This window comes from Natator depressus, chromosome 2, assembly GCF_965152275.1.
Source record: "Natator depressus isolate rNatDep1 chromosome 2, rNatDep2.hap1, whole genome shotgun sequence".
NCBI lineage: Eukaryota > Metazoa > Chordata > Testudines > Cheloniidae > Natator > Natator depressus.
In genome coordinates, this window is record NC_134235.1 from 136,910,051 (window position 1) to 137,198,408 (window position 288,358).

The 288,358-nt window shown below is 44.6% G+C and overlaps 2 protein-coding genes across 2 annotated transcripts; one reads left to right on the forward strand and one right to left on the reverse strand.

Annotated features, from left to right (window-relative positions):
- Positions 1-6,662: 6,662 nt before the first annotated feature.
- Positions 6,663-96,143, forward strand: DAP (death associated protein). The gene is made up of 4 exons (XM_074945036.1): positions 6,663-6,785; positions 17,475-17,571; positions 89,172-89,214; positions 95,911-96,143. Exons 1-4 carry the CDS (start codon positions 6,731-6,733, stop codon positions 96,028-96,030), a joined length of 315 nt encoding a protein of 104 aa, XP_074801137.1. The 5' UTR covers positions 6,663-6,730; the 3' UTR covers positions 96,031-96,143.
- A 32,725-nt stretch (positions 96,144-128,868) lies between these two features.
- Positions 128,869-241,354, reverse strand: ANKRD33B (ankyrin repeat domain 33B). Its single transcript, XM_074943195.1, has 4 exons — positions 240,932-241,354; positions 170,752-170,881; positions 143,186-143,326; positions 128,869-130,189 (listed from the first exon to the last, which is right to left on the reverse strand). The coding sequence occupies exons 1-4, from the start codon at positions 241,352-241,354 to the stop codon at positions 129,339-129,341; spliced, it is 1,545 nt and encodes a 514-aa protein (XP_074799296.1). The 3' UTR covers positions 128,869-129,338.
- Between the last annotated feature and the right edge of the window lie 47,004 nt (positions 241,355-288,358).

Below are 288,358 nucleotides of genomic sequence, written 5' to 3' on the forward strand. Positions count from 1 at the left end.
GGCAATTAGATGTTAATGAAAGGTAATATCTGAATTATACAGGCACATGATTCAGAATCACGTAACGGTGTACGCAATTTTACTGTAACGTTCCGTAAAGGATTAGGCTGCATGCTATCCAAACATGATATCATACCAAATGAAGAAAAACAGTATTTTTATAATTTTGGCTTGGCAGAATTCAATTTTTATTTTTTCTTGATGGAGAATATCTATCTTTTGAGAAGATAACTGACTTCCTAGACAAAGGAATACCAGTAGATCTAATCTACCTGGATTTCAGTAAAGCATTTGATACAGTTCTGGATGGGGAAATTATTGAATTGGAGAAAATGATGATTAATATGAGAATTGAAAGTTGGGTAAAGAACTGGTTGGGGGCTACAATGGGTCATGCTGAAAGGTGAACTGTCAGGATGGAAGGAGGTTACTAGTGGAGTTCCTCAAGGATCAATCTTGGGACCAATCTGATCAGTGTCTTTAATGGCCTTCCCACAAAAAGTGGAAGTGTGCTAATAAAATGTGCAAATGACTATGTTGGGAGATTTCAGAGTAACAGCCGTGTTAGTCTGTATTCGCAAAAAGAAAAGGAGTACTTGTGGCACCTTAGAGACTAACCAATTTATTTGAGCATAAGCTTTCGTGAGCTACAGCTCACTTCATCGGATGCATACTGTGGAAAGTGTAGAAGATCTTTTTATACACACAAAGCATGAAAAAATACCCCCCCCCCCACTCTCCTGCTGGTAATAGCTTATCTAAAGTGATCACTCTCCTTACAATGTGTATGATAATCAAGGTGGGCCATTTCCAGCACAAATCCAGGGTTTAACAAGAACGTCTGGGGGGGGGGGTAGGAAAAAACAAGGGGAAATAGGTTACCTTGCATAATGACTTAGCCACTCCCAGTCTCTATTCAAGCCTAAGTTAATTGTATCCAATTTGCAAATGAATTCCAATTCAACAGTCTCTCGCTGGAGTCTGGTTTTGAAGATTTTTGTTGTAATATTGCAACTTTCATGTCTGTAATCGCGTGACCAGAGAGATTGAAGTGTTCTCCGACTGGTTTATGAAAGTTATAATTCTTGACATCTGATTTCTGTCCATTTGTTCTTTTACGTAGAGACTGTCCAGTTTGACCAATGTACATGGCAGAGGGGCATTGCTGGCACATGATGGCATATATCACATTGGTGGATGTGCAGGTGAACGAGCCTCTGATAGTGTGGCTGATGTTATTAGGCCCTGTGATGGTGTCCCCTGAATAGATATGTGGGCACAGTTGGCAACGGGCTTTGTTGCAAGGATAGGTTCCTGGGTTAGTGGTTCTGTTGTGTGGTATGTGGTTGCTGGTGAGTATTTGCTTCAGGTTGGGGGGCTGTCTGTAAGCAAGGACTGGCCTGTCTCCCAAGATTTTGAGACGTTCTTGTTAAACCCTGGATTTGTGCTGGAAATGGCCCACCTTGATTATCATACACATTGTAAGGAGAGTGATTCGCGGATGATACTAAACTAGGAGGAGTGGTAGATACGCTGGAGGGCAGAGATAGGATACAGAGGGACCTAGACAAATTGGAGGATTGGGCCAAAAGAAATCTGATGAGGTTCAACAAGGATAAGTGCAGGGTCCTGCACTTAGGACGGAAGAACCCAATGCACCGCTACAGACTAGGGACCGAATGGCTAGGCAGCAGTTCTGCGGAAAAGGACCTAGGGGTGACAGTGGACGAGAAGCTGGATATGAGTCAACAGTGTGCCCTTGTTGCCAAGAAGGCCAATGGCATTTTGGGAGGTGTAAATAGGGGCATAGCCAGCAGATCGAGGGATGTGATCGTTCCCCTCTATTCGACATTGGTGAGGCCTCATCTGGAGTACTGTGTCCAGTTTTGGGCCCCACACTACAAGAAGGATGTGGATAAATTGGAGAGAGTCCAGCGAAGGGCAACAAAAACGATTAGGGGACTGGAACACGAGTTATGAGGAGAGGCTGAGGGAACTGGGATTGTTTAGTCTGCAGAAGAGAAGAATGAGGGGGGATTTGATAGCTGCTTTCAACTACCTGAGAGGTGGTTCCAAAGAGGATGGTTCTAGACCATTCTCAGTGGTAGAAGAGGACAGGTAGAAGAGGACAAGGAGTAATGGTCTCAAGTTGCAGTAGGGGAGGTTTAGGTTGGATATTAGGAAAAAAATTTTCACTAGGAGGGTGGTGAAACACTGGAATGCGTTACCTAGGGAGGTGGTAGAATCTCCTTCCTTAGAAGTTTTTAAGGTCAGGCTTGACAAAGCCCCGGCTGGGATGATTTAATTGGGGATTGGTCCTGCTTTGAGCAGGGGATTGGACTAGATGACCTCCTGAGGTCCCTTCCAACCCTGATATTCTATGATCACTTTAGATAAGCTATTACCAACAGGAGAGTGGGTTTGGGGTGGGGGGGGAGAAAACCTGGATTTGTGCTGGAAATGGCCCAACTTGATTATCATACACATTGTAAGGAGAGTGATCACTTTAGATAAGCTATTACCAGCAGGAGAGTGGGGAGGGAGGTATTTTTTCATGCTTTGTGTGTATAAAGAGATCTTCTACACTTTCCACAGTATGCATCCGATGAAGTGAGCTGTAGCTCACGAAAGCTTATGCTCAAATAAATTGGTTAGTCTCTAAGGTGCCACAAGTACTCCTTTTCTTTTTATGTTGGGAGATATTGCCAATACAGAACAGGACCAGAATACCATACAAGAAGATTGGACAGCCTTGAAAACTGGATGGGGATGAAATTTAACAGTGCAGGTAATGCACAAAGGGACAAACAAAAATTTTTGCTATAAGCTGGGGAGGTATCAGTTGGAAGTGACAGGAGGAGAAAGACCTGGCTGTATTGGTCAATAGCAGGATGACTCTGAGCTGCCAGTATGATGTAGCTGTGAAAAAGGCTATTGCAATCCATGGGTGCATCGGGTGAGCTATTCACTATCTCTACTAGGAAAGTGTTATTACCATTATACAAGGCACTGGTGAGATCTCATTTGGAATAGTGTGTGCAATTCTCGTTTCCCATGTTTAAGATTGATTGATTCAGACAGGAACAGGTGCAGAGAAGGGCTACCAGGGTAAGAGGAATGGAGAAATTACCTTACAAGAGGAGACTTAAGGAGCTTGGCTTGCCTAACATATCAAAATGAAGGATGAGGGAAGATATGATTGATCTCTAAATACAACAGAGGGATAAACACCATGGAAGGAGAAGAGTTATTTAATGTTGGCACAAAAACAAAGGGATATAAACTGGCCATCGATACATTTAGACTTCAAATTAGACAAATTTTTCTAACCATCAGAGCACTCAAGTTCTGAAACAGCCTTCCAAGGGGAGTAGAGGGTGCAAAAAACGTAACTTGTTTTAAGACTGAACTTGATAAGTTTATGGAGGGGATGGTATGATGAGATGCCCTATACTGGCATATGGCCCACCTATTTGCCCACATGCTCAAGGTCTAAATGATTGCCATATTTGGGGTTGGGAAGGAATATTCCCAAGGTCTCTGCCAATCTGGTTTTTTTTTTTTTTTTTTTTTTTTTGCCTTCCTCAGCAGTGTAGGGCACTGGTCACTTGCTGGCTTGAAACTAGAGGAAATGATGGATTGTCATGAAATCACGATTTGTGGATTTCAATAACTCAGCCAGAGGTTATGGGCCTATTACAGGTGTGGGTGGGTTCTGTGGTCTGCATTATGCAGGAGGTTAGACTAATGATCATTATGGTCCCTTCTGGCCTTAAAATATGAGATGTTTATTTCTAAGCATTATTTCTATTTATTTTAAATGTTCAATTATTGTCAGCTCCCCCCAATTATTTACGGTCATTAAATGGTGAGACTCACCTAGTTAAAGGGGAGGGATAGCTCAGTGGTTTGAGCATTGGCCTGCTAAACCCAGGGTTGTGAGTTCAACCCTTGAGGGGGCCTTTTAGGGATCTGGGGCAAAAATTGGGGATTGGTTAAGCAGGGGGTTGGACTAAACGACCTCCTGAGGTCCCTTCCAACCCTGATATTCTATGATTCTATGAAAGCTTTATAACTGTTAAGAAAAATCTGCTTGAGAACTTAGTTTGTTTCAAGGATATGTACTATGTCAACAACTTTTTCTTACTTTGCCTATCTGCAAATTTCAGTTATCAATGGAAATATATTAGGTTGGTGAGTACAATGAAATTGATTGATAAATGTAATCCTTTCAAGCTTATTCATATTACATGTCGTCAGAAGGGAGAAAATGTAGTGGCCAGAATAGTTGTTTAGCAAAGCAATTAACACTGATATATGGCTAACATTTGACACTGGCAAAGAGATCACTGTTAGAGAAGGGGGGGGGGAATGAAAATTGTGAAAAATTCCAATCTAATCTGAAAGTCACAGACAGACCTTGGCAGCTTCATGGCCTTTGGATCAAGCAAGGGAGGGCTTCAGAGCAAAATTTGTCTACTTCCTGCCTTTCAAAGGAAGTCTGGTGTACAGAAAGGTGACATAAGTACTGGGATACTGCCCTGCCTCAGGTTTAGTTCCTGAGTTCAATCCCTGCTCTGCCACAGGCTTCCTGTGTTAGACTGGGTCCAATCTAGGTTGACCGAACTACATAGCTGAGGGCTGTGAAAAATGTCTCATCCTGTGCAATTACAGGTCAATCTAACCCCCACTGTAGTTGCAGCTAGGTGATGCCTCTCAAGGGGGTTAGATTTACTACCGTAATGGGAAAAATTACTTCTGTCCCTGTACTGTCTATGCTACAGCAGCACAGCTGGAGTGCTGCAAGAGTGCTTGTAGTGTAGACATACCCTTAGGCTATGACTATTACTTAACTGAAGCAGGTTTCAGAGTAACAGCCGTGTTAGTCTGTATTCACAAAAAGAAAAGGAGTACTTGTGGCACCTTAGAGACTAACCAATTTATTTGAGCATGGCCCAACTTGATTATCATACACATTGTAAGGAGAGCGATCACTTTAGATAAGCTATTACCAGCAGGAGAGTGGGGTAGGGGGAGAGAAAACCTTTTGTAGTGGTAAACACCCATTTTTTCATGCTTTGTGTGTATAAAAAGATCTTGTGTACTTTCCACAGTATGCATCCGATGAAGTGAGCTGTAGCTCACGAAAGCTTATGCTCAAATAAATTGGTTAGTCTCTAAGGTGCCACAAGTACTCCTTTTTCTTTTAACTGAAGCACGTCAGTGTAGCCATTCACTGCAGCAGGGGGTCTCTCCCATCCATGTAGTTAATCCATCTCCCTAAGAGGCAGTAACTAGGCCAGTGATTTTCAAACTTTTGTACTGGTGACCCCTTTCACATAGCAAGCCTCTGTCTGACCCCCCCCCCCCTTATAAATGTTAAACACTTTTTTTACATATTTAACACCATTATAAATGCTGAATGCAAAGCGGGGTTTGGGGTGGAGGCTGACAGCTCGTGACCCCCCCCTCACGTAATAACCTTGTGACCCCCTGAGGGGTCCTGACCCCCAGTTTGAAAACCCCTTAGCTAGGCTGATAGAAAAATTCTTTGTGAGCCAATGTAACACTGACAGACTGCAGGTGGGGGGGGGGCAGGAATAGATTAGTTTGTGAGCCTCTATTGCATGAGCTAAATGCCACACGGCCCTTAGCTAAGGCTGCAGCAGACTCAATCTCTAAGTGGCCTCGGTGCTATCAGAGGGGACAGAACACCACACCCAGGAGGTGTGGTGGGTTACATTAGCATGTGAGGGTTAGGTTCAGTTACCTACATTGCTTCACATGCCTGAGTGCTGCTACTGATTAGTTTCAGAGTAGCAGCCCTGTTAGTCTGTATTCGCAAAAAGAAAAGGAGGACTTGTGGCACCTTAGAGACTAACAAATAAATGCTCAAATAAATTTGTTAGTCTCTAAGGTGCCACACGTCCTCCTTTTTCTTTTTACTGATTAGCGTAGCCTTGGCCTTGGCCTGTCTTCTGTAGGGGCCTTGAGGAGAAATCACATTAGACTGTGAGGCGCTCAGGCACCATACTCAAGGCACAAATTCAGCTGGAACGGTCCTGAGAGGAGCTTCAGTAAATATTGTCAAACCTGCAGGAGCCCTGGCAGCCCGCCCTGTAGGACTGAAGCTTGGACTGACTCCTGAATGTGGGGGGTGGGAGGTATGAGGGGCGCTGGCAAATCTCTAAGCATTTAAACCCTGATCATACTCGGGGAGGGCGGCGCAGCGCATCCAATTAAAGAAAAATGTCGATCTGACTTGATCCCTCTACACAGTGTAGACAACACGCTTGGATCAAAACCGTACCTCCTGCTATATAATCCCCACAGGGAAAACACCCGGCCCCCCACTCCACGCCTACCACTTAACCGCGTGTAACCAAGCCGGGGGCAGCAGCAGCTCAGGCACAGGAGCCGAGGCGTTAGGTGTAATTCTGCTTTGGATCCCCCCCCCCGCTCCTGTCCAGTCCAGTCCAGTCCAGTCCAACCCCGCCACGTTGCCCGGTTCCCAGGCCCCCGCTCGGCCCCAGCTGCCCCGCCGCGGCCGGGAGGAGGGGCCGGCGCGTGGGCCCGCACGGAGCTGGGGCGCGAGCCTCGCCCCGGGCGTCCTGACATCAGCGCCCGGCCACGCTGGCAGCGCGGGCGGTGGAGGGGGCGGGGCCGGGGGGCGGGGCCCGCGGCAGCCAGTCCCCGGCCCTGCGCAGCCGGACGCGGGGCGCCGAGCACCATGTCTTCGCCTGACCAGGAGCGAGCCGAGACCCGGGCCGGACACCCCCCTGCCGGTACTGCGCCCCCCCACCCGGCTGCGGGGGGCAGAGGGAGGCTCGCGGCGCTTGGCGGGGGGGTCGGGGGCTTGCGCGGGGCCGGCGCACGCCAGGCTCCTGCTGCCCGGGCCAGGGCCGAACCCTCCCGCTCGCCCCCGGCCCGGGCGTTAGGTGGTTTTGGCCCAGCCCCGCCAGCAACCCGGGCCGAGCGGAGCGTGCAGCGACTCGCTGCCTTGCGACCGAGCCTGGCGGCGGCGGCGGCTGCGGCGGCGGCTGGTGTGGCCGAGGTGGGACTTGGTAACGCCCGCGGCCACGTCGGCGCCGCTTGCCACTCGCTGCAAATCTGAAGGCGGCGTTTGTTCAGGCGCCAGGCCGCTGGAGGCTCTTTTTGGCCTTTCCGTGGGGACAAACGTGCAACCGTGTCAGCATGTTGGTTACTGTCCGCACAGGGATTTGGCAAAGTAGAGCCCCGTGCGGGTGCTGAGCAGCAGCCTCAGGGCTGGCTGGCTGCCCTGGTCCCCAGCCGCGATATGGCCAGGTGTAGCCGCCGCCGCCTTCTTCTTTTTAAAAAATTCTTATCCGACTTAAACACTTGCTGTTCAGAACAAAGTCTGAATCGACTCCCCTTGCTCAATGCCAGTACCGAGCAGACGTGCCCCACCCCCGTTCAAATCTTCAGTTCTCGCTTGTGGTCTCATTACACTTCTTTTTTCCCCCTCTCTCTCTTTTCCCTGAGCAGTCTGCGCTAGAAAAAAAACCCTACATTTCTGAGTCCAACGTGTCTCACTTTCTTCTCTTTTCCCAGATAAGTTTTGTATGGGCAAGTAATGCCTGGCTTGGTGCATGTTGTTTGGCTTTCCAGTTTAGTTGTTGAGCATGGATCAGCTTTATCTCTGTTTTTTCCTGTTGAGGACCCAAGAAACAGTCTTCGAGTGTTGCCCTCATCATGTGCCCCCTTCATGGGGAAGGGACAAAATGAGAAGCTGGAAACACAGGGCCTAATGCTTTTGCCATTCGCACCAGTGCGACTTGAATGTAAAACACTGCACTCTTGTGATTTAGTAGTGCTTTTACACATTTTTACACAGGTGTACATGACAATACAGATTTTAAGGCAGCAGAGAATCAGACCCAGTGTTTCTAGCCATAATAAATTGTGGAGATTAGAGGGGGGGAAAAGGGCTGTGATAATACACATTAAAAAAGGGCTGCTTTATTGCTAGGTCACAAGACTCTTCTATTGGTGTTGGCACAACAATGCCTGTTTGGGGATAAACGGGGCAGAAATTAAAATAATTTTTAGGAGCAGCATTAACCCCTACGCTACATGTCTGTGGGGTTCCTACACAATCATGCAATGTGGCTACATCTGAGCACCATCGCATCCCCTGCAGAGCCCCACTCTGCATAGTGGGCTTTTATTGTCACCCACAACAAGCAATTCTTCCTGCTGTCCTCACCGAGCTATCTCTCAAAGGGGTGCTTTGGATCCTAGGTGAGCAGCAACCTTTAAAACGACTTCTTCCTGTGTCTTTTTTCAGAGGGAGAGGGTTTTGTGTTTTTTTTTTTTTTTTTTTTTTTTTTTTTTTTTTTAAGATGGTACTAAAGTTTCAGCTCTGTTCCTTTTATTCACTGGGTTGGTTTAATAATTCTGTCTTCTAGCCAGTAGGAATAAAATTATAATTTTAGAGTCTTACAGCACCATTATTGCTATGGTTTAAGATTTTGTCACAGGAATTTTTTCATCAGAGTCACGGACTGGTTATGGGCAATAAACATTCATGGAATCCCATGACCTGGCCATAGAGACATCGCGGGGGGGGGCAGGACTGACAGTCCAAGCCCTGCTGCTGCGGGGAGCTGAAGCCGAAGAAGTCACAAAGGTCCATTAAAGTCACGGAGTCCGTGATCTCAGTGACAAAATTGAATCCTTAATTATTGTATAAAGACATTATGTCTCATAGGTAAATGGCAATGATTTTAAGCAAATTTGGGTTCTATTTTGCAGCTTTATGATGTACACAGAGTCTGAAAAGTGAATGTTCATGTGTCATTTTTTTGTAAAATACAAACAAAACATCAGAAATTCAAATTATACATTGTATGGAAGATGCTGACTAGAGAATTAGTAAAATGAAAACAGCAAGGAGCCAAGAGAGTAAAAAGTTGAACCGTGGAAGAAATTTTTGGTCAGACTGTTTGACGGTTTGGTTTTGCTAACACTGTGTCCAAGGTATTAATAAAAAAAAAAAAAGTGGGGTGAAGGATAGGTTTTTCCAAAATTAGTTTTAAAAATCTGTATTTAGGCATGTAAATAAGGGACCTGTTTTTCAGAAGTGTTAATTGAGCACCCAGCTACTCCCATTGGAAACAAGCAACGTATATGATACAATGACAAATTAAGTACAATACATGTTTCAGCTGACTGGCTGGCATTAAATGTTTTTACTGTAATACCTGTGGAAGATGTGAGTGACAGCACAGAGACTTGACTTGTATTTTAACCTCTCTCTATCCTTAGAACAGCTACAACACAGACATTGGGAGTGTAAGCTTCCCCTGATCTTGCTGACATGGTGCTTTAACTTTTTTTGATTTGTTTTTTGAGGCACCTACTCTAGAGGTGAAGAGGCTGTTTAATCATTGTGCCTATTCAGATTGTTGCAAATCTCAATAGAGATGCCAAAATGTAATTGCTATATGGACATCTGTCTACTGTGCCTTGGAATTAGACCACTGGTTCATTCTGTCTGAGCCCGTGAACAGTTGTCTGCTTATAGACTTAGAAGTGACTCAAACAGAGGATGCTTTTGAACCATTGACAGAGGTGAGAGGCTGCGAGCTGTATTTCCATCTCTTCTAACACTGGAGAAAATCCACAGTAATTCCATTGACTCTAGTGGACGTCCATTAGATTGTCAGTGGTGTACCTGATATCAGGACCTAATTCTCTAAATGCTGAGCTATCTAGTTTCATGATTAAAAAAATATTGAAGTGGTAATTTACAAACTAACACTAATAAAATGGAGATTTGTGGTTTTAACAAGAGACTGTCAGAGACCAGGACATGGGTGGTCATGTCTAGTGCTGACATTACTCTGAAGTCTTTCATTTAAAAAAAAAACAAAAACAAAAAAAAACCTGTTTAGATTTCAAGTTGAGGTCTCTATATATCTGGATATCTGTTGGTAAGTTTAGTGTATCTATATTATATTTGAAGCTGTGTTGGTTAGTACATCTAACACTCGCTGTAAAGAACGTAATTATATTTACTCAGTTCTTTTAACATCGGCAGGGTGAGTGAAGAATTGTGGGTGTGTGGACAGTGTATTTTTGAAACTGCACTAAGACATTTTTTTAATTCCAACTGCCTGCTAGAATACTGACAGGAAAAGGTATATTTAGTCAACAATGAAGGAGTATCTAGTAACATTTTCATACGTTTCCAAACCTTTCATTTTTCTCTCAATATTAACTTAATAAATGCTGACTCAAAAACATACAAAGTAAGAGTATATTTAATGAACTTTTAATAGGATACATTTCTTTTCCTCATGTCGGTACAATTTAACATTGGGCTGGAATCATTACCATATAGTTTGTGTAAAATTAATTTTAAATACATAGCATAAATATTCAAGGTTACTTGCAAGGAAAACTGTCAAATGCTAAGACTTTGGGGCCTACATTAGAGTTCCTGGGCACGTAGTGACTTCATTCAGACTTGTGGGTGCCTGGTGAATACAAGATTAACCCCAGACTTGACATATCAACAATCTAAATGTACTAAGCTGTGAATAGTAATGGAGCTGAGATGACTGGGGAGCCTCTGGTAGATATCAAGAAGAAGAATCAAATATATTATTAGCATGATATCTCTCAGACTTCAACAAACGGCCTACAGCTACAAAACAAGCCCATCCACTGGTGAACAAAACTAGAATCTGTACTGGTTCCAGATCTCCAACTAGCATCCCTACTTTAGAGCAGTGCCTAAACAATCCAACAGGATATTTGGAACAATCTTGCTTGTCAAGGAACATACAACAGTCCTTGCCCTGTATTAAAAAAACATCTTTCCTGCCTTTCGGGGAGAACACAAGGGATAGCAGTTAAAATCAAATCAGGCTCTTACTCCAGAACCTGAACAAATGAAACCCTGCTTTTTTTTTCTGAAGGCTTCATAAGGGACTAGTGGACTTTCCTTGCTTACGTCACACTAGAACTAGGTGGCCTCCCTTGCTGATCCTCTCTTTGCAGCTTGAGGCAGATTCCAAAAAAAGTGGAAATACAAGGAAACTGAGTTTAGAGATTGGGTCCGAAAGTTACGTAAGATTTTGGGACACAAAAAAATGACTGTTTTTAAACTTAAAATCTTGGAAGTACGTAGAGAATCAAATGCCATAGTAGTTTCTTCCACACTGACAAAACTTACTACACTAGCGAGAACACAAAATGATGGGGGGTTTTTTTGTTTGTTTTTGTTGTCTGAATATTCCCAGTAATAAACCAGCAGAGAACAGTGACCAGTAGCTTGACTGTGTAATAAAAGTGGAGCAAGACCCTGACCCAACCAAATTTAGGGGTAACTTGATCTTTTGTGTCCTATTTGGTGAAAAGAATGGTGTGGAAATAGATATCATAGTGAATGCTTGTAACCTGACAAGTGGGGAAGTGAGCCTTCCCTAAAAGTATAGTAACTTGAAATTGATCCTACTACAGCTTCTTTACGCTTGTGAATTAAGGTAAATAAAAAAATTAAGTTCAATAGAGCTATTCATCTGAGTAAAGACTACTCATGTGAGTAAGAATTGTGGGACTGACCTTATATCTTTGTGCTATTTTCTTTCAGGTGGGGATTAAAAAAAACATCTTTTAGTTTGTCCCAGTTCTTGCTGGTAGATATGTTTACTTTTGTGCTTCTACACTGTTATAGACAGAAAAAAACATACAAAGCAATAAGCTTTGATAATATTTGTTTTAATCTCAAATAAAAAAGTCATGCTTCCTGCTCTGTGGTTCCTCAAACAACTTATCTTCCATAACCTAGATTTTGTTTTTATTGCACCTTTTTTCTATCTGTATTGATTCCTACCTCCAAGCCCATTGTGGGAGGTATTAATGGGGCTAATTGTCTTTATAAGCAAAGGTAAATGGAGATATTAATGCTGGATGGTGTTCTGTAGGCTATGACGTTATTTGCTAATGCAAGCAGTGTCTTTAATAGTTTGCATCATGAAAGATTAGCAGGAGTTTGTCATGACATTTCTTTGCACTCACTAGTAAAATCCTCTTTATATCTGATATAAACAGTGTTCACTATTGTAGGATTTTATGTTTTAAAGATAATCCAAGAATTCTTAATATAAATTTTGAGAAATAGTAAACTGCTAGATTTTTTTAAAAATATGTTGCCAAGCATGATTGCTTTAGTTTTGCCTTGTAACTGTTGCTTAAATTGTTCTCCATTGTTAAATTAGGGTACATTTTAAAGGTTTTGATTGTTTTAATATTTTAAGGGAAAAAATCTAGTTAAAAATCAACCAAATAAATCCTGTAATCAAACTGCTGTTGCCTTGTCAGGATAAATTTTTAAAAACTAACAATTTTGCATTGCTCTCCCAGACACATGGTCTATAGCAGAGGTGGGCAAACTATGGCCTGTGGGACCATTCTGCCTGGCCCCTGAGCTCCAGGCCAGGGAGCCTAGTCCCCAGCCCCTCCCCTGCTGTCCCCCCTTCCCTGCAGCCTCAGCTTGCTGCGATGCCTGCCCTCTGGCCCACCGCTCTGGCGGCATGGCTGGCTCCGGCATGGAGCAGTGGCGTCCTGGGGGGAGTCAGGGGATGGAGCAGGGGGCGGAGGTTGTGGGAGGTGGGACAGTCAGGAGATGGGGAACGGGGGGGGATAGGTTGGATAGGCGTGGGAGTCCCAGGGAGCCTGTCGGGGGCAGGGGTGTGGATAGGGGGTGGGGCAGTCAAGGAGCGGGGGGGTTGGATAGGGTGTGTGGTCCTGGGGGGGGACAGTTAGGGGTGTGGGTTCCTGGGAGTGGGGGGTTGGAACAAGGGGCGGGGGGGGAGGGTTGGATAAGTGTGGGAGTCCCAGGGAGCCTGTCGGGGGCAGGGGTGTGGATAGGGGGCGGGGCAGTCAAGGAGCGGGGGGGTTGGATAGGGTGTGTGGTCCTGGGGGGACAGTTAGGGGTGGGGGTTCTTGGGAGTGGGGGGTCGGAACAAGGAGCGGGGGGGGTTGGATGGGGAAGGTTCTGAGGGGGGCAGTTGGGGGTGGGGGGGCCAGGCTGTTTGGGGAGGTACAGCCTTCCCTACCCGGCCCTCCATGCGGTTTTGCAACCTCGATGTGGCCCTTGGGCCAAAAAGTTTGCCCACCGCTGCTCTATAGGGACAACACGGAATTTTTTTTTTTTTTTCCACAATTCTAACTTGTGAAAAGCTCTGTTCATCCACAGGCCCTTTGGTTTATTTCCAGAATTCAGAGATCAGCATTCCTTGCTATGATACAAACTTCTCCTTAATGTCTCTGTCCCCCAGAATAAATACAACATAGATATTAGCAATGTGTACTTGTCTTCAGAATGTTGACAATCTCTCAGGTTGATGTGATTGTTCATTCATTATGTTTGTTCAGGTTGTGGCTTCTCTGAAACATCCAGTGAGCTCTTTCATAGTAGCAATATCAACTTGAAACACAAACGAAAAAGTTTGATGTGACTCTTTGTGCTTGCATAGAGTTTTGCATTCTCTGTCCCTTCAATGACTTTCTAATGGAACTACTGATTGTAACACAAATTTGAAACCTGTTTCCTTCAGGGACATGGTTACAATAAGGTACAAGAATTTTAAGGTGGTGACCAAGTAGATTTTTACCAGTTATTAATGTCACCACACAATGTTAAAACTGAAAATTTAAAAACAAAAAATAAAAATCAATTTTACTACTTTGTTCTTTTAGGCCCGAAGTCAGGGAACCACTTGAGTTGTCCTGATTATAGAACCAGAGTTTAGTTTCTGTCTTACAGTTCTCAAGATGAACAGTGAACTGAGTTTCACTTTCAAAGAGAATGTTTGGGTTGGTCTACACTGACCAGAGTTTCAGACCTGGCAGTTACAGCGCCGCTCAGAGAGCACTGAAAAGAAACTGCTGTTGTGTGTTCACACTGTCAGCTGCCTGCCCAATAGCGTGTTCACACTTGCTGCACTTGCTGCGGTATTTGGAGCAGTGCACTCTGGAGAGCTATCCCACAGAGCATCTCTTCCTCTTCTGCTGCTAAGAGTTGCGGGAAGGCGGAGGGAGTCGCAGGGCATCCTAAGTCCTGTCCCAATGCCCCATGATGCTTCACCAAAGGCAAGTCATGCCTGGCCAACGTTATTGCCTTCTCTGATGAGATAACTGGCTCTGTGGATATGGGGAAAGTGGTGGATGTGTGTTATCTTGACTTTAGCAAAGCTTTTGATACGGTCTCCCACAGTATTATTGCCAGCAAGTTAAAGAGGTATGGATTGATGAATGGACTATAAGGTGGATAGAAAGCTGGCTAGATTGTTGGGCTCGATAGGTAGTGATCAATGGCTCCATGTCTAGTTGGCAGCCGGTATCAAGCGGAGTGCCCCAAGGGTTGGTCCTTGGGCCGGTTTTGTTCAATATCTTCATTAATGATCTGGAGGATGGCATGGACTGAACCCTCAACAAGTTTGCAGATGACACTAAGCTGGGGGGAGAGGTAGATACAATGGAGGGTAGGGATAGGGTCCAGAGTGACCTAGAAAAATTGGAGAATTGGACCAAAAGAAATATGATGCGGTTCAACAAGGACAAGTGTAGAGTTCTGCACTTAGGAAGGAAGAATCCCATGCACCACTATATGCCTCTCGGCTAAGCATCAGTTCTGCGGAAAAGGACCTGGGGATTACAGTGGACGAGAAGCTGGATATGAGTCAGCAGTGTGCCCTTGTTGCCAAGAAGCCAATGGCATATTAGGCTGTATTAGTAGGAGCATTGCCAGCAGATTGAGGGAAGTGATTATTCCCCTCTATTCGGCACTGGTGAGGCCACACCTGGAGTATTGTGTCCAGTTTTGGTCCCCCCACTACAGAAGGGATGTGGACAAATTGGAGAGAGTCCAGCGGAGGGCAGCAAAAATGATTAGGGGGCTCGGGCACATGACTTACGAGGAAGGGCTGAGGGAACTGGGGTTATTTAGTCTGCAGAAGAGAAGAGTGAGAGGGGATTTGATAGCATCTTTCAATTACCTGAAGGGGAGTTCCAAAGAGGATGGAGCTAGGCTGTTCTCAGTGGTGGCATATGACAGAACAAGAAGAAATGGTCTCAAGTTGCAGTGGGGGAGGTCTAGGTTGGATATTAGGAAACTCTATTTCACTAGGAGAGTTGTGAAGCACTGGAATGGGTTACCTAGGGAGGTGGTGGAATCTCCATCCGTAGAGGTTTTTAAGGCCCGGGTTGACAAAGCCTTGGCTGGGATGATTTAGTTGGTGTTGGTCCAGCTTTGAGCAGGGGATTGGACTAAATGACCTCCTGACACCTTCCAACCCTAATATTCTGTGATTCTAAAGTTACTGTTAATGGGCCAAGAAACAAAGCAGGTCTGCCAAAGAACCTGTAGCAGCGGATTGTCCCGTGAATCTATGAGAGTTTCCTGGAGATCTCTGAGGCAGATTCCCGTGAAGTGAGGGAGTCCATCAACAGCCTGTTCCGCCGGTTAGACTAGGCATGTGGTGGTATGTGCATCATACAGACACAAGCATGCTTTCTGCAACCCTCCTGCCCCCAACAACTCGCTTCAGCGATTCCCAAAATCAAATCCACTTACGAGGGGCTTCCTCTCCTGTTTGCGTTTCGCCAAGATCTGGCAGCTGTGACTGGCTAGCCTTCTCCGGGGTAGGAATGAACTGCTGGCTGCATGCATCTCTGACCTCTGAATTGTCCTCTGCCTCTGGGTCACCCTCCACATCCTCATCCAAGATTTCCTCCTCCTGGCTTGGTCCTCTCTTGACTGGCACGCGAGCCACTGAAGTATCCACAGTGGTCTTCACAGAGGACGTGTGGTCGCCGCCGAGTATCACGTCCAGCTCTTTGTAGAACTGGCAGCTTGTGGGCACAGCACCAGAGCAACAGTTTGCCTCCCGTATCTTGTAGGCTTTACACAGCTCCTTCACTTTGACTCTGCACTGCAGTGTGTCCCGGTCATGGCCCCTTTCTGTCATGCATCGTGAAATCTGTGTGTAAGTATCATAATTCCTACAGCTGGAGCGCAGCTGGGACTGGACAGCCTCCTCTCCCCAAATGCTGATGAGGTCCAGTAGCTCAGCATTGCTCCAAGTGGGGAGTCACTTGGTGCATGGAGCAGGCCGGGCCATCTGGAAGGTTTTGCTGAGACCACTGCATGCATCACTGAGCAAACAGGAAGGGGACTTTCAAAATTCCAAAGGAATTTACGGGGTGAGGATGATAGCTGGTCACCTGAGGGCAGGGCAGTAGAGTTCAAAATGATGATTATAGAGGCGAGAACAGGCATTGTGGGACACCTCCTGGAGGCCAGACGCAGCGCTGTAATTGCCCAGGGTGTCTACGCTGGCACTGTGACGCTGTACCCCCAGCGCAGAAAGCTGTACGCCTCTCATTGGGGTGGGTGTATGTGTGTGATGTTTTTGTTTTTTGTGTTACAGCGCTGTAAGTACACAGTTTCTGTGCACTAAATGGCTTGGCAGTGTGTACATCTCAGGAGCTACAATGCAGAAAGCTGCTTTACTGCGCAGAAACTTGCCAGTGTAGACAAGGCCTTTATTTCTATTTGGACTAAAAGTAAATCATGAGAGAACTTCTGTTGGGTTTGAGGTTTGGTAATCAGCATTGCCAACTTCAAGAGATCAAAAATTGTAAGTTTTTTTTAAATTGTTTTTTAGGTCAGTCTCTTGTTTGTTTTTTTTGTTTTGTGTTTTTGTTTTTTAACTCCTGCTGCCCATCCCCAGGGTGTGTGCATGTGACTATGAGTGTTGCCTACTCTCCCACATGTATTGACAGTGCTGTTGAGAGTTCTATTGCGAGATCATAAGTGAGGCTTAATTTTACTTAGATATCTCATCTCTAATGATAAATTTGTAAGAGTTGGTATGTCTGGGTAATGCTTGTATTTTACAAACACAAACGTTTGCACCAAAGGTGAATGGATAGTGTCTTTAAACTTTTTTTGGTAATGCTATTTTTTAAAAAAAAAAACTTTTTTAAGTTGATTTTTGTGTAGTAGTAGTACTATAGTTTCAGTATTTATTTACTGTTCCTATTATACGAAAATAAACTTCTGTGTGTGCTGTTTTGCAAAAGAGACTGCTTTTATGTTACTCAGTTGGATAATCCCAGACTTCCTTGGTCTCCTCTCGTTGCCAGAAATTAATGGAGACAGATGTTGAAGTAAGAGTCTAACATTCTAAGGAGATACGGAAATAATAAGATGTACATTGAGTGGCCAACTTGGAAGGCTATATAAGGCAGTATAACATGCCTAGGAGTGAGACGCAACAGCTACTGCTCAGATCTTCCACCTGCAAATATTCTCATGCTCTCACTGAGTTGTACAACCTGATTCTTAAATTTGGTTTTTGGAAATGGATCCTTATTTTTACTAGTTTTCTCTCCTTTGGTTATATTGATTTGATTTGTTTTTCTTATTTTCATTCCAGTGAAAGCTGGTGGGATGAGGATTGTGCAGAAACACCCACACACTCCAGATGCCAAAGAGGAGAAAGATAAGGATGACCAAGAGTGGGAAAGCAGCAGGTGAGCAGTCTGAAGTCTATACGTGATTTTATGCATATAGTACAGCTAATTCTATCTCTGAACATTAGCATGAGTTTGTTTACCTTGGTGATAAGTTTAGGTGAAACATGTTTATTTGGGTAAGGCCTTTATGCTGTCTGCAGTTGCTTGTAATCTGCCTTTGTTTTTGTATTCCGGTTCAAAACAGAAACACAGAATCAGATTATATATGCCCTTGTAAGAGGGTTGGGAAAATAGCAATTTACACCTTGCTGAGCTGTCTGTAAATCATCTTGCCAGGTGAATGCGGCCCCTTTCTGCTCTGATTCCCCTCTCCCCTTCCAAGTAAACCTGAGACAAGGCCCTTCTAATCCACTGTTTTCCTAAAATCTGTTGGAAAATCCTGCCAGCTGTGAGGTATCTGTAGAGGCCAGGGAAGTCTGGACTCGGGCCCACTGCTTCTGAATTGTTCCCCAGGTCACTAAGGGTATGTCTACAGTAGGTAGGCAGTTAAACCCCCGCAGCTGATTTGGGCTTATGGGGCTCGGGCTAAAGGGGCTGTTTACTTGGGGTGTAGATGTTTGGGCTCCAACTGAGCTCTGGGACCTTCCTCCCTCACAGGGTCCTAGAGCCTGGGCGCCATCCCGAACTCTGTCTACATCATAATTAAACAGCCCCTTAGCCTGAATCAGTTAGCATGGGCCAGCCATGGGCTTTAATTGCAGTGTAAACATGCCCTCTGCCCCCAGAGTTCCAAGTTATGCTCTTGTGATTTCCTTCCATGTCTGGCCTATTCCACTCTCCCTTGCAGGGATTTGAGTGAGGAGCAAGGGGTCAATTTAAAATAATACAGACAATGTTTGCCTGGTTATTTTAGAAGGGGGAAACAGCATGGATTTGGAGGGGGATTATGCCATACACTGCAGCTGTTTTCTGGTTCCTTTCCCCATCCACCCAGTTGCCAAAAACACAGAGCTCCAAATGTGAGAAAAACCAAACCTCTGGGCTTTTGTGACGTGAGTGATGCTGTACTGGTTCAAATTCCCTGCTTTTTAATTCAATGTACGCCAAGCCCACTGGTTTTGTGTTTTTTCATTCCTCCCTGGGACGATATGGCTGACAATACCACCTGTTTGTTAGTGTCCTGGGCTGAGGGGGGAGAGACAGCAAATGTTTGAGGATGTGTGAGCTTCTGAATGACTTCTTGTTTTGAAGCTGGACTCACCTGCTGGGAGACTGTGCAAAACAGTAGTGTATTTTTCCATATTTAATGGACTCCTTGCCTCATTCTGCTGAAAAATCAGTAAAAAAGGTTTCATTATTGTATGTCAAAAATATTAAAAGTAACTTTAACACAAACAGTATTTAAGATTGATTTATTTTTATTTGGCATTCAAGTTTGAAAGCTGTAGTGGCTTCTTATGCTTGAAATATGTAAAATAAACATGTATGGTGCCAGCTGTTTCTCCTTTATAACTAAGCCCAATTTTACCCAAATCCTATTTATGCTGATTGACCTCACTGCTCCCAGTATTTAGTAAAGGCACCAAAAAAAAAAAAAATAAGGTGGAGAGCTACTTTCTTCTGTGCTGTTCTTAACACTGTTTTAGCTACAACAAGCTGCATTGTCTTCAGGAGTAAAAACAAGCCATGAACTTTTTTCTTTCCACTGATCACTGCCACTTGAAATAAAGAATTTGTGTGTGGAGAAAGAGTTTTAATTAGTATGTCTGGATGAAAAGCTGGAAGAATTGAACAGCCCACCTTCTACCAGATTAGTCGTCTCTAAAATCTGTCTGGAGAAAAGCAAGTTGGAGCAGAGAATTTTTTTTGGGGGGGGGGGGGGGGGGGGGGGGATTCTGTCATCCTCTTTGCCAAATGTTTATTGGCTTTGGAAGGCGTATACTTCCTTTGAGGTGTGTAACGTGCTGTTCGTTTTACTTTATTCTCTGTACTGTGTCACCCTGAAACCATTGTAGGATGGTCCTGTCTGTTCCAGATCCAAATGAGAAGTTTTGCTGTGCCATTTTGATAATGGTGACCTCTGAGCCTCTGGTTTGATGTAGCTGTCTCTCTGATTTGTTGAAACAGGGTTGCCTCCAGTGTTTCCCTTTCATAGCAAAACAGTACCGTGAAAAGCAATAAATATAACTAGAATTATCTTACTATTGTAAAGCAGGGCACAAAGGAATTTTTTTTGTACTTAGAGGATAAAAGTATAACAACCTATAGAACTTTCATCTTAAGTAAGGGGAGAAAAGCACTTACGTCTCGCAAGATCAGTTGTTTCAGCTTGCTGACCACTTTATCTCTGGAAGTACCCACTTGGTGCAGACTCTTCACGCTTGTCTTTCTGTAAACTATGTTGATCTTGTGCTTTTGACCTCACAGAGGTGTTGAGGTAAAGTTAGTTTCAAAATTGTTTTGGAATTCAATAAATATCCGTTTGAATTTCCTTTTAATCAGATAGAGCCCTACTGTGATAACGCTAGCAGGAAGGGTATCGTTAAACAGGAAGCAATGTGAGTTAATGTCTGGAATTGTATGGCATTAACCTGAGCGGGTAGGTGCTGTTCCTGGTTTGCTTGTCTGGAGAGGAAGGGAGAGAGGGAGGGGGAAGAGCCGCTCCCTCCCCCAATCATAGGCTAGTAGTGCTGTAGCCCCTAGTGTAACAGGGCAGGGCATATGGACTCAAGCAGCAGGTCATTTAGCTGCAGCTGGGCAGGGTGGAGTTGATTTAAATCACTAGTCAGGAAGACTTGATTTAACCATGGATTTCGACATAAAAGTGCATTCTTGTTGGTTGTTATAGCCTTAATACGTATTCTTCACAACTCAGAGATAGATGTAGGTTTCATTTTTAGAAGGTTCACACTATACATTTTTTAAGTGATTTGTTTTAAAAACTTTTCAGATTAGTTTTACCGCTACATCAGAAAATGAATGATTGGTTATTTCATTTACCAAAGGTAATTGAAGCAGATATTTATGAAGTCATTCGGAGGTGAACTATCTCCAATTCAACAGGTTAATCATTAATATTTGGAGGATTTTCTTGCCATGCTGTATAAGGAGGAGGACAACACCAGACAGACATTTAAATTGTTTTATTTAACTAAAACAACAACGTTATGTATTCAACAACAAACATATTTTAACAAAACAAAACAAGCATATGAATTTTTGAATTTTTAGTTAAACATTTAAGTTTTCTAAAATCAGGTTTGTTTTTGTTAAAATTGTTTAACTAAAACAGTTAAATGAAATTTTAAAAAAAAAAAAGACTGTCAGCCAAGTCAACATGAGAAACTTAAAATATTGGCTTCTGCAACTAACTCAGTCGTCTTCACCTTCATTTTCCCGTTTGTTCATAATCTGGAAAAGAAAAACAAGCTTTCTTGCTTTTTCAGCTCCCAAATGATTTCTCGCTTTGGAATCAATTAGTTCAAAGGAAGAAAATATTCTTTCTACACCGGCAGAAGAAGCTACTGCTGTTAAGTGAGATTATCACTTCAACAGTCTCTGAATCCAAGTGCTTAAGTGACTGGTGTGACTTTCTTTAAAACATCATCAGCAAACATATTTCTTGAATGCTTCACCCTTAGCTCTGAAGTTTATTATAGTTGGCATTATGGAGGGATGATTGTTGGATGTGCATGTCATAGCCAACTCCTCTTCTTCAGCCGTTAAGGTTTGACCCTGGTACCGAGTATTGAGAATATTTGCAAGAAAATAAGCTGGAGATAGTGCTTGTCCCATTCGTTTTTTTAATGCTTGTAATTTAACTCTGTCATTGCATATTTCTCTCTTTAAGATCTCACTCAGTTCCTTGCAAATTTCAACAGCGTCAGCAATAAAACACCTATTTCCCTGCATTTTGCTCAAGGCTACAGAAATAGGCTTCAGGGTACTCGGCATGTGTTCAGTGTTTCTCTTAAGCTCAATGTTGAGAACTTTGGCTGTGACAGTGCCATCTATTTTTTCACAATTGTGTTCACAAACTGCCATCAGATTAGGCCAGTTCTTGACATAGTGCTCAAAACAGTCCACTACTGAGTTCCATCGCACGTCTTGTGGGAGAGTTAACTTGGTTCCTCCCACTTTTTTCAGAGCAGCTGCTGCAAAGTGGTTTTTCTGGAAGTATTTTGCAATTTCAACAACATTAGCCTTTATTTCTGGAACACTGAAGTCTTTGGCTAGGAGGTGCATCAAATGAGCACTGCAACCATATGTTATTTGCTTGGGACGCTCTTGTAAATTTTTTCTCACGTTGGATACATTTGCAGCATTGTCTGTGACCAGGCTGTGTACTAGACATTTGAATTTTTTTTCACAGTTTGTTATAGCTTTTACTGCTGCTACTCGTAAGTATTCTGCTATGTGTGCATTTCCTGATGTATCAATTGTTTCTGTAAGGAAGATGTTCCCTTCTTCTGTTGTCACACAAGCACATACAACAGGATCATTGTGGACATTGCTACACCCATCAAGACTCAGGTTAACAATTTTACCCTGGGGTTAGCAACCTATGGCATACGTGCCAAAGATGGCACGTGAGCCGATTTTTAATGGCACGCTGCTGCCTGCTGGGCCCTTGGGGAAGGGGGGTGGAATCAGGGCATATCCCCTCCAGCCCCCTGCCGTGAGCCGCTCAGGGCAAGGGGCTGGGTGCACCCCCACGACCCCAGCCCACACCCCAAGCCCTCTGCCCTGACCCCTGCAGCCCCCTCACACCCTCTGCCCTGACCCCTGCAGCCCCCTCACGACCCCAGCCCTCTGCCCTGACCCCTGCACCCCCCACACATACCAAGCCCCCCCATGCCCTGATTCCTGCACCCTCCTCACACACCCTGCCCTGATTCCTGCACCCTCCTCAAACACCCCAGCCTCTTGCCCTGACCCCTCTATCCCCCCACAACCCCAGCCCTGACTCCTGCACCCTCCTCACACACCCCTAGCCCCCTTCCCTGACTCCTGCACCCCCACACATACCCAGCCCCCCCCACACCCTGTGCCCTGACTCTTGCACCTCCCACATTCCCACCCTCAGCACCAAACGGGAGCTCCTGCACACCCATTCCCACCTGCACCCTCGCTCTAAATGGGAGCTGCCCAGGTAAGCACTCCACACCCAAACCTCCTCCCCCAACCCTAAGTCCCCTCCCTCATTCTAGCTCCTGGCCAGACTTTACCCCCCAACCCCCAGCCTGCTCCTTCACCCCCAGCCCTGTGCTCAGTGCAGAGAGAGAGGAAGAGAATGGGCTAGAACCAGGGAGAAGGTAGTTACCCACTCTGTATGGGCAGGGCCGGGATCCCAGACTGGCAGCGGGCTGAGTGGGGCCAGTAGCTGGGACCCTGGCTGGCAGGAGCCAGCGGCCGGGACCACAGACGGGCAGTGGGCTGAGTGGCAACGGGCTGAGCCGCTCAGCCCGCTGCCGGTCTGGGGTCCCAGCCGCTGGCCCACGTTCGGCCCACGTTCAACCCCTGCCTGTCTGGGGTTCTGACTGCTGGCCCCTTGCCAGCCGGGGTCCTGGCCGCAGGCCTCACTCAGCCTGCTGCCGGCCTAGGTGAACGGAACCCCAGGCTGGCAGCGGGCTGAGCGGGCCGGTGGCGTAAGATTAGCATTTTAATTTAATTTTAAATGAAGCTTCTTAAACATTTTGAAAACCTTGTTTACTTTACAAATGACAATAGTTTAGTTATATAATATATAGACTTTATAGAGAGAGACCTTCTAAAAAACTTTAAAATGTATTACTGACACGCAAAACCTTAAATTAAAGTGAATAAATGAAGACTCGGCACACCACTTCTGAAAGGTTGCCGACCCCTGCTCTAGACCTTTTTCACACTGCCCAATTTCTCTTTCATACAGTTTATCCAGCAATTTGCCTTCGACATCTGCTATGTTGGGTGGACTATAACATGGTTCAGTCATTAAGACCAGGATAATGAAGTGTGGGTTCTCAATCATATGGAAAGGAGAGTTTGCTGCATAAACAAACCAGGCAATTTTTTCATCAATTACCTCTTTTTGTAATCTGCTGGTTCTTATCACAAATTTATCTATGGTTGTTTCTGGATGATGGAGATTTTTTTCTTTTTGCTACACGTGATAGCCACAGTATATGTGACCCACATGATTTGACTGAAACACTATCATTAGCAGATAACTGTGAAACTACAGAAAATGTTGGTGACCTTGAAGGTGGAGAGTCTTCAGAATCCTGTATGTTGAGGATGGATTCTCCTAAACAAAATAAGTCAATGCAGTTATTTAATTGTTAATTACCATACTGCTCATTTAGTATTACTCATTGCATTCACTAACACTCAGTACTATTTTAAAGGTGAAATTGTAAAAGGAAGATCTGCCTATTTCAGCTATTTATTTTTTATCCAAACTGCATTTAAAATGGTAGTACCATAGAGTAACAACTATATTTTTTTGCTCAAACATGAGAATTCAAGAATAGTCTAGAAGGACTTAATTAAAACTATCTTTAGGTAGGTTTTTTCCTCAGAAAGCATTTTATCAAAACTATCCAATTTAAATAAAAATAAATCTGACTTTTTTTTAATATAATTGTATTTATTTATTTTTATCCACCCTGCAGCTGGGTAGCAAAAGCAGACATGACACTAGATGTAAAATTGTTGCTGCCTCAGTCAGAATTAAATTACCAGTTGTATATCCGCTAATTTGCTAGAGGATGCTGCTCCTTTGAGTGACTCGTCCCTCCATTCCAGCCAATCCATGCTCTCCTGCTAAAACTTGTGGGCTGCTGATGTCCATGTAGAGGGGCTTCCATGTGTTCAGGGGGGAGAGGAAATGATGCCACTGAAGCTGCTCTTCTCTCTTCCCCAGTCATCAATGTGCTTACCAATCCCTGCTGGTTGCCATTTTTGCTCTCCATATTTAGAAACTGAGGGGGATGTTTTTGCCCTGAATAAGCCCCGTCACTTTTCTTCCGTTCAACTTAAGTTATTCTTCAGTCATCAGATGAGTGACTTGATTTACTTTTATTCAGGGTTCACTGTCCTAGAACCATGTTATTAATGATGCTGAAATTAATAATGTTTCCATGAGCACTAGAGTCAGGTAGGCACTGATGAGCAAATATATGAGGAAGAATATGGAAAACTAGTGTATTTTGCGCAAACATGAATTATGTATATAGTGAAGACTTTAATTTTAAAATCAGATTTGCATTTCAAAATAGACCTTAATATCTGTAACTGATCATGAACAGAATAAGAGCTATTAAGCATTTTTTAAAATGCAATTTTAATTTATAGGTAACTCTTAGGGTTTTTTTGCAAAGCAGGGAGACTTTGTTTAAGCTTTACTTTTTATGTTTTTTGTTTTGGCCACATTGCCACCATAAACAGTCCTGACGTTCTTTATATGATATCTCTACTTTTTTGCATTCATAGTTAAACATTTCAGGGAACTTTGTCAGCTGACAATGGCAGCTGATAATGAAGTAAGGGAAAAATGATACAGAAAATATTAACTTCTGTGTATTTAAAAGGGCGGCCTGAAAGATCTGGTGTGCTGGTGACTTTATCATCTCATTTTAGGTCCAGTTTCACACAAGAATAGTGAGGGATAATACTGGAGCTGGTGATGGACACAGAACAAACCCACATGCAGTGTGTATTTCCTTCTGTTTTCAGAACTCTCCTAGGCTGGTGGTGGTTGAATTGGTGGGATTGCACCACTGCAAGTAGCAAGGGTACAGTGTGTCCACATGGTATTTCAGGTGCAGTTTTAGCCTTTGCCTATACCACTTGCATTGTACTACACCATTACTGTTGCACTGCCATTTTAGATGTTTATTCCACAGTTTCTGGTATAGCTCTTTGAAGCAGTGATTTCTGGGAGATTTCAAAAGGGTGCTTGTAGCCCACTAGGATTGTCGCAGAAGTGGTCAAACTCCCATAATTATATTAGAAATTCCAGAACATGTTCCATTTCTTAGACCTCTCCTCAAAATGACAGTAAGGCAAGATGAATGGCTGGCTTTTAATGCTCCTCAAGAACTCGGGGCCTCTCCTTCTGCCCCTCCACCCCCACGAACATGATACAGTTCTGTGGTGACCTAGAATCCTATTTTCGACATCTCCGACTCAAGGAATATTTCCAAAATACCTCTGAACAACATACTAATCCACAGAGGCCTCCCGACCAACATTACAAAAAGAAGGATTCTAGGTGGACTCCTCCCGAAGGTCGAAACAGCAGACTGGACTTCTGCATAGAGTGCTTCCGCCGACGTGCACGGGCTGAAATTGTGGAAAAGCAGCATCACTTGCCCCATAACCTCAGCCGTGCGGAACACAATGCCATCCACAGCCTCAGAAACAACTCTGACATCATAATCAAAAAGGCAGACAAAGGAGGTGCTGTTGTCATCATGAATAGGTCGGAATATGAACAAGAGGCTGCTCGGCAGCTCTCCAACACCACTTTCTACAAGCCATTACCCTATGATCCCACTGAGAGTTACCAAAAGCAACTACAGCATTTGCTCAAGAAACTTCCTGAAAAAGCACAAGATCAAATCCGCACAGACACACCCCTGGAACCCCGACCTGGGATATTCTATCTACTACCCAAGATCCATAAACCTGGAAATCCTGGGCGCCCCATCATCTCAGGCATTGGCACCCTGACAGCAGGATTGTCTGGCTATGTAGACTCCCTCCTCAGGCCCTACGCTACCAGCACTCCCAGCTACCTTCGAGACACCACTGACTTCCTGAGGAAACTACAATCCATCGGGGATCTTCCTGATAACACCATCCTGGCCACTATGGATGTAGAAGCCCTCTACACCAACATTCCACACAAAGATGGACTACAAGCCGTCAAGAACACTATCCCCGATAATGTCACGGCTAACCTGGTGGCTGAACTTTGTGACTTTGTCCTTACCCATAACTATTTTACATTTGGGGACAATGTATACCTTCAAATCAGCGGCACTGCTATGGGTACCCGCATGGCCCCACAGTAGGCCAACATTTTTATGGCTGACTTAGAACAACGCTTCCTCAGCTCTCGACCCCTAATGCCCCTACTCTACTTGCGCTACACTGATGACACCTTCATCATCTGGACCCATGGAAAAGAAGCCCTTGAGGAATTCCACCATGATTTCAACAATTTCCATCCCACCATCAACCTCAGCCTGGTCCAGTCCACACAAGAGATCCACTTCCTGGACACTACAGTGCTAATAAACAATGGTCACATAAACACCACCCTATACCGGAAACCTACTGACCGCTATTCCTACCTACAGGCCTCCAGCTTTCACCCTGACCACACCACATGATCCATCGTCTACAGCCAAGCTCTGCGATACAACCGCATTTGCTCCAACCCCTCAGACAGAGACAAACAAGATCTCTATCAAGCATTCTTACAACTACACTACCCACCTGCGGAAGTGAAGAAACATATTGATAGAGCCAGAAGAGTTCCCAGAAGTCACCTACTACAGGACAGGCCTAACAAAGAAAATAACAGAACGCCACTAGCCGTCACCTTCAGCCCCCAACTAAAACCCCTCCAACGCATTATTAAGGATCTACTACCAATCCTGAAGGATGACCCAACACTCTCACAAATCTTGGGAGACAGGTCAGTCCTTGCCTACAGACAACCCCCCAACCTGAAGCGAATACTCACCAACAACCACATACCACACAACAGAACCACTAACCCAGGAACCTATCCTTGCAACAAAGCCCGTTGCCAACTGTGCCCACATATCTATTCAGGGGACACCATCACAGGGCCTAATAACATCAGCCACGCTATCAGAGGCTCGTTCACCTGCACATCCACCAATGTGATATATGCCATCATGTGCCAGCAATGCCCCTCTGCCATGTACATTGGTCAAACTGGACAGTCTCTACGTAAAAGAATAAATGGACACAAATCAGATGTCAAGAATTATAACATTCATAAACCAGTCGGAGAACACTTCAATCTCTCTGGTCACGCAATCAGGGACATGAAGGTCGCTATCTTACAACAAAAAAACTTCAAATCCAGACTCCAGCGAGAAACTGCTGAATTGGAATTCATTTGCAAATTGGATACTATTAATTTAGGCTTAAATAGAGACTGGGAGTGGCTTAGTCATTATGCAAGGTAGCCTATTTCCCCTTGTTTTCCCCCCCCCCCCCCAAGACGTTCTGGTTAAACTTGGATTTATGCTGGAAGTGGCCCACCTGGATTGTCATGCAGGTTGTAAGGAGAGTGGCCACTTTGGATAGGGTATTACCAGCAGGAGAGTGAGTTTGTCTGTGTGGTTTTTGGAGGGGGGTGAGGGGGTGAGAGAACCTGGATTTCTGCAGGAAATGGCCCACCTTGATTATCATACACATTGTGAAGAGAGTGGTCACTTTGGATGGGCTATTACCAGCAAGAGAGTGAGTTTGTCTGTGGGGGGGCAGAGGGTGAGAAAACCTGGATTTGTGCTGGAAATGGCCCAACTTGATGATCACTTTAGATAAGCTATTACCAGCAGGAGAGTGGGGTGGGAGGAGGTATTGTTTCATGGTGTCTGTGTATATAATGTCTTCTGCAATTTCCACAGTATGCATCCGATGAAGTGAGCTGTAGCTCACGAAAGCTCATGCTCTAATAAATTGGTTAGTCTCTAAGGTACCACAAGTCCTCCTTTTCTTTTTGCGAATACAGACTAACACGGCTGTTACTCTGAAACCTTTCTTCTAGAGTTCTTGCAAAGAAGTTGAGGCATCTGAAGTAGCTGCAACGAGGCAGTGGGGTGGTTCCAGCAGCTCCTGTGGAGGGCCAGACCCAAAACCAGGAGTTGAGTGTTATCACAACGATGCTGCTGCAGACGGGCCCTTGGAGTAGCCAGCTTTGTCCATTACTTACTCCTGGGGGAATTCTGCACCACTGCACATGTGTAGAATTTATGTACCCCGCAGATTTCTTTGCTTCCCTGCAGAAAAATGACTTTCTGACGGGAAAGCCATAAGAGCGGTCATGCAGCCCTCCCCAGTAGTATGTTTCGGATGCCCAGGGCAGCTGGCAGAGAGATAAATCACTGTCGGGCAGGAGCTGGGACTGGAGAAGACCCAGCTCATGCCTCCTACCCTGCAGCGGGCTCAGCTGCTAGTCCCGGCTGGACTGGGGAGGACGGGCGTTCCTCTTCCCCTGCATGGCATCCAGGGCTGTGTTAGACCCACCCTCAGATTTCTCCCCCAGCTGTAGGAAGCTCTGAACACTCTTTCTCACCCCTCCCCCCCCACTTCCTGCATCCATTGGTTCTTTGCTTCGCTGGGAGGGATCACTGTATAAGGAGCTGCTTCCTCATCTACCCACCCCCCGTGCATCCAGACCCTCCCGCTGAGCCTCACCCCCCATACTCAGAATCACCCCGTCCCCCCATGAGTCCCTCTCCCCCTGCACCTGGACTTCCCGAACAAGCCACCTGCACCTGGATCCCCACCCCAATGAATCCCATTCCCCCAGCATCTGAACCCCCCTACTGAGTCCCCCACACCTAGACTCCTCTGCCAAGCTCTATCCTCCCCACACCCAGCAACCCCCCCCCCCCACCGGCCCCAACCACCTTCATCTGGACCCCCTGCAGAGTCCCATTACCACTGCACCCAGAACCCCCCAACAAGCTCCTGTGCATCCAGATCCGATCTCTTCCCATCCCCCTGGGCGCTCGGATCCCTCACTGAGCCACCCGCACCCAGATTGCCCCGCACAGAACCCTTTCACCCCACACCTGGATTTTCCCACCCCCACACTAAGCCCCTTCACACTTGGATCCTGCTTTGCTGAGCCTGCCTGCCCACACAGAGGAGCAGGGCCCTGGAGTGTTCCTGGGGCAGGCCTGGTCCTTGCGCTGTGTCAAGGTTGGGTGCAGCCTCAGTGCTGAATCTGTGTCCTGGGGGGAGCTGCATAATGATCTCCCACCTCTGTGCAGCCAGCGGCCTATGCTCCCCAGTGCCATGCTGGAGCCTCCACATTTATTTGACAAATAAACTTTGCAGAATTTTAAAACGTGCAGAATTTTTAATGTTTTGGTGCAAAATTTCCCTACTATTTCTTTCCCTTTCCCTCAAGGTAGCTCTTCAGTAACTTGATTCAGAGTAACAGCCGTGTTAGTCTGTATTCGCAAAAAGAAAAGGAGTACTTGTGGCACCTTAGAGACTAACCAATTTATTTGAGCATAAGCTTTCGTGAGCTACAGCTCACTTCATCGGATGCATACTGTGGAAAGTGTAGAAGATCTTTTTATACACACAAAGCATGAAAAAATACCTCCTCCCACCCCAATCTCCTGCTGGTAATAGCTTATCTAAAGTGATCACTCTCCTTACAATGTGTATGATAATCAAGGTGGGCCATTTCCAGCACAAATCCAGGGTTTAACAAGAATGTCGGGTGGGAGGGGGGTAGGAAAAAACAAGGGGAAATAGGTTACCTTACATAATGACTTAGCCACTTCCAGTCTCTATTCAAGCCTAAGTTAATTGTATCCAATTTGCAAATGAATTCCAATTCAGCAGTCTCTCGCTGGAGTCTGGATTTGAAGTTTTTTTGTTGTAATATCGCAACTTTCATGTCTGTAATCGCATGACCAGAGAGATTGAAGTGTTCTCTGACTGGTTTATGAATGTTATAATTCTTGACATCTGATTTGTGTCCATTTATTCTTTTACGTAGAGACTGTCAAGTAGTGTAGTTGTAAGAATGCTTGATAGAGATCTTGTAGGTGTTTGTCTCTGTCTGAGGGGTTGGAGCAAATGCGGTTGTATCGCACAGCTTGGCTGTAGACAATGGATCGTGTGATGTGGTCAGGGTGAAAGCTGGAGGCATGTAGGTAGGAATAGCAGTCAGTAGGTTTCCGGTATAGCGTGGTGTTTATGTGACCATCGTTTATTAACACTGTAGTGTCCAGGAAGTGGATCTCTTGTGTGGACTGGACCAGGCTGAGGTTGATGGTGGGATGGAAATTGTTGAAATCATGGTGGAATTCCTCAAGGGCTTCTTTTCCATGGGTCCAGATGATGAAGGTGTCATCAGTGTAGCGCAAGTAGAGTAGGGGCATTAGGGGTCGAGAGCTGAGGAAGCGTTGTTCTAAGTCAGCCATAAAAATGTTGGCCTACTGTGGGGCCATGCGGGTACCCATAGCAGTGCCGCTGATTTGAAGGTATACATTGTCCCCAAATGTAAAATAGTTATGGGTAAGGACAAAGTCACAAAGTTCAGCCACCAGGTTAGCCGTGACATTATAGGGGATAGTGTTCTTGACGGCTTGTAGTCCATCTTTGTGTGGAATGTTGGTGTAGAGGGCTTCTACATCCATAGTGGCCAGGATGGTGTTATCAGGAAGATCCCCGATGGATTGTAGTTTCCTCAGGAAGTCAGTGGTGTCTCGAAGGTAGCTGGGAGTGCTGGTAGCATAGGGCCTGAGGAGGGAGTCTACATAGCCAGACAATCCTGCTGTCAGGGTGCCAATGCCTGAGATGATGGGGTGCCCAGGATTTCCAGGTTTATGGATCTTGGGTAGTAGATAGAATATCCCAGGTCGGGGTTCCAGGGGTGTGTCTGTGCGGATTTGATCTTGTGCTTTTTCAGGAAGTTTCTTGAGCAAATGCTGTAGTTGCTTTTGGTAACTCTCAGTGGGATCATAGGGTAATGGCTTGTAGAAAGTGGTGTTGGAGAGCTGCCGAGCAGCCTCTTGTTCATATTCCGACCTATTCATGATGACAACAGCACCTCCTTTGTCAGCCTTTTTGATTATGATGTCAGAGTTGTTTCTGAGGCTGTGGATGGCATTGTGTTCTGCACGGCTGAGGTTAAGGGGCAAGTGATGCTGCTTTTCCACAATTTCAGCCCGTGCACGTCGGCGGAAGCACTCTATGTAGAAGTCCAGTCTGCTGTCTCGACCTTCAGGAAGAGTCCACCTAGAATCCTTCTTTTTGTAGTGTTGGTAGGGAGGTCTCTGTGTATTAGTATGTTGTTCAGAGGTATGTTGGAAAGGAGAGTGGGGTGGGGGGAGGTATTTTTTCATGCTTTGTGTGTATAAAAAGATCTTCTACACTTTCCACAGTATGCATCCAATGAAGTGAGCTGTAGCTCACGAAAGCTTATGCTCAAATAAATTGGTTAGTCTCTGAGGTGCCACAAGTACTCCTTTTCTTCAGTAACTTGTGATCCAATCTCGTTGGTTTTCTCTGGAAAGTTCATTGTGCAACATTACTCTTAAAATACAAAATATCAAGTGACAGAGGGTCCTTTGGCTGACATGCAGTAAAAGTAATTTCTGTTCAGTTTAGAATTCCAGTGTTTTTCCTCCAAACCACTCAGTCCTGGGTATAGGAATGGTAGGGACATAACATTAGACAATAAGACTTAGAATTCAGTGGTTGGAATGGGTTATTGAGGGGAATGAGATCAGTGTAAGAGGAAGGAAGGATTTGTGTGGTTCAGTTAATTTGAATGCACAAAGGTGTATTTATGACTCGCAAAACCAGAGCCTGAATAACCTCTCTGTGCGGAGGTTCCTAGTAAGGCACAAATCAATGAAAATATTTTAAATCCTTTGAGAAATAGTTATCTGATCTTACTTAATCAGATCTGCAGTACCAACACTTATTTCACGCATAAGATGTAGTATATCTAACATCAAGTGTAGCATATTATTGTAATAGCTGGTACATCCTGTAGTTTCCAGCTGTAGCTTGGAGTTGCCGGGAGTTGGACTCTCCCAAATTGGTCTTTTCCATCTCTAATTATTTGGATTCTGTATTAGTGGTCTTTGCACATGAAAATAATTGCAATAATATTTTGATAAGTGATGCTTTCTATAATTCTACAGATTTCATTTGTTTCATCTTGCTGTATGGTTGAGGTTTTGATTGGAAATCATATCCATTGCTGCTGCCTGTTTTTTGTGGCATATTTAGGAAGACCAAGAGCTTTAATTATAACTTGGATTAGGAATTCCAGAGAGTGCAAGATGGTATATCGTAAACAGTTTTTGTTATCACAGAAACTACATGGTCTGGGTGGTATATTTTAAACTGCTTAGGAGAAAAGGTTCATAACCATGGCACTGAACCCCATACAAATGCATGCTTGGCTGAGGCATGGGATTTCACGCTAACTTACATGCCAACATCTTGAATTTTAATGCAGTAAATGCTTCTGAAGGACAGACCATTTGAAATGATAGCAACTTGTTCAGTTTTGCCTAAGCGTTTCATTAGCTATTGTTGTAGGACACCAATAAGTGGAAACGACAATCAGATTTTGGTACTCGGTTCTTAGCAGTAACTGCTACATTTTGTCCTTGAACCAAACAGAGTAAACCGTGAAGACTTCTGGGACTAAATACTCTGATTTGTTTCTTTCTCCTTAGTTATATCTGCAGTAGGAAGGGGGCTACTGCAGAATTACCAAGCATTAATATGGGTAGTTTTTAGGTAGAGGGGCGGGTGGGTGGGGGTGTGTGTGTGTGTGTATAAACAGATTTGATGGAAAAGTTCCCCCCAGTAATATGTCAGAGCAGTCCATTTTACATAGAATATTTTTGAGATACACAATCTCCATTGATTTAAGGGCGAACCTTCCTTGGAATTGTGACTCTAGTGTTTTCTTTAATTTCTCCTTGTGCATTAGAAAGTATGAATTGTGCAGCATTGATTTTAATTCAGTTTAAGATCTGGAAATTGGCCATGATTCTATTGATCTTGCAAAATGAAACTGCTTCAAAGGATGGTTTAAAATCTGTCAGGTAGTGAATTAAAAGCATAGGCACACAATGAAGCATATGCCTGTCCATATGTCAGAAGTGCCTGGCACTGTGCTTGTTCAATTCTGGGGTGAGAGGAATTGCTTAAGGCACCCTGGCATCCTTCAGTTGTCTGTCAACAAAACTTGCTAAATCTCAATACTGTAATTATAGTACATCTGCTATCGCAGTTCAGAAGCAGTGCAGAAAGCAGGTGTGATTTCCCTTCTCCCCTTCCCCCCCCCTTTCAAAATGCAGAATATTTATGCACGTTCAGAAGTCCGTTTCTTTTCCTTCTCCCCCCTTCCCCTTCCTTCCACTTCAGTTCATTAGAACTGGTAGGGAGTAAATGGAAGTAAAGCCAGCATCTTTTCTTTGGTACTAGTGATTGCCAGATACCACTGCAATGTATTCAGTTTCTGCATTCTAAAGTACCTTCTTGTTTTTTATCTCTGCTCAAGCGGTTGTGCTAGTGAGGTATTAGAATAAGTGTATGCATGTCAGTTTATTTCTGAACTACTTGTATCAGTATATAAATGTATATAGTATTAATTTAGTAGTTAAATCATTTGAAACTGTATGTATGTGGATAAACACTTTCAGTATTGCCACCACAAATGTTGAAAGTTGTGAAACTGTCTAATTATGAGTAAGGCTAAGTTTTTGTCATAGGTATTTTTAGTAAAACTCTTGGACAGGTCACAGGCAGTAAACAAAAATTCTGGCCTGTGACCTGTCCGTGACTTGTACTATATACCTCTGACTAAATCTTGGGGGCAGGGGTGCTGTGGGGGTGGGGGCAGTTGGCGGGGCTGGCAAGCTCCCTCTCTGGCTCCGCACCTCCCCGGAAGCGATGGCATCCCCCTCCCTCATCTCCTAGGTGGAGGTATGGCCAGGCAGCTCCGCGCACTTCCTCTGCCCCGAGCCCTGGCTCCGCAGTTCCCATTGGCCTATAACCATGGTCAATGGGAGCTGCGGGGGCGGTGCCTGCAGGTGGAGGCAGTATGTGGAGCTGCCTGGCCACGCTTCTGCCTAGGAGCTGAGGGATGTTGCCGCTTCCAGGGAGCCCCCCTCCCCTGAGGTAAGTACTGCCCTGAGCCCTCACCCTTTCCTGCTCCCAGCCCTGAGAGCTCCCCTCCTGTGGCATTATCGCCCCATATTCTTCATAGTAATATTACTATGATATGTTTATGGCATAACAATGGTGTATTTTGTGCAAGATGAGGCATTTGAAGTATTGAAATGGTTATAATTTACTGAATATGATTATCCTATTTATATGCATGTATCTTTTTGGTATCTGAAATTAGGAATATTGTTTATTACAAAAGTGTTTACACCTGGGGAACGCCCACTGGGTAGAATGCAATCAGTCTACATGGCTGGCTTGGGAGGGCCAGTAGGGAGAACAATAGGTTTTAGAAGATGCTAATCTCCCACCAGGGAGCCTTCCTGAGGATGGTACAAACAGCCTCTGAGTCATGGCTGCTGAATCCCTACTGGGGTCTGTTAGCAAGTCACCTGGTACTGGACTCCATCATAGAATACCAGTGTTTTTCCACTGAAAGGCATGAGAGCTAAAGTTGGAGACAAAGAGTTCCCGCCATATGCAAAAGCTATTTAAGGCAGGGGAGTGACATCATCGTGGTTCTTCATTGAATCCCTGTCCAAAGAAGATGCTTGGAAACACCTGAGAAACGCTGGACTAGGAGAGAAGGGCTGAACCCAGGCTAGAGAGATTTCTAGCTTGTGAAAGGAATACCTGGAGTTTTGAGCTGCAAGCAAGTGCAGCTTGCCCTTAAGAATCTCTGCAAACTGCCTAAAACAACAATTAGGGTGAGAATTTGCTACTCATATCCAGTTTCTTTAGTATGTTAAGCTTCAATTGCGTTTTTGTTTTATTTGCTAGGTAATCTGCTTTGATCTGTGTGCTATACCTTATAACCACTTAACATCTATCTTTTGTAGTTAATAAACTTGTTTTTGTTTTGTCTAAAACCAGCGTGTGGAAATCATAACTGGGGGCAGAAAGCTGTTGCGTATTTTTTTCCACTTTGAGGGAGGGGGTAAATTTCATGAGCTTACGCTGTACAGTTCTCTGTGCAGTGCAGGATGGTATAATTTAGGACAGGGATCTCAAACTCAAATCACGACAAGGGCCAAATGAGGACTAGTACATTGGCCAGAGTACATTGACGAGTACATTAGCTGGCAGTGTTTTGCATCAACCAGAGCATCAGTGTTTTGGTTTGGTTTTGTCTCAGGATATCAATCTCTGTGTTGCTTGCAAATGTTCATCAGTGAGCCTTGACCTTAACACATATTTGTTAATCTTCAAGGAAGAGAAAAACTGTTCACATATATATGTACTTCCAAACATTACCATTTACCCTTGCAGAAGCAGAGAATAACATGGGAAATCTTTCTTGTGACAGAAACTGGTAGAATTCTGGAATTCCAACATCTGTATACTTCTGATTCAAAGTGGTATCACACTGAAGCTCCACTACTTCCATCTGCATTTCCTCTGCAACATTGTCAATTTCCACAGCAAATGGTGTGGAAAGAAGTTGAAAATGTGGTTCAAATACCTTGAAATTTTTAAACCGCACATCAAACTATTTGTGTAAGTTAGAAATGATAGTTGCATATTCTTTCAAGGATTTGGGTTCAACTTTTCCTAAGGAATTCAGAGTGGAGAAATGGACCAAATTGCCAGCAGTCAGCTGTTTTCCCCCACAAAGTAAGCTTGACTTTGAATGACTTAACGCTGTCATACATCTGTGTTATCACCTGTTTTCTACCCTGAAGCTTCAAGTTCAGTGCATTCAGGTGATTAGTTACATTTGTTAGAAAAGCAAGATTGCAGATAAAAGTGGAATCAGCAAGCTGTGGAACCTCTTTGTTCTTCGAGTGATTGCTCATATGTATTCCACAGTAGGTGTGCGTGCTCTCCACGTGCACCGGTGCTGGAAGTTTTTCCCCTAGCAGTACTTGTAGGGTGGGAACGCCCCCTGTGACTCCCGGAGTGGCGCCTGCCTGGCACGGTATAAGGTGAGCTGTGCGCTCCCCCCACCCTCAGTTACTTCTTGCTGTCAGTGAAGGTGCGTCGGAATGACTCTGCTCCAGCTTTGCTGTTGCTCAATTTCCAGTACTGTTCGTTCGTTCAGTGTTAGTACCTGGAGTTAGTTAGCTGTTTAGTTAGTTTAGTTAGTCAGTGAGCCCGGGCCGGGGCATGCCCCGCGCCCTGGGGTTTAAGTTGTGCAGCTCTTGTAGGTGTTCTATGCCAAGAAGTGATCCGCACGCAGTCTTTGCGCTATTTGGGAGAAACCCATATCAGCGAAAGGTACAAGATTTGCAAGTTGTTTAAGCCTCGGACCAAAAGAGAAAGTGACAGGCTCCGGGCCATCCTGATGGAGTGGCACTGACCCTGACTCCGGCATGTTGCTCTGAACCAGTACCCGGCACCACGGTGTTGGTACACGGCGACCTTCTGGTGCCGTTGACCAGTTGGCACCGCTCCCCGTTCACGGGGCACACGAAGAGGGCCGGGAAGGCTCCCCCTTCGCAGCAGCACCGAGGGAAATCTGTGACAGAGGCTAGACCCATGTCGGGCAGTCCTTTCGTTCGTCGGTCCGGGACTCTCGGCACCGCTCGTCCTCAAGGAGCGATTATCGACGGGACCGCAGCAGGCGCTGCCAATGGTCCTCATCTCGGAGGGGGTACTGCAGCCAGTCACAGCATGATCGTCGACACCATTCCCGCTTGGACTCCTGCTCCACATCTCTGCCAAGACATCGCAGCCCCGGGCATCAATCGCCAGCGTCTCACCGTTGTGGGTCCGCCTGTCGAGGCCGCTTGCGGAGCAGCTGCTACCGTTGGTACCAGTCCTCCACGTCAAGGTCGCGGTCCCGTGGCCAACAGCGATCTCGGCACTGCCGCTCCTCCCAGTCCAGAGGCGGCAGCAGATCATACGCCAGCCCGGCCTCCATTCGTAGCCGTCTTTCAGTGGGCCAGGCCAGCCAAGCCGAACAGCTGGCCCTGCCAGTGCCGCAGCAGGTGCAGTGGCACCAAGGGTCGTGGCCAGCCCAATGGTACCAGTGAGCACCGAGGTCTCCCGCACAGCCCCCAGTGGGGGCTCGCTCGGTGGCCGGAGCTTTAGAAGCACCATCAGCCTCGCTCTCCAGACCCCCAAGGAAGGAGTCTGTGGGACATACATCCTTGGCACTGTTCCGGGGGTCCGACCAGGTGGTGGACCCTTTGGTGCCGGCTGATGCCCAGAGCACCACACTGGTCTCCTTGCCCCGCCTGGAGGAGGCGATTTTAGCCCCGCCCCGCAGGAGGACTTCAGGGCCCATCAAGAACTCTTAAAGAGGTGGCAGCAAGCCTCCATCTCCAGGCAGAGGAGATGGAGGAATCTTCAGACTCTCTGTTTTAACATGCTGTCCTCGTCAGTATCGGGTAGGGTGGCCTTGCCTCTCCATGAAGGGGTGGCTAAAATTTCAAATGCCCTATGGCAGACACTGGCCTTGTTGGCCCTTATCTCTAAGAAGGCGGAACGCAAGTACTTTGTACCCACCAAGGGGCATGAGTACTTGTATACCCACCCTTCGTTCAACTCCCTGGTGGTCAAGTCGGTCAACCACAGGGAACGGCAGGGTCAACCAGCCCCGACCCCAAAGAACAAAGACTCTTGGAGACTGGACTCTTTTTTGGAAGGAAAATGTATTAGTCTTCGAGCTTCCAGTTGCGAGTGGCAAATCATCAGGCTTTCCTGGGCCGGTATGAATTCAGTCTGTGGGGCTCCCTGCCCAAGTTTGAGGACTCCCTCAAGGAGCGCGATAGAAAGGAGTTCAAGGTGCTAGTGGAGGAGGGGGCAGCGGCCGCTAAAGCATCCCTGCAGGCAGCTTCGGATGCTGCGGATACGGCTGCATGATCCATGGCCTCCACGATGTCCATGAGACGGGCGTCATGGCTCCTGCTTTCTGGGCTTTCCAGTGAGGCGCAGTCCTCCATGCAGGATCTCCCGTTTGACGGGAAAGCCCTGTTTGCGGAGGAGACAGATACAAGGCTGCACGGCATGAAAGACTCTCCCCCACAACCCTCCAGGCTCTGGGCCTATATGTACCGGTTCCTGCAAGACCTAAGTTCAAACTGCAGCAGATTCCCACCCAGGCTGCCCTAGACGTATGAGGCCACCCACAAGAAACAGCAGGACTATAAGAGACGCCCTCAGAGGCAGTCTCTACCGGCCCCCCAGCCTGGCTCCTCTAAGGGCAAGCAGGCGGGGAAAAGGCGCTTTTGACGGGATGCTTGGGGGCACCCTGCCAGTCCTCATCAGGGAGCCGCCCTCAGTGAAGCTCCCCTTCTGCAACCGGTTGTGTGCTTTCCTCCCAGAATGGTCGTGGCTAACCTTGGACCAGTGGGTACTCAACACCATCTCCTGGAGTTACACCCTCCAGTTTACTTCCTCCCCGCCCAAACACCCCCCATCTTTGTCCCTATTTGGGGACCCCTCGCACGAGGCTCTGCTTGAGCAGGAGGTGGGGCCTCTCCTAGGACTAGGAGCGGTATAGGCGGTGCCCGAGGAGTTCATGGGCAAGGGGTATTACTCCCGATACTTCCTTATCCCGAAGGCCAAAGAGGGGCTCAGACCCCTCCTGGACCTGTGAGGTCTGAACCAGTACATGGTGAAACTCAAGTTCCGCATGGTTTTCCTGGCCTCCATCATCCCCTCCCTGGATCCCAGGGACTGGTATGCTGCCCTCGATCTGCAGGACACATACTTCCACATATTCGAGGGGCACATGTGCTTCCTCCGTTTCGTGGTGGGACAAACTCACTACCAATTCATGGTCCTCCTGTTTGCTTTGCCTGCTGCCCCCAGGGTGTTTACAAAATGCATGACAGTGGTAGCGGCCTACCTCAAACAGCAGGGGGGTCCAGATTTTTCCCTATCTGGACAATTGGCTGGTCAAGGGCACCTCCCGGTTGCAGCTGAGGGATCACGTGGCGCATAAGAGTTTATCGGGGCGCTCCTGGACGCAGCTTCGGCCACAGCCTCTCTCCTGCCAGACAGATTCGAGACCCCGAGAGGTCTCATCGACTCGGTCTCAAAGTTCCCGGTGACAACGGCCAGGGTTTTCCTGCAGCTCTTGGGTCACGTCGGCGTGCGCGTAGGTGGTCCGTCACGCCAGACTCAGGACAAGGCCCTCCAACTCTGGTTGGCCTCTAAGTTCTCCCAGGCCACGGACAGGATGGACAAGGTCCTCACCGTGCGGGACTCTGTGATCACCTCCCTACGGTGGTGGTCCACCCCAAACAACATGCTGCAAGGAGTCCCCTTTCAGGGACAGGGCCCCATCGTTGGAGCTGGTGTCAGATGCATCGGACCTGGGTTGGGGGACCCATGTGGGGAACTTTCAGACCCAAGACCTGTGGTCCTCCCAAGACCTGACCCTACATATAAACATCAAGGAACTCAGGGCACTGCGGCTGGCGTGAATGACCTTCCGCTCGCACCTGGAGGGCAGGGTAGTCAGGGTCCTCACGGACAACACGGCCTCTATGTTCTATATCAAAAGGCAAGGCGGGGCCCGATCCTCTGCCATGAAGCCCTCAGGCTGTGGGACTTCTGTATCGCCTACGACATCCACCTGAAGGCCTTCCACCTACCGGGCGCCCAGAATGAGAGAGCGGATTGCTTGAGCAGGGACTTTTCCTCGCAACACGAGTGGTCCCTCCACCCGAAAGTGGCCCACCGGCTCTTCCGAAGGTGGGGAACTCCCCAGGTGGACCTATTCTATTCGCGACTCAGCAGAACCGGTGATGTCCCCGGTTCTGCTCCAGGGGGGGCCTGGGGAAGGGGCGCTATCTTCAATGCCTTTATCCTGTCCTGGTCAGGCTGGCATCTCTATGCCTTTTCCCCTGTTCTCTCTAATCAGCAGGGTCCTGGAGAAGATGAAGACAGACAAGGCCTGGGTCATCCTGATTGCCCCGGCGTGGCCCAGGCAGCATTGGTATGGGACCCTCACGGGCCTGGTGGTAGCTCTGCTGTGGCTGTTGCTGCTCCGCCTGGACCTGCTCTCTCAGGACCAGGGCTGCCTCCTCCATCCCAGTCTAGAGGCTCTTCATCTCACGGCGTTGCTGCTCAGTGGTTAGGCGGAGAGGAGAGGATGTGCTCAGAACAGGTTCAGCGCATCCTCCTTGAAAGTAGACGGCCCTCCACTTGCCGTCCTTAATTGGCGAAGTCCCATTTTTCTAGATGGGCGGCGGACCACGGTGTCTCTCCCTTGACCGTCCTGATCCAGGTTATACTTGACTACCTCCTCCACCTGAGAGCCCAGGGCCTGGTGCCTTTGTCAGTCAAGGTGCACCTGGCAGCCATATCAGCCTTCTGTCCTGGTGCAGGGGCACATGGTATTCTCCCATGCTATGACTGGCCGGTTCCTCAAGGGGTTGGACCGTCTTTTTTTTGTATTCTAGACCCCCAGTCCCACAATGGGACCTAAACCTGGTGTTGGCTCGTCTCATGGGGCCCCTGTTTGAATCACTGGCCACGTGCTCCTAGTTTCACCTCCCGTGGAAGGTGGCCTTTCTGGTTGCAATCACGTCGGCCAGGTGAGCCTTGGACCTCAGGGCCCTGACCTCCAAGCCGCCGTACATGGTTTTTCATAAAGATAAGGTCCAGCTCTGCCCACACCCTGCATTCCTCCTGAAGGTGGTCTCTGGTTACCACATGGGTCAGGACATCTTTCTACCCGTCCTCTGCCCCAAGTCCCACGCATCCAGTGAGGAGCGCCGTCTCCACATGCTCAATGTGCGACGGGCTCTGGCTTTCTACCTCGAGCGTTCAGAAAGTCCTCGCAACTATTTGTCGCCTCGGCTGAGCACGCGAGGGGCCAGCCAATTTCCATTCAGCGGCTTTCCAATCAGATCACTTCATGCATCCATACCTGTTATGAGCTGGTGGGTGTCCCCCCGCCACTCATTGTGAGGGCACACTCGACTTGGGCGCACGCCTCATTGGCTGCCTTCGTGGCTCACGTCCCCATTCAGGACATCTGTAGGGCCGTCACGTGGTCTTCGGTTCACACGTTCACCTCGCACTATGCGATCGTCTCCCAAACCAGGGATGACACCAGGTTCGGCAGGGCTGTTCTTCATCCTGGGAACTTGTGAACTCCTACCCACCTCCAACAGATATAGCTTGGAATCACCTATTGTGGAATACTCATGAGCAATTACTCGAAGAAAAAGAGACCATTAACTTTTCCGTAACTGGTGTTCTTCGAGATGTGTTGCTCATGGCTATTCCACATCCCGCCCTCTGTCGGAGTTGTCTGGCAAGAAGGACCTGAGGGTGGGAGGAGCGCGTAGCTCCCCTTATACCGTGCCAGGCAGGCACCGCTCCTACAGGTACTGCTAGGGGAAAAGCTTCCGGTACCAGTGCACGTGACGAGCACATACACCTATTGTGAAATAGACATGAGCAACACATCGCGAAGAACACCAGTTACAGAAAAGGTAACTATCTGATTCCTTCATGAAAATGGAAAAAAAAAAAAATTTCCTCTCTAAGTGCAAAAAAATGCTTCAAAACGTTTCCACAACTCAGCCATCTAACTTCAGTGTGATACAGAATTTCCCCGTATTCGCTGTCCATACTTGCTAAAAAGAAGTGAACTGTCTGTCATTCAGCCCTCGTGCACATATAAAATGGTTTTAACAACTACATCCATAACTTCCTTCATTTGTAGACTTTTACTACACAGGGCTTCTTGGTGCAAAATGCAATGTGTACTGGTGAAGCTAATTCCTGGTATATTGAGGCTGTTCAGTTTGGTCTTCAGTTATCCAACCACACCAACGTTTTCAGAGCACATTGATGGCACACCATCTGTAGCCAAAGATACGAGTTTGTTCCATGGCAGCACAACTTTTTCAGTGCACTCTTCCAGCCCTTGAAATATGTCACGTCCCATTGTGTTACCCTTCAGTGGCATTAAGTCTAGCAATTCTTCAGTTATATTCAAATTACAATCCACACCTCTAACGAACACTGCACATTGTGCGGTATCTGATACATCTGTACTCTCATCAAGAGCAATTGAAAATTCTACAAAGTTTTTTGCCATTTGAATCAATTGTTTTTGCCCATTATCTGCTAAATCCGTTATCCTGCAGGCAAGTGTATTGGCAGAGAAGCTTGTGCCTTCAAAAACGTTCTTCTTATCAGGACACAAAATTTCGCTGGCCTTCACAAGACATTCTTTTACGAATAGGCCTTCTGTAGAAGGTCACAATGATTTAGCTATCATTTTGCTTATCACAAAACTTGTTCTTACTGAATCTTCGCTAGGCTTGTTAATCTCTGAAAATAAATTTCTTTGCTTGGCAAATGCTGCTTTAAGTTGCCGAACTTTTTCCTCTCGGATTTTTCCGGTGAATGCATCTCATTTTTCACGGTGCATCGTGTTGTAGTGCAGAGGCACGTTATGCTCCTTGGAAACAGCAATCATTTGCTGACAATAAGGCATTAAATTTTATCTTTTACCTCTGTGAAAAAAATATAAATTCTCCCTTTTGTCTTGAAAAAACTTTTTTTCTCTTCCATGAGTGTTTTCTTTTTTTGACGCCGAAGTCATTTCTGAGGGCTTTTGATAAAATATAAACAGTCAGTAATGCACCTCCACTCAAATGACAAAACATGCATTTACTTTTAGAATTACTTCAGTTAAACTCCCCCCCCCCCAGTATTCCCCCAGCCCTCCCTCACTCCACCCCTTCCATGAGGCCCCACCACTTCCCCGCCTTTTCCCACCCCTTCCCCACATCCTCACCCTGGCCTCGCTGCTTCCTCACCTCCTCCCCTAAGTGCGCCGCGTCCCCGCTCCTCCCCCCTCCCTTCTGGAAAGTCCTAAGCACTGCCTGTTTGGCAGCCGGAAGACTGGGATGTAGGCAGAGAAGCGGGGATGCGGTGTGCTCGGGGGGGGCAGAGGAGGAGGGGGTGAGGGACCTTGGCTCCAGCCCCGGAGCACCCACGGAGTTGGCGTCTATGGCAGGCCGCAGGAAATAACTTCACGGGCCACGTGTTTGAGATCCCTGATTTAGGGCTTACCCTTCAGAAGGGGTGTGCACCTGTGAAGCTGGTTAGTGCCCTAGCTGTATATAGCCTTCCTATGCAGGGGCTGGTCAGAAAGCCTGTCTGCATGTTACAGCTGGGTGAGTCCCTACCTGTGTGGTGGTGAAAGTGAGGGACCGGGAGCATGTCTGCAGCTTGTCACAGCATTATAGGGTGAGTGGGAGCCCAGGCTGGTGGGTTGGCGGGCTCAGTGGTATCCCAGTTCCAGGTGGCACCCTGGTGGGGGGGTACCCATCACTCCTCCCACACCCAAACTCCTGCTGCTGCTGGGTGTCCTGAGACCTCCCCAACAGCAGCCAGCCACACCGACCGCTGCAGAAATCATGGAGGTCCCAGAAAGTCACGGAATCCGTGACAAACTCTCAGCCTTAATCACAAGGTGTTAAATATTTATTTATAGCTCTTTTAAAGTTTTGTTTAGTTTTGCGTTTGGGTTTTTTTTCTTTTGTTTTGTTTTCCTTTGGAGAGAAGCTACCCACCCTAAAGTGTGAGATTTCCCAAGGCAAAATGCATATACAAATATGTGGACATTGGCACTCTCCCTCTGCACCCCCTCTGCTGACATTACTGTCTCTTTCCCCTCTCCATCTCCCTCTTAGCTCACCCAGTCTTCTGTATAGATAGAACTATAAAAAGAGCAGTGTTGGAAAAGTTACTGGACTTTGGATTAGACCCTTAAATGTTCAAGCTAAATAAAACACAGCTAGAGCTAACTTGGTTCCCACTTCCCCCAATTCAGAATCCAGCTGTCCCATTGGTGGATTTATGTAGTTAGCTGTAATTGTCTAGTTTAACTTGCAAAAATGGTCATTTAATTATTCATGTGTTTGAGATTTACTTTTGTATATCTGATCCAAAAATATTCCAAGTGTAAAAATAAATCTAGGGAGAAAGCAGAGCTCAATCTCTCTTATTATTATTTATCTTTTAGAAAAGAATTGTTAATCAAAGCATAAGGATTGCCATACTAGGAATATTGATCTGTTGTTCATCCAGTCAAATGTCCTGTTTCCGACAGTAGCTAATGTCATATTCTTAAAAGGGTGGAAACAGTCACATTCCATATTTAGCTGTGCCATTCTTTTTATATGATTTTGACTTAAGTTTCTTTGGGTGAGGACCATGTCTTGCTTTATGCATATAAAGCACCATGTACACTTACTCTATGGGACTATATAAATTTTGTAATATTGGGTATTTCCTTTGTTTCCCAGCTTGTGATCTGATTATACCGTGAAACATAAGCCTTAATGAATGGCCTTTAAATAGCTTCCTGCTAGCTATAGAACAGCAGGTGCTACTCCTTTTTATATAGTGTCATTTTTCCTAATGTACCTCATTATGGGACACGTAGATTAAATAGGGTCTTCCAACCCTGGGTTTAAATAGTCAGAAAGGGAGGGTAACAGAAGGTTGGAAGACCCAAAACTGGATGGATGGATGTTCAACAAAAGGATTTCAGTAACTGGGGTTTACAAGGAACTGCTTTAAGACAGAATAGAATGGAAGAGAGAAACTCAGAGCTGACCCCAGATGATGTCCTAAGACAGGAGTAGTCAATAGACTGACCACCAGAAGCTTTTGAATGGACTGCAAAAAATTTTATTTACTTGTTGTTGCCATGTATAGATTCCAGAGAAACATTTTTCACCTTCACCAAGAAATTTGGACCTTAACAAAAAATAGACCCCTGATCTAAGGCTAAGAAGAGTAGATTAAGAAGGAGAACTTGATCAGCATTCTTTATATTTACTCTCTCATATAACTTCTTTTCTAAACCAAATTGCCTTTGATCATATTGAATATTTGTGTAGTGATTTGAAAGTGTAAACTGGATATGTAAATACTAAGCATGTAAATAATTCCTCCTGTAGAAGCCATAGTTGACTCACTGTTTTCCATCACTTTTTGTTCCTCCTCTTGGGACCGTTTCAATTTCTGTTATGTCTCTTTTGAGCTGAGTTAACCCAAAGTGAATGCAGAGTTCACAGTGGGGGGCATATTCCCATTATATGTTTGGCTCTATTAACACTGAAATTCTTAACTGAATGGGTATGATGAATATATCCCCGGAGGGCTGACTCCAGTGCTCTGCTCCTGCAGAGCCCAAAGTCCTTGGGAGCTAACTGGCCTTGGGGAAGATGGCGTTCTCTCTCATTGTGGGGAGGTAGCCTAGAAGGCTTTGAAGCCCATGCTTGGGTTTCCCTGGTAGGACTGCAGACTTTAAAGGCTACTGGACTGTCTCCCTCAGTTACCCCAACATTTTTGGAATTCTCTGAGACCTCTGAATAATTGGGATTATGAAGGTCTGTAATGGCATAGCATCTCCCCTATACCAAATCATGCACTTCTTACTTAAGCACAATTCCCATTGATTTCAAAAACAGTTCTGCTAGCCTAAGGACTGCAGGATTTTGTCTCCTGTTATTTTGCATTCTGTAGTCTTAATACAGCCAAAAGTCTTATGTTGTTTTTTTACCACAACTGCACACTGAGGTTTTCTGTGTGTACAATTAGCTGTAACTGTTTATACCTATCTGCATTACTTTGCACTTATGTTAATCTGTACAATTTCCCATCAGACGTTTTTCATAGTCCTCCCTAACATATAACAACATAAAACATTGCCTCCTCACAGGTTTTCCCATCTCACTATTCATCGCCTCTTCAGAATCATTCATATATAGCTATTACATTAATAAACATAAAGATTAACTTTGTTATAATGATATCTTTGAGTAATGACTATTGAGCTCAACTTTTTAGATAAGTGGGTCTGTAAATTAATTTTATCCCACTGATCAGAAAAAATGTAATCAGAATGTTAAGAGTGCAACCTTTGGGGGGAGGGATAGCTCAGTGGTTTGAGCATTGAGCTAGGGTTGTGAGTTCAATCCTTGAGGGGGCCATTTAGGGATCTGGGGCAAAAATTGGGCTTGGTCCTGCTTTGAGCAGGGGGTTGGACTAGATGACCTCCTGAGGTCCCTTCCAACCCTGATATTCTATGAATACCCTGACTTCCCCATAAAGTATAGCTCTACATAGAGAGTAACTTTAAGTAATTACTGTGACTTACAATTCAATCATAACAAATACTAACCTTGCTCTTGATCTATCCATAAGAAAAGGAAAGTAGACTGAAATATTGACTTAAATACAGAGCTTCTGTAAACCGAGAGTGAAGAAGTTATGAATAGGTGAGTTTAAAAGAGAGAATGTTCAGGAATGGATGTGAGACAGAGAGAAGATGTTTGCTAGAGGAAGCTTTTCAGAGAACTACCCACTATGACTCCAAGATCTCTTTTTTGGGAGGTAACAACTAATTTAAAACTCAGCAATATGCATGTATAATCCGAATTATTTTCTCCAATTTCCATCACTTTGCACTTAATCAGTGCTGAATTTCATCTGCCATTTTGTTACCCAGTTACCCAATTTTGTGAGATCCCTCTAACTCCTCGCAGTCTACTTTGGATTTAACTATCTTGAATAATTTTGTATTGTCTGCAAATTTTGCCACTTAATTGAACAGTACATGTCCCAGCACAGAGCCTTGAGGGACACCACCTCGCTCTAGTGTGAAAACTGTTTCCTATCTTCCAAGCAGTTACCAATCACTGAGTAGTACATACTTCCTTTCTTCCACCACTGAAGTGGGGAGGGCTGCAGTGTAAGCTGAAGAGTCTACACTGCAATTTTTAGCCCTGCAGCCCAAGCCAAGAGAGCCCAAGTCAACTGACCTGGGCTCTAAGACTTTGGTGCAGGTTTTTTGTTTTTTTTTTTAAATTGAAGTGTAGATGTACCCTCAGACCCAACTGCTCTAGGGCACCCTTCACAGGATTGTGTGTGGGGCAGAAGGGTAGAGCAGGGTTAGCACACCCAACCAAGCAGATACCCAGCAACCAGGGTGTAAGTACTGAGGGTCCTTTGCTGCCATTCCTGCTTCTCTCAGGCTCGGAAAAGGGAACCCTGCTGCTTGCGAGAGATTAGAGTGCATGGTCTGCAGGATATAGTACTAATAGGAATAGAAAGTTGTGTGCCTATTTTGTGCAGGATTGTCACAGTGATCTGTTACCATGGTGAATCACTGAGTACCAGCTAGTGGATGCGGGACTTTTTTAGCACCAATTCCCTGGATTACAATGGCACCTGAATGAACCACTGCCATTATCCCCAGCTGCTGTCTATCGTAAGAATTGGTGTCACTGGTTCAGTAAAGTGGGGATTTGGGAATCCGTTAGAAACTCTGGTTCTTTGAATTTATCAGTTGAGGGAATGGAGAACAAAGAATGGGACACTGACTTCTGCCAGTGGATATGATAGGGTGATTTGAGGAGGGGTAACAGAAATGGGTTTTATATGAACACTGGTTCATTGAAGCATCTCTGTGCATACAGAGAGGAGTGTCGGTGAACAGGAGTGATTTAAAGGCTGGAGAAGAATTTCTGGGCAGGGGGATGGGCACGTGGGGGTGATGAGAGCCCCCACTTTAAGAACTGGCACTAGCTGCTGCAATGCCTCCAAAGGGAAAGGAAAAACTAGCCCTAGGAAACAAAGGTAGACAAATAACTGAGCCAAATTGTTAGTTTGAAATTTGAAATAAAAAGTTGACATTTCCCTCAGAAAAATTTGCAGCACAGAGTTCTGGCTGAACTGCAAGCAGCTGTGGTGGCAGATCAAAATGGAGGAAATTTCTGGAGGCAGGGCATTTCCCTGCTGCCACTGAATGACAGGTCTGGTCCTTTTGCAAGCTCCAAGCAGGCTGAAGTACCCATTGTAATGGATCTGGGGACCTTTAGCATGAGGAAGAAATAATTCTTTATAAAGATTTTTGTAAGAATGTAACAAAAGCTTAGAAAATGCTTCAATGTGGATATTTTGTTTAAACAAACCTAAGCTCGAGACATTTAAAACGTGCAAGTTTTGTTTCACTTGTTAAAAACATATGAAGTTATCCTTCTGGTATCTTTGAAACTTTTGGCCATGTCATAAGCTAGAACACAGAAAAGGAACCATGGTGGTTTGTGATCATATGTTCATTTACTCAGAAAAGCTTAACCATAGGCAGAACAAAACTCAAAGATAACCAACACAGGTTTGAGACAGTTGTCTACACAGCCAGCACTTAATCCAGGGTGATGTCTGAAGTCTTAACTTCATTAGAAACATTGACATTCAAAGCCCACATCACTCTGGTGTTCTGGCAGTCTTCATTTTATCTTGCTCTGAACGCAGAGCATTCTGTTACGGCTGAAGTACAGTAGTAACGTCTAAGATCACTAGTTTGAAGTGATATCAATGAAATTTAGATGATTCACAGAACTAGTCCTTGTTATCGGTGTCAACTTCCAATCAGTTCCCTTCAGCCTTTGCTTCGATCAAAGAGATGACCCTACTGTCCTTTTAATACCTAGTGCAAAATAAGCTTGCAATTAATACTTTAAAGTTCAAGTGATTCTGATACAATCTCATTTGACAAAACATATACATTAATCCTTCAATTCTAAATCTTGATCAGTTAGGGAGTTAGTACAGTTCTCTGTTGCAGATACATCACAGAAGCTAGAGTGTTTAATAAGGATGGAAGAATACATAAGCATGAACAGAATTTTAGTGGTAAGCATTCTATCACATCAGTGTAAGTAACAATATTTGTATATTTGCAGAATTAACAAGGATTATAGAGTGCAAAAGTAGGCACTCGACTTCAGCCCTTTTTTAAAAATTCATTTGACAAAAAGAGCATAAAAAGCTCATCATTTCTACTTAAAAATAATTCAGGGCTGGTGGTTCTTAAAAAAAAGACTATTAGCATACACATCTCAGCACCCATCCACCATTAAATCAAACAACAGTAAGATATTTAGAGCAAGAATGACTTCTTCACCAATGTATTTATCAGCTTCCCAGTTCCCAGCCTGTCAGATGTAACAATTAGTTTCATGATTTCAAATTAGACCTGACAGGCAGTCCCTTGATAAAAGAACATGTTTTACAGACTCCTTTTTCTTCAAAAAACCCCTCTCACCAAGTACACACATGTTTCTAGCCTCCTACCCTTGCCAGCTGTTCATCTCTTCCTGTCTGTATAAGAATCTTTACTATGAACACAACCAATATGGATGATGATGAGACATGAGAAGAAATAAAAGATGCCTCCCCACCCCCGCCCCAAGTAGCTGTTAATCCTGTATTGCAATACAGAATGGAAGAAGAGAAGGAGTTGACAATTGCTGTCATGCAGATGAGAACAACGTCCTTTGAGGAACATCTGGCATCTAACAAATATGATATTTGCTACCTCCACCACCATCCTCAGACACAGATTCTGTGTCGCTCCATGCAGAATTATCAATATTTGCAACCCCTTTAGGTCTGTAGATTGCAGAGTGCCCATAGTACCAAATATCAATCACAGATGCTGCACGGCTAGGGCAGCCAATGTTCAATGTACCAAAAAATTCTCTTACACGTCTTCATGCTTCTAACCATTGCTGCAGGAAATTTCTTGCCAAGGGAAGGATAGCTGTCTTTAAGCAATCCATGTCCTTGAATGAAATGTCATTGTCAAAGAAATGCAGACAGATGTGGCTTGCACATCTAACTCCTCACTTTCATAGGAATTGCCATACTACATGAGGCCAGTGGTCCATCTTGTCCCATGTCTCTGATAGTGGCCAGTACAAGATGCCTCAGAGAAAGATACAGGGAGCTCAGTGGTAATCAGTTGTGGAATAATCTGACAAGAGGGGAAATTTTTCCTGATCTGTCTGTTGGTGATTGGCTTATACCCTTGAAGAGGAAGAGGGGTGGGATGTATGGGTGTGTGTTAGAAAAGTGAAATTATGGATATTATTATAATCTTGTAATCATTCTAAGATCTTCGACTCAATGATATCGTGCCGTGATTAGTTCTCAGGTCACCTACGTTTTGTTTAAGTATTTTGTTTTTCTTTGATTTGCTGAAAATACAATCATCCAGTGGTTTGGATGCTTATCCAGTACATTTAAAAAACAACCATATAAACAAAGGGCTGCCCATAAACTCACTCTCTCTTCCTTTGCTTTAGAGAAGAAAGGGAAATGATGGGCCTTCCTGCATGTTTCAAAGATTAACAAATCTGGGCTCTGGCTGATCAAGGGAGAGGGAGCAAATTCCAAAACCAAAGCCGCTCAGAGTGCCCTTCTGGCAGCTCCCTCATTTATATTGAGGGATCTCCACCTCAAATGCCTCTGCTGCTGTCAAGTTTGGCAGTATGTCAGATAATCAAATGTCCAAAACCAGTTAGGGCTTTACAGGCTATAAACAAAACATGGAATTCCACGTGGAACCTTATTAGAAGCTAACGCAGATCACAGAGCACTGGTGTAATCGGGCTCCCAGTACACAACTCCACTTAGCACCCTGCACTAGGTTTAGCCTCCAAATGGTCTCAAGGTGTAACCATAGGCGTGCGCAGCACTTTTCATTAGGGTTTGCACCCAGGCAATTATTTTTTTTTTAAAAGGTGAACATTTATTGAATATTCAGCCATAAAGGACGTTATTTTTATTCATCAAACAAAGTAAAGAAACTAAAACTTAACTAAACAATTTTTTTAATTAACAACTAAAACTTTACTTAAAAAATGAGACACAAAATACCAAATTTTTGCTGTAGTGATAACTTAGCATATACAAAGATACAGTCAATTTTCATGATCTTTATCTTTAACCAGATAATGAGCTAATCCAAATTGACCAAAACAGATTAAGGTTTCTTCATCTTCCTGTCCTAGAGAATGAGATGTTGCTCACCAGGTGTTATGGACTTAAATTCCTCAATCACATCATTGTAATTAACTGACAAAGCCAATTTTGTTCAATGTACAAAATCATAGACTATCAGGGTTGGAAGGGACCTCAGGAGGTCATCTAATCCAACCCCCCCTGCTCAAAGCAGGACCAATCCCCAATTTTTTCCCCAGATCCCTAAATAGCCCCCTCAAGGATTGAACTCACAACCCTGGGTTTAGCAGGCCAATGCTCAAACCACTGAGCTATTCCCCCCCCCCCCCCCCCATGAGCGAGTTGAGGCGCTGTTGGGACATTATACTTCTTAGTTTGTTTTTTACATGTGCTAGTTTTGAAAAGGCTCTTTCACATAAACAGCTTGTAACAGGTAAGACTGGAAAGCATTGAATAGATTTGTAAAAGGCCTGGAACATGGAAGACCGATCTGATTTCTTTAGCCAATCAAGCCACTCTCTGGTGGTGTTCATAGTGCTACCTTTAGGAACAGATCCGTCATAACCCCTGTCAAGTTTCCTTCCCCACTCTGAACTCTAGTGTTCAGGTGTGGGCACCCGCATGAAAGACCCCCTAAGCTTATTCTTACCAGCTTAGGTTAAAACTTCCCCAAGGCACAGATTTCTTTCTTGCCTTGGGAACCAGCTTAGGTTAAAACCTGGTACACTGCCACCACCAAGCGCTTCAACAAAGAATTCGGGAAGAGACCACTTGGAGACGTCTTCCCCCAAAATATCCCCCCACGCCGTTACACCCCATTTCCTGGGGAGGCTTGACAACAAACAAGCTGAGCACAAACCAGCCTTGGATTTTTAAGACCCCCAAAACCCAATCAGATTCTTAAAAAACAGAACTTTATTAGAAGAACAAAACAAAGATAAAAGAAATACTCTGTAAAATAAGAATGGAAGATAATCTCACATGCAGTCAGATTCAAAACACAGAGAATCCCTCTAGGCAAAACCTTAAGTTACAAAAAGACACAAAAACAGGAATACACATTTCCTCCAGCACAGCAAATTTCACAAGCCAAAACAAAGAAAACCTAAAGCATTTTCTTGCTAGATTACTTACTAACTTTACAGGAGTTGGAGGGCTTGCATCCTTGATCTGCTCCCAGCAAAGGTATCACACAGACAGACAAAAGCCTTTTTCCCCCCCTCCAGGTTTGAAAGTATCTTGTCCCCTCTTTGGTTATTTTGGGTCAGGTGCCAACGAGGTTCCCTTAGCTTCTTAACCCTTTACAGGTGAAAGGATTTTGCCTCTGGCCAGGATGGATTTTATAGCACTGTATACAGAAAGGTGGTTACCCTTCCGTTTATTTTTATGACGACCCCGAAGCAACCTGACTTCAGCTTCCAGCTCATCCAAGGACTCTTTAAATTTGTTGGCCATGATTCTCATAATGTACCTGCCAATGTCTAAGCTCAGCAGTTTTCCCATTGCAGTCACAATTTTACAAGTCTCCTGTTCAAATCGCTGGTCAATGCCAGTAATCATTGAGTCTAGGAGTGGGTAAAATGAAGTTATGCTCCCCTGCTCCTCTTCTGTATGAAAGTGATGCTGGGACTCAAATGCGTCATCAATACAAGTGGACGTTTTTCTCTTCTTAACTGAAGGAATCGATATATCATTCTCTACACACATTTTCACACTGTCATTGAAAATAGATTGAAAATATTCTGGGCCACTTCTCATCGCAGCCAAAGAGTTACACAAGCTTTTCACCCCTGTCATTGTAGTAAGTAAATTAAGATCTGGAGCTTGAAGAGCCTTACTCACTTTTACCACCATCTGGAGAATAGGGTGCATCACGGGAAGGGCAAAGATGAACTTGAGTGAATTTAGTTCATGGATAAGGCCCCTGGCTTTTATTTTAGCATCAGTAAGGCGAGTTGTTTCGATAATCTCTTGTAAAGCTTGTAAAATGATAGAGTAGTTTTGTTTTACAGTAGCCACTGATTCTGCTCTGCATGCCCATCTTGTGTTTGACAAGGACTTCAAGGTTTTCCTACTTCTTGTGAAATCTTCCCCATTACTGCATGTCGCACAGGACTGCCCTCCATGAAGGCATAAAGAGTCTGAATAACCCTAAAAAAATCAAAGAAAGTTCTGTTTTGTTTACTTGAAGAGCATGCATCTACTAGGACGAGGTTCAAGCAATGCGCAGAGCAGCGTACATAGAGAATTTCACTGATTCTTTCTTTACATTCCATTTGAACTCCTGTAGTACATCCAGACATAGTAGATGCGCCATCAAAACAGACAGACATCACTGATGACCAGTCAATTTTAAGAATGCCAAGGACATCATTTAACTGGTCAAAAATAGACTGAGCATCAACTGTTAATAGTCTCTGAACAGACACAAAATGTTCAACTGGACTATGTTTTTCATTGTCAAAATACCGCACCACAGTGGACATCGTCGGCAATTACTAAGACCATTTTTCCATTTAGTGAAGACACAATCTTTTGTTGTACAACTTTGTGCAAGGCTACAATTAAATCATTTTGGATGCGATTACTCAGATAGGTAGCATTTCGAGGAGATTGTCGCACATGCTTTGCCATTATGGGATCATATTTTTGGAGCATATTGACAAGATTTAGAAATAAACCTTTCTCAAAACTGTCAGCTTTTTCTTTGTGACCCCTGAATGGTCTCCCACCTTTCGCCAAACACAGAACAATCTCAGTCAGTCGCTCCATTACACTTTGGTTATGGCACTGTTCTTCTTGTTTAGAGAGATAATAAGCCTGCTTGCCCTCATCCAACAATACATGAATAGATTTCCCTTCATTAAAATTTGATCATGAAGAACAGCTCAACACATAAGATTTTGACAGTTGGTGGTTTTTAAAACATTCGTTAGCCCTATGCCAGTTTCTGAATCCCTTATCAATAAATGCTGGATCAGTGTGACCTTTGTTTGCTGCATCATTAGAGGAGAAGAAATGGCAGTAAAAGCAAAATGCTGCGACCTTTGATGGGCTATATTCTAACCACCTACACTGTTCATACCAATCGGACTGAAAACTTCTTTGTTTATTCCCTATTTTACTTCTAGGAAACATGCTCAATCTAGGCTGATAAGGACCTCTAGATCACCGAGACTGGCGTTCTAATCTATTTTTTGGAATATCACAGACTGGTCATCAGATGGAATGTTTGATGGCTTTGAATAGGAACTACACTGACCTGAACTAAGAAACAAAGTCTGTTTCTGTTGGTCATTACTCAGTTTATTGCACGCGCTGGAACTGGTGGTGGCATTATCTTCATGTAAGTTCTTAACTGAGGAGTCCGAGGTATTTGCACTACTATCAGCACATTCATTATAATTCAGTTTGTCTACTCCTTTTCTTAACAACGAACCGATCCGTATTTTAAAATTAAAAGGGGGTATCATACGATTGAATTAAAACATAAAGCCATGGGCTTGTTATGCTATTTCAGTAGAACGCACGCGACAAAGATTACAAACACTGTAGACACTGCGCTGGGCGCGCCTGATGCGTCTGCTTATATAGGTCAAAGAATTTTCTAGAATAGTAGTCAGAGGGGGAGGGGAGGACCAATGGTAATGCGGCGCCGCAGTAGTGGGGGCTCATGCTGCGAGTGAACGCGGACTTTCTATACATTTCTACAACATCTATACTATGCAGTTCGGCACTTATTGCATAATACAACAATCCATACTTTAAAACTAAAAGAGGGAATCATACGATTAAATTAAAACACGAAGCCACTTTTTTTTTTTTTTGAGACATTAGGGCAGGGGTCGGCAACCTTTCAGAAGTGGTGTGCTGAGTCTTCATTTATTCACTTTAATTTAAGGTTTTGCGTGCCAGTAATACATTTTAATGTTTTTTAGAAGCTCTCTCTCTGTAAGTCTATAGATTATATAACTAAACTATTGTCGTATGTAAAGTAAACAAGGTTTTCAAAATGTTTAAGAAGCTTCATTTAAAATTAAATTAAAATGCTCATTTTATGCCGCCGGCCAGGGTCCCGGCTGCCGGCCCCGCTCAGCCCGCTGCCAGTCTCATTCTCTTCCTCTCTCTCTCTGCACTGAGCACAGGGCTGGGGGTGAAGGAACAGGCTGGGGGTTGGGGTGTAGGGTCTGGCCCAGAGCTAGAATGAGGGAGGGGGCTCAGGTTGGAGTTTGGGTGTGGAGTGTAGAGTGCTTACTTGGGGAGCTCCCATTTGGTGCGAGGGGTGCAGGTGGGAATGGGGGGGGTACAGGAGCTCCCGTTTGGTGTTCAGGGTGGGGGTGGGAATGTGGGGGGTGCAAGAATCAGGGCTTGGGGTGTGGGGAGGATGGGCAGCTGACAAGACCAAACTTCTTCACCCTGCCCCTGTGGGGGGGGGGGTGCGGCACGGAGAAGAGCGGGCTGGGGCGGGCAGGATTTTTAATGGCACGCCACTGCCTGCCGGGGGTCCCAGATGTCGGCCCCGCTCAGCCCACTACCGGCCTGGGTTTGGCAGCGGGCTGAGCAGGGTCGGCAGCCGGGACCCCGGCAGGCAGCAGCATGCTGTCTTTGGCACGTGTGCCATAGGTTGCTGACCCCCTGCTTGAGGGTGTGCCTGGGCACACCCGGCACACCCTGTATGCACGCCTATGGGTGTAACCCCGTGGGGAACATGGTACAGCAATCTAATCTTGTGGTGATAAAGGAATGGATATTTGTGGCAGTGTCCCTTCATTGGGGAGAAAAGGAAACACTTGTCTTGCCAGACGCAGAGGGAATAAAAACACTCTTGGCTTCAGCAGCAACCAGGGCATCCAGGAGAAGCTCAGAATCTAATACCACCAATACACAGACCTGTTTTATAAATGGTCACACTCCCTGAATGAGGCACGCAGGTACAAGTCCCGGCAACTCTTCTGGCTGCTTCCCTCAGCCCACCAACATTCTCATCTTGACTGAGTCACAGCCAGCTAACTGTCATTCAAAACCTAGTCTAGTCACTAAGTTATTTGTTTCACTGTTCTGGCTGGGTCAGACCTGGAGACTGACAAACTGGGAAAATATTACTTTTCATAAATGTTTGTGCCACTCAGTTTCCCTGTTCAATTTTGTATTGCATGCCTGAATGCATTGGGCTAAAGGAGGCTGAAAAATGGGTTGTTAAAAAACCCAGGAGAGGTAACACAATGACACAGATAAGACACCCTCTCGGTTCACAACTTCAAAGGAATTAAGATAACAATGGCTGGGCCATCAATTGTGGGCAAATTTTACCTACCTGGCTCCATCCACTCTACGCTGTTTTACTCTTCCCAAATCTAAGTCTGGAATCAAAGGACACCTAATATCTCAAAGACCCTAGAAAAGAGGGGATTGTTGGGGTAAGCTGAGAACTAGTGAGTGTGCTTAAAGAAACGAGGAAGACCCAGAGGTGCTTTTCACCTGGTGACTGTGCCACTACTACAAAAAGAAAAAAGAAAAAAAAACTTCAACAGAAAAATTCAACTCAGTCAACATAGGAGGCAGTAAGGATTCAACATGCTGTCAACTACTCAGAACAGTTCTATTGTGTCAGACTGCAGACACCATGGTGGAAATGAAGAAACCTTTGCTTCCAATACTGCCATGACATATGGTCTTAAAAATGCTGTACACAGTCAGTCAGACTTTGTATGAGATTTCTGCCACCAATTCTGGAGACATCTTTGCTTCCTTCATCCGTCATGGGTCACACGGTGTTTCCTTTTTATCATTTTTAAGTGGGTAGTCTTTCAATTTAATTGAGTGTCTCATTCCTGTATTGGGAAAAAGGATAAATAGGACCAACCCACTTACCTTCACCATACCATTTGTTAGTCTGTATACAGTAACTCACTTAAAGTCGTCCTGGTTAACGTTGTTTTGTTACTGATCAATTAGAGAACATGCTCATTTAAAGTTGCGCAATGCTCCCTTATAATGTTGTTTGACAGCTGCCTCTTTGTCCACTGCTTGCAGAAAGAGCAGCCCATTGGAGCTAGCTGGTGGAGGTTTGGAACTCATGCTGTTGTTCAGGAACCTCTTCCAGATTAATTCTTAATTCACTGGCCATTCTTTTGAAAAGGTCTTGAAATTTTGAAAAGTCATCTGAAGATGATGAGGAAGGAGGAAGCAGGGCTTCATCAGGCATAACAACTGGGTCTACTGAGTTAGAGACAGGTCGTGCCTGATTCTGCACTTGTGATGGTGCTGTCTGGTGACTGGCATCAGTGGCAGGTTTGTGAGCTTGTGATGCTGGGCCGGTGTTGGGCCTGGTTGAGGTGGCATAGCGAGTGTGGTCTCGAGGATAGGATGCCCACGGAACCCAATATTGCCACTGTGGTGGGAAGGGCATAGGTGGTGCCATCCAGGGGTTTACACACCACGGGGCACAATCCTGAGAGTAGGATGAGGTGATGTTTCTATGACCTCTATTAATTGGGGTCTGAGGATGAGAGACTTCATATGGTGATAAATCCTCCTGGAGACCAGCGTCCTCCTCACTGGAGGAAGGCTGTTCGGACGCTGACTGAGCATTTGGCGAGAAGTAGGCATTCAGTACGGGTGACTGCAGAATGGGTAACACAAGCAGGTCACTTGACTGCATAAATTGGAGTGCTGAAGCTCCTCTGTGTGGTGAGGGCTGTGCGAGAGGAATCTGCTGCGACAAAAAGTTCCTTGCACCGGTGTCTTTAAAGTTGTTTGGCTGCCGGCCAGCTCAGTGGGTGTCGCTGCCGGTGCCGGGAGAGCGGTGATAGCCTGCGGGGGGTCAGGCCCATCCACATGTGTCAGCACCGCTTCCACCACAGTGCCGAAAGGTGCCACCTGAGAGGCAGGCACCTGGAAGCCTGAAGCCTCAGCACCGGAGCCTTGTTTTGCAGCCGCAGGCGGGTTTCGCCCCGCGTGTCAAAACTGCTCAGCCAGGGGAGCGCTGGGAGGGAGGCGGTAGACCTGCCGGGAGAAGTCTTCTCCGGCAAAGTTCGCTTTGCGGGTGACAGAAGGTGATTTTTTTTGAAGTTTTCTTCATCTTCTTAGAGGCAGGGGGGCTGTGGTGTGGAGCAGAGCCGGAATCAGCACCTAGGTCTGAAGCTGATCCTAAGGATTTTTGCAGCAGGAGCAGCTTTAGCCTCAACTCCTTGTCCTTTCGTGCCCTAGACTTAAGTTTGCTGCAGTGGGCACATTTCTGGGGGACGTGGGACTCCCCCAAACATTTTATGCATTTTGAATGGCCATCTGACAGAGGGACGGCATCCTTACAATTAGTGCAGCGCTTAAAACCTGGGGAGCCAGGCATGTCGGAAGCGGCTGCACTGACGGGAACTACGAGAATTTTTTTTTTATTTTATTTTTTTTTTAAGAGAAAAAAACACACACTACTGGTAACACACTATCTAAAAGGGAGAAAAAGTTTTCTAACGAGTCTGCTGAGCTCCGTCTCAGGCCGGGGATGGTAGAGAAGGAACTGAGGAGAGCGGTCGCGCACTGTTAAGGTACACTTAGAGGAGGGGGGCAAGCTCTGCGCATGCGTGACCGGTACGAGTACTGCTGTCAAAATCTCCGAGCGAAGTCGCCTAGAGTGGAGCACCCACAGGGACAGCTCTCGAAGAACTTAGAGGAGCGGGGACCTGATACGGGGACTGCTGGTCCACACTGGTCCCCACCACCTAGCTCCAACGGGCTGCTCTTTCTGCAAGCAGTGGACAAAGCAGGCGCCTGCCAAATGACGTTATAAGGGAGCATTGTGCAACTTTAAATGAGAATGTTCTCTAATTGATCAGCAACCTAACAAAGAAACAATGTTAACCAGGACAACTTTAAGTGATGAGCTACTGTATTTGCTTCTTCTCAAATACCTATTCTTTGCTAAATAAATTTATTCTCTTTTCACTATAAATGTGTCTAAATGCTTGTGTTAAGCAGAGCAGTGGAAGCGATAAGCTGGTTTGTACTATTTTGTTGGCGGTAGCCTATCTGTGAATTCTGTAAGTATTCAATGGATCAGGGGCTGGGCATTCTAGAAAGATGTTTGGAGGACTCAGAGGCTGGAGTGTGCTCATCACTAACCCAAAAGAGGGACAGCGGAGCTTTCATATTCTAAGAGGCAGATACTTCTGCTGCCTATAGCTGATCTCTTGCAGCCACAGACAAGGCTATCTCATGCTAAGGGAAAGGGGTAGTGAAAGGGGCTGCACAATCCTGGATACCCGTTAAGTGTCACAGAATGGCTCATTACTGAGTGTGAAAAAAAAATCAAGAGGGTGGAGTGCCAAATAGTGAATTACCAAAACCACATCCTGTATTGGGTTTTCTAGGGGGGGCTTCTATCCAGTGAAACATCACATCTTCCTTTGAATTATAGGGACATAAAATGAAAGAATAATTTCAGGATGTCAAGAACCAAGATTAAACTTTTAAATTAACAAACATTTGCTTCTTGCCCTCTATCCAAATATTGACTAGCCTGAAAGTAGAACTAGAGGCTATGTTAATAATCCAACATGTGGTATTTCAATTTATTTTCATTTTCTGAATCCTGCATTGAAAGAAAAAGGCATATACACAAAATCCTCCTTTCATATACTTCAACTGTAGCAGAATCCGTTTTTCAGCACACACTGCATTTCCTTCCTTTTCTGTATTTGAAAAGTTACAATGTCTTTTTTTCTCTCAGATACATAATGAATTTGGCAAGTGATGAATCATCAATTAACCGTGCAACTCCCCATTTCCTTTTATCTTAACTTTTTCAGTTGGATTTCCTTTTCTTCAAACCATCTTTAAGAGACTTTATTAATCTGGGCCACTTAACTCAATTTCATTCTCTTCCCCGTGCTTTAGACATATTTTTTTATTCTTTTCCTTTTCCTTACTCAGAGTCTTATTTTTCAAGCTCAATCCAAATACATACTCGTGCCCCAAATATACAGAAGCCATAAAAGATTTAATCATACCCAATTTATGCTACACATTGAGATAATGGACAATTTAATCTAGTGCCAATAGTTAAAATGTTTACACATGTATTGCTGTTCATGCCACACTCAGATTCTAGGAATGATTTCTTAAGCACTCACACATTACAAAAAAATCAGGATCAAGTGGAACTTTACAGTTCCAATTACCACTGACTGTTAATTTGAAGGTGCATGAGGCATGACTTTTTTCTCCCACCTGAAGTAGTATTAAACCTGTAGAAACAAAACATCTTAGGACTGGTTTGTTTCCTATGACAGATATTGTTGGTGGGGGGTAATTTTCTAATTCAGGAGTATGTCTTTAATTGCTTTTTAGGTCTACCTTTCAGAAACCAAGCCTAGAGAGCTTTCTTTAGGGAACTGTAAACCACAGTGTGTCAGGGGTGTGTCAGAGGGATTAGATTTATCCTTTTCTTCAGGGAAGCTATTAATAACATATACAATAGTTTGTGACTCTAGAGAGTGGAAAACACTAATGTCTACTACTGAATTTTCCCTTCAATTTGTCACAATCTCCTAATGTCTCTGGTAGGTTGAAGAGGCCGAACAACAGAGGGCCAGATCTCCAACTAGTAGACAACTGATACCAGCAGAGCTGTGCTCACTCACACCAGCTGAGGATTTGGCCTGGAAACCACACTTACAGCAGATCCAGATGATAAATTGTTTAGTGTACCGCTAGCTGGCTCTTATATGTGTTTCCAGCTCTATAAACTCCTTTAATGGACTAAAGATGTTTTTCAGCCCATCTTAGAAGGATCTGAAACTACTGCAGAAGTAGTTCACTGCAGGCTCATCCGGGCTCATTTCCATAACAACTGCAATGTCAGAACAAGAACTTCTGAAGAGCATCATAGAATCATAGAATATCAGGGTTGGAAGGGACCTCAGGAGGTCACCTAGTCCAACCCCCTGCTCAAAGCAGGACCAATCCCCAACTAAATCATCCCAGCCAGGGCTTTGTCAAGCCTGACCTTAAAAATATCTAAGGAAGGAGATTCCACCACCTTCCTAGGTAACGCATTCCAGTGTTTCACCACCCTCCTAGTGAAAAAGTTTTTCCTAATATCCAACCTAAACCTCCCCCACTGCAACTTGAGACCATTACTCCTTGTTCTGTCATCAGCTACCACTAAGAACAGTCTAGATCCATCCTCTTTGGAACCCCCTTTCAGGTAGTTGAAAGCAGCTATCAAATCCCCCCTCATTCTTCTCTTCCACAGACTAAACAATCCCAGTTCCCTCAGCCTCTCCTCATAAGTCATGTGTTCCAGTTCCCTAATCATTTTTGTTGCCCTCCGCTGGACTCTTTCCAATTTTTCCACATCCTTCTTGTAGTGTGGGGCCCAAAACTGGACACAGTACTCCAGATGAGGCCTCACCAATGTTGAATAGAGGGGAACGATCACGTCTCTCAATCTGCTGGCAATGCCCCTACGTATACATCCCAAAATGCCATTGGCCTTCTTGGCAACAATTCATATCCAGCTTCTCGTCCACTGTAACCCCTAGGTCCTTTTCTGCAGAACTGCTGCCGAGCCATTCGGTCCCTAGTCTGTAGCGGTGCATGGGGTTCTTCCGTCCTAAGTGCAGGACTCTGCCCTTGTCCTTGTTGAACCTCATCAGATTTCTTTTGGCCCAATCCTCTAATTTGTCTAGGGCCCTCTGTATCCTATCCCTACCCTCCAGAGTATCTACCTCTCCTCCCAGTTTAGTGTCGTCTGCAAACTTGCTGAGGGTGCAATCCACACCATCCTCCAGATCATTTATGAAGATATTGAACAAAACCGGCCCCAGGACCGACCCTTGGGGCACTCCACTTGATACCGGGTGCCAACTAGACATGGAGCCATTGATCACTACCCGTTGAGCCCGACAATCTAGCCAACTTTCTATCCACCTTATAGTCTATTCATCCAGCCCATACTACTTTAGCTTGCTGACAAGAATACTGTGGGAGACCGTGTCAAAAGCTTTGCTAAAGTCAAGGAACAACACGTCCACCGCTTTCCCCTCATCCACAGAGCCAGTTATCTTGTGATAGAAGGCAATTAGATTAGTCAGGCATGACTTGCCCTTGGTGAATCCATGCTGACTGTTCCTGATCACTTTCCTCTCGTGTAAGTGCTTCAGAATTGATTCCTTGAGGACCTGCTCCATGATTTTTCCAGGGACTGAGGTGAGGCTGACTGGCCTGTAGTTCCCAGGATCCTCCTCCTTCCCTTTTTTAAAGATGGGCACTACATTAGCCTTTTTCCAGTCTTCTGGGACTTCCCCAGATCGCCATGAGTTTTCAAAGATAATGGCCAATGGCTCTGCAATCACATCTGCCAACTCCTTTAGCACTCTCGGATGCAGCGCATCCGGCCCCATGGACTTGTGCTCGTCCAGCTTTTCTAAATAGTCCCAAACCACTTCTTTCTCCACAGAGGGCTGGTCACCTCCTCCCCATGCTGTGCTGCCCAGTGCAGCAGTCTGGGAGCTGGTCTTGTTCGTGAAGACAGAGGCAAAAAAAGCATTGAGGACTTTAGCTTTTTCCACATCCTCTGTCACTAGGTTGCCTCCCTCATTCAGTAAGGGGCCCACACATACCTTGACTTTCTTCTTGTTGCTAACATACTTGAAGAAACCCTTCTTGTTATTCTTAACATCTCTTGCTAGCTGCAACTCCAGGTGAGATTTGGCCTTCCTGATTTCACTTCTGCATCCCCAAGCAATATTTTTATACTCTTCCCTGGTCATATGTCCAATCTTCCACTTCTTGTAAGCGTCTTTTTTATGTTCAAGATCAGCAAGGATTTCACTGTTAAGCCAAGCTGGTCGCCTGCCATATTTACTATTCTTTGTACACATCAGGATGGTTTGTCCCTGTAACCTCAATAAAGATTCTTTAAAATACAGCCAGCTCTCCTGGTCTCCTTTCCCCCTTATGTTATTCTCCCAGGGGATCCTGCCCATCAGTTCCCTGAGGGAGTCAAAGTCTGCTTTTCTGAAGTCCAGGGTCCGTATTCTGCTGCTCTCCTTTCTTCCCTGTGCCAGGATCCTGAACTCGACCATCTCATGGTCACTGCCTCCCAGGTTCCCATCCACTTTAGCTTCCCCTACTAATTCTTCCTGGTTTGTGAGCAGTAGGTCAAGAAGAGCTCTGCCCCTAATTGGTTCCTCCAGCACTTGCACCAGGAAATTGTCCCCTACCCTTTCCAAAAACTTCTTGGATTGTCTCCTGCTCATCATCCATATCTATAGAATCTTCCATGGGATCTCCACTTCCTCTGAACAGACATGCTGTTTGTGTATTCCTGAGACTAGAGAAAAGTCTCACTGGGTATAAAATCTGCTCCCAGGTGGTAGTGTGAAGTGCTTACAAGGGGGTTTTGAATTCTCAATGAGTATAATTAAGGAGTACTTTCTGAACTTGAGCATACAAAGTCTACTGTAACCAAAATAATCAGGGTGTTGCCCCTAACCCATCTCCACACACAAACTTGTAACCGAGTTTAATGCTGCTTTCAATCCAGGCTAACTGGCATGGATGAGGGTATGTTTTGTACAGCATCGAGTACATTATCAGCACTTAAAGTATGCCAGGAGGCACATGCACTCAGCAATGGGTTTCTTTAAAATATTTGAAATATAGCATAAAACTGTTCCAGCCAACCATAGCTCTTGAGATGTATACCATGAATCTGAGCTGTACAGTATGAAAAAGTAAGCCCTCCATTGCAAGATTTGGAACATTTTATTTCTATTCAGAAAGAAAGCCTTAGGCTGGGGTTGGGAAGGAGTGACGAACGTTCAAATTTATAGAATATAGGAAAAACACTCTGGTCTTAGTATAGTTGTGTGTATTTTTACTGTTCCTGTGTGAGTAGCATTTAAAATTCAAGACCCACGCCTTCATAAACATCCTCAAAGATGTCTAGTTTAAGGCCTAATCCTATGCTCCTCGCCCAGGCAGAACCCCCATTGAAGAGAACAGAAATTTTGCCTGAGTGAGGAGTGCAGGATTAGTGCAGGCCTTACATATGGAGTAGTCCCCTCACCCCTGGCCCCATATAATAAAACTGAAGGAATCACTGTATGTGGTAATACTTACATTCAAAGTATGTTGGAGAACAGAACACAGATGGCCTGATTCTGATCTCACATTAGTTATACACTAAGATAACATGACTAACTTTAATGGAGCTAATCCTTATCTACACCAGTGTAAATGTAATCACATTCAGGCTCATAGCGCTTAAAACTTAAATAACCACCTAATGAAGAGGACAATCAATCGCAATACTAAATGCCAGTTTTTCATTTTTAACCAATATGTTCAGTATTATCCCCACAATACTAATTTTTTTCAAATCCTTAAGTAATTCCAATATTATTTATTCTCGTTTCTAGTACTGGTGGCCTGAAGCAGCCACAGAGAGTTCTCCCCTTTCTGGTCAGCAATCAATCAATGCAGAAGCAAACAAGGTTTTTAATCTGCATTTTCACTCTGTGGTCCCCTACTTCAAAGTCCAAATTTAGTGTTTACGACTCAGGGCTTGTTAGCACTTAAAATGCTGCTGTGGTACAGCTGCTTTGGTTGCTGTTGCGCGTCAGTGAAGATGCTACTTATGCCGAGGGGAGGGCTTCTTCCATTGGAGTAGTTAATCCACCTCCCCAAGAGGCAGTACTACGTCGACAACAGAAGCCCTTCTGTCTACACAGCACTGTCTACACCAGGAGTAAGGTCAGTGTAAATGCATCACTGAGAGGTGTGGATTTTCCACACGCCTGAGCAACAGTTATACTGATATAAAATGCTAGTATAGGTCAAGTCTCAGTCAAATTAGGACAGAGTAAATCTAACAAGAAGGAAGCAAAAAGAGCTACATGAATTAACAGATCCCTTTAGAAGCCCAAAGTATCAGTTGCAAGTCCCTTCTATTTCCTCTTAGTTCATGGCAATTTTTATTAAAAATAAAAATAGCAGCATCTGGTTCTTTGGCATCCATTTCAAGTACATATTCATACACACAGCTTTGGAAGAGCCTCCAGAGTTGCAGAATGTTTAGATAATGAAGATTTTGGCTTGGTTTATTCATTTGGATGCCATTTTGTTATACTTTGGATTTGGAGAATTTTGTGTATTATAGTAAGTCTGTAAATCTCAGAGAAGCATTTGTTTATAGCATTTTCTTCTGTCCCTAAACTGGCACAGAGACCCTTATCATATGTACTCTAAAATGGAGTAGTGGTAAACAGAAGTACATTGCAAAAGATTTGAGTATCAAGCCATAAAACTGGGCATTTTATTATTTGTATGAACAAGAGCATGCAATTTCTCAGTAAACAAGGTCTGCCACTGCCTCCTTGTGCTCCCTTCTTTTACTTGTCTTTTCTTTTTTCCTCTTGCTCTTCTCTAAAAGAAAAATAAGGCTTAAAATCAAGTATTTGTTTTGAGTGTAATCATTCTTATTCCAACTTGACATCAGTCTTCCAGCTAATTTCACGTAGTACTCTATATTGCTTAAGGGCGTAATTCAGTTCCTACTCAAGTCAATGGAAAAACTTCTATTGACTTCAGTGGGTGAAAAGTTGGACCCTTATTCTTTAAGTTCTTTTCACACATGCCTATGACATACAGTTCTTGGGGACAAGAAAAGGTGCTACCTGAAAGCCGTATTCGGTATCTACCTTGATGGAGTTCTTTACTGTCTTGGCCATTTGATTTGTTGTAATTATTCAGAAAGACTGTCACACTTTCAGTATCAGAGTAACAGCCGTGTTAGTCTGTATTCGCAAAAAGAAAAGGAGGACTTGTGGCACCTTAGAGACTAACCAATTTATTTGAGTATGAGCTTTCGTGAGCTACAGCTCACTTCATCGGATGCATCCGATGAAGTGAGCTATAGCTCACGAAAGCTCATGCTCAAATAAATTGGTTAATCTCTAAGGTGCCACAAGTCCTCCTTTTCTTTTTACACTTTCAGTACTTCCATATGCGCTCAGTCTTCTTATATTACAGTTCCCCATTTTTAATGTGTAAAAGGGGTTGAAAAGGCTAACATTATGTTAGGAACGGGATAGAAAATAAGACATAAAATACCATAATGCCACTGTAAAAATCCAGAGTGCACCCACACCTTGAATAGTATGTCCAGTTCTGGTCGTGCCATCTCTAAAAGGATATAGTGGAACTGGTACAGGTTTGGAAGAAGGGCAACAAAGTTGATCAACGATATGGAACGGCTTCCATACAAGGAGAGACTAAAAAAGATTAGGGCTTTTCAGCTTAAAAAAGAGACTAAGGGTCTGACCTCGTGTGGCAGCTCTTGCGTTCTTATGTACTATAGAGCAGGGGTTCTCAAACTTCATTGCACCGCAACCCCCTTCTGACAACAAAAATTACTATACGACCCCAGGAGCTGGGACTGAAGCCTGAGCCCGCCCAAGCCCTACCCCTTCAAGGTGGCAGGGCGGAAAGCCAAAGCCCCATCTCTACAGGCCAGGGGCCCAAAGCCCAGGGGCTTCCACGCCAGGCAGGGACCCTGTAACCTGAGCCCTGCTGCCCAGGGCTGAAGCCCTCGGGCTTTGGCCCCGGGCCCCAGCAAGTCTAAGCTAGTCCTGGTGACTCCATTAAAACAGGGTTATGACCCACTTTGGGGTCCCAACCCACAGTTTTGAGACCCACTGCTGTAGAGAATTGCTATTTCATTTTGTCAGAGAAGAAAAATAAATGCTAATACATATTTGTGTATTATAAAGCACAAAAGCACAGATGAATGTGGGTGCTGTCATCAGGTCAAGGGTTCATAGTGCAGTAATTATCCATTTTTATTACTGCAGCATGAATACAGCATAAAATAATTTATACTTCTCTTGGCTTTAACGGTTTTAACTTCTTTAGTCCTTTATTCTGCACTGTAAAGATGCAGTTCTACTAAACTAAAAAAAAATAGTAAACCAATTTGTCAAATTTTAAATGAAAAAGACAGTGTCTTTTGAAGGAAGAAACAACCACACATAGTTTTGATAATTCAGTACCACATTTACAGCAGCATTTTAATTTCTTGATGCTCATGATACAAAGCCCATATGGAGTAAAAATTTTCTTTGTTTCAAAACAAAAAGGAAAGAAGGAAACATCTCAAATTTGAGTGCCATGAGGACTTGCTGTGTAAATCCAGTCCATTTAAAATAAGAATCTTGTAACTTTAGGCTTTATAATTATGTAGTCATTTCATAATGAGCTGTTTCCTCAGTAGTCTGCCAAATGCTTTAAAGAAAATACAAATAAACTATTTACAACTTTTCTGAAAGTTTGTGACTTTGACAGCTTTTTTCTTCCCACCCTGCAAAATAGATTGTAGATTCCTTGAGGACTGATTTGATTATGAACTGTGTAAATAGTGGTGGACATGCAGTTACAAGGCTAAAACCCCAAATTTCCAGCCCTTAGGTCTGAATAGCTTTGCAGGAGGGATAAAGAGTCATTTGACTCAAGATATCCAGTTCAAATCCATCCAGAGGCATAATGACTGTGGTGTTGTTACCTGTGGTCTAATGACTGTTTGTCCAAACTGCAATTGAAGTCTTAGCCTGGGAGTCAAAGGAATTGCCCTGTCACTCCAGAGAAGGTTCTTGAGTCCAAGTCAGGGTTGATAAGCGACAGTGAGTTGGCCTACACTTTTGATGCCTATTCCATGGATAAATAGCGGACTTTAGTTCCTTGGGTTGTCATGCCTGCAACTTACACCAATATTACATTCACTTCAAAAACATTCAGTGATCAGATAGTTCAATTTATACAATCACTGTTGTTGTCAATAGACTAGAAACAACCAGCCCTTGCTTCTATTCCTTCTTGATCATCTTTATAGAGTAGAGGACATGTTTTTTAACAAAAAAATCTTGTTGTGATTTAAACCAAATCCTGTGATCCTCTTTTGAACCTATACAGCTCCCAAGCATTGGAATTAATTCGCTTGAGCAGTCTCACTATGTGCCCTTAATTTTTTTCTCACAAACATTTGACACCAATTAGTATGTGTCCGAGTGAATAAAGAAAATTTTTCCTTTTTTTTTTTCCTGAGATGGAGCATAACTTTTATTTTGCCAAGAAAAACATTCTCCTAATCAAGATGGTAGCTCTTAAGTGAATACTGATGAATGACAAGACTGTATGGTTAACCCCCAGTTTTCAGTAGATGTAATGCCACTGATTTTCTTGTAGCTGTGCTCAGTTTTCATTTTAATCTGTTCTGGTGTTTTCCACTGAGGGACCACGTGTGTGTGAGAGAGACCCTTTTACTCTGTTAGAATTGGAATCACTAAATGACAGCAAACACTGCCATTTTTTCCCATCAGAAGCAGCTTTGGAATCAGCTCTTGTAGCTCTCATATTGGGAAATGATGACTTTGATACTTTGACATCACTTTTTAAAGACACACGTACATTGTCTGTTTGATGGTTGGCGCTATATCCCAAAACCCACTGGAAAACCTGATTCCCCTATATCTGAGAATTTCTGCTTCTGAACTATTCAAATATTCTGCTGCAGCAATTTGGACTGTTATTTCCTCTTCCCTTTTAAAATTGAGGTGCCATTTTAGGTCCAACTTTGACTTGTTCATTTTTATTAAGCAACACTTCTGCAATTTTCAGAGATTTTTTTTCATTGCTCAACAAAGTCAGTCGGGAGTAAATGTGGGGAGTAAGCGCACATATCTTGTCAAAAAATAGCCAGTTTATACACGGATGACCTCTCATTCACACTTTGTACTTCACCCTCAAGGGTCTATTATAGAAATGAATAAATACAGTCAAGAGTACTTCTGGGGTACAGAAGAATCCTTTCATTGCTTATAGGATATGTTGGTGAGAGAAACACAAAGGGAAGCTGAGCACCTATATCATGAATGAAAAGGTGTTACCGGTGTTAGAGATTGCATTTTAAAATAAAAAAGAACTACAAATGGTTTAGAGATGGGCAAGCAGATGAATAGAGACATGGAGAGATGTCTGAGAGTCCCAGTCTTTTCACTCTAAGAGGTGAGAGAGAAGGTAAGTCAGTGGGTCATAATAAAGCTATACTAAACAATAAATGATGCCGAGAAAATGGATTGAATACTGCTATTTACCCTTCCTCATAATACAAGAAAAAGAGGATAGTCAATGAAATTGAAAGGCAACAGACTTGATACTAATAAAAAGGAATGATGTCTTACTTACACGGTTAGGTTGTGTAAGTCACTGCCAGAAGATACTATTGAGGAGAGGAGCATAGTTCTCAAGTTCATAAGAGGACTAGACATCTATATGAGAAAATCCAGTTATATTAGATAGAATAATATTTTATTAGAAAACGTGTAAACCCTCATGCTTCGTGGCATAAGGCAACTACTATCTGACATGATTTGGAAGAAACTTTTCCTGTGTGTTGGCTATTCCATAATTGCCCATTGTAGAGGTCCTTACATCTTTCTCTGAACCATGTGAACTGACTATTTTCAAAAAAGCTCAGTCCTGCAAGGGACTTGCATTCTGGCCTTGATCCAGTAAAACAGTTAAGCACATGATTATCTTTCAGCACGAGTAGTCACAATGACTTCAATGAGAATACTCACTGGTTTAAAGTTAAGCACCTACGTGCTTCACTGGATCAGAGCTAGGGTGCTCACTCAGCATCTAACAGGATCAAGCTCAATGACAGGACACTAAACTAGATGAGCCATGAGTCTGATCTGGCATTGCAATTGCTTTCTGTGTATATATGTCTTTTTTATGAATTTTTTTCTGTTAATTTTGATAGCAGTTTTGCTATTCTTAAAATAAACAAGTTTTAAGATAAGGAAGGTGGATAAACATAATAATATTAAAAAAACCTTAAAATTGCTTGTCTTTTTTTAAATTTAAATTGGAGTTTTTATTTACATGCTGCTCGTTCTTTACTTTCTTCCCATTTTATGGTCTTGTTGTTAAAGTGGATGTTCTGGACATTTCTTTTTAGTTTCCTAATTTTTTGTAGAATTTCAGGTGTTGCATAATGGTTTTTTCTAATAAGTTTCATACTTCACATTTTCAGATATGCTGAAAGACCAACCCACTTTCTCAGGGTATGTCTTTACTACCCGCCGGATCGGCGTGCAGTGATCGATCCAGCGGGGATCAATTTATCGCGTCTAGACTAGACACGATAAATTGACCCCCAAGCGCTTTCCCGTTGACTCCTATACTCTAGCGCCGCGAGAGACGCAGGCAGAGTCGACGGGGGAGCGGCAGCAGTCGACTCACTGCGGTGAAGACACCACAGTAAGTCGATCTAAGTATGTCAACTTCAGCTACGTTATTCACGTAGCTGAAATTGCGTAACTTAAATCGGTCCCCCCCATTGTAGACCAGGGCTCAGTAACCTCCATACTGTGCAAATAATAGAAACTGAAATGTAAAAATGTTAAATACTCCCATGTAGTATTTGAAACCAACACTACTTTCCAATAAACAAAGCTATCACAAGTGAAGAAAGCAGGTATGTTTCAATCAAACTTCACTCCTCCAAAAGTGTTTGCAGTTTGAAAGCAATGGGTCTTGTACTCTGAAATCATGTAGATGCTTTGGAAACTCCTACCTTTAGGTGCCTCAGAAGAGACTTACAAGTAGACCTAAGCAAAAATTGGAATTTCTAGTTCATGGGAAATTTTTACATTTCAAAATTTGGTTTTGTTCTTATTTGGACCAAAACCATACACACTGAAACATGGTGTTTTGGAAACAACATATGCTCTCTGGGATCCAGGCAGCTGCTGGGTGAAATTGACATGATTCTTGTCAGTTTTACTGCCACCCAACCCTATAAAGTAACTCCTCGCTTTATGTTGTCCCAGTTAACATTATTTCATTGTTACATTGCTGATCAATTAGAAAACATGCTTGTTTAAAGTTGCGCAACGTTCCCTTTTAACGTTGTTTGGCAGCCGCCTGCTTTGTCCACTGCTTGCAGAAAGAGCAGCCCGTAGGAGCTAGCTGATGGGGGCTTGGAACCAGGGTGGACCTGCAGCCCCCCTAAGTTCCCTGTGCAGCAGCTGCCCAGCAGACTATTAATTGCCGAGCAGTTCAGCTGTCCCTCCCCCCACTGCCCTGTGCTGCTCCTGCCCTCTGCCTTGGAGCTGCTCCCAGGAGCCGCCTCCTTGCTGTGCAGAAGGGGGGGGAGAGGGGTGCAAATGTCAGGGTGTCCCCCTCCCCCCGCTCCTTCCCCCTGCTCCTTTACCCCATCTCCACAGAGCGAGGGGGGTACAAGACAGGGCTCAGGAGTAGGGAGCTTGCTGGCAGCAGCTGCTGTCTCAACTTGCTGATCTACTTAAAAAGGCAGTGTACTTAGAGTGGGGTTAGCATACTTAAAGGGGAAATGCACGTCTCTCTCTCTATTTCACACACGGTGTGTGTGTGTATCTCACACACACACACACAATGTGTGTCTCTGTTTCTCTCTCTCTCACACACACACACACACGGTGTGTGTCTCTGTTTCTCTCTGCCATGGTGTCTCCTCCCTCCATTTGTGTTGCCTTGTAGAGTGTGAGGCTACATTAACCTTTAATGTAACCCTTGAGGGCTCAGCCAAGTGCTAGTTCATCATTTAGCTGTAAGGCATTCCCTGGGAAATATCCCACCCTCTGACTCCACCGCCTTAACCAAGCTTCACAATCATATTGCTGTGTACAGTATTCAATTGTTTGTTTAAAACTTATACTCTGTGTGTGTGCGTGTGTGTGTGTGTGTATATATATTTAATAGTTTTTTGTCTGGCGAAAAAAAATTCCCTGGGATCTAACACCCCCCACTGCCCCCCCCCCCCCATTTACATTAATTGTTAGGGGGAGATTGGATTCGCTTAACATCGTTTCGCTTAAAGTAGCATTTTTCAGGAGCATAACTACAGTGTTAAGCGAGGAGTTACATTGTAGGTCTGCCCTGGAGCTGGAAGCCCAGGCTCCACAGCAGCCTGCCAGGAAAGCTGACAGAGGAGGCAGAGAGTTCTGATGGAAGCCTGCCTGGCAAGAAGAGTTCTGTAGGAACCTGGTCTGCAGTTCCACAAAAATTGATTGACCCGGAACTGTTTTTGACCAGCTGTAGTTGGTATACACTCCTGTTTTTGAAAATGATGGCCTGTATATAAAAAAAGTTTCACAGAAAGTTTATTAATGTAGTGAAAGTCTAAATTACTGTTTAACTCTGAAGCAGTATGTTTTTGAAGTAACAGTTTTAATGCTAGGTGTTTTTAATAAACAATACAATTTTAGCCCCCTGATGCTGCAAACATTTATGCACATGCTTAACTTTAAGCACATGAGAAATCCTGTTAAAATCAATAGATTACTCATGTCAGTAAAGTTGTATTTCTGCTTTAGTAGTTGCAGGGTCAGGGCCTTCATTTTCAATACTGTTTTTTTGCCTATTGCAGTTTCGTAAAAGTGTCAATTGATATACTTACCAATAATAGCACTTAAAAAATAGCATTTGTAATTTTCTTCATAATAAATTTAATATTAATGTTGCAGTAGCACAAATTTAAAAATCAGTTTTACAAAGTCTTGACCTATATTTTTCTAAATCAGGTGATTCAAATCACTCCGTCCTGGAGCCAAGGGCATCATACCTAAATATAAGGGAATACCTGCCAGTGAAGCTGCCTCATGTCCTGAGAATTGCAGTGAGATGATATTCAACAAAATGAGAGTGGAGGATTCTGGATCTTCATTGGCTAATGAGAAGGAAAGAATAAACCTCCTGCCAATCCCTGAACTCTCTGTAGAGTCCCAGGAGCTAATTTAGGAGGCAACTGCTGTACAGTTCAGTTGGACATCTGCACAATCACATAGTGTCAAATCCTGAGGCCTTTACTCAGGGCTGTATTCTGCCCCTGTGTGTTAATACCAGGTAGGGGGCAGGAAACTCCCTGACGTTCCTCTTGCAGAGTTTCTTCCTGAAGTATGTTCTTCTGCTGTGAGAGGTGAGAAAGTGGGAGTCTGGCCTATAAACCTTGTAGATCACCAGCAATCTGTGTGGCTCTTGGGTTTCTGTGGGTCCATACGGAAGCCCTCTGTTGGCTGGCACTTTGGTGTCCTTTAGTGGAGCTGCAGTGCCGGGACTTCCCCAGCAATACCACCCTTAAAGGGGAATTCCCTAACATGGAGAGAGGGTTCATCTCACCTTGCCTGCTCCCTCTTAGCCCTCTACCCCTGCACAGATCTCAAAACTCTTCATGGGGCCTGACGAGGGAGGAGAAAGCTGCTGTATATATAGCTGACCTCCCTTTCTGGGTGGGAGAGATGCGGGAGAGTTCTCCCTTTGCACAGATTTCAAGGTCATGATTGGGCCTTTGATCTTACTCGCTTATTTGATCAGGCAAATTGCTGTAAGGAATGAGAACAAACTGAGGACCTCAAGATTGCACTAACAAGACTTTGCATGTCTATAGCAATTTCCATCTATGGAACCCAAAGCTCTTTACAAGCATTAATGTATACCTTATAGGGATACTGTAAGATGTAAAGTACTAGCTCACCCATTTTACGATGGGTAAACGGACACATTAAATGTCTAGGATCACACAGCAAGTCAGTGACACAGCTGTGAATAGAACCCAAGAGTGACCCTTTCCTGGTATCCTGCTCTAACCGTCCTGCAATATGTTTGTGGGTGAACCAATACATTGTGTTTTACATGTAAAACAATTTCCATGCTTTGTGATGTCTTTGACACAAAGTACAGATGGGTTAAGTAATACTCAGAATTTGCTGTGTGAAACTGAACAAATTCCATAACGGTTTAGCAGCACGATCACAAGCAAAGGTGTCATTCAGCTCATCGTACAGTTCTCTGCAGATTATTGCTCTTGTCAGTCACTACCTGAAGCCATAAAAAATGTTGATAGTGGACTCTGCAGAACCTGAAGCTACACATTTAGGATACAGCAATCTTAATGTAATCTGAGACCTGGTAGATGATTCTTATACAGGTTCAGACACACGCTTAAAGCCCAGTGTATTATGAATGCAAATGAAGAGCCAACATGTTTAGTTTCTCAAACCTTTAAATAAAGTAATTGAATGTTTCTTCACATCTCTTTATGAGTTGGCTAGACAACACTCTAGAGGTCCAAGGCACACTGAAATCCTCATTTGCAAGTTTGTGGCAAAACTAACGTTGGATATATGTTGCTGCTGTTCTGGCTGTAAGCATATATACTTGTGGTGTTAGATATTTAATGAGTGGTACTGTGCTATATAGCTGATGTAGGCACTGTTGGTATCTGCCGAAGAGTTAAATCTGGCTAGGGGTTAGAGGAATTTTGTGTCTTTCAATGCCGCCTCACATTTTTAAATGAAGCCATGTGGGAGAATCCTGTAGCAGAAGTTTTGAATGGTACATCTGCACACGCTACGTCCCCAGTGGTGCCAGCAGCAGCAAAGTGAAATGAGCGTTGGCCTTTCACTCCCCAGCACAGAATAAGTTGACAGCATGATGTAAAACCACCCTCAGCCCCAGGAGGGAGGAAGCATGTGCATTGTTCCCTAGTAGTTTTCTCCCACTTTTCAGACCTAGTAGAGATGTGTGTCAGTGGGATCAAGAGAACTTGCTTGTCATTGAGATATGAGACTATTGAGAGTAGTGGAAATGGAAAACTGGAAACTTCATTGGTCCCTCCGAGGATTCTGACACAAAAAGGGTGGAGAAGGAAATGCGTATAAATAAATGGGCAAGTGCCAACAATAACAGTGAGTGGAAGAAACAGAAAATCCAACAATGAGACAGACGGATAGACACACCATACCAATGGCTTCCATAATTTATGGTGGATATTTGAATGGTGTCATTATGTATAACTAGCTCAGTCATCCAAAAGCCATTCATTGTAGGTAGGCAGCCAGGTCGAATGCTTACCTCACAAGTGCTTTGCAAACACACTTGTCCTTGATTAGGCAAAAACTGAATGTTGCTGGTAGGAATTAATGCCTCTGGTGTTGTACATAGTTTCACCTTCCAGAGGTGGTAATATGGTCAGGTGAATTTAAAAAATCAATAGATCAAGGCCTCCCACCCTGAATAGCTGTATTACGTAATTTGGGGTCACTTTGCCCCCTCCTGTGGGAAAGGATTAAAGGGGAAGATAACCCCACAGAAAGTCCCTCATGGAATTTCTCACTTTGTTTTGTTAGGGGGTAATGAGAGTTTGTCATCCTGTGAAATATGCTCCAAGACCACACAGATCATAGGGAATCTGAAGGAGGCCACCAGATCTGGGTCTCTTACCCTTCTCCCACCTTCCACTCCCTGGTTGCATTACTTCATTGAAGCTGTGCTACTAGGGCCTACTTTAAAGGCATGTGTTCCACTGCAGAGGCAGAGCTACAGAAAAGCAGTACAACCTGGGGTTATATTGTCTTTACCAGGGGAACTAAAGAAACTGAGGCCACAGAGAGCCCTTTGTGGCCCTGGGAAAAGAGGAGTGATGGTACAAGAGACATAGCTAACTCTTCCCATTTTCACTCAGAGATAAAGCTTCAAGACTGAACTAGCCATTAAACTATAGATTTCCCTGTGGATTTTCTAAACCCCTAGTTTTCCTCTGTGTACCATTGTGTCACCAAAGCCCCTTGCAATTTCCAGCTGTGCTTTAGAAAAAGTTTTCATCCCCAGTGACTCGTAATTTAAAATATGAATTTTTACTTTTTTCAGCTAATGCTGGGGCATCCTAAAAATGCCACACTTACTTGAAATGTTACAGTAATCAAAGGAAACACAGAACTAAACATTTGCTTGTAAAATTTGTGTAAATTCCCCTCATTCCCTGCATTTGTGTGTGATTTGAGGAGAGCCCCCCGATACATAAAAATGAAATTAAACCTTGGTGTGCAGATGGCTGTTGTGTTGCAGCGATAGTGTTGCTGTCATCTGGGTGCCTAGAGTACATCTCCATGGGCTTCTTTTCTATAAAGATTTTAAATAAATATGACAGGAAGCCAATACCCTTCTGTCAATTCTAATGTCATAACAGCGAGTATTCAGAGCAAGTATACACAAGAGGTCTGCCTTCTCCTTTGAATGTTCTGTGAATAATAGGAATGCCATATTGGTTAATATAAAATTGTGCCATGAAAATAGAGGGTGAAAATCAGAAAATGGTTTCAGTCTTTTATTAAATTAGGAGTGTCCTCTTTACACCTGGTCTTTTTTCCCCTTTACTGGTGAAGATAACTTATCTATCTGTTCATTAGCTGTATATTTGATTTGGCCAACTTGCCTGCTGGTAGAATGATTCCTAAATACCAGATCCAAAAATGTCATCTCAAAAAGAATATGGAAGAAGGATTATAATTACTGGTGAATCCAAGTGGAAAAAATATAAAAGCTCTTGTATATCATTTTTGTATTTGTCCTATATGCCTGTAGTGTCTTAACATAAAATTTGTTCAGTCTTAAAAGGGGGCTAGATTTTCTCACCATTTTGTAAATGTTATGGTGGCTTTATGTTGAGCTTTGCTACTAATTGTTTTAAAATTTGTTTCATCTTAATCCATGTAATAATGTCTGATTTGGTTAAATGAACAAGCAATTTATTTCATCCGTTCCTTTTTAAGATTTATTTTATATATTGTAAAATAGGTCATTTAGGGAGCACAAACCTTTTCTCAGAGATGATGGTTTCCTTTTCCTTCCACAGGTGTAATTTCTCTCATCTGTGACCCTAGAATTCGTCACGTTCTCTCAGGATACTCTCTTCCTTATCCATTTAGCCATTTGCCTCTTCTCTCAATATCCCATAATATTGGGATTGCTTTTATCCAAGGGCAATACCAATGTGCAGGGAATATTAGCAGTGTCTATACAGATTTGTCCAGTCTCCCAACTCAGATTTTGTCTCCCCTCAAAAAAATAAAAATGGATGGAGGAAGAAAGGTGTGATCCCACATAGACAGGATTTTTGCAAAGGATTTTGGTAGTTGTTTTCTAAGACCATATGATTTCACTAGGCAAAAACCTCTGCTATACCAGCAAGCGCCTGCCATCTCACATTCAGTTGTGCATTTTCTAACCTGCAGTGAAACTTAGGCTGCTCCTGATACCAAACTCATAATCTGAAATTTTAATACCGGTTGATGATTCTGCAAATTACAAGGATGGTTATTCAGGAATACTAAGTAGTCTGACTGGGAACACTGATTGTCTAAAGCCTCGTTCTCATTGGCCAAATGGACCTTTTGATGATAATACACCAACTTCAAGTGGGCAGAGCTGGGGTAATGTCACTGGAAGAGCAAAACACCTTGTGCCTATTGTTAAATGGCATGGGTAGGAGTGTACGTAGGAAGGCAGTTAAAGGAGAAGGATATTAGAAGCGGCTAGTGGGGAGCAGGGGAGGGTAGAGAGGAGGATCAGTTTTTAAAAATGTATTTTTTTCAGTTTCCCTTGTCACCCCCTTCAAAGTGTTGAGCTCCCCTTTCAGAAGTAGTATAAGACCTCCAGCCACTTGGTTTTGCAAAAGCTAAAACTAAACTGGAACTGTTCAATACTGCGTTCTTACTATAAATAGCAACTCTAAAGAGGCTTTTGAGCTAGGGCAGTGGTGTGCAAACTTTTCCAGTTGCACCCCACTCCTCTTACCATTAATAGAATCTGTCCGTGCGCACCCCTCACCCCATTACTGCACAGCCAAGACTTCCTCAGCAGCCGAGCTTGGGCTGAAGGCAGAGCTGGAGGCGGAACTGAGGATGGGGGAAATATGTGGGGCTAGAGGCGGAGCTGGTCTGGGAGTGGAGAGAGAATGAGGGCATTGCTGGGCAGGGGGCGGAGTGGAGGTGGGGCCATGGGGGCAGAGCGGGATTGGGAGTGGAGTTGGACCTAGAGGCAGAGCAGGACTGAAGGCTGAACAGGGTTAAGGGAGGAGCAGGGCTGGAAGCATGGCGCTCCCTCCCTACCCCCTGTGGGGCCTAGCCCGAGTCCCACTGCACGCCCCCTGAACTGTCCTCTGTGTCCCCCTACGGGGGCATGCCCCACAGTTTGGGGACCACTGAGCTAGGGTTCCTGACAGTTCTTCTTACCCTAATAGGGAAAGACACATAGTTTAATCAAACATACTAAAAAATAGGGAAAGCATATTTAACATTTTAAGAATTATCATAGTGGAAGGATTCATTATGTTTATAATTGTTTTTTCAAAAAGTGAAATGTAAATTCTCCAGCCCTATTCTGCCATCAGTAAATAATGCCAGATTGTGTAGACATGCTCACAGATTAGTGGAGCCATACACCAGCACCTTTGTGAATGCACACAGCCTGTGTGCTTTATTGCTATATATTAACTTATTGTGACAAGTAGTATTTCCATTTTTTAATCGCTTTACTATCTATATTTATGATTCTTAATGTTCTATAGCTCAATTACTCTTTGATATACTGGGACTCCATTACACAGATAAACTGTGCTGAGTACAAATGATCTACTGTACCAGGAGGGATCTCTGCATTTGCATATTAATGACATTCTATAAAAGTGATGGCTTAGACCGTTAGAAAATAGAACTATTAAAATGTATGGAACAGAGTTTATATGTCTAATTGCACATCAGATGAAAGGGAAGTCCTTTTGAGCTAAACAAGGAAACCAGGATAGCTTCTTAAAAGAACTATTGCTAATCTAAACTCACTAGATGCTGGGAAAAAAGAAAAAGAGAACAATGCATTTGTAGATTGTCCCTGATTTCAAAGCTTAGGATATGAAGGACATCTTAAATCAAATGCTACTATGTATTTGTTGTATTTCCCCATCAAAGGCTAGATGTACTAGAACTAAGCCAGTGTTTAGGCTGACTACATATTCTTGCTGGGGACATATCACAGCTGAGACCTCAGAAACACCACTTCAAGTTGCTCTGTAGTCAAGAAAGACTGTACTACCGTGTGGGCGATGAGGTAAAATCTATAATTTTATCTGGAATTTAAATATAAGTATCCTGTGAGGACTGTTCCATTACTTCTCCCTTTCAGGCATTTCATATACATGATCCTTTTTATTTCTGTTCCCTCCCTTCAGTAAACTACTAATAAATACTCCTGTTGTTTGTCTGAGGTTAAATTAGGTTTTGACTGCTTGGACTGGGAAACATTACTGACTTGCACTCCTGAAAGGAACTCATCTGCTTGCTCCAAGTAGACAGAGAAGAGTGAACGTAAGAGCCTGTAAATGGGTCAGTAACATGTAATCTGCTAGCAATGTCAGCAAGGGGCCTAAGAGAGATGGGTAAGAGAGTGAACTCAAGAAAACCAAATGCCCTAAGGGTACAAAGTTCCATTGTATATATTAAAGTGAACTATCAGCCTCAGTCGCCTCTGGAAAAAGTAACATCCATTCAAATAAACATAATGCTGGAATATGACATATAATGCAGCTAAACTTCACTAGAAAATTTAGCAAGTTTTTGTTGCAGCAATTAGCAGTGAAAAGACTAACGTTATTGACATTGAAGTGATCATAATTGATATTGATTTTAATACCTATTGAAGTAAATAAGTGGTGTTGCCTCACTATCCTCAGACTCGGCAGGAGAGCTATCCCTTATCTATTGTCACAGCTTTCATAAACAGTTAAGGAGCTAGAAACTTTTTTCACCCCAGTTAGAAGCTTATTCTCTGAAGACTTCTGTTAAAATCCTCTGAATGTTCATGTTTTAAATCTCATTACTGCAGATTTCTATTCTTCTGGTATTTCCATTTATATTTTTAATGTCATGCTTTCTAAATGCCAAATCCTTGTCCCACTGGAATCAGTGGAAGTTTTGCAGTTGATTTTAATACCAAATTTTGCCCCTATATATTAAACCCAGGGGAGTAGTAGAAAAGACGAAAGTGACCCAGTGTTATGCTGTTAGGAATATTAGATATTTCTGGTTGGGAAAGGAATCTACCTCTTGCAGCTGCAGCCTGCAGCCTGGGTGATGGAAGGAGAGAGGAAGGTTTCTGCTCTCCATTGTCGATCTGAGCTCTTCTACTCCAAGTAGAAATTGAAAACTAGCCTGTGTTGAGAAACAGTCACTTAAACAAAGTCCTGATGTTATCAGAATCTCTTTTTAAAGACTCTGTGCCATGTCCTTTGTTACATTAAAATATTTTTGACTGAACAACTCTGTTAAAGGTGAACGATAAAGTAAAAGAATATTTTTGAATTTGGCTTTCTGGTTCCTTAATGATCTATAAATACAGACTTATGTGTAAAATGAATGTTCTGTGTGTTTTCTGCATTTGACATACAAGGAATTTCAGGTAATAAGGCTTATCAGCCCTTGATGCCTCTGTTAATGGAAACAGACATTGCAGCCCAGAGTGCAGCTGAATGCACTATGCAAATCCTGCTAACATCTTGGCAAAGACCGTAAGGAAAGAGAGGGAAGCCAGAACCTGATGTTTCGTATGTGGAAAACAAGCATGAACATGCATGCTTTATGGAGGGAAAACTGTAAGACAATCTTTAATATATTAAGGAAGAAAGGAAGAAAAAGTCATTAAACCTTTACCCCTCCAGAAAGTCCACTGACAAGTCAGAAACTTTCTCTGGAGAGTAGGGTGCAGTATAAGCCACAAAAATTAAATTCTGGGCATGTATGGGTTTCAGAGATACCTTTTGAATGTGAACTAATGCAAGTCTGTCTTCCTGAGTCTGCAGACAGCTCAATGCCTTTACTGCTTCCCAGAGCTAACAGTAGTACAGTGGAATTTACAAGAATATAGTTATTTTACATTTGTGTTGGTTTCACTCCACAGTTGCTGTAGAAAGCTTTGAGCAACAGCAGAGGTATGCATTGGAGCTATGCACAGACAGGCAACTATACAAAGCATGGAGGATGTTAGAAAGTTAAACTAGTGGAGACTTCTCTTCATAACAGTCAGGAATCTCCAATATTTGAGGCAAGGATATAGAGTGAAAAGGAAGAACTTCACATTCCATTGCTCAAAGGAGTAGGAGGGTATAAGATGTAAACTTATCAAATGCCTACTGGTCAGAGGGTGAGGTTCAAGTAGGAATCTGAGTAGATAATGGCGCAGTTGGTATTGACCGAGAATCTCACTGCTACCCAGCTGCCCTATCTGTTCCAATATCTGTGGCTAGTTCTCTGGCTGATAAACATTTTACTTCCATAAATTAGATTTTCCTTTGAATGTTGTCACCTTTTAAATGAAATTTACTTTTAGCATGTTTAAAACATTTGTCACTTTTTGCACATAAGTGGCTACAGACATTAAATGTACATAACAAAACACATATTACAGCTGTTGCCTGTGCACACTTCATCACTGAATTCCCTGGGAATCACTTGTATGTTAGAATGACCAGGCTGAGCCCTAATTGATGAAGCAGCAGCTGGACTATATACAAATACCGTGGATCTATAGAAAAGGCGAAATACTTAATTCCTTCTGTTCACAAAACAAAGGCTTAACAAACTCTGTTTATAGTTCCATATACTCCAATGTTAGTGCTCGCTAAACAGTGTGTGGGAAGTGGGGGGTGGAGGGGAATATTCCCTAAAATGGTTTTCTCCTATGGATACAGAGCATTAAGAAAGGTAGATGAAAGAGAGAACGTCTTTAAAAATTTGTATCTAGGCTATGCACCCCAATAGGCTGATACTGCATATCAGCAAGACGAATATCAGTCAGTTGCTATTAAATTTAATTTAATTAAATTAGAACACCCCATTTATTTGTATATGAATAACAAAACTAGTTATTATTAATATATGTATATATAGGATATTTGACTACTTCTTAAGACTTGTGAAATTGCATTCATGTGCTGTACAGAAAAGGGAGACAATTTGGAAGGGTTGAAGCTTTCATTGGGATTTATTCAAATTCAGACCGGTACATGGAACAATGAAATTGTTTCCCACAGATAGTATAACGTGCGTGCGTGTGTGTACGTACATACATATGTACTCTGTGCTGCCTGTTTTTTGTTAGTGGAAGCATTATCTGCAACTTTTTTTTAACTTAGCTTTTAATATTTGCCAAAGTTCCTGAATTTGTCTCAGGTTGTCTTGTAGTTATAGTACACGGGACTGGGAGGTTCAACAGTGCCATCTTGTGGATCATCTTGCAGGTTTCAAAACGTGGTTTTGGTTGGCATACAAACAACCTCGACAGCATAGCATGTGGTAGAATCTCAGATACGGAATGTCTGTGTGCAATCAAGCAGAATATTTCCCTCTGGTAGCCAGCCAGGCTAATTATTACTTTTGTGTCCTGAAAATTAATAACCCAAATATATTATAAGCAAATCAGAAAGTCTTTCAGGCCAACTGATGAGCAGTGTGCTTGTTGTTATTCTTACTTAGTTTGCTGGGAAATGTGTTTTTAATCATCTCAGTGTGTGTTTAATCATCTCAATTTATTTTCATAGACAATGTCAGAATCAAAGGCAACCAGGTACACTCAAACATCTCTGTGAAGTTGTATATAGGAGACCCTCAAAATGGCACTAAACTAAAATTGAAAACAGTTAACTCTTGTTTTGTAACAATGACATACAAATTCCCAAATAACTTTGAAGGCTAAGCTGGATGGGTTGAATGTCTCACCAGTTGTTGCTTTGTTTTATTTTTTTTTTTTTAATTCCAGAAGGCTAAGGGCAGGATTGAGGTCTGAAGTTTTGCCCACTGAAATCAGTGACCACAGCTGAACTCCAGGCTGGAAGGTTTAGAGAACCTTAGGGGTTCTCACAACAAATTTGATGATGGCCTCGGTGCAGCCACCAACTCTTCCTGGTGGCCACTCTGACAATTTTTCCTAAAATACTTAATTAACCTTGGAAAAACATATAAATATGCACATATACATGTCCAAATCATTGTAATTCATTTATGTAGTGGTTTATTTGCAGACTCAATAAAAATAATGTACAGTTGTCTCTATTCTTTACTGGACCTAAACAGAATAGAAACACAAATCAGATGCTTTGCATGTTGTCTTGTTTCTTGGGGTTTTTTTGCTTTTTTGGTTGCCTTTTCTTTTTTAAGACTTGATAGCTACTAAGTTTGCTATCAAAAAGTGATACTAACATACAACAGATACCACTTTTCATAGCAGACTTAGTCAGCCTTGGCAAGTCTGGGGACAAATTAAGTCCTGAATGAGGAAGTGGGTATGGAGACAGTGGGGTTCAGGGGCAATGGGGCACTGGGGGAGGTAGTAGGGGCCAGGAGTGTGATGCAGGGGGAGATGAGTTCGAGGCTAGAGCCTGCTACTGTGAGGCAGGGGAACAGAGCCCAAAGCCAGTGGCTGGGGCCTGCCATCCACCACCCCAAGGCTGAAACCCCTACCTCAACACCCCCAGGGAAGGTGGGGAAATCACTGGCTGCCTGCTCCTCCAGCTTTTTTGTCTCCAGAGGGGGCCCAACCACTGCTGGAGGCCTAGGGGGAGGGGCTGCTGCTTTGTCTCCCCCTCCGTCCCACTCACCCCCCCATCACCGCCCAGGAGGTTGTGGCCGCAAGAAAAGCCCCAGGTGGCCACATTTGAGAAATGCTCATGAACCTTATTGCTGGCTTTCCGATGAGTGAGATCAGTTACATACTAACTGCATACTGTGACACAAATACAGAATAGCCATCAAAATAGGAACTATAATACGTGGTTGTAGATGGGCAGTAGGAGATCAATGGATAATTAGCATCACGATACAATTGATCCTTTCCAATTTGTTTGCCCTCGCCCATTGTCCAGGAGAGAGTGAATGATCCCTCATTGGAAGTCAAGCATGAAAATTGGATAGTGACATCATAAAAAGCCCTGTCCCTTCTCCAGCAACTCCCTACCCACCTGCTCTGGAGGGTGGGGGGAAGGAAGTGATTGTTATAACAGGTGCACAATGCCTGTCTACTGCTGTGTACCCAGGCCCAAGGTCCAGGTATCCCCCAGAGGTATATATTGAGTTTGTACTGCGCCTTGTGTCCCTCCTCAGCCACACAGCCCAAGACAGAATCTAGCCTTTAACAGGGGCCAGTATTTGTTCTTCTGATTCTGTAATTGGAGAGCCCAGTTAAAAGTCACAAGACATAGTACTGGGAGATTCAAGAAGAGACGGACATCTCCAAGTATCTCTATCGCTTTTTGGAACTAAAAGGCAGGATCTTGTGTATTTCTGTAGTTCCTGGCCCCTTAGCAGCGCCTTCAACTAGTAAACGTTTTTCTCTCACTTATATTAGAGTTTAATTGGCTCCATAAATAGCCCTGCTGTAGGTTAATGTGGATGGTGCTTACCAGGGTCAAGGCAAGCAAAGAACTATGGCCCAGATTCACAAAGGGACTTAGGTACATAGGAAATCACAGGTACAACACTGGCATCTACAAAGCCTGAGTTGGGTGCCTTGGCTCCCTGTACAATGCATGGGGAGAGAGGGGCCTGAGAATGAGATCCCAGAAAGCCAGGAGCCACATCAGCTAGGCGATGAAAAATGCATTACAGACCATGAAATCTGGTCTTTTGTGTGATTTTACCCTTTACTATAGAGATTTCACTGGGGAGACCAATGAAATTGGTCTAAAATTGGGGGTCCTGACCCAAAAGGGAGTTGTACGGGGGTCGCAGTATTGCCACCCTTACTTCTCCACTGCCTTCAGACCTGGGTGGCTGGAGAGCGGCAGCTGTTGGCTGGGCGCCCAGCTCAGAAGGCGATGCCTCACCAGCAGCAGCGCAAAAAGAAAGGTGGCAATACTATACCATGCCATTCTTCTGCGCTGCTGCTACCTTCAGACCTGGGCGGCTGGAAATAAGGGTAGCAATACGACACCATGCCATCCTTCTGTGCTGCTGCTGGCGGCGGCTTTGCCTTCAGAGCTGGGATCCTGATCCACAGCCGCTGCTGTCCAGCTGCCCAGCTCTAAAGGCAGCACCGCCACCACCAGCAGCAGCGCAGAATTAAGGATAGCAGTACTGCAACCCCCGCCCCCTATAACCTTGTGACCCCACCCCAATTGTAGGACTTCTACAATTACGACACTGTGAAATTTCAGATTTAAATAGCTGAAATCATGGAAATTACTATTTACAAAATCCTATGACTGTGAAATTGACCAAAATGGACCCTTAATTTGGTAGGGCCCTACCCGTGGGAGATGCCCTGCCCCTCTCATGTAGTTCAGCCCTTAAGTCTGGGATGCAGGGAGGTGCCTACCTCTGCTTGCAATCCAAGCCAGGAACCCTGTCCTGGAGTCAGATGACTAAGCTGTTTCTTGTGAGAATGAGTTATGCAGGTGCCTAACTCCACACAAGATGGCCCAGTGCCCCCGCTCATAACCTGCACCAGAGTGGTTAGGAAACTCACCTAGAATGTGAGTGAGAGGCTAGTTCAAGTCCCTTTTCTGCTTGATGAAGAGAAGGGATTTGAACAGGGAATCTGCCATCTCTCAGGTGTGCATTCTGACCACTAGACTGGAGGTTATACAGCGAGTTTTGTACACTTATACAATTATTTAAAGTGGACCAGCTTCAACAGGATAGTTTGAGAAAGACCCACATCAGAATATCTCATAGCTCAGTGGTTAGGGCATTCACCCAAGAAACGTAGTTGATCTTTCCCTGTTCAAGTCCCACCTCATCAGACAGAAGTGGCACTAAAACCTGGGTCTGCCTTGTCCCAGCTGAGCACCCAAACCACTGGATGAAAGGTTATGAGGGAGGTCATCTGTCTCCTGCTCTTTTGTGTGGAGTTGGGACTGCTCACAGAGGGAGGCAGCAGTGTGTATGCCCAGACTCAGAAATGTAGGTGTCTAGGGAATTTTCACAGCAGGAACTTAGGTACCGAGTTTTGGCACCTACCGGGTTAGGCGCAGCTGAGCAGGGGTTTTGTAGATCACCAAGGAGCCTAGAAATTGGATTTCAAGACCTAAAACTGCGGTTTGGGTGCCTAAGTCCCTTTATAGGTTTGGCTCTACCTCCCTTCTCTAAGGGGAGAACACCTGTGTGCCAATCATCCCTGTTTAGGAGAGAGCACCCTCTTGTTTAGTAAAATATTTATCATTTTCCCATTTGTCTCAAACTCTCTTAGTCCAGTAAAAAGGTGTGTGGTTATATTTCTCTCCAAGTGTCCTCCTTGAAGTCTGACAACTTGATTCAGTGTTGGCAGACTGGAAATCTTTTGAGAACTCTGCTTCTACTCAGACACATAGTACTGCGTGGTTTTAGATGGTTCAAGTATACTAGAAAATAGTGTTTCGGTTGAACCCAGGAAGGACAATGACATGTGAAAGTGTAACCTACCTGACCACAGAGGAAGTTTCTTCCTAGCCTCCTAGTTAAGAGGTTAATTTGTGCCCTAGAGCATGAGGGTTCATAGACTTTTTACATTTTTTTTATCCTAACTGATGTAATTATGGATGCATTCAAGTCGTATAAATGTCTAATTCTGCTTTTGAATCATACTAAACTCCTTGCCTCAATAATACCTTGTTGCAGTGAGAGCTGTAGATTAATTATGCTCTCTTTAAAAAGTATTTCCTTTCATCAGTTTTAAATGTGCTGCCTCAATCTCTAACATGGAAAGCCCTCCATGCTTCTGATCCTTTCCCTTGCCCGTCTCTGTACGCTTTCTCTTTCATCTGTCTGTCTCGTTATGGAGTGGCCAGGATTGAATGCAATATTCTAAACAAGGGTTATAATTAACATTTTCAGTATTGTTTCTGTTCCCTTCTTTATTCATCCTAACATTTTTGTTTGGTTTTCTAACTACCAGTGCACAATATATGAGTAGTTCAAATGATTCCTTCTGGTGTGCAGGGCTTTGCATTAGTCTGCCCTGAATTTCATCTATCACTATGCTTCTCCATCATCTAGCTCGGCGAGGTCAGTGGCGAATTTCTCACAATTTTTTTCTAATCTTGACTTCCCAAAGTAATTGTGTTAGCTGCTGAATTTTACCATCTCACAGTTTATCCCCTTTGCCACAGCACTGATAAAGATATGAAACAACACTGGTCCTAGTATGGAAAGTTGAAGTTCTGCCATGTTGGAAGTTAGCAATTTATTCCTTTATTTGTTTTCTGTTTCTTGCATTTTTTTCTTCATGCTCCTATCTCCCAACTAATTAACTCCATAAAGACAATGAGCATTGTCAATGTGTACAACAGGGTTCAGATACTGAACTATGCAGTCTCTCCCTTTAAAATAATGTAATATTATGCGTTCTCTAGGGACTTTCATATTATTAATTTTTAACCCTAGCATATGGTCATTCTTTACAGTATATCTGTGAGACTTGAACTCACAGATTTAAAACCACTGCAGAATGAAGACATAAGATTTTAGTATTCATAATACCTTATTTCATCTAGTTTAATTTTCAAGTATTCTATCTTCTCTGTGATTTTCTTGTAATGTCAGTAAACACCTTGTTTAAGCTTCAGTACTGTGAAATAATAGAACTCTCTATCTTACTTGGATACTTTCAGTGCAAATGAACATAGTAACATTTGTGATGTTTAAAAGGTGCAATTTTTGACAGTACTGCACATATAAAATTGGAATAAGTGCTTTGTACATTCAAATCTTAAATGTGGGCTTTTTCTCCACATGTTATAATAAAACTAGAATTCCTTATGAAAGTATTTTCATGAACTTTAAACAATCCTGGCAAATTTAGCCTTGTATTCCTTAAATAAGACCTACTTTACCTTTTATTTAAACTTAAATAAATGTGTCTATCAAATATAAAATAGTAAAAGCATGTATAAGAATTTTATTTTAGTAATAATAGTAGTTTTTTCACTTGTTTGTTTACTAAAGCCTAGAGAAAGTAATATTGCATCTTCAAAACAACATCTGTCAAACTGATTTTCATCAGATTAACTATATCCTCAAAGCAACCATCACAGGTTATAAAATACTAGAAATGTAGGTTGTACTTAGCATAAAACACCAATAGAATTTAAAGCACTTGAAAGTGTGTTACAAGTGTAGCAATGATAGCCTGCTCTTTTCTTGGGGTCTGCTGACATGCTCACGTCCCCCAACCCCTATTTTTAGCAGGTGTTTCTCAGCAACAGTAGTGTATGTTGGACTACTGCAAACACAGTAAATGTCTCAGTGCAGTGGTTCTAAAACTGTAGTCTCTGGGACTGGTCTAATGGTTCGCAGAATTAAACATTCTGAGAACGAAGCAGTAGGGTTCGGGATGGAAGGTGCATTTGTAAGACGATCTCTCATAAAGTTGTCCTGTGAATTAGAGTGAGAGAACTACTGATTCAGTGTACCATGTCCTTTTCTTATCCTTTGAAATCTGCATTGGCACGTCATAGTTAGTCAGATCTTCAAAGAGAAAGCTGAGGATCTTGATTTTCAAAGATCTTTGGGGGACAAAGAGGTCTAGCAGAAATGGACAGGAGAATCAGTGGATTTAATGTAGCATACAAACATTATCCTGTAACCCAATAGTTTATATCTATGTCTAGGTTTCCTTTTTTTCTTCTAAAGAAGAAATAGGATATGATTGTGCACTTACTGACAGGTTGCTGTCCCTTTCACTGCGGGAAGGGGTTGGAATGGGGGCAGGGAAGGGGCGGGGCCTCATGGAAGGGGTGGACTGGGGGGCGGCGGGTGAGGGGGTGTCAGTGATGCGGCCCTCAGGTCAATGTACTAGTCCTCATGTGGCCTTCGTGATCATTTGAGTTTGAGACCCTTGGGCTAATTAGTGTAGCAAAACAAGGTTGAAGGGAGAATTTGTCTTTTCTATTTCAAGCATCCATTAATTGCCAAGAATATCCAGAGTCATCTTACATTAGGTTGACAAAGTCTTACTTCTGCTGTACCTGTGTTCTTTTTTCCTCGAGGGTGAGTAAAGTTGAACAAATCAATTAAATAACTATAATCTTTCTTATTTTTCAGCCCACCTAAACCAACGGTGTTCATCTCCGGTGTCATTGCAAGAGTGAGTTTACATGTTAATTTCTTTTCAGTCATTTGATTAAGAGGCCTTTTCACTTCATCACTGATTAGAGAAAGATTCTTAATTTTGATCTTTTCCCTTCCCTGTCATATTTGACTTGATTGGGGTTTATATTTATATTTTATTTAAGCCTCCTTGAGTATTTTTTATTTTATTAGGTTTTGGGTGAATAGATATTTTGAAATTGTTTCTACTGTTTCAGTTTCAGAGTAGTAGCCATGTTAGTCTGTATTCGCAAAAAGAAAAGGAGTACTAGTGGCACCTTAGAGACTAACCAATTTATCTGAGCATAAGCTTTCGTGAGCTACAGCTCACTTCATCAGTTTGTGAGTTTAAAAATGTGAAGCTATTGGGCTTTGTCCTGTATCCTTGATGCTACTGCGTCCACTTTTTTCAAAACTTGTTACAATACGGGCCATCTCCAGTAGCTTGATCCATGTGGGTAGACACCTGCTGAACTCAAATGGGCACCACACAAGCATAAGGGTCCAGCCACACAGATCCAACTGCATGATCTAACTCTGTGTGTGTGTGATGTGATAGAAGCACTTGCATCCTTATTGCATCTCAGACATAAGCGTCTCATTAAAATTATACTGGGGAGATGCATAAATGTAATCAAGTAATGAGAATTCTGAAAAACTGAGCTTAACCGTGCAATTACCTACATTAACATTATTAGCTCCATCACAGTGCACATATTTGGACTACATGTGCAACCCTTACTCACAAATGTGAGCACCTGTTCATGTAAATAGTCCATTAAAGTCAATGGATTACTTTGGGGCATACTGATGTAAGCGTTTCATAGTCTAGTTTCTTGTGGATGAACTTTTTTCTATTTTGTAGTAGACTAAGCTCCTTGTGGGGGGTAACGACTGTCAGTGCTCAAAAATGATAAATATGTGTTTTAGTTGCTTCCTATAATTATAATAGAGCTAAGGCATGAATATCAACATGATGTGATTAACATTAATTTGCCATGAATTTAATAATAATTCATGCCCAAGCTCACTCTAATTGTCAGTGTATGGAATGTAACATAACCTCCCTATATACCCAAAATGAATTACCCAAACTTGTGTCAACCATATTACCACCAATTGGTGAGGTGAAACTAAGCTAAGCGTGAGTTAAATGAGTGTAAATAAATTCATTACAGTTATGTTTTGTTTGACCCAGACCCCACACCCTTACTAGACTGCAGTGTTCAGTTGGTAAGTTTCATTTATTTTGTGGGGCTGGAGCCAGAGGACCATTTAATCAGTGGTCAAGCTGCTGTGAATAGTCTTGTCAGAATCAGTTAGGAAAAATTTGCACCCTTGTATGTGCCCCGGCCACCACAATGTCCTCTGCAAGACTTAAGTCCTGTATTGGAACTGTAGTGGGTGCCAGTGGAGAGGCGAAGCCCACACTCCCTGTGAACTGTGAAAGGTTTCCATGCCAACCCAACCTGATGGTGGTAATTGGGATAGGCCATAGATCCACACGGGGGAAGTGATATAGCCACAAGATCTGACATGCCAAGAAAAGGCTGCTGCCATTTGCTCAAGCCCTTGAGCTGGAGTAGCAGAGACTTGCTGGCCTCAGAATGAGACTGGGTGTGTATTTCACCAATATAGTTGTGCTGGTCTTCCCCTGCATAAAGCTCAGCATTACTGTGCCTTTGAGGATTTCATCCTGAGATATTTTGGGGGGTTTGTTTGTTCGTTTGTTTTTTACAGCCAAAGACATTTGCAGTACAATTTAGAAGCTTTAGTCTCACTTTGTTATGTCTAAAATGGTGACATACAAACATCGTTCACGTTGCTGAGCATAAAAAAAAGGGACCTGGACTTTACAAGGTCCAGGCCTAGAGAAAATAGAAGGGAAGCCCTTTCCTTAGTTACCTTCGAACTTTTCCTTCCTCTAGCTTGTATCTTGCTCTATAGGAAACACTTCACTCCTTGGTAGGTTACTATGGTGACCTGCAGCATGCTTGCAGCCAGTGGTCTGCACTCCATAGCTCGGGCAGGCAGTACTGCACCTCCAGGCTCTACTGTGGCTGCCTTTATCTGATGAAGTGAGCTGTAGCTCACGAAAGCTTATGCTCAAATAAATTGGTTAGTCTCTAAGGTGCCACAAGTACTCCTTTTCTTTTTGCGGATACAGACTAACACGGCTGCTACCCTGAAATTTATCATCAAACTTTGTCAGTTCACCACCACCAAACAAACCCAGTGTTTGAACTAGGAGCCACTTTGGCAATCACATCCTTCAGCCGGACACAGAGGGTTCTCTTCATGGCAGAGAAACATTTCTGGAGGACAGTGATAGACCCACTTTGGCAACTGGTTGCCTTCTAAAACACTCACCAGTCACATTTAGTGTGTTAACAATACCTGCATTCAGCCCGCCATCTCAAGCATATGTGAGAGGGGTGTAGGAGAGGGTACACAAAAAAAAAATCAATGACAGCAGAGGAGAAAAAAGAGGGGAAAATATCACTTCAGAGAAGAAAATATCTTCAAAAAAGAGAAAGATTTAGTGCGGAGAGGGATTAAATGAAGCAATTTAATGGTGAAAGTTATAGTTAGCCTGATGTTTGCAGGGTTGTTGTAGCTGTGTTGGTCCCAGGATATGAGAGAGACAAGGTGGGTGAGGTAATATCTTTCATTGGATCAACTTCTGTTGGTGAAAGAGACAAGATTTCGAACTACACAGAGCACTTCAGGTCTAGGAAAGGTACTCAGAGTGTTACAACTAAATACAAGTTGGAGCAGATTGTTTAGCATAAGTAGTTAACACATGTTCTAAGAGACCATTCAAGGTGAAGTGGCCTGAGAGCACCTCCCTAGTCTTTGGCCAAAAAAGGGGGAGGTTAGTGAGTTACAGATTGTTGTAATAAGCCATAAATCCAGTGTCTTTATTAAGACCATGAGTTTTAGTGTCTAGAAGAGTTATGAATTTAAATTCCCAGACTCATCTTCTGCAGGTATTGTGCAGGTTTCCTTTGAGGATGAGGACTGAGAGGTCAGATATCGTGTGATTGTTTTGTGAAAAGTGTTCACCCACAGGTGATATAGTGTTTTTGTCTTTTATCATTTTTCTGTGAGAATTCATGTGAGAGCTCAGTTGTTGTCTGGTTTCACCCACATAGAATCATCTGACTGGACACTTAAACAGTAGACAAAAACAACACGCTTGATGATTACATTGATAGCTTCAGGAAAAAAATTGACTGAAATCCTTAAACATCCCATTCACCACAGTCTCTCCACTGCTGAGAAGACAGCAACACTGTCCCTGAAATCCACCCATCAGATAGTGATCAAACCAGCAGACAAAAGGTGCACCATTCTAGTCTTCAGCTGTGATGACTATATCAGTGAGACCAACCGCCAACTCTCTGACACCACCTACTATAAAGAACTCAAAGACCCCCACACACACACCACAGTTCATCCAGGAATTTAAGGATATCATCAAATCCTTCCCCAAACAACTCCAAGAAAATCTCTACAACCTCATCCCCCATGAACTGCCCCCCCAGAGACCTTCTGCATGCTTCCCAAGATACATAAACAGGGGAACCCAGGCAGACCCATCATATCTGGGCATGGCACTTTTATTGAAGGAATATCAGGACTCATAGAAACCATCCTCAAACCACTCACCACACAAAGGGACAGCTTCCTCCATGACACAAACAACTTCCTCCACAAACTCTGCAACATTACAACCTCCCTCAGAACACTGTCCTTGACACCAAGGATATCAACTCCCTCTACACCAACATCCCTCACAATGATGGCATCGCTGCCTGCCTTGAATATCTACAAGACAAAGGACAACACTCAGATATCCAGCCAAAACACATCACCAACTCATCCATTTCATCGTCACCCATAACAATTTTACGTGCAACAACAAACACTTTGTCCAAGCCATGGAAACAGCTGTGGGTACTAGAATGGCTCCCAATATGCCAACCTGTTCATGCGCCCCCATGAGGAAGAATTTCTGGACAAATGCACCACAAAACCAATGATATACCTGAGATACATTGATGATATTTTCATCCTCTGGACAGATAACCTAAACTCCCTCATAGATTTCCACCACAACTTCAGCAACCACTACCTGTCCATTAAATTCTCTTTAAAACACTCCCACACCAGCCTCAACTTCCTGGACACAATGATCAGCTTCAACAGTGAAACCCTTCAGACAACTATATACAAGAAACCCATGGATCACCACACCCATTTTCAGAGATCCAGTTACCAACCCAAACACACCAAGAAATCTGTTATCTACAGTCAGGCCCTCGGATTCCACAGAATATGCTCAGAGGAGAAACTGCAAGATACACACCTTAACACACTAAAAACTGCCTTTGTCAAACAAGGACACTCCACCAGTAGAAGTAGATCACATCATGGAACAGGCCATCCAAATTCCACAAGAGAACCCACTTCAATACAGGAAAAAAAAACCCTTCAACCCCACACCAGTAGTTGTCACCTGCCACCCAACACTGTAACCCATATAAGGTATCAATAAACAATTACAGCCCATACTCAATGGGGACCTGAAAGAAATATTTCCCAAACCCCTTCTTCTGGCCTTCAAACAATCCCCTGATCTCAGTAAGCTCATCAGAAGCAAGAGCCCGACAACCAGGACACACCAACACAAAGCAGCACCGGACCCTGTCAGATCAACAGATGCAAAACTTACCTACCTATTTCCACTGCTACATTAACCAGTACCTCCCACAACACACCTTTCAAGATCCATGGCTCCTATATATGCCTATTGCACCTTGTGGTGTACCTCATCCAGTGCACTAAATATCCCAACAACTATGTGGGTGAAACCAGACAATTACTATGCTCTCTAATGAAGTCACATAGAAAAGTGATAAAAGACAAACACCATATCACTCATGGGCCAACACTTTCACTAAATGTCATTTCATATCTGACCTCTCAGTCTTTGTCCTAAGGGAAATCTGCACAACACTTTCAAAAGACAAACAAATTCATAACTTTGCTAGACATTAAATATCACAGTCTAACTAAAAACACTGGATTCATGGCTTGTTACAACAATATGTAACTCACTAACTTCCCATTTTTTGTCCTATGACTGAAGAGGTGTGAATAGGCCACTTCACCTTGAATGGTGTCATAGAATAGACTAGGTGGGTGAGTTATATCTTTTATTGGACCAACTTCTGTTGGTGACAGAGACTAGCTTTCAAGCCACACAGAGCTCTCCTTCTTAGAAAGTGTTTACTTATGTTAAGCAATCTGTTTCGCCGTGTATTTAGTTGTGACACTGAGTACCTTTTCCAGACCTGAAGAGAAGCTCTCTGTAGCTCGAAAGTTTGTCTTTCAGCAATAGAAATAGGTCCAATAAAATATATCACCTCTCCCACCTTATCTCTCTAATGAACAATATGGCACTGAAACAGCAAAGGCAAACTTGACAAGATATAGAGGGGACATTAGGGTAAAATGGAGGGAAAGTAAAGCAGACATAAGGTTTCTGTTTTGTATAAAATCACTTCTTACAACATTGTCAATCTGCCAGTAAGCAGAAATTAAAGTGTTTCTGGCCTAAACATAAGAAAATTAGATTCTTCCCCAGTGTTTAGACAGGGATATTGTGATGCTCCCTCTCTAGTCCCTGCCCCTTTGGATGCTGATGATTGTCTTCCATTGCTTTTTGAAGGGTTGACAGGGATGACTTCACAGACAGAAATAAGCAGCTGCCTGATTCCTTGCTGATTTTACAGCAAATACATACTACTGCAATTGACCTGGTTTTGCAGAGTAGGTGTTAGGTGATGATGGCACAGATGGGACCAATGCTTCTTTAAAAGGGACATTTTAAACTTGAAATCTAAGCCAGGTTTATACTTTTGAGTTAAAAGCAGTTTGGGTATGCAGCTCCCCTGGTGGAATTCTATTTATTTGTGTGGTTTAACAAACTACTTTCTCCTGTTTTTAAAATGTTTTCCCCTCCCTTGCTGCTGTGTGAAAAAATTGTCACAAATAAGGAAACTGAGCATAATGAACCAGTGAAACTGGGGCCATGTCTACACGTACAGCTGCGCCACTGCAGCGCATCTGGTGAAGACGCCATGTGCCGATGTGAGAGAGCTCTCCCATCAACATAAAATCACCTCAGTGAGTGGAAGTAGCTATGTCAGCGGAAGAAACTCTCCCGCCAACAGTGCTGTTCACATAAGCACTTATGTCAGTGTAACTTATGTCGCTTAGGGGGCGTTTTATTCACACCCCTGAGCGACATACATTTTCCCAATGTAGATTGTAGTGTAGAAATAGCCTGACTTTACACAAAGTGCTGACACTTTGGCAGAAATCAAAAACAGAAAAATGTTCTCTCTCCAATCTGTAAGATACAGTCATTTTAGGTGCTCCTTAGAACAACAGTAGGTGAAAATTTTCAGACAGAAGTGTGATTTTTTTAAGTTGACAAAATCCCTGTTAAATATGCCAACATAGAGTCCATGCAGTGTGTGTGCAAAGGAAGAAAGGAATTAGAGGGACCCACAATGTTTTTCATATGCTCTTTATGCTTTAATAAAAAAAAAAATACTATCAGTTTGAACTGGTTGGCATGTTTTTTCAATGTTTGTGTTTTTACTGGTGTGTTCTTTAACAGGGTGATAAAGACTTCCCTCCAGCTGCCGCTCAGGTGGCTCACCAAAAACCTCATCCCTCTGTGGAAAAGCTTCCTCATCCACAACACGTCAATCAGCACATCCACCAGCCTCGCAAGTGAGCCCTCTGTCAAAAAGCCAGCCAAACTGCATCAGTGAATACATTGTAGAAAGAAGAGATTAGAGTTTTTAGGATTCACGCTACCAAATCAATAAAACTGGCCTTTAAAAATGATATATGTTGCTTTTGCCTTAATTCTCCATGGTTTAATAAAAATGGAGACTTCATTAGATTCTGTTACTCCAGATGGAAAACGTGCTGCTTCGCTGCTGTGTGTTTGCTGATCAAGAGCATTACTCAGTTTTTCCAGTTCATTTTTGCTTAGCATTGTAATATATCTGTTATTGCCAAGACCAAACTTGAACATAAATAATTAATCTGATGAATGGATTTAGATACAGGATTGCCATAGCCAATAGCAGAGGTAGCTTTAATGTTAAACCTGTTGGGGATCATATAAGATTTTGTGTTTGGTTTATTTGATGTGGGGAGGATGTTTTTTGTATTTGTTTGGGAGGTTTGTAATATGTGGGAGTCTGATTTTTATAGAATCTTGCAGTCTGGACTATATTTGTAATCTAGAATATAAAAAAGAATGTTACTAAAGTTTTTATGCTTTAGATTCTCTCCTTTGAATTTAGCCATGGCAGAGAAGAATTGACCAGAAACCATGCTCAAATGAGGTGTGGAGGGAGGAATCTAGTTGATCCTTCATGACACATGTTCCACTTACACCACCTCTTCCATGTAGACGTTGCACATATAAAGTGCTGTAGCTTTAGGTGGGAGGAAGATGTCAAAATACAGGGAAGCCTGTTCTATGCAGTGTCATTCCTCAGCTCAGCTGTTGAATTTGTGAGACTTCAGGACCCTGTGAAGCCTTTCTAAATAAAGTGAGTAATAAGGCATAACGGTGTGTAGTAAATCAATGAGGTGCAAGCAGTCCAATACTGTGAAGAAGTGAGCTCCCTTACTTCCCACTGAGAGAGTTGACAGAACTCAGCATCTCACAGAATTGGGCCCAGAATAGAAGGGTAAATCCCTTTAACTTAAATACAGTACATGGTTACTGTTCTAGAATATGGACTATCTGTAACTGTAAATGTGGATAACATCATCATGCATGGTCTGTTATATACCATGTCTGATGTTTTTGCTAGTCTTTTACCACAGGCAAGCAGATGATGATACAGATAAGATATACCATTTTAACTAACATAATCTGATTAGTCAAGGTTAGGTCTGGCCATGTGTATAAATCTTTTTATGCTTACACAATTTCAAATCACTAGCTCTGTCAAAATCAGTACCCCTATCAATTGCCTCCCACATCTAATCTCTATACACCCATGAAAAAATTTTAAAAACACGTAGCCTGTATTTTTTAATATGTACTTGAATTTTTAAAGGAATATAAATACACTACAGGCTTTAGTACCCTGCAGGATTATAGAACTTCACTTCAGGGAATGTGGCCACTTGGACCAACAGGGAAGTCACTCATTTGGCAAACCCTGGGAGCTCTGGGCTGCTCAGGGGTTTGGTGGTGCATTTAGGGTTAAAATCAAATAGCATGAAAAAGTAGTGAGAGGAGAGCTTTAAAAATACTCTTTAAAACCATGCTAAATAAAGTCATGATTATTCTCTGAGTGGCTGATTATTGTAAACTGAAATAGAAAAACGAGTGGTATTTTCTAAATGGGATAATTTAGTTCACTGTGAGTAAGATTTACCCCTGTGCAGAGGCCCTGCACAAGGGCTGTGTGTCACTTGGTGAGGATCCTCTACACAGAGAAATGAACTTCACCCTGTATGCATTCATGTACATCTGCAGACCAACAAAAAGTATAGTCTGGCTATGCGATCCTTTTGTAAATGAAATAAGATTGTGAATTTCTTGGGCTTCTGGGAAAATATTCAAATTTAATAAAAATGTATGCAGGGATATTTTCTCGTCAGCTGTCTTCACCGTACTGTCAGCTTAAGAGACTTGTGAACTGTACTTGCCTTAAGGATGGAGCATCCGCTCAAATTAAAATGTGCGTATTCAGCATTTGAAAAAAACCATACTGAAACACACAGCACAGGCCCCTTCTCTAAAGGCACAGTCTTGTAATCCCTTCCACTGTGGTTTTGTTAAAGCCAATGGAATTACTTACCTGAGTGAGTTGACTTGCGTTTTGGGGCAGTCACTGTCTACTCCTCTTTTTGTACAGTGGCTACTGCAATGGGGCCTCATGCTTCGTTTGCCTTTAGGCACTATTGTAAAACATGGCTAATGCTAATAATACTTGCTTGTTGGCAGGATTCAGCCCTGAAGCATTGCTGATACACTAATGGTCCAGTCAGCAGTTGGCACTGTCCTGCACCAGTACATCTTCCTCAGTTATTTAGTGGTATGTGGGTACTGGCTTTGGAATTTACTTGTGTCTAGCAATAGGAGATGACACTGCATGCTTCCACTGATATGTTACTTACTTATTACAGTGACCATCAAACTTATTGTTAAAAGCTAGGCACGTGGATAGTTACACAGTTCTGAACTCCTATTGCTGGTTGTCAGTGGAATAAATACAGTATATATAGACAACCTTTGCAGCATCCATTAGATAGTCTAGACAGCTGTAGGTGTGTGCAGCAGAAAATTTCTCAGATAGTTTTAGCGATTTTCAAGATGGTGAGAATTACTATAAGCTTAGAGGGACTCGCTCTGTATAGACATAGTATAGAAACTGTTGGATATCCATGTTTGCACACATAGCACCACCTTGTCCAAAATAAAAAAATCTGAGCCGGGGATGGATTGGGTGCTGCTGCTGCAGGATATATTTTAATTAAATAATTGCATTTTAACAGCCTTTAAGTGCGATATAAAGTATCCGGATGTTCAGCTGTTAACCTGAAATGAATGTTTGACGTTTCCGGGAACAGAATTGTCAGCATGGTAATGTAACAATAAAAATGGCTCCTGTGGTATATATTTGTGTACCTCTCCGTAGGTGCAATACATCTGAACTGTTATTTGATTCTTACTCAAAATGTTAAGCAACGATTCAACATTTGAACTAGTGACATTTATTGAGGTTGCTTGGCACAAGATACGGGAAGTTTTAAATAGATTCTCATCCTGTGAAGTATTCCTGGATCATTTAAAATAAATCTAGCTGCTGTCTACTAGACTGTTGGTTGCTAATGCTAGTTATGAAACCGACAATCTGGGGATCCCCAGAAGTTCTTCGTGTAGAACAGATGTAGAAGCTGGGGAAACTAGGTACAGCAGTTTGTCTTAAATTGATATGGTAAAGGAAATGGTACTTAACATTTTAATGTAGTACTTGTTTCAGTTCTTTTCTCTCTCAATGCAAAAGGTTTTATAATCAGCATAGTAGTAAACTTCTCAAACTCCTTTAACACGGTGTATAGATTTGTAGCACCCTTTGTAACAAGCTAGTTTAAAAAAACTAAGATCACAATATTTTTGGAGACTTACTGGTAGTAGTAATTTATTATTATTATTACTACTTACGTAGTACTATAAATGTGTACAGTACACCTACACAGTACAGTACACCTACAGATGGATTCCCTGCTCTGAGGAGTTTACTGTCTAAAGCTCTGATGCTGCAAACATGTACACGTGTTTAACTTTACAGACATGACTTGTTCTATGAACTTCATTGGGACAAATCGCATGCATAACAGACAGCTTCCCCATTCTAGAATTCACAAACCTGAAGTGGTGGGGTATTAAGCCTAATAAAGATGGAGTGAAATTTTCACTGTTTGTGAATCCTTTGGGGTTGTCTCTTAGCACTGGAGGTTGCCTTTTTCATTTACAGGTGGTGTCTTGTGCAGGTTTTACTGTAATTGAGAGGGTGCAAGGAATCTACATTAATGAAAAAAAATTTCCTCAAACCATTGGTACTTAGATGGGGTCATATAATAAGTACCCTCTCAGAAAAACTTGGTAACTCCACATGGTCGCTGTGTGACTTTTTAACTATTCCTGCCCTCGGTTGTAGTTGTGGATCATGCAGGAGGCGGGCTACCTACTCTGAAGATATGGGTGGGAAGGGGCTGTAGTCAGCAGTGTGCCCTTGTTGCCAAGAAGGCCAATGGCATTTTGGGATGTATAAGTAGGGGCATAGCGAGCAGATCGAGGGACGTGATCGTTCCCCTCTATTCGACATTGGTGAGGCCTCATCTGGAGTACTGTGTCCAGTTTTGGGCCTCACACTACAAGAAGGATGTGGATAAATTGGAGAGAGTCCAGCGAAGGGCAACAAAAATGATTAGGGGTCTGGAACACATGGCTTATGAGGAGAGGCTGAGGGAACTGGGATTGTTTAGTCTGCAGAAGAGAAGAATGAGGGGGGATTTGATAGCTGCTTTCAACTACCTGAGAGGTGGTTCCAGAGAGGATGGTTCTAGACTATTCTCAGTGGTAGAAGAGGACAGGACAAGGAGTAATGGTCTCAAGTTGCAGTGGGGGAGGTTTAGGTTGGATATTAGAAAAAACTTTTTCACTAGGAGGGTGGTGAAACACTGGAATGCGTTACCTAGGGAGGTGGTAGAATCTCTTTCCTTGGAAGTTTTTAAGGTCAGGCTTGACAAAGCCCTGGCTGGGATGATTTGATTAGGGATTGGTCCTGCTTTGAGCAGGGGGTTGGACTAGATGACCTCCTGAGGTCCCTTCCAACCCTGATATTCTATGATTCTAAGGTGGAGAAGCCTCCAGGGGCTTGGAAGGGATAGAAAGCATGAAGTGGAGACGTTGCTTCTTTTTTCTTTGTCCCTGAAAGCCTCTCAGGAATTTGTTTCTCCTGATTCCTCTCAGCCCACATCAATTGACAGAGAGTATCTGGCGAATGGTATTTTCCTTCACCTTTCTATAATATCCTGGGAAAAGCTTTGGGACTGGAAGGCTTGGAGAAGAGATGGAAAAGGATGTTTTGTACAAAGTGGTCCACAAAATGAAAAAAATTGAGGATTGCTATTTAAGACTTGTCCCTTTCCCTCTCCTGCAAGCTAATGAGCTGAGGCAGGAACAGGGGTACAACATTCTAAGCGGACTATTTATTACTGCTTGGAGGTGGCAGAGGTATTAAGATGTGATCATTTATGCAACCTGTACTGATCTCACAACACTTGCTAAGGGCCAGGTTTGAAATGCAGACACCAAGCCTATTACAAGATACACGCTTGCAAGTGATCTGGTAAGTAGCCCTGTAATACAATCCCTGCTGCCCAGCTTGTCTTTGAGGTATTTGTAGCAAACTGAAGTCCGTAGTATTCTACACTCACAGCATTAAAAAAAAAAAAAAAAAGCTTTTGTAATCTATGATTTTCAGGATTCTAAAAGTTGCTTTGCGGTTAGTGAATGATGAATATAATACCACGGTGCCTACTGACGATAGTGAGGACACCAGTGTTACCTTGTAGTTCTCTCATTATTGTGTGTGTATATGTGAGCAAAAATTCTGTAGCAAAATGTTTTTACCCTTGCTTCTGGCTGATAATCAGGTGACTGTACAAAAGCAGGCAAAGTAACTTCATCCCAAGGCATTCTCAGTAAACCAAGTGATGTATGGTGTCAATGGGAGTCAGTCTTTTTATAACAAATGATTCTGGAAGTTAAAAACCATTTCTTCATTTCAGGTTAAACTCAAGTGTTTTCTGCACTTAGTGGCAGCTTCAGAAGCTGGAATAACTTGCGGCTCACGGTATTTTGAATGTGACAGGAACCCCAGGCCATGTTTGAAATCTCACAAGGCAATCTATTCTTTTGAGAATCCTAGCCAGGTTCCTCCTCCACTGAGGGGAGACTGTACTTGGCTAACCAAACCATATATACCTTCTGAGATTTGCCCATTACAAGAATAATAGAAATTAGAGCTAGAAAGATAACGTCTCAGGTCCAGGAAATAAATGTTCAGTCTTTCCTTGCCTCAGTTCCCCATCTGTAAAATGGGGAGAATCGCACTTCCCTACCTCACAGGGGTGTGATGAGGCTAAATACATTTAAAAATTACGAAATACTTTGAGGTTTAGTGATGAAAAGTGCTATATAAAAGCTAGGTATTATGACTGTAATGGAATTGAAATAAGAGCCTATTGTAGCATGACAGGAGAAGATATAGATTAGATTTAAAATGCTATATTGTGAAGAGGCTGTTACTACATGGATGGCAAAACCAAACCCTCCAATGCTAAGATGGGTTGAGGTACACGGGAACAGAATCTTTCAAGGAGGTGATCTACATGGTGAGGATATACAGCCTTAGGATCCACTGGCATAGAATCCTCTGCCTTTCCATTGCAGCTCAATGTACTACTCACATGAGTAAAGTTAGACTGTGTGCAGGCTTTTGCAGGATCAGGCTGAAAGACAGATGAGTTAGCTCCATCTTTATTAAATTTATGGTTAAGCCCTGCTTAATTATTTTAAAGAAAAATATTTTAGCCTTTACCTCTTAAAGGACATTTAGGGCTTGTCTACACTGGCAACGTTAAAGCGTTAATAGTTGTCTCACCTGCACGAGGGGCGTGGCTCCCAGCGCTGGTGCACTGTCTACACTGCCACGTTACAGCGCTGAAACTTGCAGCGCTCGGCGTTGGGGAGTGTTTTTTCAAACCCCTGAGCGAGAAAGTTGCAGCGCTGTAAAGTGCCAGTGTAGACAAGCCCGTATTTAACCTTAGTTTTTTCTGTAATTTTAAAATTATTTATAACTCTTGCTCTCTAATGATGCTTAGCGCTTGCCTCCATTTTGTACAATTAAACCTCGCGCCTTTTTAAAAAAATCTGTTTTAACCCTTGCCTATTTCCATTGCTGACACAAAGCAGGCAGGCCAGGAAAAGCAAGTTATTGCTGGGGTAGTCTCAGTGCTTAACTGAGTAGAATGCAAGTAGCATCACAAGGGCAAAGTGCTGGGAGAATCTAGAGCCAGTGAAAGTGGTAGGCTTTCAACCTCTTCCCCCAATAGACCCCTGGAGATGGAGGTTGCATCAGGTGCAGCTGCCCTAGAGCTAGTGGAAGGAAGGGAATGGGAGTAGGCCCTAGTCCAGGGGTGGGCAAACTTTTTGGCCCGAGGGCCACATCTGAGTATGGAAATTGTATGGCGGGCCATGAATGCTCACAGAATTGGGGGTTGGGTGCAGCAGGGGGTGAGGGCTCTGAGGTGGGGCCAGAAATGAGGAGTTCAGGGTGCGGGAGGGGGCTTTGGGCTGGGTCAGGGGATTGGTGTGCAGGGGGAGGGGCAGAAAGGTGAGGGCTCTGGCTGGGGGTGAGGTGTTGGGGGTGCAGGAGGTTGCTCTGGGCTGGGATGGAGGGGTTCGGAGGGCAATCAGAGATGGGGCAGGTGCTTGGGTCGAGGATGGGGTCCAGGGGTCCAGGTTCTGGATGTCACTTACCTCAAGCAGCTCCCAGAAGCAGCAGCATGTCCCCCCTCCAGCTCCTATGTGGAGGTACATCCAGGTGGCTTTGCATGTTGCCCTGTTCACAGATGCTGCCCCTGCAGCTCCCATTGGCCGCAGTTCCTGGCCAATGGGAGCTGCGGGGGCAGCATGCGGAGCCCCCTGGCTGCCCCTACGTGTAGGAGCCGGAATGGGGACATCCTGCTGCTTCTGGGAGCTGCGTGGAGCGGGTCAAATCCCTGACCCTGCTCCCCGGCTGGAGTGGGGCAAGCCCTGGACCCTGCTCCCCGGCGGGAGCTCAAGGGCTGGGTTAAAACATCTGGAGGGCTGGATGCGGCGCCCGGGCTATAGTTTGCCCACCCCTGCCCTAGTCCCTTATGATCTCCACTGCTTCTGCCAGGTGCTGGGATAGCGGAGATCTGTGAGGGACCCTTTTAAAAAAAACGGGGAAGTGAATCTGCACCAGCTGAACTTGGTGGTGCTCAGTAAAAGTGACTTTCGTTAGAAAATTATATTGCAGACAAAATGGCCAGCTACAGTCCTGTACAGTCCCAGAGCCCTAAACTCCCATTGACTTGAATGGGAGGTAAGGGCATTCAGCAGCATCCGGCAGGATTTGGGCTCCATTCATAATTCAGTGATTTGTAAGTGTGCATGACTGAGAATCTTCTTCCAGGGCAAGGAGAGGGGAGAAATGTTTACATGTAAGGTTTAAAATTTTACAGGCTTCCAGTTATCTACAGGGCTCAGCCCAGGAAAGCATATGTTGGTCATGTGTGCTACAATAGGCAGAACCGGTCATCTATTTTTATAGGCTGTGGAATCAAGACATAATTCAACTAAAACAGAGCCCTCAGATTATATCTGATATTCTAATCCAGCCACCCACTGAGAAAAAGAGTAGTCGGTTTTAGAATCTGAGATCTGATCTTTTATTCATCTCATGGAGATGGAGCAATGTGGGCTCAGACTTCAGTGAATACATTTATGAAATGAACACCTTTAATGTCCTTTACATTATAGTTTCTCAGTGTTGAATATTTAAATCTGAGCGGTTTGTTTTAAAAAAATAGTTTAAGTAGAAGCTGATTCTATGCTCAATTCCTATTCTCATGAAAAACTGTAAAAAATAGCCCAAGTGAGAAATTTTTCCATATAGTCTGATTTATCAACCAGAACAGGATAAACATTAGCCTACTGCTGATGTGACAAATGTGACAGCTGGAGGGGTCTGGAATGAATACAGAAACCTTAAATAAGCTTTTCAATTGAGCTCATTATGAGGACATTTGTTAAACACACAGCCTCTTCTTTTGCTGTGCCAAGCAGCTCTTAGCATATACACATTGGAAACCTATACTTTATAGCACAAGGGCTCCATGTTGCATGCTAATTCCTGGTTCACCATTAGCTGATTGTTTCTAAGTTAAATGTTGATGAGAAGTATAGACCGTGATCTGACTATTTATCATGGTTTTGAATAATCCTCTCTCCTGAGTTCATATATTTACTTCAATAGATGTTAGTGTATTAATATAGACTTTTCTGAATGTTTATTGTATGCAGTATCAATGACTGCTTTTGATGGTCAATCTTTTTATAACTGGTGTGATTTTATCCAGTGGCGGCAGGCGACAAAGTGCAGAACATTCCATCAGCCTTCTTGTGCAGGAATCTATATCAACAGAAGTTAAGCAAAGTCTTCCTGGATTCCCTGCCAGATGTCAGCCGTCAAATCTTTTAGTGTAAGGAAATTTTACAGCATCTCTACTGTAGATGGCCCAGATCCTGCCAACAGAGTCTGCACATCCACGGCGTCCTGTTGAATTCAGTGGCCCTCCTCGTGGGTAGTATAAAGGTAATTACAAACTTTGGTTGCAGGAGGGAGGGATCTGTTATCTGAGTTAAAGTGGTAATCTCCAGAAACGTACCCTCAGCAACTGTAAGATATCAACTTGAAAAATAGTAAAACAGGAGAATTAAGAGCCAGCTCCTGGACTGCAGCTGAGCGCTAATCCCTAGCATTATAGTGCTGCTTCAAAAATGCTATTACAGTAGACACTTGTTTGCATCAACACTTTATAAGAGCAACTGCCGCTTATGAGCAGCATTTCCCCAGGACCACGTTCTCTACTGTGAATGGTCAACACTCCCCATAACAGCCACAGCTGCTTAGGAGCAACGTAGCAAAAGGGCGCCTGATATGTTGCTACTAATGAGCAACTACTGTATTCTGAGCTGATACCATTGTTACATTCACCTTGCTCTGGTGTAAACAACTACACAGGAGCAGGGTCAACAATACATGAGGCCTGGAAGGCTCAGTTGTTCTGCACACTGAGGTGAGTGGGTCCCTTCTCCATTTCTCAAGATGGCGACTGGGGGTCGGGTCTCATTTACAATCCAATATCAGTTTAGTGTGCTAATCCTGTATGTACTTAAGGGTTGTTTCTCAGTAATTTCTCTTCTTGTTTCCAGCCAAATTAAGTTTTGCTTTTCTACTTCAGTGTATTGATTTATTTCCCATCACTCATATTAATCTCTGTACATGTAATAATAATAAACAAACTGGGACAGGAAGGAATTGAGTCAAACTTGACTGCCTTTAAGTCGTGCTGCTTGGCATTGTAAGAGGGATCAGGCCTTCAGCCCTGGAAAATGTATACACTTTGGCCCTGATCCTACAAGGAGACATTCAGGCAGACTCCTGCACCTGCACAGCCCCACTGACTGGAAGGGAAGGGAGCTGGAGTTCATGGGGGCTCAACAGAGGCACAGGGGGTTCACCTATGAACCTCTCCTTGCTAGACTGGGGACTTAAAATGGTGGCAGTAACTGTTTTTACTTTTTATTGGAAAGCTCCACCAACTGCTATTGTGTAAGGTGGTTTGTTGGCAAGCAGGAGCGGTCACTACTATGAAGTGGACACACCCATGCATATGCAACCCACACACCTCATCAGTGTGGTGCTCTGTCCCAGCTTGTGGCACCAAGACCACTTCGAGATGAATGAGTCTGTTCTACAGCTTTAGCTAAGGGCCACGTGGCCACATGCAGTAGAGGCTTATGCATTTAGCTCCATAGGTCCCAGGTTCGATCTGCCTGCCGACAACCAGAGTCTGTCAGCATTACAAGAAGGGGCCTGTCCGGGATTTCAACTGGGAAGTCTCTGAAGCTCAGGACGCGCTTCCTCAGCTAGGGGAAGTATGTAACCCACACACCTCCTGGGTGTGGTGTTCTTTCCCATCTAGTGGCACCAAGACCACTTAGAGTTAAATGAGTCTGCTCTACAGCCTTAGCTAAGGGCCATATGGCTTCTAGCTCATGCACGAAGCTTCAGAGGTCCCACGTTCGATCCCACCCACCGATAACCAGAGTCTGTCAGCATTACACATACACACACTATATGACTCAGTATTCATTACCAGTAATAAATTCTGCTAAATGGGAGAAAATGCTCTGATTTTGCAAAGATTAATAAAAAGGCATATACAGTATTCATCAGTTAGAACATTTCCACCATGATGACACACACACTTCTATGGATCCTGCATTAATTTACAGAAGTAACGACACTGTTGCTGTTCTGCAATGGTTACTAAAAGGAGTCTAAGTTTATATACTACTGTTCTTGTTACCAAAAAGGCGGCAAAGCACTTGGCAGAATGTCTGCTTTGCACAGAGATACTATTCAACTGTTAGTTTAAAAGAAGACATTGTTCTTAATGCAGCATTCTTTACAGCACTGAAAATCCAAATGTCCTTTGACTAACTTTTTGAAAGAGAAGAGGACACGGAATGAAAAGATTAAGACACAGGCCTTTGCAAGCAAGCTGTCATAAATATAAAGGGAAGGGTAAACACCTTTAAAATCCCTCCTGGCCAGAGGAAAAACCCTTTCACCTGTGTAAGCAGTGTCAGGGTGAGCTCCACCCTGACATCTGGTGGTGAGGTGTGGCAAGTTGTGGAAAAGAACTTCAGGGGCTAATCTCATTTGCATAGGCACACCCACCCTGCCTAGAATGAGGCCATAGCTGCCCAAATGGTCACTTTGGCTGCTGTGGGATCCCCAGTGTCTCTGTTATTGGGGCAGGAAGAATAAATTGTTATCACCCTGATTATGGGAACTGTGCTTGGAACTGTACTTGGCCTTTTGTTATGATGGAGGGACTCACCATCAACTAAGTAGCACTCGCTAGGCAAGGGACATGGGTTCCAAAACGCTGTGAATTGAGGGGGGGAAGCAAGTATTAATACTTGGTGGCATGGGCCCCTTGGTGAGGGCCTTATATGCTAATTGCACTTCCTCCTCTTTCCACTGTGGAATATCAGAGCTAATTTTGATTTCATTAGGAGTCTAGTTACATGCTACTGAGCTCACTTTGGGCTAATGGTGCACCAGCACTGAGGCTCCTCTACTACAAGCTGAATTCACCAAAGAGCTGAACTGACTAAGAGCTGAAATCACTGAGCGTTGTGTTAAGTAGTGGGGGAGCCTGAAGCTATATTGTGGAGAAGTTTGCGGGACGGCTGGAGTGCCTTGTGGACAGGCTGGTGGAGCAGTTCATGGGACGGCAGGAGCTGCTGGTGGGACACGGAGCTGAGCAGTTTGTGGACCGGCTGGTAGAGCAGTTCATGGGATGGCGGGAGCTGCTTGTGGGCCGCAGAGCGGAGTGGAGCTGAGCGAAGCAGTTCGTGGGGTGGCTGGTGGAGCGGAGTGGAGCGGAGCGAAGGTCTATGGAGCTGTGGGGTGGTCAGCTTCAGATCATGTAAGGTACCTTTTACCCCCGCCCCCATCTCCACCCAGGTTGGGAGGTAAAGCTCTGCAGATAAACTTTTGAACTCTAGGGCTGCCCTGACCAGGGACAGAGAGTTTTGGGTCATTGGACTTTTGAGACTTTGGGTGATTCGGGGTTGCTGGACTCAAGAACCAAAGGGAAAGGGCATGCCCCAGTTTGCTTGGGGTGGGTTTTTTTTGCTCATGGGTTGTGTTATGAATCCTGTTGGTGGTGTTTCCCCAACATAATGCCACATTGTTTCTCTCTGTTATTAAAAGGCTTTTTGCTACACTCAAACTAGGTGCTTGCGAGAGGGCAAGTATTGCCTCTGGGAGACACCCAGCGGGGGTGGTGTATATTTGTCTCAGGTCACTGGGTGGGGGCTCGAGCCGGTTTGCATTGTGTTATTGGAATGGATCCCCTAGATATTGAACCCGGCCCTTGTTGCTGCTAACTCTGACGGGCAGAAGGGTTACACCTGTAAAGGGTTAAGACGCTAGGATAACCTCGCTGGCACCTGACCAAAATGACCAATGAGGAGACAAGATATTTTCAAAGCTGGAGGGGGGAGAAACAAAGGCTCTCTCTGTCTGTGATGCTTTTGCCGGGAACAGAACAGGAATGGAGTCTTAGAACTTAGTAAGTAATCTAGCTAGATATGTGTTACATTCTGTTTTGTTTAAATGGCTGAGAAAATAAGCTGTGCAGAATGGAATGTATATTCCTGTTTTTGTGTCTTTTTGTAACTTAAGGTTTTGCCTAGAGGGATTCTCTATGTTTTGAATCTGATTACCCTGTAGGGTATTTACCATCCTGATTTTACAGAGGTGATTCTTTTACTTTTTCTTTTATTAAAATTCTTCTTTTAAGAACCTGATTGCTTTTTCATTGTTCTTAAGATCCAAGGGTTTGGGTCTGTGTTCACCTATGGAAATTGGTGAGGATTTTTATCAAGCCTTCCCCAGGAAAGGGGGTGTAGGGTTTGGGGAGGATTTTTGGGGGAAAGACATTTCCAAGCGGGCTCTTTCCCGGTTATATATCTGTTAGACGCTTGGTGGTGGCAGCAATAAAGTCCAAGGGAAAAAGGAAAATACTTTGTACCTTGGGGATGTTTTAACCTAAGCTGGTAAAAATAAGCTTAGGGGGTTTCATGCAGGTCCCCACATCTGTACCCTAGAATTCAGAGTGGGGAAGGAACCTTGACACAAGCAATAGAGACCACCTTCCCCCAGAAGTTATTTTCCCTCCTCAAAACTCTGCTTTAATGCCTACATAAAACTTGATAGTGGTTAGGCTGCTAGTGTGCCGAGGCCACTGCCTTTCATGCTGACCAATACTGTTGCATTGTTTCCTTGTATGCCCCTGTCTGGATCCATCTGTTCTCTCGTGTTTCATACTTAGCTTTTAAGCCCCTGGGGTTGGACTGCCTTTTTTTTCTGTGTTTGTACATTGCCTAACACAATGGGGGCCTGGTCCATGACAAAGCCCTGGCTGGGATGATTTAGTTGGGGATTGGTCCTGCTTTGAGCAGGGGGTTGGACTAGATGACCTCCTGAGGTCCCTTCCAACCCTGATATTCTATGAGGGCTTGTAGATGCTACTGTAATACAAATAAATACTAATAAAATGAAGTTCTACCCAGAAAAGTGAGTGTATGAAGATGGCACCTTGTTCACTGAGCCATTGCCTTGCACCTTTTATAGGCCTGTATCTATGCACTACCACTGGTGTGAGTGGAGAATTCAGGTTTGGTAGCATTTTGCAGTCACTTTGCAGAGAGGTATCAGTCTGTGTGTGTAGTCAATCATATCTGCTGACTTTAGTGACAGAAAACTGGTTTTGCCCCATTAGCTTTGCAGAGTCAGGAAAGTGGGGTGAGAGCAGAGCTGGGTTCTTTCTTATTGTGCATCGTTAACAGAATTGCTTATTAAGCCCAATCATTTACACCTGTGCAGACCCACTGAAGTCTTTCAGTGAAGGCTTTCACTGATGTCAGTGCAGAGCGTAATTTCAAGACAATGTAATAAATGTAGATGTGAATGAGACCCTCATTTGGCCTCACAACCTTTGTTGGTAGATATGAGGTGCACGAAGGAAAGACACCAACTTCCCATTCTGACTGCTCAGGCTTGCAAGGCTAGTGGGAGAGGAAGGGGAAAAGAGAGGAAGTACTTTAAATGTGTCAGCTAGAGTGTATGGGAGCCAGTAAATATGGAGCCCCAAATTGTCATTTTTCATGGAGTCACTTTTCGATGAATAGCTGCATTTGAAGGGACTAGCCAGTACTAAACTTGGCAAGCAGTCGGGAACTTTTTCTTCCTTTCGTTTTGCTGGTCAGCCAACCATCTCTCCTTTCTTCATGTTCCCAGCCCAATGACTTCCCTTCTCCTCAGTCCTTACGTATTTCTGTTTTAAAGGAACAACAAACTAATACATCCCTCAGTTGCAGCAGGAGCACAGGAGCATTTGAGAGAGCATTAAAAAGCAGTGCAACAGGTAAACTGGTTGTATTAAACCCAGCATCAACCTGAGCCGTCATTTGTCACTCCAACTGTCCTGAACTTTAAACCCTTGAGTAAGTTCAGCTAGGGGGGACCTTCTCCTCCTCCTGCATCACCTTTCCTGAAGAGATTTGCCAACATGGCTACTGCTTTCTCCAAGGATCCCGCTGACCCAGAAAGTGGGGATTGCTATATCCATCCAAGAGGTAGTGTTTCCAGTGGCCACACTGACCTGGTGAGTAGAGCATGGACGCAAGAGTTAGGAGACCTGGGTTGTCAGTCCATTTAGCAAGGGGTTGTCTGGTGGCTTTAATAAAGACCTGTTGTTTCCTTCCTCTTAAATGAATGTGATTATTGTAAATGATTGGATAAATTTTGCTTGTGCAAATGGTGTGTCACAGATCTAGTTGGGGAGATGGCTGGGAGGGGAGTCCAAGCCTCTGGCTCCCCAGATATTTTAAGCTTCCTGGAGCCTGACTGGAGTGCAGCTGCTAATCCAATCTTTTGGTCCTTCGGCACAGACCCTTTGTGTGACACCCTGTAGCGGAGTGGTCACCCCGCTCCGGCTTGGAAAGGGTTAAAGCCAGCACTTGGAGAGGGCTGGGGCTGAGAGAAAAGGCTAGGCTGATTGGGGAAGGCAGCCACAGCTGGGGCCACACCCCAATCAGGCCACAGCTGGCCCTATAAAAGGGCTGTGAGCCAGGAGCTCAGACACAGACTCTCTCTCTCTCTTTCGCTTTTGAGAGAGAAGGACCTGGCTGCCTGGGAGAAAAGGGTACCTGGAGAGGAGTAGGGCTAGGGGAAGGCCAGAGGAGCTGGGGAGCTCCAGCCTGGAAAACCCCCAGGCTGCAGGCCTTGCTAAAGGCCGGGAAAGGTACTGGGGCTACAGCGGCGTAGCCTGGGAATAGGCAGAGGCAGCTGGTCCAACCCCCTTGCCGAAGTTGAGTGGTTTACAGACTGTAGTCTGCCCACTAAGGCAAGGAGGGGATAGAGGGTTGGGGGTTCCCCGGGGAGGGGAGACCCAGAGTGTGGGGGCACTGCCAGGGGGTAGCACCCCAAGGTAAAGGGGCACCGGGTCTGGGAGGGACATGGTGGCCAGCAGCAGGCGAGACACCAGCCTGCAGAGGGTACTCCAGGCTGGAAGAGCTAATTCCCAGGATGACCAGCAGGAGGCACCGCACCGGTGAGTCATTGCCTCGCTACACACCCCTTCCTAAGAGCCTTCTAATGGAGGGATGACCCTTCAGACTCCTCATGCTCAAAAAAACAACCTCCCCCAAAGCTGAACGCCTTCTCATTACTGTTCAACTCTCTCAGGAGGCGTGTCAGTTGTGAAGCGGATACCACATAAAGACAGCAACACACTTCCCAGAGAGTGACACTATTGCTCTTTTATACTTAACAGATAAAGCACAAGTGAGTGCAGATACTATAGAACACAACAAACGTCCTCAACACAATGCTCCTTGCTAGCTCACCCTTCCCTTAGAATCATAGAATATCAGGGTTGGAAGGGACCTCAGGAGGTCATCTAGTCCAACCCCCTGCTCAAAGCAGGACCAATCCCCAATTTTTGCCCCAGATCCCTAAATGGCCCCCTCAAGGATTGAACTCAACCCTGGGTTTAGCAGGCCAAGGCTCAAACCACTGAGCTATCCCTCCCCCCTTATCAATGCTTGAGGGACCACCTATGTTCAGGCAGGTGGACAGGGTCCCCTTCCTCATACAGGCTTCTCCTACATGGCGGGTGACCTTTCTCTCTCTCTCTCTCACCTTGAGTTGGAGACAAATAGCCACTAACCCCAAACACCTCAGCGCCTCTCCTTTTATAACCCTCCGGTCTCCTCTGTCAGGTAACTCCATGTTCCGCTTCCCCATGTGATCCCAGACCCCTACCAGGTGATTTCCTTGCCGATGCAACCTCTTCTCTGACAAACCAGTTCTCTTGATTAGAAGCCAGCTTGTTATTTATGGTTATTCTGTTTCAACGGGAGAGCATGTAACATCACTGACTCTTCGTTGTAATTCTTTTGCCACCAGCCTTTCAAATTTCAGCTCAGCACAGAGGAGAACAGACAAGATGGAAGGCAAAAGCCTGCACCTTCAAAATGGAGTTTTCAGTTTGGTAAAGGAGCACACTGCGTTCAGAATCTCGTGCAGAGCCATAGCAGGGTTCTTCTTAGAAACCCTAGTGAAGTTACAGGCAGCATCCAGGGTTCCACCGTTTTGGATTTAGCTGCAAAATTCACCTTTTGCTGCAGAATTGTGCTACAGGATCTCAGCTATCTTGAAAAGAGTGTAACCAATACAGTGCTACATGAGCCTGCTGAAAGCCTAAAGTAATCCCTCTGAGAGATGGGCACCGTTGCATGCATTTCAGCGGACGGTTGACTTTGAAACCTAAGATGACAACCAGCAGCACCATGAAAATAGAAACTGGGAACAATGTCAAACAAATTAAAATTCATATTAAAATAGCCTGGGGCTACTGTGCTGATTGTATAATTTATATTTAATTCAGTAAAAACCTCAATTAAAAAAAAACAGACGTGAAATTGCTGCAGCATTTCCACCTGGCTGCCCTGGAATTCGAGGGTGTTGCTGGAGAATTTAGGCTCACCTTGTGGTGGAGTCCCTGAGGCCTTGGTTACAGGTGCCGCTGCAGCCGGGCACATGCACCCTGGGGATTCTCAATTCTTCTTAAAAGGTTTTCACAATGCCACCAAAAATCTGCCATAGCCACGTTGATGCATCCAGTCATAATTAACAAACCGAACGGAACTGAGAGCCATGGCAATGGCTGTACAAATCTTGCCTAACTGAGATGCAGTGAAAGCTCTGCTTGTTTTAAGACATGAGTCAAAGCATATTCCGTGCACCATACCATAACCTGATTATTTAAAAGCCTGACTAGCATTGGTACATGGGATTCTATCCCTTGAAGGGGTAGGGTGAGGGGGCTGGTGAATGCGGTGGCAATATGAGACTGCTAGGCGAGAAAATAGAGAGTTTAGCGTATTACCGGTCTTTCATGAGCCAACAGCCACAGATCATATTTTGGGCTAGATCAGACCCTTAATTATGTAAGAAGATTCATTGTTTATGGTCATGTAATTAATATGATTTGCAAAAAAACTCGAGTGGGAGATTATCCTAGAGTTAGAATCCTGCTTTGCTGGCCCGATTTCCCTGCTGCTGTCGGTGGCTGGCTGCCTCCTTTCCCCTCCCCTTAGTTAGTTAGTTGCCATTCTGTCTTCAGGACTTCTCCCTTCCGGACTATTCATCCAGTCTCCTCAGAAGCATAATGGAATGTTCCATAATTTTGCCTTCTCTGGAAGGTACCAGGTATTATGCAAAACATAGACTTACAATTTTTAGCCCTGTATTTATGCCAGAGTATTTGGTGTACGTTGTGCAAAAGAAATGCTGATTTAAGGCTTCTGTGTTTTTAAGGATGGCATCTCACACAACTTGGACTGTAGGCAATGAAACAAAATCAGCCAGTCCAGACGCTACAGTATGTTGCTACCACCACCTTCAAATGAAGTAAATGATTATTAACAAACAGTTTTCATCTCCCAACAGTTTTACAGAACTTAACTAATCTTTATAGTGCCCCTTTGAGATAAGCAAATATTTCCATTTTATAGATGGGGAAACAGACTGTTGCTGTCCTCTATACAGCCATGACGTATAGGAGAGCCGCCCACCATCATAACCCTCAAGCTCTGTGATCCTCTCTCTCAGAGGAGTGCTGCGCTTTACTGTGGTTGGTGTACAAACCGCCTGAGCCAACCCATTCTGTGCAGAGCAAAAGAATTGTGCAAACATTGCACTTTCCTCTGAGGTGGGTAAGTGAATAATGTTATCCCTCTTTCACATACGGGGTGTGTGTCACAGGTTATGTACCTGGTGGAAAATGCAATAAAATCTGAGAAATTGAATACGTTTACAACTAGGTTAACTTTACAAGCACGTACAATTACAAACATGTAGCTCTAAATAACGATAATTAATATTTTGATCTCAATGCACTTGAGAAAAATCAGTTAAGCCCTAAGTTAGCAAATCTGTGCTGTATGGCAGAGGTGGGCAAACTATGGCCCGCAGGACTGTCATGCCCAGCCCTGGAGCTCCTGGCCGGGAAGGCTAGCCCCCCAGCCCCTCCCCTGCTGTTCCCCCTCCCCTGCAGCCTCAGCTTGCCGTGCTGCCACCATTCTGGGCGGCAAGCTCCTGCTGGGCAATGCAGTGGCATGGCTGGCTCCAGCCAGGCAGAGCGGCTGCCAGACATGCTGCTCGGAGCAGCATGGTAAGGGGGCGGGGAGCGGGGGGGTTGGATAAGGGGCAGGGGGTCTGGGGGGGGGAACGGGGAGCAGGGGGAGGTTGGATGGGGCAGAGGTTCTGTGGGTGGGGGGCAGTCAGGGGATGGGGAACAGGGGCGGTTGGATAGGCTTGGGAGTCCCGGGGGGGCCTGTCAGGGGGCAGGGGTGTGGATAGGTGTCGGGGCAGTCAGGGGACAGGGAGCAGGGGGAGTTGGATGGGTGGGGGCTTCTGAGGGGGGCAGTCGGGGGCGGGTAGTGGGAGGGGTAGATAGGGGGCAGGGGCCAGGCTGTTTGGGGGGGGCACAGCCTTCCCTACACAGCCCTCCATACAGTTTCGGAACCCCGATGTGGCCCTTGGGCCAAAAAGTTTGCCCACCGCCGCTGTATGGTATAACTATCCCATTCTACACAGGTGGGGAAAGGGAGGTACAAAGTGTACGAGGATCCCTGTGACACCCACCAATCCCTTCAGCCACGTTGGCTGGAGAAGAAAAATCTCCAGTGATTGAAATTGGCAGAAGCAGTATCTTGCGGGGGTAGAGAAGTCCAGGTGGGATGCTCTGCTCCAACATCTCTTAGACCTAGAAGTGTGCGGGGTAGATCTCCCCTCAAGGAAAACCAGACCCTATGCACTTAGCCACAGAGGCTCATCCACGGAGGCAAGGCATTGGCAGCAAACAAAGGAGTTTCTGCTGCAGGCACCTTTGAGCCACTGGTTTACTGATGATGTCACCAATCAGTCTTTTCCCAGGGTTTCCTCTCGACATTCTGTCCCCTGTGCTGATTGGCTGTTTGTGCCCACTTCTCCCTCTGTCTCTTCACTTCAACCTCACTCCAGCTGCCCTTCCTGCTTCTCTCCCCTCCTCTCCCTTCCATCTCCCCACTCCTTTCGTTTGTCTTTCCACTTAGCTAATACCGCCCTAAACGCCACTCACAAAAACCCACAAGTAGAACGAACGGGCACATGTGAACCCTCCCATTGTTCACTCTGCTGGTATGTTACAGACCTTCCGCCACTTTGCCTCTCATGTCTGTGTTGCCCCCTTACTAACACTCAGTGGGGTGTTTTAGTTGCTAGCTCCCAGTACCAAATGAAAGGGGAAGGGTCGATGGGAAATCAGGACCCTGACACTCCCAAGGGGCAATGGGGAGAGGCCAGTGCTCCAGGTCAGCCTGATTGACAGGGCGGGCAGGCTAATCAGGGAGTCAGGAGGCCGGGGTCCCGGCGAGCTAAGGAGCGAGCAGGAGCCTGAGCTGAGCTGGGGAGCAGAGCTGTGCTGGCCAGAGCCGAGGGGCCGCCCAGGGGCTGTGCTGGAGGCAGAGCAGCAGCAGCGCGGAGGCAGAGTGCTGGAGCGGGAGCTGGAGCAGTCCGGAGCCAGGTGCGGTGAGCAGCTGGGGAGAGTGAGGTGGGCCCTGGGCAGAGGCCCCCGGCAGGAGACACCACCAGCCAACAGTGGGGGAATAGCCACTGGGCCAATAGAGGCTGTGACGAGAGGTCCCGGCCAATTGGCCGGGTCCCAGAAAAATGGGCACCCCGTGCCCTGACCTGCTCCACCCACCTGGTGCTCCTGCCGGGGAGTGGGGTAGAGGCACGGGGACTTGCCTGATCCACCCACCCACCCAGCACTCCTGCCAGGGAGGAGGGTGTGGGAGCAGTGTGGGGGGACTGCTGGTGGAAGGAGTAGAGAGGGGCCCCCCACTTGCTCTGGCCCAGGACCCCACAAACCTTTAATCCACCTCTTCCAGCCAGGAGGCCTGGCCGGCCAGACTTGGAGGGGAATCATAATCCCGATGGGGGGAGGGGGGGTGGGCAGATGCTGGGAAGAAGGGTCCTGCCACCTAGAGCCCGAGGGCCACCCCCAGAGCAAGTGTGCGACTCGCAGCATCCCTGCAGCACAGCCAGGGCCTGGGCAGGAGGCCTGGCACATGTGAGGAACAGACTGAACTGCCCTTACATTCCAGAGCCGCTGGTTGTGACGTCCCCGTGCCACAGAGCGGGGTGATGTGTTTTCCTTTAACCTTTCCTGTTTTTTCCTTATTTTTAAATTGATTGCTGTTTAATAAATCTTATTTGCTTGAACTATATGTAATGATTAGTGGGTCAGGGAAGCGTCCAGAGTGGAGAGAGTACCCTCGAGTGGAGACCCCTTGCTCCTGGCCTAAGTGACTCCTGGCAAAGTTGGGGGTTGAGCCCCCTAGGAATCCTGGGCCCAGCCTTGTTGGGTTACGAGGACTCTGCCACACAGGAGAGTGGAAGGGGAGCCCTTGAGGTCAGGCAGGCCTCTGGGTAAAGGGAATGGGAGCGAGGACTCAAATCCTTTCACTAGCCAATTCCACCAGGGAGGCCTATAAGTCAGGAAAGTTCCCCACAATAATGGGATCATTCCCCCACTTTCATCTATTTAGATGGTAGGCTCTTCAGAGAAAAGACTCTCTCCAAAAACAGTGGGGTCCCTTACCTTAGTTGAGGTGCCACTGTAGTACAAGTCTGTAATAGGAGAGGCAAAGGCACAGAATTTGAAGTTTACTTATCCAATTCTTCATTTATCAGGTTTGTTTACCACCACATGTTGTGCAGCCACAACCTCCACTGAAGTCACTGTGAGCTGTGGGTGCTCAGCCTCTCTGAAAATTAAGCGCTAAAGGCCACTTTTCAAGTTATCAGCACAAGAGCTGATCAAAATTGTTGGTTAACTTTTTTTTCTTGTTGGAAAACATTTTGAAAGCAAATGAATTTTCATTCACAATTTTTCATTTATGAAAAAATATTTTGATTTTTTAAAAGGGGTTTTTAATATAAGGATTTTTCCCCCTTGCTCAGTTTTCCCCCATTTTTTCCACTGAAAAAATTTGAGCGTGAGTGGGGGAAAAACCCACTGGGAGACAATGGAGTGGGGAAGACTCATCACAGATATAGCAGAAGAGGAGGGCAAAGGTGTTTGGCGGAAGGAGAGAGAATGAGAAGGGCAAGAGAAAGGATAAAGAAAATTAATCCAAAGCATAAGGTCAAAATGTTACCAAAAATACACTATTGTTTGAATCTTTATGAACTGAATCCAAAGCACATTGAAATTAACAGAGAGACTCCCACTGACTTTAATGGACTTTGGACCATCTCAATAAGAGGAGATATCAGGGTTCAGTAGTTCTATAGGAGGATGAAGAGGTGGTGGTTTTAGGAGACATGGTGGTGCACAGGAGTTGGGGATAGGTGTGCAGTGTTGTTCTGTTTAGGGATAGGAATAGCTTATCAGAGGAAGGGGACTCTTTTGGTTTCCTGTGCAGGGAAGGGCAGTAAGAGGCATCCATCAATTAAGATATTTTTGTAGCCATTTTTAGCAGCTATCATCATGGCCATATATTGCATGTGACAACAAAAAAGGGTATAGGTACATACAGAACGAATATAGGTCTTTCTGACCAGGCTACAAGCTTAGTGGCTGGCAAACTTGCTCATTGTCTCCAGTTCATGTTAAAATCCTGCCAGCTGAATTCTGTACACGTTGCATTTTGTAAAGAGAGGCCTGTGAGAGACCTGCAAAGAGGGAATTACTATAATCCAGCTTGGATGTCACAAAGCATAGATTAATATTTCATCATCTGGCTCTGACAATACTGTTGTCAGCCTCACTTTGTTCCTGAGCTGGGGCTATGATCTTCAAAAGACAGCCCTAAAGTAAAGATTATGGCAGTGTCTTCACAAGCCAGAAAGACAGCAGTCTCTAGAAAATATCTTGTGTTCTTCTGAATTAACTCATCATTGCAAGCAGAAGTTTGAACTTCCCAAAACCCAAATGCTAATACAAAATTGTAACATATCAGCAGATTGTTAAAGGAGTTGGAGCCCTCAGCAGTGCCAAGGCAGGACAGTGAGAATTAGACTGTGTGGGCATACTCAGCGTACTCAAGGTGAGTAAGGGGGCCAAAACTGGGCCCTAAGGTACCAGCTGACTTGGGGTGCGGGAGGGAAGAGCAGGAGACACTCACTGCATAGATCTGAAAATAATGTGATTTACAAAAAAAAAAAAAAAAAATCCAAACACGTTATTATACTGTTGGGAAATGAAACCAGAAAACAATATAGGAAAAATGGGATCATCACAGAACTAAAACTAGAAGCTTAATAAATGTAGAGTCTTGAAGACTCAGTTTTAAAACTGATTTAATAAAAACCAATGCAGACCCGTGGATAGAGGCTCTTATTTCAATTCGAATATCTTACTTTGGTTTAGCTTAAACTGATTCCTAACTGATGTAAATTAAATCAAAATAAGCCTTGTTTAAACCAAAATAAGAGTGTCCACATAGGTTTTTGTGCCTGTTTATCTACATTGGTTTAAAATAACATCTTTAGTTAAACCAATAAACTTTCTTGTGTAGACAAGGCTTTGAGATATTTGAACACACCTTGGCATGCTGTTTAGGCTCCTCACCTAATAGAATCATAGAAGTGTAGGACTGGAAGAGACCTCGAGAGGTCATCTAGTTCAGTCCCCTGCACTCATGGTAGGACAGGGTATGTCTACACTACGAAATTAGGTCGATTTTATAGAAGTCAATTTTTAGAAATCGACTTTATACAGTTGATTGCGTATGTCCCCACTAAGCACATTAAGTCAGCGGAGTGGGTCCTCAATGGCTAGCATACCGTGGCTAGCATCGGCTTATGGAGCGGTGCACTGTGGGTAGCTATCCCACAGTTCCCGCAGTCTCCATTGCCCACTGGAATTCTGGGTTAAGCTCCCAATGCCTGTTGGGGCAAAAACATTGTCGAGGGTGGTTTTGGGTACATGTCATAAGTCACCCCTCCCTCCGTCCATGAAAGCAACAGCAGATAATCGTTTTGCACCTTTTTTCCTGTGTTACTCATGTAAGCATGGAGCCCACTCCATGTTGTGAGCATTGTAAACACCTCGTGCATTATCCTGGAATATGTGCAGAACCAGGCTAAGAGACGCCAGCACAAGGACAATTGTGATGAGGACATGGACACAGACGTTCCTGAAAGCATGGGCTGTGGCAATTGGGACATTGTGGCGGCAGTGGGGCTGGTTGATACAGTGGAATGCCGATTCTGGGCCCGGCAAACAAGCACAGACTGGTGGGACCACACAGTGTTGCAGGTATGGGATGATTCACAGTGGCTGCGAAACTTTCGCATGCGTAAGGCCACTGTCCTTGAACTTTGTGAGTTGCTTTCCCCCGCCCTGAAGCGCAGGAATACCAAGATGAGAGCTGCCCTGACAGTTGAGAAGCGAGTGGCGATAGCCCTGTGGAAGCTTGCAATGCCAGACTGCTACCAATCAGTCAGGAATCAATTTGGAGTGGGCAAGTCTACTGTGGGGACTGCTGTGATCCAAGTAGCCAGTGCAATCACTGACGTTCTGCTATCAAGTGTAGTGACTCTGGGAAATGTGCAGGTCATAGCAGATGGCTTTGCTGCAGTGGGGGTTCCCTAACTGTGATGGGGGCGATAGACGGAACCCATATCCCTATCTTGGAACTGGACCAGCTTGCCAACCAATATATAAACCACAACGGGTACTTTTCAATGGTGCTGAAAGCACTGGTGGATCACAAGGGACATTTCACCGACATCAACTTGGGATGGCTGGGAAAGGTGCATGATGCTCGCATCTTTAGGAACTCAGGGCTGTTCGAGCAGTTGCAAGAAGGGACTTACTTCCCAGACCAGAAAATTACCGTTGGGGATGTTGAAATGCCAATAGTTATCCTTGGGGACCCAGCCTACCCCTTGCTCCCATGGCTTATGAAGCCGTACACAGGCAGCCTGGACAGTAGTAAGGAGCAGTTCAACTATAGGCTGAGCAAGTGCAAAATGGTGGTAGAATGTGCCTTTGGATGTTTAAAAACTCGCTGGTGCTGTTTGCTGACTAGGTTAGACTTCAGCGCAACCAACATTCCCATTATTATTGCTGCTTGCTGTGTGCTTCACAATATCTGTGAGAGTAAGGGGGAGACGTTTATGGTGGGGTGGGAGGTTGAGGCAAATCACCTGGTGGCCGATTTTCAGCAGCCAGCCACGAGGGCAATTAGAAGAGCACAGCGAGGCGCGCTGCACATCAGAGAAGCTTTGAAAACCAGTTTCATGACTGGTCAGGCTACGGTTTGACAGTTGTGTGTGTTTCTCCTTGCTGCAAACCCGCCCCCTTTGTTGATTTTAATTCCCTGTACGCCAACCACCCTCCCCCCTTCGATCACAGCTGGCAAAGGGAAAAAAATAAATATTGTTTTGAAACCATGCATTCTTTCTTTATTAATTAAAAAAAAGTGAGATAACTGACAAGGTAGCCCGGGTGGGGTGGGGTGCGGGAGGAGGGAAGGACAAGGCCACACTGCTTATTGTAGCCACACTACAAATCAAAACTGTTTGAATGACAGCCTTCTGTTGCTTGGGCCATCCTCTGGAGTGGAGTGGTGCCCGGAGCCTCCCCCACCGCGTTTTTGGGTGTCTGAGTGAGGAGGATATGGAACTTGGTGAGGAGGGCAGGCAGTTATACAATGGATTCAGTGGGGGTCTGTGCTCTTGTTGGCTTTCCTGCAGCTCCAAGACACTTCATCATGTCTGTTTGCTCCCCCATTAGCCTCAGTATCACCTTCTGCCTCTGCTCTTCATGCTCACTTAATGCTTTCCTGAACTCTGCCACTGAATGCCTCCATGCCAGGAAGGAGGAAAATCTGCTGCTGCTGGGAAGAGGAGATGTGAACGGGGGAGGCAGCGGGGGGAAGTGTGCAGTGTCTAGTAGTGAAGAAATGGCACAGAATTGGACTATTATGAATTTAGACTCTGAAGAATTTTCAAACTCTACTCTAGTATTTTGTCACTGAAGATTCTGACTCTTAAGCTATTGAGGATGTCCCAGCTCCTATCACTTCTTCTTCCTGCCCTAATGAGTCAGAGCAACAAGACACCCTTCCTAGCTACGGCTCTCAACTGCAACTCGGGAGCAATCAGTCCTACATAAATTATGCATGGAAAGCATACATTTTTTGGCTTTGGATCCACCCTGAAAGCCGTGCTCTAGAAGCTAATGCACAGGGGAAGCACATGATGGAAAGCCAGGATGGAGACTGTTAGCATGCAATGCCCCCGCTCCTCCCCACCACCACGTAATAGTTGCCTCAAAATACATAATTTATCCAGAGACTCATGAAGATACTGTTTCAGGACTTGTAGGTGTAAATGTCCAGAGTGATAGCAGCCTCTGTGCTTGTCTGTCTAATCCATTGCCTAAAATACTTTGCTGTATCCCAGTGATGACTCCCTTTTCCTCCTTTCCCCCATTATTCCCCTTCTCTGTTGCCTTCATTTCCTGTGTACTACACAGAACTAGAAGAAAATCAAAAATCAACATTATCATCTCGTTTCTGATTCAATTTCCCAATTCTGAGGCTAATTCAGCATTTAGAGAAAAATGCCGGTCCTGTTAATGGAAAGTGTGAGGGGAAGAGAGGGAGGGTGGCACAGACAGAACTCTCAATTGTTCTCCAGAGTCTCAGCTCTTCATTTAAAAAAGTATATCTCTAGCTGCTATAGTTGTGAAGAAAATCAGAGACCTGAACATAACTGATGCAGAGACATCTGCTGTCGTTTGAGGAAAGCCAGAATCAATAGCTCTAAGTTGTGATCTTCCCCATTCAATTCAGTGGGTGCTACTAAGATGCCAAGGATGCTACTTTAAATGTCACATTGTTAACTCTTTCATTACTCATCAAAGTTTGTAAGAAAAGAGAGGAAGTATCATTATGAAGATCTACACTGAAAAGGGGTGGTGGTGGCAGGTGGAACCAAATGAATAGTAGTGCGTATGTGCAGCAGCTGTTAAGACACATAGGCCTTTAGCAGTACATGGTGCAGGAGACTGAGGCCATGTCTACTCTCACCAGGGATCCACGATGCTGCAATCAATGCAATGGGGGTCAATTGAGCGGGTCTAGTGAAGACCCACTAAATTGACCATGAAGAGCTCTCCAGTCAACGCCGGTACTCCACTGGAATGAGAAGAGTAAGGTAAGTCGATAGGAGAGCATCTCCCATTGATGCAGCATGGTATAGACACTGCAGTAAGTCAACCTAACTTAGGTCGACTTACCCCGGTAGTGTAGACAAGGCCTGAGATTGGTTTTATTTTCCTGATGAGGGCTCAGAAGTCAAATGTTTGGGAATCACTGAACTGGTCTCTTCTGTTTATAGGAAATTATTTTAGTGTCAGGACAACAATTGTGGTCTTTTTTTTTTTTAAATTCCTGCCTAGTAAATAGTTGGAGAAGTATGTGTTAAGAAGCCCATCCGGATTAGATAGCATTTTTTTTCCTGAGGAATACAGTAATATTAATTCAGCTGAAGTCTTTTCAATCATTTGGAATTTAAAGATTCCATTGCAAAATTTACTTTAAAAAGTGCCTGCAATACTGTCAGTCTACTCAAGAGCAATATCAGTTAAGAGGCCCACCCATTTAATCTTAACTGAAAAGAAATATGGGATTAATATTTTTTTAAGAAAAGCAGTGTACTTTAAGAAACCAGTCATTTTTCAGTAGATAATTTCTTCATGTTTCGTGCTCTGTTGGACAGCTAGAATAGTTCATTTTACCCTGGTTTTCTGTTTGTTTTGTTTTTACTTTATAGAGATCTATTTTCAGAATACTTTGGCCAAATCCTACAGTGTTAACTCTTAAGCAAAACTCTTCATATACTTCAGTGGGAGTTTTGCCTGCATAGAGTATATGAAGTCTTAGAATCTATAATTCAAAAATGATCTGATAGTACTGATGTAAAACCTAACAATGTTTGGCTAATTTTGACCATCTAATCTGTGTACATTTTGTTTCACAAAGGTACAACATAATGATCAGATTCTGATACTCCTACTCACACTGAGTAGCACATTACCCCATGAGAGATCTCACTAATTTTAATGGATACACTTGTGGAATAAAGTAATATTCATAATGAGCAGGGGCATCAGAATCTGACCATAATAGCTAAGATGTAGTTCTTACAGAAATAATCATTGGGATTCAATAGGGATCAAAGAATGGTAGAAATTTGAAAAAATATTTTTAAAATCTAAGAAAAGTGCCTTCTGAGGACCAACTCAGCACTCAAATGGGTCAGAAATAATGCTGAGAATTCTCTTTTAGGCAGTGAAACAAATTACCATGCAACTTGAAAATGAACTATTTTGATGTAAAACCAGAAACACTTATTACGTCTGTCTCCAATGGGAGATACAGCAAAAGAAACAAGAATGACTCGACTTTTATTTAATTCCATTTTTAGACAACCATTAAGTCTAGAGAAACAACTATGTATATATAAATATAACTAGAGGTAGAAAGAAGTGCTTATGTAGTGACTTATGCAAAGATCAGTATAGCACAAATTGTTTTTACAAAGCTCTATGGCAAATAGCAGTCTAAGGTCAAACTCTCTTGATAGTACCCAAATGCAGGAGCAAATTTATCCTCTGTTCAAAACAAGTAGTAAATTTTTATTTGCCTTCATATAGTTAATATTAGATTTTTCATAAAGAGAGCCCAAGTATTGATTTTATGTGGCATACTGCCTCCACTATATCAGGTAAGATTTGTATTTTGTGAGAGAAATATTGGTAAGTCCAAGGATTTTTCTCTGAACGATGTTTTGTGAGCACCTCTACTGAATACTGACTCGAAGTTGCACTCATGCTCCTCGGAAGTTTCCTGTTAAAATATAAAACCCTCCAAAACTTTATCACATCTAGGCCAAGTACCAGCACTTTTCTATGCAAAGTATCTTCTCTTAGCAAGTGTTGGAGCTTGGGGCTCCTTTCAGGGGACAGAACTACCACTTCAGGGCTGTTAAGGACATCCATAGCCAAGGGCATTGAACCACAGGTGACAGCAACAATTTCCCAGACTCTCAAGGGCCAAACTTTATTTGCATGACATGAAACTGACTAGTGCATTGTGGCCCAAAGAGACTGAAGCATGCAATCAATGCTCCATATCTATCTGAGCAGCCTCCAGCTGATGTTTATGATGGGTGCAGGCCACACTTCTACATCCAAGACAAGTGGTCACAGGCTTTATTTCAGAGCTTAGCGGAGAACATTTTGGTTATGCCTGGCAAAGTTATTTCTCTTTCTGTTATAGTTATTTGTATTCCTATTGCTCACTGCTGCAATAAATCCCCACATCAGGAACAATACTTCCCTGTGAATGACCACTAGGATGGAAGGGCTCCTTCCAGTGATTTTCAAAGATGATAATTAATTGATGCATGGAAAGGCTATGGAAACTGAAGTCCATAATTTGTTATTAGCCATTGGGTTCAGAAGTGTGCATAACTTCCATTAACGCACCAAAGTCTCCCAGACTGGCATAGGGAGGTATAAACTTTGCTGCACCCTAGGAAGGATTCACTCCAGACAGTTGCCTTCCTTTCCTTGTGATTCCCTTTGGCAAAGGCACCTTTAGTTTCTATCAGGGCACCATAGAAGTCTTGCCAGTGAAAGCTGCCGAAAGGATCGACTGAATTATTAAGAACAAAGGGTAAAAGACCACTCAGAGTGAGATAAAATGAAGCCCTTAGTCATTAGACAATGAAAATGTAGCTATTTCTGCTGAAATGCAGCTGGGGATGCAGATTTAGAGGGCAATCAAAAACACTTCTGTGATTTCAAATCAGGTAGCTAATCATGGGCCTTTCTCCGCTCACCCTGGTGTAAACTGGGAGTAACTCCACTGCAGTCACTGGAGTAAACACCAGTATTACACTGACCAAAGTAAGAGACAGGCATCTAAATTCTGTCTTTTTATCTAGCAAAGATAGAGGCTAACTGCAGGATCCATTTGGAAATCTCCAGGATCAGGGTACAGTTGCCAGGAAAGAACTAAGAGCGTACCTTTGTGAGGCTGATTAATTTTTGGCCACTGTATTCCTGAGGTGACTGATGTTTTGTGGAAACCATTTGGAGTTTATACATATAAAAAATGGTCACATGATATGCAGCAAAGGTGCCAACATTGTCAGCTTTTCCAGCTGACTCAGCCCATCGGCCTCAAACATGATTTAGTGGGACCATCTCTGGGCACGAGTGAATCTTCAATGCCCATTCAACCACTCACCTCTGAAGAGACAGCCAGCAAGAGCGCAAATTAGCAACAAATACAATTAACTTTTTTCTCATTGGAACACTTGTCCACTAGGACTTGGATTGAGACCACCCAGGTTAACACCATTCATCTAGGCAAAATGGTAATGACTAACCACCCCCACTAACCTGGTTTAAACTCATATTGGTGATCTAAAAGCAAAAGGCAAAACCCCTTCCTCTCTGAAAAACAAGTGCATAATTTTTAGCAGATTTGAATTCTTTTAATTCAGCATACATATACAGACATGCACAGCAAAGTACAAAGGGTTAGAACATGGGCTTCATTTTCAGCCCTTAATTGTAACCTATTGTACATTAATCCCTGAGAGAAAGTATGTCAGCTGTAACTCTATCATGAGTTAGAGTGCAAATTCATGTGTTCGTTTTGCAGTAGTGATTGCTTTTGGGATACTGAATCTGTCTTTTGATACTTAAACTCACTATAGACACCACCATGAGGGGTGACCTTATAAAAAGCCTAGCTAGAGAGAAAAACATTGCTTGACAGGTCCACCCAGGCTCTGCTGAGAGGAGATTAATTAGCAGCAGTTGTGATGCTTTTATGATGTGAGCCCTAGCTTTCTAGGTGCTGGATTTTGGTCCGTGGCCATTAGTGTTTCACTAAGAGTCTGGTCAGATTGTGGCCATTCTATGTGCTATGGGGGAGGTGAACGCAGGCAAACTTTCCCCTCTTTGCATGTTGTGAAGGAGTCAGCCACAACTGCATTTAGGGACTGCTCCCTTCGAGCACCCCCAAGCATGCGCTCCACTACAGCAGAGACAATGGGTCCCACTGTGCTGTGGCCGTGACTCAACCTCTCTGCACCAGCCAGTGAGACCAGCTGCTGTGAAGCATCATGCATGCTGCACCTTCCTAAGGAGCAACACAGCAGCTTGATTCCCCAGGAGCTGCAGAAGGGATTGCACTGGACCTCCCTGAGACAGAGCTCCTACTGAGATGCAGTACCCCTACCGCCTGCTTGCGGCTATGTTAACAAGAAATGTCTGTCTGACCCCAAGTGTAAAAAGCTTCTCTAGAAACCGTTCTCTCAAATGGATGCAAAAGAAATGGCAGAGAGTGTGATGCAGGAGAATAGGGGAGTGAGTCCCCCCAGCAGAGCTGCAATGCCCTGATTGCCTCTGAAGTTACTGAGGCCTATTAAATACTGCTAGCTCTTAAAGCTGCTTAAATGTGAAAACCTGAGAGCAGCAACAGCTTGTTTCCTGTCTTAGTTCAATATATTACTGTTGACAAGATGTGAAGCAAGATCTAGAGAGAGTCACATTCTTAGTGCCTTTGGGAACTGAGCCTTATTTGGGAAGGCTGTAATTGAGAGCACAGTAGAGTATAGTGAAGGGGGGTTACCAATGCATTAACATTTTCAGTAATATTCTCATTTAAGTTCTATCTAGTCTTGAATGCAGAGTAACACAGAGCAATACAGTATGTTTGAAATGGAAGGAAATTTAAAAACATAGATGCATTATTTACTGTATGCCTTGCTGTTTTCTTTTGAATATTACTATTAACATTATCTTTCTATTGCAAGTAGCAAGCACAGAGCCCTTACCAAAGTTTGTCAGCTAACTTGCTATAAAAAAAAAACTATAGAAAATTCCTAAACTTACAAGTGGTTTCTATGCTCTTTACACAACCTTCTTGTTAGAAACAAAATAACTTTAATATGGACTGAAAGAAACTTTGCCCAATTAAGCAAATTCTGAGTTTCAAAAGGGCTATGTGTATACAGGAACGGTACATTTCTGTGGCCATATATGCCACTCACGTTCTAACATTACATCTAGGATTATGTGTGGGACTTAGGGAATTGCTCTGAAAGTCATAGGGCTTTGATGCTGGTAAAGCCACCATATGCAGCATACTTTATTAGTTTTATGGGATCCAGGAAGGGTATGGAACAATATACCTGACACGTTGCTCCTCATTTGCCCGTTTAAGAACAGCTTGGGTGATTCCTGCTGTGAATTTGATATTAAGAAATGGTTTTCCAAGGGCTGGGATGGAGATGGTAGATGCAGCACTCTCCATTTGGCACCCAAGTTGCACTATTTCAGACCCTCACTAGGATGAGTATCCTGGATTTCCAAATGCTGGTGAATGGGCTGCCTCATATGACCTTTTTGATTTTTTTCATAGAGTACTGCTGCACTCACTATCCTTGAGCTACTTCTTGAAGGTAGGAGAAGACAATTTCATTATTTGAGTGTTCATCTGGTCCTTTCTGGCTATATGCTGGGCCATTCCCAAGGGGCAAACTTAGATTTAATAAAAGGACCTTCAATCATCCGATGATTTTGTAGGTAAATGCAATGATACAAGAGTGGAGTAACACATTCCCTGAGACAAAAGAGAAGAAGGCCAATAGCAAGTAAAGGAAAAACCATAAGGGAGGAGGGAAATCTTAAAGTTGACCATGACATTAAAAAATTGGTCCAAATCCACAGCTGGTGTAAATGGGTGTAGCACCTTTGACGTTTATGGAGCCAGGCTGATTTACATCAAGTGGGGATCTGATTATCTCAGTTGTTGACACAGTGTATATATTAGATATGCAGCTATTTTTTATCTTCAAAGAGTAAAACCAATAGCATTAAGAATCACATTCATTCAGACAGTACATGTGTAGCGTTTGATACCTTCGATGTCTTAAACTCTGGTTTTCAGAATTAAAATGTTAATCATAAAGTGCTTTACCATATTCAAAAAGATCTGCATTACATATAGCCCTGGATTCATTACCCTCCACCTACTGTACCAAGATTGTGGCATACCTTAAACTCTTTGTGGTTTTCATTATAATTACAAAGCATTGCAATTCATATGGTCTTACCGAAGGGGAAGGGAGAGTGAATGGTATCAAAAGCTGAAGCCCTTAATTTTATCCAGTAGAAAATGAACACAAAACATGGCCCTTTCATGCATATGTGCAGTGAAGGCTGTTTCTCAGCTGTTAATCTTGGGAAAAAATCACCACCTCAATTTTCTGCCAGTGGACAAACAAACAATTTTTTACACTTCAACCCCAAGATTTCCTCACTCCACCAGATACAGACAGTGATAGCCCATGTGCTATTTCAGTGCCATAGGGCCATCATTCAATTTAGTTGCCCCTACTTTGATGTGCACAGTCTGTTAACAATGGCATGTCTGACATCATCCCCACCATTAAGTCATGTCCTGTTTTTCTGTGGAGACCCCTGCCTCAGTTTCTGAGCCTCTGCTGCTTTCCTCTTCTCTTGTTCCTCTGCCTTCTTCCGCTCCTCCTTTAGCTCTTTGTATCTCCATTTGGGAATCTGTAGATAAGTGCCATCTTTGGCACTGCTCTTCCTCCTCACTTTCTCTGGTTGGTAGGTGGGTGGAGGAGCCTTGTTGACACGGACTTTGGGGATGACAAATCCTGGTCTCACACTGCTCCTTCTCAGTAGGTGCAGTGGCAGGAGGCTTGCTTTCCTTGTGACCACAGTGTTCATGTGAGCTACTGTGAGGCTGAGGGGCTGCAGACTAGCCCGCCGGTCCTTCTTTTTGGGGACCAACATGATTCTGGAGTTCTGAAATAATTTCTCATAGCTGCTAATGTGGTCTCTGTCCTGAGATCGGATTTCCTGGGCTCTCTGCTTCCTAAGGATGTCCTGCACAGCCGGTGTGCGTTTCCCCACACAGGGTGGGCTCCCTGGGCACACAGTCCTGCAAGATATGGCAATAAAGGGGCTGCTTAAACTTGTAGTCATCCTAACCATGTGGTCAAGGACGCCATCTTCTTCAGGGCCACAGGAAGCCCTGAATGACATTGCTGACCTCACACCCTCTGAGATCCTCTGCAAACAGCTTTTTGGTTCTGTGGCCTTGGCAAGAAGTTCCTTCATCTTTGGCCATTCTGACTTATACTGATCACAGAACTGCTCAGGGCATGGCCTGTCCATCAGCCTCTGCATGAGGAAGGCTGCTTCTGATCTTCCTGTGTAACAAGCCCATTCCCGTGAAGTCATTCCACGGCTTGGGTCAGTCGCGTGAACATCTGCCCCTTAAAGGAGAGAAAGGAAAAACATTTGCGTTGATCGGTTATACAGTGCACACTTCAACTCCCACTGCCATAATCAAAACTGAATGAAGCAAGGATGCTGTCAAGAAAAATTGTATGTGATTATGTAATTGAAGACTGTAACATAATGCACACACACAATTCTGGAATTTCCTGACTTTTGAGTGCTTGACTTTGCAACCTTATTGTTTTGAATGTGGTTTTCTTGTATCTAATTTCCTATTTTTAAATAGCACACTGAAAATAAATCACAAAAATAAAACAAAAAACACCACACAACCCAAATTCCATCATGAGGAACCATACTGACCTCCCCCTCCCCATATGGGTCACAAATAGGATTGAAAACTTTAGATCCACAGCACAGACCTCTGCCCACTTGAGCTAATGGAGTAACTGGTAGCAATAGCAGATTGTTCTCCTATATGTGGACCAGTCACTACTGAGTAATGAGACATACAGCAACGGAAGAACCCTTTCTGTCTCTGTAGTAAATGCCTACACTACAGCGGTGCAGGTGCAGCAGTGCCACTGGAGCATTTCTGGTGTAGACATACTCTGAGTGACAGGGAGGATGATGGTGCTGTCCACTGTGATAGATAAAGAAGGGAGAATGTGGGTGATAGATCAGAAGCGCAGTTTTAGCCATGTTAAGTTTCAGCTGATGGCCAGACCCCACAAAGAGACATCAGAAAGATAGGTCAAGATATGGTTAGGGTAGAGAGAGACAGGTTGCAAACAGAAGTAGATCTGTGAGGAATCTGTATAAAGGGAATAGTTAAAGCCACCTTTGCAGAGAAGATCATCAGAGACAGGGTACAGAGCAAGAAGGGGCGGGGGCCAAAATGGAACTCTGTGGGACCCCACCGAAAGAAGAGGAGGACCCACCAAATGAGACACTGCAGAAGCAGTCAGAGAAGCAGGAGCAGAAGAAGGATAAGGACAATATTTTGAAAGATAACAGCAGACAGGATTTCAAAAAGAATCTGGTTAACAGTATCAAAAGCTGTAAAGAGGTCAACAAGAATATGACAGAGTAGAGGCCATGATGTTTGGCCCTGGCCTACTCTTCACCTCCCCATCAGCCTGGCTGTTTTTGAACTCCTATTCTCTTCCCCTACACCAGCCTCCTGTTCCTTCACCTTTCCCCCTCTCAGCCTGTCCCCTTAACCTGACAGTCCCTGGATCCCCAACCTTTCCTCAACCCCACCTGTGCCTGCACTCCTTCCCCTCTCCAACTTACGTAGGTCTCTCTGGGAATATAGGAAATTGCATGGGAGTTGTTTGTTTGTTGTGTTCATACAACATACATTTTAATAGTAAGCCGAGGGTGGGAATGATTTATTACATAGGACAGGGCCCCCAGCCACGTGCTGTGGATTTTGAATGTGTTTAAATTGGCCCTGGGTTTTCAGATCAAGTTTGCTGATGGCCAACCTCCCACGCATGCTTCCCCCACACCCCCAAAACCACACCCACACAAAACCAAAACATTAACAATTCCAGGGCATATCATCCAGCCAGACCCGATGTTAGGGGAGGTGGCTATTCTGATATATGATTAAACAGATTAACCAATTTGTGAGGCCATCTCCACTTGGATTTGTTTGCAAACAGGCAACACAAAGCCAAGAGTGTTTGCCTCCAGATATATTCCGGATATAGAATCATGGAAGAACTGTGCTCTGACTCTAAACCACAGTCAAATACACTGTGTTTCCTCTTACTCAGATACATTTCTCCAAATTGATCAGAGAACATTTACAAGGGTCCATTGGGCTCACCATTTGTGCTGCCTCTTCTATGATTTCAGGTTCTAGCAATACAAATTGACACATTCCCCAGCTCTTTTTGGAGCTATATCTCACAAAAGAAATCTACCAAATACAGAGATCCAAATCTTTTAGCAGCATACTCAATGCTGATTTTATTTCTCATCTAATGAAATCTTGTGTGTCACAAGATTTTCTTAGGACACTACTGACTTACTTTGCAAATCCAGAAACATTCCTAAACAAATTCCTCATTCAACAGAATTTCTAGGGACCTTATCAATTGGGTCAGACATCAATATTCAAGCCCTTTTTCAAAGGTTATGGCAGTCTCATTGAACTATTTGTCATTCAGATTTAAGGCTGGTCTAGCGAGTCTTCTTTTAGAAAATGTGTGCATTGCCCTTAGTCCTCATTTTCCTCAGATTAAATCATGTCCCGAATCCTGTTTTTCAAGCAACTAATTTGAGTAGATGTGTCACTTTGGGATATTAATATTATATTCAGTTAATGAGGTTTCATGTCTCAAGAGATTGTTATCCACAAAACTGACATCACTGCTGCTGTGTTTGTGCTGGGCTGCCAAAGCATCAAAGTTCCAATTAATCAGAATTTCAGACCTCTGAATAAAAATGCCCAGGGTACTATTAATTTTTTTTTATTAAAATCGAGTTATAAGTCGCACATTTCCTGCATTGCTCCTTTAGCCTATCTGATTAGTGACAGAATATACAAACAACTGGGTTTCTTCTCAATGTATGCAGGTCTGTTAATAAGTAGGATCTAAAATTCTGGTTAAATATTCATCTCTTTTAAAAAATACAGGCCTCACTAAATAAAGCAGCATCAGGACTTTAATTAAATGGATTCCTCAATGAAAACTGCACCCATTTTGCTCAGTTTAGTAATATGAGAGTGCTAAAGTAAGTAGAACTCTAGTCAGGTCAACTCTGAAGCTCTCAGCCAGGCAACACTTTCACTTTCAGGGTTTGGCCCTGTGGACCTACACCATGAAATGTATTATTTAAGGTCCAGATTCTGCTTTCTTATACTGGTTTAAATCCACAACAGCTCCAGTGGTTTCACTGGAGTAGCTTTGGTGTAAATGAGAGCACTATCTGGCCCTCCATTTTTAAATCACAATTGGCATTTCTGCATGTCTTCTGCTGGAGGTGGTTATCTTGCTAAGAAGTGATAAGATTTGTGACCCTGGCAGTGCGGCAGCCCAATGGAAGTAACTGCAGAACAGTAATTAACCTGCTTTAATATGTACTTTTTGGAATGTAAAATGAATTCACATTTTTTAAAGATTAAACATTATGGCCAAGATTTTCCAAAGTGGCTAGTGACTGTGGCTGCCTCAGTATTTTGGTTCCCAACCTGAACACCCTGACTTTCAGAAAGAACAGGCACTCTGAAAATTGGGCTCTAATCATTCATCACATTTTTCCCTACAGGTTCCCCCATGCGACTGCTATACCCAGTACTAAAGCAGGCTGGAAACTTGGTTAGTCTCCAGTACTGAGCTCTTGCATTGCCAGTGTCACAGGAATAATACACTAATAATATCGTAATACATGTACACAGTAAACACCTTCTGGTCATGATTTACAGCAGAAAGCACTCCATAGTGCTTTGATCATCCTCATTATAAGGTTCGCTGTCACAGGGTGACTGATCCCTTTAAGAGGAAGCAGGGTCCAGGGCACATGGAATGATTAACTGCTGCCCAGTTGCGCTTAAGGAAAGGCACCTGGGCCTTCTAAAGAGGAAGATGGCTGCAGGTACAAGTTGGCAGATGCCTGTAGGCACAGCATGGCTTAAGGCTCCTGCAGGACTCAGCCAGAAAGCCTGTGGAGAAGGCCATACTCCAAGCAACAGGTTCTGGGATGGGAGGAAAACAGACCCTCAGAGAGGAGAGCTGTGCCCATCTTGGAACTGGTGCAGAAGAGTGTTTGAACTCTGAAGGGAAGCCAGACCCTCAGGGAGGAGGAGCTGTGACCATCTGAACCTGGGATGAAGACTTTGTAGGTTTAAGTTCTATTTTGAAAAACTTTGTGCAGTACTTTATAAATTGGCTCCGGGGAGGGGAATGAATATTTGGACTGTGAGGACTTTTTAAGGGATCTGAGTGAAGAGGAAACTGAGGCAGGCCTCAGCAAAGCCACACTTGGTCAGCAGTGGGCACTACAGGGCAGGCACCCATTTAAATTGGCATACTGGGCTATAATCTACAGCAGTGGTTTTCAACCAGGGTTACACAAGGTTTTCCAGGTGGTACATTAACTCATCTAAATATTTGCCTAGTTTTACAATAGGCTACATAAAAAGCACTAGCGAAGTCAGTACAAACTAAAATTTCATACAGACAATGACTTGTTTATACTGCTCTATATACTATATACTGAAATATAAGTTCAATATTTATATTCCAATTACATTATTTTATAATGGTATGATAAAAATGAGAAAGTAAGCCATTTTTCAGTAATAGGGTGCCTATGCACTTGTATTTTTATGTCTGCTTTTGTAAGCAAGTAGTTTTTAAGTGAGGTGAAACTTGGGGGTACACGAGACAAATCAGACTCCTGCAAGGGGTACAGTAGTTAGGAAAGGTTGAGAGCCATTGATCTACAGTATTCTGTACAGGGAATTCCACTAGCATCAGAAACTTCCCCGTCCTGTCCTGCAGTGGCAAACTCGCTTTCTCACTCACTATACACGTGCACATAGGGGACATGTCACCATACCAACAACATCCTTTGAAGCAACGATACCACTTCAGTCCTATGGGGCATAGGGGAAAGGGAAAGACATGATAATAAAGCAAACAATGGAAAATCATGGAATCCATGGCTTTGAAGAATGCCATCACAAAATTTCTTACAACTGTTTTCTGATTACTTACTTGCTTAGTATTCAGTATGACTAGCAAGCTTCAGGATTTACAATGCACTACATCTAAGCACAGCTGAAATTGCCAGTCTAAAAACCTCACAATACTGGAATTAATAATGTAAATACGTCTCAGTAATTTAAGTGTGTGGGGATTGGGGTGGAAGGGTGGGAGGGTCAGAGGAAGATCTTAAAGCTTCCTGAATTTCAAATGTTTGAAAACTTCAATGGTCCTTTAACATAAGCTACTGTAAAACTATTCTTAAAAATACCTACTGTTGGAAAGTATGGAAATGCAGAGATAAGGTACCCAAATGAGGAAGTTACTCACCTTGTGCAGTAACGATGGTTCTTCGAGATGTGTGTCCCTATGGGTGCTCCACTTTAGGTGTCTGTGTGCCTCTGCACCTCTAATCGGAGATTTTTGGTAGCAGTGTCCCGTTGAGCCCACGCATGTGCTCTCTCTCCCTAGTGGTTTGCCTCAAGGCTATTTAGCACTGCATGGGCGGTGCTCCACAACCCCCTCACTTCCTTCTCTACCACAGAGCCCTATAGAGAACTCCAAAGTAGAGGAGAGGAGGATGGGTTGTGGAGCACCCATAGGGACACACATCTCGAAGAACCATCGTTACTGCACAAGGTGAGTAACTTCCTCTTCTTCTTCGAGTAGTGTCCCTGTGGGTGCTCCACTTTAGGTGACTCCGGAGCATTACCCACCACTGGAGGCTGCGAGTCTGGAGCAGAGTCTTTTACTACAGAGAATACTGTGGAGTCGAAGATGGTGTCAGCGGCCAAATCTTCAGTGATCACATAATGTTCTGTGAAAGTATGGACAGAGGCCCCAATCATTGCTCCATAGATTGGGGAAATAGGGGTATCCCTATGGAATGTTATTGAGGTAGGAACTGATCTCATGGAGTGCGTATGGACGGAAGCAAGTTGTGCCCTTGCTAAGTGATTAATGCAACTAGAAACCCATTTGGATAGTCTTTGAGCAGATATCACAGAGCTTTTGGATCTTTCTGTAGACGAAAGGAAGAGTTTAGGGGATTTCCTTAAGTTCTTAGTCCTGTCCAAATAAAATGCTAATGTCCTTCTAATATCTAGCATATGCACAATTGTCTCCCAGTTGTCACAATGTGGTTTTGGGAAAAAACAGGGAGATGGATCTTTGATTCATATGGAAAGTGCAGAAAAAGTAGGGAGAAACTTGGGATATGGCCTTAGAGTTGTTTTTATTTATTTATTTATTTAAAGATAAAGGCCGTGAATGATGGGTGTGCCATCAGGGCTGCTATTTCTCCTATGTGCCTAGCTGAGGTGATAGCAATTAGAAATTCTGTCGTCATGGACAGGTGTAAGAGAGAACAAGTTGCCCTGGACTTGGAGGGAGGTCTAGTCCAAGCCCTGAGAACTAGATTAAAGTCCCAGGCTGGAGCGGGTGGTGTCACATGGGGGAAGAGAGTCCCAATGCCCTTAAAGAGTGTACACATTAGTGGTTGAGTAAACTCCAAGTGAGAAGCCATTTTCGCCATGAGATGTACCTTGAGGGAGCTGAGTGAGAGTTTAAAATTTAGTGCAAAATCAGAGGGAGGAAAGATGAGTTTGGGTCTGTCCGTTTGGAATGGTACAAACTTGGAGTTGTTTCCATTTTGTAGCTAGGTATGTCGAGTGGTCAACTTGTGGTTGTGTTGCAACATGTGTTTCAGCTTGTCAGAGCATTCTGCTGCTAAGCCTTGGAACAAAGAAAGGTCCAAGCCTGGAGGCAGAGGACCCATGGGTTGGGGTGAAGGGTCAGCCCATTGTTTTGAGAGAGCGGGTAAGGAATGGGCTGACATCAGAGGAACAGGAGGGCATATTGCCATCTGTGTCAGGTAAGGGAGCCAGACTTGTCATAGTCAAGAAGGGCAATCACAATAACTCTCGCTTTGTTTCATTGAATTTTCAACAGAATCTTGGATTGGGTAAAAAACTGGGAAAACATATACAAGAGGACCCTGTCCACTGGGAAGATGAGGGCAACTGCAAGTGAATGTTTCCCAAAGGGTGGCTATATCTTGAAACACCTGTGAATTCAGTATACACTCATTGTCAAGAGAAAATTCCAACTGAGACTGTTGGTTATCCCGTTCTGTATCCCTTGCAGACAGACCGCTGAGATGAGCACATTGTGATGGGTGCATCAATTCCAAAGTTTGAATGCTGTCTTGCAGAGGGAGGGAGATCTGGCAGCTCCTTGGCAGTTTATACAAAACATACAGGTCACATTAAGTCCATCATAACCTTTGTGTGTTGTTTTTGATGAAAGGCAGAGTTTGTGCACAGGCACTCCTGACAGCCCCTAACCCCAAAAGAGTAATATGGAAGGTCATTTCTATGGAAAGCCATTTGTCCTGAACCTTGTTGTTGTGTAGGTGAGCTCCCCAGCATATTAGGGAGACATGTGTCCCAGGGTGGTGAATGTGGGTAGTGAGAGGAGCGCTCTCGCTTGTACTGCATCAGGTTGGTGCTGATAAAGTCCAGTCACTGTACCGGGGTTAGTATGCCACTACAATGAAGTGAACCTTGGAGACTACCCTGTGTGGAGCAGTCTGTACCTATAATGATCCTGCCCCAAAGGTAAGCAGTAGGAAATCTCCTGTACGATGTTTGTATTGAGATATGGAAGTAGGCACCCTGTAAGTTCAGGGCTAGAAATCAATCTCTTTGCTCTAGAACTGGTCCTAACTGCTGTGAAGTAAGGTAAGGTGACTTCTGAGTGGGGTGACAGGTGTATAGATGGCAGCTGTTACTGTAAGGTATCGTTGTTCAGGCCCCCGACCAGCTCATCAAAGTGCTTATAAGGGGCAGTTTGAGAGGTCATGGACTGGGGTGCAGACTGTTCTCACTTTTGAGCCCTGGGCCTCTTACACTGTGGCTCATAACAGCACAGAGATGGTGATTATTGAGAAGATTGTGATCAGTGGTGTGGTTGAGAGGTATATCTTCTCTTCTGTTCCACAGTGTAGATTCCTAAGGAGTGTAGTGCGGTCCCAGAATCCTTCAAGATGTGGAGAGAAAATCTGTCTTCTCCGCAAAGAGTTTGGCCCTTCAAATTGGAAGACTGTAGCTCTTTGGGAAATCTAGAGAGGTGTAGGGAACAAAAAAAAACCCCACAACCCACCTCAGTACCACTGTCATGGAGACTGGGCGGGCAGCTCTAACAGCTACATCCAGTGGTGTCTCTAGGATCGGTCTGGCTATTAACTGACCTTCTCTAAGAATGGTCTGAATCTGTTCTTCTTGTGTTTCCAGTAATGTTTCAGAAACATCCTGGGTTTCCCAAGATTAACAAAATTGTTTTGGCCATGACAGTTTGGTAATTTATGACTCTAAACAGTAATGTTGTTGATGAATACGCCATCTTGCGAAGCCAGATCATATGGAGTTGACTTGGCATTATGTTGCTTGCTTCATGCATTAACCACATCCACTATGATGGAGTTGGGTTGCGGATGTTGAAAACAAAGCCTGCCTCTTTGGGTAGAGATGTAGGGTTGTTTTTGTTTACACTCTGTTGCTGGTTGGTGTGATGGAGGCTGGCTCTGCCATATGATTTTGGTAGGATCTAGAATCAGCTCATTAATTGGGAGGACAGTTCTAGATGAGAAGGTAGTGTGCAGAATTTCCACCAACTTGTGATGTGTATCTGCCACCTCCTGTAAGGGAATCTGCAGCTCGTCTGCCACCCTCTTGGTAAGATCCAGAAAGTTCTTAAATCTTCACCTAGTGATGAGGAGTGGGCAGCACAGTCTCATCTGGGAGAGATGAGGAGAAGTGGGCTGAAGAGGTAGCTTCCTCTTCAGGTGTGGTTTTGTTTTGTTTGTTTTTCCCCTTCCCCCTTCTTTCCTGTTCTGAAAAAGCTGTCTCCTGTCCTGGCTCAGGTGCTCTCCTGCCCTGGCTCAGGTGCCAGGCTGTAGCAACCCATCTGGTGGACTCTCCCTGAGAGACACCGGAGACAGTCGCACCATGTGTGTGTATATACCCGAAGAGTTACAATATAGCCTTGGGAGGGAGAGGCAGGAAGGCAGGCACGGGCGGTTGGCATGATGGAATTGGGGATGACCCTTGTAGTGTGTTGGTGGGCCACCTTGAGGGGCCAAGGAATGATCTTCTCCTGGCCAGTGTCAGATTCGTCAGTGGGTAAGGGTGCTGCTGACTGGGGTATTGGCAGTATACAGCCCAGTGCTAAGAGCAATTCTGGGTGCGGGGATGTGCTTGATACCGGGGTCCTGGTACCAAATAATGGGGATTGTGGTTCTTCCCCAATCATTAGGTCTCCAGAGCTCATGCAGTACCATGGGTTCTTTTGGTACCACAGAGGAGGGTCTGTGGTACATTGTTACTCCCGATAGTTGGGCAGAGCACTCCCTAAATGAGAGTTTTGCCCAGTACAAAAAGTTTGTTGGTGCCACTTTTTTAGAGACGGTATGGTAATTGTCTCTCCTTGGGTACTGAGGCCACAGATCTCCAGAGTATCAGAGCACCTGTGTTACCATGGGCTCATCCGGAACCCCAGAGGAGCGTCTGTAGTCGGTATCAATGGTTGGGAAGGTGCAGAACACTTCCTAGATGGGAGTTTTGTTGCATCTGATACCGAAGGGTTTCTCTATGCCGCTCTTTTAGAGATGGTATGGTAACTGTCCCCTCTCCTTCGGGGATGGTACTGTTGCCTCAGAGCATGAGGGTGGAAGCCGCTGGTGTCTCGGTGCCCAAGCAGAGCTGACAGCAGGGCTTCTCCGTGTCGAGATGGTAGGGTAACTGTGTCTGCTCGGTGCAGTAGTTGCCCAGAGTAGAGCTCAGAGCAGCACAGAGCTTACAGAAGCCCCTTGTCGGTGGGGAGAGCAGAGCGCAGAGCAGGGCAGAGCTCACAGCTGGAAGCCCCCATGCTGAACCAGAGCTGCCGCTGAGGTCACAGCAGGAGGCTCCTCTGCTGGTATTGTCCTACCGAGATGGCTGCACTGGGGAACACCCCTCTGGCTGGCCAGTTGCTCGGAGGAGCCTTTCCAGGGGGAATCTGCTGGTGGCTTCTTCTCTCTCTCTCTCTCTCTCTCTCTCTCCTCCTCTTCACCACTCGACCCCTTTGGAAGTGAAGGCTCCGGGGATGATCCGGGGTCACCACCCGCCGGAGTCCCCTGCAGACTGAAGTGTTTTCTCTGTCAGGAAGAATTTTAACTTCAGCTCCCGGCTCCTGTGAGGCTGCAGGTTTAGGTGTGGCAGGTAAAGCACTTCTGTGAGGGTCTCCCAGGCACAGTGAGAGTGTCTGGCCATTACAGGAACTGACTCCTGGCAGGAGAGGCACCGCTTGGAGCAGAGCCTCTGGGCAGGGGGTATCATCCTCTAGCAGGGAGGAATATGCAGAAAAACATTGTCTTTTTTTTTTAACTGAAAAAGAAATAATTATTAGTCTACTAGATGTCGGGGGGGGGGGGGGAGAATGCCCCCAGACAGGGAAGGAAAGTGAAATTCTTTTCCTTTTTCTCTTTTCTTTTTAAACCAAAGGAATAAAATAAATAAAACAAAACACTAGCCTGAGTACTTTTAGGGAGAACAAAGGTAACAAAACAAACACTACTTATGCTAATGACACAGATAAGGAAGGGACAACTGCTCCTTCTGTAGAGAAGGAAGTGAGGGGGGTTCTCCCATGCAGTGCTAAATAGCCCGGAGGCAGACCACAAGGGAGGGAGAGCACATGCGGGGGCTCAACAGGAGACTGCTACCAAAAATCTCCTATTAGAGGTGCAGAGGCACACAGACACCTAAAGTGGAGCACCCACAGGGACACTACTCAAAGAAGAACATTAGCTTTCCCTTGTACCCTTGTATCGCTACTAAATTCACAAGATAAGCTTATTCCTGCATACTGCACATTTTCAGCATTAACAATATGATACATATCCTTGCTAGGCTTTACCTGACTTAAGAAGTCTCAGGAAAATTTTCCATCTCTTTCCTGTTTGAACTCTGACAGGGCTAGAGACATCAAACTGAAGCCAGAGATCCCCAGGGGTTACCTCCTGTGTATGCCCCAAAAGACACTTTGACTTTCAGGATATAGGTAATAACTCATTTGCATGTATATGTTTGCTTGCTTTAATCTGTAAATAACTCTCATTTCTTTTTCCTATTTAATAAATCTTTAGATAGTTCATTACAGGATTGGCTACAAGCCTTGTCTTTGCTGAAAGATCTAGAGTAACAATTGATCTGGGGTAATTGACTGGTCTCTTGGAACTGGAAACAACCTGAATATGGTGTGATTTTTGGTGTAAGTGACCATTTATCACTAAGTCCAACTTGCCTGGGTGACAAGATAGACTGGAGAGGTCAAGGTCATTGTCTTGACTCCATGGTAAGACTGTTATAGTGATCCAGGAGTTCACACTTGTTACTGGGTTGGTGAAATCTAATTATAGAACACACCACCAGTTTTTTTGGGGGGGGTCTGCCCTGTTTTTGACAGTCTGCCCTGAAGCTGGTACTCTCAGTGTTGAGCTACTCCAGACAGTATGACATATGGTATATCTACATTTGAGGTGGGACTGTGATTCCTAGTTCGCATAGATGTACCCATGGTACCTCTGCTCAAGCTAGCATACTAAACATATCGGTGTAGCCCGGGCAGCACGGGAGGTGACTTGGGCTATCTGCCTAGCGTGTGCCCAGGGGGACCATGCGGCTAGCCCAAGCCACTACCCATGCAACCCCAGCTACACTGATGTTTTTACCACATTAGCTTTAAGTCTACATGAGCTGGGAATCACAGAGCTGAAATGTAGATGTACCCTCAGGGTAAAGGACTATCAAAGGTGTGAAGTGGTTCTTAAAGTGTATATGTGTGATGTTCTTCCTGGGGAGTTGGCTAAGTGTGTGACTGTGTGTGAGGATCTGAATCTTACAGTGCCAAGAGCCAGTGTGAGTGTGTGCATATTGAGGCATTGCTTAAAGAGGGTAGAGGGAAGGTGGCTTGTGCTACCTTTATGTCCTTTGATAGTGTTAGGTGGAATCCTGGTGGGAGAGAGTGACTGGGTTGTAAAAGGAGGTGAAGAATTTGTACATTTCCACAACTGTGAGGCTGGCAGAGTAAAGGTATTTATGTTAATGGGGTGTATTGAGGCACTGTTGAAAGAGCATGGGCATGACGACATACTGCCAAGCAACCTTAACTCTGTGTTAACATAGTTCTTTGCCATTGAATTTCATAGTTTTTTTTAACAGGTAAACATATGGTGTTGGTAGGTGTTAGTGGTCATTTAGACAGCTGTACATATCATGTCCTGGGACTTGCATACTGAGCGCCCCCCCCCCCGGCCCATGTAAACACACATACACACACTAGCCCTGCTTCACCACACATCCCTATTCATGGCCCTGACCCATTCACTGCATTCCCCCCTCCAACTTGGCCCCTCCCCAATGCTGTACACAGGCCCCCCACCACAAGCAGGGAACTCATCTCCCTGAAATCTTCACTCCCTGACATACAAACATTTCTATTATTGTTAATTCCCCCCCTCCCACAGCCTGGCTCACATGCAGTACCTGGAGTGAAGGACAACTATATGACAGTGGAATGGTGTTTCTGGTCACATTTCTGAATGGTTGGAGGGTGGAGTTTGTGGCAGGGCCGGGGAGAGAAATCACAGACGGGATTTCTGCTCCACAATACTGACTGTTTTATGTTTGAGAGAAAGTATTTCTATGCCATAAAGCACACATTTTTCAGTCAGCTAAGAACCTTCCAATTTCTCAATGAATGTTCTTCCATCACTTACTCATAGCAGTTTTGGGGTGCACTGGCAGCGCTGGAGGGGATTAAGCTACAGGAAGGTTTGGCTGCAGGGGATTGGGGCTCAGAGGGTTGGGGTGAATTGTCAGAGCTGGGGGTGCATTGAGATTGGGGTGGAGGGGCTGGGATGCACTAGCAGGGCTGTAGGGTGCCATGCCTCCCTCACCTAAGTCCCCAACTTACTTATCTACTTCTCATGGATGATGCAAGTCTGAACCAATGAATGCTTGTAATTTCTGCTGAGATGCTCAGATTGAAATTCAAGAGCAGTGTAAAGTACTATTGTAACAATAATAATAATTAATAAATAAAACTGCTTCACTTCTGTATTTACAAGACATTCAGAAATTGTTTTCATTTATATCAATAGCTCCACCATGCCTCTCAATAAAGTAAATACTGGAAAGGCCAGCTTTTCATAGATTTACTGCTATCCTATTCAGAGCAAGAAGTACTGATGAAGTAAAGAATTTCAAATACCTGCCAACATTAAGGCTCTGACACATTCAGTTCGGCCTTGCATTGCAGATTTCATCAGTGCTGTGAATCCAAATACATTCCTCTTCTCAATATCAAGACCAGGAAAATAGTTCAACAAGTAGTTTGTAATGGTTATATGCCCTGTAGAAGGATAAAACAAGGGAGAGAAGAGTTATCACTACTGAAAAATATTAGAGTTAAGAATCACTCTGAGGTTTAGACTGCTTGAAACTTTTAATTGACCACTAGCAGCTATCAAATATGCAAGCCATGGCTACTTAATACTATACCATTCTCTCACATCCTTTTTCACATGCTGCAGTCATTAGCATTTACTCTTAAAGTGTCATGATGGTCTGACTGGAGCATGGGAACAGGAGCCTGGAATTCCTGGGTTCTAATCCCAGCTCTGACATTGACTCTGAGTGTGGCTTTCCCCTCTATAAAAACTGATGTAATAACACTCCTACTTACCCACCTCAGGGGTTGTTTGTGGGGAATAGCTAAGAACCACATTGTGGCATGTCATAGTAAGATGTCCCCTACTTTCCTGTACCAGTTACCCATACAGTGGACAGTAGCACAGAGGGAAGAATAGCCTGTGTGGGGCTACTATGTGTCCTCCAATTCATACTGGTGGGAAGGGATAGGGAATAGGTGGAGCTGTGTGGTTCCACCACCTCCAGTGTGCCGGCCAGCACAGCAGCACTAGGGGATGTAGGCTGTGCCAGTTATAGGGCTGGAATGGAGGAAGCCAAAACACAGAATCATCAGGGTCTGCTATTAGGGCAGTGCAAAGACATGCTGCCCCATATACTGGGCTTGTGGGAAAACCAAACTGACCCCTAAAACTCTTTGAAAATGGAAGGTCTGATGCAAGTGTGAAGTTATTAATTGTACGCACATATTGTCAAAGAACTGGACAAGATACTGCCATGGAGATATGCAGACAGCTGGTTCCTGTTCTCTAAAATCATCGAGTTTGATTAATGTCTGGTTGCACAAGACAGAGCTGAAAATCTCAACAGAACTTTGGGTGGGTTGATATTAGACAAAGGGATTATTTGTGTTCTCTTTTTGCTCTTTTTCACCATTTCTTTCCCTGCCTGGCTGTGGAGAGCCACTGGGCCACTCACTAGCAATAGGCCAGTGGGGCAGCTTTACTGGCTTCACAGTAAAATCAATGTGACTGATGTTCTGCTGTCAAGTTTTACTCTCCAGAAATGGCCATTGCTGCCTTTCATTTCCTTTGGTTTGTGTGCCAGTGTCACTGGTGTCAGCAGGGACATGAAGAGCACTGGAAGACTATCACTGGCTAAAATAATAAGTGTTATGGAGCTAACAGCTTGAAGACCAATTAAAACATCAAGCCCTTACAACTGGACTAACAGAAGATGACAAACATCTAGTGCCATTATGACTCATTCAGAACAGTTTTCCCTTCACTTGTCATTTATTTTATGATGGTTTGATGGTTTGTATAATAATGCAGTCTGTCAGGCAGCTGCAACAATCACAGCTTAACTACTGTGAGCTGTAAAAAATGTACTGTCATCTCACCCTGCAGTCCAGTTGGATATTCTGCGATGCATGGCTGTCAAGTATATCCAGAAATGTTACTGAAGCAGATTGTAATTCACACAGAGCAATTTTTAAAAGAAATTTGTCGCAGCACATTTGGTGCAGTTTTCATCAGCAATTGTTTGCACCAACACAGTCCTACACTTCTTCTGGAAGGCAGGAAAAGCAAATTTTTTGCCAGTTAAATGGTTTTAGATAGATCTGTAGTCGTAGTGTTAACAATATTTTCAGTCTCAGCCTTCTCTGAGGTTTGCCAAATCCCACCAACCCATTTGTGTTACCGGAAACTTCCTTGAAACTCAAGCAATTTCATAGACAACCTAAAACAGGAGTTTAAACTGTGCGAGAATCAAAGAAATTGAAGGCCAAATGCATAGTGGTTCTGCACCTTGTGTCATCACTTAGTTCAGTACAAAGAGAGTGCAAACTAGGTGTAAAAAAATACCAAATTAGAATTGCAATGATTTACGCTCATTTTCAACTGGGCCCATAACATGAACCAATGCCCCAATTCTGCTCATGTTGCAGTCGATGGCACAACTCCTATTGACTTCAGTGGGAGCAGGATCAAGCCACAAATAAGGACAATGAAGACAATTAACACTAATGGAATCTCTGTGCCCAGAAGGTTTGCAGGACTGGCCTCTTGATCTGTAAGTATCTCTCTGCATAATCTGAAGGCCTCAATGTAGCAGAAACACTTCTGTTCAACCAGGGATATCTAGAGAACATCAGAACAGTGAGGATATTTAAAACAACAACATTACATACAAATAAATGAATTTTTAAAAAATCTCTATGTTAATTACTGTTAAAGATGCTCTTCATGTTGCCAAAAATATAACTACAGATTGGGCTAGTTGACACAGATGGGGAATGGGGTGGGGGAAATCATAGTCAAAGCTCCCCAGGGGATTGGATCTAACTTCAAGTGAAGACAAAAAAATAGCAGCAAAGTAACAAAGAAAATTAAGACCTTAAAGTCTATGATTCTATGATTCTAAGCAGAGCTGTGTGGAACTCAGCTGTTCAATATCACAGGGATTCATGCAAACCTCTTCAATTTCAATCCACAGGGGTTTATGTACCCTGAGGTTTGCTTCAAATTTTAGGTTCAAAGAAACACAGACTCAAAATAAAACAGTGATAAATGTCAAATTTCACATTATGTTTAGTTCAGCCTGTCATGGTTTTGATACAAAGCCATGAATTTGGCCCAGGTTCTCTTGAAAAGTTCATCAGTGTTTCAGTGAACCTAGGTGAACTCTAGAGAGTTTGTACCTAACCTGAAACCAGGTGAGTATTGTGTGATTTCAGGTTTGCTACAAAAGCTTCATGAAGCTCTAAAAAGAAGTTACCATGGTTATATTTGAATTGCATGCTATTGCTGACTATTAATGACAGATGTAAAGTCTGATCCATAGTGGCAGTAACCTTGGGCTGCTATACATACAGTAGTTTAGTGGGAGTGGGAGAAAGTCACAGCACTGAGAGGGCGTGAAAGGGGATTGCGAATGAGGAAGCATGGCACTAGGAAGCTGCAGAATGGGGGGAAAATACTTTCTAACATCAAAGAGTTTGTCGGGCTGTATGCTTGGTGTGCTTCCTAACAAGAATACTATGTTCAGTGTACAGTTCTTTGTCCTGTGTGGGGGTAGGGACATGTGGTGTCAAGAGTCCCCCTCCCCCAATTTCTGCCATGGTGGGAGTCTGGCTGAGTGCGCCTGAGCGGGAGGTGCCTGGGAAAGGCACCGACACCAGCACCAAGCACTGCCGCTCAGTCCTGCTAGGAGACACCTGGAGCAGGGAAGAGAGATGGGGCTGGCAGCACAGCAACACCAGAGGAGGTATGGGGAAGCCTTCTGAATCCCATCTCTTCCTTGCTCGCAGCTGCAGTAACCTGCTCGGTGGTAGGTATCAGAGCCCGCTCTGGCCCGCAGGGGGGAGGCAATGGGAGAAGTAAGTTAGGAAGGAGCTCTCTGAGGGGAGTGGGGTCAAGAGGGCATGGGCGGTGCAGGGGGAGCGGGAAAGGGTCCAGAGGTGACGCATGCATGGAAAGGGGTGGTCATGTGCCCACCCGAACCTTTAAATTGTGCTCCCCCGCCACCATCAAGAGTTATGGGTTGTCTCTGTGCATGTCTCTTATTTAAAGACCTGGAGAGAGATTGTTGTCCAGCTCAAGTATCTGTTTTTCATTCACTCCATGACTAGCTTGGAGAGAACCTGTACAATTTATACAGTATTACTTGCTTATGGAAACCTTGTGCTGTTTAATTTCTTATGCATCACATTAAATACAACTAAACTCACTTTTTCCAAGGATGGTACTGTTTCACTTTGCAAAGTGGTGCACAGCACAAGACCCAGTAACTTTTTAAAGACACCACAATAGAGGCTCAACTTAAATGTATACCCCAAATTAAAAAACATAGTAAGGGAATCAAAAAAAGTGCCACCGTGCCAAAGTAAAAGAAGCAGTGAGAGGCAAAAAGGCATCCTTTAAGAAGTGGAAGTTAAATCCTAGTGAGGAAAACAGAAAGGAGCATAATAGTGAAAAATACAATTAGGAAGGCCAAAAAAGAATCTGAAGAACAGCTAGGCAAAGACTCAAAAAATAATAGCAATTTTTTTTTAAGTACATCAGAAACAGGAAGCCTACTAAACAACAAGTAGGGCCATTGGACAATTGAGCTTTTAAAAGATCACTCAAGGATGATAAGGCCATTGCAGAGAAACTAAATGAATTCTTTGCATTGGTCTTCACAGTTGAGGTTGTGACGGAGATTCCCAAACCTGAGCCATTCTTTTTAGGTGACAAATCTGAGCAACTGTCCCAGATTGAGGTGTCATTAGAGGAGGTTTTGTAACAAATTGTTAAACTGAGCAGTAATAAGTTACCAGGACCAAATGGTATTCACTCAAGAGTTCTGAAAGAACTCAAATGTGAAATTGCAGAACTTCTAACTGTGATATGTAACCTATCATTTCAATCAGCTTCTGTACCAGATGACTGGAGGATAGCTAATGTGAAGCCTTTTTTTAAAGGCTCCAGAGGTGATCCCAGCAATTACAGGCCAGTAAGCCTAACTTCAGTACCGGACAAACTGGTTGAAACTATAGTAAAGAGCAGAATTATCAGACACATAGATGAACAATCTGGAAAAAGGGGTAAACAGCGAGGTGGCAAAATTTGCAGATTATACAAAACTACTCAAGATAGTTAAGTCCAAAGCAGACTGTGAAGAATTACAAAGGGATCTCACAAAACTGGGTGACTGGGAAAGAAAATGGCAGATGAAATTCACTGTTGATAAATGCAAAGTAATGCACATTGGAAAACATAATCTCAACTATACATATAAAATGATGGGGTCTAAATTAGCTGTTACCATTCAAGTAAAAGATCTTGGAGTCATTGTGGAATTCTCTGAAAACATCCACTCAATGTGCAGTGCCAGTCAGAAAAGCTAGCAGAATGTTGGGAATCTTTAAGAGAGGGATAGATAATAAGACAGCGAATATCATATTGCCTGTATATAAATCCATGTGTGATGCTCTGTACCTCGGGGGAACACCCAGCACCCCCATGTTCATCCTTGTAAAATGATTATGTGGTATCCAATGCAAAGTTTGTCATGTCGGGTGTCTTCAGAAGGCTTATGATGCACTAAGCATTGTTGTTACAGTAATGTTATAGTAAGGTTATAGGTTATAATTTCATGTATGTAGTTATGAGGCTGAAAATGTAGCCTCATGTCTTAAAATAAGCCCAGGCAAAAACTCTCTGTGATGGGCTGGGTCACAGAGACCCCCTTGGGGCTGCCACCTGATGTGCTGAGACTACCTCTGACCCCATTTTCCCTGCCAGCTTGGGACTCCAGTACCCTGTCTTGTTGAGCCAGACACGCTAGCCTGATGCAAACACAGACCCAGGTCTGAACCACGTCCCACACAAGCAGCAGGCTTAAGTGAAAACAGCTTAAGAAGTGCTCCTGCCTCTAGCACCCAAATACCCAGTTCCCAATGGGGTCCAAACCCCAAATAAATCTGTTTTACTCTGTATAAAGCTTATACAGGGTAAACTCATAAATTTTCCACCCTCTGTAACACTGATAGAGAGATATGCACATCTGTTTGCTCTCCCAGAAATTAATTATTTACTCTGGATCAATTAATAAGCAAAAAGTGATTTTATTACGTATAAAAAGTAGGATTTAAGTGGTTCCAAGTAATGACAGACAGAACAAAGTAAATTACCAAGCAATATAAAACCCCACCCTTGTGAAGCTTCCCAAATGCGGAGTTTTTCTCCCCCCAGCCTTGAAGAGACAGTGTTATCTTTTACAAGGGTAGCAAGAATAACATTCTTTAATGGAGTGCTTTAGATTGGTAAGATCCTCTTGGTTACCCCACTCTCTGCTCCCAACAGGTCAGCTGGATGGACTCTTCCCTCCAGGAGATCTGACCCCCAGTCTTTCCTTAAACCCTGATCCACAGGCGAGCGGTCTGGCATTTTAGATGCAGATTTTTCCCCTCCTCCTGGGGAAAAGTCTCCCTACAAAAGGTGGGCAGACCCTCCTGTCCCCCCTCACCTTCTGTCAGGACTTCCCTCTCTGGGCTCCCCTCCTGTGTCCCCCAAAGGGGAAGGTGACCCTGATCCAGCTGTGGGCTCATAGCTACTAGCTATAACAGACCCTTCACTGGCCAGTAAAATCCCCCCTGCCCTTTCCCTCAGGTTGGGCTTGCTTCCAGCTACAGAGTCCTTGGGGTCCGTTCCCAATGCAGCAGTCACCAGAACCCCAACTTCCATCTCCCGGCTACATGTCTCTGTGACCCCAGAGCAGGACCTGTCCCCTGATGACTTGCAACTTCCTGGCAGTCAGCAGCTGGGAAGGCCTCCCTGTTACAAGGTGGAACATTCCCCTCCCCCAGGGAGACAAGAGGACAGGAAATGGCTCTATCCAGCCCCTCCCACAGGGACTTGCCTTGAGCCCCAGGGCTACAGGAACTGCTTTCAACTGCCCCTTCCCCCAAAGCTGCATTCTCCACGGCTACAGAGGAATTAAAGAGACACTCTCCTATTCCCACAGCAGCACCTGTGACTTCACCCTCTCCCCTGGGGCTTTTAGCACAGGATTCCTTCTTGCTGCTAACAAACCCTGGGACAGATTTTGACACATTAAATAAACCATTTCCTTGTAGAAAAGGCGCAGAATTGTGTGCCACTGCTGCGCCAGTCAGTTCAGCCTGCAAATCACCATTTTCCATGTGTACCTTAGCTAAAGGTGCAAGGACCTTGTAACCTCCCACCATTCTAATTGTGCCATTTTTCCTGGTAACAAATCCTTCTCCTGGATCAGGTCTCTCCTGACCACAGACATTTCTGCACCTGTATCCCTTAAACCTTGGAGAAGTTTGCCATTAAGCTTAACAGCATGCATATGCTCACTGCTTGGTTGAGTAGCAGCAACCTTTACAAATCCTGTGTGGAAAGAGGCATTAGCCTGGGATACCCTTGTGCTCTGAGAAGCAGAAGCAGCAGCAGCTTCATGTGTTACCCGCTGCTTGTTCCCACTCAGCCAAAGACATTTATTCCTCAGGTGCTCAGTGGACTTACAGTGATAGCACCTTCTGGGCTCCTCTGCTTGTACAGAAGAACTGGGACGAGTAACAGGGGAATGGGGAGGTGAACGCCCAGTCTCCTTTTTCCCGGGGGTAAAACGGTGATTCTGCTTTCCCCCAACCCTGTCCCCCGCGGCTAGTGGTTTTTGTTTAATTGCAGCTTGTGACTGCTCAAAAGAGTCTGCAAACCCAGCTAATTCACCCACTGCATCCACCTTTTTGTCCCACAAATACTGTTTTACATTATCACTGCACATATTCAGGAATTGTTCCTGAGTAACCAAATCACACATTCCTTCAAAGCTTGTAATGCCTTTTCCCCTCACCCACTTGTCTAACAAATCTCTCATTTCTTTTACATAAACCACATTGCTCAATCCAGATCCCCTCTTAAGACTCCTGAATTTAACCCTGTAGGTTTCAGGTGTAATCTGAAACTGTTTCAAAACCAGTTGCTTAAATTTACCATAATTTGAAGCATCATCAATAGGCATCTTATTGAATATGTCCAGAGCTCTTTCAGTCAGTTTTCCCATCAACGTAGTCATTTTTTGATCCTCAGGAATTGCATGGAGGGTGCACAGTCTTTCAAAGGTGATGAAATATTCGGCAATATCACTGGATTCATCATACTGCGGACATAGTCGCTCCCATTTGTGGATTTTTGGGGACGTGGAGCCAGCTGCTGAAGGGTTTTGTCTCTTCCACTCCATAACAGTCAGTTCATGTTTCTGGGCCTCAATCTAGGCCTGTATTTCTGTGTCTTTTAACTCCAGGGCTAGCCTCTGGGTTTCCATTGCTCTTTTGTGAGCAGCTTCCTCCCTGGCTGTCTCTGCTTCTTTGGTTTCCCTGGCTGCAGCTGCTTCTTTGAGCCTCATTTCTGCCTGCCACATTTGAAACTCATGGTCCTTTCCCTTTTCTTCCACTTCCAGTCTGGCCAGCTCTAGTTTTGTAGCTGCCTCACTGGTAGTCATTTTCCTGCTTTCTTGTGCTTATTCACTCAGCCGAAGTAAACAAACAGAAAATAGCAAACCAGTAACCACTTTGTCTGTTCTCCAGCCACCACACTTAAAACTCACTCAAAATCACTACCAGCATCTCAAAGCAATCAGCTGTACACAGATCCTGCTGACGACACCACTGTGATGGGTTGGGTCACAGAGACCCCCTTGGGACTGCCACCTGATATGCTGAGACTACCTCTGACCCCATTTTCCCTGCCAGCTTGGGACTCCAGTACCCTGTCTTGTTGAGCCAGACATGCTAGCCTGCTGCAAACACAGACCCAGGTCTGAACCACGTCCCCCACAAGCAGCAGACTTAAGTGAAAACAGCTTAAGAAGTGCTCCTGCCTCTAGCACCCAGATACCCAGTTCCCAATGGGGTCCAAACCCCAAATTAATCTGTTTTACTCTGTATAAAGCTTATATAGGGTAAACTCATAAATTGTCCACCCTCTGTAACACTGAAAGAGAGATATGCACATCTGTTTGCTCTCCCAGGAATTAATTACTTACTTTGGATCAATTAATAAGCAAAAACTGATTTTATTAAGTATAAAAAGTAGGATTTAAGTGGTTCCAAATAATGACAGACAGAACAAAGTAAATTACCAAGCAATATAAAACAAAAACATGCAAATCTAAACCTAATACAGTAGGAAAATAATACATCACCCTCAGAGATGTTCCAATAAGCTTCTTTCTCAGACTAGACTCCTTCCTAGTCTGAGTCCAGCAATCACTCACACCCCCGTAGTTACTGTCCTTTGTTCCAGTTTCTTTCAGGCATCTCTTTGGGGTAGAGAGGCTATCTTTTGAGCCAGCTGAAAACAAAATGGAGGAGTTTCCAGGGCCTTTTATATTCTCTCTCGTGGGTGTAAACCCCTTTGTTCTTCTGTGCAAAATCACAGTAACAAGATGAAGTCTGTAGCCACCTGGGCAAGTCACATGTCTATGAATGATTCAGCTTTTTCCAGGCGGACGCCATTGTTTATATGTCAGTTTGAACATTCCCAGGAAAGCTCAGATGTGGATTGGCATCTCCCAAAGTCCATTGTCAGTTAAGTGTTTCTTGATTGGGTACTTACTGAGAAGAGTCCTTTCTCAAGAAGCTCACCAAATGCTTCACTGAGGCTATTTAAAATCAAACAAGTACATAGCCAATATTCATAACTTCAAATACAAAAACGTTACACACATACAGACAACATAATCACAACCAGCAAACTACAGCCTTTCCATAGACACCCCACTTGGCCTCCTCTGTACAAGAACTGGTGCAACCATAGGACCCTGGTTGCAACAATGATCTATATGGTCACTGTTTATGTCAATAATGTCACACTCTCCAAGAGCTGGGAGGCAGTTCATACCTCATCAGGGCATATATGGGACAAACCCAGCCCAGCCTCACAGGAACAAAGAGCGCCGGCCTAGGCAGCAACAAAAGAATCTGTTGGACTCTCGAAGGAATCACCCCCCTTCCTTTGGTCAGTTTGGAACCGTGATGAGGTAATGCTCACCTGACACTGAAGGGGGGGAGCAAAGCCAAGAGGGAAGAAAGAACATGACAAAAGGGAGACACATTTTCCATGCTCTTCCTCTCTCTTCCACCTATATTTACAGACACACACCAAGTGACTGAAGCGCTGATCAAAGGGGAGAGCCTGGTTGAAGAGCAACCAGCCAGACTGTGCTGAGAAATATCTAAGTTCGTAAGAGCACTGAAAGTGTTAAGATCAGCTTAGAATGTGTTTTGCTTTTATTTCATTTGACCAAATCTGACTTGTTATGCTTTGACTTATAATCACTTAAAATCTATCTTTATAGTTAATAAATTTGTTTGTTTATTCTACCTGAAGCAGTGTGTTTACTTTGAAGCGTTTCAGAGACTCCCCTTTGGATAACAAGCCTGGTACATATCAATGTCTTTGTTAAATTGACGAACTCATATAAGTGTGTGGTGTCCAGTGGACATAACTGGACACTGCAAGATGGAGGTTCCTAGGGTTGTATCTGGGACCAGAGATATTGGCTAGTGTCATTTGGTTGCACAATCCAGGAAGCAGCTTACATGCTAGAGGTTGTGTGTGAACAGTCCAGGAGTGGGGGTTCTCACAGCAGAGCAGGGTAAGGTTGGCTCCCAGAGTCAAGGATTGGAGTGACCTAGCAGATCACTGGTCCAGATAACACCAGAGGGGAACGTCACACCAATGTATGCCCACATATTGAATACTGCATGCAAATGTGGTCGCCCCTTCTCAAAAAAGTATATTGGAACTGGAAAAGGTTCTGAAAAGAGAATAAAAATGATTAGGGGTATAGAACAGCTTCCATCTGAGGAGAAATTAAAAAGTCTGGGACTTTTTAGCTTGGAAAAGAGAGGACTAAGGGGGAATATGATAGAGGTCTATAAAATCATGACAGGTGTGGAGAAAGTAAATAAGGAAGTGTTGTTTACTCCTACTCATAACACAAGAACTAGGGGTCACCAAATAAAGGCAGCAGGTTTAAAACGAAGAAAAAGGAAGTATTTTTTCACACAACATACAGTCAACCTGTGGAACTCATTGCCAGAGGAGGTTGTAAAGGCCAAGACTATAACAGCGTTCAAAAAAGAACTAGATATATTCATGGAGGATAGGTCCATCAATGGTTATTAGCCAGAGTGGCAGGGATGGTGTCCCTAGCCTCGGTTTTGCCAGAACCTGAGAATGGATGACAGGAAATGGATCATTTGATGATTAAGTTTAGAAGCGTGAGCAACAAGGGTGATGTCGTGGTGGGAGTCTGCTATAAACCACCGGATCAGGGGGATGAGGTGGACAAGGCTTTCTTCTGGCAACTAACGGAAGTTACTAGATTGCAGGCCCTGGTTCTCATGGGAGACTGCAATCACCCTGATATCTGCTGGGAGAGCAATACAGCGGTGCAGAGACAATCCAGGAAGTTTTTGGAAAGTGTAGGGGACAATTTCCTGGTGCAAGTGTTGGAGGAACCAACTAGGGGCAGAGCTCTTCTTGACCTGCTACTCACAAACCGGGAAGAATTAGTAGGGGAAGCAAAAGTGGATGGGAACCTGGGAGGCAGTGACCATGAGATGGTCGAGTTCAGGATCCTGACACAGGGAAGAAAGGAGAGCAGAATTTGAAAACCTCAGGGATCTGATGGGCAGGATCCCCTGGGAGAATAACATGAGAGGGAAAGGAGTCCAGGAGAGCTGGCTGTATTTTAAAGAATCCTTATTGAGGTTACAGGGACAAACCATCCCGATGTGTAGAAAGAATAGTAAATATGGCAGGCGACCAGCTTGGCTTAACAGTGAAATCCTTGCTGATCTTAAACACAAAAAAAGAAGCTTACAAGAAGTGGAAGATTGGACAAATAACCAGGGAAGAGTATAAAAATATTGCTTGGGCATGCAGGAGTGAAATCAGGAAGGCCAAATCACACCTGGAGGTGCAGCTAGCAAGAGATGTTAAGAGTAACAAGAAGGGTTTCTTCAGATATGTTAGCAACAAGAAGAAAGTCAAGGAAAGTGTGGGCCCCTTACTGAATGAGGGAGGCAACCTAGTGACAGAGGATGTGGAAAAAGCTAATGTACTCAATGCTTTTTTTGCCTCTGTCTTCACGAACAAGGCCAGCTCCCAGACTGCTGCACTGGGCAGCACAGCATGGGGAGGAGGTGACCAGCCCTCTGTGAAGAAAGAAGTGGTTTGGGACTATTTAGAAAAGCAGGATGAGGACAAGTCCATGGGGCCAGATGCGCTGCATCCGAGAGTGCTAAAGGAGTTGGCGGATGTGATTGCAGAGCCATTGGCCATTATCTTTGAAAACTCATGGCGATCGGGGGAGGTCCCAGACAACTGGAAAAAAGCTAATGTAGTACCCATCTTTAAAAAAGGGAAGAAGGAGGATCCTGGGAACTACAGGCCAGTCAGTCCCACCTCAGTCCCTGGAAAAAATCATGGAGCAGGTCCTCAAGGAATCAATTCTGAAGCACTTAGAGGAGAGGAAAGTGATCAGGAACAGTCAGCATGGATTCACCAAGGGCAAGTCATGCCTGACTAATCTAAATTGCTTTCTATGACGAGATAACTGGCTCTGTGGATGAGGGGAAAGCAGTGGACGTGTTGTTCCTTGACTTTAGCAAAGCTTTTGACACAGTCTCCCACAGTATTCTTGCCAGCAAGTTAAAGAAGTATGGGCTGGATGAATGGACGATAAGGTGGATAGAAAGTTGGCTAGATTGTTGGGCTCAACGGGTAGTGATCAACGGCTCTATCAAGTGGAGTGTCCCAAGGGTCGGTCCTCGGGCCAGTTTTGTTCAATATCTTCATTAATGATCTGGAGGATGGTGTGGATTGCACCCTCAGCAAGTTTGCAGATGACACTAAACTGGGAGGAGAGGTAGATACGCTGGAGGGTAGGGATAGGATACAGAGGGCCCTAGACAAATTAGGGGATTGGGCCAAAAGAAATCTGAGGAGGTTCAACAAGGACAAGTGCAGAGTCCTGCACTTAGGACGGAAGAATCCCATGCACCGCTACAGACTAGGGACCGAATGGCTAGACAGCAGTTCTGCAGAAAAGGACCTAGGGGTTACAGTGGATGAGAAGCTGGATATGAGTCAACAGTGTGCCGTTGTTGCCAAGAAGGCCAATGGCATTTTGGGATGTATAAGTAGGGGCACTGCCAGCAGATTGAGAGACGTGATCATTCCCCTCTATTCGACATTGGTGAGGCCTCATCTGGAGTACTGTGTCCAGTTTTGGGCCCCACACTACAAGAAGGATGTGGAAAAATTGGAAAATGTCCAGCGGAGGGCAACAAAAATGATTAGGGGACTGGAACACATGACTTATGAGGAGAGGCTGAGGGAACTGGGATTGTTTAGTCTGCGGAAGAGAAGAATGAGGGGGGATTTGATAGCTGCTTTCAATTACCTGAAAGGGGGTTCCAAAAAGGATGGATCTAGACTGGTCTCAGTGGTAGCAGATGACAGAACAAGGAGTAATGGTCTTAAGTTGCAGTGGGGGAGGTTTAGGTTGGATATTAGGAAAAACTTTTTCAGTAGGAGGGTGGTGAAGCACTGGAATGCGTTACCTAGGGAGGTGGTGGAATCTCCTTCCTTAGAAGTTTTTAAGGTCAGGCTTGACAAAGCCCTGGCTGGGATGATTTAGTTGGGGATTGGTCCTGCTTTGAGCAGGGGGTTGGACTAGATGACCTCCTGAGGTCCCTTCCAACCCTGATATTCTATCATTCTATGATTACCTGTTCTGTTCATTCCCTCTGAAGCACCTGGCATCGGCCACAGTTGGAAGACAGGATACTGGGCTAGATGGACCTTTGGCCTGACCCAGTATGGCCATTCTTATGTAAATAGAGGAGTGTCTACACAGTATAAGTAATCAATCATAGCTTAACTCGTACATATGCCAAGCATATTTTTTGTGAAGTGTATCAGTGCCCTCAAAGACATGTTCTGTGACTCACTTTATGCCTGGCCAGGTCAGTCCACTAGAATGTCTTTCCTATTTGGTTGACAGTGCCTGGTACAATGGGGTCGTAGTTTTGGTTGGGACTTCTAGGCACTGCTGTACTACTAAAATAATAATAATTAATAATATCAGCAGGAGCATGCAAATTCAGTCCACTATATGCAAAGGGTCCCCCGACTATCTTTATTTAGAAATTATTTTTTCCATCCATGCTTTACAAGGAAGGTAAATATCATTATCTCCATTTTACAGATGTGAGGACTGAGACAGGAAGGTGGAATGACTTTCCCCAAGAATACACATCATTTAGGTCTATTGACTTCTAGTTCGGGGCCCTAAACATTGGATTATGGCTGCCTTCTTGTTATTTCTGCATATAAGCAGGCATGATGCCCAGAGGTGCTGGAATAATTTGTATAGTGGGGGTGCTGAGATCCATTGAACCAAACTTTAAGCCCTGTATATGACGGAAACCGCTTCAAGCCAGGGGGTGCGGCAGCACCCCGAGCACCCCTAGTTCCAGCACCTATGATGATGTCACTCACTCACTGTCCTGAAAATGTGTGTCACATCAAGAAGAAAAAAGGGAGAAAATCTGTTTTGAAACATCATAGTTGAAACATTGATTTGTTCCTGCAAATGTAGAGTCCAGTCCTGTAAGATATCAAGTGCCTCCTGACAGATCAGCAGAATGGAGGCTGCTCAGCACGTTCCATAACATTATCAATACTTTGTATGATTGGTCTTTACATCCTCATTTATGTAATGGAATTATTCTAATTTGCAATTCTGTACTCCACTATTACTACATAACTGTGTTAGAGATTGATAGGTAATTGGTCCATATAACACACTGGCATCCAGCAGATGTTTTGAAAGAGTGAGCAAATAAGGATTCCCACTGAATAACAGCACCTGTTATCATTCATGTCTGGCTGGAGCAATTGCTATCCTGCAGCAGCAATATTGTGCATCCAGACCCTGAGTTTTTAGTTGTATTATTATTACTTTATTTTATTGTTCCATTAACCTTTATTAAATAAAAGTTACTGTACTGTATCTTCCTCCCTTTTTTTGCTTGTTTCCATTTTTATTCCTTCATTACTTTTTCTTTCCCTTTACTGTATGTAGTATTCTTTCCTTCTGTTTTTGCATTGTTTTTCTTCCTCAAATTATTTTTTTCCTTCTCTTCCCCATATTTTTTCATCCTCTCATCCAACTTTCTTTTTCTCCTTTCACAACAATCTCTCCTTCATTACATTTTCACATTTCTTCCGCATTCTTTTTGTCATTCGTTTATTACCTCCATCCCCCGCAATCTCCCATCTAGGGCTGCCAACTTTCTAGTAGGACAAAACCAAACACCCCTCTGCTGCCCCTTCCCTGAAGCCCTTCTTCAAGGCTCTGCCCCTGCTCACTCAATCCCCCCCTCCTTCCACTGCTTGCTCTCCCCCACCCTCACTCACTTTCACTGGGCTGGGGAAGGGGGTTGGGGTGCGGGAGTGGGACTCTGGGGTGGAGCCCAGGATGAAAGATTTGGGGTGAGGGAGAGGGCTCTGGGCTGGGGCAGGGAGTTGGGGTGCAGGAGGGTGTATGGGCTCTGGGATGGGGGTGCGGGTTCTGGGATGGGGACAGGGATGAGGGTTTTGGGGTTCAGGGGGGGCTCTGGGCTGGGGCAGGGGGTTGGGCTCTGGGGTGGGGCCAGGGATGAGGGGGTCAGAGTGCAGAAGGGGGTTCCGGGCTAGGGCCAAGGGGTTCAGAGTGCAGGAGGGGGTGAGGGCTCCGGCTGGAGGTTCGGGCTCTGGGGATGAGGGGTTTAGGGTGCAGGAGGGGGTGCAGGCTCTGGCTGAGGGTGTGGGCTCCAGGGTGGGGCTGGGGATGAGGGATTTGGGGTGCAGGAGGGGACTGAGGCAGAGGGTTTGGTGTTGGGGGTGTGTGGGCTCCGGGAGGGAGTTTGGGTGCAGAAGAGAACTCTGGACTGGGGCAGGAGGTTGGGGAGCGGGGGCAGAGTGCAGAGCCTCCCTGGCTGCCCATGTGTCTAGGGGCTGCAGGGACCTACAGGGCCATTTCCGGGAGCCACATGGAGCTAGGGCAGGCAGGGAGCCTGCCTTAGCCCTGGGCCCCCGCTGCGCCACTGACTGAACTGACTTTTACCAGCCCGGTTGGCATCAGTCCCTTTTTGACCGGGCATTGCGGTTGAAAACCGGACAGCTGGCAACCCTACCCCCATCCTTTCTTCACTGCCCCACTACACCCACCCACCCAATCTTGTTCCCCCTCTTAGAATTTATAAATGCATATTTAAAACCCTCTACCATCTTTTAGGCTGTGATGAATTTACAATTCTAGACAACAGGCACGTTGTCGCTGAAAAGAAATGCTTTGGCTGGAAGAGATGCTGAGAGATGGGCAGGCAAGTTACAGAGGCATGCTGACCATTTTTCAAACCTGTGATTTGCATGCCAAATTGGGTAGTTTGTAGCTGCTTCTCAATATTACTAAGCTGAAAGTACAGCTCTCTCCCTATACTATTTCAAGGTTGTCCATCTAGAGAAACCCTTGAGCTGGATGCTATCTTTGCAAAGATGTACATCTTAAATTTCAAAAAGCAAATGAACATCAGTGAGCTGAATTCACTTCTCTGCTAAGACCTTTGCTAATCTGAGGTTTTAAAAGCAATTCTGCTGCCAGCATCTTGACAGATCCTGATGCTCAGATCAGAGTGTCAGAATAACCATAAAATTCTACATATCAAAGAGTTTTCTTTCAACCTCAATCCACAAAATACAATAGACAAGTCCTTCATACAGCCTCACTAAACACTGCAGGCCTGCTTATCATCTATATGTTTCCTTTGCTGAACTGCACACAAAAGATGTGTGGAGACTGTGAAATTCCATAGAACCACCTTATCTACACGCAAGTACTGTTTGGATTCAGACCCTGTGAGGGCATTTCTGAGGATGCACATCTCAGCCATATATTTGAAATGTTTTATACAATCGTACAAATAAAATAGTCTGGATTTACTACTCTGTTTAGCTCATGAAAGAATAATTTCAGATGAAGATAACAATGATCTTGGTGTAATAATTACACTTATTTTTTTTTAAATTGCTATTTCAATGGCCTGGGAGTTTCTTCCAGTGATTATTTTAAAGAGGAATACCATGCAGTTAGGAAAAATCAATTACTGATAGTAGTTTGAAATACAATGAACTAACTCAGACCATGGCCACAAGTACTGCTTCATGGCATATTTAAAGCAGGGAGATTTGCAGAGCAGCCACTTGGAGTTTGGCTCACACCTTCACTAACCACAATTCATTAAATCTGGCCTTCTGTTTAGAAGCTAGACTTGGGCAGGTAGTTCTGCAATATTTATTTAATTATAGAACTCCTCAGCCTACCATTCATCTTTGGTGGTACTGCTCACACATCTCCCATATAGGGGAATGCATGGAGGCCCTCAAAGAAGAAAGGTCAGTTACTTACCGGTAACTGCAAAAAGAACAGGAGGACTTGGGGCCCCTTAGACACTAACAAATTTATTTGAGCATAAGCTTTCGTGAGCTACAGCTCACTTCATCGGATGCATGTAGTGGAAAATACAGTGGGGAGATTTTATATACAGAGAACATGAAACAATGGGTGTTACCATACAGACTATAACAAGAGTGATCAGGTAAGGTGAGCTATTACCAGCAGGAGAGCGGGGGGAGGGGGGAACCTTTTGTAGTTATAATCAAGGTGGGCCATTTCCAGCAGTGGACAAGAACGTGTGAGGAACAGTGCGGGGGGGGGGGGGGATAAATATGGGGAAATAGTTTTACTTTGTGTAATGACACATCCACTCCCAGTCCCAGCTTATGCTCAAATACATTTGTTAGTCTCTAAGGTGCCACAAGTACTCCTTTTCTTTTTGTGGATACAGACTAACACGGCTGCTACACTGTTACCGGTAACTGTTGTTCTTTGAGAGCCACCTCTTTGCATTCACATTTCACCTTCACCATTGTCACCTTCCCCTCTTTCTCAGAGTTCTTATCTCAGTTTAGGACTCCATGGTGTGGAAGAAAGGACTGAGGCAGTGGAGGGATACACTCACTTATGAAGACTCAAACATCGAAGTCATGGGAGAAGGGGGTGCTTATGTGACCCAGTGGACCAAATTATATAATGGACATACTGTTTGTAGAGTTATTTAAGATCAAACCAGAGAGCACCAAACTCCATAAGTGGCCCTCCACAGAGGGGACTCGGAGAATAACGGTCACCAGTAAGTAAAATTTTCTTTTTTGGATTTAATAAAGGTGTCTACAGAACCCGCTATTAAATCAGCATTTATTGGGTGACTAGATGCCTCAGGGTACTGCTAGTGAGCGACTGAGCCTTTTACCTCTGGGTTGCTGGTTTGAATTTGGCCAAGCTCAGTACAGATTAAAATTTATTCCTATCTAGTGGATGTTTGGTGGCCTCTACAGGAGGAGATCTCAGTTTCAGCTCCCACATCACAAACTCACTAGCACACTCTACATTGCCCCAGATAATTGGCAGATTCAGCAGAGAAGCCAAGAACTTCATGAGCCAAGGAAACTCAACTGTCCCATTGCCCCAGATAAAGTGAAGAGCAATGCTGGCAGGGCAGTGTATGTGGGATAGACAGAGAGCTTCGTATATCAAGGTGTTGCCTTTCACCGGCACCAAATGTACATGATTTCTTTAAAGAATATAATTTATGCAGACGGTTTACAAATAAACTCCTTAAATAATTCACAAAAGCTCATACATGGAGCTGCCCCTGGTAGTTATGTATCACCACAATAACCAGGAGCTGGCAAGTAGCACTGGTACTGCCAGACTAGCTGAGGAGGGGCCAACCTGGCAGCATCAACAGCCCAGAAACCAAAGGGAAAGAGTGGTCTTGGAGAATAGGCTCTCCACAGCTGTGGGGAGTGACAGGTGTTCCGTTTTTCAATGCAGTTATCGTGTGTGTGTGTGTGTGTGTAATTACACACATCATAGTAAAGAGATACCTCTTTAAGTCTTTAGTAGCAAATTACAGTTCACCACAAATAACTGGACAACTAGGTTCAGTTTGACAAATGTATTGATTTCAATGGTGGGCCAGTCTACCCAATCAGCATGGAAAGCTACTGAAAGGAACTTTGGGGTGAGGAGGAAACCAACCAAAAGCTGCAAGAAAGTAGTAACTGCAAGTAATGTGGGGAGGGTGGGGGGAAATGAAGGCACTAAAGCCTGGTCTACACTACAGAGTTAGGTGGCCGCAAGGCAGCTTACGTCGGTCTAACTATGGAACTGTCTACACTTAAATTTCAGTCCCGCTGATGTAACTGCCCTGCTACGCCAACTTAATAACTCCACCTCCACAAGTGGCAAAGAGTCAAGGTCGGTGTAGTTAGGTCTACGCAGTGTCAGTGTAAATACTGCATTGCTCACGTCGAATGCTACCGGCTTTCAGGAACTATCCCACAATGCCCCACACTAACAGTACAATCGATACAAGTTCTCCTGGTGAGGATGTGCACCGCCAACAGAAGGAGCAAACTGTAGACATGCACAAGCGATGTAATTACTTGCAGTGGTTCTATGCCGACATAAATTAGGTCGACTTAATTTTGTAGTGTAGGCATGGCCTAACCAAATAAGAAAAACAGAAGACATGAGAGAGGATCATTCTAAAGTTTAAAAATATTGTACTAGAAAAGGTTATTTACAATATACTTGAAAAATTAAAGAAAAACCACATAAAATATATGGCTTCAGCTGTCTACAGTATATTGCTCTGGGCTACTACTTAGAATTAAGTAGCAACTATATTCCATGTTAACTCCATTGATTGCGATGTTAACCACATGATAATCTGTATTAACACAAGAGTATCTTGTAATAATGTATTAAATAACTGGTATCAACACTGTGGCTCAGGATTACAAAGTGGAAAATAAGTAAAACCAAATATTTATGAGCTTGTATAAGCTTCTACTGATTGAGGTCAGTCTCAATTGTTTTTGGGATCAATATAAAATACTGACAGACAGTGTCAAGTCAATGTCTGTCGAGTCAATGTCAGCACTGTAGATTAATTCTGAGCTCATTATAACTAAGTATAAAGGTCAGAAAAGAGCCAGCCTTAACTCTAAACCTTTTATGGGCCAAATATACATCAGAAGCAGATAAAAGAAAAGCAGGTTACAGAGCATCTGAGATCTCCTGATTCTATTCAGAAAGCTACAGAGATCATTACCTTGCTATAAATAAGACAATTCTGAAAAAACTTAAACATTTTATAATTACTACCTCCAAGTGATTTCTTAAGTAGAAAATAATCCATCATTTCCTTTTTCAGAATAATACAAAAAAATTTCTCAGGTAAAGCCAAATATTTACTAGCAGCAAAGGTAAGACTAGTTTTTATTGCTAAATAAATAATGTCTATGCATGTCCAGTTAGCTGCCAAACAAGTTTTGTGGTAACTAGGGCATAGAAATGTATAATTAAACTATATAATTTTCTTTTTTAAACAACAGCACCAGATGCTTTTAAAAGGGACTTGACTACCACAGCTGGACCTCTTGTCTGATGCTGTCCATTAAATGTAACGCTAAATGTATGCTGTATGCAAGGCCATCCCTAGAGGGGTGTGGGGCCCAGGACAACCCACCCACTCCGGCCCAGGCCCCAGCCCCACTCCACCCCTTCCCCCAAGCCCCGCCCCTACCCCTTCCCCTTCCCGTCCCTGCCCTGCCCCCTCCCCACCCGCATTCCACCCCCTTCCCCCAAACTCCCGCCCCACCTCTTTCTGGCTTCTGCCCCCTCCCCCCGGGTGACACCAGGAGCCGGTGGGGCGGAGCAGGACGGGCTGGGGCTGGATTGCTCACTGCTGCCAGCACCAGGCCCCCCAGGCCGCCCTGGACCCTGCATCCTAAAGCATGGAGCCCCCCAAAATGTGGTGCCCACGGCAGTTGCTTCAGTCCATCCTATGGATAGGATGGCTCTGGCTGTATGTATATACATCAACCTATTTGTTGCTAATTATTACATTCCTTCAGTTACTCTGATCTCAGATTTGGAACTCCTCAACACTAGATATAAATCCTCTTAACTAACACATGTCAGAATTAATTATCTCAAGGGTCTATAATTTCGAAGTTGCAGAACCTCACATTCCCTGCCAGTCAGAGATACTAAGGGTATGTCTACACTACGAAATTAGGTCGAATTTATAGAAGTCGTTTTTTTAGAAATCGTTTTTATATAGTCGATTGTGTGTGTCCGCACACAAAATGCTCTAAGTGCATTAAGTGCATTAACTCGGTGGAGTGCTTCCACAGTACCAAGGCTAGCGTCGACTTCCAGAGCGTTGCACTGTGGGTAGCTATCCCACAGTTCCCGCAGTCTCCGCCACCCATTGGAATTCTGGGTTCAGATCCCAACGCCTAATGGGACAAAAACATTGTCACGGGCGGTTCTGGGTACATGTCGTCAGACCCTCCATCCGTGAAAGCAACGGCAGACAATCATTTCGCTCCTTTTTTCCTGAGTTACCTGTGCAGACGCCATACCACAGCAAGCATGGAGCCCGCTCAGCTCACTGTCACCCTACATCTTCTGGGTGTTGGCAGACGCGGGACTGCATTGCTACACAGCAGCAGCTCATTGCCTTGTGGCAGCAGACGGTGCAATAGGCCCGATAACCATCGTCATCATGTCCGAGGTGCTCCTGGCTGCCTTGGTAAGGAGCACCTGGGCAGACATGGTGCAGGAACTGAAATAGGAGGGACTCGACCAGGTCATTCTCTTTAGTCCTGCCGGCAGTCCTCGGCAGCCAGGAGATGAGAATGGCTAGTAGTCCTATTGGAGCATCTTCTGCCAAGCAGGCAGGAGATGAGGATGGCCAGCAATCCTATTACACTGTCTTCTGCCAAGCAGCCAGGAGATGAGGATGGCTAGCAGTCCTATTGCACCATCTGCTGCCAGCCAAAGATGTAAAAGATAGATGGAGTGGATCAAAACAAGAAATAGACCAGATTTTTTTTGTATTCATTTGCTCCCCCCTCCCTCTGTGAAATCAGTGTCCAACAATCGTTTCGGTGAGGTCTGTCAGGGGCACCTTGAAAAGTTTAATAGAGATTCAGTCTTGCCTGAAATACCGTGGGGAGGGATAGCTCAGTGGGTTGAGCATTGGCCTGCTAAACCCAGGGTTTTGAATTCAATCCTTGAGGGGGTCATTCTGTGTAGCAGTTGTTTTTGTTTCTCCTTGATGTAAAGCCACCCCCTTTTTTTATTTTAATTCCCTATAAGCCAACCCTGTAAGCCATGTCGTCAGTCGCCCCTCCCTCCGTCAGAGCAACAACAGACAATCGTTCCGCGACTTTTTTCTGTGCAGACGCCACACCATGGCAAGCATGAAGCCCGCTCAGATCACTTTGGCAATTAGGAGCACATTAAACACCACGTGCATTATCCAGTATACGCAGCACCAGAACCTGGCAAAGCGAAACCGGGCGAGTAGGCGACGTCAGCGTGGTAACGAGAGTGATGAGGACATGGACACAAGACTTCTCTCAAAGCACGGGCCCTGGCAATGTGGGCATCATGGTGCTAATGGGGCAGGTTCATGCCGTGGAACGCCGATTCTGGGCCCGGGAAACAAGCACAGACTGGTGGGACCGCATAGTGTAAGGGCACTTTCAAGGAACTTTGTGACTTGCTTTCCCCTGCCTTGAGGTGCAAGAACAAGGATAGAACAAGGCAAGAACACCAAGATGAGAGCAGCCCTCACAGTTGAGAAGCAAGTGGCAATAGCCCTGTGGAAGCTTGCAATGCCAGACTGCTACCAGTCAGTCGGGAATCAACTTGGAGTGGGCAAATCTACTGTGGGCGCTGCTGTGATGCAAGTAGGAAACGCAATCAAAGATCCGCTGATATCAAGGGTAGTGACCCTGGGAAATGTACAGGTCATAGTGGATGGCTTTGCTGTAATGAGATTCCCTAACTGTGGTGGGGCCATAGACGGAACCCATATCCCTATCTTGGCACCAGAGCACCAAGCCGGCGAGTACATAAACCGCAAGGGGTACTTTTCAATAGTGCTGCAAGCACTGGTGGATCACAAGGGACGTTTCACCAACATCAGCGTGGGATGGCTGGGAAAGGTACATGATGCTCACATCTTCAGGAACTCTGGTCTGTTTCAAAAGCTGAAGGAAGGGATTTTATTCCCACAGCAGAAAATAACCGTTGGGGACGTTGAAATGCCTATAGTTATCCTTGGGGACCTAGCCTACCCCTTAATGCCCTGGCTCATGAAGCCGTACACAGGCAGCCTGGACAGTAGTCAGGAGCTGTTCAACTACAGGCTGAGCAAGTGCAGAATGGTGGTAGAATGTGCCTTTGGACGTTTTAAAGCACACTGGCGCAGTTTACTGACTCGCTTAGACCTCAGCGAAATCAATATTCCCATTGTTATTACTGCTTGCTGTGCGCTCCACAATCTCTGTGAGAGTAAGCGGGGGGGGGGGAAGATGTTTATGGCAGGGTGGGAGGTTGAGGCAAATCACCTGGCCGCTGGTTACGCACAGCTAGACACCAGGGCAGTTAGAAGAGCACAGAGAGGCTTTGAAAACCAGTTTCATGACTGGCCAGACTACGGTGTGACAGTTGTGTGTGTTTCTCCTTGACGAACCCCCACCCACTTGGTTCACTCTACTTCCCTGTAAGTAAACTAACCACCCTTCCCACCCCCCTTCGATCACCACTTGCAGAGGCAATAAAGTCATTGTTGCTTCACATTCATGCATTCTTTATTAATTCATCACACAAATAGGGGGATAACTGCCCAGGTAGCCTGGGAGGGGTGGTGGAGGAGGGAAGCACGGGGTGGGGTGGTGGAGGAGGGAAGAACAAGCCCACACAGCACTTTAAACATTTAAAACTTTAAAATTTATTGAATGCCAGCCTTCTGTTGCTTGGGCAATGCTCTGGGGTGGAGTGACCGGGTGGCTGGAGGCCCCCCCACCGCGTTCTTGGGCATCTGCATGAGGCGGCTATGGAACTTGGGGAGGAGGGCGGTTGGTTACACAAGGGCTGTAGCGCCGGTCTGTGCTCCAGCTGCCTTTCCTGCAGCTCAACCATACGCTGGAGCATATTAGTTTGATCCTCCAGCAGCCTCAGCATTGAATCCTGCCTCCTCTCATCACGCTGCTGCCACCTATCAGCTTCAGCCCTCTCTTCAGCCCACCACCTCTCCTCCCGGTCATTTTGTGCTTGCCTGCACTCTGACATTGTCTGCCTCCACGCATTCGTCTGTGCTATGTCAGTGTGGGAGGACAGCATGAGCTCAGAGAACATTTCAACGTGAGTGCATTTTTTTCACCTTCTAATCTTCGCTAGCCTCTGGGAAGGAAGATCCTGTGATCCTTGAAACACATGCAGCTGGTGGAGAAAAAAAAAAGGGACAGTGGTATTTAAAAAGACACATTTTATAGAAAAATGGGTACACTCTTTCATGGTAAACCTTGCTGTTAACATTACATACATAGCACATGTGGTTTCGTTCCAAAGTCACATTGCCTTCCCCCACCGCGTGGCTAACCCCTCCACCTTCCCCGTGGCTAACAGCGGGGAACATTTCTGTTCAGCCACAGGCAAACAGCCCAGCAGGAACAGGCACCTCTGAATGTCCCCTTAAGAAAAGCACCCTATTTCAACCAGGTGACCATGAATGATATCACTCTCCTGAGGATAACACAGAGAGATAAAGAACGGATGTTGTATGAACGCCAGCAAACATACATTGCAATGCTTTGTTCTGCAATGATTCCCGACTCCGTGCTACTGGCCTGGCATGGTAAAGTGTCCTACCATGGTGGATGGAATAAGGCTGCCCTCCCCAGAAACCTTTTGCAAAGGCTTTGGGAGTACATCCAGGAGAGCTTTATGGAGATGTCTCTGGAGGATTTCTGCTCCATCCCCAGACACATTAACATACTTTTCCAGTAGCTGTACTGGCCGCGAAAGCCAGGACAAATTAATCATTAAACATGCTTGCTTTTAAACCATGTATACTATTTAAAAAGGTACACTCACCAGAGGTTCCTTCTCCGCCTGGTGGGTCCGGGAGGCAGCCTTGGGTGGGTTCAGGGGGTACTGGCTCCAGGTCCAGGATGAGAAACAGTTCCTGGCTGTTGGGAAAACCGGTTTCTCCGTTTGCTTGCTGTGAGCTATCTTCCTTGTTCCCCAAACCTGCTTCCGTATTGCCTCCCTCTCCATTGAAGGAGTCAAAGCACATGGTTGGGGTAATGGTGGCTGAACCCCCTAAAATGGCATGCAGCTCATCATAGAAATGGCATGTTTGGGGCTCTGAGTCGGAGCGGCCATTTGCCTCTCTGGTTTTCTGGTAGGCTTGCCTCAGCTCCTTAAGTTTCACACAGCACTGCTTCGGGTCCCTGTTATGGCCTCTGTCCTTCATGCCCTGGGAGATTTTGACAAATGTTTTGGCATTTCGAAAACTGGAACGTAGTTCTGATAGCACAGGTTCCTCTCCCCATAGAGCAATCAGATCCTGTACCTCACGTTCGTTTCATGCCGGAGCTATTTTGCGATTCTGGGACTCCATCATGGTCACCTCTGCTTATGAGCTCTGCACTCACATGCAGCTTGCCACACTGGCCAAACAGGAAATGAAATTCAAAAGTTCGCAGGCCTTTTCCTGTCTACCTGGCCAGTGCATCTGAGTTGAGAGTGCTGTCCAGAGCGGTCACAATGGAGCACTCTGGGATAGCTCCCGGAGGTCAATACCATCTAATTGCGTCCACAGTACCCCAAATTCGACCCGGCAAGGCCGATTTCAGCACTAATCCCCTTGTTGGGGGTGGAGTAAAGAAATCAATTTTAAGAGCCCTTTAAGTCGAAAAAAAGGGCTTCATCATGTGGACGGGTGCAGGGTTAAATTGATTTAACGCTGCTAAATTCGACCTCAACTCCTAGTGTAGACCAGGGCTAAGGCTTAGATCGACAAAAGGACATGGGTATTGTGACCCTAAGCTTTGTGGTGCCTAACTTGTAGACATATAGAAAAATCACAGGAACAACACTATGATCCACTAAGCTTAAATTCATAAAACTCTGCTAGACACCAAAAATCATGGACTTAATAAAGACACTGGATTTATGGCCCATTACAACAATCTGTAACCCACTATGGCCATGTCTACTCTAGCAGCTGTGCCACTGTAAGATTGCTCATGTAGCCACTCTACGCTGACATAATAAAACCACCTCAATGAGTGGTGGTAGCTATGTCGCTGGGAGAAGTTCTCCTGCCGACATAGTGCTATGCACACTGCCACTTACGCCAGTAAAATTTACGTCACTCAGGAGTATCTTTTTTCACACCCCTGAGCGACATAAGTTTTGCCAACATAAGCGGTAGTGTAGACATGGCCTAACTCTCCTTTGTCCTATGACTGTAGAGGGGTTAACTGCGCACTTCGCCTTGAATCGTCTCTTGCAACGTGTGTTAACTCCTTATCTGTTCCATCTTGTATTTAGCCATGACACTCTGAGTACCTTTTCCAGACCTGAAGAAGAACTCTGAGTAAGTTCGAAAGCTTGTCTTTTTCACCAATAGAAGTTGGTCCAATAAAAGATATTACCTCACCTTCCTTACTCTTTAACATCCTGGGACCAACACGGCTACAACACTTGAAACAAATAAATACAGTAAGTACATCATGAATTCCATGCCTGGGGAGGGGAGAAGGTTGGGCATCCACTTAACTGTTACATGATTGCCTCTGAGGTCCAAGCTAGACAATTTGCTTAGATGAGCATAGCTGCAGAGCTTGGTAGGGCTGCAGACCTGTTTTGGGCTCCACACCACAGACAAAAATAGTCTGTATTTGGCCTGTCGATACAAATCCTAATCGTATTTGTCACCTCTCTTTTCTGAGTCACTTTACCACTTTAGCACTTATAGTACATGACTACAGCAGTCTTTAAAATTAAGGCACAGTATTTTACTTTTTAACAATAATCAACTGTTAGTTGATTATGGGTATATTCATGCTAGAATAAACACACATTTGCCTCTGGGTGGGATAAAACATGCAGAGTGATTCTTTGATTTCTCTCTCACTCCAGTGTAAATGAGGAGTGGCTCCACTGAAGTCAATGTAGTTACCCTGGTATAAAACCAGTATTAGTGAATACTGATTCAGGCCCATAATATCTGATTAGATTCCTTGTCCTTAATAGGGAATGACTAAATAACATATTTGCAGCTAAAATACTTCCAAGCTGTCACATAGCTCCTTAACTTTCTTTCCAATATTCAGCAACGACCACAGGCCATCAAGATAGGTACAAGGTATGTGAAAGAAAGCTATAGTTATGGACACATTGCAGCTACATAATATACTGTATTAACATCATTATGACTAGTTGTTTATCATGGAAGAAAAACAGAAAACTCAAAAGGAAAAAAAACAAATCAAAAAGTCACAGGATCACATTTTTGAACAAAATTTCATTTTTTTAAGTTAAAATAATTAAAATCATCTGTTAATAATTAATGGCTGAGATGCATTCATAAGTCCAGGCTACTCTCCCACACAAAAAAAAGATATGGTTTGAATTTGCTATCTATATATACTGAACTTGTAAACGATTTATGAGAGCTTTGGTTGGGATTAGACTCGCTGGGTTTATAAATTCCACAAGCCATTGTGAAAAAAAACTCCTCAGGGTCACAGTTTTTGTCCTGAAAGCGATGGCCATGACAAACACACCGCCGTAAACCTGATACATAAAGGTGAAACAGAGAAAGAACCTTACCTGCCTGCGCAGCTGTAATTAGAGCCGTGTTCCCTTCATTGTCCTGCCAGTTTACATCAACATGAGGGCACTGTGCTAAGGCTATTACAATATCCACAAAACCTTGGTAACAGGCAACAATAAGGCCAGTCTATAAATAAAAAATAAGGAGGTAGTTAAGGGTAAGCAGACTGATCAATAGTACATTGAGGAAGCATATCATTTGGGGTTTTTGTTGTTTTTTTTTAAACATGAGAGAAACAACATGACATTTGAGTATTAACTAGTGCTGAGCCTAAATTGCAAAGTTTGAATCTGAATTTCCACAAAGTTAGGGTAGTTTGGGTGAGGGGTTACACTGGACCTGGATCTGAGCTCCCACAAAACTGGGCGTGTGTGTTTGGATCTGGGGCTTTCGTTCGGGCTAATTTTCTTAGGGCCAGATTGTTCCCTGCTGCTTCATGGTTGCACAGGGATTGAAGTGAAGATGAAAGGCACAGCAATGGGCTCCATAGTGGTCCCCGTGCTTCATACACTAAAGAGACTGCTCTCTGCATGTGCCCCTTGGGTTCATGACACCCCAAAGGGGCAGGAGGTAGGGTAGGCCATGACTGTGTCCCCAAAAACCAACAGGGAAGGCGGGGTAAAAGCAGATATGTGGAGATATCCACATTCCTCTAAATGCAAGGCTGTGCCTGAAATGAATCATTGACCTTTTTATTAAGCTTGGGTTTACATTTGTAAATTACTTCCTTACAAAAAAAAACAAAAAACCCAACAGTAAATATATATTGAAAAATATTAAATGAGCTCTAACAATTTTAAATATTATGGAAAATTATAATCCACTGAGCCCTACTAACTACCATTTATCAATCAGTGCCACTAGTCATTTGTTATAGTTCAGCTAGTGACCATGGTGTTCCAGATTCAGAAATTAGTTTTTACAAAATATTTTAATTCAGAAATTTTACTTCTCACAATAGATTGTGGATAATAGGAAAAAAAAACCACATGTAGCTCTAATAGGGTGTGAATCATTATATTGTAAATCAATGTGGGATTATGAAGTACAAGAGCATTCATAAGCCACCATACAACTCATTTTTGGAAGCACAAAAAAGGCTCATATTAAAATACAGAGTAGTATGCTTTTAGAACACTAATGTTCTGACTTAAATTTGGGAAATTCAGATTTAAGGCACCCATGGCATGCTGATTTCGGTGCCTTATACATATATTTTATGGTGGGATACAAGAACTTTCCTTATATTATCACATAGCAATAAGCCAGGCATAATACTGTACTGCTAGGCAAGAATTATTTTACAAATGTGGCTTAATGATATGCAGGTCTAGAAAAATTTTGTATACTAATTATTATAAACTATCAGATTATATTATATGTCAAGATGAACACAAGAAGTTCCCAGGCCACTGGGTGATTTTGCATTTAGTCATCTGAAAAGCAAATATCTGTCCTATGGGTAGTTTTATTTTAAGTTCATAATATCTGTGGTCAATTTTAAATATTTCACCTATCACCTGGCAATCCCGCATTCTTAATACTGTAAATAAAATAAATCAGTTTAAAAAAAACCCACCATTTAATGTTCATAATAACAACTAAAAGATCAGTAAAATCTCCAGGAGGAAGAGAAACCAGGAAATGTATCTGACCACCCAATTTAGCCCTGAACCATTGTTTAATTAAAAAACAACAAAATAACAGCTTCTCTGAAATATCAAAATACTCCAGCCATTGATTAAATGGAACCAGAGTACTTAATCCTCAACATCTCATTTGACCATTAGAATTAAAACCATTATCTCATGTTTTCAGGATTACTTGTGTAACCCAGTACATAAGCATCCACAGTGCTCTGATAAATGTACAAGATAAGGCAGCAACAAGTAAAATAACTTCAGTGTTTAGTGAGAGTCCATGGGTTTTCCCCACTACCTACACATTGTTCTTAAATGCTGACTGTGATCTAAACACATCAACTAACTACTCAGAAGACAGAGGCAAAGAATAAGGAGACAAAATTAATCCTTTCTACTCTGCTCCCTCTGCCTAGCCAGAACACACGGACATGCAGAATTCAACTTGATCACCAATTTACAGGGAGGAGTAAGAAGCCTGTTGGTGAAAGAACTTTAAACCTAATGATGTGGCAAACACAAACCTCTCTGAAATTTTTTCAGTTCAAATGACCCCATTTGACTCCTAGTTGGTCCCTATTTAATCGGAGAAGTGATGACTGCTGTTAATAGTAGCAGGGTCCTTCACATACTCCAGCCTGTCCACCATGTGCACAAGAGAGAATCCCCTTCTAGCTACCACTGTAGCTATAACCCCTTAGTCACATTTAAAGCGGAGTAATGGGGAGGAGAAAACCTGACCCTTAGGTTTTCTTTCTTTCTTTGGGAAAATTAAAACAGCAGCAAGGGCACAACATGATGTGGGAAAGATGTTTATTGAATAGATATGAAACACCAAAGTTACACATTTCTTGTAGCCATGGGATCAATAAGCTTGTAAAGGAAAGACCTCAGCAGAAACCATCTCTAATCTTTTTTGTTAAGGAAAATATTGGACCAGATGTCTGGCTGGTGTAAATTGGCATAACTGCACTGAAATTAATAAAGCTATGCCAATTTACACCAGTTTAAGTTCCACTGAATGCACCAAGGGAGAAGTAAGCAAGCAGCTGTGATTCACAGGTGTGTCTCTGAGTCACAATGCCTCTCCAGGCTATTCCTGAGGTGATGAGCTTTACATACCACTCCTCGCTTAGGGATGTGCCTAAATTGACAATAAAGCCATTAGCAAACACAGCAGACAGTAGATCACTTCTGGGCTTAGTTTACTCAGCCTACTTCTACCACAGTACCACTACTGCTAATAATCCCATCCTAGCCAATCCCACCACCTTTCTTAATTACTCTTACCCCAGCCCTGTAGTCTGCACAATTGATGTACTTCTGACACAGACCCCACTGGGCAACGAGCTTCCTCTGCCAAGCTATTTTGTCATTACAATCAGGTTGCTATTAGTCAATACATTAATGTTACAAAGTTGTCTCAATTTCCTGTTCCATTTAAATTCTGGGTTATCCTTTCAGTTCAGGTGACAAACAGTTTCGTTAAGATACAGACAAAATGATATCTTTTTGGTCAGCATACAGACCACAATATTTCTCAGCTGGACCTTTGAATAAGACTATTATTCTGATTTCTTTTTTACACAATTCACCTCACACCCAATATTTAACAAAGCTCAGCACTCCTTGATAAAGAGCATTTCAATTTCCTTCCAGTTAACATGCAATACTTCAAAAGATTCCTTTGAAACTGGAAAGGGGGTCTTGTTAAGTGAAAGTATCCTTATTTGCATACAACTTCAAGTAACACTAGCAGAAGACATTCATTTTCCAGGTGGGGCTGTCTCAGCTAACTGAAATCTTACAGCAATTTAATCATTCTGACCCCCTGCAGGTTTGTGCGTTCCCTTGGCCTGAAGGGTTGGTCCTGAGACACAATGCAACTCCTTTTGGTCACACCCTTAACATTACTCTCTTTCTTTAATAATTTCACTTCCTGTTGAATCCTCAGGACTTAAATCGCCTCACTTTTAAAAATCTGCAGATGAAAAACATAGTCTGATCATATGGAAAAAGTAAAATATTAATGGTATCAGCCAAATAAGTGTACAAAAGTTATAGGAATATAGGGCTCTTCAGGAAAAGATGGGCAATTGTTTTATTTGAGAAGAAAATAATCTTTAATACAATGGTATTTTTAGCATGCCCTGACAACAATACAGTATAGTTCTGCTTTTCAGTGGGTAAACCACTGACTGCTTCAATCACTATTCGGAGTATCAATCCTGTAATGAGTTCAGAAACTTGTTAGTGTACTTCAGAAAAGCCCATTGCTCATTTCCTGAGCTTGCTTCTTGCTTTCTACAGAAAAAAAAAAAAGAGAGAAAACCCCCTTCATTTGTGGGAAGATAGCTGCATTACAGCATTTTGAGACTTTCCTCATTTTGAAAGGCTTCTAGGCAAGGTCTCTTTGTAAGCCAAAGCATCACTTATTGGAGTTCAGACACAGGTTTGGAGAAATCTTGCCAGTTTATTTAAAAGGTTAATATTTCACATGACTCTTTTATGGTTTCCAGAGAATTTAAGGACCAATTAACCTAAAAAAGAATTTCTCCAAACCCTGAACAGTTGCTTCATGTCTTTCTTTTTCAAGGGTTTCTGCAGTCAAACATGCGACTGATGCCAAAGCTGTTGTCATGATTGAGTTCTAATGCAGTGCCTTGGACCCAATCAGATCAGTGTCCCTTTGTGCTAGTAGTCACTGTACCAACATGCAGAAAGCCATCGTTCTGGCTCCAAAAAACGTACAATCTAATTGGAGAGGTAGCACATGCACACAGGAGGACCAAACTATACTGCAAAGTGACAGGGAGAGATTACTCCAACAAGAGCTGCAGCGAATGGGAGGACACTTTTATTAAAGACCTACACCCAGGGAAAGGAACTAAATAACACACATACACAGTATTGAGCAATGTAATCAAATGGCGACAAGTGTCTCATTAAAGTGAGTTTATTTTCATCTAATCTTCTTATCGCCATCCTAATATTTTCATATAGCTATTTGGTGTTGGATCTGGAATGGGTGGGTGGCAGGGGAGCTGGTCCACTAATATCTTTGTTTTAAGAACTGATCCACAGAATAACATATTTGAGAACCACTTCTATAGGAATTGTACCTCACTGTCTTTCCTGCCCAAAGAGAGGAAAAGTTTTCAGGTCTGTCTGAAAACTCAGACTATGTTCCATTTAACATAAGCACAATGGCAACATAAAAGTGTTGACTTTTATTTTTAATATGCATTACATGTTATGAAGCTTTACGAACAAAATATGATGTAGACATTTACTGATATGTTATAATTCTGTCACCATTCCCCTTCCCTCAACATATTATTCTGTGCAACAAGTCAGGTTATTTTAATCACACAGCACTATTTTCCTCCTGCTGAAAAGAGATTCCTGGTAAGACTAGTGATAATGCTGTCCCCTTATTTTTTTACTTTTTGAGGAGGAGAATGAATAAAAACTATGAGATTGTGAAGCCTAACATGACGTCCTTCCATAAGAATTATATAAGCCTGGAATAGTAGAAAATGGACAGCAGTGACAAAACAGCTGTGAATGTTGTTTAGCAAAAAATTTTGTTATAAAACTTTCACATCATTTGTAAAATAGACACTATTTTCAGCTGTCACTAATCCTGCAATACAATGAACATACTACACAAACACCCATTAGTACTTTGCTGCCACAAGTAGTGGTCTATTTCTTTTTGAGGGCATATTTTTGAATAACTACAGACAGACTAGATCCACGTAGGTAGCTCTCTCTGATGTTAACAGAGATTTCTGTGCATAAACAATAATTAAATGCTGGAATATAGAGCATTTATGTTACACTCTATAGCACTAGGCAGTAGCATAATTCAGTTGAGTGAACTGATACAAATTCCACTCCTGTGCATGTCTTATATCTTAAATGTAATATATTATGGGTAAGGCTGTAAGAAAGTTGTGGGGGTAAGGGGTGGCTCAGAAGTTCCAATCACAGTCTGTTAAAATTGTGATTAAAGTAAGTTGCGGACGGGCCAGATTTGAGTGGTGTTGCAACAGGGTTGGCATTTCAGATTTCAAAGAGGGAGGATGCAAATATCCATGGTGACCAGGGCTGCTTAGTGTTACCTAGCAGCTCTGTGTTCTTGGGGAACCAGGGTGCAGTACCCAGCCTGTCTGACTCATGAAAGACCTTCCCCACCGCAGCCTCTCCTTGAACCAAATTGATCGGAAGAAAGACTTACAAAAAGCAATGAAAAGGCAGAGGGAGACACACCTAAACCCCTGGGATAAGGGTGACAGGATTAAGGAAACTCCACTAGCCTCATTTGCATCGAAGATGGGACAAGGAGGCATCTCCATTAGCATACAGAATGGAGAACAGAGATTCCAAGGCAAGAACTGCATGGAACTCTGGGACCAGAAAAGCAGGGAAGCACTGCATGATGGGGGATCTCTGCTCCAGATGTTAATGAACCCATGCCTGCACACACCCAGCTCAGTAGTTATCAGTCCAATTCTAGTAATAAATCCTTTATTGGTATCCAAAATAGTGAAGCTCCCTAATTGCATTGTGAGCTCCCTCCAAGGAACACCATCCATAGCCAGGAATGATCAGCTCCCATTGTCTAGCCTGAACAAAACAACTTTGTTATACTCCCTTGAGCCATCAGCTTACACATAAACAAATCCAGTGTTTTCCCTTGAACCATTGGTGTTTCTCTACAAAGACCCCTACCCATGCTTCAAGTAAGTGTTCTGATGCCTGGATCCAAATCTGCATCAGTTCCATTGGATTTCATCCTCTCCTGATTGATCGTGCTGGGAGCTCTGCCTGTCTCCAGCACTCCAGACTCTCAACTACCATCACTACCTGGGACCCTTGATCGATTCAAGCTTCACAGAGTGGTGAGAACCCAGCTCTCTCTCTCTCTACGTATAATCTTCTGACCTTGACTTGTGTGATCACTTATAGTTTTCTAAACCTGACCTTTATAATCAAATTTAAGTTAGATTTAATATTATAGCTGTTTTGTTTGTTTGACTCCCCTATGGTTATTAACTGGCAATAAATAACTTTCATGATTAAGCTGGTTGCTTCTCTCTCTCTCTATTCCGGTACGGTGCCCACGGCATATGAGGGTGGCAGCTTGGCGGTGCTGTTCAACCCAGCCTGCTGAGTCCAGGGACATATAAGGGGTCAGCTTGGGAGTGCTGATTAACCCACTCCTCTCAGATGTGCTCTGTTAATGTGTGTGTGTGTGTGTGTGTGTGTGTGTGTGTGTGTGTGTGTGTGTGTGTTCATCTGATTCTGGGGTTGGAAGAACCCAGCCCTGGGGAACCTAGGTCCTGCAGGATAGCTCCATTGGGAGGGAACTTGCAGCAGGAGAATTAGAGCTCTGTTTGAGAACAAAAGTGACACAAGCAGTACATTGACAGAAGTACAGACCCCTCCCCCAGCCATCCCGCCCCAGAAAAGTAACCCTAATAAATGAGCATACCCCAAAGCAACGGGCAAAGCTGGTAACATTAGGCCCAGTGCAGCCACCCAGTGCTGGGACCATATGTTGGGGGAAGGTGTTTTAGAGTCTTACCCTCCCTGTCCCACATCCAGCCCTGCTCCCCCCACAAGAGGGTTGCCATTGCAGAACAGAGCAGGCAGGAGCACACAGACTAGGCACCTCTGCCCACCTCAGAGGGTAGCTTTTTCAAAGATAATATAATATAGAACTTACACAAGATCACTTCAGGTAGAGCTGGGTATAGAAACCTGGTTTATAATTAAACACAGCACACTGTCTTTCAGAAATAACTTGCTGTAACCTATATTAGCACAGTGTGACTCAGTCACCCTCTAGCAGCTACAAGTTATGTACAAGTTTGAGTCTCCTACTGTTTATTTCCTGGTTCTTTAGCTCTAGTGAAGATGCTTATACTGTTATATCTGGAGGTACTGGGTTCAGTCCCTGAAGAGCAGTGGTTTTCAAACTGCAGGTCGTGACCCAGTTCTGGGTCACGGAATGTAAGGCACTGGGTCGCGGTGGCTCTGGTCAGCACCACCGACCGGGCCATTAAAAGTCCCGTTGGCAGTGCTGCCCGGCTAAGGCAGGCTAGTTCCTAACTGTTCTGACACTGCGCTGTGACCCGGAAGCAGCCAGCAGCAGGTCCAGCTCCCAGGCAGGGGGCCACAGGGATTCGTGTGCTGCCCCCGCCCTGCCCATGCCTACGAGCAAGAGCCACGCAGAGCCACTTGCGCACCTCCGCCTGGAAGCCGGACCTGCTGCTGGCCGCTTCCAGGGCGCAGCGTGGTCTGCAGTGCCAGGACAGGCAGGAATCCTGCCTTAGCATCCCCGCTGTGCTGCTGCCCGAGAGCTGCCCGAGGTAAGCCCACACCCCAACACCATACCCCAATCTCCTGCCACAGCCCTGAACCCCCCCAAACCCAAAGTCCCCTCCCGCACCCCAAACCCCTCATCCCTGGCCCCACCCCAGAGCCTGCATCCCCAGCCCAAAGCCCTGACCACCTCCTGCACCCCAACCCCCTGCCCCAGCCCAGAGCTCCCTCCCACACCCTGAGCCCCTCATTCATGGCCCCACCCCACAGCCCTCACCCTGACATTCCAACCCTGAGCCCCTCCCACACCCCAAACCCCTCATCCCCAGCTCCGTTGGGTCACGGGCATCAACAATTTTCTTCAACCAGGTTGCCAGAAAAAAAGTTTAAAAACCACAGCTGTAGAGGACCCAAACAAGTACACTGTTATGTTTAGCTATGCGGTTTAGATCACAATCTATTCCCAGAGCCAGGAATTAAAAACAAGAATTTTGGCAGCTGGCATTCCTGTGCTGTCTCACAAATACTTGTGTAACCCACTGGTAATAGGTGTGTTGTGTCTTCCTGTTTGGGCTGGTCTATGTAGAGAAGACCAATATGCATTTTCTCTCATCTTCTATAGCAGAAATGGTCTGTCGTGTGGTTTTAAAAGTTGTGGGATCCAACCTTGATCTTGACTCATGGCAGGAGAGAGAGAGATATGTACAAAAGTTAACATGTGAACCTTGGTGTAACTAGTAGAATGATCTGATATTGCAAAACATTACATTTAGAGGTGAATATGGATTCTGTCCTAATATTTGCTTTACTGATTTTTTTAATTATTAGTGTTTGGTTAATGGAAACCAGTGTGTAATGACAGGTTTCAGAGTAGCAGCCATGTTAGTCTGTATCCGCAAAAAGAATAAGAGGACTTGTGGCACCTTAGAGACTAACAAATTTATTTGAGCATAAGCTTTCGTGAGCTACCGCTCACTTCATCGGATGTGTCCAGAGGGTGGATGCCCTGTCTGTGTGAGCTATGAAAAGGTCAGAACTTGATTTAATAAATTTATATTTCCAGAAAGCAAGCCTGATTCTCAAAGGTGTAACTTTAGTGCTTGAGGGGACTGGATACTACCAGGCATTGTTAATAAGGTATAGAACCTTTCACCAATACACCACTAGTCTGAATCTAGCCCAGCTCAGCTGGGATTAAAAGTTGTTCTCATTTCATTGGTATCCCCTATTCAAGATGAGTTTGGTGAATCTGTGCTCCAACTCCCATGTCACAAACTCCCTACCATGGATGCGCTATTTTGTAAGTTGTTCATGGCAGAGATTGTCTCTTATTATGTGTTTCTACAGTGACTATCACAATGGGCCCCTGAGCTCAGTCGTGTCCTCTACATACCTCCTAACATTTCGAGTGGCTAAAGTAGGATGCAGTGCCCCTCAGGTGCGGCCCATCCATCCCTCTGTAGATGGAGATAGAGGGGAGGGTGGGCAAAAGTTGATTGGCATTGCAACCTAGTGCATGAGATTACAACACCACTCATACTCGGCCTGGCCACTCCTCCATAGATGCTGAGAGGGGGGTGACCGGGCCACACCTGAGTGGTGCTGCAATTCTGTGTGCCAGGTCACAACACCTCTTGGCTTGGCGTCCCTCTCAAATGCCCCGGGCAAACTATCCCTTTTGCCCCCACTTCCCAGGAGACCCTGACTGTGGGAAATGTTCTGCTCCAGCCAGGACAGGGAGTTTTCAGGGATCAAAGTTGGACAGTCTTGTAAAACCTAGGACTGTTGAGAGGTCTGCCTCTAGCAAGAGTGCCTGTAGTAGGGGCCAAAATTGCATTACTCACTCTAAATTTGTCAGACTTAGCAACACTATAATGTCATATATACAGGCACTGCATGAATTCAAAAGACAGAATACAAACCAAAAAGCATGATGTAATTTTTCTTTTTAACATCACGTTTGGGAGACCAATCTCATGATATTTGGGATGGACTCATAATTTTTGAAATTTTGAAATATTCCTCCTATGTGCAGAGCAAGAATTGTAGGAATAGATTCGGAATGGGAGATAGCCTACCATATATGGAGCCAGAAACAAGGTAGAAGGAGCTAGTTCAGATGGTTTCCATCTAGTAGCAGCTACCAAGCTAGAGACTGATAGGCAGTGAGCACAGAAGGTGCTGTGATGCTACTACTGACAACTACTCTCACAGTCCTTGCTCGCAATATATACTTTTTCTTAATTGAATGCCAACATTTTAGATAAAATGTTTGTGTTTAATACAGACAAAATGTATTTGCTTAATATTTCCAATCCTTCAACATTTTGATTTTAATGTACATTTCAATTTTGATGTGCCACAATCTAATTTTTTGCAAGATGTTCCTTTAAAAAATATTTGCAGGCTCCACCACACAGACATATTCCTCATATTCTGTAATCTTTTTACTTTTTTACCCAGATCCTTTCACCTTGCAAACAAGATTTTGAAAATATGCCTTGCTTAACACTTTGGAATGCATTGCCTATTGGAACGAGATATATTTGTCTTCAATATTGTAGTGACAATGCCACATAAGTATCTAGCTATTGTAGGACAATAAACATGAGAACCACAACCATTTGATACTTTTGGAGCTCAGTAGTTACTTCCCAAACCTGGTTGTTCGATACTGTAGTGCCTTTTGTGGTCTCTGCAGGCTGACTTATTTTTTGTGTTTTCTCCTCTGTTTCTGGCTCTGTCCCTAGACATCTTGCAAAAGGTTACAATAGTCCACAATAATGTAGACAGGGCAGGTTATCCGGGGTACCCAGTGAATCCCTAATCTCATTTTATAGGAGGCAGCAGCATTAGCTGGGAGAGTATACAGCATCTCAGAAAAGCTGTTTTAATTTTAAAGGCGCTAAATTCAGTTAACAATAGTCATAATCGATTTAAAATAGTTTCCATAATCCCAATTAATAAATATAACTGACACAAAATGGCTACTAGTGACTGATGTCTTGGGGCTACTGATGAAGCTGTAAGATCCAATGGATTGCAGAGTAGTCTGCAGTAGCATACAGTTCATCAATATTTTTTTTTTAAAGGCAGTTTAATTGTGGTGCTGGTGAAAGGTTCCCGTTAGACAACCATAGAGTCTGAACTCCTCTATTTACCAGAAGGGTAGCCATGTTAGTGTGGATCTGTAAAAGCGACAAAGAGTCCTGTGGCACCTTATAGACTAACAGACATATTGGAGCATAAGCTTTCATGGGTGAATACCCACTTTTTCAGCTGCATCCGACGAAGCGGGTGTTCACCCACGAAAGCTTATGTTCCAATACATCTGTTAGTCTATAAGGTGCCACAGGACTCCTCTATTTATATTTATACACACAACAGCTGAAGCACTTTTGCCTCACCTGTGCTCTTCCCTGAGCTCAAGGTACCAACTATTGGGACAAAAGCATAGTTTGCTTCAATCTCTGTCCATTCAGTCCTTGGCCTCTCAGCTGAGGCCAGTCAGAAGGGCAGTTGTAGGCACAGCCTTCCCCAACTTTCAGGCAAGGGGCAACAACAGTGTCTCCTCCCACTTCCAGCTTTGAGCCTGAGGCAGAGGAGAGGGGAAGGGGGCAGCAGCAACAATAGCCTTTGCATTTCCCAGAAGTCCTGCCTAATAGCTGAGGAGTGGAGATGACACACAACAGACTCAGCCAGCACAGGGAGCCAGAGGGAAGAGTCCAGCTTTTCTTCAGCTGGATCCATTGACACAGAGAGGGAGGAAAGGTCCCCTCCCCACAGTTCTGGAGCACAGGGGAGGAGGCAGAGGACACCCCCACCCCCACCCACTGGAAAGGAAGGGGAGGGGACCGACGTTCCCCTACACTGGACCTGAAGGGAGGCAGGATAGAGAATGTGGTGGGGGATGCAGAAGCACAGAGGACACTGGGGGGTGGGGGTGGGAAGGCATTGATCGGACACAGGGAGGACATCAGGGAAAGAGAGCATGGGGGTGACATAAAGGGATACAAAACTTGGAGGTAGACAGAGAGCATGGGGGAAGCAAGGGGACCTTGGACACCAAGGTAGAAACTGGCATTGGGGTAACATAAGGGGAGGACAGCACTCGGACACAATGATAGGGAGTAATCTGAGTGCTGTATACACACAAGCATGGTCATGCACACATGAAGACACACTTTTATGATATAACACAGGGACATAATGCTACTAGGGGGCTTTGAGGAGGAGGGGAACTGAGCCCATCTGTGGCACTAGCTCCTTGTACCCTTCCAATTTTATTTTTGGTGACTGCGCATATTGTCGTGATGTGAAAACTTGTTCAGTAGGAAGTAGACACATATATTCAACTCATTTCACATATGCCACTGAACCACCATTACATGGGAGTAGATTTGTTACTAGCAGGAACTGAAACGGTGCCCTAGCCATGAAAGGTTCTATAGCCCATTACTAATCCCTGAGTTATGCCATCCTCCAGTGTGAAGTGCCCAATTGCAGTTATAAAGTGATAGTTATGTTAAAAATATAATTGTTTAAAATGGGTGTTTAATATTCTTATGCCAGGTAGAGCTGTTCCCTGACACTGTTCACTAAATCTTAAAGTTGTAAGGAAATTAATATAAAGAACTGAGATTACAAGTTTAATTGATAAAAGTAATATTGTTTGTGACCCTGGAAGCCCATTAATGCCAACTGGCACAGGGCCCACTATTCTGTAACTCACAACAGGCCTGACACACTCATTGCCCCAACACACTCTTGTCATAATCTGTATCTAAAAAGTGTCATGTGAGGTATCATATATAAACTGGTAACACACTGGTCCCAAAAACCATTGCATGATGTATGTACAGGTTGTGTATAAAGAGAAATATGTATGTGTGCTGAAAATGTGTTCTTAAAATGTATCTAGGACGCAGTGCATAAATCCAACCTACTCTGACAGAGGTATTTAAGTTGTCTGACCAGTGTGATCACCAGCAGAGTACAATGCAAGCATATTTACATTTAAGGTAAACGTAGACATCAAGCTAACAAGCAGAGGAGAAGGCTGCTTAACAATCACACCAGAGGACAAAGTCTGCACCCCAGTAAATCTTTCTGACTCTCAAAACAGACACAATAGACTTTGGGTAATGTAAGGGGGACAAAGAGACTTTTTAGTTATCCATCACTAGGTGTTGATAGTGTACAGCACCCTCTGAGAAGTTGGATCCTCTTGGAGGGGAAGGCAAGAGCTGCTAGAGACTTAATGACAGGTTTCAGAGTAACAGCCGTGTTAGTCTGTATTCGTAAAAAGAAAAAAGAAAAGGAGTACTTGTGGCACCTTAGAGACTAACCAGTTTATTTGAGCATGAGCTTTCGTGAGCTGTAGCTCACGAAAGCTCATGCTCAAATAAACTGGTTAGTCTCTAAGGTGCCACAAGTACTCCTTTTCTTTTTTCTTTTTAGAGAATTAATGTCAGTGAAAAACTTGCTTAGACAAAGATTGTAACTTGCTGAAATTAAATTTGTCACTAGAAAGCATTTTGTTTTGTTTGTAACCACACTTGTCTTCTATTCTTAGTTAGTATCATCTAAATCTCTGTTCTTTGTTAATGAACGCTTTCTTGTTTTATTACAAAACCATCTCAGTGCTTTGTATTAAACTGGAGGGTGAATCCACAACTAGCCAAACAGTCTGGTGTGTGCTCTGTCCCTTTGGACATGGCAAACTTAATAACTTCTGTGAGTGTCCAGTGAGAAGGACTGGAAACTGCAGGGTACTGGGAAATTCGGGTGAAGGGCCAAAATCCATTTGCTGTGGATGTAAGATCTTAACTACAGTTTCTGCTAAGAACTTTTCATATAGGCCCAGAGTCCACAGCTTGGCCTGGGGCATGAGGGCTAGCTAACAGAGAACAATACATGTCTAAGAGAAAGCTGGGGCAAACAGATAACCTTGTGTGTTTCAAGTCAGTAAGCAGAGTCAGCATAACTCTGAATGTAATTGGGTGTCCTTATTACGAGTTATAGACACATGAAGCACTGAGAAAGGCCTCACAGTTAGCTCCCTAACGCAGGGAGAAGATAGCGGTACAATACCCCTCAGATTCCAGGCAGAGTTCGGGGAGAGGCCTAATATGATTGACATGAGTTATGGATACCCTCCCCTCACAGATGTATGCCAATCCTAGCCCACAGAAATGCAAGGGTAAAAGTATAAACAATTGTTATTTTCAAGTACTAATTACTGCTTTTTCACTTTAAATCTCCAGGAATGTACCTGTTGGTCAACCGGGAGAGCTGCTACCTCATTCCCCAGGACACCAAAATTAGGATTTAACCTATACACTTTAATAGACATAGTTTGAGGGTAATTACCTGTGTGTCAGCAATATGTTAATTTGAGCCATGGGCAGAGCCATTATGTAATCTTTTAGACCATTGGCTTATTGTGCTTATCTTGTCTTTCTGCTAGAACCTATCCAGGGGCTTGGAAAAACCCGTCGCTGTCGCTTCTCTCCACCCAATAAGCACCCTATATACTCTATTGTAATCAATTGTTCCGCAGTGTCTCTGAGCCTAATAAGCAAAGTGACACTCCGCTAGCGCTGTGCGTAATGAACTCCTGTGCTTGACTCTACACGGTGTGGATTACTGTTCCTTCATCAGGTATTGGGGTTCACTGATTGTTACCAGCAAGACAAGGTTTGCACTGAATTAGTCCTGAAATATTTGCTGTCAGGGCAGACAAGCTGGTGTGTCAAGAGTTAACACAGCTTAGCAACAGCAAAATTCTCACTTGCTGAGGCTGAGAGGGGTAACACAGGGGCTCACCATTTTGGAAACCACAAGCAGGACATCACAGTATTGACATAATTTACTTACACTTCTGTACCCATTTGATTTGGTACAGCATGACATTTTGATGAAAAAATACTAAAATGATATAAAATTAACATGTCACATATAACATGCCAGAAGTTCGGAATGAGCGACAGGGAATGGATCACTTGATGATTACCTGTTCTGTTCATTCCCTCTAGGACACATGGCATTGGCCACTGTTGGAAGACAGGATACTGGGCTAGATGGACCTTTGGTCTGACCCAGTATGGCCGTTCTTATGTCACACAATAAATGGATTCAAAACTAGCTAACTGAAAGGTCTCAAAATGTAATTGTAAACAGGGAATTGTCATTCAGAGGGTGTGTTTTCAATGGGTGTATTTCCAGTGGGGTGTCACAGGGATCCGTTCTTGGCCCTATGCTATTTAACATCTTTTATCAATGACCTGCAAGAAAACATAAAATCATCACTGATAAAGATTGCAGATGACACAAAAACTGTGGGGGGGTAAATAATGAAGAGGACGGGTCACTGATTCAGAGTGATCTGGATCACTTGGTAAACTGAGCGACTGCTGCTGAAATGCTGTGTCCTATTCTGGTGCCCACAATTCAAGAAGAATGTTGATAAATTGGAGAGAGTTCAGAGAAGAGCCACAAGAATGATGAAAGGATTAGAAAACAGGCCTTACTGTGATAGGCTAAAAGAGCTCAATCTATTTAGCTTAACAAAGAGAAGGTTAAGGGATGACTTGATTACAGTCTATAAGAATCTACATGGGGAACAAATATTTAATATTTAGTAATGGAATCTTCAATCTAGCAGAGAAAAGTAATAATACAATCCAATGGCTGGACGCTGAAGCTAGACAAACTCAAACTGGAAATAAGGCATCAAATGTAACAGTAAGGATAACTAAACATTAGACCAATTTACTAATTTGTGGGGGATTCTGCATCACTGACAATTTTTAAATCAAGATTGGATGTTGTTCTAAAACCTACACTCGAGGAATTATTTTGGGGAAGTTCTATGGCCTGTGTTCTACAGGAGGTCAGACTGGATGATCACTAGAGTCCCTTCTTGCCTTTGAATCCATGAACTATTAATCCTTTCTCATGATTTCTGACTTGCTTTCTCCTTCTACCATCTACTCTTCTCTCCTCAGATCAGGGTCTCTCTTGCCAACTCCAGTGCACCTCATCCCCTCTCTCTCTGCACCATTACCCCCATTTGTTTTAAATCATAGTAAAATTCAATTGCTGGCACTAAATAATTGTGCTAGGAGAACCAAACATACATACACTTACACACATGTGATATGCGCACAAAATCACCTGATATTCAAAGTCAGGCAAGACCTGTTCTTTTCTTGTGCTTTTACCATAGCTGCTGCCAGTCATTCCAACACCAGTGAAAGAAGGGACAGAGGAAAACTCTGCTTTGTTCCCCAGGACAGAAGAAAAGCAAAAAAAATCAAGATATGAAAGGGCACTGATGAAGCCTTTGGATTAGAATATCAAAAGCTTCTCTGACTAAGGAAACCAGGTCCTATGTTATACATCTCCAAGATTTGGAACAGGTCCTATTCCATCCTCTCAGACACCATGTCAAGAGACTCTGAGACAATATGAATTCCTTACTCTTTATATCAGCTGCACATAGAATCTGTGCACCCTACACAAATTGCACTTGTGAGAGGTATATGAAAGCAGGGCTCAGACTTGCTTGTTTTCCTAGTAACGGGCTGATCTTGCAAGGCATTGAGGTCTCACATTTTCCTTTGACGTCTATGGAAACTGAAGATACTTGGAACGTCCCAGGATCAGGCCCACATTATTAAATTCTACTGGGAGCAAAAACGTGGGCCTTTGTGACTAGGGCAGTCTTCATTTTTTGGACCGATAAAGCACAATAAATAACACTATCTTTAAAGCTGTGGTTTTCAAACTTTTTTTCTGGTGATACAGTTGAAAGAAAATTGTTGATGCCCATGACACAACGGAGCTGGGGATGAAGGGTTTGGGAGGGGCTCAGGCTGGGGCAGAGGGTTGGGGTGTGGGGGTGAGGGCTGCGGGCTGAGGCTGGGAAGGAGGGGCTCAGTGTGTGGGAGGGGGCTCTGGGCTGGGGCAGGGGGTTGGGGTGCAGGAAGTGGTCAGGGCTCTGGGCTGCGGGTGCAGACTCTGGGGTGGGGTCGGGGATGAGGGGCTTGGGGTGCAGGAGGGGGCTCCGGGTATGGGTGGGGGGCTCAGGGCTGCGGCAGGGGGTTGGGGTATGGGAGGGGGTTAGGACTCTGGGCTGGGGGTGCAGGCTCTGGGACGGGGCTGGGGATGAGGGGTTTGGGGTGCAGGAAGGGGCTCTGGGTTTAGGGGGAGCTCAGGGCTGAGGTGGGGGTTGGGATGCAGGAGGGGGTCAGGGCACTAGGCTGGGGGTGCAGGCTTTGGGGTGGGCCTGGGGATGAAGGTTTGGGGTACAGGAAGGGGCTCTGGGTTTGGGGAGGGCTCAGGGCTGGGGCACGGGGTTGGGGTGTGGGCTTACCTCGGGCGGCTCTCGGTCAGCGGTGCAGTGGGGGTGCTAAGGCAGGCTTCCTGCCTGTCCTGGCACCGCGGACTGCACTATGCCCCGGAAGCGGCCAGAAGCAGGTTCGGCTCCTAGGCGGAGGAACGCAAGCGGCTCCTCACAGCTCTTGCTCACAGGCACAGGAAGGGTGGGGGCAGTGCATGAAGCCCTGTGGCCCCCCCCCACCTAGGAGCCAGACCTGCTGCTGGCCACTTCTGGGGTGAAGCGCAGTGTCAGAACAGTTAGGAACTAGCCTGCCTTAGCCTGGCAGCACCACCGATGGGACTTTTAACGGCCCAGTCAGCAGTGCTGACCAGAGCCATCACAACCCAGTGCCTTACATTCCGCGACCCACAGTTTGAAAACCACTGCTTTAGAGTATGTGGCAAATGAGTCACCTCAAAGACACATTTGAGAACTGGTGCTAACAGCTGTATACAAAGTATACAGAAGCCAGCAATATATTCGTCTTCCCCAGGACCCCAAGTGACTTTCAGGAAGCTTAAACATTTCACAGCCTGCTTCAGAAACTGGATTCTTGACAAGCAGAATCATAGGCGCCAACTCTGTGGGTGCTCCGGGACTGGAGCACCCACAGGAAAAAATAGTGAGTGCTCAGCACCCACCGGCAGCCCTGCAGATCAGCATCTCCCCCTCCCCCGCAGCATTCCCGCCCACTGCGCATCAGCTGTTCAGTGGTATGCAGGAGGCGCTGGAGGAGTGGGGACAGGGGGCGGGACAGGGCAGGAAGAGGTGGGGCGGGGGCAGAAAGAGGCAGGGAGGGAGGTTGGGACTTGGGGGAAGGGGTGGAGTGGGGGCAGGGCCTGGGGCTGAGCACGGGGTTGAGCATCCCCCAGGAACTCCGGATGTTGGTGCCTCTGAGCAGAATGTTAAAATATATTGAAAGTATAATTTTAAAATACATATTTATATTACTATAAAATAGACTTGCAAAACTCTTAATTATTTTTAAACTGATGATTTATTCAGGTGTGTTTGGTTTTGCTTGAGGCTGGGATCAATGTCAAAATAAGTTCTGAATGGTTCAGCTGTGCTAGCCAATGACACCATTGGCCATCATGTGCCAGCAATGCCCCTCTGCCATGTACAGAAACCAGACAGTCTCTGTGTAAAAGCATAAATGGACACAAATCAGACATCAGGAATGGTAACATACAAAAGCCAGTAGGAGAACATTTCCATCTTCCTGGACACTGAATAACAGATTTAAAAGTAGCCATTCTTCAACAAAAAAACTTAAAAAACAGACTTCAAAGAGAAACTGCTGAGCTACAATTAATTTACAAACTTAACACCATCAATTTGGGCTCGAATAGGGACTGGGAGTGGCTGGCTCATTACAAAAGCAATTTTTGCTCTCTTGGTATTGACACCTCCTCATCAATTATTGAGAGTGGACCACATCCACCCTGACTAAATTGGCCTTCAGCATTGGTTCTCCACTTGTAAGGTAACTCCCTTCTCTTCATGTGCCAATATATATTTATGCCTGTATCTATAATATTCACTCCATGCATCTGAAGAAGTGGGTTTTTTACCCACAAAAGCTTATGCCCAAATAAATCCGTTAGTCTTTAAGGTGCCACCAGACTCCTCATTGTTTGTATAAATAGTCAATGTTATTTGTGCATCAGGTCATTATGGAAAATAAAGAGATTGCTGGAAATATCACAGGATCAATAATGAACCCAAGGTGAACAGCAGAGAAAATCACAAATACCATAAAATGATTTTAGCTTAATTAAGTTACCTTCAGAGAACACATTTTCCTCCAGGAAGGTAAGAATGAAAACAACTTTATCTAAACTTTGCCCCACTTGCCTGGAACAAGTAATGTGTTTGACAGGAGCATAAAATATCATTAGATTGTTATGAGCATCTTGGTAAAGAATTGACAAACAAATGTTGGGTGGGTTCCATAAAGATATTTAGGCACCTAAGTCCCATTTTTAGGCTCCACCGCAATCCAGAAAACTCCCACTTGGCTGCCACCTAAACCTGAAGACTCAAAATTCACTTGGTGCCTAAGTTTTTGCAGTAAAATTTCCTGAGGTGCCTGTTTCTGCCTCAGAGCATGCACACTGCTGCACCACCCTAGGTACTCAGATGCCTATCTCCTGTCTAAGTCCCAGATAGATTCACAAATCAGGGAAAAGATAGGCAGCTGAATGCCTAAATTGCATGTGGGGCCTGATCTGGTAGGCATGCTCAGGACAGCCTAACACCATACAAAACCATCACAGGTGAATTCCCTCATCACCTGTAGCTTAACGGTTAGGATACACTCCCATGATGTAAGAGAGCCCTAGTTCAAATCTCCCCTCCCCTCCCACTTGCTGAGGAAAAGGGATTTGAACAGGGATCTATCACTGCTCTGGTGAGTGCTCTATCTAGAAAGCCATTCTAATGCTGTCTCTGGCCAAACTAATAGTTAACTATTTGATCGTTTTATTAAAGTGAAACAACTTCAACAGGAGAGCTTGAGAGCACCTCCCACAACCACCCCATACCTCAATGGTTAGCTGACTCACCTCAGAAGTGGCAGATCCCTGTTCAAATCCCTTCTCCTCAGTAGGCAGAGGGAGAACTTGAACCAGGGGTCTCCCATATCCTAGGTAAGTATGCTAACCACTGGGCTGAAGGTAATGAGGCAGGTTTTCATCCTTCCCTAGCTGTTTTGTATAGAATCAGGTGGCCTCTGAGGCTGAGCTCATATACCAGATTGAGCCCTGCACATGACTTAGGCAGCCGAACACCTAGCATCCCCGGCTCATGAATCACAAGCAGAGATAGGTACCTCCCTGCAGCCTGGACTTAGGCGTCTGTCTCCATAAGAGGAGAGGGATTTAAGATGCATCTCTGTTGGCAGCATCTCCCCTTGGCTTGCTTAGCCGAAAAGCTTCCTAACATGTTGGCTTCGAGGATTGCATTCTAAGGCATCACTCTCTACCCATTCATTGTACAGGCTGCCTAATTCAGGCCTTGTGGATCACAGTGTGGTTCCTGTGATTTTCCAAAGCCTAAAAATTAGACATTGGGACACAGAGCATCAAGTGCCTAAGTCCCTTGGTGGATCTGGGCCCCATGAGCCTAGCTTTGTAAGCTTTCATGACACTTTTGCAAGGTTGGTTAAAAGCAAGATTAAACAAATATGTAATTTAATTAAATTTAATAATTTAACTCTAACAATGTAAATGTGCACAAACATATTTAGAGAGAATTATGGTAACTACATTTATTAGTTTTAAAAGTATATAAATCAAACAGCACTTATATAATCATCAGAGATTTTCAATTAAGAAAAATAAAAATACTCATCGTTATTGTATTAAATGTTATAAATAATGGTAATTCATAAATAAAATGTCTAATGTGATGAATAGCATTAAAAATCTGGATATTTTATTTTTAAAAATACCATAAAACAAAAGAAAGCGCCATTATTTTATAGATTAAAAAAAAATCTCCTCAAATTATGCAATATAAGTCAAATTCTGCTCCCAGTTGAAACTGTGTAAGTCTGGAATAACTCTTAATCTACCTCTGCACTTTGAGCGAGAGATGTAAGTTCTAGCTTGCACAGAGATACCCATGCTAAAAATATCACTGTAGCTGGGGTAGCACGGGTAGCGGCTCAGCCTCGCTGCTTAAATACAAACCCAGAGAGTCCAGGTGGGTTTGTACTTGGGCGGCTAGCCTGAGCTGCTACCCTGGCTATACTGCTCTTTGTAGCGTGCTATTGCTCAAGCAGAGCTAGCATGTGTATATCGACACAAACTGGGAATCACAGCCGGCTCCCAGTGTGCAGGTAGCCTATAAATCATCTGAGAAAATCCAGATTTACACCAGAGTAACTGAGCAGAATTTAGTACTGAGCACTGATAGCTGTTTTTACCTGATTTGTGTGGACTGGATAAACTCTTACAGACTACATATACCATTCAGAGAAACATTTGCCAGTAGCTGAAATCATATTTATAATTGGTTTTGCTAATTAGGTCAGCAGAGAATGAGATAAAGTAATTATCCAAGTCTTCAATCCCATGAGAAAGATTGTTTGTGTACCACAGAAATCTGTCAGGCATATAAACTTTAATACCATTCATAAAGAGAGAATTTAGACTGACCTTTTCAAGAGAGAATAGCAGGAATGTATTTATGTAGATATTATATTGGGAAACTGACAAAAAAATCAGGAGTTTGAAAGAGGAAATTGTTGTTTGGACAAAAATACAGGAGCCTGGGGGAGATGTTGATTTTTCCAGTGAAAGTGGCCAGACAAGAACAAAAGAGAGTCTTTCAGTGTGGACTGAAGCAGGGAAGTGTAAATCTTTGTGACTCTGCAAGGGAACATAAAAGCCAAAAGCAAAATCTTGTCTCCAACAGCAAAGCTTGATGACACTATCCACTCCAGTTCCTGAATAAGAGGGTCACAAAAATGTCACCTCTACTGCAGAACATTAAGAACACTAAGGATTCGGCTTGAAGTGTATAAGAGTTTTGTGCTATGTAAAAGCATGCCGGTCCTCAAACCTTACAAAAAATAATGTATAACTCTCATCTGCCATTTAATGAATGGGATACATTCTGTCCTCAGTTACCCCATAAAATGCTACATATGTCAGTGGAGCTTCACAGGTGTAAATAAAGGTAGAAATTAGTCTATGTATCAATTCTGCTAAAAATCCCTACATAATCTACTGTCATCTAAATCTACAGTAATCACTACTAAAAATAGCCTATGAGAGGCCATTTTTCTGTGCTTGCAAAAGCTTACATTATATAACAAATAAACCAGTTGTTACCTGGAAAATAAATAAGCTAACAGAGGGGCATGTTGTCTGCTAATAAAGTCAATGTTACTGTTGTTAACATGTAAATTATTTTTATTAGTTATAGCAGCATCACTAATGACATAAAGGAATGATGAGAGTAGGCTAGCAGATACTTCTGCTTTACAAAACTAATCTCTTTTTCATAGTGAAGGAATTACATGTAAACTCGTAATTCCTATGATGGCATGGTTATTTCTACCTCTTACAGGAATTATCTCACTTTTAAAAGTGCTTATCTTAACAAAATGCTTATGTCAAAGAGGAAGTGGAAAGGTTTTAACTAACTGAGACCAAGTGACTTGTAAGGAGTTAACCGGTCTCAGCTGATTCAGGGACAAAGGAGGTAAAGGCTCTCAGGTAAAAATCCAGTTTTAGCTCTTTGAGACAGATGGAGGCTGTTTGTTCAGCTCTCTGGTCTCGACACAATTTGTCTGAAAGGGTCCCTAAAAGCACAGTTTGGATAAGAGTCTATTTTCCTGCCTCTGTATGTGTGTGGTGGTTTTAGTATTTTGTTATTTATTATTATTAGATCGTGGTTTTATTATTTTGGGGGTCACAGTATCACTGTGGCATTAATGTTTCTTTGTGTTCTGTGAGATAAAATAAGAAATCAATGTCAGGCTTTAAAAAGAAATCCTAAAAACATGCTCAGGATTTTATGATGAGGAACCATCCTGCTTCTACTGTGAATGTGGAATGTCTTTGTCCATCTCCTGCCCTGTCCTCTGCCTTTTCCCTAGTATAATCTGAGAGTTACAGACACCTCAGGAATGTAGGTTGTTCGTAACTCTGAAATGTTTGTTACTCTGAACACAACATTATGGTTGTTCTAAGTTTACAACTGAACATTGACTTAATACAGCTTTGAAACTTTACTATGCAGAAGGAAAATGCTGCTTTCCCTTTTTTTTTTTTAGTAGTTTACATTTATCACATTGCTGCACTGTATTTGCTTTTTTTTTCTTTTTTTTTTTTGGTCTCTGCTCCTGTGTACTTCCAGTTCCAAATGAGGTGTGTGGTTGACTGGTCACTTCATAACCGGTGTTTGTAACTCTGGGTTCTGCTGCATGTTTCTTCTCTATCAGGCTGGTTGTGCTCCCTCTGACCTCTGCTGAGTTGAGGCCTGATGGTAAAGTCAGAAACTGAGGGCCAGATACTCGGCTCCCAATAAAGCCTCTCTGTACTGCTCTATCAGCACAAAGTCTTAAAGCTAATGTATCAGGCAAGCAGGGGGAAAAATTAACCTGTGCATTTTTTCCATAGTCAAATTCCATTTTTCAGTTTAGTTAGGTTGTCGGGTTGGGATAAAACTATTAAGTGGCAATGATTCCTGAGAAATAATGTAACCCTATTAATCCTAACATTATAGTTTGTATTACACAGACTAATCAGCCTTAATACTGTCAGATATTATGGCTAAATCTTGATGGCACTGGCAGAGATAACAAACGTATTTTGGATACATGGCAGCCAAACTCCTAGCTGATCCCTACTTCTCAGTATTTATTTGTGAGTCAGCCTATTATTCTCACTTGGAATTATGGAGAGAGAAATCGAAATCCAGGAGGCTAGGCAAAGAGGTCTGAATTCATGAATATAAACAACACATTTAGCATTAGTTAAAGGGATACTGGTTGTGACACTATGCACCATATTCTTCATATATCAATTACAAGTGGGTTTACAACTGGGGGACGCCCACCAGACCAAATGCAATCAGTCTGGATAGGCCATTAGGAAGAACAATAGGTCTTTGAAGATGCTAATCTCTCACCTTCCTGAGAAGCTTTTCTGGGATGCCACAAACAACCTCTGACTCATGGCTGCTTTGACACTGCAGGGTCATGTGATCACATCACCTGGTACAAAGGGTTCTCAGCCATATGTAAAATCTATGTAAGGCTGGGGAGTGACTTAAACCGTGGTCGTTCTTCACTGAATCCCTGCCCAGGATGACTGCTGGAAACATCTAAGAAACAAAGACAAGGGGGGGTGGGGGAAAAGAGAAGTACTGAGCCCAAGCTGGGAAGGTGTCTGGCCTGTGAAAGAAATACCTGGAGTTTTAAGCTGCAAGCATGAGAAGCTTGCCTTCAAGAAACCCTGCAATCTGCCTAGAACAACATTTAGGATGAGAAATTACTACTTGTAACCAGTTTCAGAGGGGTAGGCATGTTAGTCTGTATCGCTTACAGACAGCCCCCCAACCTGAAACAAATACTCAGCAGCAACTACACACCACACACTAGAAACACTAACCCAGGAACCAATCCCTGCAACAAACCCCGATGTCAAATCTGTCTGCATATCTATTCAAGGGACACCATCATAGGACCTAACCACATCAGCCACACCATCAGGGGCTCGTTCACCTGCACATCTACCAATGTGATATATGCCATTATGTGCCAGCAATGACCCTCTGCCATGTACATTGCCAAAGTGAACAGTCTCTACGCAAAAGAATAAATGGACACAAATCAGACATCAAGAATTGTAACTGTCAAAAACCAGTAGGAGAGCACTTCAATCTCCCTGGACACTCAATAACAGACTTAAAAGTAGCCATTCTTTAACAAAAAAACTTCAAAAACAGACTTCAGCGACAAACTGCAGAACTGGACTTAATCTGCAAACTTGAAACCATCAAATGAGGCCCAAATAAAGACTGGGAATGGCTGGGTCACTACAAAAAATAATTTCCCCTCTGTTGATACTCACACCTTCTTGTCCACTGTTGGGAATGGACCACATCCACCCTGATTGAATTGGCCTCGTTAGCACTGACCCCCTCACTTGGTAAGGCAACTCCCATCTTTTCATGCGCTGTATTTTTATACCTGCCTACTATATTTTCCACTCCATGCATCTGAGGAAGTGGGTTATAGCCCACGAAAGCTTATGCCCAAATAAATTTAGTTAGTCTCTAAGGTGCCACAAGGATTCCTCATTGTTTTTACTTGTAACCGGTTTCTTTAGTATTAAGCTTTGCTGCGTGTTTGTTTCATTTGCTGGGTGATCTGCTTTGATCTGTTTTCTAACCCTTATAAACACTTAAAATCTATCTTTTGTAGTCATAAACTTGTTTTTGTTTTCTCTGAAACCAGTTTATGGAATTCATAACTGGCGGGGGGGGGGGGCAAAAAGTAGTGCATATATTCCTCCACATTGAGGGAGGGAATGAATTTTATGAGCTTACACTGTCAGTTCTCTGTGCAGCGCAAGACGATACAATTTTGGATTTACACTCTAAAGGGGGTGTGCTCTTGAGTGCTGGGCAATCCCCTAGCTGAGTCTTCCCATGCAGAGCTGATTTCAGTATTTGTGTCTTTATGCAACGGGGTGTGTCCCTACCTTTTGTGTGCTGGAGGATTCTTGAGTGCCTGTCTCAGCAGGACAGTGTAAGGGAGCCCAGCCTGGTGGAACAGGCGGGCTCAGTGATACCCCAGTACATCAGGTGGCATTATGGTAGTGAAGGACAATCCGTCATAATGGGTAAAAGCCCCATTATTTTAAGAAGACCTCTTTCCCCCACACATCCTCTGACTGCAGTTTAAGATCATCTAAGCCAGGGGTTCTCAATCTTTTTCTGTTTGAGGCCCCCCACAACATGCTATAAAAACTCCAGGGCGCAGTGAGGGAAGTGGGGACTGGGGGCTCTGGGAGGGGGGTGGGGGCTCGGGCATAGGTGTATTTTGACTTCTATTTTGGGTGGGCAGGGGTCAGCAGGGCTCAAGGTGGCGCCACACAGTGGGGTCCGGGGAGGGAGTGCCACCTCCACCCCCTGACTCACCTCAGCAGGCCACCCACCTGTCTGGATTGAGGGGGGCCACAACCAAAGTTATGACTCAAAGGTGTGGGGGCTCAGCTCAAAAAGTTTGAAAACAGTTCAGGGTGCATGGAGGGGATAGCTCGGTGCAGGGAGGCGGGTAGTTAGGGGCTGTGTACGGACAGAAGGGAAGCTCAGGGTGCAGGGAGGGGGATAGCTAGGAGCTGTGTGCTGGGTGGGCTCCCCTGTGGTCCCTGTTCCTCGAGGGCTCTGCCAGCCACGAAGCCAGGTCCTGCCACCCAGGCGCCTCTTACTGGCTGCACGAGCAAAGGGGGCTGGGAGCTGAGGAGCAGCTTCAACCCCCTACACTACCAGCAGCAGGAGATGGAACGCTGCAGCTGCCTGCTCCATGGCACCAGCCAGAGCAACAGCTGCCGGCACTGCCCGGCTCCCCGCCTCTGACCTGGCCAAGGGGCAGGGAGAGAAGAAGGTGGGAGGGGGTGTGGAACTGCCCCGGGACCGCCCTGCTCTTGCACTGTAGTTTGGGGGGGGGCAACACCCCCATGTTCCCCCAACTCTGCCCATTGGGCTTGGGGCTCTGAAATTCAGCCCTGCTGCTCCTGGCTTCAGCCCCACGGGAGGCACTGGGGCTCAGGCTCTGGGTGTTAGCTGCGGGGCCCTGCGGAACCCCTGAAACGGTTCATGGACCCCAGGGAGCCGCAGACCCCCTTTTGAGAACCGTTGCTCTAAGTCATTAGCAGCTTGATCCAAAGCCCACTGAATTTATTGGAAAGACTCCCACTGACTTCAGTGGATTTAGATCTGGCTCTAGCGCAGCGAACTAGGAGTCAGACCTGCAATCTGTTTTCACTGACTTGCTGTACGACCTTTAGCAAGGCTCCTAACCATGGTGCCTCCTCTTTGCAGCCTGTAAAGTAGGCAGTAGTAATACTTACATTTTTGTAATAAGTGTTTTTGGATCCTTTGATCTACAGTGAGTTTACAATAAGGACCAAATTCTACTCCTTTGAAGAAAAAAGTATATAAGAAGATTTTGGAGTATCTGTATGAGTGATCAAGGCAGAGAAACCAATTCCAAATCTAGCCATTTAAGGAATACAGATCCTGTTGTGTGGTCTTTGCTGTGAAGGAGGATTTGGGAGGGCTTTAGAAATCCACAGGTCAGAAATGTCACTATTTAACCAATAATTAGTTCCCTATCTAAGTTAGGGTTGTCAACTTTCTAACTGCAGAAAGCTGAACACCCTTGCCATGCCACCTGCCCCGTTCCTTCCATGAGGCCCCACCCATGCCCTGCCCTTTCTCTGAGGCCCCACCCCCACTCACTCCAGCCCCCCTCGCTCAGTCGCTCACTTTCTCCCACCCTCACTCACTTTCACTGAGCTGGGGCTGGGGGTGCATGCCCTGGGGTGGGGCCAGAAATGAGGAGTTTAGGGTGCAGGAGGGGGCTCCAGGCTGGGGCAGAGGTTTGGGGCGTGGGAGGGGGTGAGGGCTCTGACTGGGGGTGTGGGCTCTGGGGTGGGGCTGGGGATGAGGGGTTTGGGGTACAGGAGGGGGCTGCGGGCTGGGGCCAAAGGGTTTGGAGTGTGGGAGGGGGCTCAGGGTTGGGGTGCAGGAAGAGGTTCAGGGTGTGGGCTCCAGGAGGGAGTTTGGGTATGGGAGGGGGTGTGGGCTCCGGGAGGGAGTTTGGGTGCAGGAGGGGGCTCACGGCTGGAGTAGGGGGTTGGGGTGCGGGAGGTGGTGTGGGGTGCGGACTTTGGCAGGGGGCTCAGGGCTGGGGGAGTGGGTTGGGGTATGGGAGGTTTTTGGGGTGCAGGCCAGGGGTTGGAGTGCAGGGTCCAGGAGGGAATTAGGTGCAGGAGGGGGTTCTGACTTGGGACAGTGGGTGGGGGTGCAGGAGGGGGTTTGGAGTGCAGGCTCTGGCTGGGAGGCACTTACCTCTGGTCGGTGGTGCAGCAGGGCTAAAGCAGGCTCCCTGCCTACCCTTGCTCTGTGCTGTTCCCAGAAGTGGCCAACATGTCCAGCCCCTAGGTGGAGGCACGGCCAGGCGGCTCTGAGCAGTGTACACTGCCTGCGCCTGCAGGCACCGTCCCCACAGCTCCCATTGGCCATGGTTCCTGGCCATGGTTCCTGGCCAATGGGAGCTGCGGAGCCAGCGCTGGGGGCAGCACGTGGAGCTTCCCCAATTGCCCCTGCATCTAGGAGCCAGACATGCCAGCCGCTTCCGGGAGCTGCGCTGAGCCAGGGGAGGCAGGAAGCCTGCCTTAGCCCTGCTGCACCGCCGACCGGACTTTTAACAGCCCGGTCATCTGTGCTGACCGGAGCTGCCAGGGTCCCTTTTCGACCGGGTGTTCTGGTCAAAAACTGGATGCCTGCCAACCATAATCTAGATCCTGTATTTTGTTTCACTTTGATTTTTGCACAGTGCTTTGTTCTGGTTTCATAACACAGAATGGATTTTCAGGTTACATAATTAATTTAAATTACAGTAATCATCTTCCTAACTATCGGTACCATCTGAAGCACAATAGTATTTCTACAGAAAGGCCAAGGCCCCAAAGGCTAACCAAAATTAACATGCCACTATTGGATCATCCTGGATAGCGTAAGCCCAAAATGTGACATAATATATATAGCAACGTTCCCAACCAATGCATTGAGTCTGAACACCCCTAACCTTTGGGAAAATTCAGAAGTGAGTCTGGATCTGAACTCTGTGGCTTAGGCCTAATCACCAACCAGTTGAACATACTGTATGTGCAGGTCCTATACAAAGTCATGGTTTTTCTCAACATTCAAAAAGCAGTAAGAGTTGCATTTTGAGACATACTATAGTGTGTAGTGGAGTGAAGTGAAATGAAATGCATGCCATGCGGAGCCAGCGGAGCCAGCGCTGGGGGCAGCACGTGGAGCTTCCCCAATTGCCCCTGCATCTAGGAGCCAGACATGCCAGCCGCTTCCGGGAGCTGCGCTGAGCCAGGGGAGGCAGGAAGCCTGCCTTAGCCCTGCTGCACCGCCGACCGGACTTTTAACAGCCCGGTCATCTGTGCTGACCGGAGCTGCCAGGGTCCCTTTTCGACCGGGTGTTCTGGTCAAAAACTGGATGCCTGCCAACCATAATCTAGATCCTGTATTTTGTTTCACTTTGATTTTTGCACAGTGCTTTGTTCTGGTTTCATAACACAGAATGGATTTTCAGGTTACATAATTAATTTAAATTACAGTAATCATCTTCCTAACTATCGGTACCATCTGAAGCACAATAGTATTTCTACAGAAAGGCCAAGGCCCCAAAGGCTAACCAAAATTAACATGCCACTATTGGATCATCCTGGATAGCGTAAGCCCAAAATGTGACATAATATATATAGCAACGTTCCCAACCAATGCATTGAGTCTGAACACCCCTAACCTTTGGGAAAATTCAGAAGTGAGTCTGGATCTGAACTCTGTGGCTTAGGCCTAATCACCAACCAGTTGAACATACTGTATGTGCAGGTCCTATACAAAGTCATGGTTTTTCTCAACATTCAAAAAGCAGTAAGAGTTGCATTTTGAGACATACTATAGTGTGTAGTGGAGTGAAGTGAAATGAAATGCATGCCACACCATTCTGTAATGACATGCCACTGCCAAAAAGACAGCCATATGCATTCCGTTGACTTTATAGAATGTTGCATATCACCAAATGCTTTAACTCTTCTCTTACACATTTTAAGTAAGTCTTTTCCATTCTGTTGTGTTCTGTTAGATATGGGACCATTGTAATTTAGATTAGAAGTATTACCTTACACTGGAATTAATTACCAGATGAAGAATATTTGATTTTGTGGCTCCTTAGAGATTAACAAAAATTTATTTGGGCATAAGCTTTCGTGGGCTAGAACCCACTTCATCAGATGCATGGAATGTTCTGGATTATGTTTAGAAGTGTGAGCAACAAGAGTGATGTAGTGGTGGGAGTCTGCTATAGAGCACCAGACCAGGGGGATGAGGTGGATGAAGCTTTCTTCCGGCAACTCGCAGAAGCTACTAGATCGCACGCCCTGGTTCTCATGGGTGACTTTAATTTTCCTGATATCTGCTGGGAGAGCAATACAGCGGTGCATAGACAATCCAGGAAGTTTTTGGAAAATGTAGGGGACAATTTTCTGATGCAAGTGCTAGAGGAGCCAACTAGGGGGGGAGCTTTTCTTGACCTGCTACTCACAAACCGGGAAGAATTAGTGGGGGAAGCAAAAGTGGATGGGAATCTGGGAGGCAGTGACCATGAGTAGGTTGAGTTCAGGATCCTGACACAGGGAAGAAAGGTAAGCAGCAGGATACGGACCCTGGACTTCAGGAAAGCAGACTTCGACTCCCTCAGGGAACGGATGGGTAGGATCCCCTGGGGGACTAACATGAAGGAGAAAGGAGTCCAGGAGAGCTGGCTGTATTTCAAGGAATCCCTGTTGAGGTTATAGGGACAAACCATCCTGATGTGTCGAAAGAATAGTAAATATGGCAGGCGATCAGCTTGGCTTAACGGTGAAATCCTAGCGGATCTTAAACATAAAAAAGAAGCTTACAAGAAGTGGAAGGTTGGACATATGACCAGGGAAGAGTATAAAAATATTGCTCGGGCATGTAGGAATGAAATCAGGAAGGCCAAATCGCACCTGGAGCTGCAGCTAGCAAGAGATGTCAAGAGTAACAAGAAGGGTTTCTTCAGGTATGTTGGCAATAAGAAGAAAGCCAAGGAAAGTGTGGGCCCCTTACTGAACGAGGGAGGCAACCTAGCGACAGAGGATGTGGAAAAAGCTAATGTACTCAATGCTTTTTTTGCCTCTGTCTTCACTAACAAGGTCAGCTCCCAGACTGCTGCACTGGGCATCACAGCATGGGGAGTAGATGGCAGCCCTCTGTGGAGAAAGAGGTGGTTAGGGACTATTTAGAAAAGCTGGACGTGCACAAGTCCATGGGGCCGGACGCGTTGCATCCGAGAGTGCTAAAGAAATTGGCGGCTGTGATTGCAGAGCCATTGGCCATTATCTTTGAAAACTCGTGGCGAACGGGGGAAGTCCCGGATGACTGGAAAAAGGCTAATGTAGTGCCAATCTTTAAAAAAGGGAAGAAGGAGGGGAACTACAGGCCAGTCAGCCTCACCTCAGTCCCCGGAAAAATCATGGAGCAGGTCCTCAAGGAATCAATCCTGAAGCACTTACATGAGAGGAAAGTGATCAGGAACAGTCAGCATGGATTCACCAAGGGAAGGTCATGCCTGACTAATCTAATCGCCTTCTATGATGAGATTACTGGTTCTGTGGATGAAGGGAAAGCAGTGGATGTATTGATTCTTGACTTTAGCAAAGCTTTTGACACGGTCTCCCACAGTATTCTTGTCAGCAAGTTAAAGAAGTATGGGCTGGATGAATGCACTATAAGGTGGGTAGAAAGTTGGCTAGATTGTCGGGCTCAACGGGTAGTGATCAATGGCTCCATGTCTAGTTGGCAGCCGGTGTCAAGTGGAGTGCCCCAGGAGTCGGTCCTGGGGCCGGTTTTGTTCAATATCTTCATAAATGATCTGGAGGATGGTGTGGATTGCACTCTCAGCAAATTTGCGGATGATATTAAACTAGGAGGAGTGGTAGATACGCGGAAGGGCAGGGATAGGATACAGAGGAACCTTGACAAATTGGAGGATTGGGCCAAAAGAAATCTGATGAGGTTCAAAAAGGATAAGTGCAGGGTCCTGCACTTAGGACGGAAGAACCCAATGCACCACTACAGACTAGGGACCAAATGGCTAGGCAGCAGTGCTGCGGAAAAGGACCTAGGGGTGACAGTGGACAAGAAGCTGGATATGAGTCAGCAGTGTGCCCTTGTTGCCAAGAAGGCCAATGGCATTTTGGGATGTATAAGTAGGGGCATAGCGAGCAGATCGAGGGACGTGATCATCCCCCTCTATTCAACATTGGTGAGGCCTCATCTGGAGTACTGTGTCCAGTTTTGGGCCCCACACTACAAGAAGGATGTGGAGAAATTGGGAGAGTCCAGCGAAGGGCAACAAAAATGATTAGGGGTCTGGAACACATGAGTTATGAGGAGAGGCTGAGGGAACTGGGATTGTTTAGTCTGAAGAAGAGAAGAATGAGGGGGGATTTGATAGCTGCTTTCAACTACCTGAGAGGTGGTTCCAGAGAGGATGGTTCTAGACTGTTCTCAGTGGTAGAAGAGGACAGGACAAGGAGTAATGGTCTCAAGTTGCAGTGGGGGAGGTTTAGGTTGGATATTAGGAAAAAAATTTTCACTACGAGGGTGGTGAAACACTGGAATGAGTTACCTAGCGAGGTGGCAGAATCTCCTTCCTTAGAAGTTTTTAAGGTCAGGTTTGACAAAGCCCTGGCTGGGATGATTTAATTGGGGATTGGTCCTGCTTTTTGCAGGGGGTTGGACTAGATGACCTCCTGAGGTCCCTTCCAACCCTGATATTCTATGATTCTATGAGTGGAAAATACAGTAGCAGGAATAAATACACAGCACATGAAAAGATGGGAGTTGCCTTACCAAGTGGGAGGTCAGTCTAACAAGACAATTCAATTGGTATCCTACTGTTAATTGAATTGTCTCATTAGACTGACCTCCCACTTGGTAAGGCAACTCCCATCTTTTCACGTGCTGTGTATTTATACCTGCTACTGTATTTTCCACTCCATGCATCTGATGAAGTGGGTTCTAGCCCACGAAAACTTATGCCCAAATAAATTTGTTAGTCTCTAAGGTGCCACAAGGACTCCTCATTGTTTTTGCTTATACAAACTAACATGGCTACCACTCTGAAATATTTGATCTGTTACTTATAAAAGAAACTACACATATGAAGAGTATTATACATTCACATTATTTATGAACACACAGTCCTCCAAAAAAGGGAACTAAATAATGAATCCATAGGAAATTTCTGAGTAGATTTTAAATTGAGTATCTGTTGAAGGATGTGCATTTTTGCCTAATAATCTAAAACCTCACCATGTCCCATCTCTTTTACAAGCCACATTTCTCCTTCAAGGACCCCTGTACGTTTCCATTTGGGAACGGTCCATCCCTACTTCCCCAGCCCAGGGCCATTCTTTGCAACTTGGCACCACCACCAGCCCCGATGGCTGCTCCTTCTAAAAAGGATAAAAGAAAGCATGCTGGCACCAAGAAGCTGCTTGGGGGGTGGGGGGGAAAGGGGTGGGAGAGAGAAGAAGACGTACTAGTGCTCTTCTCGACCCGAGAGCCAACTTCTTCAGAACACCAACACCAGAGTTGTTGGTGCAGAGCCTGTTAGAGGTGATGATCCAAGATCTATCCCCAGTCAGGATTCCAGAAAACATCATCCATTTCCCTATGTTGTGGTCCATCCCCTTACACACGTCTTCCTTCTGAAACCCTCCAAGAAGGGTCAATCTGTTCTGGGCATATAGCACCCTGGGTGCCATCACATACTTGGGGGATATATTTTATAAGACAACATGTGAAGTAACCGTGTAACCTTATTTTTATAAACCTTATCCATGTGACTTCCTACGTTCTCTCACCTATTGTAACTGTCACTTGCTGCATCATGTCTAGCATTAGAATTTAAGATCTTTGAAACAGAGGCTGTGTCTTCCTATATGTTCAGAAAGCTCATTTTGGGTGTTGCCACAATATAACTGTTATTATTAATAATACAATTATGCTAATCGAACATTGCTCCATTCCAATAATTTTTAAAATACGACTAATAAGAATGGAAAGCAGAAGAGTGATGATGATTGCGTGCAGTCACACACATATTGTGCTAGGTTCTTTCCAAACACTTAAAAATCCCACTGCCATCAAGACTTTATAATCTGAAAAACAAAAACAGATAAAGGATGGGGGAAGAGAGTAGAATATACAAGCCAATTTTAAGGGTGATGGCTGCCACACATATTAGTAGTTCCATATTTGCTATTGTTGTTTTCCATTTGTTTATTGAATAAGCTCCCCCCAGCTGCCCTCCTATCTCGTGACTGACAGCTGACAAATTTTGTAGTCTTCATAGCAGAAATGGACCTTGTTTCTAACATCTATATTACTAAGTTACATACTGACACTTGACTGAGAAATCAGGAAGTGATACAGTTACTGTATTAAAAATAAATGGGTTTTTTTTTGAGGAAGTGGAAAATAAATAGTTTGAACATAGAATCATAGAATATCAGGGTTGGAAGAGACCTCAGGAGGTCATCTAGTCCAACCCCCTGCAAAAAGCAGGACCAATCTCCAAATAAATCATCCCACCCAGGACTTTCTCAAGCCTGACCATAAAAACCTCTCAGGAAGGAGATTCTACCACCTCCCTAGGTAACCCATTCCAGTGCTTCACCACCCTCCTAGTAAAAAAGTTTTTCCTAATATCCAACCTAAACCTCCCCCACTGCAGCTTGAGAACATTACTCCTTGTTCTGTCATCTGCTACCACTGAGAACAGTCTAGATCCATCCTCTTTGGAAACCCCTTTCAGGGAGTTGAAAGAAGCTATCAAATCCCCCCTCATTCTTCTCTTCTGCAGACTAAATAATCCCAGTTCCCTCAATCTCTTCTCATAAATCATGTGCTCCAACCCCCTAATCATTTTTGTTGCCCTCTGCTGGACTCTTTCCAATTTTTCCACATCCTTCTTGTAGTGTGGGGCCCAAAACTGGATACAGTACTCCAGATGAGGCCTCACCAATGCTGAATAGAGGGGAATGATCATGTCTCTCAATCTGCTGGCAATGCCCCTATTTATACAGCCCAAAATGCTGTTAGCCTTCTTGGCAACAAGGGCACACTGTTGACTCATATCCAGCTTCTCGTCCACTCTAACCCCTAGGTCCTTTTCTGCAGAACTGCTGCCTAGCCACTCGGTCCCTAGTCTGTAGCAGTGCATGGACTCTGCCCTTGTCCTTGTTGAACCTCCTCAGATTTCTTTTGGCCCAATCCTCTAATTTGTCTAGGGCCCTCTGTATCCTATCCCTACCCTCCAGGGTATCTACCACTCCTCCCAGTTTAGTGTCATCTGCAAACCTGCTGAGGGTGCAATCCACGCCATCCTCCAGATCATTAATGAAGATATTGAACAAAACCGGGCCCAGGACTGACCCTTGGGGCACTCCGCTTGATACTTGTGTATCTAACAGCTATTGTAAAGCTTCTTCCATAGTGAAATGTATTTCGTGGAAGTGGAAAAATTTGAAAGGGAAAAGTTAACATAAGCAGGTCACAGCTACAACTATTTGGCATTTCACAATGCTAGCACTGCATTGTTTAGTTAAAAACAATCGTATGTTTTAGCAACATAAATACTTATACTAAACTTTCAGTCTTTTTACACTAATATATGAATGATATCACCATAGCAAGAGAGAGGGTTATACAGTCAGGTATACAGAGTATATTATTCACAGCTGTATGGACTGTACTCGTGTGCACACAGAGTTCTCCCATATAAGAATTGTAACATAAACAGGGCCAGGTCATGGATACATTGAGTAAGGAATCCAGCATGACGCTCACAGCGATCCATATATGTACAGAGAGGTACTTTAGTAAAATGTGTGCAAAAGCCATGCAGGGTAATAAGTAATTACATAGTGTTTAATCATTTGAAAGTGGTTTTAGAAATGGTTATAGTGGTTACACTAGGAAATTAAGGGCACAGTTCAACAATCCTGTGCTATAGGTGATGATATAAACAAACATTTTAGAATATGTAAACTTAGCGTCCTTTTCACACAACTTTACCACTTGCGTAAATAGTCTTTAGTGGAGTTATTTCTCACTAGCACTGGTATAAATAAGAGAAGAATAAAGCCCAAAATATTTAAACTTCTTCATCTTTGTTGTATTTATTACACAGGCACAGACGGAAATTTGGTTTGTAGTGTTCATTTTCTATGTGTAAAACGATTGCAGTATTATTCTTGTATGGGTGTCTCTAACAAGGTGGCAGGTTCTTGGACCTTGTGTAGGAATGCAGGACTTTGAGTCTCCCTACGCTTTTGCACTAGAACCTTATTTAAAGATATATAGTAATTTCTGCTGACTCACGATGGCCAATTGATTTTGTTAGGGCTTGTCTTCACTACCAGGGACATAGATGCTGTTGCAATCGATGCAGCGGGTGTCAATTTAGCTGGTTTAGTTAAGACCCGCTAAATCAATGGCAGAGCGCTCTCCAGTGGATTCTGGTATTCCAGCTCCCTGAGAAAAGTAAGGTAAGTAGACCAGAGAGTATCTCCCATAGACGCAGCACAGTGCAGACACCACAGTAAGTCTACCTAAGCTAAGTTTACTCCAGCTACATTATTCGTATAGCTGAAGTAGCATAATTTAGGTTGACTTACCCCAGAAGTGAAGATAAGCCCTTAGTTCCAACTAAGCTATAACAGAAGTTGTCGAGTCTCTGCAGCAGAAGGAGCTAGCGGTGGGGACAGAGGGAGTACTGAAAGGAAAGTCCTAGGAACAGCCAACCTTGAGGGAAAAAGTCCAGATGAAGTTGTTGTTTTTTTTTGTTATTCAAATTACCAACAAACAAAACCCTTGGAAGAAGGTCAGTTTGGATTTACACACACACACACACACGCATGTGCACGCCATAAAGAACTGGATAGTTACAATACTAAATGTTAGAGTGGATGTACCTATTAATTGCCACTGCTATTATAAATTTGAGTAATTTACTATTATACTAATTAATAATTTGTATGTTATAGATTATGAGACAGGTGCAAGATGAATATACTACTATTATCCCTTTTGCCTTTATTTTTGTACTTTATCCATTGAATAGAGTTATATAAGCATTTTCAGTTAAATGTGCAGCTATGTTAGTGTTACTATTGTTACTATTATTTTTTAAAGGAAAACTCTTTAAAATTAAACGACTAGTACATATTGAGTCGCTTTTCAGAAGGTGCTATGTAAAAAAATATAATTTTTTTTGTTTAATGCTCTTATTAAGCATAAACTAGATCAAACTAAAAACATTTCACAGAAAAATATAAAACACTAATGTTAAATGAAGGACACTTCACAATGTTGCATCTCTGAGGAAAATACTTGGGGTGATGAATTATAGGAGAAAAGTAGACAGATCACTTCATCACTTCTCTTTACATATTTGTGGCTGCTTGATATTGCTTATTGCTACTAAAACATCTTTTCTCAGGATGAACTTTTTTCACATCATGTCACATAACTGTCATTTGTCATGAAGTTTGTTGGGAACTGTTATACTGAGAAAAACAGACACTGACTTTTTGCATTACATTTGAATTTTTTTTTTAATTGCATTTTGCTTTGTTCTTTCAAGCAACTGTATGCTCAGCTTTAATAAGGGGTGGGGCAAAGCATTTAACAGCACCCAGGTGTCACATGAAATGATCTTCCTGTTATTGTTTTCCATAATTGTAATTAGTTTTATTGTTTTTTATGGGAACTAACTTGTTTCTTGTGAAACTGGGTGGAAAAGTGTTATTGTTTAACTGCACCAAGGTATCAGGATTCAGTTTGTTGCACACAAGCTATTTTAATTCAAGGGAGATACTAACAAGATTATTTCTTACCAAAGGCCCAATTCTACTACATTGCAATTAAGGCCCCTATTCCACCAACACTTATGGTCATGAATAACATTACACAATGAGACTATTTGTGTGTGTAAAGGTACTCATGTGCATAAGTGTTTGCAAGGTTGGGACATAAATTTGCAATCCACAAACAAGTGGTACAAAACATCTTCAGACTCCAGAAACAATACAAACAAGCTGCTTTTTAAATTTTATTAGGCTGTACATGACCCAGAAGGGAAGGAAACCACCTACACTTACACTAAAATAGATGAAATACTGCACTTTTAAATTTATTGACTGTCAAGCCCGATACAGATTTTAATTAAGCTTCCCAGAGAAAGGAGGGGTATTTGTATGATGGTTTGAGGACATAAATAGGGATAGCATGTGATCTGTCTTTCCTCCTCTCTCATCCTTCAGATGCCAAGGTCTCTGGAGGCCTCACAGATAAGGAGCTTTTCAGTTATAGTGAGTATATATAGTTATGCTTTCTGTAGCAACTAAATTTTCTACCTTTCATTAATGAAATCTCTTAGCTAGTTTGCAGGAATGCGGTTCCTGGACAAGGCACTCCTCCATATTCTGTTTCCTCTTGAACATTTTACTTCCCATATATTGCAAAATGAAACATTACAGCTCTAATCCTTTTCACTGCATAATATTTTAAGGGAGATCTCTTTTGACATGAATCTTAAAAGCGTATTGCCAAAGCAAATCAACTACATATGGAAATGTTTGGTCCTCATTTACTGGGACAAAGAGGAGGAAAGCGTTTGAATCATGGCACCAACATCTAAGAGGTTCACTTGTTTTAAGTTTTAATTCAAGAGAAGCGAAGGAGTTTGCACTGGGATGGTGTACACTTGGACATTCAATAAAAGTTTTGGCTACACTGAAGTGTTTTGGAGAATGCTCTCTGAAAGCCTGCTGTACTACCCATCAAGTGGCAAAATATCAACATGTTGGTAAAGAACCAACAGTTCTCAGTAAATAGCCGTGCCGTTTTGAGAGTTATATCCAACAGAAATGTTAATTTCTGCCCCTTGTCTCACAGAGGGCTGCCTCTTTTCAATTTTAATTTGCACAAATTATTTATTTAGTTTCTTTACAGCCATGTAAACACCCTACAGTCATTCCATGTGCAAAGCTCTCACTGAAAATCAATGGGCCTAATTCTGGTCGCATACCAATTTTACATTGTTGTAAGTCCATTGGATGAGATTCTCAGCTGGTGTAAATTGGTGTAACTAGCTTTGTTAACTTCTATGAAACTACACTGATTTATGCCAGCTGAGGATCAGTCCTACTGGATTAAGCAGAGTTACTCGTGATTTATTTCTGATTTATGCCCCCATGAGATCAGAATCAAGTCTAACAGGGGTTCTTTGTGCAGGAGAACTGTAGAATTAGCCCCTTCTAGGGGAGAAGTCCAGTAACTTCCTTCCTGAATTCATATTAGTTCATATTCTTATGTGTAAAATTCCTGTTGCCATCAGCTAGGGACCTTATCTCTTGTGCTGTTTTCGCCTAATAAAAAGGATTTAATTCTGATGGTTCTATCTGTACTAAGAGGTGCTAGTCGGAAGTCTTTTGATTTTTCCCACTCAGTATTGTATGGACTACACCTTACAAAATATCAATGATTAATTAGAATACATTTTGGGGTTGTTACTATCAGTTCACATAGAGATAATCCTGACTATCCAGATTTCTGCAAAAGACCAGCAGAAGTGGTGTGGGACACACAAGTATCCATCTATTGCTCAAACACCCACTCTCCAGAACTGCATGTGAAATCATTGTTGCTCCCCCAGTGGGTCAGATTCTCCAAAACTAAGATTTGTGGTGCTAACAGAGACTAACTCTGTTTTGTTATTTATGTTGCAGTAACATCCAAAATGTGCCAACTGCTTTCCAAATACAGAGGGAAACACATAGTGAAAATGTGAGTGACTGATCAATCATGGCTGAAATTTTGTTGGTGATTCTCAGGAGGCAAGGTTAAAGAAACACAGGATTTGGAATGGGTACAAATACTCATGTTTCAGGACATAAGGTGATCTCTTAACCATAAGGGTGAAGAGGGATAACCTTGTGGGCAGGTTATCCCCTAACTGCCTAATACAGTGTTGCTTTCCTTTGAAGAATCTAGTACTGGTCCCTGTTGGAGACAGAGTAGTGGACTAGGTGGACCACAATGTAATCCGGTATGACAGTTCCTAGGTAAATGATATATACACAAATAATGGAAATTATTTACATGGAAGACACCTGTAAAATGGTTAGTCTTGGGATAGTTCCCAACTCTCTGCACTTTCTGGATAACTCCACTCAAAATTTCTCATATTGTGCCTAGTTTCTGCCCACACTTAGTATCAATTTTAAATCTTTGTTAAAACAATGTAAATTATGTAATTCTACATACATGTCTAAATTATGATTAATTGTATACATATGTCCAAATTGTATTATTTATTATTCGTTTTCCATTATGATTTCAGTATATGTTAATTTTTTTTCATAGTGCTAAAGAGTATACTATAATTTATTTTCATATGAAAATCTGTAATTGTAATTAATTATAATTGATTATATTAGTTTTTAGGGTAGTTCTGCAAGCACTATCAAATGCCTCCTGAAAGGCTATTTGTGTGATCAAATGTAATGTATTTGGCTATTCCCCACCTGTAAAACGAGGATAATGATACCAACCTCCCCTGTAGAGCACTCTGAGATCTACTAATGAAAAGACTTAGGTATTATTATTCATCACATTCCTACTTCATATAACTATTTATAATGGTTTTCAATCTAAACACCCATTCCTAATGCAGGCAAAACTCCCACTGAGACCAATAACTGCTTTGCCTGAATGTGGCCTGATATTGAAAGGAGTTGAGCACTTTGAGCTTCCATTGACTTCAGGGGTCTGCCCATATGGAGCTCAGTGCAAGGTAGGGGCCTTGGATATGATTATATAGGAGCTGGCATGACACATAGACAATAGGGTGCTCAGCATATTGCAAGATCAGGCCCATAGGTACTACAAGTTGGGCTCAAAATATTACACATAAACTGTGTTGTGCATCACAAGAGCCACTTTGTCACCCTACACACAATTTATATAAATCCTTGACACAAAGAAAAGAATGCACTGCTCTGTACTGAAAACGGAATAAGTTTTGTAGAGCTGTTTCACGTTGTTCCCTATAAAATTTAACATACACAGAAAAAAATAATAGAAGTGAGAAATGGGAACAATTTCCACATTGTTTTTTTTCAGAATGGTTGAAATTTGAATTGCTAATTCACTGCCAGATGTGCAGCTACAGACCGTGTAACAACTGTCCTGTTCGTGTGGTATTTAATTATTTCTTATTGCGACATATAGGATATGCTGCAAAATCTGCTAATGAGCCCTGGGGTTTTGTGGGGAAGGGTGGGTTCGGAAGAAGTAAATGAAAAAACCTCACGGATGTAGAAATGTGGATGTACATGGCACAGGCGTTAAATAATTTACCAGGAAAAAAAGCATTCAGAATGAAGCACTACAAGCAAGCACTAAGGGTGAATTGATGGCCCTACTGAAGTCAATGAGAGTTTTGCTGTTGACTTCAAAGCGTCACCACCTTTCCATACTCCAGGTTTTTTTTCAGGTGTAAAATTCCCCTAGTACTTTTAATAAATGTCCTTTATTTATGCAAGCAAGACTCAGCCACAAAAGTCAGATATAACAGCACAATGCAACAGCATGGCCACAATGTAAAAAGAATGTGTGGGAGAAATTAATTAGCAAACAATATATTCTGCATGTAATTTATGAAAAAATACAATAAAGATATTTGCATTAACACAGTATGGAAACTGAAAAAAGATTAATGCAATTTGCCATCTCAGTCCAGAAAATATCCCTTTAGGACAAAACCATAGCATATTTCTTGAAATGTGTCATTTAAAAAATAGCTATATATTATTTTTCTGCTTAAATGCACGGAAGAACAAAATTATTATTCGTGAAAAGAATACAAAAACAAACTGAGAAATACCAACAATCCTCAAAATTTTGAGGTAGCAATACAAAATTAGCAGGGAACTAAAATAACCACCTTATTCCACAACATATAAAAATAAGTTATACTCATTTAGAAATTCTTCTTGCTTTGCGTTCCTTGATAGTGGGCCCTTTTGGAGCCAAATCTAGCAGTGAATTCAGAACACAAAGTACTTCTGAGAACAATAAATGATGTCCCTGGCTTAGCAATCGAACTATGACAAAGAAAGTAACATAATACCATGTGAGTAAAGTAAAGAGACACTTTGCCAAAAATTGTTATAATTTATCCAAACTTGTTAGAAATAAGAATTTAAAAATAGAAAAGATATCTTAATGCATTTAAATGACCATGCTATATGACTCCTTCAAGTCAAGATAAAGCTACCAGCATTAACCCAAAGAAGCACATTAAGTCCAAATCTTGTGCTTCACACCTTTATAGTGTAAGTGGGCACACTTAAAGAGTTGCACTTGTTTGACAGATTGTACCACCTCCACAGATATTCCCCATCTTGAACAGAATGGGAAGTTCTGTTCAAACCTTTTGGAACTTTTTTGAGAACGCCAACTGATAAGCAATACATAGATCTATCACTCACTTGGTATATGAACATACAATTGGCATGACTACAAGGGTCATTGCCAGGGCCGGCTCCAGGCACCAGCTTTCCAAGCAGGTGTTTGGGGCGGCATTTAGAATGGGGCGGCAGTCCGTGACCTGCGGCGGCAATTCGGCGGCAGCTCCACCACTCTTCCCGCCGCAGCGGCTTTTGGCAGCAGCTCCACCGCTATTGTGATGGCGGCAATTCGGCAGCAACTGCTTGGGGCGGCAAAATTGGTAGAGCCACCCCTGGTCATTGCACAGATATACTACCTTTGGTGAGTCCACAGAAGAAGCTACAGAGACCAGACTACAAATACATGGTATAGCTGAAGGTGTATGGGATCAGAAGTCAGGTGTTTTTGGTGGTGATGGATCCCACTCCACGCATTGGAAATAATCACACCTACAAAAGGGCAACGTGGTCCTTGTGATCATCAAGAGCTAGGGAAATCCATAGGAGGAGGGAGGGTGTCTGGCCCTAGGAGGCCAGATCAAGATACTTGAACAGAATGAGTCACAAAGGTAGTACCACCCTGCTGCAGAGAACATGCTCTTTCACCTACCTACCACTACTGCTGCTTCCTGACTGCACTCTCAGCCTGAGAACCACAGGGTGGGAGATAGCAGGCTGGATATAAAGAGATCATGTCATAGAGCTCGCAGCAACTACATGCTCATGAACGGAGCCTGCAGCTGGAAGGACATGGACAGGCTCTTCACTGACTGGTAGGAGGTGATGGTCTGCAGCTGCTTGACGTGTGAAGAAAGACAGGCTGGGTATAAAGAGATCACTTTACAGGTGGGTGGGTGGAGAGTCTCAATTGTAATAAAGGAGGGAGGAGGGCTCATCTCAGAAGTAGGGAAGGGAAAATGAGATGAGTTAATGTGGCCCTCACTCTAGGATCCCAAGGGAGCATACTCATCCTTCAGGTTAACTTCCTTGCTTTGCTGTATGTTCCTCTTTGCAGATTTTCTCCTTGTTAATAAGTGTATTTTCATCAGAATATTAAAACTTTTTGGGGAAGTTTGGTCTGTTCAATGAAACATTTCTCCTGTCCTGATATCTGACTGTCCAACCATAATTCGGGTGCCTCGTGTGTCTGCATTATGGTAGAATCTTTAATTACATGATCATGTGCTATTTTTGCCACAGGATCTCTGCCTCAATTAGTGCAAAAGATGGATGATGCTCAAGAGTCATGAATCGGGTGTAGTGATTGACACTGTCAGTAGGACCCTGCCTCATTCTCTATAGGGTTTGACAGGTGAGTAGCAAATCAGAGATGGGACTTCATGAAGAGCTAAGATGGTCTTATAATTAAAGCAATTGATTGTCCCCATTTCCCCTCCTGCCAAAAAAGACAACAGGTTTCTATTCCTGGCACAGCCACATACTTCTTATGTGTCGTTGGGCAAGTCATTTAAACTAAACTTTTCAAAGGTGGCCACTAATTGTGTGTTCCTCATTTTGTAGGTGCCAAATTTGAAAACCTGAGGCCTGGTTTTAAGTCTTGTTGACTATGCACAACTGCATCTGAAGTCAGTGGGAGCTGTGGATGCACAGAACCTTATGCAGTAAGACAGTGTGGTCTGGGGGGACTGAGCATAGGCTTGAGAGTCAGGAGGGACTGCATTCTACTCCTGCCTTTGTCACTGATTCATTGTGTGGTGGTGGGCAAATCACTTCACCTTCCTTTCTCATTTTCCCCTGAGGTCAAATGGGGATAATTACACTCTCCTATTTTTATGGATGTGGAGAAAATAAATGCATTAATGTATTTACTCATTTACTATGATGATGAGTGCCAGAGGAAAGCCTCTGAGAAAATTAATAATCAGCAGATGGTGGGCACTTAATAAGGCATGGGACAACTTATTGAATAATGGGGATGAAAAGAAATATATAATAACTGTCTCAGCCAATGAGCATGTATCCTGGGGACCGACTGAGGCAGGGTTCTATGTTAAAAAAAAATGTGTAATTAAAGACTGTGCCAAAATATGTATGCCACAAGGAGTCAGAATTACGGTTGCATGGGCAACCTTAATTCTGGGATTTTGTAACTTTTTAATGCTTGACTTTTCAACCTTATTATATTATTTTAACACAGGTGTTTTTAGTATGTAATATGCACGTGAGGGAGATGTTGGTAAAGACGATAGTTGAAGTTGTGTTAAAATTCCAGATAAAGCAGGACTAAAATCTGTTATACATTTGAATAATTAAATTTATTCTCCAAATTTAATACAAAAACTCTTAATAAGACAAATACATTTTCTATGTAATTTTTAGTAAAATGCTAACTTTTGCGGAGGAACTCTTTTTAAATGTTCCCTTTTTGAAGTTGTACTGAATTTTTCTCACATTTCTTTGGTTATATCTAGCAACCTCAATCCCTATAAATTCCAAACTTCACACACACTCATTCTGATAACATCTTGGACACAGGCTACATTTGAAATTTTAAATTAAATACATAAAGCATTATTCCCATTATTCAAAGTAACTAATTTGATTTATTCTAAGATTAGCCAATGAAACTTCAGTTCCATCAGCTGCTTTTGTTTTCCAAAGTCGCCAACCACTTCCTTATCACCTCTGTTCAGCATAACGAGCATGGAGGGAGCCAGGCAACCAAGGCAGCAAAGGGCAAAGAGGAGTGGGTTGTAGGGAAAGATGGGACTCCGAGAGGCCATAGTGCATGAGTAAGGAAGTGGGGAGATAGAAGTTTAGCAGAGTAGACCCGCCTCACAATCCTTTCTTTCTCCCTCACTGGCCCCACCACACAGCAGCCATAGGGGGAGGGTGTGGGTCGTAAGCAGGGATGTGGGGGGCGGAGGGAAGTTGGAGCAGGGTTGTGTAGTGAGAACATACAGAAGAAGGAGGCCTTGACTGGAAGAGGCCTGGAATAGGAAAGTGCTTCTCTCCCTTCTGCTTCTTCACCCTAGGGCCTGTAAAATGCAGCAGTATTGAGCTCAGTATTGTTCCTTTCAAACTTTGCACTTCTGAGGCTCTCCTTTGCCAGTGAAGATACCAGACTGCACAGCACAGAAAAGATATGGGAGATCACAGAATATTTGTAACAAATTGTACTAGGATCACTCTGCCTTATGGGGTGCCTGCCAGGGAAACACCCTGGAAAGCAGCAGCTGGTCCAGGACTTATCCCCAAAAGGTTCTTCTAATTTGCTGCAAGAATGCTTTCTGAAATGAAGTGCTGGACAAGTTTGTCTTCATCTATCTATTCCAATTGACAGGACTCAATTCCCATCTGTGCTGGCACCAATTCAGTGAAAGGGTGATGGGGAGAGGCAAATGTGGCTCTCTCACCCTTGTGTCTCTGCTGATCCTGGGCCTGGCCAGGGGCCAAATTTATGCCAAGTAGCATAACCCCTTAGAGACTTCTGCCATCCAAGGATGAGTGAAGCACATCACACTCCAGCTCCACCTTCTTCAGTGCCTGCCACATTTCCTTCCCACTCCCAGGCAGCCTGGAAACATCCAAGTACTGAGCTATGCCAACTTTACACTATCTCAGGATTCCCCCATGCTGGGAGTATCCTCAACTGCCCCTTTAGGGGGCAGCTTTAAGGTCACTTTGCATTGTGATCTTCCAGGTCCCACAATGTTTAAATTCAGAGAAATGTTAAGGGGGATGACGGATGGATTTGAAAACTAGTATTTCCTCATGGAGACAGAGCCTAGCTGTCTCAAAGGAACACCACTGAATGGCAGGAATAATACTTTTCTCTTCCCTATCCCAGGGTGCCTCTCAAATTCTCCCCTCCTGTGAGGCCAGCCTGGAGTAAAAAGTGTAGGTCTGCTGCATGGTAGTTTGGAACCCTAATGCTAGGGCAGGGGTAGGCAACCTATGACACACGGGCCAAAGGCAGCATGCAAGCTGATTTTCAGTGGCACTCACACTGCCCGGGTTCTGGCCACTAGTCCCGGGGGCTCCGCTGCTGGCCTGGGGTACCGGTCGCCAGCCCCCTGCCAGCCGGGGTTTCGGCCGCCGGTCCTGCTGCCAGCCCCGGGTCCTAGCCACCGGTCCAGGGGGCTCTGCTGCCAGCCTGGGGTCCCAGCTGCCAGCCCAGGGCTCTGCAGCCACCCCCAGCTGTGGCCCACTGGCCCCAGCCTGAGGCAGTGAGGGGTGCAGACAGGGGCAAGAGAGGGTGCAGCTCAGCACCCCCACCTTAAAAATTGTTCCAGCGCCACTGTACTGGGATATTTTTGAGTCCCGATTTGCTGCTTGTATCACTATCATGCCACGTGGAACAGCGCACTGCATTTAATGTTGAGATTAGAATGTACATGCAAGAACTGGAATCAGAATTTTCTGACAGATTTCAAGATTTCCAGAGAATTGACCCAATGCTTTCTTTTCTAATTAAACCTGAAAAGTTCAACGAAAGCGACTTGGATTTGTCTGTATTTCAATGGATGGATGTTGAAAATTTTGAAATGCAGCTCATTCAGTTAAAAAGCTCAAAATTGTGGGCATCAAAGTTTGGAGATCTGCGGCGTGCACTTGAAGCTACCGAGAGAGATCATGGGGCCTCTATTCTGACCTGCTGGACATCCCTGCCAGTGAAATTTAACTGTTTGAAGAAAATGGCGTTTGCAATGCTTTCAGCATTTGGATCCACATACTTGTGTGAACAGGTATTTTCACACATGAAATCTGTCTTCTGTCCCTCTCAGAGCCGGTTAACAACTCATCACTCAGAAGCCTGTGTGCAGCTTAAAGTATCCAAATATGTACCAGACATTGGAAAACTCAGCAAGGAAAAGCAAGGGCAAGGATCACACTAAACTGATAAGATCTACATTTTAATTTAATTTTAAATGAAGCTTCTTAAACATTTTTAAAACCTTATTTACTTTACATACAACAATAGTTTAGTTATATATTATAGACTTATAGAAAGAGGCCTTCTAAAAATGTTAAAATGTATTACTGGCACGCGAAACCTTAAATTAGAGTGAATAAATGAAGACTTGGCACACCACTTCTGAAAGGTTGCCGACCCCTGTGCTAGGGCATGAGGCTGGCAAAGTCATCTTCCTTTTCTATCTCCACTCTAGCAGGAATGGAATATGACTTTACTAAGGGCTTGGCTACACCTGCGAGTTACAGTGCAATAAAGGAGCCCTGGGTGCACTAGCTCACTACCCGTCCACACTGGCAAGGCACGTAGAGCGCTCTGACTCCGCGGCTACAGCGCTGCTGGTACTCCACCTCGGCAAGTGGAATAACGTTTGCTGCACCCTTGCTGGAATGCCACGGCGCCAGTGTGAACGAGGTGTTGCTTTACTGCACTCTGATCAGCCTCTGGAAACGTCCCATAATCCCCTTAAGTCAAGTGGCCACTCTTGTCATTGTTTGGAAGCGGCTGTAGGAATGCGGAAATGCCCTTTGAAAGCTCCGTTTCTGACAGCCAGCTGCTTATCTGCTCCGAGACAAAGCAACCATTAGTGTGGAATGCTGTGTGTGAGAGAGAGAGGCGTGGGGGGGGGGTCTGCTGCTGTCTGAATTTACAAGACAGCATGCTAACATGCTCTCAGCCCCCCAAAAACCCACTCTCTCTCTTCCACACACACACACACAACACACTCCCTTCAAACTCCACCCCACCCCACCCCCCATTTGAAAAGGACGTTGCAGCCACTTGCATGCTGGGATAGCTGCCCATAATGCACTACTCCCAATGCCACTGCAAGTGCCACAAATGTGGCCACGCCAGTGCGCTTGAAGCTGTGAGTGTGGACAGACTGCAGTGCTTTCCCTACTGCGCTCTACAAAGGCTGGGTTTAACTCAAAGCATTCTACAACTGCAAGTGTAGCCATGCCCTAAGGAAATTTATGCTCTTCATGTTTTTTTCTCAAGTCACTCCATCACTCTTAAAACGCTCTAATCCTCCCATTTTTTCTCTAATCCTGTTCTGGCATCTGACTCCAATGTTAGAAGTTATACAGTGTTAATAGACATAAGTAGACATGAATCAAGTCTCTAAACAAATGACTTTGAACTATGCCTTTTAAAACATCAAACATTAAATAAAATTAAAAGTGTTATGTTCATGGCATATACACACAGAAAAAAAAAAACATTGATATTCTTCCTGTAAGACTGCAACATAAAACAACTTTATCTCTTAGAATCCAGAAATCTAACACACCCCCAACCAATTAGAGAGAGAGAGAGAGAGAGAGAGAGAGAAAGCAGACTGCTACCTAAGGCAGAAAAGCACAATTCAACCCACCTTGCTGCAGGCTGGCTCTTTGCAGACCAATTGCTGAAGTCAAAGACACAAATTGCTCGCTTCCCTACAGAGCCCCCTAGCCTTCAAGCAGGACCACGAAACCTCTTAAAACTTAGTTATGGTGTGTAATTTTAACACAGTTTTCAACGCACCACAAAAATTTTTTCTAAATCTGGATTTTTTTAACCACAATTTTCTATCTCAATGAAATACCAAGAGGAAGAGTCTTTAAGTGAGAGAGGACACGAGTGCAGTTTCTTGAGGCAGTAATTCCACCAGAGCCCTGTGCCAAGAATATAAACTTATATTTCGTAATGGGTTTAAGGAGGGGTAAGGAGCACAGCTGGTGCCATAATTCATTAGTAGAACTACAGCTTGAAAACAGCATTGCAAAGCTAACCTCAAACAGCCTCCTGGAAATGCAATAAGGCATATTGACATTATATTTCATGACTACATTAAAAGCAGATTACATTACAAATAGCTTTCTTTTTAGTCCTGTCCTTAGAATCATTGATAACAAATCTCTCTGACCACCAACCTTGTTATAATTTCATTTGATTTTAAATGTAACCATATCTTATTAGGTGAGGAGTCAATCTGTGCTTGACTGTACCCCGATCATTCCTAGGCTTGACAAAAAGCCCCATAAGACCAAGTAGCTGACTTGATACAAAATACCCATTTGGAGAAATGCTCAAATTCCATATTCTTAATCTTTTTTCTTTGTCCTCTCCTTGGTTTCCTTTGTTTTAGGGCTGTCAAGCAATTAAAAAAATTAATTGCGCAATTAATCACACGATTAAGCAATAATAGAATAACATTTATTTAAATATTTGTGGATGTTTTCTACATTTTCAAATATATTGATTTCAATTACAACACAGAATACAAAGTGTACACTGCTCACTTTATATTTATTTTTATTATAAATATTTGCATTGTAAAAAGAAAAGAAATAGTATTTTTCAGTTCACCTAATACAAGTACTGCAGTGCAATCGCTTTATCATGAAAGTTGAACTTTAAAATGTAGAATTATGTACAAAAAAAACTGCATTCAAAAATAAAACAATGTAAAACTTTAGAGCCTACAAGCCCACTCAGTCCTATTTCTTGTTCAGCCAATCGGTCAGACAAACAAGTTTGTTTACATTTGCAGGAGATAATGCTGCCTGCTTCTTGTTTTCAACGTCACCTGAAAGTGAGAATAGGCGTTCTCATGGCCCTGTTGCAGCCGGCTCCGCAAGATATTTACATGCCAGATGTCCTAAAGATTCATATGTCCCTTCATGTTTCATCCACCGTTCCAGAGGACATGCTTCCATGCTGATGACAGGTTCTGCTCGATAACGACCTAAAGCCATGCGGACCGACACATGTTCATTTTCATCCTCTGAGTCAGATGACACCAGCAGAAGATTTATTTTCTTATTTGGTGGTTCGGGTTCTGTAGTTTCTCCATCGCAGTTTTGCTCTTTTAAGACTTCTGAAACCATCCACCACACCTCATCCCTCTCAGATTTTGGAGGCATTCAGATTCTGAAACCTTGGGTTGAGTGCTGTAGCTATCTTTAGAAATCTCACATTGATATCTGCTTTGCGTTTTATCAAATCTGCAGCAAAAGTATTCTTAAAATGAACGTGTGCTGAGTCATCTGAGACTACTATAACATGAAATATATTGCAGAATGTGAGTAAAACAGAGCCGGAGACATACAATTCTCCCCCCAAGGAGTTTGGTCACAAAGTTAATTAATGCTTTTTTTTAACGAGGGTCATCAGCATAGAAGCATGTCCTCTAGAATGGTGGCGGAAGCATGAAAGGGCATACGAATGGTTAGCATTTCTTGCACATAAATACCTTGCAATGCCGGCTACAAAAGTCCCATGTGAACACCTGTTCTCATTTTCTGGTGATGTAAATAAGAAGTGGGCAGCATTATCTCCTGTAAATGTAAACAAACTTGTTTGTCTTAGCGATTGGCTGAACAAGAAGTAGGACTGAGTGGACTTGTAGGCTCTACAGTTTTGCATTGATTTGTTTTTGAGTGCAGTTATGTAACCAAAAAAATCTACATTTGTAAGTTGCATTTTCATGATAAAGAGATTGCACTACAGTACTTGTATCAGGTGAACTGAAAAAATAACTATTTCTTTTGTTTATAACTTTTATAGTGCAAATATTAGTAATCAAAAATAATAATATAAAGTTAGCAGTGTATACTTTGTATTCTGTGTTGTAATTGAAATCAATATATTTGAAAATGTAGAAAAACATTCAAAAATATTTAATAAATTTCAATTGGTAGTCTATTGATTAACAGTGTGACTTAAAACTGCAATTAAAGATTAATTTTTTTAATCGTGATTAATTTTTTTGACTTAATCACATGAGTTAACTGTGATTAATTGATAGCCCTACTTTATTTCATTCTATTTCTTTGTCTCTCTCACTTTTATCTTCTGTACATTTTCTTATTTTCTTCCTTTCTCTCTTCGCTGTGTTCTACTTTGCCTTCCCAACTTCTCCCTGCTTTCAGTTCTCCCTTCCTTGACTTCACAACAATCTATCTTCCTTGTCTCTTACATTAATCCCTCCCTCGTTTCCCTCTTTTGTACTCGTGTATGTCCCCACAAACCTTTCTTTTCTTTACCTTGGTCTTCCCCCCTCATCCTTTTTACATTCCAAAATAAATCAGATCTCCACAGCACAACTTATTTAGGATGCCATGCCCCCTACTACATGGTCTATAAACAAGCCCATGCCAGAATGTGGCCTTTGCAGGACTCCTAACTCATTGTTCCTAATTCCTGCTGCACTCCAAGGACTGCCTCACCTCCAAGTTAGGTGACTGGCTGGCTCAGTAGCAGATGAAATTCAGTGTTGAAAAATACAAGGTAATGGGGTACATTAAAAGGAATAGTCTGAACTACTCATAAAGATTGTTTGGTTCTAAATCAACTGTAACCACTCAAGAAAAAGACCTAGGCATCTTTGTGGACTGTGTGAAATTTTATGGTCTGTGTTATACCTGGGGTCAGACTAGACAATCACACTGGTCCCTTCTGGCCTTTGAATCTATGGATCTAGACAGTTCTGTGATAACCTACATGCAACAGAGGTCAAGATAGCAAACAAATAGTGAAGACAGATAAAAAATGGGATAGAAAATAATACAGAAAATATAATGGCATTATATAAATCACACTTTCACCTGGAATATCCTGCGCAGCTCTGGCCAGCCTATTGCAAAAAATATGTGGCAGAAGAGTTCAGATGGATAATGAAAATGATTGGAGGCACTTGAAGATTTCCTTATGAAGAGGTTGAAAAGGGAGCAATTGTTTACTTGAGAGAAGAGATGAGGGAACATGATAAAGTCATTATACCTATCATTTACTGGCTCTCCATTGCAAAAAGTTATTGCATGCAAAGCAAAAGATGTGTGGAACTTGCATAAAAAGTTATGTACAAGTGGAAGAATCCCATGGAACCCTTGTTCCATGCAGCAGCCTCCAAAACATTTCAATGAAGCTGGCTGACTGCCCTCTGCTTGGTTTCATTAAAAGCTACATGCTGCCCTCTCATGGAGACAAAGTCTTAGAATAGAGATTCCATTGATTCTGGAGGAACCAACTGGGGGGGAGCTTTTCTTGACCTGCTGCTCACAAACCGGGAAGAATTAGTAGGGGAAGCAAAAGTGGATGGGAACGTGGGAGGCAGTGACCATGAGATGGCTGAGTTCAGGATCCTGACACAGGGAAGAAAGGAGAGCAGCAGAATACGGACCCTGGACTTCAGAAAAGCAGACTTTGACAACCTCAGGGAACTGATGGGCTAAGATTCGCGATGTGACGGAGAGTCTGCCGAGACTCATCAAGCCCTCGGATCGCTACCCCTCCTCCTTTTCCACGTGGGCACCAATAATACTGCCAAGAATGACCTTGAGTGGATCACTGCGGACTACATGGCTCTGGGAAGGAGGATAAAGGAGTATGAGGCACAAGTGGTGTTCTCGTCCATCCTCCCCGTGGAAGGAAAAGGCCGGGGTAGGGATCGTCGAATCGTGGAAGTCAATAAATGGCTACGCAGGTGGTGTCAGAGAGAAGGCTTTGGATTCTTCGACCATGGGATGGTGTTCCAAGAAGGAGGAGTGCTAGGCAGAGACGGGCTCCACATAATGAAGAGAGGGAAGAGCATCTTCGCGAGCAGGCTGGCTAACCTAGTGAGGAGGGCTTTAACTAGGTTCACCGGGGGAAGGAGACCAAAGCCCTGAGGTAAGTGGGGAAGCGGGATCCCGGGAGGAAGCATGAGCAGGAGCATGTGAGAGGGGAGGGCTCCTGCCTCATACTGAGAACGAGGAGCGATCAGCGGGTTATCTCAAGTGCCTATATACAAATGCACGAAGCCTGGGAAACAAGCAGGGAGAACTGGAGGTCCTGGCAAAGTCAGGGAATTATGATGTGATTGGAATAACAGAGACTTGGTGGGATAACTCGCATGACTGGAGTACTGTCATGGATGGGTATAAACTGTTCAGGAAGGACAGGGAGGCCAGAAAAGGTGGGGGAGTTGCACTGTATGTAAGGGAGCAGTATGACTGCTCAGAGCTCAAGTATGAAACTGCAGAAAAACCTGAGAGTCTCTGGATTAAGTTTAGAAGCGTGAGCAACAAGGGTGATGTCGTGGTGGGAGTCTGCTATAGACCACCGGACCAGGGGGATGAGGTGGACGAGGCTTTCTTCCGGCAACTCATAGAAGCTACTAGATCGCAGGCCCTGGTTCTCATGGGCGACTTCAATCATCCTGATATCTGCTGGGAGAGCAATACAGCAGTGCACAGACAACCCAGGAAGTTTTTGGAAACTGTAGGGGACAATTTCCTGGTGCAAGTGCTGGAGGAACCAACTAGGGGCGGAGCTCTTCTTGACCTGCTGCTCACAAACCAGGAAGAATTAGTAGGGGAAGCAAAAGTGGATGGGAACCTGGGAGGCAATGACCATGAGATGGTTGAGTTCAGCATCCTGACACAAGGAAGAAAGGAAAGCAGCAGAATACAGATCCTGGACTTCAGAAAAGCAGACTTTGACTCCCTCAGGGAACTGATGGGCAAGATCCCCTGGGAGAATAATATGAGGGGGAAAGGAGTCCAGGAGAGCTGGCTGTATTTTAAAGAATCCTTATTGAGGTTACAGGGACAAACCATCCCGATGTGTAGAAAGAATAGTAAATAATGCAGGCGACCAGCTTGGCTTAATAGTGAAATCCTCGCTGATCTTAAACACAAAAAAGAGGCTGACAAGAAGTGGAAGATTGGACAAATGACCAGGGATGATTATATAAATATTGCTCAGGCATGTAGGCATGAAATCAGGAAGGCTAAATCACACCTGGAGTTGCAGCTAGCGAGGGATGTTAAGAGTAACAAGAAGGGTTTCTTCAGGTATGTTAGCAATAAGAAGAAAGCCGAGGAATGGGTGGGCTCCTTACTGAATGAGGGAGGCAACCTAGTGACAGAGGATGTGGAAAAAGCTAATGTACTCAGTGCTTTTTTTGCCTCTGTCTTCATGAACAAGGTCAGCTCCCAGACTACTGCACTGGGCAGCACAGCATGGGGAGGAGGTGGCCAGCCCTCTGTGAAGGAAGAAGTGGTTCGGAACTATTTAGAAAAACTGGACGTGCACAAGTCCATGGGGCCGGATGCGTTGCATCCGAGAGTGCTAAAGGAATTGGCGGATGTGATTGCAGAGCCATTGGCCATTATCTTTGAAAACTCATGGCGATCGGGAGAAGTCCCGGAAGACTGGAAAAAGGCTAATGTAGTGCCAATCTTTAAAAAAGGGAAGAAGGAGGATCCTGGGAACTACAGGCCAGTCAGCCTCACCTCAGTCCCCGGAGAAATCATGGAGCATGTCCTCAAGGAATCAATTCTGAAGCACTTAGACGAGAGGAAAGTAATCAGGAACAGTCAGCATGGATTCACCAAGGGAAAGTCATGCCTGACTAATCTAATTGCCTTCTATGATGAGATAACTGGTTCTGTGGATGAAGGGAAAGCAGTGGACGTGTTATTCCTCAACTTTAGCAAAGCTTTTGACACGGTCTCCCACAGTATTCTTGTCAGCAAGTTAAAGAAGTATGGGCTGGATGGATGCACTACAAGGTGGGTAGAAAGTTGGCTAGATTGTCGGGCTCAACGGGTAGTGATCAATGGCTCCAAGTCTAGTTGGCAGCCAGTATCTAGCGGAGTGCCCCAAGGATCGGTCCTGGGGCCAATTTTGTTCAATATCTTCATTAATGATCTGGAGGATGGTGTGGATTGCACCCTCAGCAAGTTTGTAGATGACACTAAACTGGGAGGAGTGGTAGATAGGCTGGAGGGTAGGGATAGGATACAGAGGGACCTGGACAAATTGGAGGATTGGTCCAAAAGAAATCTAATGAGGTTCAACAAGGACAAGTGCAGAGTCCTGCACTTAGGACAGAAGAATCCAATGCACCACTACAGACTAGGGACTGAATGGCTAGGCAGCAGTTCTGCAGAGAAGGACCTAGGGGTGACAGTGGACGAGAAACTGGATATGAGTCAACAGTGTGCCCTTGTTGCCAAGAAGGTCAATGGCATTTTGGGATGTATAAGTAGGGGCATTGCCAGCAGATCGAGGGACGTGATCGTTCCCCTCTATTCAACATTGGTGAGGCCTCATCTGGAGTACTGTGTCCAGTTTTGGGCCCCACACTACAAGAAGGATGTGGATAAATTGGAGAGAGTCCAGCGAAGGGCAACAAAAACGATTAGGGGACTGGAACACATGAGTTATGAGGAGAGGCTGAGGGAACTGGGATTGTTTAGTCTACGGAAGAGAAGAATGAGGGGGGATTTGATAGCTGCTTTTAACTACCTGAAAGGTGGATCCAAAGAGGATGGATCTAGACTATTCTCAGTGATAGCAGATGACAGGACAAGGAGTAATGGTCTCAAGTTGCAGTGGGGGAGATTTAGGTTGGATATTAGGAAAAACTTTTTCACTAGGAGGGTGGTGAAACACTGGAATGCGTTACCTAGGGAGGTGGTGGAATCCCCTTCCTTAGAAGTTTTTAAGGTCAGGCTTGACAAAGCCCTGGCTGGGATGATTTAGTTGGGGATTGGTCCTGCTTTTTGCAAGGAGTTGGACTAGATGACCTCCTGAGGTCCCTTCCAACCCTGATATTCTATGATTCTATGATTTCAATGACTGCGTGACCCAGGGACCTCTTTGTGCCCCACTGGCACAGGGATGCATGAGGGTTACAGGGGTCCCCTGGGTTTGGGATCTCCATATTAGTTCACCACTGAATGTCATATAAGGTCTCTACAGAAAGCCTATGTCACACAGGTCATCATAATCATTGTGAGATGTATGTAAGGAAAATATGTGAGAAGCTAGGTATGTATACCAACCATTATGTTCTCTAGGTCTGTGAGTTAGGGCAGGTCACCAAAAGGTGAGCCATATATCAAACGGAGTGCTCCAAGGGTCGGTCCTGAGGCCGGTTTTGTTCAACACCTTCATTAATGATCTGGATGATGGGATGGATTGTATCCTCAGCAAGTTCGTGATGACACTAAGATGGGGGTAGAGGTAAATATGCTGGAGGGTAGGGATAGGGTCCAGAGTGACCTAGACAAATTGGAGGATTGGGCCAAAAGAAATCTGATGAGGTTCAACAAGGACAAGTGCAGAGTTCTGCACTTAGAATGGAAGAATCCCAGCTCTGCTACAGGCTGGGGACCGACTGGCTAAGCGGCAGTTCTGCAGAAAAGGACCTGGGGATTACAGTGGAGGAGAAGCTGGGTATGAGTCAACAGTGTGCCCTTGTTGCCAAGAAGGCCAATGCCATATTGGGCTGCATTAGTAGGAGCACTGCCAGCAGATCGAGGGAAGTAATTATTCACCTCTATTCGGCACTGGTGAGGCCACATCTGGAGTACTGCATCCAGTTTTGGGTCCCCCACTACAGAAAGGATGTGGACAAATTGGACAGAGTCCAGCGGAGGGCAACGAAAATTATTAGGGGGCCTTCAACTACCTGAAGAGGGGTTCCAAAGAGGTTAGAGATAGGCTGTTCTCAGTGGTGGCAGATGACCGAACAAGAAGCAATGGTCTCAAGTTGCAGTCGGGGAGGTCTAGATTGGATATTAGGAAAACCTATTTCACTAGGAGATGGTGAAGTACTGGACTGGGTTACCTAGGGAAGTGGTGGAATCTCCATCATTAGAGGTTTTTAAGGTCAGGCTTGATAAAGCCATGGCTGGGATGAGTTAGTTGGGGTTGGTCCTGCTTTGAGCAGGGGGTTGGACTAGATGACCTCCAGAGGTCTCTTCCAACCCTAATCTTCTATGATTCTATGATATTCCTGTCAGGCCATATGCTTCTCTCTCTCTGGCCGATCATATGCAAATTGAGTATTGTATGGTTCACAATGGATGCCCATTCACAATCTGAGTGAAATGCTAATCAATAGTTTGAGGGGCTTGCAGGGAAAAAAAACCAACAGAGAAAAAAAACCCCAACAACTCCTAAACTCCTGTTTAGGAGTAAAGACAACGAACTTGTATCTGGGGAACAGATGTCTCCCCTTCATGAAGGATAACTGGGGATTCAAGTTGCCAAGGGGCTTGATTTCATGAAAGAAGGGTTTTAAGCCCATCCTGGCTGAAAAATGCTCTGAAGACTTGGGGGTCTTATTAGACAAAAGAGCATTTTGTTAGTTGAGTTTAGGCCCTAGAATGCATGTTATGATTTGTTTTAGATGTTCCCTTTATTTCCATTAATCCTATTTGCTATTATCTGAATCTCTAGTCTTTGTTGAATAAACATCTACTTGTTTTGTCTATAAACAAATCTAAGCGCTGTGTATTAAGTAAAGCTATACTCTAAGGTGTGGTTAGTAAACGGTGATGTATTGTTCATTTGGGAACAGCAGGCCTGGTAATTGTGTGATTGTCCAGTGGATATGGCTGGGCACTACAGGGGGATACTCAGAGAACTCAGGGTCCAGAGGATGCTCGGAGAACCATTGTCCCTCATGCATCGCTAGTCTGCATGAAGGACTACGGAGCCCACATGGGCTGAAAGGGGCGTGCTTGTGTTGCCTGTGGCAGGGAGAGTAGAGAGCTGACTCCTAGCAAGCAGAGAAAAGGTTCCCTCATGCTAAAGGCAGTAAGAAGCTCATGTTTTTGTTTCCACAAGACCCAGGTTTAGTCCCCACAGGAAACTCAAACAGGGGTGGCACTACATTTGGCTATGCCATATGTACCTCCTAGACCACAATCTGCTCCCAGAGCCAGGAATGGAAACCAAAAATCCTGATACTCAGCATTCAAAGGCTGTCACACAATATTAGTGTAATCCACTAGCAATGTGTATGTTGCGTCACCATGCATGGGCTGGTACACTCAGAAGATAACAGCAAGCTTTCCCCTCAGCGTCCTCACCTTTTAACAAACTTGGAAGAGGTCTGTGTTGTAAATGTGGAGATTATGGGTTCAAATCGTATTGATGACCCATGGTAGGAGTGCAAAAAAACAGATATATATGTATATAAGAGCAGTGGCTTCTGGCTGGGAGCCCAGCTCTGAAGGCAGAGCCGCTGCCAGCTGCAGTGCAGAAGTAAGGATGGCACGATATGGTACTGCCGCTCTTACTTCTGCGCTGCTGCCTGCAGAACTGGGCCATCAGTCAGCAGCTGCCAGTCTCTGTGTGGCCACCTAGCTCTGAAGGCAGCAGCGCAGAAGTAAAGGTGGCATGGTATGGTATTGCTACCCTTACTTCTGTGCTGCTTCTGGCTGAGCACTGCCTTCAGACCTGGGCACCTGGCCAACAGCTGCCGCTCTCTGGCTGCCCAGCTCTGAAGGCAGTGCAGAAGTAAGGGTGGCAATACCATGACTCCCCTAAAATAGCCTTGCAACCCCCCTGCAACTCTTCGCCGTCTGCTTTGGACTTAACTATCTTGAATAGTTTCGAATCATCTGCAAATTTGGCACCTCACTGTTTACCCTCTTTTTCAGATCACTTATGAATATGTTGAACAGTACTGGTCCCAGTATAGACCCAGGGTGGACACCACTATTTGCCTCTTTCCATTCTGAAAACTGACCATTTATTCCTACCCTTTGTTTCCTATCTTGTAACCAGTTACTGATCCATGAGAGGACCTTCCCTCTTATCCCATGACAGCTTACTTTGCTTATGAGCCTTTGGTGAGGGACCTTGTCACAGACTTCCTGAAAATCTAAGTACACTTTATCCACTCGATCATCCTTATCCAATTACTTGTTGACCTCCTCAAAGAATCCTAGTAGATTGGTGAGGCATGATTTCCCATTACATAAACCATGTTGACTCTTCCCAACAAATTGTGTTTATCTATGTGTCTAATAATTCTGTTCTTTACTATAGGTTCAGAATGAATTTATATTGCAAAATGTATTTAGAGGTGAATGTGGATATTGTTCAAAAATTAACTTTACTGCTATGTATTTATTATTGGTATTTGGTTAATGGGAGCTGTTTCTTTTAGATAAGGTACGGTAGACTTAGAATGTGTTTGACACTGAGGGTATGTCTAACACTATAAACTTAAGTCAACCTATATTAGGTTGACTTACAGCCACCACAGTAATTACTGCAGTGGTTGATGTCCACGCTGCCCTTCTTCTGTTGGTGGGACATGTCCTCACCAGGAGTGCTTCCACTGACTTCAGAGGAGCAGCGTGGGTGGCTGAGAGCCAGAGCTCTCAGCTTCGTGCACAGCTCCGCAGCAGGAGCCCGGCTGTCCCCCCCCACCCCACATCCCTTTCCCCTGGCTTCTCAGCTCCCCGCTCCCTGCTGGGAACAGGGCAGCCACAATGGGCTTCTCGGCTCTCCCCTCCCAGCTGGTAATGTGCCTCCTCCCCTGCCGCCCTTCTCAGCTCTCTGTCAGGAGCGTGGCAGCCAGCCAGACTCCAACCATGGAGCTCCTAGCGGCGTATTAACGCCTAGGCCGACAAGGCCTAGGCCTAGGGCAGCAAATTTGCAGGGGCGGCAAATTTATAATAGCAGCCAGATGCTGCTTCCCCTGGCCCCGCCCCAACTCCATCCCTTCCCAGCCCCCATTCCCTGCCCCCTCCCTGCCCCTATTGGTCCCCTTTCCCAAATCCCCACCCCAGCCCCGCCTCCTCTCCTGAGCTCGGTGCATTCCCCCCTCTTCCCCCTCCTTCGCGAAGCTGTTTCACGCACAAGCACTGGCAGGGAGTGGGGAGAAGCAGGACCTGGCGGCGCGCTCAGGGGAGGAGGGGTGGAGGCGGAGGTGAGCTGGGGCAGGGGGGGCATGGCAGCAATTATTTCAGGGCCTAGGGGCAGCAAAATCTTTAATTCGCCACTGGAAGCTCCCAGTGGGGAGCTGAGTCCCTGGGAGGGCACATGGTCTCCCAGCAGGGAGATCAGCTCCCAGCGTCTGGTCAGTTGCCCCATTCCCAAATGGGAGGGTGGAGCCGAGAAGCCCAGTGCAGCTGCCTCATCCCGGGGGGGGAGCAGGGAACTGGCTGGCAGTCTGGCTTGGAGCAGCAACGGGCAGTAGCCCGGCAAGAATTATAGCCAATAGATGCAAGTAACGCAGTATCTACACGGACACTGCGTCGCCCTAACTACACCAACATAAACCTCTCGTGGAGGTGGGGTTATCATGTCAGTATAGTAGGGCACTGTGACGTTCTGTACCTCGGGGGAACACCCAGCACCCCCATGTTCATCCTTATAATTTAATTGTGTGGTATCTAATGCAAAGTTTGTCATGTCGGGTGTCTTCAGAAGGCTCATGATGCACTGAGCATTGTTGTTATAGTAATGTTACAGGTTGTAATTTCATGTATATAGTTATGAGGCTGAGAATGTGTCCTCATGGCTTAAAGCAAGCCCAGGCAAAAACTCTCACAGAGCAGAGGGGCAGTTCACACCTCATCAGGGCATGTATGGAACAAATCCAGCCCAGCCTCACAGGAACAAAAGACACTGGCTAGGCAACAACAAAGGATCTGTTGGACTCTTGAATGAATCACCCCCCTTCTTTTGGTCAGTTAGGGACTGTGATGAGGTAATGCTCACCTGACTCTGAAGGGCAGGGGCAAAGCCAAGAGGGAAGAAAGAACATGATAAAAGGGAGAGATGTTTGCCATGCTCTTCCTCTCTCTTCCACCTCCATCTACAGCCATCACTACCAGGCGACTGAAGCGATGATCAAAGGGCAGAACCTGGCTGAAGGGCAACCAGCCAGCCTGTGGTGAGAGTCATCTAAGTTTGTAAGGGCACTGAAAGTGTTAAGATCAGGTTAGAATGCATTTTGCTTTTATTTCATTTGACCAAATCTGACTTGTTAAGCTTGGACTTATATCACTTAAAATCTATCTTTGTAGTTAATCAATCTGTTTGTTTATTCTACCTGAAGCAGTGCATTTGATTTGAAGCATGTCAGAGACTCCCTTTGGGATAACAAGCCTGGTACATATCAATTTCTTTGTTAAACTGACGGACTCATATAAGCTTGCAGCATCCAGCGGGCATAACTGGACACTGCAAGACAGAGGTTCCTAGCGTTGTGTCTGGGACCAGAGATATTGGCTAGTGTCATTTGGTTGCACAATCCAAGGAGCAGCTTACATGCCAGAGGCTGTGCATGAACAGCCCAGGAGTGGGGGTTCTCACAGCAGAGTAGGGTAAGGCTGGCTCCCCAGAATCAAGGATTGGAGTGACCTAGCAGGTCACCAGTCTCGATAACACCTGAGGAGAATGTCACAGGTGGGAGCAAGGCTGTTGTGTGTGCACTGACATAATCAGGTCGATGTAAGATGTCTTACGTTGACCTAATGCAGTACTGTAGACCAGGACTGAGAGCGGTGTGGGAGAGATTTTGCCCATGTCCAGAGAGTAGAAGGCCCTGCCTGTGTAAACTGAGAAAAGGTCAGAACTTCTTTTAATAAACTTATCTTGCCAGATAGCAAATCTGATTCTCAAAAGTGTAGCATTAGTTATGTGAACTTGGATGCCTCAAGGTGTTGGTAATAGAGCACCTGTCACTAAACTGAATCCTGCCCAGTTCAGCTGAGACTAAAAGTTATTCATGTCTGATGGAGGTTTGGTATTAGGGTTGCCAACCTCCAGGATTGGCCTGGAGTCCCCAGGAATTAAAGATAATGCATGTGATTAAATCTCCAGGAATATGTCCAACCAAAATTGGCAACCCTATTTTGTATCCTTTCTATAATTTCCAGCTTCCATATCACAAACTCACCACCATGCTTTTCACTAGATTGTAGGCTCTTTGGGAAAACTCTTACTGTGTATTTGTGCAGTGCCTCCAGTAAGAGCTGCCTGCAGCAAAGGCCAAAATCATGTGTAACCCCCAAGGAGATTACATTGATTCCTGGGACTCTGTCTGCGGGCAGCTCAGGGAGAGGCACACTGTCCCTGGTAGGGAGGGGGAGCCAAGGCAGGCTCAGAGTCCGCACAGCAACCAATACGGAGTGAAAGGCCCTCCCAGGGAGAAGCCATTTTGTAGTCAGTCTGGAGCCAGCGAGGGAAAGGGAAGGACTGGCTGTGTGGGGAGCTGGTGAGTCCCAGGCCTGCATGCAGGGTTCCCCCTGAGAACTGGCCTCTAGGGACCTGACAGCAGATCCCTCAGCTGGGCTTTTCCTTCCCCACTGATGATTCCCAATTTGTAGCGTTTTCTGGGAAACTTCCCAGCCAGGCTGAGTTCACCCTCCAGCTCCCTAGGGGAGACCAGTCACCACAGGGTCAGCTCTGCTCTGGCTGCTAGTCCAGAGAAGCTGCCTGCCGAGCGTGTGACTGGAGGCTGGGCTAGGAGGCTACAGTTTGGATGTTAGTGTAGTTGTATAACCTACACCTTGAGCCCTACACCCCCTTGTGGTGAGGGGAAATCCTGGGACCGACGCAGCCTGATTCCTGCATGAGGAGGATCCCTGCCAGCAGAGATCAGCCCCTCTGCAGTGACTGAGGAGTCTAGAGTCATCTTCAAACCTGAGGATCATTCATGGAGTTTGTGAGTGCACCATCTTTTAGTTAGTTAGTTAGGGAATTTGTTTTGGGGACCCCCTACTCCCTGAACTGTGTCCTCAAGCCAGGGAGTAAGGGTTTGAGGATTTTATAACCTGCTGCATATTACATCTGTGGAGGGATTTACCACCTTCTCCCACTTGTGAGTCCTTTGGGCTGTATTGAACCCCGTCAGCCACATTGCTAAACCACTGCAGAGAAGAATTTTGTGGTTATAGGTCATCAAGGGCCCCAGCCAAGTATGAGTACCAACGGGGCACTATTTTTACATTTGCTACATCAAGTCACAAGTATTTGCAGTGTGGGCACCGGTGACCCAAAAATAATGTTTTACCCTGTTATGTTGTATTTGTCTCCTGTTTAATATAACTATTGTGTTGAATATATTTTTATGTGTTTGTGTTATTTCTTGGAAGACTCCAACTATCTGGCAAGTAAGTGGGGATTACTCTGTAGTTAGAATTTTCCACCCAAGCTGCCCTGGTGACCCTGCCAGGAGGGAACGAGGGGGGTGGAGGCACCGCCAAATAATTTCATAGGAAAAAAAGAAAGAAGATTCACCCCTCTGAGTGGGTGGCGGGATCCAAAAGAACCCAGACCTGTCCATCAAAACCTGTAAGCAGATTGGCATTAAAGGAGGTAACCAGGTGGAGAGGGGGCACTACACGTTACTGAAAATTTGCAAGAGTCAGCAAGCAACATTAAATATGATTTAATCTTTTTAAAAATCTTCTTGAGCCAATCTCTCTATTTTTGTGGGTCTGATTCATTATTTTTAAACTACTGAGGTTGGCAACAATGATTTTTGGCAGTTCACATCCAAGTTGTTTTTCCAGGCAGTCTGAAGGTTCAGGAAGACTGCATTGGTTTACGTTTTATTCATAATTTCAATCTTCACAACACTAGAAACAATTTTTTTTTTAAAAGCACAAATTCTGGAACAGAAATCTTTGGCAAAGACAAATTCTGTAGCGGCATAGAATCACAGAACACTCTGGGGCCTTGCTAAAAGAGCTGTCACTACGTTTGCTGGCCAAAGCAAGGCATACTGTGCAATGACATGTTTGACTGTAGCCTCAGGTATGAAACTACCTATTGGTCCAATGGGGAGACTACTTGGGCAATGACAGTCTGAAAACCCTTTGTGTAGCCACAACCAGATCCACATTGCAGGCACAAAAGCATTTCCGCTTAATATTTATGTGACTGTGGATCTCTCCAACAGAATTTATCCCCTAGAAAGTCCTTCCCCCGCAACTTCACCCTACTTATGTCAATGGTTGGCACCAACCCACATTTCTATGACATGCTTTTTGGAGACCCTGAGTTCCCAGGCTGATGTGATCCTAACTCAAGCTGGGTGAAATTTTTTGGATAACACTTTTGTTTGACCAAAAAAAAAAGAGACATTCAGGCAACCAAAACGTTTTGCAAATCTGTGCATCAATTCGCTAAATTACCTCAATCTTAGTTTTTAAAAAGGTTAAAAAAATCCTCAAAAATGAAACAATTTGTCATCAAATTTTTTTTCAGCATTTTTGTTTCATCAAAAAAAATTTATTTGGGGTTAACTCAAAATGATTTTTTTTTCATTTTTTTTGACCAGCAAACCAAAAAAATCAGTTATTCACACAACTCTGATCCTAACCTCTTTTTGTTTGCTGACTAATAAATAACTATGGGTTTTTGGTGTGTCTGTGCCCCTCCCCAGTGTATATCTTTATTAGCAGATACTTAGCAGCAAGCAACTAATGAGAAGGTAACTCAATAGGAGCTTAGCTAATGGTGAACAACAAATGCCTTCAAAATTCTGCCTCTAGAAAGACAGACAGACAAAGGCCAGCAAAATATGATCTGTTTCACAGAACCTTAAGCCATTCACCCCTGAAAAAGCAAAGTCAGCATAGAATAAGGCTGGTCAATGGTGCATTCTAAGGAGAGTTTCTGTGACACATTCTAAGTGTACTTATACATGGTCTCTTGTATGGAGAAAAGCAAAATATTCTGTTGATACATGCGAGAACTCTGAGGGGAAGAAAACAAGACCTCACAGGCAGGGACATGTAAAATATTTTATCTTCACACATTCTAACATAATGAGGTAAAATATGATCATAAACATGATATCCTCAAAATTCAGTGTTACACCTATGAAAATAATAAATAATGTCTTAATTGCATGTGTTGCGTCTAGTGGTTTCTGCACTCGACAGAACTGCAAGGGAGATCTATGGAGTAAAAAAAGTGAAGAACTGGAGAGGAGGATGGAATAATAGCATGTTTTTGTCACCAGGTTTTGAGGAGAGGCTCAGCTCTAAAAGGAAGTTATGGAACTATCAAGCAAATAATTAATATATTTTCTGCCATAGTTATAAATATCTCTTTTAGGACGATAATTGCCATATGTATTAGAAACAAGGCCACCTTTTTTTAAAGAAAGTTGCTCTGCCCTGACCAGATCAAATGTTTAACAACTCAGTTACATAGACTTTTTAAAATCAATTTTTCTAACTGAACAAGAGATACACAGACAAGGTTGTAAAGGTGTATCAGAGATTTCTACTAAAAACCTTATTAGGATATTAAAGTTTTGATGTTGTTCTAAATTCTTGAAAGTCCAGAAGCTCTAAGTTAAATTTATGAAAAAATAAATATTTGCAAGTCTGGAAATTTAGAATTAAGGATCAACAGCCCGCCATTCTCCTCTATAGTGTATATTAGCCACATGATGCAAATTGCCACCTATATAAGGCATTCTGCATGAAATCCTTGTCCCACTGTAGTCAATTAGGAGTTTTGCCATCGACTATATGGAAGACCTGAGTTTAGAAGTTTTGGTGAGTGAGGCTAAGTCCTCTGGGATCTTCAACTAGCATTGGTACATTATAATGGGTCACAGTGGATTTCTAAATGGTTATGTCTCAGGCTCAGCAGGAGGGAGGAAAAAATAAGTACTATTTGGTGCTGTTTGTACTCTGCATAAAGAGGATAGTAGAACGGTGATGTGGGTGAATGTTTGGGGACTTGTGCAGGCAATGACTGCAAAACTGTTGTCTCAGCTACAGTGGGAATGTGGAAAGGGAGTGGGACCATATTTGGGCTGCATCTGATAGCTATCAGGCTGGATGCTGCTGAGTCTGGCTCACAGCAGAAAGTTGAGAAAAGGCTGCACCTTTGGTAGGTGGCTCCTAGCCAGACAGCATACAGTTCATAGATTATTAGGTAGGCTATGGAGAAGTGTAAGGATGCACACTCACCACCAGTGCATCTCTTTGTATCAGTGTGTGATGTTGCAGGCATTTTCATCTCCGGTGCTTCTTGCAGACCAGCTGCAAGAATTGGCTAGTGCAAATCCCTTTGGGCTGGAGCACAGGGTTTCAAGCTTAATGGTAGCACAGGGTGGAGAGGACTCGGGGGAGAGGAAGGACAGATTTGAGAGCCCGAGCTCAGCCCAAGCCAAAACCTCAAAGCAACATCTGCTATTTTTAGTGCGAGTCTCACTAACACAAGCCTGCGTAGCCAGGCTAGGAGGCTTGCATCCAGATGCAGTGTGGAGGTCTCGGGCACATCAGCCATTCATAGGAAGCAGCCATCTGGTCTACTCCTTGTGGCTTCTTTCCCTCATGAACTCAGCCTATTTATAAGGCCCAGGTGTCGGAGTCCTCATCTGATTCTTCCTTATTCCCCCCTTCTCTGTCTGCCAAGTAACTACCTAATTACTGCCCAGGTGATGTGAATATGACTAACTGGTCCTTTAATCCTTTCTTGTTCCCCCTCACAGGAAAGTATGTGCCTCATATAGGAAATATGTGAAAAGAGTGGTGGAGGGATATAAGACTGTCTCTGGAACACAGAATTCAAGGACATGGGAAGGGAAGGGAAAGAATTAAGGTTATTTGTGGACATTAACTGAGAATTTTCAGACTTTTGTTTCTCCATAAATTTAAACTTAACTCAGAATTGCTTTTGTTTTAAGGCCAAGATTTTGAAAAATAGGTACTCACATTTATGCTCTCAAGTGTGTATTTAAGAACTCATCTTTAAAAAAATTGGTCTGTTTTTCTTTTATAAATACAATATTCCAATGAGGATTTTAATCAAAGCAATTGATATGTTGTAACAATCATAACTGAATCTTAATAAGGTGTTTTGTTTATGATTTTTCTTGGTGTATTTAAGGAAAGTATTTTTTTAAATTATGAAAATAAAAACACACTTTAGATTGTTATCTTCTGACAGGGACTCTATCAGTATAACTATACCTATAGAGTAAAGACATATATGCTGTTCAAAGAAACACAAGTAAGCATGGTTCTGGAATCAAATACTATTCTGGTGAAATAGTGTGGTCTCCTTGAAACTAGTTGTCAGTCACAGGTGCTTAGAAACTATGAACACAAGTGGAGTTTATAAACTTGGCTATACCCTTCACTTTACTGGGGAGTTAAGTTTAAAAACAAGTTTTGTCCATGAGTACCTGTTTATAAATGCCACATGTGTTGATGGACTGTCTGTATAAACTCCATAGAAAGGATATTATAAGCTCTGTAGCAATGTCTCCTGCAATATGTGCTTCAGAGCTCACCTATAGCCTCATCTTGGTCCCGGAGTCAGACCCTCTCTTTCCCTTGTGATGCTCAAAACTCTCACTCCACTAAACCTCTTCTCATGTGCAAGAGTCTCTCCCTTCCAAAACAGAGTTAATGGAGTTTACAATACCAAAGAGTTTATATCTATAGCAGCGGTTCTCTAATTGTGGGTCAGGACCCCAAAGTGGGTCACAACTCCATTTTAATGGGGTCACCAGGGCTGGCGTTAGATTGGCTGGCGCCCAAGCCTGATCCCCACCACCTGGGCTCAGACTTTGGCTTCAGCCCGGAGTGGCGGGGCTCAGGTTACAGGCCCCATGCCCAGGGATGAAGCCCTGGGGCTTCGGCTTTGGCCTCCCACCCAGAGAGGCGCAGCTCAGGTGGGCTCATGGTTCAGTTCCACCTCCTGGGGTCGTGTAGTAATTTTTGTTGTCAGAAGGGGGTCACAGTGCAACAAAGTTTGACAACTCTGAATCTATAAAAGGAGTACTTGTGGCACCTTAGAGACTAACAAATTTATTTGAGCATAACTTTCGTGAGCTACAACTCACTCCATTGGATATCCGATGAAGTGAGCTGTAGCTCGCAAAAGCTTATGCTCAAATAAATTTGTTAGTCTCTAAGGTGCCACAAGTATTCCTTTTCTTTTTGCGAATACAGACTTACACCGCTGCTACTCTGAAACCTGAATCTATAGGCTTCCATGAGAGTTTATAATGGTCGTGGGGCGGGGGGGAACTATGTGACTAAAGACTTGTGAATTCCAAAAGACTAAACCTGCTTTAGTTTTCAATTGGGATAAATAAGTAAAAACAATTTTCAAGTCTTGAGGTCAAAGTAGGTCAAACAGTGAAAAGCCACTAATTTTATCAGAACTTGAAAATCAGTTGCCTGTAATACTCTGGCTTTCTTTCAAAATTATCCTATCTGATCTCCTAACCATGGACAATTTCAAGCTGAAAAAAATTTGGGGAGATTTTCTCTGTGTGTGCAAAAATGAGGTGGTGAGTGTCAAATTGGGCTTTTAATTGGAACTGTCAATCTTAATTCGGGAGTCACTGCTGTGAATCTTCACTGTGCAGCTGGTCTGAGCCTATTACATATTATCTGGGAAAAATTACAAGTCCTTTGTTCTGCTTTAGTGAAAGAAATCTGTCCCACCAATGAATCAAACTAAGTGCCTGACCAATCAAAACTGTTAAAACCAGAATACATATATATGTATAAGAAATCAGAAAAAAAATACTCCTAGATGCTCAGTTTTTAGCATAGAAACTCATTAAACCTTATTTGACATTTCAGAGCTGAGAGAATGCTTATATTTTAGTATAAATAAATCGTATTGTAAAGAGAGAGAGAAAGAGGAAATTATTAACCTTGATCAATAATGAGAAATGTAAAGTATCCTGGGGCAGGGGTGGGGTAGGAGAGCAGCTGGTTTACTTCTGGCAAATAAAAAGAAGTAGTAATAAAGTCATTCCTTCTACAAATCTGTTTGAACAGGAAACCAATTAAAAACAAAACTGAGAAGATGAGCTTGGGAAATTACCTGGTGTTTCAAACTTTCATGGGTAAACCATTTATTTTAGAAAGGAAAGTTGACCACCATCCCTCTCCTCTTTTAATTGGAGCCCTATTTGTCAAAGGGGGATAGAAAGTTATGTCAGTCAGTATGTGTGTTAAGGTCTATGCTTTTTTCCCCTTCATTCTTGTGCATAAGGGTACTACTTGGTCTGTGCCCCTACCCCATCTAGGAATGTGGATGCCTGCTTCTCCTTAAAACCCCTACAAAGCAAGTGATACCATCATGCCTTCACTTTCTACTTCCAGCATATTCCGGTGTATGTACTCTGAGTAAGCAAGCAAGTATAGGCTCACATGGGGTGGTCCATGTCTGGGTGTTACAGAAGCTGAGTAAGCTTCAGAGTGTGAGGACAGAACATACAGAAGACTCAGGTGTGGGGGCAGGCATGGGGGCTAGGATGTGTGATAGAAGCATGGGTATGTATGGGGAGACAGAGGATGAATTCAGGTGTGTGGTATAGCCAGGTGTGTTTAAATGGCAGAGTCGGGAGCGTGGCAGGAAAAGGTTTGCTTTAGAGATATATGGAAAGTGTGTGAGCGGAGGCAAGAATGTATGAAGAATACAGGAGCCAAACACAAAAGTATTTCAAAATTACTGGGTATCTGGGGAATTGTTGGAAGACAGGAGAAGACAAAAGAGATCAGTGTGGTGTGTATGTTTAGGAAGCATAATGAAGGGAATTTTAGGGGTGTTGGTTGTACATGTTGGGGTTTGGAAGGCATATTTGAGGAGACAGAGTCTGGCTGTGTGTTGGGAGTGTTGCATTAGTGCTGATAGAATGGAGGCCAAAGGGGATGTACAGGATCAGATTAAGGTTCAAACAGTATATGTCTACACTGGAAAGCCCCCAAATCCTGGAGTTGTGATTACATCACAATTTCAGCTATTATTTTTTTTAAAGGCTCTAGCCCTTGTGGGTGCAAAGAAAAGCTTGAGAATGTGACCTGAGTGTGAACAATGCAGTGATGTCTGCCTGAGTCTGCAAAGAGCCTGGGAAAAGAATAGCTCAGATGCTACAGAGATGAGCATGGTATAAAATCTGCATAGGGTCAGGTTGCATTCAGACTGTGTCAGGCAGGAGACTGGGGGATAGCTGAGGAGGGGGTCAGAGAGTGTGTATAAGGTGGAAGCTGAGCAGGATGGACAGCGGGGTCTGATGCATGTGAAAGTGGAGAAATTCTGGTGTGATTGTGAGTGGGTGAAGCGAGGGGGGTGAGACCTGGCAGGGAGGGGACCTGCGTGAATGGGTGGTACCCAGGGGCAGTAGTAGGGCAAGTCTTGGGCTGTCTGCGGGGCTGGGGACTGAGTGAGGGGCAGCAGGGTGCAGGAGAGATGTGGGCTGCAGCCCAGCCACACTTAGCTCACCCGGTTGTTGCGATCGGTCTCCCGCACCTCCTCCTCCTCAGGCCCCTGGCGCATCAGCGCTCTCAGCACCACGGCGTTGTTGGTGCAGCAGGCTCGGAAGAGGCTCAGCGGCTCGGGGCTGCTGACATCTGACTCCCCCAGGGACCAGCTCTCCTCCTCGTCCTCCTCGGCACCAGGTGGGTAGAAGGAATCATCCGAGGCGATGCTGCAGGTGTCGGGCAGCTCGGAGAAATCCTCGTACTCCTCATAGTCCTCCTCCTCCTCCGCCACTGCCACCACCTGCTCCTGCTGCTCTCCCTCCGGGCCCCGCGCCTCCTTCTCCCCCCCTGCGTTGGGCCAGACCTGCTGCTGCTCCCCCTTCTGCCTCCCCCCAGGGCCACGCAACTCCCCGGCACCTGTCCCGTCCCCAGACAGCAGCACCATGATCCCTGCACCCGGGGGTTGGGAGAGGTGATTGGGGGGACACTGACACAGCTGCTGTTCCTGCTCCCCACACAGGGAAGGGGGCACCCCAATGTACTGAGACCCCCACAGATACCCCCACCCACTGGGACCCCCACAACTCACCCACTGAAACTTCCCCAGCTACCTGTCCCCTCACCCAGTGAGACCCACACAGCTACCCCTCCCCCCACACCTCATCCACAGAGACCCCCCTCACCTACTGAGAGGCCCCCACGGATCCACCCCCACCCCCTAATAGAGCCACGGAGCCCCACTCCCCCCCTGCACAGCACACCCAGCCAGAGCCGCGCACGCTCACTCCCTGAGCCCTCCTCAGCCCCCCACAATTCAGCCTGAGAGCAGCGGCCCGGCTCCCTCCCGCCGGTCTCCCAAACCCGTGTAGGGGCGGAGGGGGGGGACCAGTGTCGATGCAAATACCCGGGGGGGGGGGGGGTTCTCTCCACTTTTAAGCCATCTCGGCAGAAAGCCCCGCGATCCTGGAGCTCCCGGGTGTGCACGCGGCGGCGGGCGGGGGTGTTAGTGAGCTGTCCCGGCCCGGGCGCAGGAGTCCTCGGGGCCCCGCTGCAGGGGCGGCTGGGCGCCCAGCGCCGGGGCCGCGGGAGGTGTTTGGGAGGGGCGGCGACTCCAGCTGCTCCCGGGAAGGCTGGGGCGAGCCCCACGGGCGCCCGGCGCCCCCGGCCGGGGGGGCTCCGCGCTGTGAAGCGCCGCCTCCCCGAAATCACCGCGCGTCTCCCGCTCTCACATTTCCAGCGAGAGGGGCCGGTGGGAAATTCCCCCTTCGCTGCCTGACAGCCACGCGTCTCTGCCCCAGACCCAGTGCTCCCCCTCCCCAACGCGAAACAGCCCCGCTGGGTTTTCCCGCCGCACACGGCTACATACAAGCCTCCGCCGGCGGAGCAAAAATCCCCGGGAGCTGTAGTTTCGTTCGGCTGATCCGAAACTCCGAGCCCATCTTAGCTCCGCTCCTGGGATGGAGGAGCCATGACAACTCGTGCTGCACACACCCTCCCCTGTCCGCCTGCCCCTGCGGCTGGCATCCCAGCCAGGTGTGCGAGGAGAGCCCCAAGCACCCCCTTCAGCTGGGTAGGGAAAGGCTGCGAGGAGGCACGGAGCAGCTGACAGGAAGGGAAAGAGACATGTAGAAAATTCCTGGCCCCTAATCCGATCAGCATCTCTTTGAGAAGATTGGAGCTCAGCTTAGCATGTTGACATCAGGGACACATTTTAAAAGCGATTTAGCCAGGGGACATGCAGCTGTCAATGTTGCTTTTTACACACCACACAACGAAATTGCAATTGACAGGTGAGTAATTTGAATTTCAAGAACACCTTCAACTTCTTCGCCTCCTGTGCTGCTCATTTGTTCATCTCCATTAAGTAATTTTACATTTCTGATTTTATTACTATTGTACAAAAAACTGATTGCCAATCCGTGCTATATAGAGTACGGGTCTCTGCAGTTTATGTAGTGGGGGAGGTGAGGAAGGCTAGAGCAAACTGTTTAGTACAAATCCTAAATTTCTAAAAGCCACGATTTAAGTAAACTCTGTGAAAATTTTGGGGAACCAATATAACTTAAGTAGAATCCCAACTAATCCTTACTTAATATTTAAAATATCTTAGGATTGCTCCTTCAGTCAATAAAAAGGGGATGCTTGGCTACCTAAACTGCAATATAAAAGGTAACCCACACACATATATTCTTAGGCCCCGTCTACACTGGCAAGTTTCTGTGCAGTAAAGCAGCTTTCTGCGTTGTCACTCCCGAGGCATACACACTGCCAAGCCACTTAGTGTGCAGAAACTGTGCACTTGTAGTGCTTTAAAAACAACACCCCAATGAGAGGCGTACAGCTTTCTGCAACGGGGCTACAGTCTGCGGTGCCGTGTAGACACCCTGGTCAATTACGGCACTCCGATTGGCCTCCAGGAGGTGTCCCACAATGCCTGTTCTCGCCTCTCTGGTCATTGGTTTGAAATCTACTGCCCTGCCCTCAGGTGACCAACCATCATGCCCACCCCATACATTCCTTTGGAATTTTGAAATACCCCTTCCTGTTTTCTCGGTAATGCATGCAGTGGTCTCAGCACATCCTTCCAGGTGACCAGGCCTGCTCCACGCACCAGGCGATCCCCCAGTTGGAGCAATGCCGAGCTGCTGGACTTCATCAGCATTTGGGGAGAGAAGGCTGTCCAGCCCCAGCTGCACTCCAGCCATAGGAATCATGATACCTATGGACAGATTTCACGATGCATGACAGAAAGGAACCATGGCTGGGACACATTGCAGTGCAGGGTCAAAGTGAAGGAGCTGTGGAAGGCCTACCACAAGGTGCGGGAGGCAAACCGCCACTCCAGTGTTGCGCCCACAAGCTGCCAGTTCTACAAAGAGCTGGACGTGATAGTCGGTGGCAACTCCACCTCCTCTGCGAAGACCACTGTGATACTTTGGTGGCTCGCGTGCCAGTCTACAGCGGACCGAGCCAGGAGGAGGAAATCTTGGAAGAGGATGTGGAGGGGGAGAGGGACCCAGAGGCAGAGGATGACTCGGAGGTTAGAGATGCATGCAGCCAGGAGCTCTTTTCTACCCTGGAGGAGGCTAGCCAGTCACAGCTGTCAGATGTTGGCAAAGTGCAAACGGGAGAGGAGGCCCCTGGTAAGTGGATTTGATTTTGGGAATCGCTGAAGCAAGTTGTTGGGGGAAGGAGGGTTGCAGAAAGCAGGCTTGTCTCCCACAGCATGCCTTGTCTGAGTGGCAGAACAGGCTGTTGATTGACTCCCTCACTTCACGGGAATCTCCCTCAGACATCTCCAGGAAACTCTCGTGGAGATACTGGGCAATCCACAGCCGCAGGTTCTTTGGCAGTGCTGCTTTGTTTCTTGCCCCATTCATGGTAACTGTCCCGCGTCACTGTGTTGTCACGGGAGAAGACGACCATTGCTGCACACAGGTGAGCTGCATAGGGGTCAGGGCGGAAGCCGCCGTTTTGGAGAAGACCCTCCCTTGATTCCCTGCTGATCCTCAGCAGTGAGATATCTTCCATAATGATCACCTCCTGTTGAAAGTGTGGGAACAGGAATGATTATCAGCCCCCCTTATAGTGCTGGTTTCAGAGTAACAGCCGTGTTAGTCTGTATTCATAAAAAGAAAAAAGAAAAGGAGTACTTGTGGCACCTTAGAGACTAACCAGTTTATTTGACCATGAGCTTTCGTGAGCTACAGCTCACTTCATCGGATGCATAGCATATCGTGGAAACTGCAGAAGACATTATATACACACAGAGACCATGAAACAAAACTTCCTCCCACCCCACTCTCCTGCTGGTAACAGCTTATCTAAAGTGATCATCAAGGAGGGCCATTTCCAGCACAAATCCAGGTTTTCTCACCCTCCCCCCCCCCCCCCAGACACACATACAAACTCACTCTCCTGCTGGTAATAGCCCATCCCTCTTTGAAACCTCTCTTTATAATGCGCATGATAATCAAGGTGGGTCATTTCCAGCACTAATCCAGGTTTTCTCACCCCCCCCGCCACACACACACACCCCCCTCCAAAAACCACACACACAAACTCACTCTCCTGCTGGCAATAGCTCATCTTACAATGTGCACAGCAATAATCCAAGTTTAACCAGAACGTCTTGGGGGGGGTTTGTAGGAAAAAAACAAGGGGAGATAGGCTACCTTGCATAATGACTTAGCCACTCCCAGTCTCTATTCAAGCCCAAATTAATAGTATCCAATTTGCAAATGAATTCCAATTCAGCAGTTTCTCGCTGGAGTCTGGATTTGAAGTTTTTTTGCTTTAAGATAGCGACCCTCATGTCTGTGATTGCGTGACCAGAGAGATTGAAGTGTTCTCCGACTGGTTTATGAATGTTATAATTCTTAACATCTGATTTGTGTCCATTTATTCTTTTACGTAGAGACTGTCTGTTGGATCATATTAAAGAAGTTCTGTATTAAAATCACAAATGAGTTTGATTCCCCATAGTTTAAATTCCAGGGTATTACTAATTAAGAGGTCTCTTGGTTTTTGGTACTGTTTCTCTCCCTCTATGTGTGAAACTTGCAAGCTGCTAATTGTGTTAGTACATTCTAAGACAGAATCTGTTCTCAAAGCAATTCACAGAGACTCAAAGCAATACTCTAACAACAGAAACAGCACCCAGAGACTCCCCGCCCTTTTGTTGTATTAACAATTGTGATTAAAATAGAGATAGAGGATGTATGTGGACGGATGCTTGGTGTGGATAACAACTGAATGATCAGGGAGGTGCCAGCCTAAGAATCCAGTGTCCATCGGCTGAAGAAGGCGTCAAGTGGAAATAACCAGAGGACCCCCGGAGGGCAGACTGGAATCCACCCAACAGCCTCAAGAATGGGAGAACCAAAGAACAAGATAACTTCTTGGAGCCGTCAGGAATGTGCTATCTGCTGATTGATTCAGCAACAGCATGATGAAGCAATTCCCATAGACTGGCATAGGAAGAAATTCCTATAAAAATAGACTCTTAAAAAGTGAGAACTTTGGGGTCTGATTCTGCAAACCAACTTCCAGGAGCATCAGATGAGCATCTGACAAGGCCCTGCTCCCTCCTCATGTCCAGGCCACCTGGCCAGTGGCTTGGCATGAGCAACTCTAAGGCTGGTAACTATGATGACAACCTTGCAGAACCTCTGTGTGTGTGTGTGTGTGTGTGTGTGTGTGTGTGAATGTGTGAATAAATATGAGATTGAATGGAATGTTATAGCTATAACTAACTGCTTACTATGATAACAACCTTGCAGAACCTGTGTGTGTGTGTGTGTGTGTGTTTGTATGAATGAATGAGTGAATAAAGATGAGATTGAATGGAATGTTACAGCTGTAACTAACTGCTTACTATGATTCTTTCTGTATTCACAATAAATGTGGTATTTTGCCTTTTTCCCTTTAATAAGATCCTGCTGGTTTTTAATTTATTGGTACAACATGTCCAGTTTGACCAATGTACATGGCAGAGGGGCATTGCTGGCACATGATGGCATATATCACATTGGTGGATGTGCAGGTGAACGAGCCTCTGATAGTGTGGCTGATGTTGTTAGGCCCTGTGATGGTGTCCCCTGAATAGATATGTGGGCACAGTTGGCAACGGGCTTTGTTGCAAGGATAGGTTCCTGGGTTAGTGGTTCTGTTGTGTGGTATGTGGTTGTTGGTGAGTATTCGCTTCAGGTTGGGGGGCTGTCTGTAGGCAAGGACTGGCCTTTCTCCCAAGATTTGTGAGAGTGTTGGGTCATCCTTCAGGATAGGTTGTAGATCCTTAATAATGCGTTGGAGGGGTTTTAGTTGGGGGCTGAAGGTGACGGCTAGTGGCGTTCTGTTATTTTCTTTGTTAGGCCTGTCCTGTAGTAGGTGACTTCTGGGAACTCTTCTGGCTCTATCAATCTGTTTCTTCACTTCCGCAGGTGGGTATTGTAGTTGTAAGAATGCTTGATAGAGATCTTGTAGGTGTTTGTCTCTGTCTGAGGGGTTGGAGCAAATGCGGTTGTATCGCAGAGCTTGGCTGTAGACAATGGATCATGTGGTGTGGTCAGGGTGAAAGCTGGAGGCCTGTAGGTAGGAATAGCGGTCAGTAGGTTTCCGGTATAGGGTGGTGTTGATGTGACCATCGTTTATTAGCACTGTAGTGTCCAGGAAGTGGATCTCTTGTGTGGACTGGACCAGGCTGAGGTTGATGGTGGGATGGAAATTGTTGAAATCATGGTGGAATTCCTCAAGGGCTTCTTTTCCATGGGTCCAGATGATGAAGATGTCATCAATATAGCGCAAGTAAAGTAGGGGCGTTAGGGGACGAGAGCTGAGGAAGCGTTGTTCTAAATCAGCCATAAAAATGTTGGCATACTGTGGGGCCATGCGGGTACCCATAGCAGTGCCGCTGATCTGAAGGTATACATTGTCCCCAAATGTAAAATAGTTATGGGTAAGGACAAAGTCACAAAGTTCAGCCACCAGGTTAGCCGTGACATTATCGGGGATAGTGTTCTTGATGGCTTGTAGTCCATCTTTGTGTGGAATGTTGGTGTAGAGGGCTTCTACATCCATAGTGGCCAGGATGGTGTTATCAGGAAGATCACCAATGGATTGTAGTTTCCTCAGGAAGTCAGTGGTGTCTCGAAGGTAGCTGGGAGTGCTGGTAGCGTAGGGCCTGAGGAGTGAGTCTACATAGCCGGACAATCCTGCTGTCAGGGTGCCAATGCCTGAGATGATGGGGCGCCCAGGATTTCCAGGTTTATGGATCTTGGGTAGTAGATAGAATATCCCAGGTCGGGGTTCCAGGGGTGTGTCTGTGCGGATTTGATCTTGTGCTTTTTCAGGAAGTTTCTTGAGCAAATGCTGTAGATGCTTTTGGTAACTCTCAGTGGGATCAGAGGGTAATGGCTTGTAGAAAGTGGTGTTGGAGAGCTGCCGAGCAGCCTCTTGTTCATATTCCGACCTATTCATGATGACAACAGCACCTCCTTTGTCAGCCTTTTTGATTATGATGTCAGAGTTGTTTCTGAGGCTGTGGATGGCATTGTGTTCTGCACGGCTGAGGTTATGGGGCAAGTGATGCTGCTTTTCCACAATTTCAGCCTGTGCACGTCGGCGGAAGCACTCTATGTAGAAGTCCAGTCTGCTGTTTCGACCTTCAGGAGGAGTCCACCTAGAATCCTTCTTTTTGTAATGTTGGTAGGCAGGCCTCTGTGGATCATTATGTTGTTCAGAGGTACTTTGGAAATATTCCTTGAGTCGGAGACGTCGAAAATAGGATTCTAGGTCACCACAGAACTGTATCATGTTCGAGGGGGTGGAGGGGTGCTGGCTCTCCCCAACAGCCACGTGCCCAGTATACAGCAGGGTCCGGGAAGAGTGATTACCGTGCCCCTGCGGCTACTCACCATTTTGGGGTCTTGTGGTTCGTGTGTGCTTGCCTGGGGTCAGCCAGTTAGTGACAGGTATGTGAGTACTGGCTGTGTTTTAAAGCACTAAATCAGTGGTCTCTGTGTTGCAAACAATACTGCTTCTGTAAAATGTTGCGTTTAAACTTTACAAAGATGTCCTTGGGAGCCCAGCCTCCCTCTTTGTTATCAGCAGCTGAACGGCTGCTCAGAATTAGAAAGTGGCCACAAAGAACGAAGGAGGACTTTCTGTGTGATGTTATGATGCACTCCGCTGCCGAGAAACAGGAATTGAAGGAGTGTCAGGACAGCGAGAAGAGGGACCGAAAGGAGAATGTGGCACACCAGAGTGAAGCCAAGGAGTGGCTCTTAAAGGTTATGGAGCGCCAAGCAGACACGCTCTGGGTGATACTAGCTCTTCAAACCGAGCAGCTCCCTGCCCACCCTCCCCTGCAGCTGCTGTCACAAAACTCTTTCCCAAGTGCCCCACAGACATTGCCAACACACTCTTATCAACCTTCTGGCTCCAGTTTATACTCTTGGCATTCCATTCCTTCCCCCTCACAGTCCAGCACTGCGGACTCCCACTACCTACTGCACTCAACACCCATCCCTCTGCAGTTTGGCCCTGCTGAAGCACAGTATCCGCTGCATTGTGCTCCAAAGGAGAAGGTTGGATATGATCCTAAACAAATCTTTAGCCATCCCTGGACCCCCTCCTCCTCCTGGGAGCTTCCCTTCCCCCATACCCCTCACTGCTGTTGGGTTTTTTTGTTTGTTTGTTTTACTCTCTCCTCCGGTTGTTGTTTTTTAATAAAAAAAATTGTGTTGGTTTGAAAGCAATCTTTATTCTATGAACTGAAAGCAAAAAGAGCCCTGCAAAGCAACACACAATTATGTTAAATCCACATATTGCATTGTCTGCACCAATCACTTCCTAGCATTACAAGCACTGCACTCCCGAGCATAGCAACAAATATTAGTGGCTTTCAGCTTCAAATTGTTGCCTCAAGGCATCCCTGATCCTTATGGCCCCGCGCTGCAGCCCTCTAATAGCCCTGGTCTCTGGCTGTTCAAACTCAGCCTTCAGGCGCTGAGCCTCTGCTGTCCAGCCCTGAATGAAGCTTTCACCCTTCTCTTCACAAATAATATGGAACGTACAGCACATGGCTATAAGCATAGTAATATTGTCATCGGCCAGGTCCAGCTTCCCATACAGGCAGCGCCAGCAGGCTTTTAAATGGCCAAAAGCATGCTCAACAGTCATTCTGCACTTGCTCAGCCTGTTGTTGAACCGCTCCTTGCTGCTGTCAAGTTGCCCCGTGTATGGCTTCATAAGCCACAGCATTAAGGAGTAGGCAGGTGTCCCAGGATCTCAATGGGCATTTCAATTTCCCCTACGGTGATCTTCTGGTCCGGGAAGAAAGTCCCCGCTTGCAGCTTCCTGAACAGGCCAGTGTTTCAAAAGATGCATGCGTCATGCACCTTTCCAGACCAGCCTGCAGTAATGTCTGTGAAATGCCCATGGTGATCCACAAGCACCTGGAGAACCATTGAGAAATACCCCTTGCGATTAATGTACTCAGTGGCTATGTGGTCTGGTGCTAGAATTGGAATATGCATGCCAGCTATTGCCCCTCCGCAGTTAGGGAAGCCCATTTGTGGAAAGCCATCCGCAATGTCACGCACGTTGCCCAGAATCACGGTCTTTCGAAGCAGAATGCGATTAATGGCCAAGCAGCCTTCTGTCAACTTGAGTCCAACAGTTGACTTTCCCACTCCAAACTGGTTAGTGACCAATCGGTAGCAGTCTGGAGTAGCCAGCTTCCACAGTGCAATCACCACACGCTTCTCCAACGGCAGGGCAGCTCTCATTCTTGTGTCCTTGTGCCGCAGGGCTGGGACGAGCTCATCACACAGTCCCATGAATGTGGCTTTCCTCATCCGAAAGTTCTGCAGCCACTGCTCATCATCCCAGACATGCATGACGATGTGATCCCACCACTCAGTGCTTGTTTTCCGAGCCCAAAAGCAGCGTTCCACAGTGGTCAGCACCTCCGTGAATGCCACAAGCAATTTCGTGTCGTAGCTACTATGCGTGGTGAGATCAATGTCACATTCCTCTTGCCTGTGTAGTTTAAGGAATAACTGCACTGCCACTCATGACGTGTTGGTCCCAGGATGCCCTGCGGCCTCCTCCACCTTCCCTTACTCTTACTGGCAGAAGAGGAACAGGTGCTCTGTGGGATAGCTGCCTAGAGTGCACCACTCCGAATACTGCTGCAAGTGCCGCAAGTGTGAACACGCTATTGCGCAGGCAGCTGACTGTGAGCACACAACAGTGGTTTCCCTTCAGTGCTCTCTGAGCAGCGCTGTAACTCCCAGCACTGTAACTCTGCCCTTAGTGTAGACATGCCCTTAGCAACTGAATATGCTTCGGCAGTGCTGCAAACCCTGCTGGTCTGGGGAGGAAGGAACAAGTGTGGATTTCCGTGTATGACATTGTGTTGTGTGGCCCCATAAATATTTTGTTAAAATAATATAGGAATTAAAAAATATATAAAGCCATGTAAAGGTGGACTGAACAGCATAGAGGATTATGAATAGGATACAGAGTTTTGCAATACTAGATCACAGGTGTGAATCTGACTCAGGTCAATAGTGATTAAAAGCCCAATGGCTATTTCAGTGAGCTATACAGAAAGAATTAGTGTGATTTCTAGTAGAAAGAGATCAGAATTAGCTCCCTGATTGACGACTTCAAAAAAGAGGCTAAATTGTGCATGGTTGGGATTGAACTATCCTTTCATCTGTAGATACTTTTGAGATTATGGTTGATGTACATGGGCAGAGCAGGGTAGGGAAGTTCACGCTGCTGCCTTTCTTGTAGGAAATAAAGTTCCTCCTCACAAGCAATAGAGTCAAATATATAATGTCAAGTTGAGCTTGAGTTGCAGTCAGTGGCGGATTTAGAGTTAGTCGGGCCCAGTGCTCAGCTGCATTTTTGGGGCCCCTCCTTGGGACCCAGCCAAAGAAAAGAACATTCTCTCTTATCTCCCACCTCCCCCCATTTTTGATTCTTTTTTTCTTCCTCCTCCTCCTATAAGTAATAGGAATTAAATGAAAATAAAGTGAGATACCTTGATTGTTTTTGCAGTCTAACTTATTTTTCCACAGACCATTTGAAAATCGCTGAGGGTCTCAGCAGACCACTTAATGATCTTTCCAAATATTGATTGTACCATTAGCTAACTATTGTAAAGTGCTTTGGATAAGAGCGCTTTATAAAAAAAAAAAAAATTTTAAAGCGTTGGGGTCTGACCGGGACTTATGGTGTGGCAGAGGGCTCAGGGCTAAGGGTGCAAGGTCTGAGAGGAAGTTAGGGTGCAGGAGCAGGCTGGGGGTTGGGGTGCAGGGTCTAGCCAGGAGTTAGGGTGCGGAAGGGGGCTCAGAGCTGGGTTGGGGTGTGGAGTGCTTACCTGGGGCAGCTCCCATTTGGTGCAAGGGGTGCAGGTGAGGATGTGTGGGGGGGTGCAGGAGTCAGGGTGGGCAGGGAGCTGGGAGTGTGGGGGGGACAGGAGTCAGGGAGGGCAGGGGGTGTGGGACTGGGAGTGTGTGGGGGGGTGCAGAAGTCAGGGAGGGCAGGGGGCTGGGGATGTGTGAGGGGGTGCAAGAGTCAGGGCTGGGTGTGGAGGGTCTGGGAGGGAGTTAGCGTGCAGGGTCTGGCCAGCAGTTAGGATGCAGGAGGGGGCTCAGGGTTGGGGCAGGAGGTTGGGGTGTGGCGCACTTACCTGGGGCAACACCCATTTGGTGCGAGGGGTGCAGGTGGGAATGTGGGTGGGATGTGCAGGAGCTCCCATTTGGTGCTCAGGGTGGAGGGATGGGGAGGTGCAGGAGTCAGGGAGGGCAGGGGGCTGGAGGTGTGGGCTGGGATTGTGGGGGTGCTCCCAGCCCTCTGTCCCACCCCAGCCCCCTGCTCTGAGTGGCTCATGGCAGGAGGCTGGGGTCAGGGATATGTGTAGGGGGAGTGTGGGGACCCCACCTTTGCTCCGCCCTGCCCTGATTCCACCTCCTTCCCCAAGGCCCTGTCCCCACCTCTTCTCTGCCTCCTCCCTTGAGCGTGCCACGGCCCCACTCCAACCCCTCCCTCCCGGAGCCATCTGAGCGCCGGCAAACAGCTGTTTGGCAGTGGGGGAAGTGCTGGGAGGGAGAGGAAGCGGCAGGAATGCGGCACACTCAGGGGAGGAGGTGGGGAAGAGGTGGGGGAGAAGGGAGCTTGGCTGCCGGTGGGTGTGAAGCCTGCAGCGGGAGTCCCAGGAGCTGGCAGGACCAAGCTTCTGCCCTCGCAGCTGCCTGACCCTGAGGCACCCTGTCACTGGGGGGCCCCGTGCCAGGGCACCCTGTGTTTCACTGTAAATCCGTCTCTGGTTGCAATATAGAATAGCACAGCAATTGAATAGGATTAAATTTTCAATTCATGTTACCTATCCATCATCTTGCATTTTGCTCTTGCATTCATAAAATTCAAGTGCTCTGTTCAGTATATCTTTACAGTTCTCTACACACTGTTGATCCTTGGTCATTAACTTATTCACCAATGTTTCACTGACAGTCTGGCATAGCTTCCTTCTTACTTGCTTCCCCAATGCAGCCAATGAGTGTATTGGCTGTTTGGTATTTAACCCAGCATAATAGACGATAAAAGATTTAATACTGACTAGAGAAGAGCAAATTCAGACTGGAAAAAACTTGGACATTTTCAACCAGTGAGAGTAATTAACCTTTGGAACAATTTAGCAAGGGTCATGATGGATTCCCCAGCACCAAATTTTTAAATCAAGATTGGATGTTTTTCTAAAAGCTATCCTCTAGCAATTATTTTGGAGAAGTTCTATGGCTTATGTGTGACCCTAGGCACCCCCATATTCACACCCTACAGACTACTGCAATATCTGTACAAAATATGGCTGGTGAGATATTATATGAAAGCTAATAACATGCTGATATTAATATTATTATAAAATGCATGTGTTAAATGTTATATGGGAAGTTATGAATTTCCTCTGTATGATGTTTGTTTAAGACAAGACAGCCTAGCGTAGGTAAAGGTGATAAACAGGTCTGTCCTAGACAAAAAAAATGAGGTTTTACCTCAGTTTACATATTGGCAGTAAAAAAAGCCATGGAGTTAAACCGACGGGAGGTTATCCTGAATTTGAGAGACAGAGAATTGATATGGCTCCTGTACCCCAGAGAGATACAGAAGACTGAATCCCCTGAAGGCTTTCTAGACCCATCCCTAACAAAATCTGCCATTTTCTGTGTAGTGTTGTGTTCGACACAAGTCTATAACATCATTCTTCTTCATACACTCTACACATTGTGTAGCTGTACTGATGCATGGAGTAGTTGCCGCAAGTTACCTAAAATCACCCTGCCATCTGAGAATTGCAGCAGCAACTAGAGGAATCAGGGATCCCTATTGTATGGGAAGTTATGCAGTAGATGACCATGATAGTCCCCCTAGGCCTTAAAATCTAGGAAGGTATGAAAGAGTTGTAAAAGCAAGTGTAGAGTTTCAGAGTATGACATCCCCCAGGGTGCAATCTGTACTGTGGAACCGCTGTGCACCCTTTAACTGTCCTGCCCAGGCTGTCTCCTACACTGCTGTGCTAGTGAACAGCAAACCCCTCCAGGCTCTGTTCACTCCACCATCAGCTTGCAGAGGTACACCCATCAAAGTCACATGCAGGCTCTCACAGCCACTCATGAACTGTATATAGAAAGTAGATCCTCAAAATGTGCATCTTACACTGCTCAAGCTTGATCAATGCAAGCTTGTTAATAGGTTAGCCATACCATCAAAGGGTACAAATATTTACCAGCCGTTATACCTGAGTAGATTCCCCAAACACTCCAGCCAAAAACAACTGGTTTAGATTAAATATAAAACAGATTTATTAACTATAGAAAGATAGAGTTTAAGAGAGTAAGTGGTATTGACATAGAAGATCAGAACTGGTTACAAAAGGAAAGGAAATGGCAAAAAATACCAATCTAAATACTAAATTTTTCCAAGCTAAAAATTATAGAAACAGCTTTTCTCGCCCCTCTGGATGTTGTAGGCATTTCACAGTTCTTAGTACAGGCTGGATGGATTCCCTTCCCAGCCTTGGACCAATCCCCCCAGTTCAAAGTTTTTCAAGCCATCTTGTTTCAGTGTAGATGGGGGGAGAGAGAGGCCCAGTGGTGATGTCACTGTCCCTCATTTATACCTTTCTCCAGGTGCTGGAAAAAATCCATGCTAATGGGGTTAGGCAGCCCCATGGTGTATGCGACCTGCTGGCTATCCTTCATTATGAATTGCAAATGTATTGTTTACAACTCCTCCGCTGGTGAATGGCCAGTTATGGTCACTTAACACCTGGCTGGATGTTGGTCACCCTTTTGTTGCGACTGATGAACTAGTCTGTGGGCATTTCCCAGATTCACAACATGTTTCAGTAACAAACATATGGCAAAATCTCATAACTTCATATACAGTGATGATACACATATTTGAGCAGGATAATGAGGTTCATCAAATCAAGGCTTCTCAAATGATACCTCACAAGGCATACTTTGTACAAAATATATCATAATCATATAATGGTGGTGAATATGTTGGTACAGGGGATGATATGTATGTCACAGGGCCACTGGAAGAGCTGTCATTGCCATCTCCGTAGGCCACCTCCACTAGGTCTATCATGAAGCTAGCAGAATATAAAAGAGTGCTTCTCCCTATTCTAACACTCTCTTGCATATTCTCAGTTCCCACCAGGACTCTGGCATTAGCACAATGCTTTACACTCTCTATATTGCACTGTTTCTCTGTAGAGTTGTAGCACTGTTGGGACATATCATGGTGTACCACAAGTCCCAGTCAGGGGTAGCGGAAGGTGATGTCCCATAAGAATCCTTACAACAAGGATGAAGAAGAAATTAACATTTGTCAGGTCTTTGGGGGTTTGTCTGAACTAAGCAAAGTAGTCAAGTGTAGATCAGGCTTAGCTACCTCACATTCACTTAGAGCAGGTCTACACTACAGCAGGGATTGATGCTCTGAGATCGATCCACCGGCAGTCGATTTAGCGGATCTAGTAAAGACCCGTCAAATCGACTGCAGATCGCTCTCCAGTTGACCCCTGTACTCTACCCTCGACAAGAAGAGTAAGGTAAGTCGACGGGAGATTTTCTCCCAATAACCGCCCACAGTGTAGACCCTGCAGTAACTCGACCTAAGGTACGTCGACTCAAGCTATGTTATGCACATAGCTGGAGTTGCGTAGTGTAGGTCAATTTACCGTGGTACTGTAGATGTAGCCTTACTGACCTAACTTTGAACTTTATCCTAATCCAGGCAAGTGACCCTTGCTGCTCTTGTGCGTTTTCCCCACTGTTCTCCAGAGGACATTATTCAGAGGGGGTATAACTAAGTCCATGTGAAGGTGTGGTGTGGGAGACTTTCACAGTTCCCTCAGTTACCCAGTGTGTTGCGCTGCCTTAGCCACCACACGTACCTTTTATTCCTTTTGTCAAGGTTCCCTCCCCACTCTGAACTCTAGGGTACAGATGTGGGGACCCGCATGAAAGACCCCCTAAGCTTATATCTACCATCTTAGGTTAAAAACTTCCCCAAGGTACAAATCCTTCCTTGTCCTTGGATGGGTACTGCTGCCACCACCAAGTGAGTTAGACAAAGATTCAGGAAAAGGACCGCTTGGAGTTCCTGTTTCCCTAAAATATCCCCCCAAGCCCCTTCACCCCCTTTCCTGGCAAGGCTTGACAATAATCTACCAACCAAATAGGTAAACCAGGTGAGCACAAACCAGACCCTTGGTTTTTAGGACACTAAAAACCAATCTGATTCTTAAAAAACAGAACTTTATTATAAAGAAAAAAAAAGTAGAAGAAACACCTCTGTAAAATCAGGATGGAAGGTAATTTTACAGGGTAATAAGATTCAAAACACAGAGGATTCCCCTCCAGGAAAAACTTTAAAGTTACAAAAAACAGGGATAAACCTCCCTCTTAGCACAGGAAAAATTCACAAGCTAAAACAAAAGATACTCTAACGCATTTCCTTGCTATTACTCACTATTTCTGTAAGTTAGATGTATCATTCAGTAGGAGCTAGATTACTTGCTTGGTCTCTCTCCTTGTCTCCGAGAGAACACACACAAAGAGACAAAGCAAAAACCTTCCCCCCACAGATTTGAAAGTATCTTCGCCCCTTATTGGTCCTTTTGGTCAGGTGCCAACCAAGTTATCTGAGCTTCTTAACCCTTTACAGGTAAAGGAGGGATTTTATGCTACCCTTAGCTGTATGTTTATCACATCTTTGCTCTTTTACTCACAGAATATAACATGGGCAGCTTGTAGAATGAACTTGCCACACAGCCTGCCTCTTCAGCATAGCTCACCTTCTGAGTTTCCCTTGCTTCCTCTTCCTTCTACCTATGTCCCCCTACTTACGTCATTAGCCTAGTAATTACCACCCCGTTGGCCATAATCCCCCAACAGAAAGTGCTACACTGCCTCCAGCTGGACCTGCAGCTTTCTTCACGCAGCAGCAATGCCAGTGATCCCCATGCTGCTGTTGCTAGCACTCTGTCCCAGCGACGTTACAATAGCCATTTATTTCATGATCTTCAGTGATCCAAGTTTAGACGTCCTCCATGTTCTGAGTGGGAACGAGGCAATCTTAATTGTGTGTTAATGACATTTTTGGCATTTTCCCTTGGTTTTTGAAGACATTGTGGTATTGAAGGGGCATGGCTGAGGGGGGCACAAGTAGGGTGACCAGATAGCAAGTGTGAAAAATTGGGATGGGGGTGGGGTAATAGGAGCCCATATTAAAAAAAAGCCCCAAATAGCGGGACTGTCCCTATAAAATCGGGACATCTGGTCACCCTAGGCACAAGAAGGCTTCCTGGGCACACCTCACTCCCACTCAGCTACCAGTTCTGGCCTCTCCATGCCCCACTGGGGGTAGGGCTTGAGGGGCCCTGAGGAGGAGAGAAGGTGTTAGCTACTGAACTGCAAGAAGCACATCTGCCAGCTGGAGGCAGGAAGGGGGCAAAGAGCCCCAGAGTTCCTACTCTACTTTGGGAAGGGGGAAGTATTAGAGGAAAGGGCTCTGCATACCCTCTGCAGCATAGGAGGCTTACAGAGGTGTGAAATGACCCATTTGTTTCAATGGGATATTCTCAGGTGAATGAGGACACACCATAGAGATGAATACAGCTGAAAACAATACATATGAGAGGTGTAAACTGTGCCAATCCTCTCCATAGGCATTCTCCTCCGCCCCTTCCAGTCTTAGCACTTTATGCCTGTGGCATGCACTGAGCATTCCTGTTCTCAGCTTCTTGCCCTCTCTCATAATTTTTCACCTCTGTCAGGCATTGTGAGCATGCCTGTTCTCAGCTCCCGGAATAGCCTAATGCTGCCTGGGAGGAGTTCAGGGAACTCTTCTACCACAGAAGTGATTAATCCTGGCCAGGACATGTATGCTAGCTTCTCTCATATCATTTCCAATGTAATGGCATATGTGAACTCATTTATACATTTAGCATGAATAATACTTTTATAATGCACAGTGAAGCTGTCAGCTGCTAGTATAGCTGGGAGAAAGTCATTTTCAGCACTATTGCAAAAAGTATGAGTGAGACGGTGAACTGCTTTTCGTAACAGTGCTAAAAATGGTCTTGCCTTGCCTATACCAGCAAGTGAATCATTCTCTACAATACTTCAGGCAGACCTATTACTGATCATCAGTGGCTGATATGGGCTAGTTTCCTAATTCCTAGTATAGATGGGGCATAAGAAAGCACATGAAATAGGACCCCTAATAAAAGTTTCTTCCCATTTCTGGCAAGAGTGTTACGCAATGGTGCAATATGGTTTTTTCTCATCTTCTTTAATAAAGCATATGGTTTTTTTATGTCATATGTTTTATGGTGATCAGTGGTAATCAAATTCTTAATTTGCATAAAATAATGAGCGATATAAACACATTGGTAGGAGAGATTCCACATATCACTATTGCTTATTTGCAGAAATCTGCCTGACCCCTTCTTCCCAACCCCAAATAAACGGTGAGCTCAGTACTCCCAATTGAGGCAACAAAACACTTTGGGCTAATCCAGCACTTCTGGATTAGGAACATTGGAATTTCTAGTAGGAATTGATTAATGGTTCATCTACTCTGATATTTTGTCTCCAACAGTGCACAAAATCCAGATACCTAAAAGGAAAAGTGTAAAGCCCTTATAATGTACCTAACTGGGCATTACTACACCACAACCCTTGACAAATATCCAGCCCGACAAGCTTCACCATTCTACTAATTAGTACTACGTGCAAGATTTGGGGTAGGGGAGTCCATAGACTTCAAAGCTTTTGAGTTCTGCAGGAGAGACTCTTTCTCCTTCACCCCCTCATACTCTGTGCACTTACTGAGCTCTGCAGGGAAAAGCTTCCCTTCACTCCTGAGACAAAGCTCTTTCATTGCTTATGTCCATTAGGAAAACCTAACAGTTCTTGTTTTCTGCTTTTGTCACAGTATTCTACTCTCCAGACTTGGACTTTGTCTATACTAGAAAATGTTTGCCGTTATAGCTACACCGGGAAACCCTCCTACCGGAGACAGCTTATATCAGCAGAAGAGTGCTTTTGCCAGTATAGTCTATACCAGTCCCTCAAGCTAAGTAAGCTATACTGGCAAAGGACTTCTTTGCTGTATAACTATGTCTACACTACCCAGCATAGCTGTGTCGGTTAGGGGTCTGATTTTTACACACACCTAGCTGACATAGCTATCCCAGGAAACCTGTCACATGTAGACCAGGCCTTATTCCAGTTTTACAGCACCCTAATTCAATTACACCTTTAGTCCACTTTAAACCTAACTCTCCTAGTTATTTTCACTCCATATGCATAACTCCATGAGAAGGCAGGAGATTTCAATGAGACTACTTGACAATTAAGGTACTGTTCACTGTAAGGGTGACAAAATCTGACACAAATAAACACCAGGTCTAACATGGAGCAGATAGTAGTACTCTGTGTTGAATAACAAGTTATCATTACTAGTTTTGAGTAGTACTACAATTACTACTTTGAGTGAGGATCAAATTCTGCTTGGTTTAGCCTTGTCTACACTAAAAGTTTGACCATGTCAATGCACAGCTGTCTACCGTGATAAGGGGCGTGTAGTTTGACCTAAGTTGTATCCTTAGCATGGTTCTTTAACCATGTCATCTGTCCATACTACAAACAAAACACATATTCAACACGGGTGCCTCTAACCAGGCCAGACAACTGCACATTGGTATGGTTAGACTTGCAGTCCCAAAGGGGCCTCATTCACTCGTTGAGTTCAATGAGACTGTGAAGGGTTGCCCCACTTCGAGATGCCACCTGATGTGTTGAGATACCACTGAGCCCGTGTCATAACCATAGGGGTAGCCTAAATTCCTCCTTACCTGTAAGGTGTTAAGGAGCTCAAGTAACCTGGTTGGCACCTGACCAAAGGAACCAATGGGGACAAAAGATACTTTCAAATCTGGTGGTGGGGAGAGGTTTTGTTTTGGGTTCTTTGTTTCTGTGGCCGTTCGCTCTTGGGACTAAGAGGGACCGGACATCAATCCATGTTCTCCAAATCTTTCTAAACAAGTCTCTCGTATTTCAAACTTGTAAGTAACAGCCAGGCAAGGCATATTAGTTTATCTTTGTTTTCTCAACTTGTGCATTTTCCCTTTGCAAGAGGGAGGTTTATCCCAGTTTTTTGTAACTTTAAAGTTTTGCCAAGAGGGGACTCCTCTGTGTTTTGAATCTGATTACCCTGTAAAGTATTTACCATCCTGATTTTACAGAGGTGATTCTTTTACCTTTTCTTTAAATAAAATCCTTCTTTTAAGAACCTGACTGATTTTTCCATTGTTCCAAGACCCAGGGGTTTGGGTCTTTGATCATTTTGTAACCAATTGGTTAGGATATTATTCTCAAGCCTCCCCAGGAAAGGGGGTGTAAGGGCTTGGTGGGATTGCTGGGGGAAGAGGAACTCCAAGTGGTCCTTTTCCCTGATTGTTTGTTAAATCACTTGGTGGTGGCAGCGACCCCAAGGCAAGAAAGGAATCTGAGCCTTGGGGAAGTTTTAACTTAAGCTGGTAAGAATAAACTTTGGGGGTCTTTCATGCGGGTCCCCACATCTGTACCCCAGAGTTCAGAGTGGGGAAGGAACCCTGACAGCCTGCCTGTTATGCCAGCCTGGGCACCCTTTTTACCTGTCTTGCTGAGCCAGGCTATTAAGCCTCCTCCAGCACACATACAGGCAGGGCCACACCCAACTGCACAACAACACAGACACTGAGATCAGTTCTGGGAAGAATCAGTTTAAGGGACTTGCCCCAGCACTCAGGTTTCCACTTCCCTTGGAGTGCAGACCCAAAGTTATATTATGAAATCCGCCGCCTCCCTCAATGTGGAGAAAGGTATGCACAGCCTCTCCCCCCCCCATTATGAATTGTACAAATGGGGTTATATTATAAACAAGAAACAAGTTTATTAACTAGAAAAGGTGGATTTTAAGTGAATATAAGAGATAGCAGACAGAACAAAGCAGATTACTAAGCAAATAAAACTAAAGAAATTGGTTACAAATAGTAATTTCTCACCCTAAATCTTGAATTTAGGCAGGATACAGAGTTTCTGTAGCTCTGAGTTCCAGTTATTTTTCTTACAGACTGGACCCCTGCCTCAGTCTGGACTCACCCCTGCCTTTCCCTTCAGGTTGGTTTCTTTGTCCCTTCAGGCACTTTCAGCAGTCTTCTTTCTTGGGTAGGCAAAAGAGGAAGGTCTCGTTTGTCTTCCTCCCCATCCTTAAATAAGATTTACATAAGGCGGGAATCCTTTGTTGACTAAACTTGACCCCCTTTCCCTTTCAGTGGAAAGTTACAAGAAGTCCAAGATAATGTTTAGTATCAGGTGACAAGACCACCTGCCCTAGTAGTGTCACAGTTATGTCCCAGGAGGGAGAGAGATTAGTACCTTCACAGTCTTGTTGTTCCTTCCTAATGGCCCATCAAAGCTGATGGCCTGCCGTCTGGTGGGTGTCTTCCCAATACACACCCAGTTGTAATTGTTACATAGTCCATATTCCTAACTTTAGATACAGAAATGATACATGCATACAAATTGGATAATCACATTCAGTAAATCATAACCTTTCCAATTATATCTTGAAAGACCCATCTTGCATAAAGCACATCTCAGTTATGTCATATCCATATCATAAGCATATTTTCATAAGGAATATGGAATGTAATGTAACAGAGACAATTTGTGTAAGGCAAATAGGATTTGTCTCTACATGCACGTCAGTGTGCAGATCCAAGTATGATGATGTCAAAGGGTCACACAAGAGAAAGCTTACAATACATGCCTACGTAAGATCTGAATTTGTGAAGAAACCAGGATGAAACAGGCATTTCCATTAGGTGTATAAAGGGCCTGTCTACATTTCAGCTGGGTGAGAGCCTCCCAGCCCAGGTAGACAGACTTGCACCAGCAGGGCTTGAGCTAGCATGACAAAAACAGCCGTGTGAATTTTGTGGCTCTGCTGGTGACTCCAGCTAATCAGCCGAGTGCAGATCCAGGTGGCTGAGTGGGCTTAAGAGCCAAACCCACAATGTCCATACTGCTATTGTGTGCTACTTGAGTACACAAGCTCGAGTCCAGCTAGCACACATCTGTCTACTCACTCTGCCAGGTTTGCTCCCAGCTGCAGTGTAAATGTACCCTTAGAACACAGGCTACAATCGCCAATCGAAATGAAGACAATAATGTATTGCACTGAAGTTAAATGCTGTACGTAGGGGTTTTGTAATGAAGACAAAAGAAAATATGATTATGATCTTAAAACAGATAACCAGATATTAACAGTCTATGACTATCAGCAGAATCTATTCAAAGTTTATTGCAGGAAACAAGACAGGAAATTAAAATATTCAGGCTGGATTCCGCTGGTCCCCAGGCAGGCAAAATTCCCATTGAAGAAGTTTACTGTTGGAAAGATCATAGAACTGAGCCATTCCAGTTTATACCACGACTAGGTTTGAGTCATTCCATGAGAATAAGATTAAGAATAAGATTCCTTACATAGGTAAAAGAATGGGGAACATGTAGTATAGTGAATGTGAAAATTCAATGAGTCTTAAATATAATTCTCACATTTTAAAAGTGTACATTCAGGAAACATCATAAGTTTACATCCAAGAGCAGAGAAACATCACCTAAATTCTTACAAGTAAGCAGAGACCAAACAATAATAATTAGTTTGTGTCTGTAATTTAAAAGACTAATTATTATACTTTTGGTTGTCTAAATAATTTAGGTAATAGTGAACTTTAGAGTGCTGTAATAATATACTCTCGGATTAGGTCTTACTAGTTACATGAAGAAAAGATTAAACCAGCTTCACTTCGAAACGTCATGTGTTCTTGGTTTGCACGATGTAACGGATTGGGAATAAAATAAGCCATTATATCTTTCCTAAACCTGGAATTCCTCCTTATTAAGGATACACAAGATAAAAATTGATACTAGAGGACTGATTGTCAGAAATCTGTGATTAATGAGAAACCTATGTGTGTTTCCTTTTTCATCTGTATTGTGGCAAGGCACTTCTTTTCTCCGCCACCTTGCCGGCTGGTGGGCTCCCAGGTTGCTGCTGCTCCGGAGGGGGCCTGCTGGTCTGCTCCCTGAAGGGGGAGTGAGGGACCCTGCCCCGGCTATTGCCATTGCCATCACGCGAGGGGTCCTTCTCGCCTGGTTGCCAGACTGCCTGCTGGTGCTGCTGCTCCTACTGCCTGGAAGCCAGCTGCTGCCTTGAGGAGGAAGAGGAAAACTTTTGCTGTTGGGGGAGTGCACAGGAACCCTGCAGGACACCGTGAAGGGGGCCTCCTGCTGGACTCAGTGACTGTTTCCATCTCTGCTCTGGTGGTGGGGGTATTGTCTGTTGTGGGGAGACTGGGGGTGTGGTGTTTCCCCCCATCCCCTGGTCCATCTGTCCCACCTTTGTCCCCTCCATCACCCCAGCTTACCATCTGCCCCCGCTCCTTACTCCAGGACTCAGCTGCTTGCCTTGCCCCTTTTCCGCTGCTTGGGCCTGTAGCAGCAGCACGCAAAGACTTAGCTTTTGCAGGCGCACATGGGCGCACGTGCCTTCTCCCTCCCCGTGCACTGGCCCTTACCTCTGCTGCTGCTTTCATCTGGTGGACTTTCCCATTGTCTGCCTTGCCCACCAACCTCCCTGCAGCAGTTCCCCCATTTCTCCTTGCTACCTGCTTCACCCGCCCCTTGCTGCCCATTCCCCCCCCTTTTTTTTTTTTTGCCCTGGCCCCCAGTAGCTTCAGTTTGTTTGCTTAACCTGCCCTTTGCTGTTGAGAGTTTTGCTGGTTTGCCTGCCCCGCCCCATCATTAGCCCTCTCCCACTGGACTGCAAGGACCCCGCTGTCTGTCATGTCCTCTCATTCCACCGGCAGGTGCAGCTTCAAGCGCCACTGGCAGCGCGTGACGGAGAGGTGCTCGAGAGGTCCTTTTTGTTCCCCTATTAGGGGCCCCGTTACTGGGTGCATTATTCCTCAGGGGAGGCCCAGCGGTACCTCTGCCTGGTGATGGGAAAGGACTGCCCCCCTGGCCTGGCATGGAGTAGCGTTCGGGACCCCTGAGCCCCGGCAGGGCACCAGCCCTGTCACTGCCAGCAACCCTGGTTGCCCAGCATCCATAGTCACTCCTCCTCCTTCCCAGCCTACCACTGCTCCCGCTCAGGCCCCGGGGCAGCCCCCCAGCACGCCCAGATGAGCGGGCGGACCCCGCCTCCACTGTGTGCAGTCCGGCAGGGCCCATGGAGGAGGATGCGGCAGGGTTACCGTCGGGCATGAAAGAGGGCCCGCCCCATGTAGAGCTTTCCCTTCCCCATGCTGTCCCCCCACTACCCTCCCGACACCCCGTACCATCACCCTTGCCCCCTGGCCCCGCCCTGCTAGCCAGCCCACTGGTAACACCTTAGAGGGCTGGGTCCTTGTTCAGGGAAGCGGGGCAAGTGGAAGGTGCAGGCTCAGCTCCTCCACTCAGATGCAGTAAGACCAGGAAGGAGGCCGCTGGGGCCGAGCCTTCTGCCTTGCCCCCAGATACGCTTCAGCCACTGGAGCTGGCTGGGGATGTCATGGCAGCAACGAGGGGCAGTACTACCCCTCTTCTGGAGTCCCTACTTGTGGGGGCCTCTGATGGAGCTCCCCAACCCCCTTGCCATCTGTGCCCCCTGTCAGCACCAAGGCGAGTGTTGCCTTGAACGCTGGTGGGGAGGCTCCTGGGGTAGGTGTAGACGTCTCCTCCATTTTTGGAGGAGATTGAGGCCTTGGGTCAGACTGTAGTTACACAGCAGGAGGACAGTCCTCTGTCAGCGGGCCTCAATCTCGGCGGCATTGCATCGCCCCCGCCCCCAATTCCTTTCCCCCAGTTGCTGCTCCTACTCTCACTCCCAGGGAGCTCCCGGAATCATCTACCTGCCCGGCCAGGGATGGCACCCCACTAGTAGCCACCAAGCCCACTGAGGTGATGGGGGTTGCCAAAGTCGTGCCGGGCCACCTGCTGCACCTCCAGGTCCATATGGAGGGGCCGGCGTTGAACTTTGTCAACGTCTACACCCCTTCGGGCCCAGAGCAAATGCACTTTTTCCAACAGGCGTCCACCTTCCTTGGCTCTTTGGATCCTTGCAGGTGCCTGGTCCTGGGCCGGGATTTTAACACCATCCGATTCCTCGAAGAGTGGGACAGCTTGGGGACCGAGCAGTGCCCTGCTGCCGCGGACATCCTCCAGCAGATTGTTGACCATCACTCCTTGGTGGATGTCTGTCATGACCACCACCCAGATGACATGTCCACATTCACCTATGTCCAGGTGGAGGCACATAGGTCGGGCCACTCCCAATTGGACCTCATCTACTTATCTTGCCATCATCTTTCACAGGCCCACTCCTCCGGCATCTGGCCAACCCCGTTCTTACATCACCATTTGGTGACCGTGACAGCCTCTGTCACCTGGGAGAGGCATCTGGCCACCAGTCCCGGGGATCCATCCCTCTGCAGGGCATGTAGGGAGAAGAGGGAGGAGCTCTGGCTCCTCAAGGACCATCGGGCCTGGGGCGCATTCGTTCGATCCCGCATCCATCTCCTTCAAGAGATGGATCACGGCTCCCGCTTCTTCTGCGCCCTGGAGAAAAAGAGGGGGGCTGAGAAGCACATCAGCTGCCTTCTGGCAGAGGACAGCACCCCCCTCTTGGATCCAGAGGAGATGCGTGGAAGGGCCAGGGCCTTCTATGCCAGCCTCTTCTCCCCAGATCCGACCAACACCGGTGCCTGCAAAGTGCTATGGGACAAACTCCCAATGGTCAGCGCGGGCGACCAGTACCGGCTAGAGGTACCTTTCACTCTGGCCGAGTTCTCGGAAGCCCTCCGTCTCATGCCCACTAATAAATCTCTGGGCATGGACAGGCTGATTGTGGAGTTATTCCGTGTGTTCTGGGACATCCTCAACCATGATCTTGTCACCATCTGGGCCGAGTCCTTGGGGAGCAGGGTCCTCCCTTTGTTGTGCAGGCAAGCTGTGCTCACCTTGCTTCCAAAGAAGGGGGACCTCTGCGACTTTCGGAACTGGCGACCCACCTTGCTCCTCAGCATGGACTACAAGGTTGTAGCAAAAGCCATCTCGCTGTGGCTGGGGCCTGTGCTGGCAGATATGGTCCACCCTGACCATACCTACACTGTCCTGGGCTGTACCATTTTTAACAATCTGTACTTGTTCTGGGATCCCTTGGAGCTCAGGTGTAGGGATGGTCTGTTGTTCATCCTCCTGTCCTTGGATCAGGAGAAGGCATTCGACAGGGTGAACCATGGGTATCTCTTGGGCACTCTGTGGGAGTTCGGCTTTGGGCCCCAGGTCATGGGTGTTCTCCAGGTGCTGTACTCCTCCACGGTGTGTCTGGTCAGGTTCAATTGGACCCTGACCAAACCGGTCAGCTTCAGGCGAGGGGTGCATCAGGGATGTCCACTGTCAGGCCAACTGTATACTGTGGCGATCAAGTCCTTCCTCTGTCTCCTCCATTGGAGGTTGACGGGGTTGGTGCTCCGAGAGCCAGAGTTGCCGCTGGTCCTGTTGGCGTATGCCGCCGATGTACTCCTCGTGGACCAGGACCCGGGAGACCTGGTGTGGGTGGAGGCTTGCCAGGCCATCTACTCACGGCCTCCTCTGCTCAGGTCAACTGGGTCAAGAGCTCCAGCCTAGTGGTCGGGGATGGATGGCAGGCAAGCTCCCTCCCACCCTCGCTTCAAGCCATCTAGTGGAGTGCGGGTCCACTGCTCTATCTTGGCGTTTACCTTTCTGCCATGCATCCTTCTCCGCCAGAGAACTGGCAAGGGTTAGAGGGCAGGGTGATTGAGGTGGACAGGACTACTCCAGTGCCTCTCCCTGTGTGGGAGGGCACTGGTTCTCAACCAGGTAGTCCTGTCCATGATCTGGCACTGGCTCAACACCCTGATCCCAGCCCCAGTTTCCTGGCTGATATCCAGAAGCTGGTTCTGGAGTTCTTTTGGCCAGGACTGTACTGGGTCTCTGTGCGGGTTCTCTATCTCCCCCTGGAGGAGGGAGGATAGGGCCTGGTCTGCCTTCACACTCAGGTCCATGTCTTCTGCCTCCAGGCCCTGCAGAGACACCTCTATAGTACAGGTAGTCCAGCTTGGGGAACGTTGGAGCATGCCTTCCTTCACCGCTTCCGAGGGCTCTGATATGACCGGCAGCTCCTTTCTCTCCATCTGAGGGGTCTTCCATGAGACCTCTCCAGGCTGCCAGTCTTCTCTCAGGACCTCCTTTGGACCTGGAAGCTGGTTTCAGTGACCAGGTCCGTGGCGGCCACCAAGAGGGCAGATCTCCTCGTGGAACCCCTGTCAAGGTTCCTTCCCCACTCTGAACTCTAGGGTACAGATGTGGGGACCTGCATGAAAGACCCCCTAAGCTTATTCTTACCAGCTCAGGTTAAACGCTGCCACCACCAAAGTGTTGCACAAAGAACAGGGGAAGTGCCCACCTGGAAACGTCTCCCCTGCAAAATATCCCCCCAAGCACTACACCCCCTTTCCTGGGGAAGGCTTGATAAAAATCCTCACCAATTTGCATAGGTGAACACAGACCCAAACCCTGGGATCTTAAGAACAATGAAAAAACAATCAGGTTCTTAAAAGAGAATTTTAATTAAAGAAAAAGTAAAAGAATCACCTCTGTAAAATCAGGATGGTAAACACCTTACAGGGTAATCAAATTCAAAACATAGAGAATCCCTCTAGGCAAAACCTTAAGTTACAAAAAAAAACAGGAATATACATTCCATTCAGCACAACTTATTTTATCAGCCATTTAAACAAAACAGAATCTAACGCATATTTAACTAGATTGCTTACTAACTCTTTACAGGAGTTCTGACCTGCAATCCTGCTCTGGTCCCAGCAAAAGCATCACACAGACAGAGAAAGCCCTTTGTTCCCCCCCCCCTCCAGCTTTGAAAGTATCTTGTCTCCTCATTGGTCATTTTGGTCAGGTGCCAGCGAGGTTATCTTAGCTTCTTAATCCTTTACAGGTGAAAGGGTTTTTCCTCTGGCCAGGAGAGATTTAAAGGGGTTTACCCTTCCCTTTATATTTATGACAGCCCCTGTTACACAATCCCCAACTCTGTGTACAGGTGGAGGAGTCTCCCTCGGTGCGCCAGAGGTTGGTCCAGGCAGAAGTCACTAGGATCGGAGACCTCCTGGACTACGACTGGGGAGACTGGATGGATCCCCTGACGCTCACTCAGCAGATGGGGCTCTCCACCCTTCCTACTCCCCACCATGTACTTCAGGAGGTGAGGGCAGCCTTACTGCCCACTGCTTGGGTTTACCTCAAACGGGTCCTGTGGGAGGGTACTGCCCGCCCACCCTATACCCTGGGCCCTCTGGACCTTTTCATCGGGCCCCTACCCCTTAACTCCCTCTCCAGCCCTGGCTGTCCCACCCAAATACCGCCAGCCGGCTGCACAACTTCGCTTCCGACGCACCTGTACACGCTTGTGCTCCATACTCTTCATTTCCTCACCCTCATGTCCCACCCCAATATTAAGCGGCAGGACCTATTACCACCTGTTGAGGTGAGAGACCCCAGTGGGCCAGCCTAGACTTCACCTTAGTCCCACGGCCCACCAGGATATCAGTTGGCTGCTCCTCTGCTGATCCATGAGCATGGGCGTGTAGTTGGCATGGTTCACCCTGTCCCTGATGTCTGTCCCTTTAGCAGCATAAGGGAGACCCTGGTGCATGTATAGCTGGAGTGCGCCAGGTTGCAGCCCCTATTCCGGCTCCTCCTAGATGTCCTTTTGCATTTTTGGCTGCACTTTCCCCCTCACCTTCTTCTATACACGCACCCTGTTGTTGGCCCTACAAGGTCACGGGACCTCCTCATCAGCCTCCTCCTAGTGATGGCCAAAGTGGCCATCTATAACACCAGGGAGAGGATGTTGGCTGAGGGGGTTTCCTGCAACTGTGGGGCCTACTTCTGATCCTCCCTCCATTCAGGCATCCAGGCAGAGTTCCTCTGGGTGGCATCCTTTGGCTCCCTGGACACCTTTGAAGACCAGTGGATGCTGTCCAGGGTTCTCTGCTCGGTATCCCTTACAGGTTTCCTATTTTTGACCCTTTGACCCTCACACTTGTCCCTGTTATTTTTTTCCATTGTCCCATGTCATTATATGAGTCCCGGGCACAGTGGAGCCTCCCCATAGGCTGTGGGAGGGTCCTTTAGCAGTGGGCGGGCTTGTACCCACCCACTTCCCGGAACCCAACATGAGGACCCTCTTGCAGCCATCCGGCCTGACTTTGTCATAGTATTTAGACACCTGATATGGATTTAAGTGCCTACCTGCTTGATGTATCCTGGACCTCTCTCTTTTTTCCTCAGTTTAGTCACCTGTAAAATGGCTCTGATAATATCTACCTGACAAGGGAATTATGAGGCTTAATTGAATGTTTGTTTAAAAAGTACTTTGCACCGCTAGTGCATCTTCCTGCTTAGGCTTCCAAATTAGCTTTTTTGAAAGATTTTAGCTGAAAATAAGCAAATGTTATTAATGACAAGGATTTTGTAAAGTCTCAGTTACCCAGAGAATAGAATTTTAATAGTGGTTTGGCACAACTTCTCCTGCTTTTGCAGGTTTCTGTGAGGCATATGTAAAAAGGATTGAGTAGTCTAGTGTTACATGACAATGCAAAAAAATAGTGATGGCATCCCACTGTTAAACATAAGAGCATTCTAGCTTTAGTTTCTCTTTCCATTGAATGGCTTGTAAAAGCTTATTTAGAAACGAATATAAGATATTTCAGGGGATGCTCCAAGACCCTTCTCTTTGACAGAGTTTTTCCACCATAAATGACAAGATAATTCAAAGAAAAATAAGCATTCCCCAAAAAGAACAGGAGTACTTGTGGCACCTTAGAAACTAACAAATTTATTTGAGCATAAGCTTTCGTGAGCTACAGCTCACTTCATCGGATGCATGCTTATGCGCCAATAAATTTGTTAGTCTCTAAGGTGCCACAAGTACTCCTTTTCTTTTTGCGGATACAGATTAACATGGCTGCTACTCTGAAACATTCCCCAGCAGAGTTTCCTAATCCAGGGAAGAAAGGAGAGCAGAAAACTACTTGAAATCAACTACAAACTCACCATGTCGATTTTACCCTCCTGGGAAGTGCTAATTCTTACAATGACAGACACTATAGAAAATCCTGCCATAGTGAGATGTTTTTGAATGAGCTTGTTTCAGATAAACTCCACCATCACCTGACAACACTACACCTCTTTAACAGGCTTTGTCCCTCCACGTGAAACAGGGTATTTTCTCTGATTAAACTAGCAATTTGGCTCAAGAGTATACAGCACTTGTAAAATATTACTACAGTTATGAGTTTATTGTTTTATTGCTCCCAAAACTGGGCTTGCTGTTTCACAAGCAAATAAGGACCTGTTCCCTGCCCCAAAGATTTTATAATACACATATTATTTTTATCATAATTACATCTAAAGGCCTCAACTGAGATCAAAACTCCCTTGTGCTTAGGCACTGTACAAACGCATGGTAAAAGACACCCCCTGCCCTTGAAGAGTTTAGTCTAACAAAAGAGTCAAAGGGTAGGAGAGAAACAGAAGCACAAAGAGGTGACACGATTTGCCCACGGTCACTCTAGAGGCCTGTGGCTTGTCTTAGGGTGTGTATATAGCCAACGTTAAAGCGGTGCCACGGCTGCATGGCTTTAACGTGGCTGTGTAGTCATGGCTCCAGCGCTGTAATAAAACCACCACCACGAGGGGAGTCGCTAGCAGCGCTGGGAGCACTGTTTACACTGCCACTTTACAGCACTGAAACTTGCATCGCTCGGGGGAGGGTGTTTTTTCACACCCCTGGGTGAAGAAAGTTTCAGCGCTGTAAGTGGCAGTGTAGACAAGGCCTAAGTTCTAGTTCACTGCCCAATTTACTATACACTGCCACCTTTCAGACACAATGCTGTTGAAAGCTGCAATTATAAGGTTGTACTGTTCCTGTTTGATGATGCTCACTTCTTTGTAATTTAAAAATGTATGCACATGATTTCCTCCATTTCTCTATTAAAAAGTAACAATAAAAATAATGTATTTTTTACCCCATTTCCATCTGAGATGAAGAAATGCAAGGCATTTAAAATTTGCACTACAAAATGAAGGATAAAGTGTTCAAAATATATTATATTTATATTATCCCACGACTGGTTTCATTTTAAAAAGGGACTTTTTAAAACTTTTTGCCATGACAAACAACCAGATTGATCTCTGGTTTGTCTCCTGTCTCTGTCTCCCTGGTCTCTTGACCCAGTCTGACTCTGGTTACCAACTTGGTCTCCAATTTGTCTCCTGCTTCTGATCTCCTGGTATCCTGACCCAGCTGACTCTTGACTCTGGACTGTGGACCTGGTTCTGACCACTAGGTATGTCTGGCCACGACCCGGCTTTGACAGCTTGTTTGGACCACAATAACCCTACTAAACTGAGCCCGGTGTGAGAAGGATGGACCCAACCGCACCGCCATCTCCACCGGAAACATTGGACTCACCTGAGTAGGCCCTCCACCTCCAGGGAGATAATCAAGTGCTATAGGCCCAAGTCACACAGCTGATCAGGGAAAACTAGCAGCTGCAAGAGCAAGTGAGACAGCTCAGAGCCGAGAATGCTGTGCTGCGAGCATCAGCTGCAGTGCCTTGCCCCGAATAGGGGCCCACGGTACCCTTGCCCGAAAGGTTGACGGGAACCTCCAGCAGTTCCGGGGCTTCATGAACCAGTATCACCTTCTGTTCCTGATGTACCCCAGACTCTATCCCTCTAACTAGTCCAAGATGGCACTGGTAATCAGCCTGCTGACGGGAGACATGCTAGACTGGCCTCCCCACTGCTGGAAGGCCATAGCTCAGTGTTGTTGAACTGGGATGTCTTTCTCTGGTCAATACCAACCATCTTTGATGACCCGCACAAAGCTGGAATGGCCAAGGCTGCCCTGAAGAGACTCTAGCAGGGGCCAGGCACAGCTTACTCCTATGCCACATGCTTCTACCACCTCACAGTGGATACTGAATGGAATGAAGCAATGCAGCTGTACCAGTTCTGGTGGGGCTTGCCAGGAAAGATCAAAGATGAACGGTCCACATAAAGATGCCTATGGGCATAGATGATCTTGTGGACCTTTGCGTCTGGTATATTTAGATGATATATTGATTGTCTCAGACAATCTGGACTAACACACCACTCATGTCTGCACAGTCCTGGAAAGACTATGACAACACGGTCTCTATGCTAAACTCAAAAAGTGTGCATTCAATCAGACCTCAACTGAGTTCCTGTGTTTCATCCTGTCCCCAGAATCAAGATGGACACACAAAAGGTCCAGGCTGTCCGTGATGAGCAGCCCCCTGCAATGTGCATGAGCTAAAATGTTTCTAGGCTTTGCAAATTTTTACCAGAAGTTCATCTCAAATTTTTCAAAACAAACCAAGTCCCTGAGTAACCTACTCCCAAAGAACTCCCAATCCCACTGGTCACCCGAGGCCCTGCACACATTCCAACAGCTAAAGTTTCCCTTTACCACGGCTCCAGTACTGGCCCACCCAGATATGATCCAAGTTTTCATTGTGGAGGCCAATTCCTTTAGCACGGCAATCAGAGCAGTCCTCTACCAGAGGCACAGATGCAAGCAAGTACTGCACCCCACCACCTATTACTTGAGGAAGCTTATTCCTGTTGATCAAAACTATGAAATCTTGGACAAAGAGGTCTTGGCAATCAAGACTGCCAAACTGGTGACATGTCTTGGAAAGGACCTGTCATCCAGTCCAAGAATGTACTCATCACGAGAATCTGGAGTACCTGTGTAGGGCCAAGGCTCTAAACCAATGACCGCTCCAGTGGGCCCTATTTTCCTCCCCATTCAACTTTATCTTGACCTTTAGCCCTGCAACTAGAAATGGCAAAACTAACACCTTGTCCTGAAAGTATAGCTCTGATCCATGAGGCCCCAGTCCTGAACCAGCCCACATTCTCAAGTCCCATAACTTCCTCAGTGCAACTCACTGCCAGGACCTGCTCACACTCATCTGCTTTGCCTCTGTCTCTGGAATTCCACCCGATGAGATAGCCGTTACCAACTGAGAACCCTATGATACCTGGGAAGTGATCAAGTTCATAAGGGACTGCATCTATGTTCCCCCCAGACCTGTGAGAGTGGTGGTTCTTTAACTGTTCCCCAAAGAAATGCACTTGGAAGCACGCAGGGAATGTTCATGCTCTCACCTTGTTCTGGGCCTTCCATAGGAACCACCCCAAGAAATCTGGATCCACATCACCCAGATGGGGTGATGTCATGACCAGCAGGCCTTGTACCTGGGTCCACAGGAGCAGCTACGCTTCAACCCTCCACTTGGTAATCTGCTAACAACTGCTGACTCAGGACACATGAAGCCCATCCCCAGTTTGAGTCTCTGCCCCGGATGTCCTGTTGGTGGAGTTCCAGAGCAGCCAATTGGCTCATTGGCCCTATTTAAGCCAGCAACAGGAATGAAATAACTGAGATCCATCCTGCTCTGGACTCTGTAACGTGTGGCTCCTGCTCCCCAGCTTCACTTCCTGGAGTCCTGACCTGGCTTGGTGCTTGACCTCTGACCCCATGTATTCTGACCCAGCCTGAATCTGGTTACTGGCTTGTGGTTCTGATCTCATGGTATCCTGACCCAGCTGATTCTTGAGTCTGACTCCGGACTCTGGTTCTGACCACTAGGTTTGACTGCTCATGACCTGACCTTGACAAGTATTTGGAAAAAGTTGGATACTCTTCTAGAGCTTGTGGCTTTACCAGATGCTGTGATGGGTAAGAATACAATTAGCTTAATTGAGAGCAGGCATCTAAAATCCTCTTTTTAAAAGTTGCTGCTGATTGGATAGATGTGGAGAAGACATCCAGGATAAGCTTAAACAGTGAGTTGAAGGGAGACCAGTGAAGAAATGTTGCTTGTCAATTTAAAAGGGAAGAGAAAGCACAATTAAAGTATCGAGAGTCAATACACATTTGTTTTGATACTTGCATGGGTTTCTTGGGGGGTTTTCTGCCCGACCCAAATGTAAGCCTGGCAGCACTCTCTAAAAGACTTATCCCACTTAAACGATCCTTTTGAAGGCTGGAACGGAAGCTTAAAATTGCTATCTTGCTAAACTCTGGGTAAATTCTTAGAGGTAAATCTTTTCTTTCGGGAAGGAACATTTTCTGAGGAGCTATTGGTAAAAAATAAGATGTCTGTCCCACAAGCCAAAGTAGGCACAAGCCAAGTGATGAGGATGAAACCAGCGACTGAGAAATGTCAGTCCCTATTTTTCTAAATATTAGTGTTTTCTCAACAGCAGTTTTTTTCCAGCTGCATTGATAATGCTGAAATAATACCTGGCCAGTGTAAATGCTGTTCAAACATATTTGGAGCACTACCAAATTGCTGTCTGTTCTAAAGCTAATAAAATGAGGTGTTTATATGAAATGGAAGTGTTCTGATGCCAGCTGTGTTAATTTCCCTAACTAGTTTTGAATGGAAAGCTATTTGCAAATAATCTGGACTGAATAGTACTATTAACCCGCATATTGCTGTCCACTAGGAATCTAAAACTGGCCTACACTAGAAAAATTACTTCTTGCTGCCAAGGAGTGGCAACAGGTGCAGCTAAACTGGTGCTGAACAGTTTAACTGAAAATCTATACTTGTATAATTTATGAGCCTTCAGGGTGCTGAGCACCTCTTAGAAGGTTCTGAGCAAGCTACTCTGTTTTTTGGCAGTGCCCAGCACACAGCAGGGTGTGCATCTTTCCACACCACGCTAATCAAGTTGGCTTAGCTTTAGTACAGCATACTCAGGAGCTACTTAACTCACTCCCCTTTTAGGATACTTGTTCACCTTTGCAGGACTAAACCCCAAAGAACCTTTGTTGTAGAAGGCTTTCAGTGAGTGCATTCACCACTTTTACTGGCATATTTTTAATGTTACATTTTGGTTTTGCTGTAGGGAAGGACATTTCTCCACTAGCTGCTATTCCCATATATATGTGTTAATATAGGCCCACTGATGGGGTGGACACCCCACACAGGACTGGAAGGGGTTAAGATGGCCAGGCTGCCCAATTAAGTCCCCAGACTGCACCTGGAGGAGAATCCAGAGAGCAGGGAACTAACTGATTGTACAGAAGCTCACCTGTGCAGGAACAGATAGAGCCTATAAAGCCAGCAAGCCGGCTACAGGGGAGGCTTCAGGAACATATGGAAGTAGGCTGTAGCCATTTCCTGAATGTAGGAAGTTGGGAGGCTAGCAAACACACACAGAGAGGGGAAGATAGATAAGTAGGAAGAAAGTAAGAGGAAGCCCAGGGAAACAGCAGCAAGGAGTAAGACTGTGCAGAGAACTTGGCTTCTTGATATAGGGTCCCTGGGTTGGAACCGGTGTAGAGGATTGGCCTGGGTTCTCCTACCAGCCACTGGGAAGGGCATTGGAGATACCAGCCAGCAGCCCTGGAAGGACGTTGAGTTCTCTAGAAGGGGAGGACCTTATTGACCTGCTCAGAAGGCCAAGCCACAAAGAGGAGACTGCAGTCCCTGGAGTGAGAGGACCACAGGGTGAGACACCATGGGGGATGACACTGCTGGAGGGGGAGTGCAACACCTGGTAGAGCTAATTCTTAGGATGGCCAGCAGGAGGTGCCACTGATGGTGAGTGAATGACAGGCCCTATTGTAGAGTGGTAATGGTGAAGATCACTGAATTTCCTAATAAATCATCTGTGGTAGGATCTGTGGAACTTTGTTTTCAAATTCCTCCCTTAAACTTCAATCTGTGGGATTTCTTGGAAGAAAACTGATTAGTGTTGTCGGTTGGTTGGTGGTTTTGTTTTAATACAAAGCAAAATATCAAACGCAGATAAAACTAAGAAAAATTCTGGACAGAGACTTTATGCAACCGTTTAAGAGTCAGAGAAATTTCCCCTGGGAAAATCCAGCTTTTCCTCTCTTTCCTAGTTGTTTATGTCTGAAAAAGCTAAAGAAATATCCTAATAGAAAATAAAGGACAAGTTCCATAATTTCAAATGTGTTTTCACAAGGAGGAGATGTGGTAGAGGTAGAGTAGGGGCAGGAGACGCATTGGGGAAGGAAAGCAAACTGTTTCCCAAATGCCAAACTTAATTTTACTAACCACCTTTTCCTTGTGTACATAAACAAAATAGCACCAAACTAGAAACTGATTTCTACACGGAAACTTATTGGTGAATTAGACTAGAAAAAAACATAGAAATCCACCAGTTAAGATCCAATTCTTGGAGTAAATTTTCAAAAGCTAATGTGCAGCTATACATCATAATATGGTCTGTCATTCAGCCCAAATACGGTAGATGAGACTTTCGGGCTTAGCACTGAAACCCCACAAATGTGTTTGAGAATGTGTCACTCATTCTGTATATCAATTCTTCAGAACAAGCAATGTTCCTAATACACCAAAGCCAATCATTCCAGGCTGGTAGTAATGGATTTTTCCCAGGAGGGAGCAGATAGAGCAGGACAAACTTGGGGTGGGGGGGGGAGATATGGGCAGTGGGAAGGCCCAGGCGAGCAGGTGTGGACTCCCCACAAAACTCATTTCATCCCTGGCTCTTGTCTACCTGTGCTTAGGTCCTGCTCGCTGTGGGGGACTCTACTGTCTGAAAGGCCCCACCACCTGGCTCCCAACATTGCCAGGCTCCAATTCCACTGTAGGCTCTTGGCAGCTCTAGCTTCTCTGATGCCTCACCTGGTTCCACCTGTAGTGTGTCTGGCTCCCTCCATGCTGACCTGCCACCAAGTGCTCCCTGCCCAGAGCTGGCACTGACATCTGCTGGCTTTGAGGACATGCTGTAACCAAGGGGGAAAGGAGCCACCTGGACTAGGACTTGTAGAAGTTTCCGTACACCGCTCCATCTCCTTTATGTATAAAAAAAAAAGTGCTGGAATGGCATTGTGGAGTGCTGGTGCTACCGTAGGAATTGGGAGACCTCAGTTACCCTGGAGAAGTCAGTCTCTCTGTGCCTCACTTTCCCAGCTGTAAAATGGGAACAATAGAACTTCCCTAAATGCATTAAAGATTCTGAGGTGCTCAGATGCTGTGATAGCGTGGGCCATGTAAGTACCATAGAAGTGTGTCCATTCGTACTTAACCTTTTTCTTCTCTAGTGATCAAAGTACACAGTGAAGAATTCAGTACTGAATTATTTTTATTTAAGTTTTTCTAGCAGACTTGGGAGGGATTCTAAATATATGACCCAATTGTTTTGTCTGAAAATGTTATGTTTTCATCCTCCTATTTCAATTTTACATAATTCAGACTGGGAACCATACACACCATTCTTAATACAGTGCAGCACTGATGAAACGTTGATATTAAACTTGAACTAAAAGTAATTTTGGATAGAGAAGTAACAGAAAAGGAGGTCAATAAAGCTGTAGTTTCAGTACCTTGTACATACATACGTACGTACAATCATAGGACTGGAAGGGACTCGAGAGGTCATCTAGTCCAGTCCCCTGCACTCATAGCAGGACTAGGAATTATCTAGACCATTCCTGACAGGTGTTTGTTTAACCTCCTCTTAAAAATCTCCAAAGATGGAAATTCCATAACCTCTCTGGGCATAGGCACCAACTCTGTGGGTGCTCTGGAGCTGGAGCAACCCACGGGGAAAAATTAGTGGGTGCGCTGCACCTACCATCAGGCAGCCAGCTCCCCTCCCCCACACCTTTTCCTTCTCCCCTGACTGCACCATTTCCCCGCTCCTCTGCCTACCTCCCAGTGCTTCCTGCCTTGCTGCTGCCAAACAGCTGTTTAGTGGCCTAGCAAGCTCCTGGGGGGAGGAGTGGGAATGTGGTGCGCTCAGGGGAGGACGGGGGGAGAGGCAGGGCCAGGGAGGGGATTTGGGGAAGGAGTCGGAATAGGAGTAGGGAGGGGGCGGAGTTGGGGTGGGGACTTTGGGGAAAGGGTTGGAATGGGGGCGAGGCAGGGGTGGAGTCGGGGTAGGGCCAGGGGCAGAGGGGAGTCGAGCACCCACTGGCGGGAGCAGAAGTCAGCGCCTATGTCTCTGGGCAATTTATTCCAGTGCTTAACCACCCTGACAGTTAGGAAGGTTTTCCTAATGTCCAACCTAAACTGCCCTTGCTGCAATTTAAGCCCATTGCTTCTTGTCCTATCCGCAGAGGTTAAGAACAATAATTTTTCTCCCTCCTCCTTGTAACAACCTTTGATGTACTTGAAAACTGTTATGTCCCCTCCCAGTCTTCTCTTTTCCAGACTAAACAAACCCAGGTTTTTCAATCTTCCCTTATAGGTCATGTTTTCTAGACCTCTAATCATTTTTGTTGCTCTTCTCTGGACTTTCTCCAATTTGTCCACCTCTTTCCTGAAATGTGGCACTCTAGAACTGGACACAATTTTCAAGTTTAGGCCTAATCAGCATGGAGTAGAGTTGAAGAATTACTTCTCATCTGCATGCATCCGATGAAGTGGGTTTTAGCCCATGAAAGTTTATGCTCAAATAAATTTGTTAGTCTCTAAGGTGCCACAAGTACTCCTGTTCTTTTCTTGTCTCTTGTTTACAACATTCCTGTTAATACATTCCAAAATGATGTTCACTTTTGTTTGAAACAGTATTACACTTTTGACTCATATTTAGCTTGTGGTCCACTGTGACCCCCAAATCCCTTTCCGCAGTATTCCTTCCTAGGCAGTCATTTCCCATTTTGTATTTGTGCAACTGATTGTTCCTTCCTAAGTGGAGTACTTTTCAATTGTCCTTATTGAATTTCATCCTATTTACTGCAGACCATTTCTCCAGTTTGTCCAGATCATTTTGAATTTTAATCCTATCCTCCAAAGCATTTGCAACCCCTCCCAGCTTGGTATCATCAGCAAACTTTATAAGTGTACTCTCTGTGTCATTATCCAAATCATTGATGAAGATATTGAACAGACCTCGATCTGATCCCTGTAGGACTCCACTTGTTATGCCCTTCAAGCATGATTGTGAACCATGGATAACTACTCTTTAGGAATGGTTTTCCAACCAGTTATGCACCCACCTTATAGTAACTCCATCTAGGTTGCATTTCCCTAGTTTGTTGATGCGAAGTTCATGTGAGACAGTACCAAAAGCTTTACTAAAGTCAAGATATACCATGTCTACTGATTCCCCACTCTCCACAAGGCTTGTTAGGTTTCAGAGTAGCAGCTGTGTTAGTCTGTATTCGCAAAAAGAAAAGGTGCCACAAGTACTCCTTAGAGACTAACAAATTTATTTGAGCATAAGCTTTCGTGAGCTACTTCTGATGATGTAGCTCCTTTTCTTTTTGTGAAGGCTTGTTAGCTTTCCTTGACAGGGTATCAGGTTGGTTTGACACAATTTGTTACTTATCACCTTATTATCTTCTAGATATTTGCAAATTGATTGCTTAATTATTTGCTCCATTATCTTTCCGGGTACAGAAGTTAAGCTGACTGGTCTGTAATTCCCCTAGCTGTCCTTATTTCCCTTTTTAGAGATTGGCACTACAATTGCCCTTTTCCAGTTTTCTGGAATCTCTCCCAGCTTCCATGACTTTTCAAAGATAATTGCTAAGGCTCAGATATCTCCTCAGTCAGCTCCTTGAGTATTCTAGGATTTATTTCATCAGGCCCTGGTGACACTGAAGAAATCTAACTTGTCTAAGTAATTTTTAACTTGTTCTTTTCCTATTTTAGCCTCTGATCCTACCTCATTTTCACTGGCATTCACTACATTAGATGTCCAATCACCACCAACCTTCTTGGTGAAAACTGAAACAAAGAAGTCATTAAGCACCTTTGCCATTTCCACATTTTCTGTTGTTGTTCCCCCACCCCTCCCCGATTTGAGTAATGGGCCTACGCTGTCCTTGGTCTTCCTCTTGCTTCTAATGTATTTGTTGAATGTTTTCTTGTTAACCTTTGTCTCTAGCTAGTTTGATCTTGTTTTGTATCTCGTTTTGTGCCTTGGCTTTTCTAATTTTGTTCCTACATACTTGTGTTTGGGTTTTTTTATTCATCCTTTGTAATTTGACCTAGTTTCCACTTTTTGTGGGACTCTTTGACTATCTCCTAGTTAAGCCAGGGTGGTCTCTTGCCATACTACTTATCTTTCCTACGCAGTGGGATAGTGTGCTCTTGTGCCCTTAATGTCTCTTTGAAAAACTGCCAACTGTCTTCAATTGTTTTTTCCCCTTTGACTTGCTTTTCATAGGATCTTACCTCTCAACTCCCTGAGTTTGCTAAAGTCTGCCTTCTTGAAATCCATTGTCTTTTTATTTTGCTGTTCTCCTGCCTACCATTTCTTACAATCATGAACTCTACCATTTCATGATCATTTCATCCAAGCTGCCTTCCACTTTCAAATTCTCAGTTCTTCCTAGTTGTCAAAATCAAATCTAGAACAGCCTCTCCCCTAGTAGCTTTCTCCACCTTTTGAAATAAAAAAGTCTCCAATACATTCCAAGAACTTATTGGATAATCTCTACACTGCTGTGTTGTTTTCCCAGCCGATGTCTGAGTAGTTGAAGTCCCCCATTACTGCTAAGTCCTGTGCTTTGCATGATTTTGTTAGTTGCTTAAAAGAAAGCCTCATCCTCCTCTTCTTCCTGGTTAGGTGGTCTGTAGTAGACCCCATCATGCCATTACATTGTGTTTTTTACCCCTTTTATTCTTACCCAGAGAATTTCAACAAGTCTGTCTCCTATTTCCATCTCAACCTCAGTCCAAGTGTATGCATTTTTAATATATAAGGCAACACCTCCTCCCTTTTTCCCCTGCCTGTCCTTCCTGAGCAAGCTGTACCTTTCTATACCAATAGTCCAGTCTTGTGCATTATCCCACCAGGTCTCTGTGATGTCAACTATGTCATAGTTTTGTTTGTTTACTAGCATTTTGAGTTCTTCCTACTTATTCCCCATGCTTCTTGCATTAGTATACAGACATCTAAGATACTGATTTGATTCCCCTGCCTCCCAGTTGTGTCTTCTTTCCCTTATCCCTGCTTGTTGGAGTTTTGTTGCTTAATTCTCCAAATATTCCAGCCAAACTGAGTATGATCCATCCCGAGGCTCCTGGGGCCAAGCAGGACTTTCCTTACAAGTGGTGCTCCCAGCTGCTGTGGGCCGGGGGACGAGAAATGAAAGCAGGGAGATTGTCCTTTCCGGTCTCTCCCTGCTGGTTCCAGGCAGCATGGAGAAGGAGTCTGCCCCCACTGAATGCAGAAGGGACAAGAGCCAGACCTGGGTGGGGAGACTAAATTGAGAGGAGCCTGGGGGTCAGGTTGAGACTGGAACTAGAAGCTGATTGGGAGTTGAGGATGGTGGTGGGGAAGACTGGGACTGATTGGGGAAGGGAACTGGGACCTGGTGTGGGAATGTGGATGGGAGGACTGGGAATGGGATGTGGGGAGTACAAAGAGGTCATCATGAAGAGCCAGAGGAAGACTGGGAACCAGGGGTGTGGGGGAGGGTTGGAGGCAAGGGGGAGAGAGCTGATGAGAAGCTGGTCTGTGGGAGGAGAACTGAGATTGATTATGCAAAGAGGCTAGAAAAATGAGACAAGAAGTGGGGATGCTGCTGGGGAGTGGGTAGATGCAGGAGACTGATAATAGATGAGGAGCCCAGGGAGAGAGACTGGGACTGGGAGAAAGTTGGGGGGACAGAGGGAAAACCAGCAGAGAAAGTGACAGATCAGGTTAGGTCTTGGGGAGGGGTGGTGTGGCTTGGGAAGAAGACTCAGACTGGTATGAGAAGCATGAGGAGTGGAGACTGAGACTGGCTAAGGTGAGAAAAGTGGGACTGGGATGAGGAGCCTAGGCTGGGGAAGAGACAGAACTGGGAAGAAGATAGGTTGAAGATGGGGCAGAAGGGGTCAAGCTTGGACGTAATGAGAAGAAGTGTCTGTGATGACTACAGCACACTTCCCTCCAGAGCCTAAAACAGAACCCAGGATTGCTGAGTCTCACCATGCCTCTGGCAGCAAATATCTGTGAAACCCATTGGCAAAATGTCTCATCCCCCACTAGTGCTGGTCCAGACAGAGGATGACAACCTACTACAGCTATCAGTTATTCCATTAGCTCCAGTGGCAGAGGTCTGTGCAGTGGCTCTAAGATTCTAACATGGGTGTCACTATGATGCCAAATAGTGGCATTTCTGCGGGGGGCGGGGTTAGTTTGCTTTTTAAAATCCTAGGCAATTACCTGCAAAAAAAACCCTGTTAAAATGCCATTATTATAGTCAAGCCCTCAAAAGTTAGGAAATGTCAGAATTAATGGTGCTTCTGCCACAGTTACTCTGATGCTGGGCAAGTCACTTAAACCAAACTTTTTTTACAAGCGGTCACTAAATGTGTGTTCCTCATTTGCTGGGTCCCTGACTTGGGACCCTGGGGTCTCATTTGCCGAAGTGCTGAGCACTCACAGCTGCAACTGACGTCAGTCAGAGCTGTGACTTGAACAAAGTGAACTTTGGAAAAAGCTATGTTTTCTGAAAAATTAGGCCCTATACATCTCAAATTGGGCAACCAAAATTAATGGACAAGTTTGACCTTCATCTTTCTGTGCCTCAGTTCCTCACCTGTAAAATGGGGATAATACCACATACCCCATTTCACAGGAGTGTTGTGAAGATAAATTCATTAATGTTTTGAAGCACTCAGATACTGTAGTGATGAGCATCACAGAAAGGTCCTTGGTGAAATTATTAATTCTGATATGACAGCAAGGGTTTGAAGTGTGCAGTAAATAAGGCTTATGAACACTTTTAACAAGATGTTGTCTAGTTGCTTATTAAGTGAGCACCATCCATTTCATGCACTTAATGAGGCAGGGGTCATGTGGAAAAAATAGCATGTGACCATGTAATTAAAGCCTGCACTGAAGTGTGGGGCCGGAGGTGGGGCATAAAACAGTCTGGAAGAAAACAAATAGTTTTCTTGAAAATTTTTCACATTTTTTTAGTTTTTTTATTGTAAGCAGAGTCAGGATGAGCTCCACCCTGACCTCTGGTGGTGAGGTGTGGCAAGTTGTGGAAAAGAACTTCAGGGGCTGATCTCATTTGCATAGGCACACCCACCCCACCTAGAATGAGGCCATAGCTGCCCAAATGGTCACTTTGGCTGCTGTGGGATCCCCAGTGTCTCTGTTATTGAGGCAGGAAGAATAAATTGTTATTACCCTGATTATGGGAATTAAGGACAGTAGAACTGTACTTGGCCTTTTGTTATAATGGAGGGACTCGCCATCAACTAAGTAGCACTCGCTAGGCAAGGGACATGGGTTCCAAAACTCTATGAATTGAGAGAGGCTGGGAACAGGTATTAATGTCTGGTGGCATGGGCCCCCTGGTGAGGGCCTTACATGCTAATTGCACCTTCTCTCTCCACTGTGGAATATCAGAGCTAATGTTGATTCCATTAGGAGTCTAGTTACAGGCTGCTGAGCTGAATTCACTTTGGGCTAATGGTGCACTAGCACTGAGGCTCCCCTACTACAAGCTGAAATCACAAAAGAGCTGAACTTACTAAGAGCTGAAATCACTGAGTGTTGTGTTAAGTAGTGGGGGAGCTTGAAGATATACGGTGGAGCAGTTTGCGGGATGGCTAGAGCAGCTCATGGGGTGGCTGGCAGAGTGGAGCCCCATGGAGAGGTGGGGCCAGCAGCTTTGGACCATGTAAGGTGCCCCTTAAACCCCCCTCCCCCCCCTCCCCCCAGGTTGGGAGGTAAAACTCTGCAGATAAACTTTCAAACTCTGGGGCTGCCCTGACCAGGGACAGACACTTTTGGGTTGTGGGACTTTGGGTGATTTTGGGTTGCTGGACTCAAGAACCAAAGGGAAAGGACATGCCCCAGTTTGCTTGGGGTGGGTTTTTTGCTCATGGGTTGTGTTATGAATCCTGTTGGTGGTATTTCCCCAACATAATGCCACATTGTTTCTCTCTGTTATTAAAAGGCTTTTTGCTACACTCAGACGATGTGCTTGCGAGAGGGGAAGTATTGCCTCTTGGAGGCGCCCAGCGGGGGTGGTATATATTTGTCCCAGGTCACTGGGTGGGGGCTTGAGCTGGTTTTGCATTGTGTTATTGGAATGGAACCCCTAGATACTGAACCCGGCCCTTTTTGCTGCCAACTCTTACAGGCAGAAGGGTTACATTATGAAAAAATTAAAAAACTCTTTAAATGTTTCATTTTTAAAATTTTCAGGGTTGTTCAGGGTTTTTCCCATTTCATTTACCCTTTCACTTTTTTCTGCTTTGTTCCAGTGGGGAAAAAAGTAAAAAAATTAAAGGGAGAAGTAGCAAGTTTTTAAAACAAGTTCATTTTGAAATATTTCTTCACAAAATTAAAACATAATCAAAACACGTTTTCCCCCCTAAAACGATTTCATTTTTGACAGAGCCTTTGACCAGCTCTATTTGAAAGGCAGGAAATACCAGAATTAAGGCTACTCATGAAACTTCAATTATACCTGAGCATGTGCATGATTATGCAGTCTTTAATTGTACAATGGCATTCTATTGTTTTCCCCACATGAGCTATGAGCATGTCTAATCCCAGGCCTTTCCAACCCACAGCACAGACCTCTATGTTTGAGCTCAAGGAATAAATGGCACTAGAATTAGGATTTATCCTCTAGCATCTCCTATAAGAGGGAGCAATACGCACATACTCTGCCAGTCGGTTACTACTCTTTGTGCGACATCACTGGATTAGTGGGATATCAGGATTCCTGGGTTCTATTCCTGTCTGTGTGAAAAGAGCATTTGCTAGTGATTCAAGCAGTGGTTTACAGGCATGGTAGCCCAGCACACAGATTAGCACTCTTGTGCTGAAAGGCAGGGTGGATGAGACTTGGCTATTTAATGTGTTCTATTCCCAGACCTGTCTGCATTGACCTTCTTTGGCCTTTGTTACCTCATTTGTAAAATGGATGCCTTGCTCAGAAGCATATGTTGCAAACTGCAGATAAATATACTACTACCTGTCAGAATATGAGATGAGACAATAACTCCCGGATCCCAGCCACTGTTTCTTCCCCTAGATTAAAAGGTCTTTGGATGGGGAAAGTTTCCCTCTCAAAAACATACATTGTACTTTCCACAGGTACTGACACACCTATAATTAAAGTTGCCTTTCCATTAGAAGACCCAGTTTTCAGTTGCTTATAATTTTGCCAAACTTCAATCATTCAGGCTGAAATTTTCCATGCTGGGTGTCTGCCCCTGCCTGTGGTGGGTGGCTTTTTTGTTTTTGTTTAAGTTTCAACCAAAAAATAATAATTGCCAAGCAATAAGCTTCTGAAAAATCACTATTAGGACATGCTCAGTAGAAATTTGTTAGAAGCTAGCATCATTATTCATTGACGATTCTGTGTGCACCCTTAGCATGCTTCATCCCCACATAGCTACTGCAGCTAACCACACTGCAGACTGCACATGGTCATACCCACATAGCAACTGACCATGCTCCATCCCAGGGCTGCATGGGACTGTGTAGGACGTTTTTGCAATTGCTCCTCCTGGCAACTGTGGATTGCTGTGATGCTGAGCACCAAAACTGAAAGCAGGGAGACAATCTCTTATGCTCTCACTGCTCCCTGCTCATAGGCACCAACTTCTCCTGGTGCCGGTGGGTGCTTGACCCCAGCCCCACCCTGACTCCACCTGTCCTGCCCCCATTTCAACCCCTTCCCCAAAGTCTCCGCCCCCCCTCCCCCATTGGACTCCTTCCCCAAATCCCCGCCCCGGCCCTGCCTCTTCCCCGCCTCCTCCCGTGAGTGCGCCGCATTCCCACTTCCTTCCCCCTCCCTCCCACAGCTTGTGACGCCATGAACCAGCTGTTTCGCGGTGTCAAGTGCTGGGAGGAGAAGCGGGGATGCGGTGCACTCAGGGGAGGAGGCGGAGGTGAGCTGGGGCGGCGGGGCGGGGAGCTTGGCTCCAGCCCCGGAGCACCGACGGAGTCGGCGCCTATGCCCCTGCTAGTACACAGGCAGCACAAATAAGGAGGAAATAGATTGACTTGAATCTGAAAGGTTGAATAATACAGTGACACTCAACCTTTCCAGACTGCTGTACCCCTTCCAGGAGTCTGATTTATCTTGTGTAACCACAATTTTCACCTCATTTAAACTACTTGCTTACAGAATCAGACATAAAAATGCAAAAGTGTCATAGCACACTATTATAGAAAAATTGCTGACTTTCTCATTTTTTTACCATATAATAATAAAATACATCAACTGGAATCTAAATATTCTACTTACATTTCAGTGCATAGTATACAGAGCAGTATATGCAAGTCATTGTCTGTATGAAATTTTAGTTTGAACTGACTTCACTAGTGCTTTTTATGTAGCCTGTTGTAAAACTAGGCAAATATCTAGATGAGTTGATGTACCTCCTGGAAGACCTTTGCATACCGCTAAGGATACGCATACCTCTGGTTGAGAACCACTGGAGCAATCCACTGCAGGTGGAGAGACAGGAGTAGGTTGGAAGAAATAGGGGCCACGAGGAGGGAAGGGAGGGAATAAAAACTGTAGGAGTTGAAGAACAGAAGGAGAAGAGCCTATAACAGAAAGGTTCATAACTTCCTCCCAGAACCTGGAAGTAAACCCTCAGTTCCTGAGTCTTGAGATTCCTCTGCTGTCTAAAAAAATAATCTTACTTCTGGGGGAATTCTGTGCCAAAAAATTAAAAATTCTAAGCACAATATTTTAAAATTCTGCATATTTTTTGTCAAAATAACACAATATAATCATGCCAGTTTCAATTATTTTGGTAATTTATTTCAAAATACCTGTCAGCAAGTATGTCTGTAACAACAATACAAACAACAACAAAAAATTCAGGAAATGTCTTTTGACAAACAGCTTTCTTACTAGGCATATTAATACAGAACTTGATGTATCTTCTGTTTCACTGAAACTGAAGATTTCATTTAAACAAAGTAATTATACAAAGTATGTTATAGAAAAGTATTGAAACAATCTGGTTTAAGAGAGCACTAGCATCCTTAAGGACTGTTTTGTGTCTGTCTGTCTGTCATGTCTTGTCCAAGATAGGCCACGTCTACACTACAGTCTTGGGTTAATGAAAGTTACATTGGCATAAAGCTGCCGAAGTTAGTACCTCATTCATGTGTTTGCATGCTTGGCTGCTTGCATCAGTGCCGCATGTACTCGCGAGGAGTGCTTATGTCGATGCCAAGTGCGATGCACCACAGGTAGCTATCCCGGTGTGCCATGTGCTGCCACCTAGTGTGATGCCTTTCAGAAAGTTTTTTGCAATGTGTTGTGGGGTAGAAATGAATTGGGTAGGGATCTAGGGGTCAAGATCCCAGCGTGCAACTTTCTCTATCCCATAATGCCATCCATATCCAGACCTTCTCAGAGATCCAAGCCACTTCCAGCTTTTGAGGCCTCAAGCCATAATAAAAACAAAAAATGACAACACATGAAAACAAAAGGCACCAAAAAAAGAGCGAGACATAATCTGAATGTTTTGTATTTAATAAATGCTTTTCTAGCCGTTTTCTGTGCAAATGCACTAATGATTGAGGGAAAAATCTAGCTTTTGTGCAATGTCACAGTTGATACTAAGCATGGCAAGCCCATTCAAACACTCTTGTCCCATCGTTGAACGGTGATAGTTCTTTACCTGCTTCAATGTGTTGAAGGTCCTCACAAATTTTCACCTTGAATCTGGGCCTATAGACTACAAAAGCCTATGATGATGGCCAAGCTAGGGCTCAACTAACTAACCAGTCACCTCTTTTAGCTACCATATGAAGATAATAATGAGGAATTCTCACACACAAATAATTCCTTAGTCTACTAGACGTAAAACTATAAAGACTCTAAAATGTAACAATTCTCTACCTTTCAACACACACTTGATCCAGCACCAGCCACTAGTAATGGTTTGTTTATATAATCAGCTGATCTGAGAGGACACGTTCATCACAGTCTAATCTTGTGCCATCAGAACCGATACATTTTTATTATTTATGAACAATTTTAACTCTTTAATGTGACAAAATCTATATCGGTTAACAAGAAAATTATGCCTTTTCCCCAAATCACATCTCTTATTTGATTAAATTTGCAGCTCTAAGCTGAGAGAGTGTCACATTTTGGTCCGATAGGAATGCACATAAAAACAAGTTGCACAACTTATCAAATGCCAAAAAATTAACAAGTGTCTAAATCTGAGGCCCCCTTTGAGCTTGAGGCC

Excerpts from the sequence above, each read along its gene's own strand:
- DAP (XM_074945036.1), top strand. The coding sequence starts at position 6,731 with ATGTCTTCGCCTGACCAGGAGCGAGCCGAGACCCGGGCCGGACACCCC. Across the intron at positions 6,786-17,474 it reads GGCCGGACACCCCCCTGCCG|TGAAAGCTGGTGGGATGAGG; the intron begins GTACTGCGCCCC and ends TTTTCATTCCAG. Across the intron at positions 89,215-95,910 it reads TCTCCGGTGTCATTGCAAGA|GGTGATAAAGACTTCCCTCC; the intron begins GTGAGTTTACAT and ends GTTCTTTAACAG.
- ANKRD33B (XM_074943195.1), bottom strand. The coding sequence starts at position 241,354 with ATGGTGCTGCTGTCTGGGGACGGGACAGGTGCCGGGGAGTTGCGTGGC. Across the intron at positions 170,882-240,931 it reads AGACCGATCGCAACAACCGG|ACTGGCCTTATTGTTGCCTG; the intron begins GTGAGCTAAGTG and ends TTTTATTTATAG. Across the intron at positions 130,190-143,185 it reads CAGAGCCTTAATGTTGGCAG|GGGCAGATGTTCACGCGACT; the intron begins GTATTTGAAATT and ends CTCTCCTTTAAG.